The sequence below is a fragment of the Rhipicephalus sanguineus genome, chromosome 1, assembly GCF_013339695.2.
Source record: "Rhipicephalus sanguineus isolate Rsan-2018 chromosome 1, BIME_Rsan_1.4, whole genome shotgun sequence".
Lineage (NCBI taxonomy): Eukaryota > Metazoa > Arthropoda > Arachnida > Ixodida > Ixodidae > Rhipicephalus > Rhipicephalus sanguineus.
The window spans coordinates 39,687,552-39,963,722 of record NC_051176.1 but is presented as its reverse complement, the minus strand read 5'-3'; the positions used below and the strand labels follow the sequence as shown (position 1 = coordinate 39,963,722).

The following is a 276,171-nucleotide window of genomic DNA, read 5'->3' as shown; positions in this document are numbered from 1 at the left end:
CCTTTCCTGCTTAGAATGCTGCGTTGGAGCAAGATGGCGAGTTGGGCTAGTTGTTTTACGTTCATGTCCGGAAAATTAGGTTGAATTGCATTAAAAAAAATACGTGGACAGTTGAAGTGGACAGGACAACGCTTACTTCTTTCTATTTCTACTATCCACGTTCTTTTGCTGTGTTGCTGTGTTGGCTGTGGCTCGGTGTAGCGTCTTCTAACTCATTCACCTATCGGACTGGTATGGCAGATTAATCAACGTGCAATAACTGCAATTGTGTAGAGACTATCGATCATCTCTTGTGTCGTTGTCCCCAACTTCAACAACATCGCCGGACTCTCCAGTGTGCCTTCAGGGGACTCAATTGATGGTCGGCCTTTTACTGAAGGAAAGATCTTAGGAATCTGTCTTCTCACCACATCAGCCCAGAAAACCACACGAGCCCTCCTGCAGTACTTCAAGACAACAGAATCGCGTGACCACCTGTGATACACACATCTGCGTTTGTGTGTGTGTTTGTGTGTGCGTGTTGTGAAATGTGTCTCTTTCTCTCTTTTTTTTACTCCCTCATTCCCCTCCCCCATGAGTATACTCATGGGGAGGGGACTAGCGTCCAGTTTGCTACCCTATAGGGTAGCAAACTGGACGCTAGTTAACATCCCTGCCCATCCTCTATTTCTTCTCTCTCTCTCCTTTTTAGAAGAAAGAAGTTCTGCAGAAGATGAAGCGTTGAGGAAACGTTTCATCATGGATGCTTGTCTTCGTCAAGGCCCTGACGGAAACTAGTCCCCTTGTCGAGTCGTTGGCTTCAGCGACATTCCCTTTTCGACAATTTCTATTCACTTCATCTTTGTGTTTCATTCAGTAGAGCTAATTGAGACGACGCTTACATATTGCAGAATGGCTGGGCCCGATCCTAAGTTTTGACATATTGCATTGTTAGTTGTTTAACAACAATTTTGCTAATTTGGAATCGTGCAACAAGAAGTTGTGTTCTTGAACGTTGTATACTATATGTTTAACTACCGCGATATTTTGTGTTCATTTGCCGCTTCTGTATAATGTTATCTAGTCGCATGCTATATGTCATTTTTGTAGTTTTTACATTTCTATGCTGTACAGGAATCGTTGCTCTTTTACATAATAAATTACGACATGAGCACTTTTGTCTGTGAATCTACCGAGCTCTCACTTTGTAATAGTAATTACAGAATAAAGTAACTGTAATTACTGTAACAGAGAGGGCTTCCTATGAACGTGTATTAATTGCATGCACCAAAACAAAACAGCAAAAAGAAAACAGATCCTATATGACTTCTTAAAAACGTCTAGAAAGCATCTTTTGAAAGACAATGTAATGGGATATTTTAGGTATCCAGCAATTCCTTTTATAGGATGGGACTTTTTGCAACGTTTTAAAAATGTTTTCTAGATGGTCTTAAAAAGGGATTCTAGCCGGACAATAGACGAGATATACGACGTTTTCTAGACCTTTAGCTTCTATTCCGTGACGTCTTCTACACGTTTTCATTGTCTCGGATAAACGTTTATAAAACGTAATCATCCATTTTGTGCTACCTGTGTAGTGTTACCACACACCGAATACACATGTGACAAAGTATCGTATTCGCTTGTCTAGGTTGATCGCGGTTTGAGTTGTCCGCTTTAGTTACGGCGACGGAAGCAAAACTTTCAGCACACTCTTTCTGCTGACACACGCAAATAAAAATGCAATGAAAATCTCAACGTTGAAAGGAGTAGTTAGCGAAGTCTACAATTGGGCTGACCGGACCCCACCTTGGCTTACCGGACCTTGGCTTACGTTCATTTAATGATAACTTATTTATTTAAATGTATTTATTTATTTATTTAGCAAGAGCGGTAACGCTGCTTATAACCTAATAAGCCCATCACGAAAATGAGAGAAGGTAAATAAAGAAAAATGTGCCCATCACAAGATAATCTAAACAATGCATATTTCCGGTGCCAGGACAGAGTCATGACTTGCTGGTCGTCAGTGGTTTATTAAGTTCTTCAATCGAATATGGTCTGCAGAAAGAAAGACAAAAAAAAAACATTTAAAGTTTATATAATGCGGCCTTCGTTTTCACACTCTTAGCAATAATAACACCACGAATACCCCCTTGTTTTGCCCTGTATGCTGTAAATCTCCGTTTCAACGAACGCAATGATTGACACAGGCATATAAAGAAAAACGAAAAAGAAGAAATCCTACGAAGAAGACGTTAGCCTTCGAGAAGCCGCACAAAAGCTTCTATCTGCATGCCCCTCCACTTCCCGCTGAGCTGCCCAACAAAAGGAATCCCCGGGCTCGGCCTACTGACGCTCCTCGCCCGGAAAACGGCGACGTCGCTTACACGAAGGCACTTCGCTTTGCACACTATGTTTCGACTCGTAAACTCACCGGAGCACACAGCGTTGCGTTCTGCGTGAGCCCAATGCATCCGCCGGCTGCTGTCTTCACAGAGAGTACGGGGCGTCCCGGTTTCATCTGGGCGAGCCACCGTGGCGCTCACTTTTGTCGGAAGCCCCACAACCGTCTGGAGGGGCGAAAGTGGCCCGCCGGCCGAGGCAGGCACACGTGGCCGCATGCTCGAGGCGTGGTGTTGGTGCGCTTGGTCGAGTCCAGCTATTCGACAATTGGCATACGCTTTGAATTTGCCGCCCATTTGAGGACGTGGCGGTCTTTGGGTGCGATAGCGCGAAAATAAGGGCGCACTTGAAAGGATGCTTGCGGAGACGTGAAATCGAATTTAGGACTCGAGAAAGAGACACCGGCATTATACTCTCGGTTGATTAAGCGGGGTAGGGTGGAGGGGAGGGTTTCAGCACAAAGAAAACAAAACCAATGGAAAACAGAGTTTGGGAAAAGGGGGGGGGGAGGTTGGTTTTAGAGGTAAATGCCAAGGTGGATAAGCCCTTGAGTGGTTGTATTTCACTCAAGCGCAGGAAGAAGGTGGTTCTTAATGTTAAACACGTGACGTCATAAAATAGGACCGACGCTTGTGCGCAAAGTCTATCGTCACAGATTTGTGACACATATCACAGGACAGGACTTGTCGCGTGTGAACCGTCTTTTCGTGCTGCTTTTGTGCTTATGTCGGACGCGGTGATACTTTGGCCGCAGATGCCAACTGCCGTGTGGCTTATACCTTTAACCTCCGTTTCTGGACGACACTGCGTGAACTGACATTAACGAGTTTCTTGCTGAGCGGCTACTATACTCAAGGGTAGCAAAGTTATCTTTATTGTCTTACGAAACATTGCATAATTGGTTCTCTCTCAAGAGAGGCCACGCATTCTGTACAGTGCTCGAGAGAGGTCATGTTGGCAGCCCACAAACATAGTGCGTTCAGACTGCATATGTAGGTTCACAGATATGATGTACACCATGGTTCTTGCGCAGATAAGTTGCTTTCTAAAAAACACGCACTCGCTTTTTTAGAAAAGAGGCGGGTAGTCGGATGAACATTCTAACCGTCGCTTCCCACGCCACTGAGGTCTGCCTATAATTATTCAGTCCACCTCTCTCGGCGTGTCGAGACACGCTCTGCAGGACCACAATAGAGTTTTTCATACCATACCATACCATACCATACCATACCATACCATACCATACCATACCACGTGACCATGCATGCGCATGACGTATCCATGCGTATGTGTCAAGTGAAGAGGGCAGGGAAGGGATTTGGCTTGCTAAGGCTACACGGGGCGAGTGGCAAGGGTTTGAAACTCGCCTCCTCGCATCATGGTTTCGCGCCGCTACAAATTATTGTTTTTCTCAGCTCGTAATGAACCGATTTGAAAAATTCTTGCGGCATACTGCTCTTCCTTCGGCACACAACGAATTCCAGCGTCTAACTAAAATTTGCTATGTGGCCTGGTGAGGGGCCGGCGTACCTCTTAAAGGGCCCCTCACCAGGCCACATAGCAAATTTTAGTTAGACGCTGGAATTCGTTGTGTGCCGAAGGAAGAGCAGTATGCCGCAAGAATTTTTCAAATCGGTTCATTACGAGCTGAGAAAAACAATAATTTGTAGCGGCGCGAAACCATGATGCGAGGAGGCGAGTTTCAAACCCTTGCCACTCGCCCCGTGTAGCCTTAGCAAGCCAAATCCCTTCCCTGCCCTCTTCACTTGACACATACGCATGGATACGTCATGCGCATGCATGGTCACGTGCGCATCACGTGCCCGAGCCAGCCCGAGCACGCGAGCGGCGTTGCACGGCCGCTACTTTTTTTTTATGTAGCGGCCGTGGGCGTTTTCTCGGCGTTCTCTGTGGTGTACTGCCTGTTTCTGCGGGACGGGCATGAAAGTTGAGACATTTGTACGGGCACGAGATTGGCGGTATCATGAGCCAGTGCCGCATTAACGTTTACTTGGACGCGGTAGAATAAATGAGCATAATGAGTGCTCGAACGCGCCAGAACATTACTTTCGTTTGCAGGGCTGGCGTCTGCTCGTTGCGCTAACCGCGGGGACACGAACGCATGGGAAAGGGAGGCACATTAGCCCCGAATCTCGCTGCAGTTCACGAAAAAAAAAATGAAAAAGACGCACACATTCCCTTTGCGTGTCTCATTATTTCTCTCAAGTTTTATTAATCTATTCAAGCAACAAATTACACAAACTACACATGTCGTGTCAAATAATTATCGCAGTGTCACGTGGTACTGTTTGCGACGTCAGTGCGCAGTCGTCTGCGTAGAGGAGCGACGTCACAGCACTACCATCTACGTAGGGCCATTTTCTCATGTACGTCATCCCCTCATTCTCTAAAGCGCGCGCCCGCGAGAGAAGGGCAAGCAGCGTTCACCTTGAAATTTGACCCATTTCCGCGGCTCGTGGCGTTGCAAATTTTGGCAGACGTGATCGTGAACGCCCAGTGTATGCATTGCGCTCGTTAGCTCAAAATTGTCAAACCTGGTGAGGGGCCCTTTAACCAGCAAGTGCGTGCACCATGATCACGATGCTCATATACAACTAAGGCGACAGGCAAATATGCATTCTAGTACGTACATATTGCCCGCATTCGTAAGCCGCTGGCACAATATCGGATTGGAGTAAGAGGAAAATATCCGCCAATAGCGATCTCTGGCATTATAAGCGAAAGTGACCGGTCAGTAAGGAAGAGAATTTGCTCACTAAAAGCTACGTGAATTCGGCTCCAGCTGGGGGCCGAATCCAAGATGCGCTTTGTTCAAAAGTGTACTTAGCTATTAGGCAGCCACGCGCGGTATGTCAGTAGTTACGATTGGCTGGTGCGTGTACTGAGGAGTTCTTGCATGGTTGGTCTCCTGTACCAAAATGGTTCAGTTCACGTTTTAAAGCACCTTTACAGTAATTCAAGGATGACCCCTTTTGGGGTTATTTTTCGCTGCCGCTGTATGTGTTTTTCTTTCACTACATGGATGGCGGTGATGGCGATGATGTTCCAGCAGACTGCGTTTGCCTGGAAACAGAGCTGGCAACTCTTCTGCCTGAGCCACAAGTACACAGGCAAGATATCCACTACACCATAAATCATAATTTTTGTGAAGTAGGGAAGCACCCACTATGGTCTTTGTGTGCATAAGCGAGGTGCGCGCTACATATCTGTAAGGCATTATGTGCACGTTGTTGATGCTGCATGTGGCTGATGATGATGAAGAATTATGACTGAGCACTTTGTAGTGGGTGGGAAGCTATAAACTACACACTCGTTGCGCAATTGGCATTGCGTGACGCCTGGTTGTTATTTTACTCTTCTGCCACGCCATATTACGCATGTTAACGAGATTCCTTGCCCGACATGACGCGTGCATACGATCTTTTTGAAAAGGAGCTTTAAGCACCACCGCGGCTTTGTGGTGGAATACTCGACTACCACGCAGAGGGCCCGGGTTCAAATCGCACCCGATCCTGAATATTTTTTTTATTTTTATTTTACATTAATTCGCGCGATAGCGGCGGCGGCGGACAACTACGGCACTGTTGTGAGCTCATAACAGCTGAGGCTGTAAAAAAGAAGAAAAGAAAAGCTTTCACGCTAGGATTGTGCGTAAGAGCAAATTCCAGCCTATCCGTATGTAGGACACAATATTAGGAAGGGTGGATACCCAATGGCAGAGGGAGTTTACGAAGCAAGGTACTTGAGTTCGGCGCTTATTGCGACCACAGATGCGGCTGGTTGCATACGAGTGATGCTATGTCAGCAGCTGCTATCGCGACATTGGAGATTGGCGCCTTCTCATTCAAAAACAGACGGAAAGACACTCAGGCGCGAAATTCCCGTATTGCGTGCGTATTTAGCTTAGCTGAAACGTTAAAACTCATGCTCGTAGCCACGGAACAGGTTGCGATTCTTATGTATATGGTCTGCCTGCCTTTTAGCGAAATTAACCGCGTCCATTAGCCGTAAGCACAGCTCGGCGAACAGAATAGCTCGAGTCATGCGCGCAAACATAAACGTCTGCAACTGTTGACTGCATTCGACTACAGGGAATTATAACCTATACCCTGACGCCGACGATCGGTCTGGCAAAAACATTGGTTCTCAGCCACATTCTCAGCCATTGGTTCTCAGCCTCGAGATTAGCAGCGCCACAGTTTAGCCGCAGAACAAGCGCACTTAGTTGGTTAGTTAGTAGGCTGTTTAGGCAGTCAGTAAGGTATTTAGTTAGTTAGATAGGTAGCTAAAATTTCTGAACAAGTTGTGCAGTGCATGCCTTCAAAATGTTCTCAACAGGCAGGCAGGCAGGCAAAGTTACTTAATGAATTTCCGAGGGACTAGCGGGGGACGACCCGCTGGGCGGTGTTTATTTGTTTTTTACTTCGTTTTATCCGGTTATAAAATTTTAATCCACGTAAACGTCTGTGAAATCTCTGAACGTCTCCAAAAATTAGAGGCGCTGCTTTATTAAGAATACTGCGCTCGCCACTAATTCGTCGAGATCGTTATGCGGTGCAACGCATTTAGTGACTCAGTTGGGTATAGAGGGCTGAAAAGTTCGGATTAACGTTAGTTGATATTGCAGAGATGATATATTATAATGATTCCTCAATGCAATACCTTAAACGTTAGCAGTACGTCTATGCCTAATCTTGATGTGACCTAAGTCGTTCGTTACACGCACTTGACAACCCGCCACGGTGGTCTTGTGGTTGCGGGGCTCGACTGCTGACCCGCAGGTCGCGGGATCGAATCCCGGCCGCGGCGGCCGCATTTTCGACGGAGGCAAAAATGCTCGAAGCCAGTGTGCTTAGATTTAGGTGCACGTTAAAGAACCCCAGGTGGTCGAAATTTCCAGAGCCCGCCACTACGCCGTCTGTCATAATCATATCGTAGTTTTTGTGCGTCAAACTCCGACAATTATTACAAGCACATGACGTTCATTCAACGTGCCACCACTAACGCGCAACGTTAGATTTTCGTTATTCAGCGTTGTAGGACATGTGTCACAATTAGACAACGTTCACGCAAAGTGATGCGTTGCTTTGGCTTCGAAATCCGTCCTGTGCGGTTCTTTCTGGCAATCTTCGACGTTGCGGAGGCCGGTTCCAGTTGCTCGCTTATGCGACAGACCTGCCCTTAATGCATAATGCTTGGTGTGTACGTATTATATACGTACTGCAAGCCCTGCGTGGTGTATAAGTTGGAGCAGCGCCTTGTGGAATATGTCCTGATGTATCCAATGGTCCTAGCTGGCACTGCAGTGAAGGTCAGCTTGCAGTAGGAGACGGGAGCAGTCCGATTTCAAACCTCGACATGTCTGCATAAGGTGGTATGCATCGGCCTCCATCACTGGAACCGAGCATACATACGCACACGTAGCAACCGGTGGTAAACACGAGCAGTTCCACGTTGCGATAGCAGCCTCTTTAGGGCTACCCTAATCTAAAGCCTTCTAAGCATCGGGTGAAAGGGGAGGGAGCAGCCACACACTGGTGAGAGCGAGTGTGTCCTGCCTTATGAAATATTGTTACAGGCGCGGAGTGAGGCGAGTGGTTGAGGGACATGGGCGGGAAATCTGGTTTGCGTCCTTATAGCGGCATAGAATTCCTGCTTTAGTAGCATGAGCATCAGCGAAATCGTGGCTCGTTTTATACAAGCAAACTAAGAGCTTGAGGTAAATAGAGCAGTAAACTGGAAAAAGTAATGATGTGTGCGCCTTTATGTTATCGGGGCCTTGCGCCGGCAGACGCATTCTCCTCAACATCGCCCGGAAGAGGGCAGTGGGAGTCGTGCCCTTGTTCGCTTGTGCTCGTCCAATCTTCATTATCTGTACTAGAGACATAAAAACTCATGCTTGCTGACTAGAGCAAACGACCTTCGCCCGGTGAACTGGGCCACCGTTTGCAGGCAAAGCTTATTTCACTTTGCGGAGGTCAAGGAGCCCGCTTCCTTGTCCACGTCGCATTCACAAGCTAACTCGCTTTTTACACGCCTTCGCGCAGTGTTGCGAGAACCGCAATTCCATTGTTCTCAGGGGGTGCCACGGAGATGCCGCGACCTTTAATAGAAGGCGCGAGAAAGAGCGTCGTCGTACAGGGGTTAACCAGTTTACAAATATGCATAATTAGAACGCCCTTGCATAACTGCGTTGTACGCCTCGAGTGCTTCTGCGGTCGGCGTGGCCACGAATTTTGCCTTCATTATACGGTTCGTCCGAGTGGGAATATTCAGTCACTGACATGCACTGCACCTTTCGCAGCGGCTATTGAGAAATTACGTTTCTCGAAACCGTTCGGAGGTGTGGATTTGTCGGACAAATGTCAACATTAAAGTAGCGGTTGATTTCAGATTTGTAGACGCAAGATTCCACCGGAAGTCATCACGTGAAACAGGACCTCCCGAAATATCTTTACCAATAATCCCATCGGCAATTATCGCACGTACTTTCACTTTCTCGCTGCTTTAACACCTTTAGCTAATTTAACCACAAAGTTTAACCTCTGCAGCAACGTAGTGCATTCTTGCCAAACGATATGCAGCTGCAGATTAGGTGAAACTTGAATCCTCTGTAATCCCGTAATACTGCATTCAAAAGACTTAATGAAATTACAGGATGACCAAGTAATGCTCAGGACGCCCGTAGAAGAGACGCAAACTGATGGATTCATCTACACACCCACTTCTCGCAGTCCACTTCTTCCACATCCACTTCTTCAGCATCGATATCAAGAGCTCGTGTTAGTCATTCATCAGCGTCGACCGTCTACATGTTCTCAGCAATTGACGAAATGAGGCCTCGCCTGATGTGTGCTGCTAAGTGACGATCAAAGACGTGACAACGGAGGAGAATTTCTCCCTTCTCTGTGTTCTCTCTCGCTGACACGACACATAGCTTTCGGTGCACGGCAAAAAGAAGGTGAGGTGGAGTGCAACAGTATGGTGCGTTCGCCAGAATCTCCATGGCTACCGGGGCATTCCAGCTGTCTTTTGGGGTGTGTGCACAGAAGAGCAAGGCGGGGAGTTGTGTCATGAGAACTCTGGGACATGACAAGCAAGGTAAACTGGCACTACGGCAAAAATATTTAAAAGACGGAGGGACACATGCGAGGTAGTCGGTACGTATATAGCATGGGTAAAAGAAAAAGAATAGTACGCGTTCAAAATCCGATCTGCGGCCCCTTTCATACTGTAACGTCTCGAATGAACGCTAGTCGATTACGAATGCCGTACCGGAAGAATCCTGATTAACTTCGGCCACCTCAGCGTTGTTTGCTTTCCAATCCGATCAAAACGCTGTGACCGTGGCTATGTAACCGTACCCACGACTACAGATGCCACGTCCTCCATGCCTATACTGCCTGCCAAAGAGAGATTTCTTTTATTAATTTCTTTCTTTCTTTCATGTTTTTGTATTGATCAACTGCAATTAGTTGTATAGGCCAACTACTGAACTATTTGTTGCGAACCCTAAGCAAATAATTGAAAGAAAGCTACGTCCAGGAAACTCCTCTGCAACTGCCTTCCATTCATCCGTGCCGCAGCACACATAGTTCCAGAAAGGCAAGAGCGGCGCAAAAAGGCAAGGAAAGACGCACAGCGCAACGTTTCTTTCTTTCGTCATTATGAACAGCCGAGCTTCCATTTTAGTTAAATTCCAGACATACGCCGATATCTTCCAACTGAGGATATGTACATTGCCTTGCTACGATGCGACGAAGCCCTAAGAAGAGATGTGACAGTAACAGTAACAAAGTTCGTAAAGAAGTCCAGCAGGGCAGAAGAAATGGACAGAAAGGACCGGTCAGGTGTCGCCTATCTCCTCTAGATTTGCTCCTTCTTTCATGCGACTGCATCCTTTATATTGCTCTTCGGTAAATATCTCCGCAATACAGAGTAGCATTTAAGGTGATGTTTCGGACAAACATCTCCTACTCATTAAAGCCAGCATATCTCTCCCTCTTCTAACTCCCTCACCCCCACCAAGTACGTTTATATTACGTTCATTTTTTTTATATAAACTGAACGCTTTCCATTGTTCATAATCTACGGTAGCTGTGCGGAATAGGCTTAAAATTTCGTCTTAATCGTAACCCGCCTTGATGGGCCGCCTGTATCCACTCAACAACCTGTTCGAAACGCACGTTCCTTTGTTTGTGTGTGTGCGTACCTGCATGGGGAGGGGGGCTGTACGCGCATGTGAGTCCATGCATGTGTGCGTACATTCGTGTGTACGTTGCCAGATGCACCCGAGCTAACAAGCAAACTCAAAAGCCCCCCAAAAAAGCGGAAGTTGAATGGATTTCCCGATTCTTGAAAACATTTTGAATTTTATTCAATAATAATGATAATAAATCTTGGGGTTTAACGTGCCGAAACTACGATATGATTATGAGGGACGCCGTTGTGGAGGGCTGCGGAAATTTTAACCACCTGGGGTTCTTTAACGTGCACCGAAATCTAAGTACACGGGCCGCAAACATTTTCGCTTCCACTGAAAATGCATCCGCCGCGTGAATTCTATTAATAAAGGTAGCTCAGATACGTAAGAAAGGTAAAGCATATAGCCTTAGTTATTTTGTGCAGGAAAAATAGATTAGGAAATATGCGCAACTTTGACAGAAAGTATATATATATATATATATATATATATATATATATATATATATATATATTATATATATATATATATATATATATATATATATATATATATATATATATATATATATATATTTTCTTTTGACATGATCTCCAGTGCCCACTCTGTTCAGTGCACTTTTGCCAGTGCATGAATAGCGCTACTTGTTTACTGCCCCAACCTATGTTTGACTTCAACGCAGAAATACTCAGTCAACGCAAACTCGCTATTAGTGAACGTGACCAACACTAAAATCGCTGTATTTGCAGGAAAAACATGAATAAGCAAAAAAACGCGACCAGTGAGAGGAAAATTATACGAACGACTCGGTGGAAAAAGAAGCCCAAATCCGCTCATTATAAGCGGCAGTGGCAACTCCCGTGCGGTTGTATTGACACTATGCTTGAGGAGTGCGCTCCTGCTTTTTCTTATTTTCCTGTCACTACAGCAGACGAATTCCCGCGCGCAGAAAGTCAACCATACTGTAGGTCCACACGAGATGGTTTCAGATGAGCACAAGAATAAGCTGACCGTGTTCATAATCGCCGCAACGTTCATCGCACTAAGGTGCATCACGTTTGTGAAATAAATTTTGAAAAAACGGTGGCACGCACTTGGACGCAGCAGCGTCCGATATATGCTCTGTTATATGCTGTGTTATGACTGTTAAAACTTGACGGAAAATTTGCGGCCGTCAGTTTCGCACCGAGATCTCTTGTCCGGCCATTGTGAAGACGCCAACACCCCGTTCCCCCGTTTTTAACGGGTCTTTTAGGTGCCCTTTAAGCTCGAAGTCGCCTATGGAAACTTTAGCAGCCGCAGATGATGAGGCACAAGAGAGACAGAGAGACGGCGTCGTGACTCTGTCCACGGTACGTGAAGCGGGCTTCCTGACCGAGCCATCATCGCGCGTCTCGGGCGGCGCGGAAGGGTGGCGTCGGACGCCAGCTGGGGAGAAGAAGAGGTTCCGCATGAGGGGACGTCACTTCCTCCGCCAAGTGAACCACAGCAATTGGCCTTCCGAGCCTTTTGTTTTGAGTGCCCCTCTCCCCTGACGTCGTCTTCTTCCCTTCACCCGGCGCCCGTTTTGCGGAAGGTCCTTCGCGGAGAAGACTGTCCGGCCGTCGTCGCATGAGAAGGAGCAGCTTCCGCCGCCGCCGGTGAGCAACACAGCCCTCGCCCTAATAGGCGCACGCGCGCGCTCTCATCGGGACACCTTGGGAGTCGCGCCCCCTTCATCCGACTGGGCTTCTCGCTGTTGGTGTCACCGCCGCCTCGCGCGTTGCCTTTCGTGCCGCTTCCGAGCTACGCGATGTTGATCGACGCCGCCGTGACCTCTTGAACCCCGCTAACTGTGAGTACCACGCTCTCGAGTGTTTTCTCTGTCCTCGCGTTCGCTGTGGTGTCGGTTACAAGTACCTCTTTGGAACCGCTAAGCAAGTGGAACGTTTCCCGGGGAAAAGTTTCCCTTGCCTAAGCGGATCTGCCTTTCCGAGTATTTTTTCTTTCTTTTTCGAAAGTTTTTTTTTTAAAAAAAGAAGAAACACGCGCGTTGCATTCTAGACGCGATGACCCATGCTGTACTGAAACTCTGAACTCCGTAATTGTGACGAATGCCAAATGAATTGGCCAAATATAACCCAAAATGTATTGTTTTTACATAACTCTTAGTGAACGCACTCCAAACACTACAAGCATAAAGCAACATACGAAATAACCACTGACTTGAGTATCATTCTGATCATTTTTTCTTGTTTATTTCATCTACGGCGCTGGTATGTCATAACGCCATCAAGAAAATGAGCCATTCATGCAAGATCTTTTTTAAATTCATACTACAATATAATACCTGCATCCCGATCACTTGACATGCACAGTAAGATGGCAAGTAATACAAATAAATTATGGCTATATATAGGCCTATTAGGGGAAGGGAATAAGATTCACATCAGCGGATCTGGACTGCAATGGCGAAATCGCTTTTTCGCTATGTTGTTTCTTTTTTTCTTTGCTAGATTTTTATGTGGTACCAGGATCAAACTAAGACTTGGTGTCGATGAAGCAAAGGACGACCATGCCAATTACCCAGCATCGAAAATCAAGCTAGCTGGCTATTAAATGCGCACTCACAGTTAAATGTCGAAATTGCTGGGATGTTTAATGAAAACCACAAGAACCCCTACTCAGATTGTTTAGCAACTGCTGTATTCTCTTTACTTCGTTTTATTTATTTTTTTTTAACCACACGCGCAAGGTGCGAAAAATGAGTTCAAGGTATCGCCTCGAAATCACTATAATAGACGCAAAGTGCTGCAGGTCCGCTGACCTATACAGGTTTCCGGCGCGGCTTCCGGTATTAGCTGCGGGTCTGTTCACTGCACCTGACCACTGATTTTCTCGCGAATCTTGGTGAAATCTGCGAGTCCTTGGTTCCTGGCCTTCGTTCAGTGTACTCTCGTGAGACGCCGAGCGTGTCTTACGGCAATGCACGGATGAGCGGCATATACGTGCGAGACATGTACAAGCATGCGCGTTCGTTGCTGGACGCGGTAACCTCGAACGCAATGAGCAGTCGCGTGAAACTTTTACAGCAGGGCTGTTAAGGTCGAGGTTGGCCGCGCGTCGTAGATAGAAAGTTATCGTCATCACGAATGGGCCGTCTTCGTCCTCCTCTTCGTCGCCTTCCTCTTCTTCCTCGCTACCAGAAGACGTGCGCCGATGTGTCCGGCAAGGGATGCAATAAACTTGATGGACGAGAGAACGAGTACAGAGAGAGATAAAGAAAGAGAGAGAGAAAAAGTTTTTGCCGAGGCGAGGTTCGAACTCGCGTACCCACGACCCGAAGGCGAGCGTCCTAACCACTCGGCTATCCAGGCACGCTGGCAGGGCGGAGCATAGCCTTCTGTAGTATAGTACAGCAAGGTGGTGGGAAGGGAAAGTGAGGGTGAGCAGTATAGATGAGAGTGTTAAGAGGAGGGAAAGGAGGATGGGAGAACGTGTACAGAGAGAGAGAGATAGAAAGAAATAGAAACACGGAAATATATAGAAAGAAAGGGAAGGAACAGAGAAAGATACAAGGCGACATAGCGAGTACACAGAGATAAATAGAGAAACAAAGACATAGAAAGAAAGAGCAAAAAAGAGAGAAAAAAGGAAAGAAAGCCAGAAAAGGACAGAGAACAGAGAGAAAGAGATAGAAAGCAAAATACACACAAAAAAGATTATAGCAACAAAAAAAAAAGAGAGAGAGAGAGAAAGCACAGCCATGTACATTACAGCAAGTATAGTTTGCCATTAGGCATAGATAAATTATCATCTTCGGAACCGGCACGCGTTCACTTCGTTATCTTCTTCATATTCGTCCTCTTCTTCCTCTTCAGCGTCGCTCCCAGAGCACGTGCGCCGAAATGTCCGCCACCAGTCCACCAGCTCTGCTGTGACCCAGCCTTGAGTGACTTTGTGCAAGCTGCACTAATATTTTCAAGCGTTTTACCACGCAGTAGGGCGAGAGGACTCCACCTAAAACGGCGCGTTTGACTGGCTTCGGAAACTATTAACACTTCTCTTTTTCAACACGAAAGTGTTTTATGCCGGGGTCCACCAAGACTTCACTGACATATTCCTTCATGGAAATGGCGTGGAAAGAATGCACACGATGAGATGGCAAAGAAACAAAAGTTTCATCAACGGGAGTCGAACCCACGACCTGTCGGTCCACTGCGCCACGACCACACATTCTGGAGGCTTTAAAAACGCGCCTTTTATATGTAACAGTCTTATCTCACGGTGCTCTTGGTCAGGGTTGCCAATGGTGGCTACTTTTCGCCAAATTGGCGAATTTGAGAGGCCCGTGGCGACCTAAAAGTATGAATGGCGACATGGCGAATTTTTGGCGATTTTCGGCATAGGTCTCCACTGAGTTATGCATCCTAAGCTCAGTGTCTTCCCAACGAATGAGCGGCAACATTCTCTGTATTTGTCTAGGGTTTAGACCCACGAGTAGAATGTGTACATTACGCGTCATTCGGTATGTCCGTCCTGTAACTCGTGTGTATCTCCTCAATTCATCTAGATGCAGGAGGTACTGGAAAGTCCCCCAGCGGCATACTAGCAAAATGTAAGTCAGCGGACTGCCTTGCAAACTGCGAGGGGGCAGTGTTTGACTATCAGTTTATGGCTTTAGGTGCTTTAAGCTTCTCTAAAGTTTCGCTTCAGTAGGGGCTAGACGATGGGTTGGCCGCGTGTTCCGACCATTTGTTCCGCCAAAGCTCCAACTGTTCTGAATAGCTTGGCGGCTTATTCACTGTTTCAGTACCCCCAATTCAGCTCGTAAAGACCGTTTTGGAATAGCGAAGAGAGGCGGATACGCGGCTATTCGTGCAACAAAAAAATATTTATTGGGGCATTTTCCACTTTCTCGGTGAGCTTGTGCAATGAAAACAATTGCTATATGATATTTTACATCGCCTACCTGCTCATTAATAACACATCGGATTCACGCGTGTAGATATAGGTGACTTTAAAAAAGGGTCGGTGGCGTCCGGTATCATATTAGTTCACAATGAAAAGGTGTAGGACTCAGTAATGATCGGTTCCTGTAACCTTCAATAAACCTTTTAATACTTTTAATTCATATAAGGGTGCGTAAACCTGTCTACAAACAACGCTTTCACGGTTTTCGCCCAAGGTTTACCACACTTTTACCTTTGAAACGAGCGGACAGGGATGGAACGATATCATGAGCGTTTCATTCATTCACCCTTGCGCCACCACGCACGCCTTGCGGCTAGTCGGAGAAGCAGCACCATGCACTCCCATGGTGAAGCGGGCGATACGACTGGCATCGAGAAACGTCAATATAATTTCAGGGTCTTGGTGGTACTGTATTCTACGGGGCTACACGTGAGTGGAAATTTTTCTTACTAGGTATGCCGCACGTATCTAGAATGGCGACTTTTTTGGCGAAATTTGTACAAGAATGGCGACTTTTGGCGACTTTTTGCTCATCGTTTGGCGACATTTACTCGAAGGTCAGTGGCAACCCTGCTCTTGGTAAGCGCGGTGGTGTTGCCGTCGGGGAGCGGTAAAGTGAAGTAATGCATCATGACCGTGGCCTCCGTGATTAGCTCCTGCAACGCGTCGTTGCTACGCGTCCGTCCCATTCGGCGCGTTTTCAATAGTAGAAGTGGAATTTTGTCAACGCCTTAACACACCGCGAGGTGGCAACCTTAGCCCCAGCCACGGCCTCACTTATAGCATCCATCCATATTAAAAGTAGTTCTGCGACGCGCGCCTGCCTCGCCTGGCTACAACTCCGCGTTCCCCGCTTACGCTGGCCCCGAGAAAAATCACGGCCGGGCTAGTGGGTGGACACGACGCGCGTTGCGTTTCCCTCTTGCAGTCTTTAACACTTGCACTCTTCAACATGCCGCGGGATGGCGACATTAGCCCAAGCCAGAAAACAGAAGAGCGACGCTCTTCTGGCTGTCACGCCGCTTTCTCTGATTACGCTCTCACCGTTAACTACTACAGCTACAACAAAAGTTTTTTAATCATTGATCATGGACGTTAGTCGTCTAGATAGAGATGTGCCACCAAGAGCCAACGTTGGTCCATCCACGTTTTACTTTCGTGTTATACCGATTCCTATGACAGAGGAATCAACCACGTTTATTTTTCTGTTTCGAAAAATTTGCTTGTCAGATCACGTATGGCTGCTTTGGTATGTCTCATTCTTCTGCATTTTAGAGATGCTTCGGAAGTTCGTTGTTCGAAGCCACAGTCTCCTCTTAGCGCTGCGTAGTGTCCTCCTTCTATGTGTCAATGTTTCTTGCGCTGCGTTTAATTTCACCCGTTAATAAGGTACTAGCACATAGCATCAGTATTGATGTCGATGATATTGCTCATACCTTCAATACCACAAAAACTCGATAACTACAACCGTTCCAGTACTGCATCGATTATCTTGCCGTATATTCATATTTGCCGCCGTTATCTATGACATCCTGTTTACATTGTATAACCCTGATAAAAATATTCATAACAACAACAAAAAAAAAGCGTGTTCAATGGCACACACACTATGAATTCCAAAGAAAATTGTGCAAGCCGCTATAGAGGAAGCATGGTTAGGTGCCGCTGCATGGTTCTCATTTTGCAGCCTTACAGGTACAGCAAAATCGCGCAATATTTTGCCTTTAAAGTGGCACACCGAGTTGAACGGATTGCAGAGATTTCTTCCACAGCTTTCAAGACATTTAGAACTGTTTTTTGCCAGGTTGTCAAAGTGAAGCATAAGGTGAATGTCGCGAAACAACGAGTATCTCGCACATTAGTACGAAATAAAATTTTATTCGAGAGCTTATCACCTCAGGCAACCAGTTTTTCGACAGTTGCTCTTTCGCATGCTCTACAGAAACAAAATAATACCTATAGCTCAGTGCTAACGATGGCGAAACTATACGTTTTGCAAGCCGCCGTAGTGGCTGAGCATGGCTAAGGTGGCGGCGCGCTGATGACGCTCGAGGACGCGGGCTCAATTCCAGACCACGGCGGACGCATTTCGATGCGAGCGAAATGCAAAAACAGCCATGTTTTAATTTCTTTTACGATCCTATGATTCCGCCACACAATATTACATGTATTAAGGAGACTCCTTCCAGTACATGACATTCTTAAAGCGTTTTTTACGAAGTCGTTTGAAGCGGAGGCGGGGCTCCGTGGTAGAACGGCTGCTTGCCACGCAGACGGCCTGGGTTCGATTCTCACTCGCGGCCGAAGATTTTCATTGGGGGGATCGGATATCTCTGTTCATTCCGCGTTCGTTCTGGCGGTGTTACGTCACAAAAGTGGGCGGTCCACAGCTCTCTTCCGCCGAGAGGAAGAGGACAGCCAATCGTCAAGCGGTGAGCGGCGAGCTTTCCGGAAGTAGACGCGCATCGTTTGTCCTCGGCAAAGGGACCGAATATTTCAAAACGAAGTGTTTCTCGCCTTCTAATAAATACAGTTGTTATACGAAAAGATATTGTTTTTCTTCTCAAGCTCAAGCAGTTTCTGAAACAGCAATAGCTTTGAATGCTGATATTTATTGGTGTTAGTTTTTCTAACGTGCTTGCTATGCTAAGTCGCGCACTCGAAAAAAAAAAAAAGAGAGAAAAGTAGCGGTTGGCGCAGTTTTTCAAGATGTGGTCCCACCGGAATCCGGCGGGACGACATCTTGAATCCCACCGGCATCCCACCGAAAAAAAAAATAAATGAAACGGCGCGAAATATGGCCAGCTATATGTAGCGGTGGTTACATTACCTGATTCTATTATTATCAGCTGTCCTGCAGAGTGCCCGATGTTGGCGATATATTGGGATTGACTTCATAATGACATCGCAAAAAAAGAATAAAAATTAAAAATAATCGTTACTTGACGTACACTTGGTAGGAAATTGTCTTCACTTTCTAGAGAAAGAAAGCTTATTCCAGGACAGAGTTTAACGAGCAAGTCCGCAGGTGCGGTACCAGTAGATAAACTCGCAGTAAGTGCTTCAAAAGAGTGGCTCGCTGAGCGAGTTGGTTCTGCATCATCGTAGAAATCAGCGAAAAAAAAAAGCAAAAAAAAAAAAAAAAACAGAGGCAAGGAGTTGACCACACTTACGCAGCGCGAAAGCTAAACTGAGTTTTATTGAAAAGCATGTTGCATGCCACTGAATTAGATTTTCTGGCCGCTAACCACTACATGAAACATCGTATGCTGCTGTTTAGATTTTGACCACGTGGATCTTTGCACGAACGTATATGTGTGCGCGCTTTCAGTAAAACTCAGTTGATAGTTAGCGCTGTGTACGTGCGGCCCTTTCCTTGGCTCTGTTTCTTGCGCTGATTTCTACAAAGGTGCGACACGAATGTGAACTTAACGGTTATAGTGCTTATTGCTCTGGTGAATAACCAAGTGCGGATCCACATGACCATGTGCGCATGTAAACTAAGACGCCACGTCTGCAAATGTTTTACGCGCATCCATTCAATACTCTGAACATGAACGGAGGCGAGCGACACACACTGCGCGCTCATCCTCCTTTGATGTAAGAATGACTTGGCCCGTATTTTAACCACTTTGCGATAGGTATTTTTTTAGGCAGCTCATAAATTATGGCCTTTCAGTACTAAGCGATGTCCACCCTGACCAATGTGCAGATTTCATTCGCCGCTTGCTTACGACAAAGACACTGTCAATGCGTACGCAGAAAAAATTGGCGATTGAGTTCAGTTCGCTTCTTCAAAGCCTGATTTCCATTCAGTTAGCCAAAACAGTTCATTATTAGCAGATAACGGATAGGGAAACCTGTCCTTTTAAATTTCGCCCCTAAGTTGTGGCATGAAACTTAAGGTTTTTTTGGGTATTCCTATCACTTTAGTGCAAGACGTGTCCAAAAAAGTTTGTGGGTTAAGTTTTCGTTTGCGCGCAAAAGGTTACAAGATCAGTAATGGACACTCACAAACATTTTAAAAAAGTCCCCATATAATGTTGCCAAAACGTACAACACTAAAGTTGTGAAGGCTGCCATAGCCCTCCGCATTTGGTTAGCGCTTCCTGTCTTAGCTTGTCTTTATGCTATCAACTAAGGATTTAACAGCTCACTGGCGCAGCGTGCTGGCCATTGTCATCGGCAATTAGGTTTCGCAGACGAAGCGCGTGAGCAAATTGCTTCATCAACTCATTCAGTTCCGGTACGCAAGGAACAGACAGCTAGTGTCCTCGATGACTAAATAAGGGCTCTGGTGGTTTCCCTATTCGTGTCTTTGCAGTTGGCTATAAGAGCCTGACACTGTATACTACAGGGAACCTGAATACATCATAGAATTATTCTTTATATGGAAGATTTGAAACTTTCTCGCTGGTGTTCAACAAGAGTAAGTGCCCCAGAATGTGCTACTAGATTTATCAAACTGCGGTGCTGCGCTGAAAGCACAGCAAACAAAGCGAAGAAAAAATAGGTCCTGTTTGCTTTCTTGCGAACGCCATACATTGTTATGAATAGTGTCCAGTGCGAGCATCTTTATGCATGTACTAGAGAGAACAATAGAAGAAGAATTTTATTACGTACCACACACCCCTAGTATACCTTGCCGAATGACTGGATTACAATGTCATGAAAGATCCTCGAACACTAGTTGCCGTTTTTTTCTTTCAATTTTTTTTTCTGCTCTTCTCTATATCTGTCTATTTCTTTTTTAGCGATGTGCTTCCTCTTTCCTTTCACTCACCCATTCGGCACGCCAGCCCATCTCAATATTGCCCTTTCAACAGTTTTTCGCCCTTCTCTTCGGTTTTGGTTGGGGGAGAGGGTACGAAGCATTCACAAACACGAACTGAGGTAGGCAGTTGCTGCCTCGAACAAGGCAAGAAGACCATTATCTTCCTCTGAATTTGTGCCTTACTTGGATTGTAATGCGATAGAATTCAGCAACATGATGCTCTAAACTTATACCATTGGAAGTTACGACTGGTCATTAGACGCGACACCTTCGGGTTCTAATGCTAACTTGTCGGAAAGCATAATTCCCAGCGAGGAAACTATAAATGTCACTCAGGAAATAGTTGCACTTCGAGGCAGGCTGTCTGGCTGGAGGAAGTGAAAGCTAGGTACACCTCTAAAAATCAAATTCACAGGATCGTGGCCCGTCGTTGCTGGTATTTTGCATTAGTGAACGCAGAAACTGAAAGCCGAACTGTGCGATCAACTGAAGGAACATCCTCTCATCCTTCCCCTTGCGTGTTTACGCGAAAATATCTTACGCTGAAATGATTACCAAAAGCAGGCACGGCCTAATCATGGCGATCGACAGAGAGGCCACTAAACAACGGCAGACAACTCCGAACCAAAGGCTTCGTAAGTTTTGCCTCAGAAGGATATATTCGCAAAAAATGCTGCAAGTGGCCTTCGTCATTTGCTGGCCGCCTTCGATAATAGTATTAATTAATATTAACGAATGGCTTCAATCATCCTGTTTTGGTGAATACGGGTTCACGAGTTTATCAGTACGGGCGAGAAAGCTTGCTCGGGACCGTAAAAAGAATAGATTATAATCGCGAGCTCTGTTAAATTATTAACTTCCTAATGAGTAAAGTTAGAGGGTTGTGTCAGCTATGTCAAATGGGAAATGTAAAGTTCTTGATGCGAAGAACGCCTCGTCGCTTAGATATATAGAAAAAGCGACCTCTAGTAATTATTGTGACGTATTAGAATTCAACCGAATCCAACGGCGAATCCGAAACCGAAGCACCGATGAGAGCAATAAGCAGACGACCAGAATGACGTCACTGTTCACGACAACGATTACAGAGTTGTAGGTCTTCCTTGTTCGTTAACGTATGCGCGCCATGCGTGCTGGAAGCGCAGCCCGCACACCAACACAACGAAGTCGGCTTATGGTTCGCTATCTTGGTCGTCGTTACGGCCAAGGTAACGACGCTCACTCATTCTGGACGTCTCAGAAATATATGGCCCTCTTCCGTTGCCCTCTTCCGCGTTTCGGTTTCGGTTTCGCCGCTGAATTTCGGTCAATTTTGGTACTTCGCAATTATTAGGTACTAAAGGCCGCTGTTTCTAAATATCAAAGCTGTAATGGGTTCTTTGCATGAAGGACTTCAATTCTCCTATGTGTCGTAACCGCCTAACTCTGATTAAAACGTTAATTAATATATCTGTCTTAATTACAGTCCCAAATGATGTCTTTACTCATCTTACCATGCATACGGCTACAAAAGAAGTAATTGTGAAGACATCGAACAAATATCGCATTTCCCGGATTTTCGAGGATTTTGGACGCATTTCTTGAAACCTCCGGTATATATGGCGTTCTGCAGCTAACAGAAAAAAATAGGAACGCGCCTCTAGCTTCTTTTACTTATTCGGCGCAGTTAACTGCTCCTTCGTATGCAAGGTTGGAACTGCTGGAAACCGGGATATAAACAGAAATGGGTCAGCCGTTGGTTGAACAGGCGAAATGTAGGCGTTTGTTTGGAACGGGCTGTATCATATAAATTCTTAGGAAAGGTATCTTCATGGCGTACTGTACGTTCATATCCTCATCGTATGAACACTACCACTGGATGCAATGAAGGAACGTGACGGCAAAAGCTTTGAACATTCGGTAATGGAGTGGAAAGGAGGATAAACCAAGAAGCCACAATCTATTGAGCGTCAATTTATATTTTGATAGCATCTTGCTCCACGTTGCTCATTCCCTAGTGCTCATTTCTTTAAACAACAGCCGCTATTGCATGCAACAGATAGCACAATGCTAACGAAACCCTGCAGGAGCACCATTGATTTTGAATTCACGCAAATGCTCATTATATCTCATTACTTATGAGAACATCTTCAAGCGTCGCGTTAAAAGAGCACGATGAAAAGCTTATTTGCCAAACTTCTGAAGAACTGCGGGCGGGCCCGCTAGTCCGGGGCAGGGGCGTAGCCAAGGGGGGGGGGGGGGTTGGGGGGGTTCAAACCCCCCCGAAAATTTTCAGTTTTGCTTGCGTATATCGGCACGCACACATACAAACGCACGCACGAACATACATAAAGTATGGTTGAACACCCCCCCCCCCCCCCAAAAAAAAATTTCTGGCTACGCCCCTGGTCCGGGGCTACCGTTGGCATTCCCGAAACTCTGATGGCCCGCTCCCCTATAGCCACTTCTAGCAGTCGGGAAGGGTTGCATCCCTTTCGTGTCTGTGATTATTTTTAGGAAGGGATTGTCGGTGCAGAACCAAATGGTGCGTAGTAGGTAGCCTTTGTGTTTACGACTTCATCGTTAAGTAAATTAATCAAAACAGCCAGACGAAATTTAAAACGGTTGTTTCCTTCGTTTTATCTGTCTCTTCGAACGGTTGTTTCGTCATCGAGTCTCGATTTCGTATAGCTGTGAAGCTGTCATTGAATAAAAATGACTTCGGTATAAGTTTTGGGTTTGCGGGTTTCTAGTGCACACTGTGGTCACTAGGGTTGTCTCGGCAGCTCTTGTGCTCCTCCATTGCTTAGATTCGTTTCGCTGTGGCGCACGCTGTTCTGAAAGAGCCTAGCGTCGGTCGAATGCTTCTATGTCGTTCCTGATGAAGAAAACACCATGATCGACGAAAAACGAAAGTTTTTATGGCAAATGCTGAACTTCAATCTGCCAGGAACGTTCTGTAGCGCCTTCTGTAGGCAAGAAGAGGGGCCGCCTCGAGAATAGCTGGAAACGAGGTCGAATCATCCCTGCCCTCAAAGCTGGCAAGACTCCAACATATATAAACTCATATCGTCCGATAGCTCTTCTCAGCTGTGTGGGAAATATAACTTGGTAATGTGCATGTTTGGGCTAGTTGGTAATCCATTGATGCTACTGCAGCGCAAACTTATGGAAAAAGTTATGGAGAAGATGGCGCTGATGCGCCCGAACTGGGTTCTGGTGAGCGCTTACGCCAATCCCCCACAGTTGTCGGGATTCAGAAAGGGCCGCAGCAGCATAGATAACGTCATCAGTGTCGCTAATTGGGTTAGGCTTAACAAACTTGCACATAACATTGCTGTTGCTGTGTTCCTCGACATCAAGGGTGCATTTTACAACGTGACATAATGCTCATGAATTACACACACTGAGGTCTGCAGGAGTCAGCGGCTGTATGTACAGCTGGATTTCGGACTGTCTCACTGACCGGTCGGCGTACATGGTTACGAAAGATGGCGACACCACTTTTCATACAGTGCCTCGTGGGGACCCTCAGGGTGGTGTATTAAGCCCGACTTTATTAATATTTAGCTTATTGGCCTGGAAAAATATGTTCCTGCATCGGTTGAAATATCATTATGTGCAGATGACATCTGCATATGGTGCAGTGGTCGCAAACGTCGAGTACTACGCGCTAGACTGCAGAAGACCATTCACTTCATTGAGACTTTCTTACTGACGCGTGGACTATACATGTCACCAGACAAGTGCTCCGCCATTGCCTTTACCAAAGGGGATATGTCGCACCACAAGTTAAAGGTTGCGGGCTCTCACATCCGATAGGTGTCAAGTCACAAATTCTTGGGAGGGACCTTCGGTACATCAATGACGTGGTCTCCTCACATTCGATCACTCAAGGAGAAGCTCGCATCATACGCGAACATCTTCCGCATGATGTCAAGTAACGCTGAAGGCTGCTTCTTGAGTGCACTACTGCGCATGTATACAGCTTTATGTGATTGTATCCTGCGGTACAGTCTTCCTGCACTACAGGGCCTCACCAAATCAAATCTTCAGGTGCTCACAAGCATGCAAGCCAAAGCGTCGAGGGTGCACCTCCTAGGTTTACCGAAAAACGCATCGACAGTAGGGACTTTGACAGAAAGCAAACGTCTTTCGGTGTCCCTACTAACGAAGCAAGAGTTCCTCCGAGTGTGTCTGCGTTTTGCGGCCAGGGTACAAGGTCATCCACTTGCTTCAGTCAGCACTTCTGAGGTGCGTATGTTACTCCCCTTGACGTATGAAAAGCCGTCGATATCTACGGGGCCCCCGTGGCAGCTTCCTTCCTGGACGATAGTCACGACAGTGCCGGGGTTCAAGAGCAAGAGAAACACACCTGCGCCAGCGTTGACATACTTCGCTCTCGAACACATTAACACCAAGTATCGAACCCGCCGCCACATTTATACAGATGGATCATCTGCTGTAGGTGTGTGGATACCGTCGGCGAATGTGACCATGGCAGCCACTCTCAGTCATCGTACTCCCGCCGCTGCCACTGGGCTGGCTGCACTGCGCAGGGCGCTTGCATATATCAAAGATCAGAGACACAACTCTTGGGATGATATTCTCTGACTCACGAGCCGCACTGCAGTCCCTGTAATCACCGGTACGCAAGATCAACTAGTCATGGACATCAGGCGCTCAGGCAATAATACTCATGAACTACACCACGATGTTGTACTGCAGTGGCTACCAGCTCACTGCGGCATAGAAGGGAATGTTCGTGCTGACTCCTCTGCCAGAGCTGCACATAGCGCGGCATCTGAGAAAATCGACATTCCTTTTTCAAGAAAAGACGCAGCGACTTTGGCATCCGCGTTCGCGCGGAATCTGCAGCGAACAATATGGTGCGATGCAAGTAACCAGTACGGACCGCTGCACAGAATAGACCCTACGTGTAGCTTTTATATGCCACAAGGATTAACCAGGCAAGATGAAACGTGCATTCACCGGCTGAGACTCAACTTTGCCTATACGAAATACTTCAGGCACAAGATCAGGCAGTTGGACTCGCCCACGTTCACCACATGTAATACTCGGGAAGACTTAAAGCACGTACTCTGCGACTGTTCCCGTTACGACGCCGAACGACAGATTCCGAAGGCAGCACTTCATTTGCAACGCGGCTCGATCGAGCTTGGAGCTACGGCAACTTCTCGGCCCGTGGCAAGACAGCGGTCGTGCGACGCGCAACACAAGAGCGCTGTTGGTGTTCTTGAGGAACACTCGACTTAACGAAAGTTTGTGAATGACTATTTTGTGTATATATGTGCGTCTGTGAATATACGTACTGTCTGTGTGTACATGTGATCATTGTATATATCATAGTCATCACCCGACACCTGGAGTAGCAAGCCAGGCGACAGACCAGACTAACTTCTCCGGGAATTTCATTAAAGATTATTATTATCTCTATCTCTCTCATGTTCCTTCTCTTCTAAATTAGACCTGAATACATGTTTCGAGGGAACTCTTCAAAGTGATAGCGCTCCTCGTCGATGCTAAATTAACATCTGACATTTCGACAGAACGTTACGTTTGTGCGCATTATGACGACCATGGAGCAAGTAAAATGGTAAACACATGTATTGGTTTGTGTTGGAATTCATTATTTGCGCGCCCACCGCACGCTCGTTCGGTATCAAATGATATCGATATCGGCAGCAGCTTGCTGATGTCAATTTACAACTTTTCAATGCACTTTGTTACGTAATGGTTGTGAGTCTGATAACAGCTATTCATCTGCAGTTACCATGGCTCAAAATTTTGTATTTATACTGCTGCTACGTGCTCTACCGAGCGCGCTTTTGTTGAACAGGGCACAACTAAATCTACAAAGGAAGCCAAAGAGCTGTGTGTGGTTGTTCATAAAAACGCCACTATTACAGTTGACGGAACGTTAAATGAAAATAGACTATGCTTGAAAATTTTGAGTTGATGTCTCCTGACGAGCACTTGACAGATCCCTGCTGATCAGGAATAGCAAATGATGTCGGTTGGACAACAAAACTATAGTGGGTTACAACCTAAAAATAAATATAAGCCCCACCCACAGCGGTCACCGTCCCACTCAAACAGAATGTTGATGCGTGGTCAATCCAATCACGTTATTGATTTTCGTGACGTCAAGCTATTTTCTGGGTTTAGGATAGCCGAATTCCAGCATTCAGATACAGAATCGTGTTGCTTGTTTTGAAAAACTTGAACGTCCCCACAAATGTTACCCGAATTTCTGACATCATTACTCAGCCAAATATAGTGCTCATTTAAGTCACAAAAGACAAACTTTTCTTTTACGATATGCGTAGTATTTGCGTTAGCATAGAGAGCGTAGATGCGCTTCGAACGAAACCAGCCGACACGACTTACGGAGGTGAAGGACAGGCGCAGCGCGGTTTTGTGGGCGTAGCTCATATTTATTCTTACGTTGTATCCGGCTATAGGAAAGTACTTGTAGGAGTACGAGACCTGCTGGTACCGCTTACATATGTGAATGCTCCATGAATAAACAGTACAATCCTGAATTAACAATATATGAGTGCGATTACTGAGTGTAATGGCTCGAAACGTTCGAAATACGTGGCAAGCGCAAGAATGTCTTGAAAGACGCACTAGGAAACCGGATTCAATATGAACCTGTACCGGCTTCATTACCGAGGTGATGTATAGTTCATGAAGCCATTGCACACTGGCTCACACTAGACTTGCGATTTTTGAGGTTGCCATACGGAAAAAGAGTGAGAATACACCCACGGATAAATTCTTTCGTTGTTTTTTTATGCGGTGTAATCAGAGAACTAGCCCTGTTACTACACTGTTTCAGAAAAATTTCCTTTGTCAAGATGTCATTACAGCGTTGATAGCTCTAGGTCAGGCAATTCGAGACCAGCTTTGTGTATCAAACTAAACTATGTTTCAAAGGCCTACCAGCCTACATTTTTTCTGAGTTACACCTTCAACCATGCGGGAAGCCCTTGGGAGAGTTTCTACAACTTGGCAAGTTTGTGTCAGTACGTCTTTAGACTCGGTAAGGGTATTCATCGATGATCAGTAACATCGCGCCCAATATATTTCAGAGCACGGCAAGAGAACTACCCGCGGTTGTAGCCCCGTCAGGCTTAGAAGCACCACTCATGACGGAACCGGTCGCATCACAGTGAACGCGCCTCAAGCACGTGGGGAGACGGACACTCGTGCAGGGGCCGGATAGTGTGGCCGCTCGCAACTTCGGTGGTGTCGCCGCTTCCCGAGCTGGTTCCCGACTGCATTGGCCAGGCCACGTCTTCTTTCGCTGAATCCGAGATGACGGCTCCCAGTGGACACAAGCGGACGTTGCCGTTACTTGTGTTCGTGTTCGTCCGACTGTGCGTGTGCGTGGCGGAGGATGAGTCTAGCGGTACGACAGCGCCGATGCTGCCCGAGACCACGACCATGCTCCTTGGCTCGACGACTTTCGAAATCACCGAGATGACTGTGGAGGAAGTGCCAACCACAGGGAGCACGGCGAGTGACGTCACGACGACGGAAGAGCCCAGCTCCACCGCTGCTGACGTCACGGTGGCGTCGACTGAAGAGGTAAGCGTCCGTTATTTTTGTTTCATTTACAACTTAAGTTCCACGGCGTATTACGATGTTGCTTTACCTCTTCAAGATAGCGCTCAGCTGTCACTCAGCGTGAGGCTGCGAGATCTATTGCAGACGACGACGATCAATTTTTGGCGAGTCGAAATAGCAATGTGCACGTACTGAGTTTATCCGTGACAAATCAGTACCGCAGAAGCCTGCATTGTGCAGGCAGGTTCATGAAACGGAAATATCTACCCGTTTGTAGAACGATGCCACAAAGGACATCCGTACGAAGTTTTCAGAAAACAAGGTTTTTATTGGAGGGAAATTCACGATGAATCATACGAGGACAACGAGCACGAACAACAGGATGGGCGCAGACTTTCAACTAGTTGTATTTCTAACGAGGCAATTTTGCTCGACTATTGGGTTAACTACCTCAACCCGAGATTCTGCCAGCTTGACGAAAAAATTGTTCTGACCTGCCAAATTTGTCGGCTGTGCGCTTCGAGTTGTCAATGGATTCATATTCGCTATTGCAGTCCCCTAGCCTCCTGGTTAGCGAAGGCCCTAAAAAAGCGCTGGTTCCGAGTTCGAATGTTAGACGAGGACCAAGTTATTTTAACTATACAAGCTTCCTGCCTGAAAATTTTGTGCGAATTTTCTGTGTGGTTTGGTGCTACAAACGGGCGGATGAAAACACGGTATGGGGCGTATATTAGGAGTAACTTAGGAGTATACAGGAGTAGCTTGAGTGCCCTTTTTTGCGGTGTTGTCACTCGAAGCGACGAATTGTGTGGTATTGGTTAACGTTGCTTCTAATATCACAACACTGAACCAGGAATGATCAATCGAACTGACTGTCTGGTTTACGAAGTGGCATAATAGGAAACTTTCGTTATGATGATCTGTCATACTGCGTTCGTAAACTTTCGAAGAATATCCTGAGTTCCACCGGTTTCTTTGCAACAGCATCGATGCTGGCTGTTCGGTCGCATCATATGTGCATACTTTGTTTTTTGTTGTTGATGGTGTGATTTTTTTCTTACTGCATTTCCTTTTCTTCGTGTGTTCTCGGGCATGACTATGCTGACGCATACACTTTTCACTTCTCGGCCTTGCGTCGCGCCCTTCCACTTGCACACGCGAAAGGGCTGAAGGTCGCCAGAATTCGCAGACCGTGGTCGAGTTATTGTTACCGGGCGCGCACGAAGGGGCGGACAGGCTGGATAGCCTGGAACACAGTACTGAAGTTCCTGCGGATGACGTTGATAAATGATGCAGAAAAATGCGGTACGACACTGTGAGGGACAAGGAGACGTATTCTTCCTACATAAGGACGCACATTCCACGACAAGCAGACAACTCTGCCCAAGGTATGAGGCCAAGTGTCGGGAAAATGTTTTTTTAAAAGCGATAATCACTAGGTATTATTAGTCTACATTGTAAAGCAGACCTTTTCAGGAGGATGTTAGCATTATAAAGCGAGTCCTATTTTTTGTTAGTTTTTCATAATTAAAATTTTCATTAAAAGTGGGCCTCACGTGAACAGTCCTAACTGAAATTCCACTCAACAAAAAAATCTTATTTTTTGCCGAGACTTAAGAGCAGCTTTGGCCTGTGCAATGAACCAAAGCAAATGAGATAAGATGAATACTAAAATTATATTGATTAAATAACCAGAATATTATGCACTAACCCTAGGGCACCTTCGTATAACATAATAAACAATTATATCGGGCAAGTCGGTATTAATCCATCTTGGTAGGAAGCGCACAACTTTTACACGCGCTTGTGTCTCTTCTTTCGTGTCCTCGTGTAAAAGTTGTTGGCTTCCTACCAAGATGGTTCGCATAACAGGCAGCCATATTAAATATTGTGGCACGATTTTGCTTATTAAGGTTCATTGCACACCTACTAAGTGATAAGGTAGTGTGCCAAGTTTTAATGAAAAATATTTATTAGCGAATACGTTATCAATGTCCGCGTACGCAAAAATACCAAAAAGTGTTCTGAGAAAATCAACAAAAAAGGTTTGAAACATGTGCAGCGCTTACACAAAGTGACCAAGAGCCCTAAAATCCTTGATAGTGTAGCTATTTCCATCCTGGACCTTACTCTTGTGTGCCATTGCTCGAGCGGCAAATTCCCTTTTCTTTTCTAGCTTGCTTTGCAGCATCAATGCCATGATAGGACGTTTTCGCGATGCGGTGCGGATCGTTCGTGAGGCAAGTTTTTGCAGTGTAGGGGCCAGGCTCGAAGCCAACTTGCTTCAAAATATCAAAATATGCCTCTGCTGCCATTATTAAAATGACACACAGCACCACACAAAGTAAGTTTAATGATATACAGGCTCACATGCGTGTCCTTGAGGTGTACGCCGTTGCGAGTCCACCTGGAGGGAAGTTCATTACTTTTATGATAAAAAATGATGGGTTTACAATGCTATTAGAGCATTATTACATGTTCGCACTTGACATGATTGTTAAATAACCAACAAAGTACTACATATGAAGCTAATTTTATGATGCACACAAAACTGGCGCTTTCGGTTTCGTAGATGACGGGGGTCTAACAGTTTTGTTTGTATCATTGGAAAGAAACTGCGTAGACAGAAACTTTATACAGTAAAATGATGGGCGATATATTGCGCATTTAACATGAGCAAAAACAAAAAAATGGCATTTTGAAAAAAAATTCGCTTTTTCCACTTGGCCTCATACCTCAATGACGTCTGCAAGAAGTAATTGCTAATGTTGAGGACTACATGTGGCCACACTCTTTTCTCGCATCTCGGAAATTAATTTCGCTTATTAGGTCGCCCTAGTTTGTTGTGTTTCCTAGACACAAGTTGCCCCTATCTGTAAGCCAGATATTTCTGGTGCGGTGACATTCTTGCAATGTCCTACACCTGCAAGAGCACCAACATAATGTCTGGCCAAACACCCGTCTGTACCTGCTGCGATCTGCAAAGCTTATTCCTAGCTCCTTCTTTCAAGAGTGAGTGAGTGACAACTTTATACATCAAGGGGTGGGGGTTCAGGCTACGTATGCTGCCAGGCCGTGCTTCTCAATGGCGCCCTGAGCTCGTGCCAGGATCCGTGTCTGGACTTCTCGGTCTGTTCTGAAGAGAAGGCCTCCCATTGCTCCTCGATGTGGGGTGGCGAGATGAGGTCGGTGGGCGGGAGACCCTCCGGGCGAGCCCAGAGTATGTAGCTGAGCGAGACAACGCCTCCACATGGGCAGCAGCGTGAATGGATGACGCCGAGGTGGATATAAGAGTACACAAGGGGGCACGGATTCTTTCAAGAATAATGAGCAGATTGAAATAGCAGCGAGCTGAGTGATACTACGCGGCTGTAGAATGCTAATGCACTGGAACCTTAACGTATCGCATGCGACGCAGCGAAGAACCACGATTCCCGCCGATAAATTCAACCGATGCGCGTGAAGCAATGCGCGTACGCTCTATGTACCATGCATGTTGGTTGTCTCGTTATCACCTGTTATATAGGTTTCCACGATGTTTATTTGGCAACACGAACGAAAATGCAAGGCAAGAAGATAGGCCTGCCTATCTTGAAGTGTACACACACACACACACACACACACACACACACACACACACACACACACACACACACACACACACACACACACACACACACACACACACACACACACACACACACACACACACACACACACACACACACACACACACACACACACACACAAGCACGCACACACGCACACACGCACGGTGGGGGGGGCGTGCGTATTTATCTTACACTTCAATATAACCTGCACGCCCAGTCAGACATTCTTACAAGACAGGTCGCCTTTCTAAGTTTTACATGCCTAAGAGAGTCGTCGTTTTCTAACCTACGCATGTTGCAACTATTCACCATACCAATGCCATCTTTGCTGCGCAGTACAAAATTGCAGGTTGAGGAAACGTCACCACGCGGACGTGTCATATCTAAATGCTTAGTCGCGTTCTTATATACCAACAAGCGTGCTCCTTTGCGGTGCTCTTAAGTGATATATATATATATTTTTTAACAATACAATCTGGAGTGTGCGTTGAGCAAGTTCAGTGCGACAGTTGGGGTCTCCAGAAGCGGGAGCAAGGCGCAAGGGCTATACTGTTTGTGTGTACCGTGGCCCTGCCGTCTATTATTAAAACTCACTCTATTGCCTATGAAGTTGTAATCGAAATCTGCAGGGTAGACCAAACCGGCACGCAAATACCAACGTCTGGAAGCGCTTCGCGTGCGCACATTAGGTTTTACGGCAGCGACAGTGATGTGCGCATACTGAGAGTGAAAACAGGTTTAGCAAGAGGGATTGCGTGTTATATTAAACGAGGAAAGGCCTCAGCTGGCACAAACAAAACGTACAGGCACTCCCACGCTTTCGTTTAGTGTCACTGACTCCGGCTACTAGGACACAGAAGAAAATGTCGTATGTCACCCGCCGCAGTGGTCTAGTGGTGCCTCACTGCTGCCGCGGGATCGAATCCCGGCGGCCGCTTTTCGATGAAGGCAACATGATAGGGGCCCGTGTGTTTAGATTTAGGAGCACGTTAAAGAACCCCAGTTGGTCGAAATTTCCGGAGCCATCCAATACGGCTTCTCTAATAATCATATCGTGGTTTCGGGACGTAAAACCCCAGCAATTTCTGGCATTCCAGATGCCGATAAACTATGCTTCATGGTTAGATAGTTGGACGCCGAGCTTTAGCCAAGCTCAAGTGTAGCGATTTTCACGCATTTAGATCGTGTCCAAGTAAGGCGGAACGTGTGCAATCGGAAAGCATTGGCAACTCTTCCCTTGTGCCGAGCGATTTCAAGTTTCACGATGAATTTGCATCGAATCCCTCCAATTTTCTTTCCACCATACGCTGGCTTACGTGTTCCTGAGGCTATTGTCAACCGTGGAAGAAATCTTCAGCGCAAGGTGTCTGTAGTAGCGCGCAGAGGCTTAATAAAAAGTAATGATTGTGCCCGTAGATGTAAACAGGCGTTTTTCGCGCTCTGCCATAAGTAATGCACAAGCGCAGAGACTCGTTTCCTGCGGCGGAAGTATTTTTGCTTTTTGTTCCGTTTAACGAGGCGCGTGAACGTTCAAGGGTGACGCCGCCAACAGCGGGGGCCAAGTTCAGCGGACCGCGGAAGGGGCTTTCTCACGGCCCGTTGGGCGCTTCGAACGGCCCATCGCTCGCCGATAGCGGTCCAATAGAAACGCCGGCCGTTCTGGCTCTGCTGCATCACACATCGCGTCGGCGGCTAAACCGGCTGTCCAGGTGGCTTTCGATATAACCCAGAAGCGTTATCCTATTCGTCGTTTCAACTGGATGATATAGGTTGCGATAGTCGTGTACGAGCTCCACTTCAAGGTCAATTCACTGAAGCGCAGTACACGTGCAAGGTGTTTCCTGACTTGCGGTGCAGTTCCGCATGCTGCAGTGAATTCACTGGCTCTCTCTCTTTTTTTACTCTCTTCCCTTCTCTCTCTCACCTATTTATTCCCCTCCCCCAATTTTAGGGTAGCCAACCGGAAGCTTTCCTGGTCAACCTCCCTGCCTTCTCTCTTCCCGTTGCCTTCCTACATCGCGTGCGTCTATTTCGTGCCGCAGTGCCTCTTTTTCTGCGTTTGTATCTGCTGCCTGGAGGGTATTAAACTTGCTAATAAGGTGTGTTTCTTTATATTTTCTGTCTCTTGGGGACCGGAAGTTTTACTGAAGTATATAAAGTGTGAGATCTTCGCAATTGTGACCTGCTACATTAAAATTCTGTGCCACTGCTTTCTGTAATTTCTTCGCCGTGTCCACGCGATGTCCTGTTTCGCTAATGTACTGCTTGTGACAATACGAACATTTGATCATTTAGATAACGTTTGAAGCTAGTTCATGTAAAGCTATGTTTTATATGATGGACGCAATCACTTCGATTTTAACTATAACGTCATCTTGAAGGTGTTTGCAAGTCTTACATCTTGGCGGAGAACAAGGACTTATGTGGGCAGTAGAATGAGGATTTGCTTTTGCATGCACTAACATGTCCCTAAAGTTCCTATTGCGGCGATACACGACCTTTGGGATCATGAAACGCTTGTCTAAGGCGCTCGTTGCTTGCTAATGTTGGATAATGCTTGCGGAGGAAATTATTTATGTTGGGAGCGCGTTTGAGTATTTGGTTATAAATGCTGCCGAATATTGAGCTGTGCTACGGGGGCCCTTTGAGCTAGTGATGATTTCCTATCTAGTTGACATGCTTCGTTGAAGACCTTGTTTAGAGCATCATGCGGGTAATTTCTGTCAACTAATGTTTCCTTCGGGTAGCTTAAGTGGTGATCGCAGTCACCATCGTCGCTACAGGTCCTTCTTATATAGGCCTCGCCTGTCTGACAAATATCCCTCGTTTGCAGTGTCGCATGTGATGACAAGTGTAGTCTAGGTATTGTTGGCTATCTGTTGGTTTTCTGTAGAGCGTCATCTTTCATTTCCCTGTTCCAATAGATACCGTCGGTTCTAAGAAGTTAATTTCACTGGACGAATGGTGCATGGTAAATTTAATATTAGGGTGAAATTTGTTACAATGGTCAATGAATGCGTTCAGTGCGCTTATGCCATGTTGCCATAAAATATGTGGTCTATGTAGCGGAGACAGGTGGAAGGCTTTACTGGATATGATTTCAACAGCTCTGACTCTAACTGTCCCATAAAAATGTTGGCGTATGTTGGCGCAACAGGGGTTCCCGTACTAGTGCCGAAGGTTGCAGGTAGTAGGACGAACCAAATTCAAAATAATTAAGCGTGAGGACTAATTTTAGTAATGAGAGGTGAACTTAAGCATTATCTCTTTGCTTGTTTTGTATGAGTGATTTTGAGGCCGCTTCAATCCCTTCAGTGATAGGTATATTCGCATACAAGGAGCAGACACCTAATGTTACCAGAACGGCGCGATTTGAGAGTGTCTGCGTTTCGTTAATGGAATCTGTTATTCGAAGGAAGTGAGGTGTATCTTGAACAAATTATGGTAGGTTAGATGGTATTTTAGATAAATGATGATTTAGAAATTTTGATAGTGGCTCAGTAGGTGTATCGTTGTTGGATACTCTAGGTTTGCCTGGGATTTGCGCCATAAGTAGTTCATTTATGGAAACCTTCTGAATCTTCGGAAGTAGGTAGAAGCGGCCTGATTAATTGTTTTTAGGCATCAAGAACCGGTACGCGGAGGGTGTGATTTATTCCCTGGCTAGAGAATCTGTTATTGTATGTTTTATGCGGTTACTATATTCTTGAGTCCGGTCGGAGGTTAATTTTCGGTAGTGGGTATTCTTGCTGAGTTGGCTGATAGCTTCACTTTTTATATTTTTCCATAGGCCAGATTACTATACTAGCAGGCTTGTCCGCAGGTTTTATAGCAATGTCCTTTCTGTTTGCGAGTTGTTTGAAGACATCGTGCTCTGCATAAGTTCTTTAGGACAGCCTGATCATGTTAGACTAAACCGGCATCGTGTGGACACCGCGAAGAAATTACCGGAAGCAGTGGCACAGCATTTTAATGTAGCAGGTCACAATTTCGACGATCTCGAACTTTATATATTTAAGTCAAACTTCCGGTCCCCAAGAGACAGAAAATATAAAGAGTCATACCTTATTCCAACGTCGTTGTTATATGATTTGCGCTTTTCGCGACGCTCCGATTACTCTAATTCACTTCACAGCAGCATGTGCGAGACAGGCCGCTTTATCCTGCGGTATGACGAAGTATTATTTTAAGCCACCGCCAGAGTTGGACTGCATTGCGAGTCGCGCTTTGCGGCGAATGCGTAATCAGACAAATTAAACAACTAATGTGATTATATTAATGCTTTTGAACATTTTGAAACATGCAGTACGTAACTAGATATTTACGACGATTTCCTTCAACTTTTCAGTAAATAATGCGCTATAAAGCTAGTAACTAAGTAGGTAACTAATTAAACAAATTAAGTAATTTAATAATGAATACCTCTTGCAATTGATTTTTTTGCTGTCAAAGTTTTCATCCGTAGTGACGCAATTCCAGAAAGTGTTGTAGATTTTTTTTTCTTGTTTAAATGTTTGAGGTAAGTAAAAGAAAATAAAACGCTACCTATGTAGAAACATTTAGTCCAGCTAACCGGTTACCGCCGTTAGTCTGTCATTATTGGGCGTTTTCACGATAGTTTTACCTGAGAGAGTATAAACCGGGATTCACTCAATGTAGCGTCACACTGCCAAATGTTCTGGCACTGTCATCATTGAGGTACGCTCTAAGCAGGTATGTCATTGTTTATCCATCTTTTCTTGCGCGACACGTCTTTCAAGCCTTTCGAACAGGCCGGAAGGAATGTCTGAGGACCGGCGATATACAGTCCTTTCGCAGCCACTCATTTGTGATGACGTGCTTTCCTGGTATCTGCGGTCCGGGTGAGAGGAACGGCATATAGTCCCATCCCCCGGCACATTTCCCCGGAATGCCGCACTTTCGCTGAAAGTTGCAGCTCCGAGCTACGACAATGCAATAAATTTCTTTCTGTCTTTCTTTAGGACAACATTGAAATTGTCCAAGGGCACACGGCGAACGATAAAGCTTGGCTGGCTGGGCCATGCCAACCATATAGCAGCAGGAGCAGCAGCAGCAGCAGAATGACGACATTTACAAAACATAAAAGCACACATGATAATCAATGAGTGCACTTATTGTAGAACAAATGCTATCGACAAACGGCAATGAACCCCTGCAACGAGGCAAATTCACTTTGCCAGACAAGTCAGTCATACCAACGTGATCCATCGCGAACAACTATAGCGTGGTGACTTCGCGACAGAACGAGACAGCTCACCAACGCGCTCGAGGATTCGTCGACCGAGCGGTGGGCCACTCAGAGTCGGACGCCCTGGTGCCGGAGCCCCTGGTCACCTACCACGACATCACTCAGCACTATCGCCTCGAGCGATATTTCTATTCACATCCTCACAGCAGCCTTCCCAAGCGGTCCGAGATCGCCTGGCGTCGCCTACAGACCCGCACCTTCCCGTGCCCCCTCGTATTTTCATACATGCACCCAGGTGCCATCGATCCACGCTGCTGCCTGTGCGGCAACGTTGCCTCGTTGAACCACATCCTCTGGGGCTGCCCGGAGGATTCCCCGCCCGCCGACCTCCTTTGCTCACCCCCCACCGAGGAACAATGGGAGGCCCTTCTCTCCAGCAACGACAGAGACATCCAGACACGGGTCCTGAAACGAGCGGAAGAAGTCATCGAGAAGCACAGCCTGGCAGCCTTCGTGGCTTAGCCTCCCCTTACCCCTCACCCCTTCGACTAATAAAGTTGTTACTCACTCACTCGCGACAGCGATTAGCGTGGTGGCCGCTCAGAACTCTCCCATAGCGTTTTATTGCTGCTTCCCGCGGTTGTAGTGTGCGTTTTGGCATTATCCTGCACCGGGTTTCTTTAAAGACCGGCTACATATGCACCTGTCCATTGAATGCCTACAAGCGGTCGTTTAAGCCGGTCGATTTTAAAAACAGCAGCGAATGCTTAATATGTACCCTGACAGTGCCTTCTTCCCTCTTCTTTCTTTCTTTTAATCCCTTCATCCCTTCCCCCCAGCGTAGGGTAGCAAACCGGACGCGCGTCTGGTTAACCTCCCTGCCTTTCCTTCATTTCCTTCCTCCTCCTCCTTCTTTAAAGACCGGCTAGTTTATTGCACTCAGCGCATGTTTATTCGCAAACTACATTAACGCGAACTCAGACGGCGCGTGGGCCTAACCTTTGGTCTCAGGTCACTGAGGGGAGCGGATCCACGGAGGTAGTGAGCAGCACTTCGTCCGGGACGACGGCACCTTCGACGCTGTCGCAAACGACAACGCCCATGTCGACGCGGAGGGCCACCCTTGAGGTGAGCCTGGGAGACACGGACCCACCGGGGCTGCTGCTTCCCTTCCCGCTGCCGCCACCTAACAGAACGGAACCGTGGTTCAAGAATCAAGGTAAGCGTTCCCACAATATCGGAGGGGAAACCAATTGCATTGTTAAATGTATTTGATTGAAATTGTGCTGAGTGTTCAAGTAGAAAGAGATCTCATTGAAATTACGTCGGGTGAATTTCCTCAGTGGGAAGAATCCCTAGCCTGGGGGTACCTGCGCACGTAATCAGAAAAAGGAACGGTAACCATTTCCGTTGACGATATTTCAGCGAATCACAATGCGGTACAATAGCGAAGCCTGCTCACCGATGGGAAAACCGCGTTTACAAAAGACACGTTTTGTGAATTCGGCCCCTGGCAGCCGTTTTTACCTGTCCCGCTAGGTAACCCGATGCCAGTTGGTCTTCGAGGTTTGAGTGAGAGCAGTGCAGCTCTCCAGGGAGGTGAGGTGTAAGCATATGAAAATAAAGAGGAGCCGCGACACTAATACCGAGCCGAAGTGACTAAGATCTTCTCTCCTTACAAGCATTCCTTCTGGCAGAACCATGGACGTTGCTTATAACAGGCAGGAGAAGGCCAGTCGGCCCGTTTCTCGCAAGTTGCTAGCTGTAGCGTTCGAAAAAATTTTCCCAATTCAGTTCCGCGTTGAAGCTCACCATCCAGGGCACTGAACAGCTTTCGTTACCTTGACTGTGCATCCTGATACCCTTCCTTGCTTGCGATATAGCACACCTCTTAATGAGCAAAGCAATGCAAAGTGCGGGTCTGCAATGCCGCGCAGTGCGTGCGGCCGTGCGTAGTGCTCTCCAAACATTTGTGTTCATATACGCGAATGCAAAAGGTTAGTATTACAACTACAGAGTGAATGTTTAATTGCACCCGCGTTATGGGGCCCCGTTCAGTGCGACGGCAGAAACAGAACTCGTCAACGCGTAGCTCAACGGTTTTGACTCTATTCCAAAGCAGATTCTATTTCGTTCGCGCGGTTTCGCAGTCTATAAACACAGAGTGCTTTGTGTGGCCTCTCATCTAACGTGCCCTGCAGGTCACGATGGAAGGAAGCGGGCAGGGACCGACTTTAACTATACGTATTCAGGGACTGAGTACTCGCGGGTGCGCTCATCATTCGAAGCAACAGGCTGCTGGGGCGCCGGAAAATGTTTAGGAGACAGAGACGAGCTATGCATTCTTTAACGGATTCTCAAGAAGCTTGCGTGGCCTTACACCGTGCCTGCGTCCTTATATTAAAAGTGGAATGCATAAAACTTGAAGCACAGTACCTGTTGACATTAGTATTCGCTGAAAAAAGCGAGTAAAATAATAAATAAGAGGGGTTTGCTCTCCCGAAGCAGCATTCATTCCATGTGCAACGAAGGACGCCGTAGTGTGAGGGCATCCGCAGAGTGATTTGGACCAGCTGTCGTTTCCTCATCATGCACCCGAAGCTTTTTCTTTTTTGCTTTTACCCTTTACGTTCCTCAGCTATTTTTTGCGCGCTGTTTTCCATGCACCAACGATAGCCACTCCAGTACATATGCACGAGTTGTGTGTTTTCGCGTTATGACGTTGCAGCCTTTTGGAACCATAGGCTATTTACGAATGCGTTTAGTCACTGATATTTTTACCGATTTTCCTTACCGGTACCCGCGTTGATTCCCCCCATTGCCCACTCAGCACGACAGAAAGAAGCAACGTTTTTTAGAAGTGGACGCCCGTAGACTTGAACGCGATGCCGGAAATATTTTAACATATTTACTGAACAGTGTGCTAACGACAGAAGCAGAGAATAAGAACGTTCAGGCACCATGGGTGTTCGATGGTTAGGAAGAGTGGAGCTATAAAAACGACAAACAGAATAGTTAAGTTTTTTTTTTTCATCTGTCTTACACAGACTAGAGGACAAGGCGTTCGTTTTGCATACGATATCTTGCTTCCTATGCAGCCTCTTAACGGTAGTTTGTATAACAGCAGTTCAAACGTGGGGGTTATGTAGCCCAGTTGAAATCCCACTGTTATTTTATGTTCGCAAGCTTACTTTGTAATTTCCAGATTTTGTATCTGGATTGAACTACCCGTACGAACGTTGACATGGTGCAACTATTTCCCGCGAACACACTTTCTCTAAAATAAATGTGTGCGGTGAAGGTGAAGCTTATGAAATGTCGGCGCATGTCTGGAAGCGGAAACACATGAATTGCGAGTAGCGGACGTTCCTCCATGCTGTAACAAGCCAGTGGGCGTGCGTGCCGGAATGAGCTGCATCATAGATTGATGCAAGTGGCGCCAGGACATATACGACAACTCGTTAGGTGGACAAACGCACTACCGGCTCGCCGGTGCTGCGCAACCTCGTGCTGATTTCGGCAAGGACGCTCGTATCGAGACGTCTTCTCCCCACCCGAGCGCCTTTTGTTGCCTACACAGATGCTTGTCCGTGCTCATAAATTCTGCTGTGAACCTACTGAGGCTTCTCCTCAGAGTTCTAACCACCACTGCGACCGTCCGGCCTAACACACACACACACAAAAAAAGAAACAAGCAGCGCGTCGGGTGGGCCCAACCGGCGCTGGTTTCGTCGGCCGAGTGCGTGGTAAGGCTCGGGATGCGAGTGAAAGCGCCGGCTACACGCAGCGCCCGGGCAGCAATCAATGCCGCCGCAGTAATCGTCGTACCGTGACTGCCTCGTCGCGCATCGCCGTTTCCAGCCCTTGTCGCCGCGCGGACTCTCGCCGCTGTGCCGGTTCGCTATCTCCCATACAGCCCCACGCACGCGCGGCCTTGCGGCGCTCCTCCTGGAGTTCCTTTTGTGGCCGAGTCCCTTAAAAAAAAAAAAAGAGCGTATCTCGTGACCTCGTCTTGCCCTATGCCTCCTCCTGATACAGAAACGCACTTCTCTCCAGCTTTCCGACTCCGAGGCAGAGAGTGAAAGTGTCTTTTGTTGGTATTTAGTGCGTGCTTTTCTGGTAGATTCGACGAACGATATCGTCTTTGTCCGCGACTGGCGACATATGCATGCGTGTGATCAACGCTGAGGGTGCATCCTGTACTCGCAGTGATAACGTGCCTCGAAGCGACCGTCAATATAAGGGACGTACCCAAAGCACGAAATCAGTTGCAAGGGCAGCGATTCGATCCTATGCACGGCTGACTTAACTTGTTTTTGCTTCATGTTTCGAGGCTGTCATATCGGTGCCCCTGGGAACCAGCAGTCTACATGCGGCTTTGCAAACGTTGTTATTGAGTGCATGTATTACTGCTATTATGTACTGCACGAGGACGTACCGTCTCTACGCTATTTACGGGCAGCCTTCTTGGGGTAGTTCCTGACAGCGCAAAACGCGGCTGCGTGTGTCGCACAATTGCTGAAGAAGAGCTTTGCTATCTTGTTTATAAAACCACCGACCTTCGCTGACAAACCTTATTTTTGGCACGTAATAACCTCTCAACTATGAGCAAATAGATATTCTCGCGGCAATTTCATGCGCATCGGAGAGTGCAGCAAAGTACATGCGAGACAGCGCTTTAAGTGTTGCTGCTGCAGCCGAAAGGGACACTGATCAAAGTTTCTGCAGCCGAGATTTTCACCCAAACTGAAAGATTGGGTGCTGCAATTGCTAGCAAGGTCGACAACTGGGCTTGCTGGTAAGGTTAGATTATGGTTGTGTCTCCTTTCTTGGTGTGTACTTTTTGCGCTGCTTTAACCATATATGCTCAACTGGATTCGCGAATTCCTAACCCATCGCAGGCAGTTTGTTGTTGCTAACTCCTGCGAATCTCCCCTCTCTCGTGTTCACTCTGGCGTTCCGTAAGGTACGGTACTAGGCCCCCTCCTCCTTTCAATTTACATTAACGACTTGCCACGTAACATCAACTCTTATATTATAATATTCGCTGATGATTGCGTGCTGTATCACGCTGTAACTAATATATTACATTCTTCCGTTTTAGAGACAGATCTTAACACTATACAGGAATGGTGTAAATACTGGTTAATGTATCTAAATATTAAGAAAACATTTGTAATAACTTTTCATCGACGTAAAGACTACATCGCTAACACTCACACTCTACACAATTACCCCGTAGCCGCTGCTAACACTACCAAATACTTAGGTGTTCATATCTCATCTGATTTAACATGGACACTACACATCATTAGCATTACTAACTCTGCTAATCGAGTTCTCGGATACCTTCGTCACAACCTTGCCTCGGCACCTTCTTCTACGAAACTAATAGCTTATAAAACACTCGTAAGGCCTAAACTTGAGTATGCTAAAGCCATTTTTGATCCTCATCAAGCTAACCTTTCTGCTATGCTCGAATCCATCCAGAACCGTGCTTCCAGATTCATTATCGCGAATTACTCGACTAACATTAGTGTGTCAGCAGTCAAATCTCAACTTAATCTTCCTCATCTTGCCACTCGCCGTAAAGTTTCACGTTTGTGCCTGTATCATAAGTTCATCCATTCCTTGCCACCAGGCAATGCATTCATCAGACCTGCACATCGGACATCGCGCCATTCTCACCCCAACGCCGTCTATCCCGTACGTTCTAAAACAAAGACATTCCAGAAGTCATTTTTCCTGCAGACTGCGCAAGACTGGAACTACCTTCCCGCCCACATCGCCATGTGATCCCAGTTTGCCCAATTTAAAACTGCAGTAAAAAGCCATATTTCATCCTTGTAAATGGGATCTACTGCTGTTTTTCTTTTCTTTTTTTGGTTATTGCTGGTGCTGTTTTTGCTTTTTTGCTTTCTTTTTATCTATCATGTTTTCTTGCCCACCCCTCATGTAATGTCCCTCGAGACCCTTGAGGTACTAATAAACGAATAAACGAATATTGAAATCGGTAGACACAGCCTTCATTTCAGACAGAATAGCGGGAAATAATGAATTTAAAGGACCCCTGACACCAAATTTAGAAACTCGAGATGCTTGTGTTGTATGATAGTCCTGCATGCGTGAACACTTCTGACCGATTATGACTGACGAACGTTGCCTTTAGGATATTTTAATTTGGTTTTAAAGTAAGTGCGAGTGCTCATCTGAGTTTTCAGCACCTCGAGACATCCCCACTAGTATGACGTAGACAGAGGCCCCTTGTGACGTTCCACAAAAAAAAGCGAGTATTGTCGACGTCGCGCAACATTCACGGGGCGCACACGAAACCGCGACTGGCACCCAACGAGGACTGTTGTTCCTCGCCCCTTCGCTTTGTTGTCGGGCTGCTCTCAAGCTGGTTTTGGCTGCTTACGCCAGGAATTATTTTCTTTTTCCTGAGGGGGTCACGCTCAAAGCACCCACGTCGTTTCGTCCTTCACGGCACACGGGTCCCCCGATTTGAAAACTGCGGGTTCAGCGTCACCGATGCTTGAGTGCACGGGCGCTCCCCCGTTGTGGGGCGCTAGTTTCTTACGCTTATAGGCGGGCGTTTTGAAGTGTGCTAAAATTGCTCACAATTAACGACGCTAGCATTAATTATACGATACGTTAGAGCGTTTACCATTCAATTTCGGCATTACCAAACACAAGGCTACAAATTAGAGTAAAAAAGTCACAAACAAAATTTCGCTGCTACAACCTGCCGCGGTTAGCGGCCACGCCGTGAACTAGAGGAGAAGAAGTTTAACGTCACCGCAAATGTGCGTGTCAACAATGCCAGCCGTCGCCTGCGTCTCTCAACCCGTTCAGCTCCCACTACGGTTCCTAGAACCACTACGAACGGCACCGGCAGCGAACAATGCTCCCGTGTGTGGTGAAGCCCCTCAGGAGTCGGGCGCGTCGTAGCGCCATTGTGGAACGGGGGGAGTGCGATGTAAAGGAGACGAGGAAAAAGGGAAGTAGCAGGACAGGAACACATGCGCTTTGACGTCACGGATCGCGCTGGCGTGCAGCCGCTGCGCGCCGACAATCCTCCAAAAATGCATCCAAGTGTTCAAAAATATGTGCCATAAACTGTGTTTATCGGAAAAGTCGGGCCTTCAGAGTAGAATGTTCATATTTTCGTTCAATCTCCATTTAAGCGGTGGTTCTGGAAAGACAGCTTTAAAGCTAGTTTTCACCACCTTCGTAGCAAAGCCCAAATGCTCTCAAACGACCACTCGGTTAAGTATTAAAGAAGAGCTCTGCTTATATTTTTTCTTCAGCCGGATGATACCATATCTGTTGTATCAATTACCTGAGGTTGTAAATCATACGTCACCGCGCCTTTTCCACACCGACAAGTCTATTCTTCGATGTTGACATTTCTGGCTACACCGAGCAGTGTAGTCAAATTATAAAATTCTACGCGGTTGACAGGAATTAGAATATGTGCACATGCGTAGGCTCCTGAAGCGGCAATCATTTTTGTCACTTAATCAACGGCGGTGCCTGTTTCCCATCAGATGTGATTTTCTTATAGCCAGCTCACGTTCAAAAGCGTCTGTGAAAGCGTAAATATTCACTTGTGAAAGTAACGGGCACGCGTGCGTGGTTTAAAAGTGATGGGCTGCGTAAATTTGAATGCTATTGGCAGTGCCTAATGTGATCATCTATCGAAGGGTGAGATTTTGCGGGGTGCATACGTGCGCGTGAATGCCCCTTGCCAGGAGTCAAACGTGACATGCGTTGACCTATATATATTGCATTACGTAAGAACAACAGCGCTAATAAAGATACGGACCAGGAAAGACACGACACAGGCGTCTTTCCTGGTCCTTGTGTTTATTAGCGCTGTTTTTCTTACGTACTGATTTACCACCAACTAGCCCAAGTATCTCGTATAGTGCAATATATATTGCTCCCATAAGTTTTACTAGAAACAACGTCTACCGACAAGCTAAAAAAGAAGCTATCCAAAAGAATAACTTTTTTTTTTTTAGTTAGAAAGCGTAGCGGTAACCTTTATATACTGCAACGTGCACCTTAATTTGCCGTGTACACCGTGTACTTACCTTACGGTATTCATTTGAGAGAAGAGAAGAAAGCCAGGTAGTCAAACAAAATAGCACTAGTTGCAACCAGACGTGTAGATACGATACGATACAAGCCTCAATGGCTTTAAAAACTATTGACTTGAGGTACCAGAATGATGATGATAATGCCGTCGACGATAATGGTCGTCACCTTGAAAAATGACAGCTGCACAATCTGCATTTTAAATTTGATTCCACGGAGGTGCACGCTAATGACGCACACAAGCCTCATTGTCTGGAATAAAGCACAGGCTCTTCATTTTTAGCAGTTTTTGTATAGTGCAAACGGGGGCGAGGGGACAGGAAAAAGCGCACGAGGCATGCTTAGTGTGGTCGTTCATGTCGAGACAAAGGCATCCACTAAAGTGCTTCCTTGCATGGGTGTATTCAAGCGTCATGCATTTTGGTTATGCGGTAATGCAGAGGGCGTTAAAGGCCAACTCCGGCGATTTTTCGAGGTCGATGGATCTCAGTGAAATTCGCTGGGTACGTTCCTTTGCACGTTTCCGTCATTTATGCCAAATTACACGCTTGAGACATGCGCAGATTGTTTGCAAATGAATTTTGAAGATTGTCTGCAAACGCCCTCCTGGCTTCCCACAATTATTGGCAACATTGCGTCTGTGACGTCAGTGTTGGCAAGGCGGCGGAAGTGACGCAGCCGAGGGCACCGTCAACTTCGGCGCTTAGGCCGCTACAGCGAGCGTCTGCTGTGCACAAGGCGACAGACAGCGTTGGTTTGGCCGGCGCTTCGCTGGTCGTCCCGGCTGTCACAGTTTTCATACTCCGCGCCGGCGTGACCGGCATGCCTTGCACGACTTCCGGTTCGTTCGTAACAACGTCTACGTCATACGTAGACAGTACACTCGGTTGGGTTTCGGTTTCGGTGTTGCGCTTTTTTGCTTATTTAAAATTATTCTCCAATTTGCCGAGTATTTCTGCTATCGGGCCCGTAACAGGAGCGTCTCAGGAACATAAAAGCACCATTACTTTGACATGGCAAAAAATCGCCGGTGTTGGCCTTTAACGAAACAAGCGCATATTGAGAAGGAAATAAGAACGACGCCGATGTGCATGCGTCACAGCGGCCTAACATTGCCTACCAATCAGCCTTGACGGCTTAATCCGAAGGACCCCTTCCTTCCCTACGGCATGGTTCATGATAAGGTCGTGAATTTGCCATGTAGAACCATGCCTGGAGCTTAATGTAACAACACATGTGGCCATTTGTGTTGGCCAGTCTGTCTGTCGACGTCGTTCTAGCGTCATTTAGCTGATCATGCGCACAAGTAATCCAGTCGCACTTCGGCGTGGCACATCTGCTAATGCTGCGTTTTTTTTTTTTGTGCCTGACGTTTTCCGGGGGAAACGTGGTAATATCTAGCGGCGCTGTGTAAGAGGCAAGCGAGTGACGAGAATGAAGTGTTGGACGCACACACATGTCATGCATGTGCCTTCATAAGAATCGTTAGCGGACTCGTTCGGAATTTTTGGGTGCTTGCGCGGCGCATACATCAGACACGATAATGAAAGCGTCATCAATGAGCTACGCTCGCCCGTTTAAAATGTACAAGCTTCGGTAGGGCGTCTTTACCGGTTTAGCACACAGGGCGCATTCCTGACGTGTGCGAATTAAGGCTCCAATACGATCCCGTATTGGAGCTTTACTTGGAAAAAAAAAGAAGTGCAAGGATTACTTCGTGGACTTTATATCTATCTCGTTTTGCTCTCTATTTAAGGTAGCGCGGCGAATGCACGTTTTCAGTAAACGCTCCACTGTGCTGCCTATGGTGTATGGTGTATATAGCGGGAACGAAGAGGAAGAACAGGCCCTAAGGACAGAGCGAGGAGAAAGAAATGACAAGAATTGGAGAAAAGTCACATTTACATGCGAGGACGAAAGGAGGGGAATGATTCGAGGTGTTGCTTTCATTTGTTAGTACGATGAAACGAAAGGTAATTTTACCCAACGCTAGTCAACGATCTTTGTTTGTCTTCGATCCAGGAGTTATCAGCGCTCAGTGAGCGCCGACAAATGTGGAAATACTGGTATTCCGAAGCGTCTCAAATGGTGGTGTCAAGGGCGGAGGTGTGTTGTGACATAGCGGAAGAAATCGCTTCGTCACATCTTTGCACAACCCCGACGTATGCGTTTTTTTCTTTGCCTCTACATCGCTTTTCTTCATAGTAACTCGGCTTTAAAGCAGCCACCGATTACGCGCGTGATTGCGTCGAGAGAGAGAAGGTATCAGCACGTAGCCAAGCAAAACGCATCCTTGTGTCTCACGAGCAACTTGTTGCCGCCGCTCGCACCTGTGTCGCAACTCCGAGCTAAACGTTTCGCCGCAAACAAGACGAGGCGACAGCGACTGCGTCGTTCTTTTCCTTGCATCGAGAAAGTCTACCTTGCGTCAGGGCAAGATCTGTTACTCTGCACGCGGCAACCAAGACCTTCGCGTCCGTACCTATCCGCCATCGCTTTAGTGACGGCTAGAGCTGCGCGAAACCATCTCGGAAGAAAAACAAACAAAAACACTTTCGAACCTGGCTGCTGTCCGTCGTCGAGAAACGAACGGGCAACAACTTTCGGGCTGAATTAAGCACGCACATGGCTTATATGCCGAGGAGGTGGGCGTCTCATTGTGGCGTCTAATTGCGGCCTCTTCCACGCGGGGTGAGGAGGACTTCCGGGCGAGGCTGTCGACGCTTCCGGCAATCCGCGGGGCGAATCGTCCGCCTTTTGTGCCCCTGAATCCGTCGCCGATGGTTGCATCAAAAAGGACTTCCGGCGCGCTGCCTGCCAAAGAAAGTAAAACAAAGGGCGCCCCCGAATGAGCCGGCGGCATCTTTGAGGTCGCGTCGCAGCGCCGCGACCCTTTGCGCCCCTGCATGCCTCCCGGTGAGGACGTCGCCGAAGACGCTCGTGGCACTTCCGCCATGACTGCGCAGCAGACACGCGACTCTTTTTTGCTCGGGCATGCGCATATGCGACGTAACCCGCGCCCTCTTTTTTTTCGACCTACTCTTATAGGCATGTGCAGCACTGCGCGACTCTGACTGTGTTCCATGCATATGGGTCGCCGGGGCATTGTTCCGGTGACAAATTTGTGCGCTCCCGATAGTCGCAGGGGCTTGAACGAGGTCTGTTCCGCGTCCGGTTGGTTCTTCGCAGGTGTTGTTCTATGTGTACACGCGCATACCGGTACGGGGAGCTAGTGCAGCGCTCCCCCGAAAATGCACCTTGGCATCGGCAAAGTTTGAATCGGCGTACAATGGACCGAAATGACAATTGCAGCGCGTTGTGCGGTTGCGGTATACGCTACACCATCGGGTTCTCAAAACAACCAGCGAGGTTGCAGTGGGGTACCAGGATCCGCTTGTACAGTTCGATGGACGCGTCCATGTACGACCAGCGCATTTGTATATTCCTCGGATAGCGCAACAACTGCTCATGCAGGCGCTGGACCTTGATCGTGAAACTGAACGGCAGCGCCGCAGAAACCAAACAGGCGGTGAAGTGGAATAAAATTGAGAATGAACAAATGTGAACAAAGTGGAACAAACTGTGAATCAACAGTGCCCTTTTTTTTCGGGTTTTAATGCGGTAGAGTCCTGGTGGAAAGCGCGGCCACCTGATGGCTAAATATTCAGCATGCCCAAGTTACAACAGTAAAGGAAACACGCACAATTTCACTGCGACTGTGCTTAACTGCATATCCCAGATCGATTAGGGGGAGGCTGCGAATAGACTGAAGCACGTGAATGAACATATTTTTCTCTCCGAAGAGGTCTGTCAGCCAGCAGATTTTTTACGAATTATAACGATGCTCTTGAGAGCTCCCACAATGTCAGCGCAAATTTTTATGTTTGGAAGGCCTATTATTCTTAGACTTACATATACAGCGTAAGTCTGACTGGTAATACTACCAAGTGAGGCTTTCCGTAGCTAACGAACAAAATAACAAAATTCGCCAGGGTTTGCACTATTGTAGCACAAGCACGAAAATGCCTGGCTGCACTCACGTAAGACCAATGAGCCGTCACGAGGAAGTGCGTACCACCTGCGTTAAATCAATCCTCTGAACACCTCATGTGAGCAATCTTGTTTTTGTTTGTCTTTTTCAAAGCTTGGCAGACTTGTGCGAAGTACGCGTCGGGAAGGCAAAGTGTGCAGCTGCGCGCACCTACGTAGCTACAAACTTTGCTGGTCGATGATGGTGAGTAATGCCTGAGCCCTTTCTAATGGGTGCGAAGATTTACGCCCTTCCCTCGTTACACAGTTCACATGGAGTGATGCCATGTCGCTTCTTATGTCTGTTACGTCTGTTAACGTGCCTTACGAGCCCGACATGAGACCTGTAGAGGGGCTTTTTCAAACGCAGTTTCAGGCACTGGTGTGGTACAACTCTCCGCTCGAGCCCTGTTTTTTCTAAGGTCACTGTTGAGATCACTCTGTGCCGCGTGCACGCCGCGTTTTCCTAGGCCAGCGTCTGATGATTCACATAAGGCTTTCGCCTTGAAGCGTACAGCTGTCTCTAATACACGTGTAGATCTCAGAACAGTCCACTAACAGTACTGAAAATTCGCCAGCTTCGCATACTCGAATTAGGAATTGTGCGCATAAACGAATCGCTGGAGTTTATGCGTGTTAGGTAAACCTAAGCAGTGCTAAAATGTATGTACCAGGGCTGGGCAAATATACTTTCAAGTTGTATCGCGATACGATACAAGATACTCAGGCAAGAAGTATTTGAGATATAAATACAAGACCGTACAGCACTGATTGTATTCGATGCGATACTTTCCAATTGTAACTTAAGATGCTTCGATGCATTCGCAAATTCGTTATTATAGACCGATACAATGTAGTAGTAAATGCCTATGCGCAAAAAATGTTTGCTTGAATGTCTTAACTACGACCAATTGTGTTTCATTTGAATGATATGTCTGTTCGAGCATATCAAAAGTTTTGTCTTTCTTGCTCAAAGTATATTAGTTTCATTCCGAAACAACCTATTTGGGTCGCTTCAGCTGCTAATGACAGCTCTTTATACACTGCACTGTCAGCGGTTTTTGCTTGTCGCTTTTGTAATTGATGGAAGTAGCTGCTCTGCTTGCCGACCAGCTAGCGGGTTGCCATCTAATTCAGATGATTTCAGTAAGAAGCCTCTGCACGAGGGCGCAAATACCGATGTGGATGGGAAAGACAGCGCAAAAGGAGACAGAGTACCAGCGAAGGACGAACCTTCGCGTGTGCTTCGCCTCCCTTCGAGCTCATTTACAAACGTGTGACCAACTAGCCCAACGAACCACCCCCGGTGTGGAGTTTTACCGTTTACACAATACCGGCATCCCGAATAGCTATGACAAGCATGAAGTATCGTCAATTTACCTGCTAAGGTAAGACGATAGAAAATTCAGTGGCTACGGAGAATAGCCTAAAACGCCTCGTTGGGATGGTCTTGAGAAAAACGGAGCATTAGGTATAAGAATGTTTGAGTTTGAGTTTCTCCACTCCCCTCCCTAACACCTTTAAGATAGTTTCAAATAATTTCCATTATTGTAATGCAAACTCAAATTCGCCATTTTGCTAATTATTAAGCCGAAATTTTGCTACTGTATACTCCAGGCACGCCCAGATTATTACATACTTGTCCTCAACATTGTCTTGACATAACAGTAAACTTAAGTAGTATGTAAACATGCAAATGTTAGGAATGACGCAGAAACTTAAAAAAAATAAGAATAGCGCAGAGAACCTACTTTGGCAGCGGGTTAAAAAATACATATTGCCGTACAAAGACCGCAAAAAAACAAACAAAAAAAGACACACACACACACACACACTGACCTAGGTAATGTATGGGATGCAAAAGGAGGACAGTTAAGAAATCACTTGTCTTAACAGTCAGATTATGATTAAGAAAAAAAAAGACTTCTTCAATAAATTTAGTAGGAAGAATAGGTACAGTACGCCAAGATATCTGCTGATGGGTAAGTGCTTGTTCCACTTGATTTAGCATCGCTAACGGTGCTGAGATAGTTGTTAGAATCTCATTTGCATATAAGTCTGTCGCGTAGCATGTAAGTAAAACTTAAATTCACGCGATCCTTCAAATCGCTGATCTGGGAAAGCCATGATACGCAAAGCAACTCCATTTTAGCATTCCTCAGACTTCGTAAAGAAGCACCACGCTAGAAAAAACTTTGATAACGACACTATTGGCCCAGAGATCGAACAGAATCGGCATCTAGCGGCGAGCATAAGAAACCCCGTAGTGAGGATGGCTCCTTGCGTCGTCTGCTAGCCACACCGTGTTCACATGAGTGCGAACGTCATGCACGTCCTTATAGGGCAGCGTATTCCGCTGTGTTAGCGCAGTATCAAATGCTTGTGCGTATGCCTACACGATGTACACAAGGATTTCGCCTTCCGATGCTTGTATGCACTCTAACAAGTGAGCGCATGCCCGTGTTGGTACGGCGCTGGGTGTAACCATCGCGCCGTCCATTCGCCAAAATCATTTCAATGTGGGTGCCACTCTGTCCTTCATGCATATCACATAGTGCATTTCTTATTGTCCTAATCGAAAGAAGTACTAAATGCCCAGGTGTTAATGCAGAATTTTAACGACAGCATCTCGTGAAGTGTTGGTGATTTCGAAATCCTCGTGATAGCGCCAAGCATGATCTTGCGTCTGCGAAGGCCGGTAAGCGGTAAAAAAGACCCCAAGCCACGAACTGATATAGCCGCACACGTATTCATGCGAACAGAAAAGCAAAGTGCACAATGTTCCACTTCAACTAATTAGGCAGAAATACAAGGTCTCTTTTCTTTTTGTAGCCGTTAGAGGAAGTAGTAAACACTGAATTGGCTCAACCACACAACACCATTTATATTGTAGTATAGGCAGAACACAAGCTAAACATGCACAAACAAAACAAAGAAAAACATCCAGCAGAGTGCAAAACACGACTGTCACTGAAGGCCAGCGCCCCACTGATCCGCGGATTGCGCTTCTCTTACATGTAATTGGAAAGTTCAGCCGGCTTCGTGCATTCATGTGGCAATGGAGGGCGTCATCATTAGGCTGCAGTCAACGTGCTTTATTCTCCGACAGTCGGCTCAAACCGCTCACAGCGAAGCGCCGCTTTGTACATTTGTATACGCGCCGCCGACCGCCTATCCACACTTACGCGGCGCCGATGCTGCCACCTGTAGCCCGATCTCGCGGAGAATAGCGGCAGCAGAATATGCGCGATAAGGGCCGCATGCATTGGAGTACGCGGCACAGGACAGTGGCCAAGAGCAAGTGTAATGGCATTAACAAAACGAAAAACAAAATCGAGAAAGCAAGAGGTCGGCTGGGCTACAGACGTTCGCGCGCTTGTTTTTGTCGAGACTGCGCGAGCGCCGCCACGTGACTCTGCTCCACCAATAAGGGCGCGCCGACCACATCGTCTGCCCTCACTGGAAGACCCTGGCGGAGAGATAAAAGATGTCACTGACATTAGTTTTATTCAGGTGGCTCAGTGGCAGCACTATCAGCTTGAGAAGCGGTGTTCTGCCAATTTGTGCTGTTTTCCATGGTAGTGTTGTAGACGCAGTAACGTGTACCTTAAGACACACGGCATATTATCTCACCTATCGGAAATAAATATACTGATACACATCTTGAGAAACGTATTGCTATACAGATACAAGATACCCAATCAGTATCTAAGGCGGTATCTAAGATACATGTATCTTCGATACCGCCCAGCATTGGACTATAGACGTACTTTATTGCCTTCTCTTGAAGGTGTATGGAGCTATATTGATGCGCATATTTTTGCAGCTTTATTTTCCCGGAAACCGAAGAAAAGAAAGAAAAGATTGCGAAATGAAAGGAGCGGCTTTTCCGTATAGCTGCGAGGCGAGGAAAGTGCACAAAGCACCGCTTGTACTCAGCGCCCAAGAAGGTCTACGGCAAAGCAAAAATTAAACAAGCATATCACTAAGAAACTGTTTCTCGAAAGCCTGATTGTTGTGGCTTAGTTGTGAGTCAGCCATAGCGTGCACACACAGCGCGCCCGTTGCTTTCGTTTCAAGCCGCTGAAGACAATAAAATTGAGCCAGATACCAAGGGTCATAAATAACCACCACATAGAGTAAGCGCTTGGAAGCAGAAGAAAGATCAGGCGTTCAGTGCCCTCCCTTCCCCCGCTTGTAGAAACAAAAAAAGAAGAAGGCACAATATTTCCCACTCTATTCTACGAAAAGGCGCATTGATGGGTGTCCGTTGCGCTGTAACTACTGTCTCCCGACGACATTTTTCCGCGCGTGCGACGTGACCAGACTCGCAACGGGGTCTTGCATGCAGCGCTGATTTATCGGTTAGCCTCCGCGCTTTTCTATTGAGGCGAAATCCTTAGATGCCTCAAAAAACGCGAAGATTTTGCATCACTCAACACGAGTGATGCGAAAGATCATCGTCACGGGATGACGTCACCATAAGACGCCATCATGACGTCACGGATGGCGAAAATTGTGAAGTCATCATAGCGGCACATACCGCGCGTCACATAACATTGCCGCTTTCTTAAAGTTGGGCCGATCACGGAGGCAGTGCAAAACGAGGTGACGTGCCGAAAGCTTGCAATGCCTCCGATCCTGGAGGCAGTGCGAAACCCCACTTGAGGTGCAGAAGGCTTTCGGAGGGGAGTGGGGGAGGATCAGTGTACCGACTGGGAAGAAAAAGAAGATGATGGCTTTCACCGTCGAGTCGTCTTAGGCGAATGCCTAGGGGTTCCTGTGAGTTTTGTAAGCGCTAGTTTGCGTTAGTTTAAAAATCATGCGTGATTTTCTTAAGACACGATGCTGTAATGCTTCTCGGAAAGGAAAAATTTGTATAATACAACAAATTCCTCTTCCTTTGATCCCGTAGCCTGGACCCTTTCGAAGTGACAGACACTAATTCCGAGGGATTAATCGGAATCGTGTAAGAAATTATAACAATGTAAGACGTATTCTCGCGTAAACCAAAAAATAATTTATACAAATGTTTACCAAGGCCGGTTAAAGGTAATGATGTGTAATATAATAATGAGCATTCACGAATAGTAATATAAGAGAAGAAAAATAAATTACGCCTATTGTGTTCCAAAACCATAAGGCAAGATCAGTTCCCATTTTCACACCACCGATGTTATATATGGAAAATATAGGGACACTAGAGGAACACAAATCTATGCACGTGGTAGTTCGCACGTATTGCTCCCATGGACACGCACTAACCGTGACCCGAACTCGCGTCGTTGGATTTCGCCGCAGGACGCTGTAACCGCTAACTTACCGCGGTGAGTAACTGCTGCCGTTACCAAACAAAGAGGATATTGATTAAGAGGGAAATTACACAGCCTGAAGTGCATTGAATGACTCAGTGTACATTCCTGTCAATGTGTCGAAGCATCGAGCCAAGGAAACAGGTAAAGAACGCAAGCTATTCATGTTTAGGTGAGACGAAAACCAGCAAAACTCAAAAACAAGGACGAGAGAAGAAGGCACATTCAAGCACACACCATCGCCGGACTTACAGCCAATTTATTGACGCATCCACGTATCCACGCATCCACGTATACACCTCATCCCGCGCACGCTACAACATGAAGCCTATCATCCACCCGCTAATCAGCCACACCCTGAAAGAAACAGCCGCTCTTTTTCTGTGATATGCACAGAAGGTTCGCTAATACACACGTGTCCAGTCTTTTTGATACGGTACGCCTCAAGCAGTTCGCGTTCAAGCTTTGATTTTCCCCTGCCTAGAATGCAGGTCTGGCGATACAAAGGCTCGCAACCGTTACAATCCTTCACATGCACCGCTAAGTTGCTCCCTGTGCCCGATCGTACACAATAGGCATGCTCTTTGAGGCGTTCATTTATGCACTTCCCGGTCTGCCCGATATAAACGTGCCCACAAGTCGTGGGAATGGAATACACTACCCCCACGCTGCACTTCGTGAATACAGTTCGGTGACTGGTTTTGCAGGCAGAATTGCGCTCGCCACCGACTGAGATACGGGCGCAAAGACCAGAAAGCTTGCGTGGGGCAGAGAACACTAGGTTCACACCAAACTTTTGCGATACTCGTTTTAGCCCGTGAGACGTCCTGTGAAAATGCCGCATCACCTCGATGTTTCTTGTCTCTTCTATTGGCCGGGCATGTGGTTTCCTTATTTTTCTGGCCAATGTTTCATGAAATCCAAGACGATAAAGTGGTGCCTCAAATGTCCCTGTTCTTAATGTATGAGATCTGCGGTGCGAAAAATTGATCGATGGTTTCTTCATCGTTGGGAAAAAAGGCAATATAACAGAAATGCTCACTCAAGTAAAACTAAACTTGCCGCAGGTCTCCACCTGCGGCAAGTAGTTGTTTTTTTTTGTCAAATTTCATTCCCATTTATTTCGGGCTTGCTAGACGTTTCAGTGAAAAAGCGACAGATACCGCCCCCTACGCTTCCCGTGGCTTCTGTGTCTGTTGGCTTCCTGCCGTTGTGCCTAAACAAAACGACCCCTTCGATCAATCCCACTTGTTTCGTTCAGACGTATACAGGGACGCACGCTCGAGCCGGAAGAAGGTATTCCGGCAACATCAGGTCTCCTGCGTTGTACACCCTTGGCTATTCATTCCTCGTTGATAATTCATGACTGCTTCGCGCACCTTCATATCACCACGCAGTGCTTAGTTATTGTTCCTTAACACAGCCACCTGATTTCTTGATGTCGTAAACGGTTCATGCAGAGGTGCAGTATAGACAGCATAATTTTCGGTGTCTACTTTATACCGAACAACCCGCCGTGTACTGAGCAGGTAAGCTGGAGGGTGCGGGCGAGATTATCGGCCGCGGCGGCCTCATTTGGATGCGGGGTAAAGTCAAGAATACTCTGTGCACGTTAAATAACCTGTCCGGAGCTCCGCAACTAAGGCGTGCCTCGCAGTCATTTCGTGGTGTCGGCACGTAAAACACCAGCACTTACTATTAATAATTATTATCCATGCCAAGAATTTCGCAGCAGGGCGAAAGATGTAGAACCGAATTTAGAAAGCCTTTCTTCTGTAGCAGCTGTTTGCCACGGCTTCCCGCGTTCGCTAATATTTCCCACATTTCGACTGCCTGGCATCTTCTTTTATTAGAAATCTTAAGGAATTTTCATTCTATGAGACCTGTTTACCAGCGCTCGTACGACGCAAGTCCATTACCCACCCGCCTCGAAGTACGGAATCGAATGGCTGTGTTGATGGCATCGCTTGAACGGCCGCTCGTACGATTTCCGTCGGAATTGTGAACAAAATCCGTATTGTGTGCATGCGCCACATAAACTGCAAACGCAGACTAGCCTAATTATTCGTTTTAAGGGTTACAATCATCCTTAATACTACCTGATTGTCGACAATACTTCCCTTGGGTCTAATAAGCTGGGTGTAATGTCGCCAATTTTACTTCGTTACACGAATTATGTGAATGAAAGGTGGAAGAAAGGAGGTAAATTCAACATATGATGCCATTCCTCAGATGGAGTTCAAGAACAAAACCAACAAAAAAATCCCATTTCACCTCCTCTGTCGTGTTTTCTCTTTATTTTTTTCCAAAGCATTCTGTAATGCCTTCAGTGCAGGGGGGCATGCATGCAGCTGTGCAGGGGGAAGGAGCGTGTTGTCGTAAGAAAGCACACGTATCTCAGAGTGCTAAATAAGTTCATGAACGCGCTAAGTGATGATTTCTTCGTCTCGTCGACTGATATACATTGTCGTACGAAATGCTGCAGAAGGCTCGCTTTGGACATTTGGGCTCCGGTTCATGCAGGACTTCGACCGCAGTATGGCTTCGCTGATGTTCTTTTTCCATCAAATCAAAATTAAAATAAAAGGAAAACCTGCGAACCCTCGATGGGGCCGATCGGTACCGCATGTACACTCAGTATACGCTTTTAGATAACGAATTGCCTAGAGGCGGCGTGCCTCAACGCATGGAATAAAATGCGGTGTACGGAAATCCTCATGAAAAAAAATATATACGCGACTCTCACGAGAGTGCTATATCCGTTCGAGAGGAAGCGAGAAAAATGTCCATCGACCTTAGACCCGCTCGCTCGCCCAGCAAGGAAGTCAGACGCGGCGCAACACAAGCGAGATGGGAGAAAGCAGGGCGACGCATGCGCGCGCGAAGGAAAAAAAAAAAAAACATGGCTGATCCTTCTGTCATAGTAATCGGTATAACACGAAAGTAAAACGTGTCTCCACAGACGTAGTTGAGCGTTTGTTGTGCATTGTTTCGCCCAGAGGGCGAAGGAATGAATGCTGCAGCAACAAGTTGTAATGTCACGCGAAGAACGGCAAGCAGCTCGAAACTAGCAACGCGCTGCTCAAGCAGAAAGAACGCACGGAAAGAACATACACAGGATGAGCGCGAACTAACAACTGTCACAGCTCGACAGTTAAAGCGCGCTGGTCAAATGGAAAGGAGTACGCACGAAACGAACGCACAACTATACACAGGATGAGCGTGAACTGTCATAATTGTAACTTATTTGTTTGTGAGCAGCGCGCTTCTTTCGCAAAAGCGGCCGCTGCAGTGAGCGAAGTGACCTTCGTGCTCTCTGTAACTTCAGCGCAAATTTGCGGTGAGAGCGCAAGACGTGCAAGAAAAGCGCGCGCACGAGCGACCACGCCCTGTAGAAAGCTTCCAAGCTTCCTGAGAGCTGCAGAAAGCTTCCAATTTCTCCGATCTCAGAGGCAGTGCGAAACCACGTTGGGTGCGGGGTAGCTTTCGGGCGGGATCAATACAGTCGAGTGGGAGGAGAAAGAAGACGGCTTGCGCCTTCCACTCGGGTTGGGCAAATGCTAAGGGACCCTGTCACTTTTCGTGTTTACTTGGCGCACGAGCGTTTTGATGCATTTTCGATGCTTCCACGACTCGTGCAGCTGACAGCCGGCTGGTGCATCAGGGCGTCTGCGACTATTGCTTGTTTGACGGCGAGGGCAACTTCACCAGCTACGGCTATCCTCTCGACTACCCTCCGTTGCTCGAGTGCACCTACCGCGTCAAGCGGGTGGGTGGTGCCTGCTCGCTGCGGGTGCTCTTCCACGACTTCGACCTGGAAGAGTCTCCCGGATGCCGCAACGACTACCTCGCCGTCGCCGACAAGCGCTTCTGTGGACGGCGCCGCTACCGTGGTCACACAGGTATGCATGGCTAGGAAGCAGTGCGATAGTACATGAACCGCAGCGTGATCGATAGGGCAGGGGAGAAAACCATAACCACTAGCCGTGGTGGTCTAGTGGTTATGGTGCTCGACTGCTGACCTGAAGGTCGCGGGATCGAATTTCGGCCGCGGCGGCCGCATTTTGATGGAGGCGCAATGCTAGAGGCCCGTATACTTAGATTTAGGTGCACGTTAAAGATCCCCAGGTGGTCGAAATTTCTGGAGCCCTCCACTGCGACGTCCTTCATAATCACATCTTGGCTTTGGGACGTAATACCCAGACAATTATTATTACCACTGCATTTATATTTCCAACATTTGGCGCTTGCAATTATTTAGGCTCCTTTAATTAAGACTTAGACCAGCAACAGCTTACGTTAAGAAAATACTGACATTGCGCGTGCTCCCGTCAAGCTTGTACGAAGGGCAGTTCGGTTGTGTGAACGTGAAAATTTAACACAGAGTACACCGTGCTGAGATTCAAAATGATATGTAACAGCCGTGTGGCTTCGTGTACGCCGTGCAGTGCTGCATTACAGGCGGAAGCTATCTATAGAGCGTGGAGAGCCTTACACGTTAACAAAACTACCCTCCGCTGTCATGTGTATGTGAGTGCATAAGCGAGCAGTATTAGAAACTGCTTTCAATCATAAGCGCAAACCGTAATTCATTAAATCGACTTGAAATATCTGTAGCCCAGCTCGCGCCAGTCCAGGTAATTTAATTAAGTGGCACGCGTGCTTCGTTAGTGTGCTTAGAATGTGGCTTGAGGTTCTAGCAAGCTTAGCAGTCTATGAGCAGTGAAAGAATAAGCGCTAAGAATCGACGAGCACAAAAAAGGGAGAGCAGACAATGGACTGGAGCTATTATAGCGTTCACGGATAGCCAACTAGCCCAACAGTCTGTTCCGCTTAGTAGCCTGTGGCTGGTGCACTAAAGAAGATAAGCACGATGTTTCATAAGAAGGCACTAAATGAGTTTTGCGGTGGCCAAGTGTTTTTGAAAATTGTCGAAAAAAGAAAAGAGCCTTGGCCGAGACAGTGAAAGGCAAAGTATCTTTACGGCGCTAAACGTCATTGCGACATCAATGAAGGAAAGAAGATGGCTCGCCGCCATGGCTGCGATCGGCGCTAACACTCCTAGGTTTAAATGCACATATATACCCTATAAAGTGGACGTGGGGATGACCGCCACCGTAGCTCAGTGGTAGAGCATCGGACGCGGTATTCGAAGGTCGCAGATTCGGTCCCTGCCGGCGGCGGGTTGTCTTTTCGTCCACTTTACTTTCTTCACATTTATATACCAGTTATTACAAATGACATCTCATATACTTTCCTTGGCATTATTGTCTGTTAGTTGTCCTTAATATTGCGACATCAAGGATTTCAAGGTACTGACCACTACGGTTACTTTTAGAGGAACAAAGACTTAATAAAATTCGCCACATCGATTCTTTGCTACCTTCACAAGCTATGTAATTATTCTTTATTAATTGACTATGCGGTGGTCGAAAAAAGACGCTGTCATACCCATGACGTCACGAGGAGTTAGTGCAGTGGCGCCATGACCTGTCGATTGTCTTTATTTTGTCTGAAGTATCAGCGCTTTGCCCGTACAGAATTTTACTATTCGTTGAGTGTAATTCCAAAATCGAGCTTTACTTAGCGTAAAATTATTAAATTCGGCGGTTTTACGTGCCGAAAGTATGGGTGCGAGAGGGGCACTCCACTTTAATTTTTACTACCTGGGGCTCTTTAACGTGCACTTAATGCGCGGTACACTGTTGTGCCATTTCGCCCCCATCAAGATGCCGTCGCTTACGTCCGGGATTTAAAGCTGCGACTCCGCACTTGTAACATCGCGGCATTATAGCCCTTTAGCCGCCACGGCGGGTCCCTACAAGGTGTTTTGTTCATTGTCGTAAATATTGTGTCCCAGAGGTAAACATTCCCCTGAAGTCAGCCTGGTGAGGAAATACTTTAGCTTTCTGATAACTGTGTATATGTGCAAATAAACTGGGTCGTCGTAATTGCCTTTCTTGATTGTTTTTCCAACTCCAGCGAAATTGCAAGAAAGTTATAGAGCGCGATCAACTAGCTCGTTCATCTAAGCTGTTACTATTGGCCGCGAGATCGAGCGGAGTCGCCGCCTAGCGGCTTCTGGCTGAACCGCGCCTAGCGTGGATTGCTCCATGAGTCGTCTGCTAGCCACGTTGTGTTTGCATGTGCGCGTACGTCATGCAGATCCTCAAAAGGCGGTTTGTTCCGTTGCGTTAGTGCAACTTTAACCGCTCGTATGTATGCCTAACACGATGTAAAGAAGCATTTGGCCTTGATCGGCTGTATATGTACTGTAATAAGATCAGTGGGTGGACTTTTCGAGAGTGCTGTGTGTGGTCGTCGTACCCCCCGTTCACGAGAGTCATATCAGTGTAGGTGCCGCTCCGTGGTTCAAGCGCATTGCATAGTGCACTTGGCATTGCCCTAAAGATGAGAATTATTAAATCTCATGTGAATAAAGCCTTTTAGCGGCGCGGTGGTAAAAAAAAGGCTCGCATGTACTTGAGCGTTGTGGTTAGGTGCTGTTTATATGCTAAGCGACGAGCTTTAATTGTGTACGGTCCTGGTCTCACTAGAGAGAAATATTTCTGTTAAGTCACGTCTGACACTTCGGTACTTAAGTTGTCCCCTAAAAAGAACAAAAATGAAATGACACGGAAATCGCAAAACTGAGTTGCCTAGCGCAATTTTAACTTGTGGCGAAATTTATACAGAAACACCCGTGTACTTAGATTAATGTGCGCGCTAAAGAGCGCTGATTTTCAAAATTAATCCAAACGGCGTAGTTTAAATTGATGTCGTAGAAATTTCACGCGAAGCCACATCTTTTTTTCTTTACATTATCTTGAGTGTTTGTGTTGCGTTGTTTAGATTGACAGGAGGCAGCGGACATTATTCGCATGAAAAAACGTACTTTGGTCCCGTGAAATAACCGGACCTTTGTTCCATTACTGTCGTGCAAGTAATCATTCGAAGAAATTTCCGTGCTGTACAGTTACCTTTGTGTACTGTTACTGGAATAAAAACAAGCGTGTTCGTGTTAAACGTCTCCGTAGCGCTAAAGCGCTGTCAGCCACGTAGCTTTCCTCAGTAAACCTATCAACTGTCGTACATTTCATGGAGAACTGAATAAGAAATGCGAATGAATATTTGAGCACGCAGTGCACAAAGTGCTATTTCAACTCATCGTGCAGGATTATGGTCTTTCTTTTTGTTGAGGGCCATCCAAATGAACAAGAAGTAAATAGTTAATTCAGTCGCGCTATACAGCAATGCATAGTAGATGGAACACAAGCTAAACATGTACAAATAAAACAAGAAAAAGTCACCCATTGCGAAAACGCCGACTGTCGCCGAAGGCGAGCAACCCGTTCGTTGGCAGGATGCGCTTCTCTCACAAGTAATTGTAATGTCAAAACAACGTTCGGTACGCTTCGTGCCTTTTTCGGGAATGAATAGCTCACATATTAAAACAAAGCTGCAGTCAACGCATTTTCTTTGCCGGAAATCGGGTCAAATCGCTCACAACGAAGCGCTGTTGTGCACGTTTGTATACGCGCCGACAACCGCCTATCCACACTAGCGCGGCGACGGTACTGCCACCTGTAGCCCGATCTCGCGGCGAATACTCGTATGCACTTGAAGTACGATCGCTGTCTTAACAGACACCAGCGCTTTATTAAAGGGAACTCTATGTTCCGGAATCATTTCAGAAGGAAGGTTGCAATTCAAGAAACTTACTTGATGGTGTTTTTGAAATTAGCCTAGTTTAATGTGTCAAGTGCTTGCAAATGTCTACAAACAATAGAAGAAACGTGAGGAAATTTCGGCCATATCAACATACTCTGCATTACAACACAAGCTTGATTACACTACTCCTGGCGAGTGAGCCCGCCTGGGAGGTTTGAACCGCACGGTGGCATTTAATTAACTCCCATGGTGCGACGGAGCATATCCTTGCAGAGCAGGGAAGTACCCTGGGGGCTACATGGCAACAGGGCGTGCGTAGTAGATGGGAGCCCACCGTGGGTAGCGGTGTCTGCTCGTACGTGAGTGGAGGCGGTTTCTCTCGGGATACACTGCATCCGAAGCTGACCCGGTACCGTCCTATGCCACACTGAGGTAGGCAAAATAAGGAACGTCAGAAATTTAAGGCAAGGGATCTCTTCGCCATCCGATTTGTCTGATTTTGTGCACTTGATGCTCTCATTGCAAGTCTTAGACGGCTTTATTGGAAGCCAAAATCGCTGCCATCTTGATTATCTTTCAGCCTTGAGCCATCGCTCTCTGCGCCAATCCTTTTGCCGCCGTAGCGGGTCTCAAAGGTCGGTTTTGCTGCAGTGCATGTGTGCTAAGCCCTGAAGCATACTAAGACTTTAAAGGAGCTATTGTAACGGGAAACAATTATGAAGAACAGCGTCCGCCGTGTCCTCTCCGTAAAACATCATTAATACTGTCACGATGGAATGCGTTTATTTAATAATGCATAGATGAAAGGAGAGAGGGGTTGCCGCGCCCACACCGAGTTGCTTCAAAGGCAGGCGCCCCTCGTTTTCCTCTTCCTTTGTCTGCGTTGCCGCTTCAGCGTAACACTCCTCCCATCACAGACGAAGCCCCCTGGGTGAGTATCGATTACGTGTACTAAGAGTCACGGGCATGACAGCGCTTTAGGCGGGCGACGTGAACGCTTCTGTTGCGCACTTCTGTTTCAGTAGAAGGGTCACACAACAGGATCAAAATGGCGCAGTGTGGGTCCAGAAGAAAGCAGGAACTTCAGTTGACGGAACGAAGAATCACAATCCGCTGTCCAGACGAAAGGCTTATCCTTGCACAGCAATGAAGTCAAAGGGTAGGCAGTATCAGCAAAGTTGAGCATAAACCATCGCAAGTAGGAGCAATGACCCAAGGAACTTCTCAGTTCGCGTTGTGACTGCGGTTGTTTAAAATTGCTTACTGCAGCAACCTTCTGCGGGTCTGGACGCAAACCGTGGTTGTGCACGAGATGTCCAAGTACAAGGGCTTCTCGTTGGCCAAATTGACATGTCTTGGAGTTCAGGGTTAGGGCAGCTTGTTCAAGGCACGTCAATAAGACGTCATGTCGATGACTGTGTGCTGCAAAAGTGCGACCAGAAACCACGATGTCGTCAAGGTGACATAAACAAATCTCCCATTTCAGCCCGCGCAGTACCTGTCCGTAAACCTTTGAAATGTCGCAGGCACGTTTCACAAACCAATTGGCGTGACATTGAATTGAAACAAGCCGTCTGATCGGACAAAAGCGTTTTTCTTTTTGTCGACGGAATGCGTGGATATCTGCCAACAGCCCGATCGGAGGTCCACAGATGAGAAGTAGGATACGGAATGAAGACAGTCGATGACGTCGTCTATACAGGGAAGTGGACACACATCCTTTTTTCGTCAAAGAATTGAGGCGCCGGTAGTCTACGCAAAACCTCCAGGACGCGTCTTTTTTTTTCACGAGGATGACCGGCCCTGGTCATCATGTGGATGACCAGGGCTTGACGCTTTTTTTAATATAGCGTCTCGTTTATCATTTTCGGAAACGGCAACGAGTCTTCAGGGACACCAGGAGCAGTCCCGTGCGCGCAGGCTTCGTGCGAGGCGTCACTACTTGAGGCGTCTATGCTTAGTCTTGTATCCGCTTCAAACGAGGCAAGTCGCATACCACTGGGTAGCACAACAGATTGGTTTGATAAATTTTACACCCACAATGTAGTTGATCCACAGTCCACAGACACACGAGGTACGAGCACACTTTTTTTTACAATGATCGAAGATACAGGCTCAACAATAGCATCAAATGCACCGGTGTCGACATCACCAGCATTTTCTAGAACGCTGGATAAGCAACGTGCCGGTAAGACGGCATCTTCAAGGACGGCGAAGGTGCGTGAACAGGTAGAAGGTTGGTCGGCAAGAGGCGAGAGGAAAAGCTCGCCGGTACCTCAGTCCAGAGTGGCACCATACTGCTGTTGGAAGTCGAGGCCAAGAATTACATTATGCGTGTATTTAGCGAGCACTGCGAATTGGGCTTCATACACTTTATCGGAGAAATAAACCTTCGCGGTATACACACGAAGAGATCGGAGCGATTCTCCACTCACAGCACGAAATGTACTAGCGTCATCCCACCGAAACATCACCTTACGGCCTGATTGGGTTTTGAAATCCATGCTGATAACGGAGACACTCGCTCCCGTGTCCACTAAAGCCAGCGTAACAACATTGTCCGCAGAAACACGAATCTTGTTATGACTGGCGATCTCACCTCCATCGGTCGCGCCGCCTATAGTTTCCCGGCGGCGGTGACATGAGACGTCGTCGAGGAGACGGGAAACTTCGGTGGCGTGAAGGCGGAGGCGTCAAGCTCCGCACAAAAGCCGGGGAGTCGCTGCGGTAATTCACCCGATGTTTTACCCTGCTTTCAGAGTCACAGTTTTTTGGTTTATGTTCGTATTTCCAGCGATTCGTTGGAAACAATGCGTCGATTATATTATAACACCTCTCACGCAACTCCTTGGTGGCACTAAAGATCTTTCATCGTGGTCTCCTTACTGCGACGAAGCCTTCACCACCTTGCGACGTCTCCTCACTATGCCACCTATTCGCCGCGCCATTTTGACCCTGAAGCTCCAATTGAGGTCCATACCGACGCAAGCGGTGTAAGCTTGGGTGAAAAAAAAAGTGTTCGTTTTGGACGTCCTCTACTTCATAACACACACACACACACACACACACACACACACACACACACACACACAAACACACACAGATATATATATATATATATATATATATATATATATATATATATATATATATATATATATATATATATATATATATATATATATGGCTGGTTCGGTCATGATTACGAGTGGAAAAACAGCGCTGCGCTAAAAAAGAGGTGACACGAAAGGACACAGGCCACAGCGCCGTGGTCTGTGTCCTTTATTATCCCGTCTTTATATATATATATATATATATATATATATATATATATATATATATATATATAGGCGCAACCACTGAAACCAACAGACAATTAAGCCAAGGCAAGCATAGCGGGCATTGTTGTAGTATTTAACTGCAGTTTAATGATTATGAACCAAATTGAGAGGAATTTCGAAAGAAATATCAATCGTTGGAGCCTAACCTAACGCGACCTAGTATTTACCAATCGGTTGCCTAATTGATTTCGATGTTTGTTGTGAAGCGACATGAGGACAGTATACTTGATATGTTGCATTGAAACTTTGTAGGAAGCAGTATGTATCAACGAGCTCTCATTGCATGGCCATTGTAATGGTATCGCTGGAACCAAGGATTGCGATTCTGAAATTTTATTGGAGTTATTTTTTACTTGTTGTCTAGAAATTGTGGACTTCCCTAAGGACAGAGACGAGGTCACCTTCTATCTGCACACCAATCCACTCGTATCCGGCAAGGGATTCTGGATCGAGGTTACCCGGCGGCCTGGCTTTTGTGACACACGCAAGAACGTCGGTAAGTGTGGCAGTAAAATAGAAAACGAATGAAAGAGCCCATCATTAAATGAGCTCACGTTGAATTAAGGGATACCTATGCGAGTGGACACGGCCGCTACTGAAAGGCCAATATAGGAGTAGGCGTGCAGTTCATATGCTATAAGCAGGTATAATCATTATTATACTTCCAAAGACTTTACACTGTTAGGTGAAAATTTTGTCGAGAGGCTATCACAAGGTACAGGATACCGGCGATTCTCACTCACTGTCGCTTGTACATTAGGTCGTGGAAGTTTAATTTTGAATGTTCGCTTTTCTCCGTAAAAAAAAATGACCTTTTAGAGGTGATGTGCAACAAAGGAAATAGGCATACTGAGATTGTACTACTCACGATTCAGGACTTTATAATACTTTTTTTTATAAGCGTAGTTGTTGCGTCTGTTTGATACAAGCTTTAATGAGGCCCATAAAACCAGCGTCTAAAAATTTCTGATGCAAATGCCGCAATTTTATTGTAATGGCATAGTTAGAACATTTTTAGTGATGATTAATAGCTATGCCTAATTCTCTTCAAATTATATTGTAGAAAAACTTGCGATTATTATTGTTACTGGAATATCGCTGTAGTCGGTGTGCAGTCGAAGAGCGCGCTAATGGAACTCAACACCCTTTGCTCTGCAGCGTAACAGTACAGGCATTGGAACCAGTGTGACAGTTCGCTTCTAAAAAATTGGGGCAGCTACGCACTATTGCTCCGAAGACTGAGGATACAGCAGAGCTGGTGGGGTTCTCCTCCTCATTTCCCTTGTCCTCACCCTCACTTTCTTTTCCCACCCCTTGCTATATGCTATACTATAGAGGCTACGCTATATGCTTCACCCTCTAGCCTCTTCCTTCCCTCACTTCCCCTTCCCACTCCTTGCTATGCTGTACTATAATGGCTATGCTATGCTTCACCCTCTACCATCCGCCTCACCTCACTTCTCTTTTCTACCTCTCGCTGTACTATACCATACAAGGCTGTGTTATGCTTTACTCTCTCCCATCTTCCTTTCCCTTCTCCTCAGCCTCACTTCCCTTTCCCACCCCCTTGTATACTATAGACGATTTTCCGCAGCTGGTTTGTTCAGTCAAAACCAGATGGCGCCACCGCACCGTGGCCATCCCCTTACCGTGGCCGTCTCCATGGCCATCACCCTGCCGTGGCCTTTGGCAGCGCTGCTCAATATGTCTCCATCCACGTCGCGTCGTCTGCTCGGCGTTCCCATAGCGTATGCGCGCACCCAAGTAAAAGCGAGCAGACGGCAGCGCCGGAAAGGTAAACATGGCGGCACCTGCGGACGCAGTTTCCTTCGCCTCGAATTTATCACGTCGTCATTTCTGCGCGGTGTGGCCCGTAAGTTCAAAACCTACGCATTTATTTGCTTTTTATTCGCGTCTTGAAGCTTCGAGAGCGATGCACTCGTCGGTATTTTGCAGTGCTTCCAAGATTCATTCTCACATTGTCGAAGACAAGGCTTAGCAGGCATGGCTAAATAAACACAGCTGATCGCAATGATAAAGACAAGGCATACCTGACGCTCTTTCTCCCGCGTGAGCTACACAAAGCGATGGCCGATTTTGCGATTTATTTATTGCTGTGAGGACAGTGGGCGAGTAGCAAGCGCGAGTTCGGATCGAAGCGGGCTGTCGCATCTGCATGGGTGCTGCCATGTTCGCTTGTAACCCCAGCTACTGGCGGCTGCTAATACAACAATTAAAGGCATACACCATAAATACGAAGTAGATTAAGCATACCGCTTATCGTTGTGGTGTGGTACGTACCAAACAAACGCAAATGTTTCAACGTTTTCAACTTTGAGTTGATTACATGTAGAACTATGCTTTGCTGCGCAAGCATGTGACTTGCGTACACTCTGCTGCAACCAGCTTGTGTGGTACGACCACGGCCGCTTCGCTGGCACAGTGCGTTGGCTGAGGGAAGGCCAGTTACGATCACGTGATCAAACATGGCAGCGCCCGTGCGCCGCTGCGGAAAATCGTCTATACCATAAAAGGTTTCAATATCCTCCTATGCTTTACTCTGCCGCAACCTCCTTTTTCTCCTCCTTACCCTTATTTCTCTTTCCCACTCCTTGTCATACTATACTATGCTAGAGAAATCTATGCTATGCTTTCTCTCTCTTTCTTCCTGTTTCTTCCTATCTGTTTGTCTCTCTCTCTGTTTCTCTTTATTTCTCTCTTTCTCTCTCGTTAGTTTTATTTATCTTCTTCTCGTTCTCTCGCCCATAGTAACGCAATCATATGGTTCCCATAAATGCTTGTTCTGCTGGCCTGCCTGATCAGCCGAGTGGTTACGACGCTCGTCTTCGTACCGTTAGTATGCTGGTTCAAATCCCGCCTCGCGAAGAAATAATATTTTGTTTTATTTATTTCTTCCCCTCCTCCTCTCCTCCTACTTTCCTTCCTCCAGCACGTTGCTCGGCGACGCGAGATGCCACATAAGGTCGAGGCCGATCATGATGATGATAGTTTTCTGTTAACGCCACGCAGTACTTTGGCGAGCTTAAGCAGCTCCGCTGTTCAAAGGAAGATGCATTACGCGCCGCAGATACCTTGCTGCACCTTGCGTTACACTTGCAGCACGCTCACAATCTGACATTGATTTCGGAATGACACTCCTGTGGCAGAATAAAAAAAGGATTGAATTAAAACGTGTAGGCTGACGAGTGAAACCTAAATGCCTAACTTAGACAGACTGTAATGATGCCAACAGAACAGGTGATGAACACAAAGAAAGCATAAAGGGCATTATTTGTAGTTTTTACTCAAATTGTAGTAGTGATGACATAAAAAAACCGAATTAAAGTGGACAAAAAAAGTACAGCTTGCCGCTTCTGGACAGCGCAACCCCCCCCCCCCCCCATTTGGTTGAGGCTGAAAGAAGACAAGCTTCCCAATGGATGCACAAATCAAAATGCTCTCCTAGGGTAAAGATGGAAAGTAAAGAGTTCTTAAAATACAGCATCAGGGATCTTCGGCCGCCATTATCTTCAAAAACCTACATCGCCATAACAGTGCACTGTAAAGGGACCCTGCAACACTTTTCCAAGTAATCACGGAATGACTTCATTAAAGGAGTCGCGAATTGACTGCCGTAAAAAAAAAAAAGTAGAATCCTTCATGTACGAGCGGAGTTACAGGATTTCCCGCACGCTCTCTCTGCTTTCGTACCAGCGAACGCGCTGAAAGCTGCGCAGGCGGCTGTATGACAACCATGATGACAACAGGCAAGTGCGCGTCAACAGGCAAGCGCGCGTTGAGCATTTTATTTTCTTTTTTTTCTTCGAAAGCGCGGCTTACTTTCAGCGTGATCGCGAGCGCGCGCGCGGGCACGTGGCGGCATCCCGCGGCAGACGTTGTCACTATGCAGCTTACTATACTCAAATGAGCCAGTGACCGTGGACTTAAAGTTCACGACACAGTCATTTGGGCTTCTCGCACCATTTGTCGGGAGAAGAGCGAGCGATTTCGAGCTGACTTTGGAAATTAATTCTAAATTCGAGGTCGCGTGCTGCGCTATATAGTTTGGCTCACGTGTTGTCAGGAGCCTCGACTACCGATCGGCAGCGTTTTCTGACCATGCTCAAAAGGTGTTGCACGGTGGCGGTGACGGAGACGGAACAGGTCCGATCGAATAAAGGATTCGGAAAGACTTGACCCCCCCGCCCCCACCCTTTCTTTTTGTGCGCACGACAATGCCCACAACCTTCAAATTACTCGCGTACCGAAGGTGATTCATGCAGACCAAACCAAGGCAAGCGTGGGGCGTCGTGTACAAGGTTCGCTGGGGAGCCCATGTACTTGCTAGCACTGCATTAAGTGGTGGTGGTAGTGGTTTGAAGAGGAAAAGGTGCCTAATTTCTGCAGCCCGGTCGGGAGCACGGCGCAGCGCCTTCTTTAAGTAGTGCTGACCTGGAAATGATGTTGGCAGAGGTGTACCCTCACCACTTAGCGCTTAGTGAGTACGCTTGGCACGCAAAAGACCAGCATTTTCTAGTGGAAAAACAGTAATATAAAGGGACACAGGACATAGCTGACTATTATCGGCCTCGAAGCGGCCGTAAGAGGTCTCTTTTGCGTTGCGTTTTCTATAGCTCTTGCCTCTTAGCTTACCAGCTGCATCAACGCGTTCCCCGCGGCACAGTGGGTCCGTGTGAGGAGCGCCACTCGCAGGAGGAGTTTCAGCTGTGGAGCCCGGGCTTCCCGGAGCCGTACGCGACGAACCAGAAGTGCTGGTACTACATCCGCCGGGCCACGGACTCCGTGTGCGGCCTCGAGCTCACCTTCCAGCACTTCGAACTGGAGCAGAGCGATGGCTGCGTCTACGACTACCTGGACGTGGACGGACAGAAGCTGTGTGGATCCATAACGCCCGGCGCAGTGCGTAAGTCGCTTCGTCTATTCAGCGTGCACTTACGCGGTGGGAGGGGTGCGTGGAGACTATGGCACAGTGTACTTATTTCGACATGGTTGCAGAGGAGCCTTATCAGTGTTTCTAAATTGCCCCTATCGTTAGTGTTGTCCATCTGGTAAATCATGCGTAGACTTTCCTCTTGATATAATGGGCCAAGGAAACAAGACCGTAGAAGGAGCTCGGTGCCCGTTTGCGTGCGTGCCCGTGTTGATTAATACCACCGCTCCAAATCAACTGTTGTTCGTTAAAATATGCCGTGATAAAGAGGGCTGTCGAGTAGCTTATACATTTAGATATAGCTGCGTACGTATACGTGTACGATTGCGTAATAGCGTGTGCGCGTGTGGGTGGCTCGCACTTGGTATTATCACCTTATTTAGGCCTCGAGTCAGGCGCTTGTTATCTTCAAAGTATACTATTAATTAGGACTGACAATTAGGCGAGTTAGTAAGGATTCATAACTATGAAACGCCACCACGAAAAGCGAGACGAGAACAGAGGAAGAACACACCTTACTTCAGCGAAACCAGCATCGTTGCGAGACATCTTGACCAGACAATTCGAAAGATTATCGAGCCTTGGCATATATGAAATCAAAAAGAGTAACGCATCAGCTTGCCACTGGTCACACTGCCGACCCCACAATTCCGGCTCATGTACAGGCGCGTTTTCTCGCATGTTTGCGGCAGCGCTCCGCGTCACTGAGCTAAGAACAAAACAATAATAACTACTCTCCACTTCTGATTTTCTCATTGAATTCGCGCTTGCGCGTAAAAAGTTTATGAGCCTTTTGTTTGCCAGAGTTGTGCTGTCGTGGTTAGAGTTCAACGACTTACCATAAATAACGCACGGCGCCTATTGGAGCGCTCTCTGAAAAATAGGCATTTTTTCACATTTGAATCGCTACTGTGGTGACGTGTTTTGAGATATCTAATTGCATTCTGGGATTTACATACTGTATTGTCTTAACTTTAATATGGTCTAAAGCATATTGGATTTGCGTGACCAAATAAAGTTCAGCTGCCATTTTCCTTTAGAGTCCGACTTCAGTCAAGCATTCGTTGCTCCCTCTGCCGATGACGCGGAACCGCGGGACAAATGTAATGGGGTGCAGTTTTTTTGCGTGGGTTTCTATTCAAGGTACTATTATGATCCAACGAAACAATATTTATGGTTCGTTGCAATGAAAATAGAGTCCTTTTTATATACACCATTTACTTCAGCGTGCTTTCTTGCTCACCAGCGAGATAGCTCGAAGTGTGCGAGGGGCGCGTTTTAAAGGTCATCGCCCCACTTCTAGCGATGCGCGCTCGCATCCGTGCACTTCGCCCTACAGGGCGTGGTCGCCTGCGCGTGCGCTTATCTCGTGGAGGGAGGGGGGGTTGCATGATTTGTGCTTTCACCGCGATGTCCGCGCTGAAGTTACAGAGCGTACGAAGGACACTTCGCTCGCTGCAGCGGCCGCGTTTGCGAAACGAGCACGCTGTTCAAACGAAATTAAGTCACAACTGTGACAGTTGTTAGTTCGCCCTCGTCCTGTGTACACCTGTGCGTTCGTTTCATGCGTCCTTCTTTAGGTTTGAGCAGTGGGCTTTAAATGTCGAGCTGTGACACTTGATAGTTCACGCTCGTCCTGTGTGTGTTCTTTTCGCGCGTTCTTTGCGCTTGAGTGACCCGCTGGAAATTTCGAGCTGCTATTCGTTCTTCGCGTTACATTCCAATTTGTTGCTATCGCGTTCATTGCTTCGCCGTTGCGGCGAAACTGTGACTTTTTGTTTGCGTAGCCACGTGCGCGTCTATATGAGTGTTCTGCGCAAGTGAATAAAATTTCAGCTGCGAGTCGGCGCTTGGGTTTGCGTTCTTGGTGATTTCCTCTTACTTATTCGTGGTGCCGTTTCATACTTACGAATCAACAGTACTAACATTACTGACAGTTGCGCTACGCCCTAGTGATTCTGCAAACGACCTGTGCCCACATAGGCTCGTGCGGCTTGTTGAGTGGTCGTTCGGCGTCAAGGTACGAGCGCAGCGATAAGTGCAAGGGGACGCATCGCATTTCCCTGATTGAGCAGCGCGTTAACACAATGTTCCTTCCTCGCTGGAAAGACGGTGACCTCGACCGAAACAGCGACAATGCCGCCTACCATGCCTGTGTATCGGGTACAGCGGCTGGTGGCTTCATCGACCATAGCAGAGAGAGCGCGAGTGAAGTTGCACGCTGGCACTTTCCTTATACTAAACATAGAAACCGCCACACCTGGCTGCTGATGTTTCGTAAGAGTGCAGGTGACTCAGCAGCGGTCCTGTGCAGCCATTTCTTACAGGATTAAAAATGGAAAAAAGGCCGCTGCTCGGGCATATTTGCTTAGAGGTGACATAAAGTTGCCCAGCGGCACTAGGCTAGTCATCTTTTAGGGGCGAAGCTCTTTATAGCATCACCTGGTCGGTCGTCGCTCCATCCGGCGTGCCCCCGCCGTCCCGTCTCCCGTATCATTCAATAGATGACGCTGTCCCATAGAGATGCATGCAAACTGCAGTTGGGTGACGATATACTAGATGGCGCTGTCCCATAGAGATGTGTGCAATATGTGTGCAAAAAAAGAAAAAAAAAACAGAAAAAAAAAGCAGCGGTACCCTGCACGCTAGATGGCGTGCAGTAATCAAAGCGGCGTATCGCTTGGATTACTGCTGGGCGAAACCACTGAACATTTCACGGTGTAACCATGATTGCAGCAGGAGCTTCGCCCAAGCTCTTCATCATTCACCCGTGGATATGCTGTAATGTTTTAAGCGTGAGTGGCAGTGGTGTACTCAAGATAACGGAAGAGAAATAGTTAGACTCGTCAGTGCGAAAAAAAAATAACATAGAAAGTTACATTCGATTGGCTTCATAATTTGAAACTTGAGACATATACCAATTCGGCTAATAATGCAGTTCGGTTATTGTTCAGTATTTCTTCCTTCTAATTGGATGTCGTGAGTGCCTTTGTCAAGCCTCGGGCTCTTGATGCTTTTCTAGTAGCCCGGCAACGCGTTGCTGTGAAATGAATAGGCGCCGAGGCTGTACATCGCGTTATATTTTTTTCAAAACTTTAGCATGGAGAATTGTGCCGAATAACAGATAAGGCCAGTGCATCTTAACGCCGCCTAAACGTTGTGCGCTACCGCCACTGTGAACGCACAGGTCACTTCTACGCACATAGAAATTGCATGAAGAAGAAATGGAGAAGCGAAGGAGAACGAAACTTCTACATGTGCTGTGATGCCGCCGTTCTATGTTGCAGGGGTGTTTATGTTCAACCGGGATCAACTACTGATGCACTTCAGCAGCGACAGCCAGAACAACAAGCGCGGCTTCCACATCAAGGCCCGTCAGATCACCACCTGCTACCCAGGAAGTGGTAAGTATTCCGTTTACTGCTATAGCATTCACAGCGATGTTCACCAAGCGATAATAATCAGTGCTCTACGACTACCCAATCCACAGCTGCAAAGGCATACCAGACGTTCGAGGATCGCGCGGCCCGGGCAGATCAGTCACGCTTCCAACTCTCCAGTTGCAGACATTCGACGGATCACTGCTAGACTACTTCTTGCGAGCCATTTAGAGCGTTTGTTCATGAAAACTAAAACCTCCCGAAAGGACAAAGCGTCCGCCATGGACTGCATTCGAACTCGTCGCTGTAAATAATGTTGTCTTTCATGCTATGCCTTGGTGAGAACCAACAGACAATCAAGACAAGGAAAGTACAGGGGGCGTTATTTGTAGTAATTACGACATAAACGTGAAGAAATTAAAGTGGACGAAAAGACAACTTGCCTCCAGCGGGGACCAAAACATGCAACCTTTGAATAACGTGTCCGATGCTCTTTTTTCCTTCGCTTGATTGTCTCTTGGTTCTCACCGAGGCTGTGTCTAACAAAGTAAAACGAGCCCCCTTACAGTTGATCTTCTTTCGTTCATCGCTCATATAATATATGGAACACGTATATCTTTGCCTGAGGGTTGCATTACGTTTGATAAAATTGGGGACTTAACAAATCACTTGGCAGAGCAAAGTGTTCCTGCGGTTGTAAGCACGGCAGAGACAAGGATAATGCGACGGCACGCTTTCTCCCACCTCCGCGCTTAATTTTTAAATCATGAAGCTTGCGTTCTCCACTCTGTTACGAGCCGTCTTTTCTTACGGTGCACTCACATACTATACCAATGGGGTCGTTTATGCATTCACCATATGTCTCGCTCATTAATCGATTTAGCTGGTATGGTGTGAATGCATCCATAATACTACCGAACAGGCGCAAAGGCTATACAAAAAGACACAGGACAACCGCTAGACTTCAACTGATATTTAGTCGACATAAAGCACAGATACATAGATTTCATTACGCGCACGCAGGTACCACGTCACAGACAACGTTTCTCAAAAGAATTGCACCGCCACCTATCTGTACCGTCCGCTCATGTTTCTGTTGTGTTGTCAAAAAAGAATGGGACTATCTGTGTAAACAGAAACCACCTGTGAGCGGACGGTACAGATAGGCGGCGGCGAAATTCTTTTGAGAAACCTTGTCTCTGACGTGGTACCTGCGTGCGCGCAATGAAATCTATATAGCTGTTCTTCATGTCGACTAAACATCAGTTGAAGTCTCGCTCATATTTGAAACGTTCCCTACAGTCACTGCTATATAAAGAGCTGTGTGGCGGTCCTTTCTGCTGTGGGTTCCTATATGCATAGGCGTGCGCACCGGGGGAGCGGGGGGGATAATTAATCTAAAAGTGGGCCGCTAATTCTGCCCCATATCTTTACTCAGTAGGACCTGTGACGTCATTTTTAATGCTGCTTTTTGGCGATAATGGTGATAGTTGCACTGTTTACTTCCCACGTTTACCTAAGAATGCCAGGGACCAGCGGCAGGTCTTTGTGAGGAGCGCCTCATCGCTTCATTTTCATTTTTGCATCCTTTGCGGAGCTCGTTTTCTTTAGGACTCGACCAACAAAGGGGGGAGCGCCGCGAAGAAACTTGCCCCCCCCCCCCCTTCTAGTGGAGAACCGTGCGCACGCCTATGCCTATATGCGTGTATTATCCGCGCAGTGCTTCCGCCTCCACCGCTGTGCGACATGTGCACGGATCGCTTGAGCGACGACATCACCAGCTACGGGTTCCCGACCGCCTACCGGGGCAACATGCTGTGCCGCGTGACCATCAGCCGACCCTCGGACGCCTTCTGCGCTGTCGAGATGCACTTTCGCGAGTTCGACGTGGAGAAGTCTTCGCGCTGCGACCGGGACTTCCTGCAGATCGACAGGGACCGTTACTGCGGCACCATGCTCAAGGGACAGCGCAGTGAGTTGTTACATGCACTGTGGCGATGGAAGGAAACGCGAACGGCCTCTAGGCGCTGTGCTGCATTTCTTTTCAAGCGGTTGCGGCCTGGATGGTAATGAAAAGCCAGTAGGGCCACTCTAGCTTTCCATCGCGCCTGTATACTTGCAGCAGCCGCCGGCCATCCAGCGCAAAACCTGTCAACATCCTTCGCACGTCTATTCTTTGAGGCTTGTGATCTAATATAGACCGTGTAACTTTCTGAAAACCGAAACACCTGAGCACAGAAACTTAAAAAAAAAAATACCGACAAAAGTCTTATGCTCTATGGTGCACGGATAGCAAGGGTTTACTTCGTACAATTTGTGTGATAAGTGAGGTGTGTGAGTCAGTGTGACTGTGACACAAGCGATGCTAGGCAACTTAATTCTCGGTGGGCGTTGGCGTAAATACAATTGTCAGTTATGTACAAAGAAAATTTCTTCTCAGGGGTGCACTAATAAAGATTCAGGCTTCCAGAATATAGTTGGTTCGTTTGAATGTAACCAAATGGGGCCCCGGAACTTCCAGTCTTATTAGAGTATAACTTACATTTGGAAGATATTTTACGAAATTGATGGTTCTCAACGACATCATTACACAGTTAAAACTCGTTCTAACGAAACCCGATGTTACCAAGTTCGCGATCTAACTAAGAAATTGCGATTGCCCATCAAATATCCATAGGTCTCAGTGTTAACATCAACCCGAATTAACGAACTAGCTTGGCCGCCAAACTCTTCTTAACTAACTTTTTCCAGAAATACCTGAGTAAAAACGCGATGATTTCCTTCTAATTTTGCAGATACGCGTTTTTCATCGAGCGTGCGCTCTAATCGCATCAAAACTTTTGGGCGCCCTACTCATGGCCTCAGCTTTAGTTTGATGAGGCTGCACGCTGCGCCCACGCACGGGGCAATGGACTCGGCAATCAGTAGCGCTCTTACGTACCGGATGGTGCTACAATGGCGGTGGTTGGTTTTGTGATTTCGTAGCACTAATCGTATTATTGCAACTTTCTGGTTCGGCCTGCTCGCACAATCACTTCATTCGTTTTCCGCATATTATTCGCCCGTCATTGGTTCACGTAAACGTTTTTCTGGCCTGCATCGCCCAGATATGGTGCCCCCCATGTTAGGGTGACATGGAAGGCTCCATGTCAGAGCCACCCTCGCGGACTTTTTACATGCGCAGGAGTAGATTGGTGGCAAGAGCAATGGCGTGGTAGCCTTAGATTTCGAAGAGCCGAAAAAACCCTACCTCGATTTTACGAACTTCGCCATTTAACGAAATAATTCGAGCGTCCCCATCACTTCGCTAGAACGAGTTTCAACTTTGTTTCACAGCGTATCGCCCGCGGGGCGCTATACGAAGAAAATCATTTTAGTCCCACCTTGGAGTTTTTCAAATTTACAGTTTAGTAGCTTTTGGCTGTCGCAATGTCACAATTTTAGATTTCGAAGAGCCGAAAAATCACTTTCTAGATTTTACGAACTTGCCGATTTAACGAAATAATTGGAGCGTCCCAATCACTTCGCTACATCGAGTTTCAACTGAAACGCTAGGTGTTTATTTTCCTTGTTTTATTTTTTAAAATTTCCGATGCCCATTCAGTTGCGCGGCGCGGAGTGGACGACCGCCGAGAAAAGGCACCAACCGTGTCCCTCATTTCCAGCAGCGATCAAGCAACTCACAAATTACTTCGTTTACGAGAAGTTAATTGAACCCTTGGTCGGCCTGGGAAGCCGTGGCACGACGCAGTTTCTCTGTTTTTTTCACCAAGAAACCCGGTGCACCAGTTGTAAATCAGCGCGGAGTAACTTTCCCTTTCCCCGTATTTTTACAAAAAGTAATTCTCTTTAAAACAAAACATTTTCTTCAATCGACCAGTTCCGCGGGACGTCACAGAGCGCGCCCCTCAAGGGATTGGCTAGTGTCGAAGTTACCTCTCTGGTGCTGAATTTCGGGGCGCCATTTAGGAGCGTGTTGTGCCCTCCAGAAGAGTATGCGGAAAGCGGCTGTGCAAGTTTCTCCAATAAGTCTCAGTTGATAAATAATTAGAGTTCGCGCTGATGACAGTAGGACCTCCGTTTACCTGCTCATTCTAAGCGGCATGAGTGACTGAAGGCGATGCTAATGAACAGCCGCTTTGTATATCCGGTATAGCGTGATACCAATTATTGCGAATTTAAAGATTTTGAGGGTACCGAAAGGAATAATCTCATATAGCGTTCTGCTTCAGTCCCGTGGATGGCGATTTCTTCTTACCATTAGCCTGCGGGCTGGGCGCCGCGAATTTGAACGTCCATGCAACGTGCTCACGTGCCCCGAGGCGGGAAGTCCTGAAAATATGGCGGCTTTTTATAAGTAGCATTAACTTTCAAAGTGGCGACAAACGCTGCCGTAAAGTAATAGCACCCACGCGGAACTTGTGCCGGTGTGAAAAAAACGTTTCAATCTCTTGAGGGACGAGTGCATGCGCGGCCACCAGGCGCGCCAATAGCCGGCGTTGTTTTTATAGGCGTAATTTAATTAAACACCAAGCAGCTGAGGCGGCAGCGGTTTTCGGTAACGTTTAATTCGACCACATCTCAACACACATTCCTCGTGTAGTGCAGTATGCCATAGCATATATCGAACAGTTGTATAGTGTAGTATAAATAGCTTTGAACGAGAGTGCGGTCCTCCTCTTCGAGTGTGTAACGCTGTGTTGTCCGTCGTTTGTTGTCGCCCCAGAGCGCATGGTGTACGACACAGACGGCAACGCCGTGATGGTGTTCAAGACGGACGAGTCAGTGTCCGGCAAGGGCTTCCACGTGCGCTTCCACCAGGTTCCCTGCGGCGCGGCGCACCGTGACCCCGTCGACACCGCCGCTACCACCACGGTGGCCAGTGGCAGTGAGTATATACCTGGATGAACAATGCACGCTACTCGCTTGTAGCGTGTCGTTAGAAATAAGGCAATGGTGGCTCATTACCAGTTATACCTTGATATGTTATGCTTGCTGGAAAAAAAAAAAAAGGAAAAACTATAAGCCAGTTCTTCCCCAAGTGAAAACTATCCTCGTAGCATTGATTCGCCTGTGTTTCCCTTGTGTTTAACTGTTCTTTTGTGTTCTTTTCGTGTGATTATGTGATATTTTCTATCCTTTTCTGTTATTTTCGTGTGATTATCTGATTTGTTTGGCGACTTTCTATTTCCTCCTCTATGGTCTCCGTTCTACTGTTTTTCTACTGTTTGCTGCTCCGAGCGCGGTGCGTGTAACTCCCAGCGCTGGCGTCCACTTCTCTCTTCTGTAGATCTGTGTCTAACTCCCGCCGCTGGCGTTTCGCTGTCGTTTCTGTGGCTCGGACAGACGAATCAGCCCTTCGGCGACGCTGGCGTTCGCGGGCAAGCAAGCGCCGGCGTTCCAGACGGGAAGCCTGCTCGGCTTATGTGTATCGAACGTGGGACCTGCGTGACACCAACGCAATACATGATACGACGACAGGGCGGTCCTTTAAATCGCTCGACAGTTAAAAAAAAGGAACATGTTAATTGGCTAGGAGCGCTGAACAGCGACACATAAACGTAAACTAGCAGCTCTGTAGTATATAGTTCGTATTCACAATGCATCTTTGCAAAAGGCTCGTGCGCCTACCTGAATCAGCTTGCGAAGGCTAAAAAAAAAACAAGGAAAATCCATGAACCAACTTGAGCCTGGGCCAGTTGACTTGCTTTCAACGTATCTGACAGCGTCACGACACTACGGGGCGTCGCCTGCACTTCTCTTGCCTAGCCGCCGGTTGCACTGTTTCAACCATGTTAAAATTAATTTATTTTCATGGCGTTTACAGCTCGAGACTCTGATATGGCAGTTCTCGCTGTTTCCAGTCGTGAGCAATACGAGGAGCAACGCTGAAATGGCTCTTTTAAGGTCACAGCGGCTAAAGGCAGTTGGAAAACGCAGAAGTATTCCTTACATTAAATTCTCAAGCGGAAATGTATCTCGTGCAATTCAGTAAGTTACATTAATATCGGCACATTGCAAGTAAGCGTTGATTAAACACAAATTCGGCGGCATCGAAGGGAATGTTCGAGCTGACTCCGCTGCCAGAGCTGCGCATGACACAGCATCTGAGGAAATTGAAATTCCTTTTTCAAGAAAAGACGCAGCGATTCTGGTGTCTGCGTTCGCGCGTAATCTGCAGAGAACAATATGGAGCGATGCCAACGACCAGTACGGACCGCTGCACAGAATAGACCCGACGTGTAGCTTTCATATGCCACAGGGATTAACCAGACAAGATGAAGCTTGCATTCATCGGCTGAGACTCGACGTTGCCTACACGAAATACTTCAAGCACAAGATCAGGCAGTCGGACTCACCCACGTGCACCACATGTAACACTCGGGAAGACCTAAACCACGTACTCTGCGACTGTTCCCATTACGACGCAGAACGACAGATTCTGAAGGAGGCACTTCATTTGCAACGCGGCTCGAGCTTGGAGCTGCGGCACCTTCTCGGCCCGTGGCAAGACAGCAGTTGTGCGATGCGCAGCACAAAAGCGCTGTTGGCGTTTTTGAGAAACACTCAGCTTGACCAAAGCCTGTGAAGCACTCTTCTTATGTATATATGTGTGTTTGTGACTGTATGTACTATTTGTGTGTATATGGTGTATATGTGATCATTGTATATACCATAATCACCCGACACCTGGAGTAGCAAGCCAGGCGACAAACCAGGCTAACCTCTCCGGGCATTTCATTAAAGAATCTTATCTCTCTCGGTGTTCCATGTAGTACTGCTTACGACTATACTCGGCGTGAAGCGCACCAAGCCAACTTATTTGCCGGTTGGGTTATACTACAGAAATGGTTAACGGCACCAGAAAATATTATACAAGGAGTAAGAAATGTATTTTCAAACTGTATTTCTAGGTAAACAGTGCAGAATATTATGTAACCTCATGAAGCTTCAAATAATAACCGATCTCTCCTCGAAAAGCCGTGCCCTTTGCCCGGTCACTGACACGACTGCGCTTTATAGCAAACCATGTTGTACGTAGATGCCAGTGTTCTCTCCTTCAAAATCTCCTCACACATTTCGGGGTGCATCTGCGTGGGAAGTGTAACTCGATTAGCGGTATTGCCATGTAGTGGCGCAAAACAAAGAAAAAGAAACAATAGCAAGTGAGAACTATGGGCTCCCGCGATCAGCGCAATTATGCCAGGCCAGAGGTTGCGTATATAGCGGCAATAGAAGGTGTTCAAACTATAAAAGAATGGTTTCATGCTGAGCTGGTGTCCCAACATGCATAATTTCTTCCTCCCTCTGTACTGAACATCTGGTCGTCAAGTGTTTAAATTCAGTAAACGCGGTTGCTCAGTTTCACGTCAGGTGCACATATGTGGAGACAATCCGGCGTGAAGCGAGATCATTTTGCTGAAATTTTAAGCATTCAACTAGTGTTGAAGACTGAGCGTGTTGGTACGACATTCTCAAACTGGCACCGCGTGAAACGAAAAGGAACACGCTGCCGAGCCGCCCAAGAGAAGGAATAGAGCACTGCTGTTCAACCGTGCCCTCAACACTTTACATTATAGGGCGATTCCCGTAATCTAGCACCAACCCCCCGCTGTGGCCTAGTGGCTATGGTGCTCGACTGCTAGCCCGAAGGTCACGGGATCGAATCCCAGCCGCGACGACCGAATTTAGATGGAGGCGAAGTTCTAGAGGCCCGTGTGCTTAGATTTAGGTGTACGTTAAAGAACCACAGGTGGTCTAAATTTCCGGAGCCCTCCACTACTATGTCCCTCATAATCATATCGTGGTTTTAGGACGTAAAACCGCAGCAGTCTCGCACCGCTGCGTTCACAACATCTGCTACTTCTTATAATCAGCTCGTATAAGTAGTTTCTTAAAATATAAAACTCTTGTAGTATAAGGCAAGCGCTGCTTAATGCCTGCGATCAAAAACAATGCAGCTACACCTGCTGTGGACGCCAAGTTTGCTATGGGCAGAATGAGGGCCGCGGTAAGCTAAATGGGGCAAAGTACGGCGGCACCATTTGGGCAGCGGCATTTTGTATACCCGAAAACACAGGGCGTGCCCCTCATAAACCGGAAAACCTGCATGCTCACTTCGGAAGAGTGATCGCGCGTTTCTGTAACTCTCTCAAAGGGAATGATGACCAAGTTTTATGGTATGTAAGCGTTATTTTAGTGCGACGGAAGGCTTTACGGATCAGTGCCTCATCACACATTGGGAAGGCGGAAAACGCCATGGAACGTTTGTTTTTTAGAATTTGTCCATCTGTGCGGTAATCAATTCATACGCTGGAAACCCGCTGAAAACAGTGACGGGTGAGCGCGGTAGCGATTATACGCTGATATTGAGCGGGTGGTAGGATGTGTAAGAAGTAGTGCTGTTTAAGTAGTGCTGGTATATTCAATTTACAGGAAAATGAGTCAATTGACGATCATATGTCAAAGGAAGACCACGCGTACTCACCGGTAAACTCGCGTGCGTGCAAAATCACTCAAGGGCGCGCACATGTAATGGGGCGGGGGATGCCTAGATTTTTCAATAGTCTTCCTTCCGCACGTTGTTGCGAAGGGAACGCCGCTTGTCAGCGTGAACTTAACTCGAAATATTTCTTACCACGAAGTGCGCATAGAATAAAGCGCTGATGTCTATTCGACATAAATACTGGAATTTGGAGTAGTAAGTATGGGGACACTAAATAATAGCTGACTACGTGCATCATTCTGAATGCCCCCAGTGTTCAGTCGCCCACACGCCGGTACATAACGTTTTTTGCGCCTTTTGATGACAATTTAATATTCCTACTCAAGTCGCGAACAGTGCGATCAACTGTATCATTGTAATTTATACGGTTTTCATTTCCACCCCACCTCATGGCAAACTAAGAGCGCTTGCCAGTCTCTTTAACGATGGCATAGTGGCACATGGGTTCTTATGCCTTGCTCACGGTCTTGTTGTGTATCGTCAAGTCTCAAAAAGGAATGTTCTCATCATTTTGTATTGTACGTTGAAAAAAACGCTATAGTATTTTTCTGGAGCATCAGGATGATAAACTGCTAGTTTTACATTTCAGCCTGTGTCCATCCTTTAACTCCAATTTCCTTGGCGATGCAGTCCTGCCGGCAGGTCCGCCCAAGGAAGCGCTTCGCTGCGACCAGCGCTTCGACAGGCAGCGCGAGTTCTACGTGCAGAGTCCCAACTATCCGTCGCACTACCTGGACAACCAAGACTGCCGGTACGTGATCACAAAGGCCGGAGAGGACGTTTGCCACCTGGAGCTTGTGTTCGCTTCTTTCGATATCGAGTCGTCGCCGGGATGCCAGTACGACTACCTCGAGTTCGGTGGACAGCGACACTGCGGTTCTCTGCCTGCAGACCACTCGTGTGAGTCTGCCAGCACTTATTCTGCCCAATATTCCAAATAAGAAGGCTATGCGTGCAGCGGGAATTAACAAATTTGCTAATATGTTCTAATGACTTCGCTAAAACGTGTACAATATGCTCATATGACATTTTTAGCAGTTCAATAATTCCCAGCAATTTGAAGGCATGTTCAGTAAGTCTGGCATGAGGTTTCCTTCATAGCTGAATAACTTGAAAGACCTATATGATGTCACTGCTTGTCCCTAAATACCAGCCATAGCCGTCGACAATTGGCGGCACATTCGTCCCTTCATGGGCTCAATAATGAACGGTTGGTGTTGCTATTGCCCTTCGCGCTTCATTGAAAACTTGGGCGACTTCAGTGCAGCTCCTATCACCCCTCTATGGAGCGTGTGATGGGGCGCTGAATGGCAACACACGTGCTGTCTGACTGATGAGTTTCAGATGAGGCTTTCAGAGCATCGCACATCCGAGTGACTGCCCCGTCAAACAATGTATGTCTTGTGAGCCTTCTATCCAAGGTAAAGCATTACTTCATATCCGGTCTAAATATACATTAGAGGGCTGTGCGGTTTCTGCCAGTCATTCGACAGAAATGAGATGGTCAAAGGTTGCTGGAAACCAGAATTACCAGCACATGGTCCGCCTGAGGGCATACATCTATTTATTGACCCTTAGGTCGCGGTATCGAATCCCGGCCGCGGCGGCCGCATTTTCGATAGAGGCCAAAATGCTTGAGGCCCGTGTACTTAGATTTTTAGGTGCACGTTAAACAACCCCGGAAGGTCGAATTTTCCGGAGCGCTCCACTACGGCGTCCCTCATAATCACATCGCGGTTTTGGGGCGTTCAACCACAACAATTAAATTAAACTAATAATTTATTTAATGCTTTGACGCGGGCTTACTAAATGTAACGACGTGACACCAAGCACAGCAGCAATGTAACATCTTGACAGTAAAGGACAACAACAAAAGAACAAGAAAACACAAGTCCATTCCTCATACCGTGTGTTGCTGTAGTCGCCTCATCCGGCACGTATAAGGGCCCGTGGATGATATAACGATTGCGCTTCTCGGCCAGTTCCTGCACCGCACACAGCAACCGATACCGTTGTCGAGGTCACATGACGCTAGATGCTTTCACGAGACGTAACGTTATCTGCGTGAGCTTCGAAAAAAGCGTTCACGCAAAGTGGATTACCTTTGTATCTCACTGTACCAACGTGAGACTCCCTGCTTCGTCGCAGTCACCTTTTCGAATGAAGCCTTTCGTAGTGGAATGGCTGATAAATCTCGACAACGGTACGCGCGATAGAATACGGTCACTAGATGATGAGACCCGCCAACCTTCACGCGCTGTTGTTGTCATCCGTGCTTAAAAGCGATCGCTTGCGATTGCACTAGACCTCGCGTTCACCCCGTACCAACGTCAAAACGAAGTTTTTTTAATGCCGATCTCGCAATTCATCGTAGTAGTATACGGCGACGAAGGCATTGTTGCAGTTCTTCAGCATATATATTCAAATTATGTTTCAAATGGTCTTAGGCACACAATGATCTCGGGCTGTGCACTTGTGCACGCATGCGTTTCTTCTTCCTACATCACCCCGCTTTCAGTAATCCGCTGCAAGACGATCGGGACGCTATCCGCCTCGTGCGCTGCTGCTTTCAGTGGTACTGGTGGCGCCACCAACGGCGGACGGTGGCGATAGGTGGATCTGCGCGGCTCAGAGAAGCCGTGGGTAAAGCGCCTGTTACTCTCCGTTTTTCTATTCATGTTTCATTCTGGTTTGATATTTGTACTGCCGACGCTGCTCCACTAGACAACCATGCCGTCTGTTACGTCCATTGTTCTATATTATTTGTTTTAAAATGACAGGCCCGTTTTTTAATGCGTGCGCGCGATGCACTGCGTACGTTTCTTACGTGCATGTGTCCAAGTTGTTTGCGTGATCTGTTAACACAGATGAAATAAAAATTGTTGCAGTACAAAACAGCATTCTTGTTTTATTGAACACCCCAAACAGTACAACAATGACTATTACGGCTGTATGCCTGCTTAAGAAACGCACAAAAGACACGCGATTTTATCTTCGCCCAACACTCGTAGCACTCAACTAGGCCAAGAAAACCAAAATCTAACTTGCTGAACGTTTTAACAGCCGTCACACAGCTGCATAATAATGCGTGAAAGTACTGTAGCAAATGACCAACAAACATTCACACAGCGTTTTTTTTTTTGTTCACAGACCGTATTAACATATGAGAAAGTTCTAACTGCATTGCAATCACATAATTCGGAATATCTAATCACTTTCACCATTGAAGCCACAATCCTCTAACACATGCGCTTTAAATTGAGCATGGTATTACTCAGACTTATACAGGAAATGCGCACCCGTGGCATTACTCAGATTTATATAGGAAATGCGCACGCGTGCAATGTATCTCGTATGCTAGATTCTCCTTTGGTACGTGCAGCTCAAAATAAAATGCGATTCTAGAAGTAATGTTCGTGGAGTAGCGAGCATATAGCAGAACAACTACTTACAGCTTCACTTACCTTTGCCAAAACGGTATTCCAATTGCAATTCAATATTAACCGACGCAACAACGATAACAACACGCCTGTTGCACACAGGCGTACCAGGTTGACGCTCGAGGCCAAGCGCGGTATTTTAAGTGTAGCACAATCGTGCGCGTACAGTACGCTAGAATATTCTGGCACAATGTCGTCAAGCTTGCAGTCACTTCAGCGGTTCCCACGATGTAGCACCAGTTGACGTCCTCGCGTCATCAAACTGCTACGACGCCGAGAACTACACACACAGCTGACTTGGAAAAACGCGGTCTTGCAGGAGGCCATCTTGTCCCGCAACCAACGGACAAAAGTACACAACTGAGGCGTCTGAAACATTGCCGTTGATGAGATGGCAGCTGAACGAAATCAGGGCTCGTCATCCGACGTGTGGCCACCGCCTTAACACAATATTAACGTTGCAACGTTCAAGGAAGACGCGACGAGCCCAGCCGGTCTTGTCGGGTACGCTACAGCACAGTGCACAGCGCGCGCTCTCACGGCCACCGAAAGAAATAAAAGAAAGTGGAGAGAGGAGTTAGCTTGGAGCATGGCCAGTCGGTGGAAGCAAGAAGACGTGTTGCGTCGTCGGTGTGGAGTATTGTCGAGAGATGGCGCTAGTTTGTTTTTGCGCAACGAAATCGCAAACTTGATTCAAAATGCATGGGATCCTATGGGGGGTTGGGAGAGGGCACATCTTCCTTTCTCCTCGCTAGTCACCAGGGGAGCCGAGCGGTGGCGCCACCATACCGATGCACGAGGCGGATAGAGCTTAAAGCTCTTCCGTTCTGCGTGTCGCCTAAATTGTGCCACCTCCGACGCAGGCACATGTGAAAGCCAGCAACTTTTTTCTGCACAGCCCCATCAAACGCTGTTCTTGTCTACAGTAGCATTGCCTGCTACGCAGTGCGATTGACATAGCTGTACCTATCTAATAGGCACGGCCTTTTGGGCTGGTTGGTAGATGTATGGTGGATAAAGGGATCGCTTGAAGATACGGAAGAGAGAGACGAACGGGAAGCTCGTGCCGTGTGTGTCTCTCGTGCGTATCTTCCAGCGCTGTCATGCTTTCATAATATTTTATCTCCCTAGCTGACAGAAGTCGTTAAATTGCGCATGGCTTTAGTTGGGGCGAGCTCGCGAAAGCTGAAGAGGGTTGCGTCTCCGATTGGTCTGCGTCCCCTTGCTTACCTGGCGGCGGCTTACAGCTACAGCGACGTCTTGCAATTAAGGTGCTAAAAACTCTCAGCGAGCTACACTTCTAAAGGCGATGTCGCATACGCACAGAAACGGCTCGAGAGCGTTGTACTATGCCACTAAATCATTTATTACACGCAAAAGGAATCCAATTTATTGGACATAGAGAGCTAGAAACTGCGCGAACCACAGGACAGAGCCGGATCAAGCGCTGTTGGGGCGTCCGGTAGGGTGTCCTGCGGAGTGTTTGCGGCGTGTCATGTGGACTGTCCTATTGGGGTGTTCTGTTGCCCTGTGGTTCGCGCTGTTTCTCTTTTTCTATGAACACGTACCAACTGGGCCAAATAAGCACTCTAGTGAATCCATTGGCGCCGCAGCGCTGTGTTGCCAGCACCAAGACGACTGGCGAGCAGCCAACTTATGTTCTGTTCAGAATGCCGCACTCGCCAGCTATTACAAAGACATTGCAGTTTTGTTCGGCGTAATAATTCGTTGTTTATTGCGAAAACATCATTTTGATGGGGCGACTTTTGCGTTTTTGTATTGCCATGTGACCGAGAAGCGATGTTGGGGCGGACCTAAACTTTTTGACCAAAAGCGAAGGACTAACGGCGACAAATATTCAGAAGCAGAAATATTTCTGTGCTTTGGTTCTGCCTAATCGCGTAGAAGCAGTCTGTGCATGTAATTATGTGATGGGCTTCCTCGTGGATTGCTTTGCATCCCGTAGCAGACAGGCGCAGGAGCGTGACGTGAGGTTTCGAGCTATCACGGAGTGCTGGTGGCGGATACGAAATATAAGCCGAGCGATATAGTTTTAACTGTCTACCTTTCCCTGTTTGCGTCTCCCACTGTTCATTTACATTCGGTATTACATGCTCAGTTATTTTGCCAATCTTTCTGCAGACGTGATCCCGTTCCTGGGCAGTGACATGGTACTGCATTTCCACTCGAACGTAGCCACGACGCGACGTGGTTTCTCAGTGCGGGCCCGACAGATCAAGTGTGCGTTGGGAACATCGCCGGCGCCTCCGCCTCCATCGCAGTTGCCGGGGCCACCGGGGTCCTCGCACCTGGACTACGGCGCTGAGGACGGCAAGTCGCAGGGCGTTACTGTCACAACCTCGACACCTGTGCGCATCTCTACGCCGTATGGACACGGTTCCGTAACCAGCACGACGGGCCAGCCGTACATCACGCGTCGCTCGTGCGACGTCTACATGGATAAGGTACGCGGGTTCGATTGTTCATTTTCCATGGCTGCCTCGGCGCTTGCATCATGAGATGCTTCAGTTCGAGTTTCGAGTATAGTCACTGTAGCAGTGCCCTAAAGTTGCATTCATATAGTCGGGAGTTTACATAGTCCAAGTGTGTACAGCAACCCAGATAGCCTGTAGGTTACCGCACAGCCTTTTACGGGTAGATGTTTCCCCTTCACTGTGGCATAGAGGAAAATGTGGGTGCAAGTGAAATGCTCAACTTTTTGATTAGACAGTGACATGTAAAGGAGTTATGAAGTACCCATCTTGTTTGGTGAAAAAACACATCCTCTGAATAGCAACCACTGCTATGAACAGCTCAGCCAAATCTTGCAGTCGTGCTCGACAAGGAGAGTTTACAAGCGGATCATTAAGCTGCCATTTTATCAGGTGCCCTCTTTTCATTCAGAGGCCTGTGTTCACACTCTTGGGAGCTGCTGGCACCTGCTGTTTGACATCAAACAGCAGGTAGCATGCTATTGGCCATTAGCTGATATAAATCGAGGGCAGTGTTTGGATCAGCTGCGCTTCACTCTAAAAACTGGTGAGGGTATCGCAGGAGTAAAACAGCTGAGTTACTCTTCAGAGCATTGTTTTACTCTCGCAAAGAATCGAATGCAGTGAAATGCAGGGTTCACTCTGTATGAAAGCAAAGAGTGAAATGTGCTTTACGCTCCACTTTGAGAGTGGAAGGCCGTATACTCTTCTGACATGAGAGAGTAAAACGCTGTGATACTCCTGCTCTACTATGAAAAAAAAACGGCGTTTCCAGCGCCTCCTAGTGCCCTTCAGCGCAGTTAATCTCTGCGTTTTTAGCTTCGGAAGGGTGTAGGTAAATAAGCAAATAGGACCTCATTGAGTTGGTCACGATCGAAACTACTTTCGAGCGTTATTAAATTATACGTATTTCAATATTCACGCTTTTTTCAACGAACGTCGCGCACGGAGTATGCATGCTGCCCTAAGCCCATTGGTCGGTACGGCTCGAGTGAACTATTGCGGCTGTAGTCGCGGAACGCAAACAAGAATTGCGATGAACCTCGATGCAAACATACACAACATAAGTGTGCATTGCAATGAAGTCAAGTGCTTTTGAAGTCAAGTCGTATGAATAACGTAAGGGGAATATTTACGTGAGCATCTGCCATTAGACGTGTTGATTGTACGAGCTGCCATTTTGCAATACGGTAAAATCACTTGGTTGCATCCTGTTTGGAAATACGGACAGATTGGGCCCGATGACAGAGCTGGCATGTAAACAGCAGTGGGCATGCATTCGTGAAGCTTCAAAGTGCCGCTGTTTGGTTTCTAAATAAATAGCCAACGGTTGTCTACACAGTTTAACGCCGGATATTAAGAGTTCAAAAGAAATTTCATCTGTCCCATTCGTACAAGACAAATAACTGCTATGAGCGAAGCGTTTTGATTATATTAAGGGCACAGAGTAAGGCAAAATTTAAAAAAATCACCGTTTTTTTTTTCTTTGAAATTTGGGAAGTGCATCCCTTTGTACATATTTTCCATATTCATGCTTTACTTAGAAAGTCTTTTTTGTGGCTGAAAACCAGTTTTTCCGAAAGCAAGTAATGAGTGAACTCGCACCCTAGGACAAGCCCCTCCTATGCACTTCGTGCTTACGGTCCATTTTTATACTTAAAAGAAGCTTCCTGTACGAGATACAAAATGCTTGTCTGGAATGAGCTGCATAAAAGAAATTGTCGGGTAACTTCCAAGGAAATCCGATGACGTTGTGCGCCTTTTCATTCGCATTTGTTCTTCGGAGCGCGTCTGTTCGAACATATTTAGCTCCTACCTTCATTACACCTTGCGTCTGTCGTGCCTGTCAATAAGTTATGCTCAGCGTAAAAAAGGTCTTCAGCAAGCGTAAATTTCGCAGGAACCAATACAGTTTTTTTTTAAATGCGAAGCATTTCTTAGCGAACTTCTGCGACTTTGAGCGTATCTATCTATCTATCTATCTATCTATCTATCTATCTATCTATCTATCTATCTATCTATCTATCTATCTATCTATCTATCTATCTATCTATCTATCTATCTATCTATCTATCTATCTATCTATCTATCTATCTATCTAGCCGCCTACGACTTTGGGCTCTCCTGGTCGCTTGGTTAATCGAATGTACACCAAAATTGGTATGGCGTAACATGACTGTACGACGAACATAAATGACAAGTCATAACATGAAAATCATGACACGCATGTCATGTACAGCATGATTTACATGCCACGCTCATGGTGCGCTGGCGGCCGTTTCGCTGGCTTGATATGCACCAAACTTGGTATCTTGCGATGTGACTGTGTGACGAACATAAATGACACGAGTTAACATGAAAATCATGACACGCATGTCATGTGCAGCATGACTTACGTGCCACGCTCATGGTGCGCTGGTGGCCGCTTCGCTAGCTTGATCTACCCCGAAATTGATATTGCGTGACGTGACTGTGTGACGAACATAAATAACACACGAGTTAACATGAAAATCATGACACGCATGTCATGTACAGCATGACTTACGTGCCACGCTCATGGTGCGCTGGAGGCCGTTTCGCTAGCTTTATATACACCAAAATTGGTATCTTGCGACGTGACTGTGTAGCGAACATAAATAACACGAGTTAACATGAAAATCATGACATGCATGTCATGTTCAGCATGACTTACGTGCTACGCTAATGGTGCGCTAGCGGCCGTTTCGCTAGCTTTATATACACCAAAATTGGTATCTTGCGACGTGATTGTGTAACGAACATAAATAACACGAGTTAACATGAAAATCATGACACGCATGTCATGTACAGCATGACTTACGTGCCACGCTCATGGTGCGCTAGCGGCCGTTTCGCTAGCTTTATATACACCAAAATTGGTATCTTGCGACGTGACTGTGTAGCGAATATAAATAACACGAGTAAACATGAAAATCATGACATGCATGTCATGTTCAGCATGACTTACGTGCCACGCTCATGGTGCGCTGGCGGCCGTTTCGCTAGCTTTATATACACCAAAATTGGTATCTTGCGACGTGACTGTGTAACGAACATAAATAACACGAGTTAACATGAAAATCATGACATGCATGTCATGTTCAGCATGACTTACGTGCTACGCTCATGGGGCGCTGGCGGCCGTTTCGCTAGCTTTATATACACCAAAATTGGTATCTTGCGACGTGACTGTGTAGCGAACATAAATAACACGAGTTAACATGAAAATCATGACATGCATGTCATGTTCAGCATGACTTACGTGCTACGCTCATGGGGTGCTGGCGGCCGTTTCGCTAGCTCGATCTACCCCGAAATTGGTATTGCGCGACGTGACTGTGTGACGAACATAAAACACGAGTTAACATGAAAATCATGACACGCATGTCATATACAGCATGACTTACGTGCCACGCTCATGGGGCGCTGGCGGCCGTTTCGCTAGCTTGATCTATCCTAATTGGTATTGCGCGACATGACTGTGTGATGAACATGAAAACACGAGTTAATATGAAAATCATGACACGCATGTCATGTACAGCATGACCTGCGTGCCACGCCCATGGTGGGCTGGCGGCCGTTTCGCTAGCTTTATATACACCAAAATTGGTATCTTGCGACGGGACTGTGTGACGAACATAAATAGCATGAGTTAACATGAAAATCATGACACGCATGTCATATACAGCATGACTTACGTCCCACGCTCATGGTGCACTGGCGGCCGTTTCGCTAGCTTGATCTACCCGGAAGTTAGTATTGCGCGACGTTACTGTGTGACGAACATGAATAATAGAAGTTAACATGAAAACCATGACACGCATTTTCCTCAAGGACGTACAAGACGATGTATGCAGCTCTTTGCTGGCTGCTTCGCATTACATCGATTCCCAAAATGCGTGGGATCTGCCGGCTTTTTTGTAAATGCGACGTACTGAGGGGCAGAACGTTGAACAAGGAAGCTCTTCGTCGTCGAACTTGGCCTTTTCAGCGTCCTTCGAGGCGAATCACGTGCAGGTTGACAACGGGTATGCTGTAACCGACATGAATATTATTTGTGATGCAATTAGACAGAATTGCGCATTCAAAATGTACGGTGGAAGGGTTGAGCTAATTGGAATTGCGTCGCAGAGTCTTAAAGATCGCGACATTGGATGTTGTTCTTTCGTTTAATGATGGCAGTATTGCAGGTGCCGAAACTCTGAAATCATTAGGATTGAAGCTGGCGAAAACACAGTCAATTTTGTGAAAGAAGTTGACCACAGTCGATGATACATTGCGGACGCAGTTGCACGACAGCTCACAAAAGAAGGCAAGCGATACGAGAGGCCCAAAAGTGGAAAAATGACTCTGGCAACGATTGCCAAGCTCGAAGCTGCTCAATAAAATAGTTGAACTGTGTTTGTTACAAGAGTTGTTCGTTTTTCAGCTGTTTTCTCAATTTAAACTCGGTTATCTCAAAACCATGTTTTTATTACTTAGGCACCATTATTTCCTATACATTCCAAGATAACCAGCTCATTATTTTTCCTTGCATTCTGCATAAGTGCATACAACTACACTACCAGAATTGAAGTTCACTTCACAGTTTTTGTGTTACAAATTTTCAAATGTGCAAATTAACTCAAAATATATCCCCTAGTGGTAAAAAAATTCACCAACATAGTAATATTAGTCAGATTTTAATCAATCTGATGCAGTTAAAACAGCGAAAAATTTGGAAGAAAATGATAGATGTATTACATATATACTCTTTTGGTGACCGAGAAAATTGTTCCTCAACATGGTAAAAAATGCATGGGGCGTATAGGGCTTACCTTGTGCCCTTAAATAACTTTGCTGATGCCGCTTTCCTTCAACTACGCGCGTGCAGCCATATAATGGTAGTGCTATGCCAGAAACCTCTTCTTCGTCCCGTCCGTCTGCGCGCTGTTTTTGCCCATTATGTATCACCAACTAGCCCAACTTTCAGTCTTGCTGCAGAAACCTCTGCTTGTTTCTTTATTTTAATGTCAGCTGGCTAATCAACCTCTGCAGGTTTGATTGCTTGCGTCTATCACCCTCACAACCACTTGACGATATCTAGAAACTAAACTTTCTAAGCGTGTGGCTATTCTGTCTTATCATTGGCTGCTTCGTCGTGTGTGCCGCAGATGGAGTTCGAGCTGGAAAGTGCCAATTACCCTGGCGACTACGAGGACGGTACAGATTGTGTGTACACGGTTCGGCGCGCTCACGGCAACATCTGCCAGATGGAGGTCACCTTTGTGGACTTTCAACTACAGCCTTCGGACTCGTGCCAGGGTGACTACCTGGCGATCGATGGCACGCGCGTCTGCGGAACCGTAGTTCCGGGGACAGTCCGTAAGTGCAAGCCCCTTGCGACAGCAACTCTTGAAACACTTCCACGCAACGTGTCTGGCAATTAAAAAATCTGAAGAGAACACTTCGGAAAGCCAGTTGCCTTTGTTCTACAACGAGGCGTAACTAGGGAATCTGTTGGCATAACCTATTATTTAGCATAATAATCACTGCATTAACAGACCACTTGAAGTAACTGCTGTTAACTATAAGCACGAGAAGTATTTTGAAGCAGCAGGTGGTCACTTCCCATTACAATGTCATAATGCCCTCGCATATCGAGTGGTGCTTTCGCGACACGCAGCCATAAAGTAGTGCCTTCTTCGTTTTAGCTATTTTCCTTTGGTTCTACAATCAGCTCGCCCGTAGCCTATGGGCGCAAGCTCTGATGTTTCGATGCGATGATGCTGAAAATGATGGTGGATATTTTTGGCCCAAGGGCAACTGCGGCCAAAGAGCGCCACTCACAAGCTTGGTTCGCGGCGAAAATTCGCTGCGCTGGCAGAAAGCACCGCTGACGCGCATCGGAACGAAACCTATACGAAGCTTCTGCCAAATTTTTAATGAAGCAGAAGCGCACCGCCATCTTTCCATGGCCCGCTGAAGAACACTCGCAGCTGACGCGCACAAAACACAGTTTGCAAGCTCGCGAACCGCACAGAAGGTACAGCTTGTGTCTCGAATGGGCGCTTTTACAATCCCGACCAACTCCAGCCGGCGACTGCAGCGCCGCGGCGCGGTCACGGCGTGAACTATCACGAGCGCGAGAAGCTAGGTGCTTTTCCTGACAACCGCGCGCGTCCTAGGCACCAAAATGCGCGAACGTCCCTAGCCGTTTTAGTCCCTAAAGTGCCTCTCCTGGTCACGTGACTTTTGCATTGACGTCACTATACACGTCACGGCAGCTTTTTTTCTGTTTTTGTTTTTCCATCTGAAGCCCGTTTGAAGGCGAGACAAGTCAGGGCGAAAACCGAAAGCACGCGGTAGATCATAGGTAGATGTTGTCCCGTGTTGTGTGGAAGAGAAAGCCTCGGATATCAACATTCCTTTCTCCGTGGAACATACGAACGTCGGAAAAGAGCTCGGTCGCTGTCGGGCCCGTCATCATTCGATGTTGTTGCGTGTGAGGAGGTGTTTGCCATTTGTTACGCGTCCATCTGCCATGCACACGAGCATGCGGTCATTTCGATGGCAAAGCCGGTATGAACGCGATGTGTGCTTCTTGTTTTGTGAACTCTCATTGCTATGAGATAACCAGCCGGTGTCGCTATGCCCTGTATTGGGGCTTCTTTTCGCAACGTGTAAACGACTGCAAACGGCAAGCGACTGCATCGGCAGCTTCCAGTTGTTTACGGACGAGTACGTACTGTACATACATGCCAATTATGTAAGTAAATTATGTTAGAGTGTTCTGCGGCGAACACGATCCGCAATCGTTTCCTTGCCGTTCAGCAGGCTGTAGTGTGGCAACAGGCTGTAGCCGCAGACGGGTTATTGCGTCACTGCTTCCAATCATTTGTGCTTGGTCGGTTAATTTCGCCTGGAAAGCCAGTGCGAATGCATTGTGCGCTGTTTTGTTGAACTCCCGTCATTAAAAGCAAACTGGTCTGTGCCTTAATCACCGTGTAGATTCTTGTTTTCATCGTTTTCTCTTTCCCATTTAACAGCAAAAACGCGCGCAATGTTCAAATCGCCAAGACAGAACGAGACATCGTCAATACTTCCTTTTGGGCAGGTTGGTTCATTGTTGACGAGTAATCGCGCGAACACACCCACTAGGGCAGTGGTTCTGAACTGGATGTCCACGGACCCTGACGGGTCCGCGACACTCATCAAAAAAAAAAAAAAAAAACTTTTTGGAGGCTGGCTATTCCCTGCGACAGCGGCCCCTTTTCATTTGTGGTATGCTTCGCCGCGTAAAACTTGTGCACTGCGGCAAAGCTAACCTATAATTCCACTTCTCTATCAGATGGCTTCAAAGCTTCTGTTGCAGTTGTCTTCGGCATATGTGCGCGAGCACACTTTCTCTAGCTTTCAATATTTGAAGAACAAACATTGTTAAAAAAGAGGTTGAAGGTGGCTGCAGACAGCACAGCTTGTTAACAAGCTGTTAACATCGAATCGGCATGGCACATTACTCTGACCATGCTTTGCCAGGGAGAAATAAAAGCCACCTGTTTCAGCTGCATGTTGTGTTAATTTATTACTCTGACCCTTTGTCTCTCACTGCAAGGGGTTCCCAGATCATCCATGGCTGAAAACCACTGCACTAGAGACGACACGGACACACTAGCGCTGACCTACAACTCGATTAAAGGGGTCCTGGAACGCCTTTTCATCTGCAAACTGCAGCGCTGTAGTGCGTGTAATGCTGAATACTAAGGTGAATGCAAAAAGAATGATCGAAATCAGTGCATTCCATAGTTCGAGAAGAAGCAATGAAAACTACACGCTTAATTTGTGTCGCAGGGCCCCTTTGATGGCAGAATGACACACCTTATATATGCCAGAGTGAAGCATGGGGAAAAAAAGAGGGATGCAATACAAGGTTTAACACACAAAAACATTATTTTTATTTTCCTTTGAGATCCAAGATGTAGCAGCTGCATCCAGAAGATGAAACTCAGCATTAAAGAGGGCAAGAGATGGTGCTAGTGCACTTATCAAATGTCTTAATATGATAGGCTTCTAAACTGATACGTGGAGTACTGCCTTCACTCCTATCGCAAACCGTCGTCCCTTTAAACCGGGCCACACATTTTGCTGACATGAGCAACTAAATGTGCGTACTTGTAATCTACCTTTTGCAATTTTTATACGTGTTCCCCCAAATGGTGATTGACAAAGCGCCCACCCAGTTCCGCCAACGTAGAACATCCCACATGACATGGGAATGCAATATGCCACTCCTGTGGAACACTTGACCAAAAGCGTTTTGTGGTTCTTCCAGCATCCACATTTACTGGTGTTGCAAATGCATGGCCACAGCTTTCCCACCTTATTGGGAGTAGAAAAACAAAAGTGCCTACTTCCCATCTTCTTAAGATAGTGGGCAACTATATGAACATATTGTACAACCTGTGGCCTAAGGGTCTTCTGGTGATCCTTCGCAGTTGCGCATCCTGTTCCACGTTTCAATTTTTAGCGGAGGGTTTCAGGAAGAGCAGTCAAGACTGAGTTGGGGAACCCTGCAGCCGAAAGACTGCATATGGGGTTCTCAAAATTGGGCACCATTTGATGTGGGCACAATTTTTTTAGAGCAGATTCCAGGCACATCAAAGCTGTAGCTCTCTTATTTGTCTTAAAACGTGCTGAATCAAAGGGAAGCAATCACTTCATGGCCCTCGGGTAGTAGCCACAGCAAGCATGTCTTAAGGTCTAAAAACCGTAAAACCGAACGTTCTCGAAGTTCATGGATTAAATGCAACCCAAGTACTTGTGAGCTAAAAACAGATGAAACTTCACCTACTGTACAGGGGTAGGTGAAGTTGGTAGTTGCTACACGAGTACAGAGCACCAACTCATCTGAGAGAGTTGCTATGCAGTTGGCACCCACTACGTAATTGCACGTACAGTTTCCATGTAGCACCACTCTGTATGACAGGTGTTGTAAAGAAACAATTGTGTTAAATGAGCGATAAATAAATAAGATTTGTTTGATTTTTTTTTATCTAAATGCAGTGTGCCTGAAATTTTAAACCATGTGTTAGTATAGTGATTCTAACAGAATGTTGTCCATTGTCACAGGGATCTCTTGGAGGCAGATAAAGTTATACAAACATAATAGCAGTCCTATATGCACTCTTGCTTCATGAATTACTTTGGTAAATAAATATGCTTTCTGCGTATACCTGTGTGTACTTCCAGGAGCTGCTGCACTGTGTGCCATTTATTCAAGCCTGTGTTCAGTACTAGCATTGAGAAGTGAATGTTTGCACACACTTGGACACCATTGTGTGTTTCAATGGTTACATGTCTATGCATAGAGTCAGTGTTCCTACAACTAGTATATCAATAAATGGACAAGTTCAGTTGCCCGCAAAGTAAGTGCATTGCAGACTATTTTGCCACATGCCTTGTGGAAAGTCATCAAGTCTCACAGAGCGAATTATTACCGCACCAGAACGTAGCATTCATTGAAATTTGGCACCTCACCCACTACATGCAAATTTACCCTCTTTCGCTCCCCTGTCCCCCCTCCCCAGTGTAGAGTAGCAGGCCAGAGCAAACTATAGCTCAGGCCGACCTCTCTGCCTTTCTGTAAATAAATTCTCTCTCTCTCTACCCTGTCACTTGAGCACGAGTCATGCAGTTGCAATATAAAAGTGCATCAACAATACGCCCGCATACAGCATGAGGCAGTGCCACAATACAAAACTGTCGTGGCTTAGCTTATTTAATGGTTAGGGAAAAAGGGGGAGTCCAGTGAAATATGACAATTAAGCCACCTAGGAAATGATTTTCTCACCCTCTGAAAGCAAATTCAATGCAGTATAGCTGGCATACTGAAGTACTCATCTCAGAATATGGCTACTTGATAAAGAAAATGCAGTCAGTCTGAATAATGGCTGTTGCAAACATATTTGATGCAGGAAGTGACATTAGATGAAATATGGTGCACTATGGCATTCCCAAAAGCTTTCCCTGTGTATTATATTACATGGCCACCTGACATGCACTTTCCTGTGCGTCTGCAAGAGGAGTGCTTAAAAAGCAGCTAATCTCTCATCCAATAGCCCTTAAAGACCCTGGAGAAAAATGTGCAAATGTGACCATTGGCATTGTATCCCATTATCAAGTAAAAAATGCAAAAATGTTGGACTGGTCAATCCTAATGCGGGTCATTCTGTCTTCAACAACAGTTCACAAACATTGCATTTGGGAGCATGACCTATTAATGCTTCAGAATCTAGCACAGGACACAACACAAAGGCAGACTAAAATAACACGATTGCACACAGTCTTGCTCAGTGTTTGTATTGCATCCTGCACTAGATGCTGCAATGGCACCTCCTTATTCAGACCTCCACAGTGGTTAAACCAACATGCTCCACAGTGGTTAAACCAACAGAATGCCCAGACATACAAAAATGGATAGATATGGTTAGTCTGGGTGTATGTGTAACGAAGCAGAACATCGATGCTAAATATTGTAAATATTGCACTTAGATAAGTTATAACCACTACGGAAGGCTCCAGCACACGGTAAAAGAGAACACCAGCACGTTTCAATAAAATTATCTATTTGTACATAACTTGCTTTGAAGCACCGTAAACGAAGTACTAGTACTGCGCCGCAATAATTTAGATAGGTCTTTTAGGCAAGCATTAATGTTGCTGGTCAAAGTTGCAATATTCCAGAGCAAGAAGACAGAAGTGCCAAGGCCGCGCAACTGCCTCGGTCCTTTTACTAATGCAACCTTTGAGAAAAAAAAACTGCAATGGTTAACTGCGACAGCGCAAGAAGCCTTAGCTGATATTTCACACCTGACAAGATGTACTGTGCGCGCATGCAACCATGAGCGCAGGATATCCTCACGTTTTGCTATTTCATGAACGGCGCAAGCTTCCACTCCTAGTGCAAAGCTCACCGGCGTACACACACAACACTGCTGTACCCGAGCGCTCCTCACGCCGCCAGCGATTCAAAAGTGCTCGTGTGACACCTGTCCCTGCTGCACGGTCCAAAGTAATCCGTAACAAATACCGCCACTCAAATTGCAACCATACTGCAATCAGTCCTGATCGCACTTAAAAGCGACCACACAGCAGCAAGTACCCGTCGTCAGTGCGCATTCACTACCACTTGCACGAAACAGCCAACACTCACGTATCATCACATTCGCAGGAGGCGCCAATATTACAAAAATACAAACTGGCGCGCTGGCGCACAACACACACAGCGCAACCATGGCGTTTACAATCGCTCCCCGCTCCAGCCACTGCTAGGGACTAAAATGGCTAGGGACGTTCGCGCATTTTAGTGCCTAGGCCACGCGCGGTCGTCAAAAAAGCCCCTAACTCTGCGCTGCTCATAATAGTTTGTGCCGTGACGCGCCGCGGCGTTGCAGTCGCCGGCTGGAGTTGGTCGGGATTGTAAAAGCGCCTCGAATGGAATCTGCTGTGATCACTTGCGGGGGCACAAACTATTTTCTTATTTTCTGGAACCATTATCGGCGAGAGCATCTCGAGCCTTTCATAGCTCGAAACGCGTAATTGTTAACATACGCACATAATGATCGCCATTTATTGACATACGCACGTAACGATACAAGTTCAATTAATCCCATCGGCGCTTTTTTCCGCAAGTTTAGACCAAACGTCTGTTGTTTACCTAGATTGTGGAATAGTTGATGTTTCCATATGCTCGAACTCCTGGCGATTCCGGAAGGGAGACATTTCCCACGGACCTTACTCGTAAAACAGCTCGACATTGCAATACGATGCGGCGTTTTTTTTTTACAAATTTGTGCGGCAGCATGAACCTGTAGCGTCATGTCCGGAATACTTGTTCAGGTGTGTCGGCCTTCTCAACCAGCCAGCTCTGGTGTCAAATAGCAAGGCGCTGGCTTCTGTATTGCAGGCCATCTGATTTATTACTTGTCATAATTGTAAATCTCCATGATCTTTTTCTTTCGATAATCCGAATTCTATTTATCGCTCCGGTTTTTCTCGCTTTCATTTGCAATTGTTGTCTCTTTGAAAATGTTAACTACCATGTACTCCGTTGCAAACTTTCTTGACCACTTCATTCATTCCTTGTCCATGCTCTCGAAGTATGTGGGAACTCTAGCCACCAAATTCTTTTTTTTTTCTACACTTCTCATTCTTTTCTGGAAAGTAATCGTCAACGAGCGGCACCTTTTGCAACAATTTTCAGCCGGCGAAATAACGATGAAATGCTGGGAAAAAGCGGAAGCCTGCAGATGACGCCTCCATTTATGTTCCGGACTTTCGTAGAGCATAGCGTTTGGAATAACTAGCGAGGGAGGCATGATGAATGAATTTAGCGGACGGTGTTGTTTGTCGTCCCTTTCCGAGCCTCACTGTCACCGCTCAGGTCAGGTGAGCTGAGTGGAGCTCGGGAAGGGCTCCGTCTCACCGAGAGAGAGGCTCGCTCGGAGGAGGAGAAGTTAATTAAGGAGCGTCGTTGTAAGCTCGCTCGGTTGGCGAGAGGATGTACAGGGTCGTCCACTCAGTACCAACACGGCGCAGCATGGCCGCGCATCGAAGCTAAGCGGAGCAGGCGCACAGGGATGGCGCGGTATCTCCTGAAGAGCGAGAGCGGCGCGTTGCTTTGCTGTGAAGCACACTTAGCTATAAACACGCCTATAGCGACTGATCGCACCGCACCGGCGTTGCAGGAAAGCGCGCTTCGCTTACTACAGCGTGTTGTGCAGTTTTTCGCTGACGACAGCGGTTCCTTTTTTCACCACCGCAATCCGTGTTCATTGCTAGCATTCTCGCAAACTGCTCAGAATTGCCCTGGTTTAATACCCCTGTCACACAGGGCAACTTAAGTGCACTTTGAGGGAGTGCCCTTCGCCGCTAGTGTCATTTGCACGCTGTCACACAGGAGCGCTTAGTGACATTCGCTGCAAAGTACACTTGCCGGAAAGTGCGTTCGCCAAACTCACTTCGCTGCGACGGAGTGTCTAGCCTCGGTAGCAGTGGCTTGCAAACAAATACGCTAATGCAAAACGCGACGATCACGGTATTTTTAAACCATCGTTATTGTTATTAGGAATACTGCCATGCATTCAAACAAATCATACTACAACAAAATCCTCGCTACTCTCGCTCTCGGGCAGTTTACGGTCACGTCCGCTCGGGGGATGCGGGAGCACATGCCGTGAAATGGCCGCGTCCGTCGCGTCGTTTACTTCCTTGCACATGTGTAGGTCAGTCATTCTCTAGTCATTTGCGATGGCGTGTGCCATGGGTGCCACTTCCACGAAAACAACGGCGTCCGACGCAGAGACGCGGGCGCTCATACGCCGTTGGGAGGAGTAAATGAGTGCACTTTTGTTTTCGATTCGTCTTGGATATGTCACTGTCTTGTCTCGGCTTGCGATGACCAATGATGTTATGCGGTTGCAATATTTACTTCATTTGCGCGCAAAGTTTTTTCTAAATTATGTTCATGCCTATAATACGCTATTAAACAGCGAGCATTGCCAAAAATAACAAATATATGTTGCGCTACTAAACCACCAATTGCCACTGCCATCATTTGCAAAGCACACTTCTCTTTCTCGTGTAGCAGAGCGCCGCCAAAGTGACACTCTGTGAGCGTAAGTGCACTCGCTCAAAATGACACTGAGTTTGCCAGTGTGAGGTGGGAATAAGAGACTTCACGCCGGAAATATGCTCTGCCTATATGAGAGACGCTGTAGATGAGGGCTGTGGATAATTTCGACCACACGGGGTTCATTAGCGTGCATTGGCAACACACGGGAGTGCTTGAATTCCCAATTCACTAAAATTCAAACAAAGCGGCTGGGTTTCCGTCGCGCAGCCTTGGTATAGATGTTTGTTGACTTTCTTTATATACAAGGACATTACGCATCGTCGAGACGGTTGAGGCAGTCGCCTAGGGAAACGGTCTCACGCGTCCAGAACGATGGTCCTTCTCTAGTCTGCTGCACGATAATACATGTATATCCCCGTTTGCGCCACCTACCTGGCTTGTCATTGGAAACAGTGATCCTACCTCTTGTTGCCATATTCTACGTAACCATTTTTCTGCCCCGACCCGTACTAACGCGAAGTGGTGTTTCGCCACGAATGACACTTTGCAATGGTCGCCAGTTTCATGCACCACTGTTGTGGAACAGCTTCTACGTTCATGTTCTTGATAACTTCTGAATTCTTCTCTTTACCACCCCTAAACGATAGCCTAGGCAAACATCACGAACAGAAAAATCATAGATGTTTAGAATACTTCCATGTGGAATTATTCCCAACGGCTGCGAAAGCCTCCTGCCATTATCACATCGGCCTTTCAACACAGCACTAAGCGACACTACCGTTTTAAATGCATTCCTTTCTACGCGGAATCCATGTGCTCTGCCTTGCACACTATCCTTAAGATTCTGTAGCCTCTCCTGAAGAAGCCTGTCGCCCCACCGGCAGGGCCGCCGCAAGGAGGACGGATGGGGGGGGGGGGGGGGGTGCGAGAGTGCGTGTCCGACCCCCAAATTCGCGCCTGTCTCCCCCAGAAGACAGTGCAGTGAAAACACAACGCACGCGTAAACTCCTCTCCTTCCTGCCTCCCCAACCCCGAAGGTACTGACTTGTAGTGAGCCTCCCCCCCCCCCTCTCTAAAGAAATTGTGGCGCCGCTTTTGCTCACCGGCATTTTTTTTTTTTTTGCATTTTGGCTTTCCAAAATCACCGCAAAGCTATTATGCTTCGTGTTAGCGTGGCCGTGACACTCCCTTTTCTGCTGGCGACGTCGTTACAGCGCTGCAAATGATTTCCAAGCTATGTCTGCGACAACAAGCCCAAATTTCAACAGTGCTGAACTATATGTCTCGCTTAGCTAGGAAAACAATGATGAGATTTTTTGTAAGTTCTCAAACACCCAGCCGTTCTTTTATCGGCGTATATTTATCGGCTGACGTAACCTCACAAAATAGCATTCAATTTACGTGCGGTGCTTTTTCCATTCCGTTGCCAGAGCTCGATATTTCGTAATGTCAGTGCACGCTAAATAACCTCGAATGGTCGAAATTATTCCGGGCCCTCTTCTACAGCGCCTATCACACAGACAGAGTCATGTCTCGGTGTTAAATACCAAAGCAATCGCGAGAAGTACTTTTGTCTGGGCAAGTTGCTGCGACATTTTCGAAGTTAACGAGCACGAAAGACGAGAAGAAAGACACATGTACAAAGAGGACCAGTGCTGGTCCTGAAACAGGATCAGCACTGGTCCTGTTTGTACATGTGTCTTTCTTGTCGTCTTTCGTGCTCGTTAACTTTGAAGAAGTCGCAGCAACTTGCCCAGATCAGAAGAACAAAGAAGCAACAAAGAAGCCCTTCAGGAAAACTTTGCCGAAACTTAGGAGCAAAATGACGAAAGGGGCTTCGCCGTCCGACGCTCTCCACGGGAAGGAACCAGCTGATTTTTTTTCTTTCATGCTGCAGATGAAGGGCTCCTTCAGTGAAAGAAGCCCTTTGCGCCGCGCCGTCCTCTTCGCCCTGACAATACATGCATGAAAACCTCGCAGGCCTGATGGACTTCCGGGAGCCGCAGAAGGTGATGCGCTTCCACACGGATGACTCGCAGAGTGACCGCGGTTTTCACATCGCCGTCCGGCAGAACGAGTGTGACGACCCAGCCTCAACTTCTGGAGGCGGTGGAGGTCAGGCGGGAGACGAAGAGGCCGAATGCGACGAGACCATCCACAAGCCCGAAGCCATGCTGCTCAGCGCCAACTACCCGGCAAACTACGGCAACAACCTCGACTGCAGGTCAGTACAGGTGGAGTCAGTGAGCTACCGCTGAGAAATAATACTCCAGATTGCACCGATCGTTTCGCTCTGATGATGGTTATGTGCAAGAGCTGCTGCTATTTCGTTAGCCATTGACTACGCTGTGGAAAAGTTGGCGCACTTCCATCGATTTGCCTTCGTGCCAATTATTGCCTAAATATGTGACGCTTTTTTGCTGACAGAGCCGAATTTCCCGTATCCAAGTGGTGCTACGTCGTATAAAATGACCGCTCGCCGAAAGTTTCCGCTGCTGTTGGAGTAGCCGGGCGGCGCGGGGCAACCTCAGCGTCTGCACTGGACCCAATAAAGTTGTTCTCTCTCTCTTTCTCTTTCACGGGACTAGCGATGTTACCGCGCGTCTTCACCAGCAAACAAGATGACATCTTTTCCTGTCAGTCAGAACAAAGCTACCGACGGTTCAATTCGATGCCATTAAGGTCATAAGTGCATCAGAAAAAACAAGGGAAAGAAGATGACATTTAAGGGCTCGTTTTTCTTTGTTAGACACAATAGTGATGAGAACTAAGAGACAATAATACCATTATTCCCATTATTGGCATTATTCTCTGTTAGTTCTCATTATTATTCCGAAAAAACAAAGTTGCTTGTAGATCAACATGTCTAGGTATTTCTAGAACAGAAAACGTCGAGAGGACTGGCTTTAGGTGCCAGAATGCGACTTGAAGCAAACAAAAAAGATGTGTGGTGACACCTTGCACTAGTCCGTTACTGAGATCCTCTCGTCATTGGATGAGTGAACATCTTATTGCTATCAGTGATTGTTTGTAGAAGGTTACAACATAAAGAGCTAAAAAAATAGACGCTGAATAAGCATCGAAAGTTTCACAAGCTGTTCTTGGCAGGAAGGATCCGAAGGATCATATATCGAAAATATGATTTGTTTTCCCCCTTGTTTGGCCGGTCATCATTGACTTGGACAAAGCCGCAATCGCCCATTGTCTCCGTCAACTGTCGTCCACCGGTACAAATGATACCGTAATAAGAGGATAATTAGAAAACGAATCTTTCACGAACACAGCCCCAGATACGCGAATATAATGCAAAATTATGGCGCCAAGATTTAGTTGGATCAGCAGCGCAAATTGTCCGCGAGATTCACAGAAGGGTGATAGTTTTTGTTTACAGGAACAGCGGAATGACTAGCAAGCACCTAGAGGCTTATATTTTAGCTTCTCTGCTGCTCCTGTCAGTGCCGTTTCATCACAATACCACGTTGTCACTGTGTTTTTTTTTTAATTTCCTCTATTTTGATGTTGCTTTTGTTGCATCTGCCATGCACACTATTCTGTGAAAGCACCCTCGGTGGTTTGAACGTCCTGACTCAAAGTTTCGCGATATATTGACATCATCATATTGAAACTTCATTCACATGCCGCTCGCAGGAAGCACACTCGCCTATGCCTTTAATAAGAAATTTGCTATCATAAGCTTTATCTGTCAGAATAGCGAGTTGGTCATTGTCAGTGTCTTCTTGTGTCCCTGCGCAGTTACGCGCTCGTATTTCAAGTGCCATATCTGTCTTCATTTTCATTCATGCCGCGCCTCTCACATCAGCGCGCCACTACCTCCGTCAGAAGGGTTGCACTCCTCAAAGTAACACGGTTATCCTTTCACTGCTTCATTTAGCAAGAGCAACAAGATATTTGAATCAGCTTCCCGGGTTTATAACATGCATCTGCGACTTCATCAGTAAAAAAAATCCTTGTTAACTATTTTTTAAGCTGGTAATCAAGTATTGTATAATTAGGTTTCTTTTTTGTGTTACTTGGTGTTTTCTTCTAGATATTCTACGCATGGTTTTGGGACGTTAAACCCCACACATTATTATTTGATATTGTACTCATGTACTTCACCATGTTTGGCCTAAGCATGCAGCATTATTCGATGCCTAATTGTTCAATGGATGTCTTCCCCTACAAGGCCGCAATAGTTCCTTCAATTACTCTTTCAGCTTAGCCTCTTGTTTAGATGAATAAGGCATTTCTTTTCCGTCAGTGTATTGTTTTCTTATACACTCTTCAGGGTGGGCTGATCCCGATACTGACGATTTTTATTTGCATCTCGTTAAAACGGGGCGGCAGCATATATGCTGCCAACCTTTATCGAATCAGATTTCATGATGTCTGTAACACTCTAGTATTTCGCCTGCCTCTTCTTGAAATCTCCTGCCCTAATTAAACCTCCATAGCGTATTGGCATCACACCGTTACTTACACTAGTAACGACGGTTCTATCAACCTTTTCTATGTTCTCAACACCGGCGGAAATCTCGGACCTCTGCCGAGGCAGGAAATGTAATATCGCTAGAACAAAGTCGCCATATTATCCGTCGGCCAAGCAGCTGGGCGTTGTATCAGCGTGACGACGACAAAATTGTATGCCGTTCTTGGAGCTTCCGCTGTGCGCCCTGAATCAATGACATAATGCGCGGTATTATGTACGCAGATACACGGTGCGCAAGATGAGTTCGTCAGTGTGCCGCCTCGAGATGAACTTCGAGCGTTTCGACGTGGAGTCCAGCACTGACTGCGAATACGACTATTTGGACATTGACGGACAGCGCCTGTGTGGAATCTTCTCCCGCAACACAACTGGTACGGTTCACAGAGCAAGCTTTCACTCTTTCTCTCTCGTATCTATCTATCTATCTATCTATCTATCTATCTATCTATCTATCTATCTATCTATCTATCTATCTATCTATCTATCTATCTATCTATCTATCTATCTATCTATCTATCTATCTATCTATCTATCTATCTATCTATCTATCTATCTATCTATCTATCTATCTATCTATCTATCTATCTATCTATCTATCTATCTATGTAATGAACGTATACTCTTCCTTCGTCTTCGATTATTTCTCATTTTTGTCTTTTTCTTGCAGCGTGCCCGACGCATCTAATACACTCGTATTATTCTTTTTAGTGCTTGTTTAGGTGACTTAGCTTCGCAAAGGAACCCAGGCTATGAGAGGCGCTGTAGTGAAGAGTTCTAGATAACCTCGAGAAATCGCACAGTACACGAGCCTCTAGCATTCCGCCTTCATCGAAATGGTATCAGCCACAAACCGTAACCACCTTGCCACCGCGGTGGCGGCTTCATTCTTTTTCGGGAGCAATGTGTTTCTCCGAAAAACGAATAACGAACCAGAAACAAGCATGTCCTGCATGCGTAGCTGAAGGTGGAATGTGCAGCACGAAACCATGACAGTTGAAAACAGCAACACAAACGCGCTAAGAGATCTCGAGCGTCAGTGTAGGTCCGTCGTTTTGACTTCCATCGTGCTGACCATAGCCACGCATAGTGTCTGGCGCACTCCACAGTTGGCCACTGCTTCGTCATGAGAAGTTCCCATCTTGCGTAGCACAGCGGCCAATTTTTCTGCGCGCCTGGCGCGCTTAGTTTCGATATTCTCTGGATCGGGGCCTTCAATTTTGATCATTAATATGTCAAGTTGCTCGCGTTTACATATATTTCTGAAAAATAGGCATGCCACAAATTGTTGCGTTCTACAACTTTTCCATCTAAACTATTGCCTTTCGAGTTGAAAATTGAAATCATTAATTAACAACTTCTTAATTAATCATTTACATGTATCTTAGCAGCAGCGAAATTTCCGCGTATAGCATTTCTGCTGTCATAGCATTTCTATAAAGAAATATGTGTTGTCTAAAAAGACAGCCTGTATATGGAAATTGAAAAGGTATATTTTAATTATTGTGGTTGGTGGTCCTTTCGTTCCCCTTGCCATTTCCACGGTGAGTCTTCCGATAGGTATGACCTAGCTAATGCAGTTGTCTGTATGTGGAAAAGTGCGGTACTTCTGCACGCCAGTGACGCTAGTCCCGTGTTTCGTGGGGCGCAGGTATGTACGACTTCGAGGAGAACGAGAAGCATTTGCACTTTCACTCGGACGCGGCCAACTCCCGACCGGGCTTCCAAATTCGGTTGCGCCAAGTCGAGTGCGTCGACGAGGACGATGCACAGTCACCGCGGCCGCCGCCCTTCAGGCCCCTGCAAAGCGGCTTCACCACCTCAACCCTGGGCGTCGGCGGTCAGCCCCCGGAGCACCACAAGTGCGACAAGATCCTCACGAACAGACTGTTCGATGTGCGCAGCCCTAACTACCCGGGGGGCTACCCGCCCCACCTGGACTGCAAGTACATCGTCTTTCAGGTCGGTGCGTCGTGAGTTAAGGCTCGTGCGCAATTAGACGTCCGTGTTTTGAAAGCTTTAAGGCCACTCTACGCGCCATCGCAGTATTGTTTATGGCTGATTTCGATGCTAATGCGTAGGACTTCACTCCAATGAAAGTATACTTGAGAATAATTGGAGCTGTTTTTACAGATCATTCTTTCCTTCAATGTAATGCGGCAAAAGGCACAGTGCCCGGCCTAGAAACAGTTGCTGCCTTTAAAAATGTCTTACGCCATCGTGTGATAGAACGCACGACCGCGTAAGAAACGCAAAGAGTGCTAGGCAGAGTATCATCCTGTTCCGCTTGAATTCGCATAATGTCAGATCACAGAGCTGAGCTATTTGCCTTCTGACGATCGGTATGTAGACAAATCAGCTTTCCTCGCTGCGTTTTCGCCTCCTGAGGATCCGAGAGCTGCTAGAGATTGGTGTGTATGTACGTCGAATCTCTTCAAATACCATCATGAACATTTTAGAAACGTCGAGCGCGAACTTTGACAGGGAGAAAGAAGAAGTGAACGACACAAGCCCTGGTGTCGTTCCCTCCCTCTTTGTCCCTGTCAAAGTTCACGCTCGACGTTTCTAAGATGTATATGTATCAACTAGCTCATTTTTTGGTCTTACTTCACCCTCATGAAGTTGTAGGTATACAGTCTTAAAAAAGTAGTGGCACTTATTAAATTTGAAGTTGTAAGCGCTTGTCACAACATTTACTACCTATGCATGACACTTACTACTCGCATTTACTACCTACAGGAAAGTAGCAATGCTATGTCAGTAACCGTACTACCCTGACAAGCTGAAATAAAGAAAGACCGTATGGCATTGTTCATGTGATTAACTTGGTAAATACACGCTACAATGACACCCTCACATAATAATGTATGGTGTACGCCTGGGTCTCCCGGCCAAGAGCAGGATACTTTACAACATGGCCTAGATCTTAGCACTTCCTTTCTGAACACTGCTGGCCAGTCTCCTGCTCCAGAGAAATCTGAGCTGCTTTTGCTCAATCGTTTCGCTTACCAATGCTCCCACTATGCCCTCGTCTCCATCTTTCTTGCTCTCCCATTCCTACCGTTGAACAATGCAAAGTTCTTGGCTTCCCCTTGGCATGCGGCCAAGACCGCGCACACCCTCCATCACGCTGTCAGGACCTGCCACTCGGTAACTCACCTCCTTCGACGCGTTGTCACTCGGCAGTCTGGTCTCCTCGATGCTCATGCATGCCAAGTTGTCCATGCGCTCGCCCTCAAAAAGTTCCTGCATTTTGTACCTTACGTTCAATTCACCCAAACCCAACTTCTCACCCCCGAAACAGCTCTGTTAGGACACTACAAGGCAGCTATGAACCTCCCTATCACTGCCTCTACCCTTAAGCTCTTTGCCACTGGCCTCTTCCATCCACTACGTTCTCTTCTTTCTCTCCACCATGACTCTCAGATTGCCCGTCTTTCTCTGGTAAGAGAAAGACGGGCAATCTTACCGTACAATTAAACAGTTATACCTCCAGCTCCGACTTGACAAGCGGCTCTACTCTCCCCCTCATCCATCACTCACTCTGCTAGAGGCTGGCCTTCTGCGGCACATCCAAATAAATTGCCTGATCACCCCCTCTCGCCTACTTCTTTAAAAATACAGGTTTGACACCTACTGTCTCAGTTGCCGTTCTACATATTCAGACCTGTCACCCTGCCTTTTTGCACTGCCCAACTACTTAGCAATCCGGCTCCTGTCCTCCCTCGCCATTACCACCTGGCTCCACTGGATCGGCGCCGAAGGGAACAGCGCCGACTGGTCGCGTCGAAATGCTCGGCCTCTAAATTTGGCTGAAATAAAAGTCCATTAGTGCTACTACTACGAACACACAGTATAAAAGCACCCCAATGGATATATATATATATATATATATAAGCCCATTGGAAGTGATACATTAGCTACCTTATTGAAATTAATCTTACAGCTTAATAATTTTGAATTTGATGGCTCCCACTACCTTCAAGTAAGTGGAACATCAATGGGCACTCGCATTGGACCTAATTACGCTAGCCTTTTCATGTCTGTTCTGGAAAATGACTTTTTAAGAAATCGCGCGTTAAAGCCTCTTTATTATAAGCGATTTATAGATGACATCTTTTTGATCTGGCCCCATGGTGAAAATGAACTTTTATCTTTTATAGCTGATTTCAACACTGTTCACCAATCTATTTCGTTTTCGCATGATTACTCTCGTTCTACCGTTAACTTTCTGGACGTCACAGTTTGCATCTCTGACAACAAACTAACCACTAGGCTTTACAGGAAACCTACAGACAGGCACCGTTATCTTCACTTTAAAAGTTCGCATGTAAAACATTGGAAAACCAGTATACCGTACAGTCAGGCGCTCCGCTTTAAGAGAATTTGCTCTGAGCAGTCAGACTTTCATGCAAACTGCGTACAACTCCGTGAATCTTTGATTCAGCAGCAATACCCACCCCGCATTGTTGAGGATGCCGTCAGAAGAGCCGATGCGCTGAATCGCAAGGATTTGTTCAGCGCTAAAAAGCAACCATCCGTTCAGGCACAAAGTAATCTAGTTCTAACACACTCAGCATCGGTGCCAAACGTTTCCTCAATTCTCAAAAAACATTTCAACATACTAGCGCAGAGTGCCCATCTTAAAGTAATCTTTCCATTGCCACCTCGGGTAGTCTTCAGACGGTCTCGCAATCTGCATGACATCCTAACTTCATCTAAAACAAGGGTTCCCGATAATGTCGGTTGCCGACCTTGCAAAAAACCACGATGCAAGGTTTGCGCGCATATGACGACGTCACACATTGCTAAAAGCACTGCTTCTGATTTCTTCTATAAAATTAAAGGAAATTTTACGTGTGACACAATTGCATCTATTTGCTCGAATGTTCCGTCTGCAAATTACAGTACATTGGACAAACCGGAACGCCCTTCAGATATCGGTTCAACAACCACAAGTGTCATGCTGCCACCATTCCTAACCTTCCGCTATCAAAACACGTGCACATTCCGGGCCACTCATTTGATAATATTACAGCTACAATCCTTCAATCTGGTTTCCGTTCCCACCACGAAAGAGAGCTTCGAGAATCGTATTTAATCTATAAGTTTAAAGCCGTCACTTGTGGTATGAATGAAAGCGCTGGCAAACTTTCATTTTTACCCATTTAGTTTCCTAAACATTCTTGAGTACCCCGCTATTATTGCCGCTATGCTTTCACGCAGATAGATTAGTTCCCTGTTTGAGCTTTGTCGGATCATGACAAGATGTTACACCCGCGTTTATGTTTATCGATAACTTGCTCGCAGTTGTACCTATGACGTGCTATTGATGTTTGTGCCGGTGACTCACGCGTTATGTGGCTTCATCATTTTTTGCTCATTGTTAATCATTTTTTACTCTTTTATTCGTTTTGTCTTGCGCAAGGGCGCACGCGTGTACTCTCGTTTTTTCTTGTCCTATCACGCGCACCGTTTCCCCACGTGCTTTTAACAACCGCTTGTCAGCTAATAACAGCGCTATGATACGTTACTGCGCATTTTATATTGCGGTACCGTCGCATGTTCGCATCACTCCGACGAAGGCCGGTCCCGCGGCCGAAACATCAGTCCTTTACTGAACAATTTTTCCTACGTGCTTGATTTTTTTCAACTTTTACTTCCGGGTCCTTTGTTAGCACTTTATATATATATATATATATATATATATATATATATATATATATATATATATATATATTATAAGGGGGTTTATTCACAAAACCTTCCACAAAGCCATCCACAAAAACTTCGATGAGGTTTGCCGGAGAAATGCGAGGACTTGATTCTTTCGACGACGACGCAGTTCGTGCCTCGGGAACTGCGGCATCTAGTTTTCCGTGTCTGAAGGGTAGGGTCGACGGCGCATAGGTGACAAGGAGCGACGTCGGGGCGATGGAGATCGGCGGCTAACTGAGGGGAGGCGGTCGGGTGAAGAAGATTCTTGTGGCCTTGATGTGCCGCTAAACCGTCGAGGGTCGTGCGAAGATCGTGGCATGGTATCTGTGTGGACGAGAGGGCGGCGGCGGCAGAAACGTGCCACATGTCCGGCATAGCCGCAAGAATAGCAGATAGGGCGGTTGTCTGCGGTGCGCCACGGGTTAGGAAACGTAGCGACTGGTCGTCCGAACGGAACTGGTGACGACTGAACAGGCACCGGCGAGGGAGAACTAGTTGGCTGACGGGGCGCTCTGGCTGCGACGACCTGTGCGTACGTCAAGGGTGCAGCCTCCAGAGGTGGTGAACGAGGGAAAGGCAAAGCGCCAGTTACCTCTTCTTGGATAGCTTGTCTCATGGCTGGGGTCAGATGATGTGTCTGTGCTGGTTCGGGAGTGCTTGATAATATGGAGAGCTGCCGAGCGACCTCCTCACGCACAAACTGTTTTATCTGAACCAACATGGAATTCTGGTCTCCGAGAGTCAAAGCTGCGATCGAGTCACGCTGTTCCAGAGAGCGTCGTGTCTGGGCGCGTTGCTTGCGCAACTCGTCGAAACTCTGGCACAAACTGACCAGTTCGGCTACGGTTTGTGGGTCCTTGGCTAACAACATCTGGAATGCGTCATCGGCTATTCCCTTGAGTATCTGCTTGATCTTGTCTGCTTCGAGCATCGATGGGTTCACCCGCTTGCACAAGTCAACAACGTCTTCGATGTAGCTGGTGAAGTTCTCTCCTGGCTGTTGAGCGCGCTCACGAAGTCGCTGTTCTGCGCGGAGCTTTCGTACAGCGGGGCGGTCGAAGACTTCTGAAAAGGCTGTCTTGAACGAAGCCCAGTTGGTAATATCAGCTTCGTGATTCCGCAACCAGAGACTAGCGACGCCGGCCAAGTAAAAGCTGACATAAGTCAGCTTAGCCGCATCGTCCCACTTGTTCGCTGCGCTCACCTTGTGGTATGTAGCCAACCACTCCTCAACGTCTTGGTCGTCAGTGCCGCTGAAGATCGGCGGGTGACGCAGTGGCAACACGCCAGGACATGCAGTGGCGGGAATCTGGGAGGTACCTTGGTTGGCGGATTCTTCCGGCATTGCTGACACTGGAGGTAAGGTGCGGCTTCGTAGATCCAGCTTCGAAGACTACCCAGCACCTCCACCAAATTATAAGGGGGTTTATTCACAAAACCAAAGGCCCGGGTTCAGCGGCTGAAAAACTGTCACGCGCGCTCTCAATCGGCTCTTCGTCTTGGTCTTCTTCCACTCCTACTCGATGCTGTCTCGCTGTCTCTCTTCCCCACTACAATATATATATATATATATATATATATATATATATATATATATATATGTATATATATATATATATATATATATATATATATATATATATATATATATATATATATATATATAAACTCTTCATAATACCGCCACAATTACACCATACCATACCCCAGCCGCACCAAAGGAAAATACAAGGGAACGCGACAGAGTGAGTATGCAAGCGGCTTGGGGTTTCCGGTACTAAAGCTCTCTTTTAATATTTACTAATTTGTCACATGCTCAAGTGGTAACCTCTGCTAATCCTAACGCGCTAAGTTGTAACGATACTATTTACTACCTATAAAGGAGAAAACGTTAGCGAAAGGTGGTAAACGTGACGCGAAGGTAGTAAATGCTGCAGCTGCTATCTTTTTTACTACCACCTTTAAAGAGTGTATGTAACGCTCATAAGTACATCATCACGTAGCGATATTTATGCCATGCCGCTATGACACGCCGTTGTGAGCCTTGTGGTGAATCTGACAACAAACATGTCTATCACATAGATTACGCAAATTTTCCCAGAAGTTTCAACGTAATACTAGTTGTTTATTTTGATAGATTCTCTTAATCTAGCAATAACAAGCTTAAAGCAGAGTGCGCAAGTATGTGCCCTACCACCACATACTGATGCAATAAATATATTTTAACAATTTATTTGCTTATTTATTTATTTATTCATTTATTGTTACGTTGATGAAATACACTGCAAACGAGTGAAAGATGGCTAGCTCAGACATGGCTGCCGCCATAGTATGTCTGAACAAACTCGCATCGCTTCCCATGAGGTCCATCCTTATGGTAAAGGGTACTGTACTGCGAAACGTTGAAGTAGTCTCAAGACACATGTAAGATGACGTGTACTTAGTGGAGAAGTGAGCGACAATAGTTTAAGGAGCCCTGGAGCACTTTTTAAGCATGGGCAGAAAACGCTGCCGATAGGTAGCTCCTGAGAACATGTGAGCCAAACATTACAACGCAGCACGCTGCCTTGAATTTACAATTAATTTTCAAAGTCAGCTAGAAATTGGTGGCGCTTCTCTCGACAAATGATGCCATAAACCCAAATAACCGTGCCATAAACACAAAGTCCACGGTCATTGGCTGATGTGAGCATCGTGAGCTGCATAGTTACCGCGGCTGCCGCGGGATGCCGCGACATTCCCGTGCACTTGCTCGCGATCACACTGAGTGTCGAAGACAAACAAAAGTGTTCAAGGCTCTGACATAGCTTCTTGGACCCTCTTCACCCCCCCTCCCCCTCCCCACTGCGTAGCTTTCAGCGCGCTCGCGATACGAAAGGAGTGAGAAGGCGCTTAAAGCGTGCGACAAATCCCTGCAACTCCGCTTGTACTTGACAGATTCTAAAAATTCTTGTGGCAGTCGATTCGTAAGGCAATAAACTCCTTTAATGAAGTCGTTCAGTGATTACTTGGGAAAGTCTTGCAGGTCCTCTTTAAATTTGGAGATCACCTGTGTGAATTTTGTGTATACAGTGTTCGCAGTTTTTTGTTCAAAGAGGCTCACAGACGCTCACTTAACGAGTTGTGTACGACCGGTCTGTGTCGGTAGAGACAATGCTCCAACAAAACAAGGAAAAAAAGCATTTGCCATGAAGTGTGGGTGAGGCGTTGGGGGCTGTCATTTGAGGTGTCGCCGGAAGCGTTGCTAAGAGTTTCCGTGATCATCTGAAATACCTAGGGCGGTATCACAAAAAACGAAAGTAAAACTTAAATGCACATTTGCGTTAACGGCCCTTGTTGATGGCACATTTATAGGAGCAGGCAGCAATATCTCCGTGATAGAAGTTTGGTGGTCCAGTAATGCGCTCTTACGTGACATGACACTTCGGTGCAGATAGAAGCCGTATGTGTGAATCGCCGCTTAGCAGCGGTGGTTTTTCTTAATTATGGCTGCTAAAACTAGCACGGTGGGTGCAGATAGCCACTGAACCATCATCCACGATATCCCCGCTATAGAAGGCAACGTGCGTACTGACGATCCTGTCGTTTGTGCATGCAGGCTTCACGTGACATATGCAGCGTGGAGTTCACCTTTATCGACTTCGACGTAGACAAAGACAACGAGTGCTTCTCGGACTTTCTCGAGATAGACGGGGAGCGCGTGTGCGGTGTCCTTCCGCCGGGATCAAAGAGTGAGTTTCACCTGATGCGCTAATTAAGGATATACGTATATTTTCTCAACGAAACCAATGTGTCTCACTTTCTTTTTTTGTGCATGCCAGGACTGGTGCATTTCAGCAGCTCGCAGATGGTCTTCCGCTTCCGGTCCGACCAAAGTGGAAGTCGGCCTGGTTTCCACATCAAGGCTCGCCAGGTTGAGTGTGGCTCGCGGCTGCCGCCGGGCGCGGGACTTGGTAAGTACTGACGCTCTCGCATAGCTTCAGTCCCTTAAAGGTTCCTGCTGTAATGTTTTTATGTTCGTACACCTCGCTTCGCCTTTTTTTTTTTAATTTTACGCCTTGCGTTACATGATAGTTACAATAAACTGGCCCAAGTTTATCATCTGATGCAACATGAGACAGTATGAGACAACGTGGACGTTATTTAAGCAATAAGGGAAAAAAGCGGCCGCTGCAGTAAGCGATGTGACCTTCGTGCTCTCTGTAACTTCCACGCAAACTTGCGGTGAGAGCGCAAGACGTACAAGATAAGCGCGTGTGCACGAGCGACCACACCCTGTAGAGGCGCACGCTCATCTCAACGCGTGGGGCGGTGACCTTTAAAGGGACCGACAACTGATTTTTCTCGACCCAGCTTTTTACGGCGCGACAGGAAGCTTACCCTTCGTAGCGTTTGTAGCTGCAGTGGTTTATCCTAAAAGCACGTAGTTATTTTATAAGCAGTATTTTTCGACCTGAAAGGCTCCAAACACGCATGAAGGCTAGCTCCAGCAACGCTGAGAATTAATAGCAATGCCGCTAGCACTTGTGGAAGCTGTACTTGTGGAAGCACTTGTGGAAGTTACTGTAGCCATGCTTAACCACCTTTATTTTGAGCTTTCCAGCCATTTTTGAAAATAGCAAGCTGTTACAATGAGATGATGTGGCTTTATACACCTTCTCGGTATTTGTACAGCGTTGTGCGCGCCTGCGACCAAGGTTGCCTGCGCCTGTGTCATGGATGGCTTTTCGCGGCATGGGATCATTACGCCAAGCGAAGGCAGCGCCACTTTGTTGCATACAACTAAAGGAGGCCTATATGTACATTTTTATGGAGTAATATCTTTTAATATAAAGAAATGAACAATATTTCGGTACTAACAGAAAAGTCATCGAACGCATACACCAATCAATGGTCACGTGACCGGCTTCATCGGGCCGTTTTTTATTTTGCCGCCAGAGGCGCCAAAGGTCACTTTTCGCGACTTTCAATGAAGAAATAAAAACATAAATCCGCCTCTCGCGAGATAAACAGGGTTGGTTTGAGTCAATGCGACGGACAATCTTTCCATCAGTGCAGTCATCACATTTCATGTCCTGGGCAGTTGTCGGTCCCTTTAAAGCGCGCCCTTCGATCCCTTCGCGCCATCTCGTTAGTGATAACAAAAACACGCTGATGTACCACCGATCTCTGAGTACCGGCACCGGCAAATGGTGTACATAAATAGCACGCTGTTAGCATGACGACGAACGTGCCGTCTGTGGCGGAGTCGTTTCGCGCTGCGTGCTGGGGATCGAGGGGTCGTAAGTTCGACTCCCGGTAACAGAACTTTTTCTTCTATTTTTTTGTTTGCCGTATGTTAGTCTTTATATTTTACAACGTCATATCCGTGACGCAAATGCGTCAGTGGAGCCGTGATGGACCCCGGCATAAAACACTTTCGTGTTAATAAAGAAAGTATATGATCCCATAGAAGCGATAGGTTACGTTCGTACAGTGAATTGCGTAAAGTTAAATGGGTAGAATTTATGAAGCGATATTTCTGTCGGCTACATTGGATTCTCCTTATACATGGGCATCAGTAGTTGCGCGGTTTTGTTTTCTTTGTGCTTGCGATCCCGCTCGCATGCAGTTATTACTAATGCTGGTATGTTCTAAACGTTCTGCCTTTTAGTGCGTTCACTAAACGACTTCTACGTCGCCCATGGGTAATGCTGCTGCGGCATGCACTTTTCAGGCGTAAGGATTAAAGCTGTGCTAACACAGAGGGCTAGCGCCGCATCGCTTTTACAGCTCCCGAACACGGCACACTCAGTCATCTGTAGACGCTCAAGCCGAACGGCGGAAATGTGCACCGCATATATTATGCTGCACTTGATCCGCTCGAAGTGAACCGTTTACTGCGGTGCAGAGAAAGCCCCGGCCCTGGGAGTGCCGTGCATGTACGAGTTCTGTGACCAGAGCGGCGTATTCTACAGCCAAGGATTTCCGGGCCCTTACCCCAACCAGATGTCCTGCACTTATCGCGTGATCGCCGCTGCTCCCGACAAATGCAGGTAAGTCGGTGTTTTCTGATAACTGTCACCAGAATGCTTTGATGACTGAGAGCGACCAATGAGCCGTTTACCGTAGTAGCATAGTGTCACGAATGTACGACGGTAACTCACGCGGACACTCTGTCTAGCTTAAAAAATGAGCGCACAAAATCTACTCACTGAAGTTTTATATCATTGAACGGCAGTGACCGATATGGCATACGTGAACCATTGGCTCAGAAGTCAACATGGTTCAGCGGCAATCAGTGAAAGGAGACTAAATCTATCAAAGAAGTTGCTTTTGGCCTCACTATCGCATAATATTGCGAAGAGAGCCTAAATAATTGCAATCAGTGCAAACAGCGTATCCATGCAACACCTTGTCGGACTAAATACGCACATTTTTGTGATATATCACAAGAAAATGTGCGACATAAGCCTACTGGTGCTATGGTCTGTCACTCCCTGCGACCAAAACCCCTCGTATTGTTGTGTGCTAGTTGCCCTCCCCTTTTACATTGTCGTGGAAAGGAAATTCACGCTTCCTTTAACACTAAAAAAAGCCCTTGATTGTCTGTAAATCTAGTATATAGTATATATAAGCAGGCCATGTATCCCAACGAGTGAAATATATGGTATTACAAAGGAAGAAGGCGGTTGACCGCACATGAGGGTGACTAAGTCGTCAAGGCCGTTTAATCATGATTCATGGTGAACTATGGAATTGTGCTGGATGTGTGGTCAATACTAGATTCGTGGTAATGCACTGACTTTGCGGTCTACGCTAAATGTAGAACGACGGTTACACCAAATGCCAGCCCACGCATAACTTTGGTAGATCGGCAAATAAGGAGAGCAGTGAAGAAATGGAAAGTCCAGGACACACGTGTGTGCCCGCTTTCAGGGTAGAGCTGTCGTTCATCCAGTTCAACCTGCACTCAAACAATCGACCGGACGGCCAGTGTGGCGCCGACTTCATGGAGATCAATGGTGTCCGCTACTGCAACCGCCAGCTGGAGGGCCAGATACGTGAGTGGTCTTCGCCCACTGAATTGTTTGAATACTTGGGCTCGTCAAATATACTTTTCCGCATTGCACTGCCTTGCAACGACGCTGCCAATTTCAGCAGAGTCCGTAAGCAGAAGATATACTAGATAACCTTGGAATTCAGTCGGCAGTGAAAACGGTATCGCCCTGTATGTGTGTCAATTTAATGAACAGCTCAGTATCAGATTCTGGTTTTGAGCCGTCTGCCAGCTTTACAACAGTGTTCATTTGGAAACAGCCATGTCTGGTATGTGCAACGGCTTCAAGTCGGCGCCTTCGGTGTTATGTACCGTGTGTTCAGCGTGCGAAACGCATCAACTGCGCAGAATATTCTTGTTTCTTACATTGCCGAGGCTATAGACAGCATAATAGCAAGCTGCGTGTTGTGAGGACATTCCACAGTAGCAAAAGCGCTTGAACAGTGCCATTCACGCCGCTTATACGCTGAACGCTTTACCTCAATCCTTCTGAAAACGTAAACGCACAATACTTGCGAGAAACGCAGTTCATCTTTCAAAGCGTAGTCGCATAGCGTTGTGGCGAATAGTGTTTTTTGCACCACTGCAACGGGGCAGGAAACACCCGTCGAAAGGAAATTTCTCAGGGGACGGATCTACGGATTCCAGCTGCCAGGGCAATAGAACGTGCGAAACGCATCATTCTACTAGATTAGAAATCACGTGGAGGACTATGATCAACTGGCTGTGCTCTGCTGCCGTCGATACACAGTTAAAGAGATCTTAACGATGTTGAACATACCAGGATACCGCACATTACATATGTCACTGCATCAGCCATGACACCATTGAGTTTTAAGACTGCTTGAGCGTATGATACCCAGGAAGTAAAACACACCATTACGACATCCTCAGGATGGCAGACGTATCAACTGAGCCAATCACGGGAGTTTCATGAAAAAGTTCTGAGGACTGAGTAATGAACACAATACTACAAACAGCTACCACGCAGTGCGAGGAGAATAATGCGTTTGAATGACGCTTAATGCGAAATAGGTAACAAAGGTATTCGTACACTACTCCTGCAGCCGAATCTCGCTGTTCGTCATGGCTATACTGGCTGAAGATGTCCTCGTAAAGTGTTGATGCCGAATACTCCTGTCATTATCCCCATCATCATTCTCAGCCTGTTTTAGTCCACTGCAGGCTGTGATTCCATTTTATCCAGGCAAACTTCTTAATTTCGTCACTCCATCGAACTCTCTGCCTGCCTCGACTGCATTTCCTTCGCAGTGTCTTAAATCTCGAAATTTGACCTGCTCTCTTCGTCATCTCCAGGCATCCTGGACTTCAAAGGGCCCCGCCGTAGCGTGACTATGCATTTCATATCAAATGACCATGACACAGGGAAAGGATTCCTCGGCTTCTACAAACAACTGTCCTGTCCCATGGGGGAAGGAGGTGACGGTGGGTTGCGCATGCTACACGCAGTCACTATGTGTTGTTGATCAATATCATTCTTTTCCTTCATCCTTGCAAGATGCTTTATCCTTTCATTCACGTGAAATCGCAGTATGACTAATTAATACAATGCGAGAAATAGCCACAAACACGGACACATTAGGCCTCCATTACCCATGTACTACGATAAGAATTTAAGAGCTAACGTTTTTGTTTGTTCAGTTCAAACAAAGTTGCACGCACAGTGGGCCCGCCATGGTTCACATGACCCTGAATTCGCTTGTCTCGCTTTTAATCAGGACTATAATATTTATCCCACGAACTTTAGGTATTCAAAATCTAATGCCGAATTTTGGACATTCGAAGACAAATATATTCAAGCGTCTTCTTTATGGAAGAACCAGGATGCTTACTACATGGAGCGATTAGAAATTAATGTAAGAGCATCTTTTTGTATGTTTTGGTCCTTGACGTCTTCAGAGCTAGTCATACTGGCGCGTGAAGTCATTAGAATTGATACTGAAGACTGACGTTGCGCTCGTGTCGATGTCAGTAGGTGCCGCATGAAAAATTGATTTTAATGTCAAAATGGAAGATCTTATGAGCTTCTACTGACCTTCCCACTTGCTCAGAGCCGTCTGTGTTAACAAGACTTTAGTATGGCGGAGTAAACTATAGGGTTGGAAAATTGGTGTCAGTGCCTCTTTAACAACCGCCGTTCGCTCCCTTTGTTAAGTTGCTTCCATTTGCGCATTGGAGTCTTTCGCGGCCGTCTATGTTATGGCTGGCTGTTTACACTGAGGAAGATAGCTTATAAGGAAAACGCCATGTGTGGTGTACTTAAAGAACAAGCTTCTCCTCTTCCACACCCATTTTCAGCGATATTGCTAGTTATTTGTCGCGACGGAGCCGAGGCCAGCCAACCAGAAGGCATCCCCGCTTATCTGATAGTACTTACTGTAAAGATTCTTACCAGCTTCCGCTTATCAAGCTGGACAGAGGTTGACCCCGTGATGCCACATTACCTTCCGAGGATAAACAGAACGGCACACGTTGGCTGGCAGGGAATGACAATGGTGCCTGTAAAATTTGGTTCACCCCTTACCAGCCTGTTTACGCCCTTCTGCATCGCTTACACGGCTATACGAAACACCAGAGCATGCCACCACCAGAACATGCATGTCACAACAACGCGATGGCAGCCCTTTATGTTTTCGCAGGCCGTCCCCCGTCTTCCCTGGGTGGTGGACCACCGGAGCTCTATCACCCGAAGCCGTATCCGCATCCGCCTGATTCTACAGACGTCGCCACCAAGCGGCAGCAGCACCAGCACCAGCCGCCCAGCTGCGACCGACTGTACGCCCTCGAAGAGTTCGAGCTTGAGAGCCCCGGCTACCCGGGTCCCTACAGGCCGGGCCTCGACTGCCGGTACTTCATCCGGCGACACAGCGACGCCGTCTGCTCGCTGCTGGTTACCTTTGTTGCCTTTGACCTGGGGTACAGCCCCGGCTGCCACAGCGACTACTTGGAGTTGGCCGGCCACAAGATATGCGGCACGGTGCCTCCCGGAAAAACCAGTTAGTCAATTCGCTCGCTTTATCCGCATGATCTCTCTCGTAAACGATAGCAAAGCAGTGTACATGACATGGAGTACGGTGTGCCTAACACATAGACAAGCGGGGAAGAATATATTAGTCGTCTCTCTTGTGTTGCCTCTCTTCACGAAAAGTTTGTCAAGCTTGTGCTGCTTCCTTTTCTTTATGTTACTTTTTCGTTTCTGTTTATATGTCTGAATACCGGGTGTCCCAGCTAACTCGGACCAAGACTTAAAAAAACACAAAACCATGCACTCTAGGATCCAGGGATATATATAGGCACTGGATCTAAGATCCAGTGCCTATACATACGCCGTTGCCAGTGAACGGCTGTGCAGCGCGAGCAGTCGGTTTTTTCAATCAAGAAACTCGCTAGCAGATGCTGCCTGCGTCGGCGTTGTCTCTCGCCTGCGAGGGCGCGTTCTCGTTCTTTGCGAGCTGGTAGTTCAGCGTTTATCGCAGAAATAACAAGAGCGTTTCCATAGCCAACGCGCGCCGTTCGCTCCCTCTCGCCAAACGGCGAGCGCTGAGGCGGTGGCGCCCTCTCTTGCGCTCAAGCAAATGGAGCAGAGGACGATGCACACGCGACAGCAGACGACGATGCGCGATGCACGCCGACACGCCGAGACCCTAAGGTGCTTCTCCCCTAAGAAACAAAAGCGCGCGAAACACGCCAAGTATGAAATAGATGGGCGCTCGCGAGCCACTATTCAAGCAGCAGGCGTTCTTTGATTGATATACGGCTGAGTTCGTACAGCGCCGCATTGTACAAAGCTTCACGCTCGATGATGGATGCGTAGGCGGCGTGTTTTGATGCGCATCGATCAAAGAGCGTGAAGCCCTGTACAATGAACGAACGCAGCCATGTATCAGTCAAAGAACGCTTGGGGACGCTTAAGTAGCGGCGCGCGAGCGTGCGTCTATTTCATATTTGGCGTGTTTCGCGCGCTTTTGTTTGTTGCTCGGAAAAAACAACCAGGTACACTTCAACACAAATGAATACTTGATTCTAGGATTTTTTGAGGCGTCCTAGAACCTAAAGTTAATATTTTTCCGATTCGAGGAACCATAAAAAAGTTGGCTAATTGAAGTTAATTATTTAATGCTTAGTATGAAAAAAAGCCAGGTTGTATGTAAACATGACTACCACTAACATGCAGCAGGGGGGGGGGGGATCGGAGATCTCTGTTCGTTCCGCGTTCGTTCTGGCGGTGTTACGTCACAAAAGTGGACGGTCCGCAGCTCTCTTCCGCCGAGAGGAAGAGGACAGCCAATCGTCAAGCGGTGAGCGCCCCGAGCTTTCCGGAAGTAGACGCGCATCGTTTGTCCTCGGCAAGGAGACCGTATATTTCAAAACGAGATGTGTTTCGCCTTCTAATAAATACAGTTGTTATACGAAAAGATATTGTTTTTCTTTTCAAGCTCAAACAGTTTCTGAAACAGCAATAGGTTTGAGCGCTGATATTTATTGGTGTTAGTTTTTCTAACGTGCTCGCTATGTGAAGTCGCGCACGCGAAAAAAAGAAAGTAGCGGTTGGCGCAGTTTTTCAAGATGTCGTCCCACCAGAATGTCTGGCTGGGCTCCCGGGTGTCGAATCGTCAAAAGGAGCTTCTGCTGGCTTTTATAAAAGAGCACCCACAGATACCTACGCCGTCTTGCCCACTCGGGCCGTCGTTCACGAGTGAGGACCGGGACGACACGTGGCAGTAGCTGGTAGTGCTTTTGAACTAAAGTCCCTGCGCGTGAGACCACAGCACAGTGACAGGCCCGTTCATTTTGTTCGCACTGTTCGTTTCGAGAACAGAAAGCGACGCCGCACTCGCTCATGTCTTCAAACGCATCTCGCACCTCCAACCGCAAGAGAAGCACACGTCGCAAGCGCCATTTTCTCAAAATCAGCTGTTGCGGCAGCTGCAACCGCCGCATCATGCCGTGCGAAGCCGTTTGTTCGCTCGAGAGAACGCGTGCGAACGGTCTCGCGCTCCTTTCGTTTGTAGCAGACGACATGCTCGTTATGACGCGGTATGATGTCACCAAAAAATAAAAGATAAAGAAAAAAGAAAAATGGCTACGCCCCTCAGAGACGTGGTTTTTTCCGGCTTCAGCCAATCGCGATCGACGCCAGAATGGGTACAGAACGAACGGCGCAGAACAGAGATCTCCGATCACCCCACTCGTTATGCCGCGATATGACGTCATCAAAAAAGAAAAGATCAAGCAAAAAAAGAAATGGCGACATCCCCCGGCCTTGAGTGGCATCTCCCGCTTCAGCCAATCAGCGCGCTTGTTCTTCCCCAGGAGAACGAACAAGCGGAACGAACAGATCTCCGATCGCCCCCCAGGTAGAACTTTCCTAGAGCACATGGTTTTGTAAGCTAGTAAGCCAGAGGTCGGCCAGCTAGTTCTCGTCCTGACGGGAAACAACGTCGTGGTCAAGTGTGTTGGAATCTCGAGACAACACGAAGATTGCAAAATAGAACGCTGGGACAACCACCGTAAGCGTAAAGAAACGCTACTGCCGTGGCAGCAAACAAAACTTTGCACGGCGTGAGCGTCAATTCTTTCTGCATTGCCGCTTGGGGATATGGGGCTACGTTTGCAGAAGAGCAGAAGTGATATTCTTGAGCATACGCATTTGGGATACGATCGCGTACGCTCGCAAGGTCACGCGCTACTCGCCCGGTCCTTGACGAAAACTGCCACGCCGCTAACGGCTTAACAAGCTCAACTCTGCGCAGTGTGTGTAACAATCGCAGTACAACACGATGTGAAATCTCGCGAACGTGATACCGAAAGCGACAGCTGCTCGCGGCTATCGCGTACTTCATCGGACACACGCGCTGATCAGTTTGCGTTTTGTCTTAACTTGAAACATGCGGTGGTATGTTCGCCGCCACTCGCAATCGCACCATCTTGCATGGCGGAACGGCTTGAAAAGATAACGCCAGGCGTAATGGCAACCGAAGGTGAAGTCCCCCAGCGCCCGCATTGCGATCCGTCGAGCCCCCAGAAAATGGCGGTGAGCGCGCATCGTCTCTTTTTTGCGTCTGATAACATGTTTGACAACCAGAAAACTTCAAGATATTTTCCGCAACAAATACTCCTGGCAGTTTCTGGCGACCCGCGGGTAGGCAGAACTGTCCAGCCAGAGAAAATCGAATGCCGACTGGAAGTGCACCGCGCGATGGGCGGAGCAACCCTAAAATGAACGCGCTCTGGGAGAAAAGTGTCAAAGAAATGACGTCTTAGCGGCCATATCTACTGGGCGCAAAGGCAGCGTTGCTATGGTTATGTGGCGTGGCGAGTTTTATATCGGTGGTGCATGTGCGTTTCTGTAGGTCTCGTACGAACCGTGGTGGGCTGGAGGGATGACAGCATCCATTCCTTGTGCCGAATTTTTAGCTCCGCAGTGTTCTCCTTGTTGTAGCCGTGGTGTCTGAAAAAAGGTGTGTGCAACGAGTGCGTATCTACATACCGTGCTATGGATGCAGGATCTGCAGTACTCAGCGAAATCGTGCTAAGTGCTTCAGGAAAGACATTTTTTTAAAAGCCGTTTGAAGATTTTGACGGCCAGCGTGGTCGTATGCCTTCGGTTCGGTGTGTGGTTGACAGAGAGCCGAGGCAATGGCTGGGGGGGCGATCGATCATTTCGGAGAAGACACGGAGGGGACAATTGAGCAAAACAGAGGAGGCGCGCAGGGGGGGGGGGGGGGGGGGGGGAATTAGGCACTGCGAATAAGCCGCCGCCGCCGCGCGGCGGCATTCTGCCACTTAGCGCTTCACAAGTACACGAGGGCCCTTTTTGCACACCTGAATTGGAGTTTCTTGCTGCAGAACGTATCATACAACCGCAGTTTACCGTGGTGATGAACGATGCTGCCGAATAACCGTATTTTCTGGGAACGTATTAACCGGAACACTATTGCTATATTGGGTTAGTTTTAGCTTTCACGATTGCGAACGTACGAGCGGGATTTCCCTGCTCCTACGCTACCGGCTGCGAGCGTAGTAGCGGGAACGTATCAACGAGGTCCTACTTATAGGGTATTTTTCTGAAGCAGTTTCAAACGCAGGCTTCCTCTATGGTATAATGCGTGCATGCCACGCCGAATACCTGGGTTTGATGGAATCCCCATTTTTATTATTTGATTTTTGTTAAGGTCATGCGAGTTTTTGTATCGCACGACGCGTTTCTCAAGGCCAAACTATGATGCCGCACTTAGAAGTGTACTGACACAAAATTTCGCGGGCGAGATAGCCCGTGGGATCCATTCCCGCGAACTTGCGTATATCACCTGCAAAATATCAACTGCGAATATGACGTGAAAGGTACTTTATATGAATGTTGAAGTTCGCGTGCGCGATCCAGCGCTATAGACGTCAGACTCCGCCCAGGCGGCGCTGCAAAAGCACCGCCACCAGCGCCCACATCGCAGCCCTGGCGCTAACTGGGTAGTACAAAGAGAGCCGACCGCAAGATAATGTGCATAGGCCACAATAGAATCCCCCCCCCCCTCTGTCTTTGGTGTCAAGGCGCGGTTTCCTGAAAATCAAGGACCTGGAAAGCTTCCGCATATCCACGCTTCATAAAAGTAGGAACCTCATCAAAGAGAACTGTGGGTGCAATGAAAAAGAAGATTAAGTTATTCCGGCACGCTGCAACTCGCAAGTACAAGCGAGCATGGCACGACATCGAGTTCGATGCAAGCCCTCCTACGTCCGTTCTGTAGCGCCTAAATACGTTAAAATCGGGTATATACGTAATGCCAAAGCAATGAAGTGCATAGACGATCAAATTACTTAGCTATGTATCTTAGATCAGTAGTACAAATCTCGCTTCATCAGGGACGAATGGCCCCGGCGATTTTTATCTTTTCCGTCGTATTCTTCCTTCATCTCTCGCTTCCTGTGGATTGAACTGTTTTATTACGCATCCTCAAATGGTCTCTAGATGCTTGTCTTCCATTTGTATATACCGCAAATGGGGACTCCGTCTTACACGGCATGCTTAGCGGTCAGAGCCTCTGCTGAGCTTCATAGTAAAGGTTATCACGGTTCTCCGTCAGGGCTACGCAAAACAAAACCAGAGCCACATTATCACACCACACTTTCTCATGCGGCCGGCTGTGGAGAACACGGGTACTTCGCTTACCCAGCACGCTCGCAATGGTAGGCCCTTACCGGCGCTCTCGCCTTTCTGCTTCGTACGACAACTATGAAAATCGTTAAAACTGAACGTTGTTATTCAGTCCTTTACGTCCGTGGCAATTCACAACGCAACAGTAGCGTCGATTGCGGCGTTTCTTCGTAGCGTGTGGCCTCATCTGCTGTTGTTTTCGCCGTCGTTCTGGCGAGTGATCAGCAAGCACTTCAGGTTCGGTGGCGCGTCCGGCTAACGGAGAGAAATTCACAGCTATCTTTCTGAGTGTTAAATGCTCAAACACACGCAATGTTAAGTTCAGTCGTTGTTTCGCACTCGCTTGTTGGACCTCGTCCCACAGCAAGCTGAGCTAGGGAGTTTGTCTTTGTACTACCCAATACCGCTCCGATAGGTGGCGCCACGCGTCTTGCGGAACTCAAGAGTCTGACGTCTATACGTCGCACCTCGCAGCATTGACACCCTTGAAAGTGACTGGACGGTGACCACCCTACTTCCCCGACGTCACCACGCTGCAGCCGGTACAAGTTATATTGACGTCATAGTCGCCATTTCTCTTTAGCCACGCTTGCGCCAGCAAGCTACTTTTCGGTGGCTGCTCGCGAGTCCGTGGCCGCGGTGCACGCGTTGAAGGCACGTTCACACCGAGCGCGGATTCGGAAAGCGTAGAGGCGGATCCGGAAAGCGGACGTGGATTATCCGCAAAAGCGGAAAACTGCGGCCACTTGCCCGGATCGCTTCTGGACCGATTTTCCCGGCGCGGAAAAGTTGGCCGGTTTGGCCGCAGCCAATCAGGGCCCGAGACGCACGAGCGCCGTATCGCGTAGTGCCGCAAGATGGCGACACGTCCACCGTGGATTGGTGGATTACTCCGCCCCCGCGGCGGACGGGCAGAAGGCAACGCGGTCGGTCTGAACAGCCGCGAGCCGTCGCTGCCTCTCCGCTTTGAAAATCCGCTTGCCCGCTTGCGTGCTCCGCGTTCGGTGTGAACGCGCGTTGAAAGCTTTGTGTTTCGCGACACTGCTTTCCCGTTTTCTGTTAGAAAGGACTTCTTGATGCGGACCGTGCGGAAGTGCGTCACAGTTCTGAGTGCTGACGTGGTCGAGCGTTGCACACTCCAGGTGGTGATTGTTGTACCCGGAGGCTTGTCGTCTTTGGAGTTCTCACAAAAGGAAACCGAAACTGGTCGGTAATGCGGCGCCTGTAAGTAATTAATAATGTAAAAAATATGCCGCGTTTTTAGATTTCTTTAGAGCAGAATGATTTTGTTTCGTATTAATATATTCGCGATGTCGGCGACATAGGTGTACTTACTAAGTGATACAAATAATGCTGAAAGAAATAAGGCACAAACGTTGTGAGAACAACTGTGACCTCACTAGTATGCCCTGGCACATATTGAGATAGAATTGAGTTTCCCTGTCACTGAGGATGCGAAACTGAGACGTAACTTTCTGCCATTATGAATTTTATAGGCTTGGAGTTTAATTAGAAGGAATGAAATTTTTCAAGAACTGTTTATGCTCGAAGCCTTTGAACCCTATGGGTCTTCGTTCCTAACAAAAAAAAAAAAACGACACAACAGATAAAGTAGCGGCTGTTAAACGAATCAGAGGTAGGAACAGAGCCACATGAGAAAGAAATAAGATCGCTCTTAAGCCCACAAAGTAGTAGGAAGAAAATGCACGAGGCACTACACGTTACCATGGTTTCTAAGATGACTCTTGCGTTTGGAACGTAGTATAATCCGATGTGCTCCAATGCGAGCTCGACATCCTGCCAAGTGGTATTCCCACGTGGCCCTACATTGAGACCACCCGCTCTCATTTATGAAACTGGGCACGAATGAAGCAGCACCAGATAATGCTGTCCAGTTCAGCGAACTTCCAAAAGGCTTTATTGAGAGGTGCCAAAGTCACCTGAGTCCATGTTACCCCAACATTGCCGTGAATATGCATCTTTAGGTGCCATCGCTTTAACCTGCACCGTACAGATTCTGAGCACCATGCGCATGAGTAAAGATGCTGTTGCGCATGTAGCAAAAGCGTACCATGTGTTTTGTACTATATGCCCTGGCACACTAAGATCATGTGCATAAAGACACTGAATGCTGTCAGTTTACGGATTGGTCAAACTTGGTACTACGTTCTCGTGCACCATCATCTTTTTCTTGTTTCTTCGCAGAGCAAGTGCCACTGAGAGACTTTCAAACCGCATTCCGGTTCCACTCGAATGAGGCAGGCGAGAACCGAGGATTCATGCTCCGCGTGCGCCAGGTGGCCTGTGGAGACGACGGAAGCGCTGGCGGTGGTTCACTCTATGATAGGGGCTCCTCCCCACCCCAGTACCCGCATCACCCGGCGCTTGGAGCCGGAGCCCCAACTTCTGCAGGCGGGCACCCCTTGGGACCAGCCATGTTTGCGCCATCCGGGGAGCCGACATTCTACCCGCCCTCTAGAGGCCTTCCAGGTACGCGAACACTCGAACGTCTTGTCTGCATTCGACAATTCCTGCGAGACGTCAAATACATGCGAGACATCTGTGCCTCTGTATGCACTCTGCTAGCTTCATGGCTTGGCTACAGACATAGCTAGGCTACACATTGAGTTAGGCCTCTGTTTCGCTTAAGGGAAAAAGGCAAGGATGCAGTTAACCAGGCTTTATCCTGCTTATTGTGCTGCACGTGAGGAGTGGTTAAAATGAAGATAGACGGAAGACACGAGTTTCCGATCATTCACACTCGCAAAGCATGGCACAGGGTACATCTACAGGCGAGCGTTCAAGTGTGTCACCTTTACCTTCTGGCAAGGCCTCTTGCGAATTCGCAGCTGCTGGTCGGTGAGCTCATGTATATTCAAGGGCCTTTGCTTATGGATGAGGACTATTGCCTGGTCTGGTGCGGTTTACCAGGATGTCGTCTGGATATGTCGTAATAATGACATCGGTTTACAAAGTGTGAAGACGAGAAACTAGAAAAAAAGAATGAAGAAAAGGGTGCAAGCTTTAGCTCGTACGGGCAACTCCGAGTTGCTTGAGGAAAATGGTTTGCCGCTTTTGGAGCAGAGAAACCAAGTTTGTCCCTTAACGTATTCTTATTAATAAATAGTGGGTGCGAAATACACCCACCACACGTGCCAAATAATTCTGCGCGCTATTGCACATGGAAACTACAATGGCGGTACCCACACCTATTAGTTTCAATAATTAATTGCTCCTAATGTGCTTTCTTTTCCGTAGGAGTATCAAGAAATGGAATAAACTTATTGGTGCTGCTGCTACCCAACATTCATCGTCCTTATTTCAGTCAAATTTAGAATATTTTGCGATTGATACATTCTGTATTCCATTTATAGGCCTCCATTTTTTATTTATTTTGTACGTTGAACCATGTAACCGCCCTTCGAATGTCTTGTGGTAACGTCGCAGTATTACTAAGTTATTAAACAAGTGAATAAATAGTGATGGTGTCGTCACACCTCCACTGAGCACCGCACTAGTGAATCAGCCATTTCAATGCGACAGCTGTGAGCATTAACGAATCCTACAAAGACGCACAGGGAACCGGCACACAGTGATGCGTAACGTCTGGAAATACTTGTTAAAAACTACAGCTATACTGGTAAATCCAGATTTTCTGGACGAGGTATATAGCTATGCGAGTATTTCAGTCGATCAGGTGCGAGACGGGAAAGCTCTCTCGCAGCGTTTATTCTTGATAAAGATATGAAGGGTTTGGGCACGGCCTACCAGGAGAACATGCCATACTAGTTATAATGCGAGTGAATAGAATTTTTTTAACTTGCAGGAAAAACGCTTCTCGTTATGGGGTCGGACCAGATGTGAACAACGTGCAAGTAGATACCGGTAAATTTGGAAACCTATGGTCCTTTTTTTAGTGCTTTTTCACAACAGATGATGATGGCATAAAACAGCGGACTGTACATACGCCCACATTGAATGCGTAATATGGGCTCTTTTTAAACGAATTCGGACATCATCTGCTCTACCGCCCTTTAAGCAGGCGGCGCGCCTCCGCCGGCTCTCGGACCTCCAGCAGTCGGTGGTGCTCCGCTGGGCCCTCCGTCATACCCCATTCCTCCTCCGCCTGCACCGTCCGGAGGCGGACCACCGCGAGCACAGTGCGACCGAGCCCTGACCGAGCCTTACTTCGAGCTCCGCAGTGCGGATCTGGGCTCGGGAAACCTTGACTGCAGGTGAGATTTCGGAGCTATCGTGCATGTTCGTATACATACATTCCAGGCACAGATAGACTTGACTAATGTTTTATTTGAGCTACGTTGGGATGCCTGCGTGGTCAGAAGATGCTACCAGTGGGCCACAGTGCGAGTATGAATAATCGCAGAAGTTTGCATGCAGTTCATGATCACTGGATGGGAATTTGAACAGGTCTTAGGCCACTGGTTTTCCCATTTACGGCTCGTCCAATATACTTCTTCGTTTCTTATGGCGTTATCCAAATATTTCAGTTCATGTGTTTGTGTTGTGGCCAAATTCGATCTATGGCTTTTCAGCACACTGTGCGCGTGCAAATTCTTATGAAAGTGATCAGTACTTTTGGCAGAGGATTATTTGCCTGCTGTGTACTACAACGTGACACCCCTCACCAGTGCCACTTGCAGACACGCCCGATTGCCTGAGCTTTCTGCTACACATTCTCTATTCTGTCACTGTGTGATCGCTGTGGTTATATAACACTATCACAACTTCGAAGGACAGCTTGCTGGGAAGTGGAAAGGTCTTCATGCGATGGTAAGCTTAACGGATCAGTTTAAATATATTGTGGGTTCCCACCGATGCTTGCCTTCAGTGAATTTTTCTTTCGGCTATATCTAGGTTGTTCGTGTCGGCGGGCGTGAAAGACATTCTTTAACTGTGCCAGAAAACGCATGGTGCCATATACTGTAATGCGTCAAAAAATATGCACTGATATCGCAAAACGAGCACTACGCTCGAAATGCCTAATATGAGGACATAGCTTGAGAGATAAGTTGCTTCATTAGTTCAGTTACAAACAATTCTGAATAAGCAAAATGGAAGTGTATCATTGAATTGTAGTAAATGAAGGCGCTAATCGATGGGATTTTATGTTCCCATCCCAGGAGCTTATGCTTGCGCCTCATTAACAGTTTTTGAGAATTATTTCAAACCTTTGCTGAGACCGACCGTGGAGGTCAGGTTTGTTGATACGTCATACTTTACTGCACTAAAGTGTGTCGCACGCCTGCTTACTCAGGTTCATAGTGCGTCGCCGGGGCCCCGACCAGTGCCGTCTTGAGCTGCTGTTTGTGCGTTTTGATGTTGACTGCAACCAGGACCAGTTCCGTGTGCAAGACGTCCAGATATGCGGCAGGCTGGATCATTATTCAACGCGTGAGTACTGACCACAGTGATCATTATTCAATGCGTGAGTACTTACTACAGCGGTAAAGTAAAAGAGGTGTTTTACTGATTTCTTGATCCCGTTCGAACGTATGGAGCATTCACTGCTGTGCACACGAGAGTAGCAGCTGTCGCAGTTGGGATCAGTACGTATTCTAAAGGCACCCCTATAAATATTACATCATGTTAACCCAGGCTGGGCTAACAAACTCAGAAATTAAAAACAGGAATCACTTTTTGTTCGTGCTGGAGTGGCGGATTCTTTGAAGACAATAGAATTTGGCTGCCGGGAGATATGGAACGTCATACACCACGCTACTTACCGCTAGAGACAGTTCCGTTCTGTATCACGTAGATAATAGTTGGCAGAGAGCGTCGGCAGATTTACTCTCGGCATGTCTAGCTAACATGCCATGCAGTGCAGAATCTAACACAAGAAGAAAAATATTATAAACAATAAAATTTTAAAAGCATTTGCACACTCTATTGAAGAACATACTTTTCATACGTCTTACTGTTATACTTCAATTAGTGCTTACTTCTTTAGTATCGATTATTTTCTCCTGCGTGTCTCGCTTCGTCTTTTGCGAAAAAAGATCACTGGGTTCACTTAATCCCTCAGGTACCTACGACTTCGAGGGACCAGAGTTGTACCTGTACTACCACACGCGGTCGGGAGGCCGCGCCTCCGACTTCCTTATCAAGGGACGTCAGAAAGGCTGTGCGGAAGTCGGAAGCGGAATGCCGCCTCCTTCTCTGCCGGCCGGGTCCTTCAGTCCATCTGTGCCTGGGCGCGATGTCAGTCACCCTCGTCACCATGGTTCACCATCTTACTCACCACCTTCGCCACCCGTCGGTTACCAGCCGCCGCCCTCTGGAGCGTCGGGACGGGATCCGCACGCCCTACCGCCCCGTTACCACCCTCAGCCACCTTCCCACTCAGTCGGTGGCACTGGCGGCTACCCTCCGTCGCCGCACTACCCGCCACCTTCTTCGCACATGCTGGGCGGTAGCGGGCCGCCGCCACCCAGTGGGCACTACGGGCCACCGTCTCAGTACCCGCCGCCCGCGCCACCGTCTCATTACTCTCCACCGGCACTTGCGCCGTATTATCCACCGCCACCACACGGTGGGCCTCCTGAACCTCGAGGCGGATACCGCCCCGACCAGCAAGGTGGTGGGGTGCATTTTGGGCATCCCCCTTCACATCATGGACCGCCAGTCGATCGGCCACCACAAGGACCTCCGCCGCCTGGCATGCCGTGGGCCCCACCATCGTCTGGAAGACGTGAGTGTGCAAGACTTGACGAAGCGCGTTCGTCGGTATGCTTAGACCTGGCACTTTGTCTGTCAGTCCGCACAAGTATTAGTTACGACGTCCGTTCGAATCGCATGCACCATCTTAAGCAGTTCAACCAATGGCGCATGAAGCGGGGATCGGCGGCAGTGTACCGACGATAACTAGCATTCCAAGAGCCTGCAATGTTCGAGGAGTCCGAATGTCCGTGGAGCCTGCACATTGCAGGCTCCTCGAATGCTAGTTATCGTGTCATTAACAGTTCGTTTGCTTCGCTTTCCAGTCTCTCAGTTAGGTGCAGTGCGGCACTTCGAAATGAAGCATTTGGGCATGTTACTTGAGTTATTCTGAGTACGTACGAAGGAAAGAAGATGACTCTTAAGGGCGCGCTTTCTTTGTTAGACACAATATTAATGAGAACTAACAGACAATAACGCCAAGGAAAGTATAGGGGGTGTTATCTGTAGTATTTAGAATATAAATGTGAAGAAAGTAAAGTGGACGAAAAGATAACTTGTCGCCGGCAGGGACCGAACCTGCGACCTTCGAATAACGCGTCCGATGCTCTACCACTGAGCTACGGCGGCGGTCATCCTCCCGTCCACTTTATAGGGTATATATGTGCATTTAAACCTTGGAGTGTTAGTCAGCGCCAATCGCAGCCATGGCGGCGAGTGTGGAACACTCTTTTTCTGCCTTTCTGGCGTCACGTAGCACGTGATCTTTTTACGAGCTGGCAGCTGACCAATAATCCCTCGCATACTACCTGAAGGCATCAAGTCTGCCAGAACGAGACCCTTGCTATGAATGAAGGAAAGAAGATGACTCTTAAGGGCTCGCTTTCTTTGTTAGACACAATATTAATGAGAACTAACAGACAATAACGCCAAGGAAAGTATAGGGGGTGTTATCTGTAGTATTTAGAATATAAATGTGAAGAAAGTAAAGTGGACGAAAAGATAACTTGTCGCCGGCAGGGACCGAACCTGCGACCTTCGAATAACGCGTCCGATGCTCTACCACTGAGCTACGGCGGCGGTCATCCTCCCGTCCACTTTATAGGGTATATATGTGCATTTAAACCTTGGAGTGTTAGTCAGCGCCAATCGCAGCCATGGCGGCGAGTGTGGAACACTCTTTTTCTGCCTTTCTGGCGTCACGTAGCACGTGATCTTTTTACGAGCTGGCAGCTGACCAATAATCCATCGCATACTACCTGAAGGCATCAAGTCTGCCAGAACGAGACCCTTGCTATGAATGAAGGAAAGAAGATGACTCTTAAGGGCTCGCTTTCTTTGTTAGACACAATATTAATGAGAACTAACAGACAATAACGCCAAGGAAAGTATAGGGGGTGTTATCTGTAGTATTTAGAATATAAATGTGAAGAAAGTAAAGTGGACGAAAAGATAACTTGTCGCCGGGGATTCATGAACTTCGCTCTGCATTGGGTGCTTGCTTCGCCACTGGCTAGCCTGGATGCTTTTATTTTCTTGTGAGCAGTCCAGGAAAATGCTGTGTTCGGGAGTGAAAATGTACTACGTTGTGAACAGTGATGCGGTTTTGACATTTCTAAGAGTTGTGTAGAGGCTGTGTTCGTGTGACAGAAGATTAAAAGGCAGCGTTGACGACTTTGTTTTGACGTACGAAATCGCGATGGTGCTTTGCAAGGGCTTCAAGGATTTGGCGTTGGGCTTGGATTTTTGTGTTTTAACTGGTTACTTCTTCTTCTTGTGGTAACCGTAATCCGGCCGTCATAATGTGTGGAACCGAAAGTCGCACAGCGATACATTCTTCTGTAAATGTGGCTGCTTCGGCAGCACACCTTGACTGTTCTTCGGTGAAACCTTGGAGTTTTACTTGGCAGCAATAGCACAGAACGTCACGCTTTCCTCCGGAAATAATGCACTTTTCACCAGAGCCTTGTCTTCGATGAAGTCTTAGACAAGTGCCCGCTAAATACAGGTTCTCGAGTCCGTACGTCCTGTAGTTTTGCATGACACTGGAGACTTTGCTACAGCGGCCCATGGTGAGGTCTCACGCTTTAACAGTGTACGTACACGTCTTGCTAGCCTTGCATTTCTACGTCAACGGCAGCTCCCAGTCCATAGATGTCTTTTACCCGTTGGCCGCAGAGCACATTCAATTCCTGATGACGCTGACGTCTGCTAATGATTCGGCAATCGGTGAGTTGAACTTAAGCAACTAGTTTCGTTGCTATTCATGTAGTGCTATAACGCTTTTCAGCCCTGCAAATGTAATGTTACCCCATGTTAAGTTCCGGTATGAAAAATGTATCCTGTATGAAAATTGTACTACTACAATTTTATATATATATTGCCAGTATACCTATATTGTAGTATGGGCAAGTTCATCTGCAGCTTTTATGCTTTGACTTAAGCGGGCTTTTATGTGATATCATACTTCATTGTTTCGAGAAAATATTTCATGCGCATTTATTTTCCAGGAGCCGTGTAGTACTTTTCCAGAAATTCCATTTATTCTTGCAAAATAATTGTATCGAAGATTACCGCTGTGACAGCATTATACTATACCAGGATATATACAGGGTGCCCCAGCTATCTTAAGCCAGAATTTAAAAATATGCCGACACGTTGAATTCCGACGACGACAAATACATGCTGCTGACTATTGCCTGGAGTACGTCAGACTATTTTTTATGTGTTAATTAATTGCTGAGCTAGGTCACTTTAATTAGCTAACTTTTGAAGCAACCAAGCTGGGGGAAAAATTCCAATGACAAAGTTGTGCATCGGCTTGCAAAACGTTCGATTAGAGAGTTTTTAACTTTGAAGTCATTAAGTATTAGTGTTTTAGGGGCGAAGCTTCTTAAGGTTGGGGCTTGTCTGCCGTTGTGTCGTAGCCAGCCGCTAGTACTCGGAGCGCCCACTAGATGGCTCGCTAGATACATCGAGCGATCGCAGGATTTTCGTTCTAGTTTCTTTCTTTCTTATTCCTTTCTTTTGCTTGTTTCCCCCGCACAGCTGCATGCATGCCCGCCAGCACTGAATGCATTATAGAAAGCTTCGGAAAAAATAGAGAGAAAAAATTCCAGAGGAGGTGAAGGGAGTTTTTTCTTGGTTTTGTTCCTAAACTCCATTTGACGAATGGCGTGAGATCGTGAATTTACCTCCTTTATGCGGCATAATTTTGTAACGAATTAAAACTGAGGACGCAGAGCCCTATTTCACCCACCTTATTACACCGAACGGGAGTACCGTCCAGATGCAGGTAGTATTAAGGAGGACTGTAGTCCTTAAAACGCCCAATTAGTCTAATTTGCGTTTGCAGAGTAGACTCGTGCTCAATTTCAACACGATAACTAAATTTCGACCTATCGGTGGTTTAGACAAACAGAAGGGCAACCAATGCGGCAGTGTCTTGCCGTGCACCACTCATGCGTGCCCGTGAAGCAGCCGAGATTGAGGTTCAAGTAACAGTAAGGAAAATGTCAGCCGGAACTCGAAGAAGATTGGGCAAATGGGGCATCACGGGGAGACGCCTTTGTTCTGCAGTGGACATGCAATAGGCTGATTATTATTACTATTATTAGCGCCATAGCGTTAAATAGCTCGTTTCGCAGAAATTCCGGTGCCGGTGTCGTTGGTTGTGAGCGAAAGATCAGCGTTGTGCGTTACCGAAAAATCGAGAAAGATGCAAATAAAATAAATAATAATAATCTTTGGTTCGAGTGAGAATCGAACCCAGGCCATCTGCGTGGCAAACAGGTGTTCTACCACAGAGCGACGTCAGTGCTTGAAACAGCTTCGGAAAAAGATGCTATATGAACGTCTTGTACTGGCAGGAGTCTCCTTAACGCATGTAATATTGCGTGGCAGAAGCGTAGAATCGCGCGAGGCGTCAAAACATGTGATTTGCACAAAGAGTGGCTGTTTTAAGGGCCCACTCATTACAAAGTGCTCCGACATATTTAATCATAGTGAAACACACAGCGCAAAATTACGACGGGGACATACACTGTAAAAAAGTTTTCTTGAAAAAAACAGAAATTGTCTGGCAGCTGGCCTGTCAAAAAATTTATGTTCTCTTTCTGTTTTCTGTTTTCACGTTTTTGTAATTTTACATGTCTCTTCTGTTCTTGCTAACAGAAAATTTCTGTAATTTACATGGTTTTTTCTGTTTTCAGTAACAGAAAATGTCTGTAATGTTACATGTCTTTTTGTTCTCAGTAACAGTAAATTTCTGTTCTTCGAATGGTTTTTTCTGTTTTCAGTAACGGAAAACTTCTGTACCTTGACATAGTTTTTTCGGTTCTCACTAACAAAGAATTTCTGTAATTTTACTACACTTTTGGTTTCTTAGTACAGAAATCTTCTGTGATTTGACAAGTTTTTTTTCATTTGTTCAGTAAAGGGAGTTTCTGTAATTAAAATGGGCTTTCTGCTTTAAGTAACAAGAAATTTTTGAAATTGTATTTCTTTCTCATCGCAGCAACGTAAGTTGACAAATATTCTGTAATTTGACAGGTTATGCAAACCCAAAATGTATGTGGTGTAAGAATAGAAAATCTCACAAACAGAAAGCACCACAATTTTTGCATCTGCATTGTCCCCTTTATAGCACGCATCCTCTCTCACAAATTCGTTAATTCAGTAAACCATAGAGTGAAATGCAAACAAGTTTATTGACATGAAACATAGAAGTTCAGGCAGTTGCCAGCATGTGCATCTTGAAATACGAGAGATGCCCACACTATCCAATGCGGTCACTATGCGTTATTCGAAGGTCGCCGGTTCGGTCCCTGCCAGTGACACGTTATCTTTTCGTCCACTTTGCTTTCTTCACATTTCCTTCGTAATGACTACAAATAACATCCCCTGTAGTTGCCTTGGCTTTCTTGTCGTAATTAATGTTGTGTCTGACAAAGAAAAACAAGCCATTACAATTCTCGTTTCGTTCAGTATGCCCACAGCAACACAAGGGGTCCAGATTAAGGAATCTCCCGGGGATATACGAGTTGGCAGGCACAGATGTTTAGAAGTCAAGTCCTTGAGGGAGCTAATCAATGACGCCACTTTCGGGTTCATGTTGTGCTGTTTCCCACGTGTATGCTCAGCCTTTATGCCCTTTCCGGGACTGACAGTGGCAATTGACCTAAAAAGAAGAGGCAATTCTGTTTAGCAGTCCAGAAGTACCTAAATATTCTTAGATACAGTGTAACTACAAAGGCACCCACTTTAAGAATAGGCTTTTCTGTATACATCCATCACTACTTAGATTACGTTAATTTTAAATACAATATTCCCACATAAGCCTAAAATGAAACTTCTAACCTATCTAACACTAAAATTACAATTTCAATTTTCTAATGTCTAAGTACTGACAGCCACTATGTTGGTGGATACTCGCAAGCAGTATACCATAAAACAGGTAGCTTCTCATTGAAGGGATAATTGTTTAGTTTTAGTATTTTGTTCCAAAACGCTTTCTTTTCCTTTCAACTAAATGAAACCATCTCAATAAATAAAGGTATTTTATGTGAGAAATATATCATACTTTTTTTTTTCAATGTTACTGGAAAGCTAGAGTTATTGACCAAAGTATTGTGCCCAAGGTTTAGTTTCAATCTCACCTATGAGTGAACTCCAGGGTAAGACTTGCCTCTTTTGGGTAGGCAACGTTGGCGCTAAGTGTGCCAGGAATAATATCTTGAACGCCTCTCTAGGACTGCATGTTTGCATGAGAGGAACGTTGTCAATGCAAAATGTGAAGGACTTCGCTGTCAGGAAACCACCACCTGCAAGTTGAAAATTCGGGTTCATAATTTACTCATATTTAGAAGGGGAGAACAGCATACCTTTCGCAAATATGAAAGGCCAACTTGGCATTTCCTGAAGGTCATCATCCCAGATGGTATCCTTGAATAAAGAAACGAGCATTGATCGAATAAGTAGGCACGAGGCAAAATAGAATTTGTTAATCTGTTAATAACATGAAACAGCGCGGGCAAACGGGACAAGAAAGGCTGACAGGACTTTCTTGTCCCATTTGCCCGCGCTGTTTTCTGTTATGAAGCCTAGCCATCAAGCTCAAGCCCTTTTAAAGAATTTGTTAAAACTGGATGTTTGCACATATTTTAACACTGCGTACTCTCAAACACTTTGATTGCCCCAGCGATGCTTAACAAAAAGCCCAATGCAAGAAAAAGATAAAAAATCAACAAGCGATTTTCAGGCTGCATTAGCACCGAATCTCTTGCCCTAAGTGGAAGTGAAATGGCGCATTTTGAAAGTGCTGGTCCGCACCTGCGATGGTTCGCACTACTTTCGGTGTACAATCAAGCCCGGATATATCGAACTCGATGGATAATGTGAAATAGTTCGATATAAAAATAATTCGATATTCGAAATTGTGCTCGTAATAAAAACTAAGCACATCTCTGACAAATGTGTGAACTTGCAAAAAGACGGCAGATTACCGATTGGCGTATCCAATAGCAGCAACGTCGATAGGCACACGACGGTGATAAATGATTTATTTGATGAGCAAAAAGCCGATCAGGTCAACGGGGCTCAACTGGCAACACACGTGAAATGCGTAAGAAGGAAGTGCTGAATAAAAAAAAGATTGTTGCAGTGGCTTAGCTCGGCTATGTCAGGTTAACGTAGCGTTAACAAAGGTTCAGCTAATTATTCTTAGCTTTCCCGAATGTCTAGGGCTAGCTTGATTACAATGCTTACTGCTGCTCCAATGACACACACACGCTATATGTATTATGTGGCACATGTATATTTATTTTGCCAGGCAACTACTTCGGGATCCGATGAGCTAAGCTTCTCTGGTCTTCTGCGCCGTTGAGCAGCATTTGCGCTTTCCTTCTCCATGGCTATACCACACTGGCAAACGCCAGTCAGAGGCGCTATCAAGCGGCTCCAGCGCAGTGTCAGACGGCGACTGCGCAGCGAAGGAGAATAGTTGCGCGCGCGCCGGCGCCAATACGTCTGCCACGGCTACGACGTCACTCATCTGGAAAGCGCAGACCGGCGGCGGCGGCGGAGTGCGCGGGAGGTGCCGGCTCCTGTTCGTGACATCACTGATCCTCGCGCATGCGCAGCACGGCTCTTGAGGAGCCACGCGAAACTGGCTCGGCTAGGCCAGTGGAGCTAACGCTACAAAAGGTCAGTTTGGTGCCGAGAAAGACATACCCTCTAGTCATAAGTAAACGCTGTATTCACATTCAAAATCCAGCGCCAAATCAGGGCGCCGATACCTTCGACGGACCGCAAGTTCATCAAAAGCCGCCACTTCTTCAAAGCACCCACCCGCCCCCCACGCCAGCGAAACTCGTGCAAGAACAGCCAGCGTGTTTCGAACAAGTAAGCGCTTACACTACATTCAAGACCCAGCGTCATATCACGGTGCCGATACTTTCGACGGAGCGCGCATTCATCAAAGGCCGCCACTTCTACAAAGCACAAACCCACCCCCCCAAGCCAGCGAAACGCGTGCAAGATCAGCCAGCGTGTTTCGAACCAGTAAGCGCTTACACCACATTCAAAATCCAGCGTCAAATCACGGCACCGATACCTCCGACGGAGCGCAAATTCATCAAAAGCCGCCACTTCTTCAAAGCACCCACCCTCCCCCCACGCCAGCGAACGCACGGAAGAACAGCCAGCGTGTTTCCAACAAGTAAGCGCTTACACCACAATCAAGATAGAGCGTCAAATCACGGCGCCGATAACTTCGACGGAGCGCGCATTCATCAAATGCCGCCACTTCGAAGGGACGCCGGGCGTGCTCAACTGCGCATGCATCAAGTCGACGTAATGATCGGTTTTCGCGTCAACGTAACGTGACGAACCAACGAACGTGGCGTTGCCAACTTCTGCTGACGCTGGTTGACGCGAACGCTGCGCTGGACTATAAAGGGCCGTTTAAAACGAGGCTTGCAAAGCACAACAAAAAATCACGCATCATAATCTAAGGACGCACGCGATCCGCATAAATCGGACTCATTCCGCCAACGCCACATGACACGAACACATTCTTTGATGGCAACATTAGCGGAGCACCTGCTTCGGTGCGCCTAAACTAGCTCCTTACAGATAAGACAAAGGACGAACACATTGCAGTGTGACGCAATCTCGCGCACTCAACGCCTGAACTCGGCGTGCACGATAGTACGCTCTGCGCGGTAACAACGAAGCACACTGCACAGACGGCGGCAGCCGTTTGGCACATTTCAAATGGCAGCACTGCTCTGCTTACACCACCTGCCGCACGGCTAAGCGCAGCAGCACAGCTAAATCTGACGTGAACTAGCAACCAACATTTCTACATTGGTTCAAAAAGCGTTCCTAACTGTGTATGGCTACACGAGCCGTTGTCATCAACCGCTACAGCAACAAGATAATCACGTAATAGCACTTCAGTAACACAGAATAGAGTTCAGTAATCACATAAAGCAGCAAGGGAACTCTTACTCACCTGATGGACGAACTGTAACAAAGCGAAGTGCTTCAATGGGAGCAGACCGTCGACGAGCAAACAACGAGGAGCATCAGTCGGTCCGGTCCACAAAGAAGAAACTAGGCCTACGCAGCGTGACATTTGAATCAGTGCATTGAAGCGCGCCGAAAGCAAGGACCGCAACATGTATGGTCGCATATTACTTGAAACAAAATTAATTGCTACCGTTGGCTTGCTTCCTAAAATATGAGCAATTTATTACTTGGTGCAGTCTATTTTTTATAGTTGTTTTTCAAGTACTAAGAAACACGCGATCAATCGTCTGTAAAGCGCCGACTTTAAAGACAGAAATTCTCTGTTTTTTTCAGGTACATATCTCTGTTAAGGGCGATTAACAGAAATTTTCTGTGTGACCACAGACATTTTCTGTAAAGATGTCTGTACTTTTACACATATTTTTTACAGTGTAGGAAGGAAACAGTACATCGGCCAAACTGGCCGTTGTATAAATGAGAGATTCAGAGAGCATGCTAGCAATGTAACAAATGGTCAGGGGGGTCTCCTTGCTTTGCACTGTAAAGACTGCACGTGTGTGCCAATTTTTAATGAAGCTGATGTTGTAAGCAAACATGGAGAGAAGCATGTGCGTGAGGTTATCGAAGCTGAGATGATTCAATGGTTGGGTGAAGATTGTGTCAGTTCGCCGTCAATCATGTTATCGAATAAAGAGTTAGCATTTCTTCGGTCTGATTTTCCAAGATGACAGGAAGTGTATCTGTTTTGACATGCGCATTGATGTGGCTGTTTTTTGGTATATATGTTAGAACAACTGATCTAATAAACTGTTAATAATAATATCTGGGGTTTAACGTCCCAAAACCACCATATGATTATGAGAGACGCCGTAGTGGAGGGCTCCGGAAATTTCGACCACCAGGGGTTCTTTAACGTGCACCTAAATCTAAGTACACGGGCCTCAAACATTTTCGCCTCCATCGAAAATGCAGCCGCCGCGATCTAATAAACTGTTGTAAGTTCAGCGCTGTGTGTGTTTCCTTCCTGTGTCCCCGTCGTAATTTTGCGCTGTGTGTTTCACTATGCTACACCAACATGCCCAAATTCGCTCCATTGTAAATATTTAATCATCATCATAAGCAAAAGCATCAACAAACGGAAGAGCTGCGTAGGATCGCGTGTTGCCTTAAGGGCGCGTAGTGGGCCCTTCGCTGATTCGCGAAAGGAATAATTATGGCGTAGTGGGCTGTTGCAGTTGTACTGCAACAACTGTACTTGCAGTAGGCATTATAGGATACCTTGGAACGGCCAATGTTACGTGCAAAGTCGTTTGTTTCTTTACGACACAGTTAAGGCATGCGCCGAGAACCGAAGCGAGGCTAGCAGTTGAGAAGGCCGTGCGCACGGGCCCGATTATGCTGTCGCGTTCTCCTCTTGAAGGAGAAGCTCAAGCGTCCTTCTAGCTTTTGTTATTATTATTATTATTATTATTATTATTATTATTATTATTATCATTATTATTATTATTATTATTATTATTATTATTATTGATATACAGCTGGTTCAAGGACCTTTGTGCATGGTTGCAATCATCCTTATGAAGCATTCGTTTGATTAGGACTCACGTGCACTTGGTCACAGCAACCCTTTTTCTGCGCGTTTGTCTCCGCAGCGAAATTTGCGTGTGAGCGACGGCAACAAAATAATTTCGTATCAACTTCCGCATTTATGGGGGCTGACATCAGCTGTATTTTTTCCTCATCGGATCATGACGCATCAGGGTGTTCGGAAACCAGTAGGACCATACTGCAAGGGACTACGCCGTCGTCTTGTCGGCGAAGCCAAATATCGAACTTAAAAGTCGATAGATATACATGTTTCTGCTATATCTCTCATTCTGGATGATTTAAATGAACAGCGTAACCTTCATGTTTCTTTGTCATATTTACTGCTGTATGTGAGCCGAGGAATATTACCCCTGCTTCGGCGTCTTTGAAAACAGATGCATAGGTGCGCATCTCGAGCTTGTGCGGCCTTCCCGAAGTATATTCGTGCTACATTGGCAGTGCGCGATTTGCAGTAAAACTCCCAGAACACGTGTCTGTATACCCTTCTATGACAAATATTTGTGCCTCATACTATACTTTCTCATAAAAGACAAACGTCATGCATGAACCACCCACGCAGCCGAATGGAGCCCTCGAGACACCGGCCCTGGTTCCCGGCCAGCTGGCTACCCTCCACCGCACTCGCCACATGGCGGAACTCCCGGGTCGGTCGCGGCAGGGGCGCCATCCTACCCTCCTCCGGGTCCGGGCCAGGGCCCCGCCCGGCCCGCCGGCGACTGCGACCAGACGTTCACGGCGCTCGAGATGACGGTGCAGAGCCCGAACTTCCCGGGTCCTTACCCGGCACGCACCATCTGCCGCTACGTGGTGCGCCGCTATGACAGCGCCACCTGCGCCCTCGAGGTGCTCTTCACGCGCTTCGACATGGAGCACAACCCGGACTGCCAGTACGAGCACCTTGAGGTGGACGGTCGCAAGCTGTGTGGCACGCTACCCGAGAACAGCGTCCGTGAGTACATCTGTGAAAGACCCGGGTTCGTTCAAAGGCGCGCAAGAGATCAATCAATCAATCAATCAATCAATCAATCAATCAATCAATCAATCAATCAATCAATCAATCAATCAATCAATCAATCAATCAGTTTTTATTTTCGCTGTAGACAATACAGTGCATTGTCACTGCAAAAATATGGGGCCAGAGAAAAACCTGCGTTTTAGCAGCTTGACTAAGCTCTGGTCGCCTGTACAGCAGCAGTGACAGGACGAAACATCTAAGCAAATCGAGATACAAAAAAAAATACAATGCATTGATAAAAAGTAGTCATATAATCAATATTGTTGTAATGAAAAAAAATGCATGTGTTAATGTACAATCACTTTCGTGAATCCAGCGACTGTTGATATGCATGTACAGTCGTGAGCAATATGAGAGGGACTGCTGAAATTACTTTTTAGATGTCGTAGCAGCTAATGGGCAGCGTCAAGCCTTCCTCACACAAGCGGGAATGCATCTCTTGCAATTCAATTCTTATCGGTTCATTACAGTTGTTGATTGAACGTGAATCCCTCTAATATCACTCAGGACTGTACATATGGATGAGTAATGTAGAAAAAGTATAGGCACAGATCCCTGCCCTCTTCTGCGTATCCCGTACTGTGACAAGTTCTTCAATAAAATGTGCAGAATCAGCTTATATCCTGCACTAAACAGTTTCACGGCGCGACGCTGCAAGTGTATACACACTGAGAAGAAAAAAAAAGTCCTTTGACTTTTTTTTTGCGTTAGTTCTGACTGACCACGTATATGACTCTAAAGATACGCGCGAACTCTCTTAGGAGATTCGTGGGACCCAAAAGAGAGTGAATGTGTCTCCCTAAAGAGTCATATACCCGGCAGGCCAGGACTCACCGAAAAAAGTAACACATACTCTTTTTTTTAGAATATACGTCGAATTATCGCCAGAATACAGAGGCACCGAATCAGGCATTGAACAACTATGTCGCGTGACAGGCCAGGTACGACTGATATAGAATAATATAGGGAACGAAACATTCAAGACCAAAGCTAGGGATCGAGGGAAAACCGATTCATGATAGGTACACGAAGCGCGTGTGCAAGGTTGTCGAGCACAATAACGAAGGTGGCATGCGCATGAAAAGCAGAGCCGAAGCCTGATTCAGTATGATGCCGGCAAACGCCAGGTAGGTTGCAATTGCCTAATACTAGGAGTCTACTTTTATCAAACTATGCTAAATTCTCGTTTCACTTCAGTAAATAAGCATAGAACGACACGGCTGGTGCCCATTTGATGGCTTCACTTTTCAAAGAAGAGGCTTTCAGCCTCCCGCATTTGCAGTAAAAGTATTGATAGAAAGGAGAATATCAGAACAAAGCTATTCCGCCGCATCTGAAAATTTTGGTTCAACGACTTATTTATTATGGCGACGGTGTTTTTAGTTCCTGTCGCGTATTAAGTCATGAATATATGTATCAGACGAGTGCCTTTGCTTACAGTTTGCCACCGACATTCACTACCGATGTCGGCGGCAAAAAATGATTGTGTGGGAGGTGGCAAGCGCTGATCGTTTTTTCCCCCTCTTTTCTGCGCCATGCAGAGAAGTTTTCCTTCTACCAACCTGAAAGCGAGAAAGTGCTGGTGTTCCGCTCTGATCAGGGCAGCCCTCGCCAGGGCTTCTCCATCCGCATCCGTCAGGTCACTGACTGCGCCGGTGCTTCGTCCTGGATGCCCGGACAGGACAAAGGTATGCGAGCATGGACAACCATAAAATAATTTGTAGGCAATTCAGAAAGAAGTCTGAAGATATTTTTTCCTTGAAGCCTGCAAATTGTATACGTACAAAGTGAATACGTACACAGGGTAAATTTGACTAGGCGATCAATTGGTACGTTTACACACGTTCGCTTTCCACTTGCCACTCGATTCTTGACTGACTATTGGCCACAATTAATTTTATTCTCACGTCCGTGCTTAGAACAAGTGTAGTACATAATCTGCATTCCATTTATCATCTGCCTGCGCGTAACCGGCAGTAGCTGCGAATGTGATGACGGCGAAGTCCTGACTGACGAACACTTGCGGCAAGCTTGCGAGATGAACGGATAGGCTGCGAACACATTTGTTCTACCGGTTATCACATTTCCCAGCCAAAAATGCCTGCCACCTGCAGGCGTGGCACACTCTCCTCTTCAAAGCACTGTTACAGACAATCGCCGCACGCCTTGTACAACCATACAATGATTGGCTTGAGTGTACTAGAACAGGGGAGTGCTCAGAACGAGCTTAGGAAATTGAAGCGAAAACAGGGTCAAGCCGCTTGTGGCGCTGCATTGCGCACGGCTCCCCCCAAAATGGTGCAGAGGTAGAGCGCCCGCTTCTTACTTAAAAGACCGGGGTTCGAGTAGCGTGAGTAGTCGGTGGGTTTTTATTTTTCGTGTCTCTTGTTGTTTCGGCTTTTAAAACTAGCTTCAGTTGCTACGCATTGCTAAAAAGTAACGTGAAATGTAAAGTAAAATACAAGAAATTTGAGATTGAGCGTAATTATTTGCAGCCCCACTGCACGAAAATCAACAAAAACGTAAAGAAAATTACAGCCTCGGAGGTTTTTGCGAATAGGAGATTCGGCCTGCGTGTGTTCGATGCGCTGCTCTCGGTTGCCGGCCGCTGTCTTGCAGCAAAGGAAAAAACTGAAAGTAGTCGAGTAAGCGCACGAGGCTGTTAGCTCGTGCGCATTGCAGGCTACCGACCGTAGCGCCATTAGCGGCTTTGCACTTTTTTGGTTTCACTTTCTGTGCATCGGTGCTGCGGCCTGTTCTAGAAAACTCTGGCTCGGCGATTGAAACGCGGTACTCGGACGCGTGGCTGCAGGCGGTAAGGGTGACGGTGAGGGTGAGAGAGTTCGTGACACGTGGTGAAGAGAGAGAGATCAACTTTACTGAGGTCCCTTACAGACGTGGGGAAGAGCGTGCCCCGTGCCCACCGACCGGGCTGCAGAAATTAGGCGCCATTTCCTCTTCAAACCACTACCACCACCACCACAACCGGCTAATACCACGTGGGGACCGACAGGTCTAGCCCGTGGGCCCTGTCGCGGGCGTATCGGATGGCCAGGATATGTTCTTGCGACTTCGGGCTGTGCAGCATGGCTTCCCATCTGGGCTTGCTGTAGGTCGGGCCTAGCGACCCGCACTCCAAGAGCATGTGAGCTAGGGTAGCGACCTCCTGACCACATGCGGTGCAGGAAGCGTCAGGGTAATTATGCGGGTAGATTTCGTTAAGGTATTCGAGTGACGGATACAAGTGTGTCTGCAATAATCGTAACGAGACCGCCTGAGCTCTATTGAGATTGGGGTGAGGAGGTGGAAACTCTCTTCTGGCCATGTAATAATATTTGGTGACCTCGTTGTACGTGCTTGGAGAATCTTTGTGTGCCCCGTCGAAGTCGGTTGTTCAGTCGTCGCCCGTAAGGTGAGCGGTGCGGTCAGTTAACGCGCGCGCCGCTTCGTGGGCGGACTCGTTGGGGTTGAGGGCAACTCCCTCGATCGAGCCGTGACACATGGTGAATGAATCCGGTTGGCGGCCGCTCAGTCTGTGGTTCTTGCTGGCGCCGGCGGAGCGTTGCTTGGCATGGCTACAAAACAATGCGCTCACATGCCGCACCACGCAAAGCGGCTAAAGCTGGCGGCCGGGCGTTTTGAAGGGTTGCAGCGCTCTGTCGGCACCACTGAGAACCACGCAGTGAACGACCGTTTACCGGATGCAATCACCATGCGCCACGAATGCTTTCGCCTTCACCGTCAGCCTCACCACTATAGTGGTTCGATACTCGGAGCGCGTGGCTCCAATACTCACCACGCGCTCCGAGTATCCCGTGTCAATCGCCTAACACTAACCATATTTTATCGCCAGCAATCAAAGCTCACTGATTGTAATCGACTAGCCCGTTTTGAAGCTTTCGTTCAAAACTTTGTGCCCCTTCATGGACACTTACGAGCAATGTACGCATTAGAGTGTTCAGCATACTCGATGACTAAGAAATGTTTGGATCGCAATGATTTTTTTTTCTGTGAAACGTTGTCTTTTTGTTCACAGCCTTTATTTTATACATATGCACTACGCATTTTTCTTAGTGATATAATTTCTGTTATATGATATGCGGATGTCAACGTGGTGTTTTATGCGCACATACGCAGAGACATTCTGCCCAGACGGAAAAACTAGAAAATAGATTGCGCGTTACATCGAACAACAAACTCAGCGCTATGTGCACTAACGTCTTGTCCAGTATTGTCGCATCATTTGCACCCGCCTTCCTTCAAGAGTCTGTGGCACGGCAACTTTGGCTAGAGATCTATCAGAGATCGCACGCGGCGCCACCTTAAACGAAGAGTGCCGAGTGTGGTACTATGTGAAAAAAAAAAAAAAAACGGTTGTGTTGTAAAGGTTACGCCGGCCTCCCTTTTAACCTGAGAGAGTGCCTGTCATTCGTTAAGGGCAGAAAATCTCATGTGTTTGAGAGCTCGCAAGCTGGAGTTAAGTAGGATAAGCAGAAAGGTTATGATACAGTCAGTGCTTCCATTGGTGGGATATGTTGAAGGAAGAAGCACTTCGCAAAATAAATAATATTTAAGAACAGTTCGACTACATCTTGCTTTCCTTATTTATATAGCACCCCCTGAAGCGTGTGCACCTTTATTAAACCTACATACGTCGACTACACAGAACCTCAAGGTCCGCCGGCAACCTGGCTGTCTTATGGGACAAAAGACGGCAGGTCCCAAACGAACACTTTAATGGAACATTATGAACGAAAAAAAAAAAAGAACAGATAGCTTCGTGCCCTCGAGCGAGCAGCAGCTACTGAAGAGCAATGACGATGACGATAAACGGCGTCCGCTAGGTTGATGAAGACGAAGTGGCAACATCTTCCCGCGCCCAACAGATGGCGTCACTCGATTTCCAATGGGTATAGCAGCTGAACAGGACGGTTGATTTCGGATACGCACGGCAGACGAAGCGAACAGGAGCAGACCTTTTACACGAATTAGTCTTCCCTTGTCGAGGAAAAGCCGTAGATGAACTTGACCTGAGTCATCACATAAGTAGGCTTTCTTTCTTGAATGCACGTCAGGTTGTCAAAGAGCTGTCCTTAGTTTGAGACGTAACGGGTAGTATTCAGTCTCGTGAAGTTGTTCAGTCAAAAGCCCCTGTGGTGACGTCGGCTCTCTGGTCAGCTTTTTTTTGCGTGTCATTACGGACCAGATGAATCGTATAACATTAATACAATAACTGAATCGCTCCGTGCCAATGATTAGTTTGAATGGTGTTTTCGTGCTGACAGCATGAGAAAACGTCGTGGCGGCATATTGTGATTGACCTACTCGTACGTCTTGACCAACGTCTTAAGTATCATGAAGTATCAAGTTCGATGTGTATGGGGCGATGCTGCGATGCCGGACGGAAGGGCGCTTCCGTGTTTTGAATGGAGCTGTTTATACGTGGTAGTTTCTGCTTTTTTTTAATTTCTGTAAGTAGCTTTACTCAGCATGTGTATTGGAACAGTAGCTTTCACTAATGTTCTTAATTATCGATCGGGAACTTTTGCTAAAGTGCTTGTGTACGTCGCTATGCTTTTATCGTTAGCTGATTGCATTTCGTTGTGCTTGGTTATTACACTAACGCGACCAACAAGCCACCTTTATAACACTTTTGTTTCCCTCTTTCATCGCGTGTCTGAGCACTGCAGAAATGCAGCTAATGCATCTATAAGAGGTACCCGCTTTTCCTTACACAGCAAGGTGTGGGAGCGGGCTAGTTGGTATTCCATAATGCTAAAACTTTAGCGCAAAACGAGCACAGCGGACAAAGAAACGACGCGCTTGTCTTCGTCCTTTCTTTATCCGCTGTGCTCGTTTTGCGCTAAAGTTTTAGCATTTCTTTACACAGACCCGCTTTCTAAAGAAGACCCTGATAAATGTTCTAAAGTTCAAAATGCGGTCACGTGGCGCTGTTTTCCGCGCAGTGCCCCCCGTGCCGCCAAATCCGTTGTGCGACTACTGCCAGAGGGAGCCCCGTGGCCAGCTGTCCAGTCCGAACTACCCGCAGCCTTACGGCCCCAATGCGCGCTGCACGTACCGGTTGGAGCCCGTGCCGGGCCATTGCCACGTGGAAATGTACTTCCACCACTTCGACGTCGAGAGCTCGCCGGGATGCATGAAGGACTTCCTCGAGGTGGACAAGACGCAGCGCCACTGTGGCAACGACCTCAACAAGGCCATCCGTGAGTGCGCTCAAACCATGTCATCGGGCTTAGATGATGCTCCACTGGTTGGAAAACTGCACTTGAGCCGCTTGCACTGCGCTATTATACAAAAAACAATAAAGGAGGAGGGGGAGAGCGATATGCAACTTCGAGAGCGAACAATTGTCAGCCAGTCATTTTGAGCTTTGTGCTACCAAAGTTTCGATCACTAATAATAATAATAATAATAATAATAATAATAATAATAATAATAATAATAATAATAATAATAATAATAATAATATCTGGAGTTTAACGTCCCAAAACCACGATATGATTATGAGAGGCGCCGTACTGGAAGGCTCCGGATATTTCGACCTCCTGGGGTTCTTTAACGTGCACCTAAATCTAAGTACGGGCCTCAAAAGTTTCGATCACCGCACCCCACCTGGGCTTCTGCAGAACTGATCTACCAATATCATGCTTTCATCTTGTCTGTACATCTTATCATCACGCGTAAGTCTTTTTCGTTTGTACAAGTCATCGCCTGTTCCGGCTTTTCATATAAACTTTGAAGCGGTTTCGAACAGCGACCGTAGATTGGTTGTGACAATACAGCGTAAACAATATTGCGACAACAATTATATGGACACTGTCGGCGGGTTTTTGACGTCGCCGTCATGTTCCGTGTAAAGTCCAAATTGAGAACGTGGCCCCACGCATCGTATGTTCTACGTGCGAGTAAAAGAAAAGTACGCGGGCACTGGTGACTAGCGTACTGTCTTTCGACGGGCGAAGGAGCCCCTGGCGCACTGAACCACAGTATTAACACTGCCCGCGTTGACCTGTTCTGTTTCCTTTAATATCGAAGGCAATCGCAGTTGATGTAGAACTACTGATAATACATACACTTGCGATGCTAGGTCTTTCCTCGGCGTAGACAGAGTAGAGTCGAACCGCTGCCTGTCAGATACCTTGCAAGAATGTCCAAACTCCAGCGCCAGAAACTCACGCGCAAACCAGGCTGTGGCACCCCCGGTAGAAGCGCGGGCCTTTCGTCGCTCGTACACGGCTCGCGCCACGCCGGGCAAACTCGGCGCGGTGGCTGTGCGGACTGTCCCCGTCGGTGGGCGTGGCTTGGCGGCGGCTGCTCCTCGGCGCGTGCGCGGAGCCTTCCACAGCTACGCACCCAGGTGGTGCGTAGCTGTGGCATCGGTGGTTGCTATGCAACGGCGCGGTGAGGTTTCTTGCGGGGAACAGCCGTTTTATGCCGTGCCTCGTTGTTACAATATCTTCGAGAAACAGCAAGCGTAGGAAGTCCTTCCTACGCTTGCTGTAAGAGGATTTGCTTGGGTGTCGGCTGCACACAGGGCAACCCTGTTTATAACATTTTTTATTGCCGGACAGAGAGAGACTTTGCGACCTCATTTCTTCTACACATTCTAATTACTGAATCAACATAATTATCGCTTCATACTAGTTTGTTGTGATTGTCCAGGCTTGTGTTATATGATATTGCTCCCTCATTTCCCCGCTTTGTCTTGACCGAACATGTCACTGGATTGTGTTCCCCTGTAAAGTGAACTTCACTGAGGAAGAATGCTTGTAAAGGAGAAGCCATCTTTTGCGTGAAAATCTGGCGCGGCAGACTTAAGTTTGTTCAATTATTTACTCTGAGTTGAAGAAAGATGCATGCGCAGCAAGCAATGAAAAAAATCGCAAAAATAAAGTGTGATACTGCGATATCAATTAAATGGTTATACAGGAGTTTCAAGGGCATTAATACGGGACTCGCGTTATTCTCTAGGGAATTCGAGCCCACTAGATCAACACTTCTACACGCAAAAAACTACTAAAACTTGAATATAAAAGGGCTCGTATTGGAAAGAGCTAAACTTGGCATATTACTTTCTTTCTTGTTAAAGTCACGTCTGCCTCCATAGAGGAGAATATTAAATGCTAGTATCACGCAGGAATAGCTCGACTTGAGGCCGGATTTTTAGGCATTAAAAAAGCCCGATTTAGGCACCAAAAACAGGCAGACAAAACAACGTTTTATACGCCGCAAATAGGCAGGCAACCCACGTTTTAGGCCTCCAACGTCGTTAATGTAGGCACAATAAATTTTTACATAAATGCAACTAATTTCAAAACAAAGACGTGCGCGACCTGTATCTACGGCAGGAAAGCAAGAAATGTTATTGTATATCATGGCACAAAGGCGCCAACAACTGCACATCCTTCTTTTCTGTACGGTTCGCAGGATGCGGTCTCTCCTGTTGTTCTGTAGCATGGTGAGTCCACTATCAAATCAACACACTCCTGGGTCTCTCTTTTTTCGGCATGGCTAAGAAAGGCAGCACAGGAGCAGGTAGCCAGAGAGCTAAAAGACCAGAAGGGATAAATGCCTCATATTCGCCGGGTCTGATCGCGTAGGGTCAATTTCTCCCATATCGCTCAACACCTTAAGACGTAAATTACAAATAAAACAAAAGCCGCGCGCACATCACATTTTCTTTCTTTTGTTCTTCGATCTCCTCTCCCCTGACAGCTCTCTACGATTTTGCATTCGCCAACCGCCCGCGCCATGTCAGCGCGGCGGCGTATGGTGGCCGGCGTGTCCCATTTCACTGATGCTAGCTCTGGTTTTCCAGAAGCTGGTTGAACTAGAGGACTAGGTTGGGCCCCATAGAGTTCCGAAGAGCAAATATTGCCTGGTAACATACCCAGGAATTCTGGACGTCGCTTTTAAATCGCCGTCTTTCACACCACGTGGCGTACAGACCTTCAACTTTCAAAATTGGCGCGATGACGCATGCCGCTAGGCATACAAAACGACAATACGCATATTTCAAACCGCACGATATCGACTATCGAAACCGAGAGCGAACCGCAATCGCCGACTGATAAGCGTAACGCGTACGACGAGCGGTCGGCTGGCTGCCCGATAGTGAATCAGCAGTTATTTTACAATGAATTTGTCTATGCAAGTCTCTTAGCTGCGCTTGAAAAACACTAAATCTCGAAATGGCGTGCTGCCCCTCGTCTCGCCATTTTCGGTTTCGTCCGATTGTATTGTCATCGGCCCCCGTGGGTTTCTTGAAAAGTAAGGACGTCCTTTCGTCGCCGCCATTTTCCCAATCTAAAAAAACTAATTCCAAGAAAATAATAAAAGCTTATGACGTGGTGATGACGGTTCGGAAATATGGAGAGAAAGACTTAACGTCCCTGATATTTGTTGGGGTCAGTTTACAAATGAATTATTTTGCGCTGTTGCGTTGAAACGCCCGGCCGTGTCATATTCGCTGCCAGAGACAATCTTTTTAGACCTCAAGAAGGAACAGAAATAACAGCAGAAATTGATTTGAAAGGAGCGATAGCTCGATGGCTTTCTCAGTTTAAGGATTTTAAGTAAGGCGCTTTTTTTAGACAACGCTGCTTGCGTTTCTCAAGCACATTTTAGAAGGCTTCCAAAAATAATCTATTTCATTATGCACATAGATTATTGCGACACTTGAGACTCGGCCAAAATAGCCGGGTCTCAAGCAAGGACCTGATGCCGTTGTGCAGACCAGCACAGCCAGTGAAACAAAGAGGTGGGTTTCACGGTCATGAACATCAATCTATTTGGTTTCATTGCGTTCTCACCAACAATTATCAGAGAGGCTAAGACGAGCTGTATAGCATGTCATTTCATTATGCACATGACATGCTATACAGCTCGTCTTAGCCTCTCAGATAAATGTTGGTTCGCTTCGTCCCCGTCTTCTTTACGTCATTATAGTGTTTTGCTCAAGAAATGCGTGCTTAGAGTTTTAAATGGTAATGTTTGCTAAAAGGTCCCTCACTAGGGCCCATGTAATGTTTGTATAACACACTGAAAGCTTTTACTTTCTTTATGTGAGCAAGGGACCCATAAGGCTCACGAGAGGGCGTTTTTTTTTGTTCGTTGTGGCGAGAGTTTTTTTTTTACCCTAAGGAATGTATGAACTTCACCAGCTGATTTTCCTGGCAGCTACAGCTGCCAGAAAAATCTTGACATGGACAGCTGCGCAAGCTCCCGTGTGTCCTTCAAACGCTCCCTGCCATGTACGTACATATCTTTAACGGTTAACCGCAACATGTCTATTGAATTGCGCCGAACTACCGAGCACAAGCAACCTGACGTCACCGTGCCCTACACTTTGGTTCATAGAAACGTACTTGGCTTTACAGGATTGCACCCAGTGTTCAGTGAGAGTTCTTCGCCAGCAGATCAAGAAAAGTGAAACTGGTTCCTTTTTATCTCTGTAATATTGGATAGACGCTCCTGTTTCCTTCTGATCTTTTTCTCTGCCTTGCACCGCATTTTCCTTCTGCTGTTGTGTTCTCCCCTTCCGCCTCCCCCTTCACAAATTTCACTCAATTTGATATGAATAATAATATACAGATAGAGAATGTGCTCTGCAATGCTGTTTTCTGAGATCAAGGAAGAAGCTGCACAAACAGCTTGAGAGGACCGTCCTCTACAAGGAACAGCACAGGAGTGTTTAACAAAAACATTATTGCAAAAAACAGTGAATTTTACGTGGCATACTCTGAGACGGCCATGCATATGCGTGTTGCTCATGTAATAGTACATACAAACAGCACTTTTTGTACTACATTAGGCACACAACTTTAGTATCAACTCGTATCAATACGAGTTTCACTAGAATCCTTCCCAGTAGTTTGCATCATTCAATCAAATTTCGTTAATGTCTAAAAGCAGTTCACAAATGATTGCGCTTTCAATGTGGGTACCAATGGATGCGCCTTTTCCGCAACTAGTGCTGCACTTTCCTGCACGTATTCAGAAAGGAAGGAAGAAAAAAAGAGAGAAGGCAAGCAGGTTAACAGACACATGCCCGGTTGGCTACCCTACGCTGGGGGAATGGGAAAGGGGTTATATTACGTATTGCCTCGTTAGCTCCTAGTCGAAGCAGTGTTCCTAGCCCGTTAATATTATCATTATTATTATTATTAACTTGTCAGCCACAAGATTTCGTTGAAGAAGTGAAAACTTGTCTTATTAGAGGCATCACTGATGTGAAAGTGGTATGGTACTATATATATATTACACCAATCAAGCGATTTCGGAGCAGCGCGTGATTTCACTGTTGGCTAAATATTCCGCAGAAGAGCGATGTGTTTTAACGTGATAGCTTTAAAGAACTAGTTTTGCAGGAATTCCTGTGTCGGCGTCGGCGCTCGTGCCGTTTTTGTTGGTTGTGAGCGAAAAATCGGCGTTGTCCGTGGGCGAAAGTTCTAGATGCAAATAAATAAATAATGAAATTCTTCGATTCGAGCGGGAATCGAACTCAAGCGTGGCAAACCGGTGTCCTACCACGGAGCAACGCCCGTGCTTGAAGCTGTCTTGGAAAAAAAAATCCTTGTAATAATGTCGTGTAGTGCGAGTAGCCCCTTAACGCATGTAGTATTACTTGGCGGAAGTGCAGAATCGCACCGGCGTCAAAACATTTGAATTGCGCAATGAGTGGTTGGTTTAAAGGCCAAACAATTCCCAAGTGCACAGGCATAACTAATCATCACTATCAGCAACAGCATCAGCAAAGTGTGCAGCTTCGCTTGTGGCCTTGTAAAAGAAAGAATTATGGCGTGGTGGGCACTTCGCAACTGTACTTGCAGTAGGCGTTCTAGAATAGTTTGAAACAGCCAATGTTACGCGCACAGACTTTCCTTTCTTTGAGGCACGGTTGGTGTGTTCACCGAGAAACGAAACAAGGCTGGAGATTGAGCAGGCGATGCGAACGGGGACCGACTACGCTATCGCGTTCTTCTCTGCAAGGCGAAGCTCAAACGTCCTTCGAGTTCTTTAATTGGTAAAAACCGCGCACTATAAAGAAGCTCGTTGATAGATGTACGCCAATCTTAAATTTTACATTGTATACAAAGCTTCTATTCAACTGATACGGTTAACGTGTTCTGCCCAAGACCTGTGTTTTCCAATAGAAATTCGTAATTCCTTCAATAATGAAGTAGCTGTAGTTCTACGTGATTTAGCTAAATTGGCACCATCTCGGCAGTCTTTCTTCGCTGTGGAAACAATACTGTCTTAGTTTCAATATAGTAATTTTAAATGGTTTTGATTAACACAAAGCGAGGAGGGTTCCAGCCAAGTATTTGGACGAGGACAGAAAGACATAAGAGACAGGGCTGGGCTGAACGTTTATAGAAAGTTTCGTTTCATATTTATGGCAGTTGTTAGCGAATGCATTGCTCACTGATTACCAGCTTTTGATTTTGTGCGCATGATTTTTTTTCTTTTTCCGTTAGTAGTATGGATGGTGTACTGATGCATGATTGTCCACTTTAGTCGATGGCCATGGCTTCTAAAATTTCGCGCGTCAGCTTGTCAATATTCTTGCTAAAATCTTGATGTCGTGCAGTTTGAAAGTGCACTACCAGTGGCGATTGTGGAAGGCGAGGTGTCCAGCAGGGGCTCATAGCGTGTCAGATTCCCGGTTTTTTTTTGCCTGAAATACTCAACCAGGCTCAAAGAATTTTGCACTCTGAAAGGAAAATGTCACGCCATGAGCGTAGACATAGAACACCTGTATTATTCGCTTCCATACGACGATCTAATGGCATTAGTTCGACAGTGCATGCCCGAATATAAAGACGAATATAGCTTGTTCACGTCTTGTCAAGTAGCTCTAGAATCCTTCATAGAACTGCTATAATTGTATTTAAGATCCACCTTCGGTGAACACGAACAACAATGTTTCATAAAAAAAAGGCGTCTGTATTGGATCCAGAGTTGCCCTGATACCCAGTGCAATTTTCCTCAGTTTCGTGGACAGAAAACTGACCGAACAACTAAAGGGTATGATTTTGCATGTGTTCAGATATGTGGATGATTTTTTGATACTCTTTGATTCTGATGATTACTGCCACGATTCTGTGCACATCCTGAAAGTTTTTCGCAAATGTGGCCAAGGTCTCAATATTACAGTAGAGATGATGAAAGAAAAGCCGCTTCAGTTCCTTGACCTCAGGAAGGAATTCCTTCCCTCTCACGTATGCTGTAGGTACCACCCCTGCTCGTTTAAATGCTTCCTGAATTTCGCTTCCAACCACTAAAAGCTCATTAAGCAAAGCATTGCCTTCTCGTACATACATGCAGCCTTGGACAATTCATGCAAACGTTGTATGACCCAAAGTTTCCAGGAGCAAGTCAAGCGGTTGCAATAAGCGTCCTACCCCGATCATGTCATCGTTCTGGCTTGCGAAAAAATGCGCAAATCTCTGAAAAACAGCTAGCAAAAAGAAAGAGAGAAAGAGCCGCGATCGGTAAAACCAAAAAGAATTGCATTGATACCTTATGCCCACAAGTTAACGCATGGTATCAAGAATGTTGCACGCGATATGGTGTAGATGTCGTGTTCTCCTCATCCCGAACGCTATCTGGTCTATGCGCAAAAATAAATAAACGCATAAGCATTGCCACACAGGCTGCCGGAGGCGGGGTGAAGCATATGTCTAAAGTTGTTGAACTTCCCCGCCACGGTGGTCCAGTGCTTATGGCGCTCGACTGCTGACCCGAAGGTCGCTGGATCGAATCCCGGCCACGGAGGCTGCAATTTCGATAGAGGCAAAAATGTTTCTGGTCCGTGTACTTAGATTTAGGTGCACGTTAAAGAAGCACAGGTGGTCCAAATTTCCGGAGCCTTCCACTACGGCGTCTCTCATAATCAAATCGCGGTTTTGGGACGTTAAACCCCAGATATTAATATTAATTATTATTAAAGTTGTTGAATGTGACGTGTGAATTGTGTATGCAATACCACTGTCTTGAGGTAAAACTTACATTGGGCAGAGCGGAAAGTGTGTAAATATCGGACTAAAAAAGCACAAACGTTCATTCGCTGATGACCGACCATCTATCCTCGCTGACCATTGTTATGAGCGTGGCTACTCGCCCCATTTAGACGAGACAAATATGCTAACACATCACAGACAGCAGGTCGCCAGAGAAATTGTCGAAGCTTTCCATATCAGAAGGAAAGGAGAATTGTGTGTCAGCCGGCCATCGATCACCTTGAGTGACATTGAAGTTCTTCAGGGAATTTTCGAATAGGGGCCCCAAACGTTTTGGGGACCCAGAGAAATAGCGTCGAGGCCACTGCGCATGCGCGAGACCGAAACAGCGTTTGTGTTTTGCGTTGGGGACGCTATTTCACGAATTTAGCGGGAGCGCCAAAGCCTGCCCCGAAATCTTTGAGTCAAACAAACATGACGGCGTCCACTGGAATGACGGCTCTTGGCCAAGACTAGAGTGACCTAGAATAGGGGGAGTGTCCGAAGCGCCAGAGACCATATTCGAAAACTCCTAGCTCCTGCTTGATCCAAAGCGAACTCAGACAAAAAGGTTTGGGTCAAAACTTCTGAGAGATAATTGTATCGAAACGCAAGTTGTCCAGTTCATTTCTGTATTTTTATTTTTATCTTTCCCGTGTCTCTTTTGGCCGACATAATTGATATAATATAGATTTTTATATAGTTTCCTTTCCAATAAAAGATTTAGTCGAGAGTAAGCGATGGTCCTGTTTGCTTCTTGTCTTTCGTCCGTCGTTCCCGTGCGCGCTGCACTTGACGCATGATGAAGATGTGCCAAGTCGCCCAAGTTGCTATAATATTCATTTTTAAATGCGAAGCCTTTCTTAGCGAACCAAAGACACTATGAGCGTTTCTATCTATCTAGCCGCATTCGTCTGGTTGCTCTCGTGATCGCCTCTTTAACGTGGTGTAGAGCGAAATTCGCATGGGTGGGTGAGAGCGTTTGGCGAATATGACTGTCTGGTCATGACATGAATAACGTGAAAATCCTGTCGCGTACGTCGTCAAACCCTTTTCCTCCAGACACGTGTGGCACACACCCGTATATTACGGGCTGCGGTATGCGGATATGCGCCACAGGTGATTGACAGTTTATAGCTACCCAGGAATGGCGACAACAGACATTGGTAATTTAAGTGCGAGGGCGTTAAGAAAAATCGACATTGGCCGCGTCGACCCGACAAATGCAAAGAATAAAAATCAGGATCCCAGCAGCAATCGAACCCAAGCATTCTGCGTGACAGTTGGGTATTCTACCACAGAGCCACGCCAGGTCTCGAAACTGCTTTGGAAAAATACTCTGTGCAGGCGGTATGGCGGTGCAACGTCAATTGTGGTTACAGTGCTGCTTATCAAATTTTTTTCATAAGAACATCTCCTTATGAAAACTGCGATTTTGGAACAACTTTATTGCCATTTCAATAGCTGCTACTGCAACTAGCTGAAAGCTGAATCATTGAAGTTTATAAATCCCCGGGAATATACCAATCGATGCAATAGTATCATCGCAAATCTCTTTTAGTGGCTAGAAAAGCCTCCGAAATTTGAACGTTTCCATAGACTCCCATACTTCAAACTTCGGCCGCAATCGGAAACGGGTTTTCGGCCGTAAGCAATGACACTGCTTCCATGAGATATCGGGATGGGCGTATAGAACTTATTTCCTCGGGGATATTTTGAAAGATGGCTTCTATGCTTAGTTATTCGCGAAAAACGACACTCTCCCATAAAAAACGCGCATGTTTGCAGAGGCGGCTGCTAGAGTCACTGTTCGGTGATGTCCCTAATTCGTGGACATGAACATGAATAACGGTCTGAAACAGCACTCGAAAGTGAAATTTGAGGGTATATAGTGTTCACTTAGGCGGTGATTTTGAAAATAGGCATTTATAGGAGCCTAAAGGCATTTAGGCCCAGAAGCCAAAAATGGGCATTTATAGGCGCTATAAAATCACTATAAATGCCCTTCTTAACCGCTAATTCATGCTTATATATCAAAGTGGGGTGATAGGAACGTAAGGATCAAAATAGGCATTTGCCTAAAATCCGGACTTTAGTCATGACACAAGGGTAGCTGAATCCCACTTCGCCATTGAGTTTTGCAAAGTTTTTGCGGGTGAGTTGCTGTTCTTGTAAATCACTCATGACGTGAAAACATTCAGCCGGGATCGCTTTATGCATCCACCTGCCGTACTGACTTTCATGGAGCCTGTTTCTCCTGCTGTAGTATTAAAAAACATAGTTGTTTCCTCCGTTATAGCAATCGGTATAGCACGAAAGTAAAACGTGTCCTTACAGCAGTAGTTCAATGTCTACTGTACATTGATATAAGAGAGCTTGCATAATGTGTATTGGTGTTTGGCAGCTATAGCACCGTTTAATGTGAATGCACCTACGTTGACGCTTGGTGGTACATCTTTATCCCGACGAGTAACGTCCATGATGAATGATTAAACAAACCCTTGTTGTAGCTGTAGTAGTTAACGGTGAGAGCGTAATCAGAAAAAGTGGTGTGACAGCCAGAAAGAACACCACGGCCAGACTAGAGGGAAGCGCAACGTGCGTCGTGTCTCCCTTGTAGCCCGGCCGCGAATTTCTTTTGGGCAAGCGTAAGCGGAGAACGCGGTGTTACAGCCAGGCGAGGCAGGCGCGCGTCACAGAGCTATTCTTTTGGTATGCATGGATGCTATTAACGAGGCTGACCCTTGGGCTAAGGTCGCCACCTCGCGGTGGGTTAAGGCGTCGACAAAATTGCACTTCTATTGGGAACGCCCCAAATGGTACGGGCGCGTAGCAGGAGCCAATCGCGGAGGCCAGGGTTGTGATCGATTATTTCACTTTACCACTCAGTGAGGGCGACACCACGTCGCCGACCAACAGCACTGTGAGAGGAAAGTGTGAGATATAAAAGACGCGTTTGTAAAGCCCTCCAGAATGTGTGACCGTGGCGCAGTGGATAGGGTGCCCGGCATCTGTTGTCGCGGACCGAGAGGTAGAGGGTTCAAGTCCTGTTGACGGAACGTTTTTCTTTGCCATGTGATTTTGTACATTCTTTGATGTCATTTCCGTAACGGAAATACGCCGCTGAAGCCTTGGTGGACCCCAGCCTAAAACAGTTTCGTGTTAAGAAAGCAGACTACTGCTATTTGGGCAATGTGCTATACGGATGTGGCATGCCGACACAAAGTTTACATACTTCTTATTAAAAACAACAGTAAGTACACACCAACTGGCACAATGATTTTAGCAGCAGATACTCTCCCATTACGTTCCAAGGGATAGTTGACATCACGTCGGTGGCTAAAGCACGAGTGGTATGCCTATTGGGAATATTTGGTGGTGACAATAGACACGCAAACGTTTACAGATTTTCAGAAACTTATAAAACTTGAGGAGTATCAATAATAAAATATCAATGCTTCATATGGCATGTCTCACCTTACATTTCAAAAGCCTTTGCCTCCAAACTGCTGTCGTTCCATGGCATGGTTAGTAGCTTTTTATCGTATGAAAGACGTGCCAGCGTTGTTCAGTGTGGTGCGCTAAACATCCTCACAACATCACGGTGATCACAACAGAGTGCACAACGTACCCGATTGGTGCTTCCATTTCACGCTCTAGTCAGGAAGTCTAAGTAGTAGAGTGCATTGGGAAAACTACAGGGTGTGTAGTCATTTTAAGCTTCATGAGAATGTGTGGAAGCGTTGAAGAAGACAGGTGCGCTTGTCGAAACGTTGGCTCCAGCGACACCTCCTCTTTAAGGATTTTCCATCTAAATATTAAGAGTATTTTGCTGCTGTCTATGAAAATTCTTGTGAATTTTATTGCAACGTATATCGGCAAAGTGAAAAAGTTTGAATGCAAGAAATTGCAAAAAAAAAAATAATCCGGCTTTTTTTTATCACGGAACATACACTTTTCTAACGAAGGTTCTTGGCTGTTAAGCGCTGGCGCTCTTTTTCCCCCTTTTCTGATGCACGCAGGCAAGTTCCCCTTCCCAGACGGCCCTTCGCCCGAGATTCGGATTCTCTTCATGACTGACGGTTACGGTGGCGGTAAAGGCTTCCACCTCGAATACCGGCAGCTGCCGTGCAAGTCGGCGCAACCTGCCTCTGGGAACGGCGACGGAGGTGCCAATGCCCAGGGCTCCAGTCCGGGCAGCGGAGAAGGGGGCAACGGTGGTCCAGCGGGCACGTCTGCCGTGGCCAGTTCGGACCGCAAGCTACACTGGGTCAAAGGCTTCCGCGAAAAGCCGGGCATTGTCACGGCCAGCATATTTGTCGAGAACCGCGGCAATGTCACGACGAACAACAGGTTCCACCGCGACAATAAGAAGGCGTCCTGAAACGCAGGGGTCTAATGAACGCGCGATACAGATTTTTCGCCGAAAATCGCGTTCGATTCTTTCGATATTCAACTTATGCTGGTGCGGCTGGCTCACGGTTCTGGTGTGATATTCACTCACTAAACGCAGGCAGTCTCCCGGTTCGAGCATAAGAATCTCAACAGAACAGAGCGCGGCTAGGCTAAATACCAAAGTGCAACTGAGCGTGCTATATTTGCCGGTATTCTTCTTAAGATGCTTTCATACACTACTGTCGTTTCTTCCGTAATGTCACGTAACTTATGGATAAGTTTCAGTCTCTTCAGATAGGCTGCTTAGGCACACTTGTCAATTCTCGTGTTGCGGTCTTATCCGTCCTTCGAGGTAACTATACGCTTAACAGAAATGTAAGCTTCTCTCAGCCTGTCTCATATTTAGCATAACAGACGAACGACACGATTTTCTTCCTAGAAGTGGAAGGAGATCTTTACTTGACTGCTAACATCTAAAGCCAGATTTAGCAAGCACGTGCATTATGCCGGCCATTGTTTGCTTTGTTGTCGCATTGCATATAATGCAATGAAAGGTTAAGAAGCCGGACGACGTTGTACTTGCATTCACATAATGTTGCAGGGGGTGGGCAATATCAATTTACGCTCGCCCTTCTTTGAAAACGCTAATCAATTATAATTGTCCAGCCGTTCACATGACGATGTGTTTCATCGCGCGAACATACTGAGCAGAGAAGACCGGCTAGTTAAGTGTATTTTGTAAAGAGCGAGTGATATTTTTTCCATTCTGTTTTCCAATGACTGTCATACCGGGGTTTACCTGCAGTTTTGATCAGTTTCTTTAACTAATTTCTTCTTATCTAGTGTCGTCAAGGCGTTAGTATATCATCTGGTGGAATTATCTTGTAAAGCGTGGCTGCAAACTCCTAAAACCTTTCATTTTACTGGCTGGTACATAGCCAGCCCAAATCTTGTGTATGTTGCTGCGCACACAAAGTGCCTTCAGCTTAGGGATATAGAAGAAAACCATCCACATAACATCGCTGGTGATTACACATCGACAGGGCTACCGGGTTTGTGCCACACACACAGCACATCCTTCTTTGCTCTCGCGATATTGGCGACACCTGGCGCCATATTGACAAGGCTTCGGATCGTTCGCATGCGCCGTCGCGATGGCCAGGCGGCTCTGCTAATGATACGTTCACCATCAGTATTTACTGAAATTTTCTGTGGCGATTTCAGCGCAATATGTTTCGTTTTTCTGAATAAGGACAGTGAAGGACGAGGTATTTCGTATGCGTAAATGTTCATTGCGTTGATAAGAGGTCTGTTCCCGCTTGCAATAACACTTTCAGCATGTAGCCTTGTTGTAGGAACAGCCACAGCCCGAAATAATGAAGGAGCATCTCATGACTTTGCAAGGACAGCGGACTTTCATTGTCATAGCTTCTCCAATGGCACGACCGCACACATTTTTCTTCTCCTGATACTAATAGGCGAGCGATGGTAACGCGTCCATGAGGACTGGTATGAAAACTTGCATTCGAAAAGCCATGGTGATGCCGATTTTCAGTGTACATGGCAAGGGAGTGGCCTTGCTCATGAAACGACGTGAAGTGTACGCTGGTTATTACATGCAACTACCGCGTCACAAACCAGCTTGTATAATGCCGTGGCTCCTCGTCTGAGCAGAAAAGGAAGCTTTAAGTTTCAAATTTTGCGGGGCTTCAAATCCGTGATAAATAGCTTGAACGTCCCACTATGTCTGCTTATTCATACCTCCATGTAGCTGTAGAGAACAGTGTTGCTTTTTGTTGGTTTTGTTATTCTATTTTTAGATATCTCTGCTTTGGTGGCCACATTGCGTGGAGCACATTATGCAGTAATGGTATATACACTAATAGTATTTTAAGGGGAAATAAGCATAGGTTTAACGTTCGTTGATGCCTGAGTAAGTAGAGAGGTGTGAATGTGATTCCCTCCGGAAAGTGCGCCGAGCTTTCATGCCCGAAATGGAATAGTCCGGCCTATATGCGTGTCTGTGCATTCATATGCGTGAACTGTCCGTGACTCCACAGCTATGTGAACGATGCAACTGCTATGCACAGCAGCTACTCATTATTAGAAGCGTGCAATGTACAAATATGCCGCGCTGCTGTTGCCCGTTTATGTGAGGTTTGCACATTTAAGTCAAGTGTTTTTTCTCATTTGTTGTTTTGTGAGTACCTGGTATACTTTTACTTTTCATGAGTGAGTGAGCATGACATGAATGGAGCAATCTGCGTAGAACATCACAGCCATATTCCCAAATAGAACCGAACTTGAGGAACAGCCTCTATTTACCAGTACGGCTTTGTAGCTACTTTCTCTTTATTTTTTCGTTAAAACGCCACCCTCTTTGTTAAAAAATGCAAACTGAAGTAACAGGCCAGGTGGTGCGGTACGTATCATAATTAATTACGATACACAAGGACACCCCTTTTTCCTTTACAACAATGTTAACATTCATAAACGAAGAAATCTTGGTTTTTCTTCTTTTGTAGTGCGAGTGCTAAAAGAACGCCTTAAAAAAATTGTGGGCAGTTTGCACTTGTGGTGCAGGGCTGGACTATCGTAACAGCGGAGCTTCTGGCCGACCTAGCTTCTATTGGCTTCTACTAGGTCGACTAAGTCGTCCCTAGGTTTGGCTAGGCATTGCAAGGCTTGGCTGTGCGGAGCGTAGACTATATTGCTTGGCGAAGTGTCGTGGTGGCTACGTGAACTAGCCACTGCGGTGCTAATTAATCGTATATTAATTAGCATGTGGCTAATTAGGTCAGCTTTAATTAGTAGTACGCTAACACGTCTTAATTAACAAAGTATTAGCATGACACTAATTCGCAAGTCCTTAACTAGCAATGCCCTAATACAGACCTTAAAATGGTCTTAATTAACATGATCATAATTAGCAAGTCCTTAATTAGCAATTTCTTAATTAGCTAGCCCCTGATTAGTGCGGTGCTAATTAACACGATCTTAAATAACAGTACACTCTAATTAACCTTAATTAGCAAGGCCTTAAGAAGATGAAGAAGAGAGCACGCGCCGGCCGAGGAATGCGCTAGAAGGTAGAGGCCGATCATGATGAGGATAGCTTTTGTTCACTCTGCACGGCCTAGCCTCGAGCTTAAAGGTCCCCTAAACCACCCGGAGGTAGAAATTCAGTTGTGGCGTTGTAGTTTTGGGCGAGCTTACAACGAACACGTAGCCGTGAGAATTTTTTTAAACGGTGCCCTACTATTGGAGTTACACGCGTTTGATGCTACAAAAGAGGTTCTCGTTGGTTTCGCTCTTCTCTTCGCTGTGGCTCCGTTCGTCGGCTTGTCTCGCCTCCTGGTCGAGTGCTCCTCCTCACCGTCTGAGGAGAAAGAGCGGTGAGCGCACGTAACTGCGAGTAGACAAACAGGTGGTGTGGGTCACTAGCAGACGGGAATGTTGACGTCATGGCGAACGCTGAGCCGCTGAGGACTGCCGCAAGGCCCGGAGAGGAGAAATGATTGTTAATTCAAATTTGTGGGGCGCCCGCGGCTCGTAGCGCTGCCGCGTTCGGCATTGTTTATCCTGACGGCCTTCTAAACTCGATGCGCGCGTTTACTTGAAATGTTAAAAAATTATCGGGGGTGGTTTGGGGCCCTTTAAACAGCTCCGCTGTCGCAGAGGTTCTAGCTGCATCTTCATAGCTTGTCTTTACTGCGCACATTTTAATCCGACATTCGAAAGCCCAACAGAAACATGCTTCTTCTGAATGTACGCACACTCATACGAGAAGCAGTGATAATTTCGCAGGGGTAACTAATGCCGTTCATATTGTTCACACTACCGCTGTGAGGTACTCCAAATGTCAGCTGCCATCTATGATATATTAGTTTCTCTCGGTGTAATGCCAACAGCATCACAGAAAAACAAAATGAAAATGTCATTGGGATCAGTTAGTCATGGCGTACTTCTAGCCCATCACCTTTATTTCTATAAATGACAAATCGTATCACATTATTTGAAATCACCAGATAGAGAAATAATTTGATGCAGAAATTGCGCAGTTTAAATAGCTCTTTGGGGCCTGATTGATTTAGACGCTGCATCGAATAATAGCTAGAATAGACTTGAACGCAAAATGACGGGACAGAAGAAGACACGACGATTAAGCCAGCGCTCACTACCAACTGGTATTATTCGAAAAAAAAAACAAAGAAACATGGAAATATAAAGCTCAGTGCACCATAGGCGCGCCTGCACATACATCGAATGAAATACATGGAAAAAGTTTATCACAAATTGAACTCGATTAACTGAAACTCACTCCTCCGTAAAGATACTGACGTTTGGCTAACACAGTCTGTGTCTTTCTTTTTTATGAAAAAAACCTCCGAAAGCTAGCGTACCACGGTGTCCGTGCTGCGGCCCAGTGCCTTCAGTACGAAAACCAGAGGCACACAGTCACAGTGCGCACAGTGCGCTCTTCTGTCTTTCCTTGCTCCTCCCGTTTCCTTTAAGTTTCTGGAGCAGCGATTCCGCAGTGGCCATCGGTAGAGCTTCGGAATACCCTGAAGACCGCAGCCATTCCACTTGTTGGCAGAAACTAGTTGGGGCTACGTGTTCGCAAGACTTTTAGAGTGCAGATCCTAAAACAAGCGATGCAATTGCTCGCTTCACACTCTTAGAATGGGCCGAATCGAACGGAACCAATGGTTTGCGGGAGCATGGGTCCAGCAGACATGGGAGTGCGACAAGCTGAGCTTCACATCTAAAGATTGCCTGTGCCCTTCTGAGGGAATCTCATGAGTAAGCATCAAGCCATGCCCCAGCCGATGGAAGTTGTCTAACACCTCGCATAAAACACTAAAATTGCTAAAACCACTAAAATCAGTAAAGTTATGCTTATTAGGAACAACTAAAAATCATCGACGTACCTGCACACCTTAAGCACTTTGTCCTGACCAAAAACACGAGCTAAGCGTCTATTTATAAGGGACGAAAAGATATCGCACGACATTGGTGCCACACACGAACCGATGCAGATACCACGTTTCTGCACATAAAGCTTGCCGCCAAAAAGAAAAAAGAAAACAGTAGCACTTAAGTACAGTTCCAAGAGAGACATGATGTCTTCAACACTAATGCCTGCTCTGCTCTGAAACAGTACCTGCCCATAGTTTTCACTACACTCCCTTACCGCAACGAACATTTCCTTATGAGGGACAGAATAGATTAGGTCTTCCACATCGACAGAGAAGAAAAACCCACCGAGTCATTGTTACGTACAAATTCAGTCACCTCGAACGAATTTTTCATTGCGAAGGGGTGATCAATAGAACATTTACTTAAACTTTTCAGAAGGGACTAGCTAGGGTGCGACTGCCAGTATCCCTGTTTGCTGACAATAGATCTAAAGGGCATCCCGTATTTGTAGGCCTTCGCGATAAAGAATAAAGACAGACATTTACTTCGGGAAATGTTCTTTGCCAGTCTGTCCAGCTCAAGCAGGTTGCGCCTGTTCACGGCTGCAGTTTTTGTCTTAGCTAAGCTGGTTTGCACTGGAGCGAAGTTCTTGGCTAAAGCTATGGCTGCTTTTTCATTGAAACAGTCTGATGAGAGCACAACAAAATTCGCTTCTCTGTCGGCTTGAAGCAGACACATACTGTTTACTCTGAACAAATGTGCTAGACAGGCTGTGGACACCTAGCGTCGCTGAGCGGACTTCTTCAGCGTAGCAGTGAAAATACTGTACTGGGCTTTATATCTCCATGTTTTTTTTCGAATAAAACCAGTTGGTAGTGAGTGCTCGTTTAACTTTCTTGTCTTGTGTCCCGTCTTTCTGCGCTCATATATATTCCAGACTATGAACCAACGCGCCAGCAAAGCATTTCATGAATAATAGCTAAACAATATCGTATAAAGAATTTCAAACAAACGGGCAGCACCGTTATTCTTCATACTGATACTTTCAGGTTTGTGGAAATAGGCCCAGAATATATTATTTCCGGCTGATTTTTAGTTCAATTTGTAGTCTTTGCTGGTGAGCCCTGATGTGACTTTTCAGAAAATGCTTCTCCTGTAGGCGGCGCAATGTCGCTCATTACTGTAAACGAATCCATTGTCTGTGACATCAAATGCACCATAATAAAAATCTTTTATCAAGAGCTGTTACACGATGTAGTCCTTTGTAGTTGCATGTCAGCCTATCAAAGAGCGTGCACTCCTAGCATGTTTACACTGCCGCACAGACAATATTGAGAGAATTGTCTTTTGTGCATGAGCTGCACGTTCATTTTTTCACTCGAAATTACCGCAGGAACTCTTAGCAGCAAGTTTGCCCTGCAAGGCGGAGCGTGTACAGCGCGCAATGACGTTTGTTGTGTCGTGCGAACCCTGGTGTCATGTGAACACACCAGCTTCTGCTGTGTTTCCTGATAGTGCCGCATGATGGAGCCAGGTCTCCGCTGGCAATTACTACGAGGTTACGTCTGTTAGCTTTAGCTGCGAGTTTTTCACTCGCTTGCCTCATGACTGACTCCAGCGTATGTCCTGGGAACGTCCCTATAGAAACTGTCCTATTGACTTTCACCCCCTCCTTGGTAATGGGGCCAAAATCATCCTTATAGGGGACATGGATGCCCACATACATGACCTTGACGGATATTCAAGCACCAATGGGAAGTTATTACCAGATCTCTGCGAGCAACATAGTCTGGAGATAGTTAACACGGGGCCTAAATGTGACGACCAGATCACGTGAGAAGTTGGAAACAATCAAGTATTGATTATTGTCTCATGACTAAAATATGTAATGAATAATGACTGAAGGAAAAAGTAAGTATTGTAAAAAAAAATGCGGACATTCTGCCATAAAGGGCAGAGAAGTCGGCTGGGAATTTACGTTTTTTCCTGTAGTAAGATAGATTTAATTGAAGTAGAGACATTAGGCCAACATTAAGAAAAAGAAGAGAAAAGGGAAAAATATTTTTTTAATCCAGCCTGGTGAAACACTTGTCACCGCCCCGGTATAAAGGGGACGCTCATAGCATCCACCCAACCATCCATGTTCGCTCTTTTGAATCTGTTGACAACCCGGCGTCGCCACGTAAGTCACGTGACCCATGTCACGCCGGCCAATCACCTCTTCCCCCTTCCGTTAAAATGCCGAGCAATAAGCCCAGAAATACCGGCATGCCTTTGGAAAAGACAAGCAAAAACAAATGTGCTTGAATGAGGCATTCAAAAGGTCGATTTAACGCTGAACAGATTTACTGGCTCGTTGCGGCTCATTTACGTCTCACATGAGTGCAGCCAGGCTTTCGCCTTTTTGAGTTGCAAGAGTGTAAAACCTGCGGAAATTTTTAATGGCATTTGGCTTGTAGCCGTTCTGATTTCAGAGTTGTACGTAACGCGTTACAAGTAATCGATTACTTTTAATCAATTACATTTTCTTGTGCTTTTGTGATACCATCGATTACTTTTTCGAAACGTTAACGTTCTTCATAATTCAATTCCATTTCCTTGTAATTCATTATGGGTAATCAATTACTTTTTTTTCCGTTATCAAATTGCAACCAGTCTTGTACGGCAGTTCTCGTCCCAAAATATATGCGACCGCTCTATACGAGCTCGCCGTCCTGTCAGACGGGGTGTCCCTACAGAGCCAATTTTTTCACCTTTTCGTTGGCCTTACCAGCAACGCCTTACTCGAGCGCCGGCAACAGCGAAGCGCGAAGCTTCATAGAGGACATGGACACTAGCATGGAAGCACTGCGCAACTACGAGCTGGTGCGCAAGGCGCTCCTTTTTTGGTTGGAGCTTTGGCGAGTGCTTGTTTATTCGCAAGAAAAGGTGTTTCTACGTTATAATGCCGCCCTTCCCTACAGCGCATGCATTGAAAGAGTGTTCAGTGTAGCAGCTGCCATCTCAACGAGGAAACGTAGAAGAATCCGCGACGACAACTTTGAAAAACAACTGCTGAAAGTTAACGTGTAACACTACATATGTCACAGAAGCCACAGTAAGCCTCCCAGCCTTCACGGAAGCCTCCAACTTTCTTTCTACCATGCAAGCTACAGTATTTCGTTGTAGTTTCAGTAAACCTGATTTACTGTGTTACGGCAATGAAATTTTGTAGGAAAGTAACGCACAAGTAATCGATTACATTTCCGTAATTTTTCAGTTACTCATCCACCAATTATATTTTAAAGGAAATAATTGTAATTGTAATCAGTTACTTATTTTCTTTAAGGTGTACAAGTCTGGTTCTTATTCACAGCATGGTAACCTTGTCTGTGGCGTCCTCTACTCACTGTTCACAGATTACAAGCCCTAAAGCCTAAGTACAAACCATCAACGTAGACACAGTAGAGCATATTGTCGCGATGTACAAACAGCAAAAGTCGAAAACAGGGCAGGCCACTTTACTTACGCAAGGCACTGGAAAAAAGCATCGGGCGTGAACTTCGTCTACCTTTCTTGCTTCGCGTGCTCTTCGCTGTTGTTTTCGCGGTGCAGATTGGATGCACTGTAAACCACTTTGCACCCTTAAGGGGGTTTCAATCAAGCACAACGCCTTTTTGTCTAACCAAAATTTGCAAAAATTAGGGTGTAAGGGTGTTCTCCTTCCCCAAAATAGCTTTTAAGAGGTGATGATCTAACTAAAAACCCTTTCAGAGTTAGGGTGTTATGGGTTATCGAAACCCCTATGGCCCATACCACAGCGTGCCAGATGATAACGGGGACTCGCTGATTAAAATGTCGTTGGATCTTAGGCGAGTTAAGATTAAAACATATGTCTCTTTCAGGGCTATCTACAAACGTACGATAAATTTACGCGTATTCTCTTAATATTTAATGTTCATTTATATGGAACAGGAATATCTCCACCGGCACTGAACAGCGGCTACACTGTTAAAAATTTTGCCCCTTGTTTACGTAAAAAGCTGAAGGTAAAAAGTTGCCGATCACTTTTCCGATTCTGAAATAGGGCGATTACCGTAAACGGAGTCTCCCTAGAAATGTTGTACGTATTGTCTCCTAGAAACATTGTACGTAATGCCTTCTTAGGAATGTTGTACGTATTGTCATTGTCTCCTACAAACATTGTACGTAATGTCTTCTTAGGAATGTTGTACGTATTGTCATTGTCTCCTACAAACACTGTACGTAATCTCTTCTTAGGAATGTTGTACGTATTGTCATTGTCTCCTACAAACATTGTACGTAATGTCTTCTTAGGAATGTTGTACGTATTGTCTCCTAGAAACATTATACGTAATGTCTTCTTAGGAATGTCGTACATTATGACTCGAAGAAACGTTGTACGTGATGTCACCTTAGGATTGTCATACGTAATGTGTCCTGGAAATGTACGTAATGTCTCCTTGAAAATGTTGCATGTAATGACTTGGAAATTTCGCACTAATGAGGAATATGAAATGTGCCAAATAGCACACTTTGTTGCTTTAATGTGACTAAAGTGCACAACTTGACACCACACTGTACTTAAAAAGTTGTAATAATGGGCGCTGTGTGGTGAAGAAAGTTTCGGTGCTTTACATGCACCTACCGCAATGGTTATCAACTGATGCAAGTGGCAGCTGCTACTTTGCTGCGAAGAAGTTGTTAGAGAGGAAAAACGCATTATGCAGTGATGGCGACGAAAACTTCCACTGGATGTTAACACAACAGCCACAAAGAGATGCATGTACATATTGCCCCTGTTGAAACAAATGCCAGGCTACAAGTGTCAGCTACTTCAGTGAAAATTGAAGTGTTCTGGCACCACATACAAATTAGTCGTACATAGTTTGGCTTTTTGAAGTCTAGGGTCTGATAACATCTCACCTGGTCGGGATGAAACTTTGGTGAAAACATTGTTGGACGCCAGTCACAAAAAGTCTTGCAATCCCAAGAACAGATATTGCTGTTCAACTTGAACAAGAAATTTGGCAGAGCAAATATAATGGCACTTGTAGCCTGATATATGTTTCAACAGGGGCAACATGTACATGCATGTCTTTTCTCATGACTTGCATTTAACATCCAGTGGAATTTTTTGTCATTATTACTGCTTAACCTGTGTATGCTCTCTCTAACAACTTCTTTGCTGCAAAGTAGAAGCTGCCACTGGCATCAGTCAATAATCACTGCGGTGGCTGCATGTAAACACCACAACCTTCTTTACCACAGAACACACATCATTACAACTTTTTAAGTACAGCGTGGGTCAACTTGTGTGCATTGGTGACTGCAAAGCAACAAAATGCACTATTTGGCACATATATTTCTCAGCAAATGCAGAATTCAGTGTTTCCCACAAAGTGTGGGACAGCACATAGCTGTGGCAGGAAGCATGCATACATACTACTTCTTGCCAAGTAAACAGTGAACATCCAGCTGCTCTGAACGCATAAAGATGGGGTTTATTCTGCGAAACTGTACGAGTATACTGTTCGCACTCTGGCTCATCTGAAAAGAGAAGAAACAAAATATATGAGGACACTTGAACCAAATGAAAGAAGGCAATCTGTGCCGAAACTGAATTTTGCATCTACCTTGCAAAAACAAACGAGCCACACAGCAGCAGGTTTTGAATTTTGATGCATCCACAGCCCGCCCAATCTCATAAAAAAACAAAAGGGCATGTGTATCCTAAACCCCTGCATGATTGACTAAAAAAAATAGTGTTCACAGTAAAAAATCCAAATGACTTCTGTGCAGACGACATTAAAGACATGAGGGGAGACGTTAAGTTCAATTGAAATGCTAGATTACCATGTTGAGATTAGACATGTGTAACTGTTCAAGCAAAGGGGGATCTTGAAAGCAAGAAAACAAAGCAAAAGTGAAAATCAGATTTTGCGCACCAGCTGTTGGACACGTGCAATGGCTGTGAACAGATTCGAACTGAGGCCGGCTGAGGAGGAGTGTCGTTCTTGTCAAAAATGCCAAATTAAAAGAGCTAAAGAGGAGATAAAAACACGTTCTGTGACATTTAGCCTTTCTGCATAAAACGAGGCACATGCAACATGAAATAAGTAAATCAAAATGTACGCAATGAGCCACTCCAAAGGTGCACTTGTGAAACAAAGTTTCAGTTACCACTCCCACATCACGCCAAGTAGTTTCAGGTGGACAGTGTTGCAAATCGTCCTTGCCTGTGGTGTTTTCACAAGTTAACTCGAAATGTAAAATGAGTGAGTGTCATAGGCGACATCAACAGCCCAAGGCATTCGCTCAAAGGCAGGCACATCGAGGCTGCCCAACTTTCTCTCACAGCTTAATGTGTTACACATTATCAAACACTTTCCAATTGGAGTTCATAAGTAACGCACGTCCCTGCTCGTCGGGATCCAGAAACTCAACACCTGACAATGGAATCAAGGTCGCAGATGCTCCTGTTTATCGTAATGGGGACGTAGCTTTGCTCTCCACTTGCTTATTACTTGCATTGTTGCAGTATGCAGCAAAGCTAGCTACACAACCTCTCAGGAGCATTTTGCATTCTGTGGCACTGACGTTGACATTCTGTCCTGCTTCCAAGCAACAGTTTGTCTCGTTCACAGTAACTTGTATCAAACTGAGCACTCGATCAAAACGACCGCTAACAAAATAAACTACACCTCCTGCTTGTTCTCGCTCTCGACTTATTTCTGTTCCTGGCGACCCCGAGCTCGGATGCTTAGTAATGCAGCAGACGTGGAAAAGCACCTAGCAATTAACCGAGAATGAGGCAGCCTCTTACATTGCGGAAAGTATGCTGTTGCAGTAATGAGAGAAATTAATGAAGAGCGATTTGGTCAACTAAAACGGGCACTGACACAAAATTTCGCGGCCGAGATAACCTGCTGGATCGATTCCCGTGTATGTGCGTGTACCATCTGCAAAATATCGACAGCGAATAAAGCTTGGAAGGTATTTTATATGAATTTTGAAGTTCGCGAGCGCGATCCAGCATTATAGGCCGCACCTAGTGCATCGACACCCTCGGAGGTGACCCGAGGTGACCCCCCTACTTCCCCTACGTAACCATTGCAGCCGGTACAAGTTATGATGACGTGGTAGCCGCCATTTCTGTTTTGACGCGCTTCCCGACGAATCGCTCCTCGCTAGCGGGTCAAACCTGAAGTGATTCGCCACGTCAAAAATTTCTTCCATCCCCGCCGCAAGAAAATCGTCGCCATCAGACGACGATGAGCCCGACGACGACAGACCGCGCGGAAATGCGTCACTGTTCTATGTGCTCACGTGACCGAGCGTTTCACTCGCTAGGTGGTGATAGTTGCACCCGGCGGCTTGTCGTTTTTGGAGCTCTGTCAAACCGAAACTGAGGCTGTGTCGGTAATGAGGAGCTTGTAATTAATTATCCGTCGCGCGCTGCAGCAAACGATGTGCCGTGTTATGACCATCAGGCCCCCAGCAACACATCGCAGCAAAAAAACGCGGGGCGAAAATTTTTGTGTCAGGACTCCTTTAAGCAGTTTTCTTTGCTAATACTGTCTGCCCCCCTGTATATTGTCTGGTTACATAGCCACAGCAAATAGCACCATGTATGTGCTTCCCTGCTGATGTCAATATGACAACCTGCAGTTTGCTGACATACACAGAGTCATTCATGAAAGAGGGTATGCGAGAGTGTGGCCGACGCACAGTGACAGCTGACTAGAATGCACAGTTTGCTGCATGAGAAAGCACGTCCGCTCAAGCTGTCGGCTACTGGGGGTCAAAATAACCAGGCATGGCCAAGAGGCGAACGCATGCCAGACCACCGCCTATAGCTGGTAGAAGAGCCTCTAGCTAACATAGGGCTCTTATGTTCCGTTTCACAAAGCAAAGCATCCCCTCATATTACGAGCAATGGACGGGGCGGCACTGGTGCCCCTTGTTTAGACAAAGAGATACGAGGAAGCATGCAAGCGAAAAAGAATTAAGAATAAGGAATGTAAATTCGACAACACAAGTCTGCAAATATTGTTAGTATATCTGAAAATTGCTTTCACTTATCATAAAGGTTGTCTTGTTCTGTGTAAAAACAAGTGCTTCAACATTCCTTCAAGAAAAATGTTTATGATGGATCTCCTCAGACTGACCATTCAGGCTTGTTAACCTACATATTCAGCACAACCTTATTGAATATCAGGCCCTACACGCGCAACCAAAATATAGCAGGGATTACAAGCTCATCAGCAAGTAACACCAGCAAAAAAGTTAACTTACATCTTCGGTGATTCAGCACAATCGTTGTATCAGTTTCAATATTTTGCTGTCTGCAGCTGTCCTTGACTTGCGTCCATTTCCACATTTGCTGCCTCTCATCGGGTGGATATTGAACATCTCCCTGGAAGGCACAAAAATGTGTCGTCTGGATATTCTGTTTGTTCCATAATACAGTTATGAAGTCATTATCACATTTGTTCCTGCTTTCGAAAGATCTCAAGGATGTTTTATTTATAAGGAACTTTTCAATCCTCTTAAGCTGCGATTAATACAGAGCCAATTGCCATGTGGCTTCAATGTTTTTTGGTTGACCCACAAGAATTCTTGAATAAAGTAAAAGTAAACAATATGAATTCACCATGCAATTTTAAAATACAACAGTTCAGTTGTGTGTACCTTTTACCTAGCTCTCATGTCTGTAGCTTTTCCAACATTTACCCTTTGCAGTTGTCGTCGCTGCCATCAGCATGCACAGTGTGGTAACATATAAACATGAAAATTCAAAGTTAGCACAAAGTTTATTTCACATCAGGATTAGTAAATGCAGTCACGAAAGATATTTTTCTCTTTCTCAGTAATCTCGCAATTTTAATACTATTCAATGAATTGCCCTTGATATAACAGTACTGAACACTGTTCATTTCCAGGCATTGAATCTATCCATGTCATGCCTTTGTCTTACATGAACATAATATTTCTATGTCCCTTGTCTTGCTCTAAACAATTACATGTTACATTAATGTGCAACATAATCTGTTCATTCATGCCTGTGCACAGACATATACGATGTTCACATATGTACAAACATCTAACTGCCATGCGGGCATAAGTCAGAATGCACTTTACATTCTATGGTACCTTTGAAGTACTTTTGAAACCAAATGACTCATTAAAATGTGACTGAAAAACAAAAAGGAAAGCACAGAACAAATGTCCAACTAAAACGAGAAATGTAGTGCCATGCTAACCCTAGCTATGGAATATAAAATGAAGGCCTAAATGCTGTAATTACGCAGTAACTTCTAGGAATAATGTTTTTGCAGTATGCTAATGAAGACGATGGTGCTTAATGAATGCAAGCCCTGGTTTCCCTGACATCTTAAAAAAGCACACAAAATCATTTGTCAAATCTGAAGCACTACTTATGTGAGGCCCTTCAAAATAAAATTGATACCTCAGAGCAGAGAAAACTGAAGATGATCTCTCTTGCATTCACTCTTGACACTCATTTGTCACCAAGCCAACACTCCTTCGTCTTGCATATGCACAAAAGATCACACAGTGCATAGAGGCCCTTGGCAATAAGATCTGATGATACGGAGTATTTTTGTTTCACTGAATCTTATGACTAATGTTAGCTTTTCAATTAATGTAGTTCATAATTACAACTAAAGTGAGGCTTTACTTGGCCACCTACAAAGCAAAGGACTCTCCACAAAAGTAACCTTTAACCCTTTGACACGCTATGTACACAATTGTGTGCACCACTTATTTTTGCCATTGGTAATGACTAGGGCTACTAGAGAGCAAGATACCGTGGAAGTAAGCAGCGCGAAAAGCAAGACAACGCACACAGGGAGGAATTACAAGAAGCGCTGATCAAGATACGTTGAACAAGATACGTTGAGCTTTGGATCAAATGAACCTGCTGCATAATAAATTTGTGTTCATTTAACTTCATTTTGCAGTGTACTGTTGTATATTATCAGTTTGCTGAAGGCACTAGACTGTTCAACGAGTCGTTCGAAGTGCTCCTTCCTGCGAGCCATGCCAAAAGTATAATTTTTCTTCACGCCAAATGAACATACACAAAAACAAATTTGCACTATATTTTTGGCGTAAGATTTCATTCTATTAATGTAAGAACGTAGCATGAATGACTTTACAATAAGATATTATTACAATTGAATTATAATTACTATAACACACATAAATTAATGCATTATGACATTATTTTTGTTGCAATAGAATACTGAGTGCCTTGAAATGATGTATCAATTTGACGCATTTACAGACAGTTTTTCATTGGTGGCGTCTGAAAGGTTTAGAGAACATGGAAATATTTCACCCTGTTTTGTACAACACAACAATACGAATAGAACCAATGCAGTGATAAAGTTGGCTAATGAACAAAAGTTATTTGCAGTCAAAATGTTATGAACAGCACATATTTAAGACTTGGCAACTACTGAAGCTTGCAATTATGCACTACCAAGAACAAAAATCCACAGAAGTTCACATGCCCTTTTGCTTTAAACACTGTGCTTCACAGAAGGAGGGAGCTTGCATTATGTATAGTTCAGTAGAAAAGTTTTTGAAGTGCTTTATAAAGAATAGAACTGCACGCTGAAAAGAAGTTAGTTGGACGGCTTGATGGGAAAAAACACTTTAACTTGTTTCATTCGTTCTGAGCATCCTACTTCACCAAGGAAGGTGTGAAAAATATGATAAAAAAAGCAAGCGAAAAAGGCATCTCAATGACAGACAGTGACACAAGAAATCAGATTCTATTGACACATTTTTTCCCATCTTTGAGTGCCTGTTCCTCATGAAAGTGAGGTCGGCTGCAGCCATTAGCAAGACATAGCTTCAGGTATGCTTTTTCCCATTTCTCTTTACTAATGCAGCTATTGATATCATATATCCTTAGAAAAAAAATTGAAATGCACTATCAGCAACGTTGCTGTCTTCACGAGCTCATCAGAAGAGAAGCTGGTGTCATCCAAAGATGACAAGAAAGCGACAGGAATGGTTCAAGTGATCACAGGAGCAACTTGTAAGCAGCACAAAGCATGTGACTGGAAGTATGAGATTTTCATTGTAGAGGCTGTAACGAAGCATAAAAGCCTTGGCTCTTTACTTGAGCCCAAGGTATAAATGGTGAGTGTCCTTCAGACGATATTTTTTTGGGGTACATGTCACATCACGCTGATCCAACCGGGCCACATTCTCTGTGACCCAGAACAGCAGGGTGAAGTGTGCCCAACTGCACGACTGTTTGCAAAGAGCTGTGAAGGTGCAAGCTATGCTGCAGGCAAGTTGCAACATTATGTGTTTGAACAATATCACAAGCACTTGCTATTACATACTCTTTCCTGTCTTGGTGTTCCTCACATATAGTGCCATAAGTTTCTCAGTTGGATGAGTAAAATTGCGCACACTTAGACAGGGAGAGTAAGCAACATGACACAAGCGCTAACAATTGTTTGCTTGAAATAGCAGAGGAAGTCTTATGTAAAGAAACAGGTGAAGTGAGTGCGCGTGTCACGCAGGCATGACTGCAAGCCATCTGAAATTGGTACAAAGGAATACAAGTTCCTTTTCGGGCAAACTAATATAAGGCGTTCTAACACATCGTGTGCCTAACCACTGAGTCATTTCGGCTTCAATCATCTCACAGACTAACTTTTTACTTTTGACAATCACATGAACTTTATCGAATTCCTGCTGACATCCACATGTCGCACTGCATAGCTAGAAGACCGTCCTTGTGCGTTTCTTGATTGCCACGGTGCTCTCTGAAATTATCATTAAGGTAGAATATCTCACTTGAAAAGGATCATTACACTGCAGCAGATTTAGTATTTCTAGCAAGGAGCTAGAAATAGATTTTTGCCATGCTGCTTTCTCAGATATAATAACACGCAGACGGCATTCACTTTTGTGTTTTTGCGCTAAAGAACAGGTCGCTTACTGGAAGCTGGTTATCCGAGAATCAACAGGGAGCAGTGGTCGAAATTTTACTTCACGAATTATCTGCCCGCACCATCGAGTGCATTGTTGTGTAGCGCTTTACATGCATGATATTGTGCATAATCTCAAGAAGATTGCTGGTCGCGTTGATGTATCTGTTGTGTTTAGTGCCCCTCAAAAACCTTTCAGCCTTTGCAATAGTAGTGTTCCTAGGAAGGAGCTACTAGCGACATGCTCAAAGAAACATCGATGTACGTTTGTTAGATGCATTGATCATGCTGCGTATCAGATCCCACTGCATTATGGAAAGTTCTACATTAGCCAGTCCGCTAGATGCCTTAACGATCGTTTGAGAGAACACCGTTGCAATGTACAAAAGCACAAAAACGGTCACCTAGCTATGCAACTGTAGCACATGTGAATGTCAGCCTGAATTTGATGAAGTTGACGTGATTGTGAACAGTAAAGAAAATGCAGTCCGTGAGATAATAGAAGCCAAAATGATTGAGAAGTTAGGCACACGGTGTGTTAGCATGCCTTCTGTTAGCTTGCCCGTAAAGGAGCTACCGATCCTTTGTGCCGATTTCAGATCGTTTGCAGTCATGCCTGTGTAACATGCGCACTCACCTCACACATTTCTGTACACAAGTCTTTCTCTGCTATTTCAAATATTCATCTGTTGATAGCGCTTGTGTCGTGCTGCTTACTCTGTCTAAGTGTGCGCTATTTTACTCGCATTACGTACCAACAAGCCCAAGCTACTCTTCTCGAACTGCCCATTTGTAGAGAAGGAAACCAATGCCTACCACTTAATATGGCCTTGTCCGGACCAGAGGAAGAATGCTCCCATCTTTCACAGCAAGCTGTCCACTGCTTCAGTTCCTTGAACAGTCAGTCGTCTATGCTGGGTACATGCATTACAGATGCCACAAAACATTCCATAACCTGCACACAATAGAGGCCTTACAGTACACAAGTAGTACATATAAAACATGATGGCTTAACACAGGTATCTGTTGATACACCAAAACTGTCCATGAATGATGAGCTTAGGATGCATTAAGAGCAAATATTAGTGGAGTAATAGATTTTTGCAGACAATTTTAATTATGCGTTACATGTCAAGCTTTCCCACACTGGCGTACTGAAATAGTATGAAGAATACAGTTTGCCGAATAAGCAACTTGCACAGAAAACTCCATCAGCACTATCATCACAATATTAAATAGATCAGTGTATGCTCTATGTACACAATGTATGGTAACGAGCCACCTTATTGTACGACATCATGAATGTGAAGATTTCAAGATAGCTGAAGACTTAGTAGAAGTGTAAGAGCACCAGAGGTTACAGCAAAGATTGAGCACTGTGTTGGCTTTTCTGTCTCCTCTGCTGCTCTTGCATGGTTTTAAATCTTGGGTATGTTTTGCCAACAAGCCCAGTTTTGAACTCTTCAAAAAAAAACCTTGTTGCACTAAAGTCAATTCATATGCAGGGCTCGTGCTGTGCCCTACAAGTGTCTGTTCAATTCAATGAGCCCTTAATTCACTATGTTTCGTTTGTCCTTTCATAGCTATAGGGTCTCGTCCCGGTAGACTTGATGGCTTCAGGTAGCATGCAAGGGTTCATTGGCCAGCTGCCAGCTCGTAAAGAGTTCTACAAGACGCCAGGATGGCCAAAAGTAGCACTAGCATGTACTGTTGGGATTACACACTGAGGTGCTCAATGGGATGGATGGGACAATGACCACTGTTGCAGCTCCATTGGAGCATCAGACGCACTATCCAAAGGTTACAGATTCGGTCCCTCGCAGGAGCAAGTGTCTCTTTTGTTGACTTTAATTCCTTTCAATTTATGTAAAAATTACCACACTACAGTTAAAAACTAAAATAATCTCCCCTATGCCTTCCTTGGCTTCATTGTCTGTCTGCATTAGTAGGTTGTGTCTAACAAGAAAAAGTAGCCCTTGATCCAGTGCCCTTGTTTCGTCTGTTCAATTTCGTAGTGCTTGGCACGCCACAAAATCAGTATAACCACACTGTCCAGAATTCTGTGATCAGAAAACATGTAAACATATTACAAATGACATTCTTCAATTTATAACTGCATAAACTAAAGCAGCACTGTCATCCCTTTCCCTGATTGATACATCTTGGTTTTTTATACTGCAAATAAGACCCCACTTCTGGCTTCATGCTTCTTTAGCAAAGTACAAAGGAAAGCGAAAACTACGGTACCACAAGATCAAGTAATGTTCTTGATACACCATCACATCCCAAGCCACTTGTGATAAGAAGTTTTTGCAATGATGCTACTCCACTATTAAATAAATTGGTATTAGAGAGAACATGTTTAGTTCATCAAACAAATATATGTAATGGCAGGACTAATAATCGACATGTTTCTTCCCAGGCAAACACAGCAACAAGCAGAGCATACACTACCTTAATAAGCTTAGTTGAACTGACACACACGTCTGTCAATTATAATTTATATAGACATGCTGTACTACTTCCAATTAAGCTTGCAGTTATACGCACACTTACTGTTACTACCAGCACATAATATGATTCAGTCAAATGCATTGCCTTCTTGTAAGTTTTCTGCAGAACTAATCAATGTTCTCAAACATATGGCCCGTATATCTCTAGCCAGCGGCCCAGCCTGCATATGGCTGTCCTTGTCCGATATTTCCTTTCATTTATTTAATATATACGCTCCTGAGCAACTCTGGCGAGACTGATCTAAGCATTTTTTCGTAAGGCACCCCATGTGGTTACAATACACTTAAACATAACGGTGAAATGAAAACTCGATACTTCACTATCGGCGTATTGATTTCGGTCCTTCTATAGACTATTTTACTGATGGTTTTTGGTGCCCACGTATTGGGCTGTTAACTTTGCTGTTTTGTATCTTGAACTAAACAAACAGTGCTACAGTACAACGCGTGCGCATGAAAACGGTTGGGTTGGTGCATTCGACGTTATGTGACCTTGTTAATTCACGTCGCTATATAAAAAATAAAAAAAACTGATTTAACAGCATTTGTGGCCGTGCCCATGTGTCTTATGTAAAACCGTCTATGTATCAGTGTCGATATGTTTCTCAAAACCTGACATCAAATCTCCTTTAGAAATGACAAATATAGTTAAACACGCTATCGAGAGAGTAGATGAAGAAAACGAGAACGAGGCTGCACTTGCTTGCGAGCGGCTCGGTGAACTGTTTTTCGCTCCGAGCTGTACATCTGCATTCATTTTACATTCTGTAAATAAACGCGTTCAATCGTCACAATTGTGGTGCAGGTGCAGGGTATACTTTTGTGAAAAGCCGTACGTCCAGCGACCTCACCTCCGTCGGCCACGCCGGCTTTCCAGGTGGTAGAGATGAAAGGCGAGGCCGGTGAGATGATGACCGAGGCCGACGCGTGGTAGGCAGATCAAGCTGCGCACAGGCGGGTCACTCCGATGTTCGGCCGGTAGGCGTGCCGCTCGGAAGTTGGGTTCGTGGGCCATTCTGTAAATAAACGCGTTCCATCGTCAACAATATGGTATATGGGAAAGGCCGTCTTTGAAATGGCAACGTTAGTTGACAATTTTTTCATGCCCCTCCCCCTCCCCATCTTTTCCCCTCTCAGTTTTTCACTGTCCCCGCCCTTGCGGGAGACTAAAAAATTTCGCGACTGCGGCCCTGCGGCTGAAGCGAGTTCGAGACCCCTGAAATAAGTGCTACGCGCCCCAACCTGTATTAATAGTAGTATGTTTTATATTGTTTACTATTTTCAGTGTATATTACCAAGTTTGTTCATATAACTGTCTCAAAACCCCCTATGTAATGCCCAAATGGGCCTTTAGGGTATATGAATAAAAAATGAAAAAAAAAACCTTGCGCAGCCAGGTTGAAATCCTCACCATAGAAGAATTATGCTATTGGTCATGGATTGATCAAGCGCAGCACAGTAGGGTGATTCCACGAGAGATCGAACATGCCTGTCCGGTCGCAATTTTTGTTTTGCCTGGGTTTTTTATATGTTATGTGTGCACATTCAAAGTGCACGGAACCGAAAATTTTATTTCCAAGAAACGCTCCCAGTGCACCAAAAAATTATTTGAAGGTGGCGGCGCGGGCCTCCTGTTTTTGCTCACTGCAATGTTTTCGGATTTCACGGCCGAATTTAGCGCGAACTATAAATGATGTGTCGAAAATTTTTTTTGCTGGTTTTAATACGCATTACTGTGAATTACATCCATGCTTTTTTTATGCTGTCCTCAAAAAGAAGAAAATGTGAAAAAATGGCAAACACGGCCGAAATCAAAAAAGGGTCCTAAGTTTGAGGCGCCTTGGCGCCTTTGCTATTACAAACAGAAACTTGAAAACAATGTCAAATATAGAAAAGAGCATTTGCAACATTTATACGGAAAATAATTTTCCTACAGGCAGCGCAAAAAAAGAAAAAAATAGTTAAAGAGCGAGTTTTTTCAAAAAAGTACATTTTCAAAAAATAAAATAAAAAAACTCCGGTCTCAATTTTGATGAGAATTTTTTATCGAAGAGCGCTTATGTCAGTGAACACACGGTTTTAATATCATATGTCCTCATTTGCTTTGTTTACGAGATATATCTGGCCAAAATGACCCTTGCTGTGTGTGCTCACTTCAGTGCGACTGATGGTTGTTATTAGCTTGCATTGTGCGTAAATCTCAGTTTTAATTATTCTGCTGCAGCAAAACCTTGCTGTGGTGGCTTTTCGTCAAGAAAAATGTTTTCTCAGATTTTATTTGTGTCTAGCGTGTGCAAAAGTGGGCTGCTGCCGCCCTCTAAATGGCTAACGTGTAAACAGTTCGCAGCCTACAACCTCACCTAGAATCATCAGAGGAAAGATGGGCGCGCCTGTTCAAGATATCAATCGCTTCTTCTTCCTGAAGAAATGCCTGGTGTACCTCATCGCGGTTAGATGTAGACAGGTTTTCCTTGAGGAGCGTAAAGCAATGCAAGCAGACTTCGCAGGTGTCGCGAAGATCCTCAGCCTATGACAGTAGCTTCTGGAGGTAGGCAACAACAAAAAGAGCAAAGAAAGAAAATTTGCGCAACGAAAATTTTCCTCAGCAATCTTCTTTTTGTGAACGCGTAAATAATCGGCCCAGAATAATAGGACCTAGCCATGGGCCGCGGGCATCGCGTGTAGTGAACAGCTAGACCTAGAGCAAGTCGAAGCGTTTATACTGAACGGCGCCGCACAAATTATCTCACATCTGCGCAGCTGTCATGAATGCGTTTCCAGAACTGCTCACGGTTTAACATTTTATGACTAAGGGTGTCTAAGCGCTTTGGGCTGTAATAATTAATTTGTAGGGCACACTCATTGTCAAAACTAAGGGTAATGTCCGTCTGACACCACCAATGACCTCTGCTGTCCTCGACGTGGGAAAGCACTTAAGTAAAGTAGCAACAAAACATCATCAATTGGGCAGCTTCGGCGACTCATGGCTTAATCATGCCGCACCGCACGTTTTGGCTGTTGAAACGCTGAGGTAAAGGTCGAGATGATAGAGGAAGACGTTATCTGCGACGCCGAAAACATGTGATAGCGGGAAGTGAAATAAACGGCTCGGAAATGATTGAGCTAACTTTTTACAAAAGTTGTTTAGGCACAGTGTGCGTCGAATGGGGAAGATGGTTAGAGCGTACAATGCACGTAATGGAAGGGAAGCAAGCAGGCAGTGAGAAAACAACTACGTAACAGCGCGCCTGCTGATTGTGGCATTTAGTTACAGATTAAGTTGGCCTTCGCTGCATAGAGATGCTTTATTCTGTGTGCAAGGAGAGTTTTGACAAAGTGACCTAAACCATGTGTTTGCGGTGTCTCGCGTTCTTCTGATTAGCGAATACAGGCTGGGTAAGTTGAGGTTATAAGCTGCAAACTGCGTACGCGTTAGGCCTTTAGAGAGCGGCAGCAGCCCACCCCCGCATACGCTAGACAATTAAAGTTTGAGAATACATTTTTCTTGACGACAAGACACCAGAGCAAAGTTTTACTGCAGGAAAATAATTAGAACTAGATTTACGTGCGATGCAAGCTGATGACAACTATCAATCGCACTGAAGTGAGCGCACACAGCAAGAGTCATTTTGGCCCGTTAAATCTCATGAACAAGGAAAATGAGGACGTACATATTAACATGGTGTTTTCACTGACATAAGCGCTCTTCGATAAAAAATGTCGTCAAAATTAAGGCCTGAGTTTTTTTATTTTTTGAAAATGTACTTTTTTGAAAAAAACTCGCTTCTTTAACTATTTTCTTCTTATTTAGCGCTGCCTTTCGGAAAACGATCTGCCGCATAAATGTTGCAAAGGCTCCTTCAAATACTTGACACTTTTTTGAAGTTTCTGTGTGAAATAGGAAAGGCGCCAAGGTGCATCAAACTTAGCAAACTTTGTTGATTTGGACCGGGTTTGCCACTTTTTTTCACATTTTTTTCCTTTTGAGGACGGCATAAAAAAGCATGGACACAGTAATGCATATTAAAACCAACAATTTTCGACACATTATTTATAGTTCGCGTTAATTCGGCCGTGAAATCCGAAAACATTGCAGTGAACAAAAACAGGAGGTCTGCGCCGCGACCTTCAAATATTTTTTTGGCACGCTGGTAGCGTTTCTTGGAAATAAAATTTTCAGTTCCGTGCACTTTGAATGTGCCCACATAACATATGAAAAACCCAGGCAAAACAAAAATATCGACCGGACAGGCATGTTCGATCTCTCGTGGAAACACCCTTTAGAAGGCGGCAGCAGCCCACTTTCGCACACGCTAGAAGCAAATAAAATCTGAGAACACATTTTTCTTGACGAAAAGCCACCAGAGCAAGATTTTGCTGCAGTAGAATAATTAAAACTGAGATTTACGCACAATGCAAGCTGATAACAACCATCAGTCGCACTGAAGTGAGCACACACTGCAAGGGTCATTTTGGCCAGTTATATCTCGTAAACAAAGCAAATGAGGACATATGATATTAAAACCGTGTGTTCACTGACATAAGCGCTCTTCGATAAAAAATTGTCGTCAAGATTGAGACCGGAGTTTTTTTATTTTATTTTTTGAAAATATACTTTTTTGAAAAAACTCGCTTCTTTAACTATCTTTTTCTTTTTTTTGCGCTGCTTGTAGGAAAATGATCTTCCGTATAAATGTTGCAAAGGCTCGTTTCTATATATGACATTGTTTTCAAATTTCTGTTTGTATTAGCAAAGGCGCCAAGGCGCCTCAAACTTAGGACCCTTTTTTGATTTCGGCCGTGTTTGCCATTTTTTCACATTTTCTTCTTTTTGAGGACAGCATAAAACAAGCATGGATGTAATTCACAGTAATGCGTATTAAAACCAGCAAAAAAAATTTGGACACATCTTTTATAGTTCGCGCTAAATTCGGCCGTGAAATCCGAAAACATCACAGTGAGCAAAAGCAAGAGGCCTGAGCCGCCACCTTCAAATATTTTTTTGGCGCGCTGGGAGCGTTTCATGGAAATAAAATTTTCGGTTCCGTGCACTTTGAATGTGCCCACATAACATATTAAAAACCCAGGCAAAACAAAAATTGCGACCGGACAGGCATGTTCGATCTCTCGTGGAATCACCCAGTAGATGGTGACGCAACCAGCGATACATACGCTTCTGAGCAGCTTGACAAGCGTTTTGTGTCTATCTGCGTCCCCGTCTACTGCATTGTAGTTGATTTGCACGTTAGTTCATTATTACCGATGCATTTTATTCACAGAAAATGTACGAGGCGACCAGTGCGTTTAAAAGCAGGCGAATTTTTATGGCGGCAGGCGATTGAACAATCGGTTCAAGCGATGACCTCGCGATATTAACATTTGGGGTTTTACGTGCCAAAACCACGATATGATTGAGACACGCCGTAGCGGAGGGGCTCCGGAAATTTTGGGGATCTGGTTTTCTTTAACGCGCACTGACATCGCACAGCACCAGGCTTAAATGACACAAATAGAGCAACTACTGGAAGTGGATAACAAAACATCACAGAAAAGCAGATACTACCTGTAGCAGAATCCATACTTGCCTATCAGACAACTTTTCTCGTACATCATCACTGCTGTGTGAACACGCCACCCGGGCTGCCTTACCTGCATAAATGTCAACACACAGTAAGATCACATAGTTACGCAATTTGGCGAGTTGAACTCACCTAGGCATCCGCTGAGGCGCACGCTTGTGCTTTACAGTCGCCGTCGTCGTCAGACAAGGCACTGGGCGGCGGACTGTCTGAGTAGATGCACTCGACTGAACCACGCAATAACCGTGAGTAATCAAGAAACGTGTAAAGCACGCCGATCACGCAGCGCTGAGCGCGCAGACAAAGCGACGAGCCCGTTGAGGCTACGACGACACACCACAGAACACCAACACAAGATCTTGACACACCTTTGGCCGCCCATTCCATCCCACACGCGATACACTTCCAGTCGACGACTGACAACGGTGATTGGCACACATAATATCAATAAACACCACAAATATACAAGCGCGGAACGAACTTATCACGGCACCACCTTCGATTCCCCACGCCGGTACATTTTTTTTTTTTTTATTGCGCTGAACGTGGTCCCGCACGCGTGGTTTTGGTTTGAAGGGATTGGCTCTCGCGCGGCGGGTGATTTGAATTTAGTTGCGTTATATCTCTAATTATCAACTGACAGCAATGATGACCCCGCGTGATATCAACAAACATTATAAGTATACAAGCAAGGAGCAATTTTGTTGTGGTAGGATCTGTTTTGTCGAAAATTGTTTTTTTTTTGTGTGTGTAGTCCCGCACGCACGTCTTTGGCTTGACGTGATTGGCTCGAGCGAGGCGGGTGATTTGAACTGAGTTACGGAGTGCACACTCCTTGCGTTTTCTGTTCTCGCTCTTCCCCCCTTCTTTATCCTACTCTTTCGGTACCTTGTTGAGGCGTGCGCCGTGCTCCCGACCGGGCTGCAGAAATTAGGCGCCTTTTCCTCTTCAAACCACTACCACCACCACCTTGTTGACCAGGGGCGTAGCCAGAAATTTTTTTCGGGGGGGGGGGGGTTCAACCATACTTTATGTACGTTCGTGCATGCGTTTGTATGTGTGCGTGTATATATACACAAGCAAAACTGAAAAATTTCGGGGGGGTTTGAACCCCCCAAACCCCCCCCTTGGCTACGCCCCTGTTGTTGACCTTGTCCGCCTGCCCTGTGCGACGCTTCAGGACGCGCTGCATCTCGTAGGCTGTGACGATCGTGGCCGCTCTGCCCTCGCTACGTTACTCTGCTTCCTTCATGACGCGAGCCTAGTCTAGCGGCTTTGAAACGCGCCAAGAACACACTCGCACATGCACACAAAACGTCCTGTGTGACTCGCGCACTGCACTTCTTGGTCTTGCAGGCGTGTTATGCTCTGCTCGATTTTTTCGGCGGCGCCGATCTGTTTACGCGCCTTTGTGGCCCGTATTTAGCTGTCTCCTGACAGTTTGTTTACACTCCTGCGGCGCTGACTTCTCCCGCGACCGTGCGCCCGTCACGAGATGCTGCTGGCATCCTTCTCTCCCCTGCCGACCTGCTTGACTACTCCTCTCCTTGGGGGCGGCCCGCGCCGCGGGTTTCTGCTGCCGAGGGACACGCGAGCAGAGTGCGACCATCCTCCTCTTTTTTCCCCTTCACCCTCCTACCTCTCTCTTTCATGCCCCTACCCTTGTCGGCCTGTCCTGTGCGACGCTTCAGGACGCGCTGCATCTCGCAGGCTGTGACGATCGCCGCCGCTCTGCCCTCGCTCTACCCTCGCTACTGCTACGTTACTCTGCTACCTTCATGACGCGAGCCTAGTCTAGCGGCTTTGAAACGCACCAAGAACACACTCATACATGCGCACGAAACGGTCCGTTATCGGAAGGATCATAAATAGCGATGGAAAAGAACAAAAAGTACAAGCTCATCGCGAAGCGTCATTCGCTAACCCCACTTTTTTAAATGCGAAGCATTTCTTAGCGAACTTCTGCGATTTTGAGCGTATCTATCTATCTATCTATCTATCTATCTATCTATCTATCTATCTATCTATCTATCTATCTATCTATCTATCTATCTATCTATCTATCTATCTATCTATCTATCTATCTATCTAGCCGCCTACGACTTTGTGCTCTCCTGGCCGTTTCGTTAATCGGATGTATACCAAAATTGGTGTGGCATAACATGACCTTATTACGAACACAAATGACAGGTCATAGCATGAAAATCCTGACATGCATGTCATGAACAGCATGATTTACATTCCACGGCCTTGGGGCTCTTGCGGCCGTACCGTTAGTTTCATATATACCAAAATTGGTATGGCGTGACAAGAGTCCATGACAAACATAATGACAGGTCCTGACATGCAACTCATGACCCGCATGTCATGTGCAGCATGATTTACGTGACATGGTCTCGGGGCGCTCGCGGCCGTTTAAATGAATGGATATATACGAAAACTGGTATGAGGAGACATTTCTGTATGACAAACATAACTGACACGTGGTAACATGAAAATCATGACATGCATGCCATGTACGACATGGTTTACATGCCACGCTCATGGCGCACTCGCGGCCGTTTCGCTAAATTGATATACACCAAACTTGGTGTTGTGCGATGTGACTGTATAAGGGACATGAATAACAGGTGGTAACATGAAAACCATAACATACATGTCATGTATGTCATGATTTACATGCCATACTCATGGCATGTAAATCTGATATACACCAAAATTGGTAGTGCGCGACACGACTGTATGGCGAACGTAAATGAGAGGTGGCAACATGAAAATCATGACATGCAAGTCATGTACGACATGATTTACATACCACGCTCATGGTGCGCTCGCGGTTGTTTCGCTAGATTGATATACACCAAAATTGGCATTGCGCGATGTGACTGTCTGAAGAACATGGAATAATAGTTGGTACCATGAAAATCATGACATGTATGTCATGATTAACATGCCATGCTCACATGCATTCGTGGCCGCTTCGCTAGCTTGATATACACCAAAATTGGTATTGCGTGACGCGACTGTATGACGAACCTAAATGAGAGGTGGTAACATGAAAATAATGACACGCATGACATGTACGACATGATTGACATGTCTTGCTCATGGCGCACTCGTGGCCTTTTCGCTAGATTGATATGCACCAAAACTGGTATTGCGCGACGCGACTGCATGACGAACGTAAATGAGAGGTGGTGACATGAAAGTCATGACATGCATGGCATGATTTACATGCCATGCTCATGGCGCACTCGTGGCCGTTTCGCTAGACTGATATACACCAAAACTGGTATTACTCGACGCGACTGCATGACGAACGTAAATGAGAGGTGGTAACATGAAAATCATGACATGCAAGTCATGTACGACATGATTTACATACCAAGCTCATGGTGCCCTCGCGGTCGTTTCGCTAGACTGATATACACCAAAATTGGTGTATATCATACAGGCTACGCGCCTGTATGACGAACATGAATGACGGGTGGTAGCATGAAAACCATGATATGCATGTCATGTATGTCATGATTTATATGTCACGCTCATGGTGCATTCGCGGCCGTTTCGCTAGCTTGTCATACACCAAAATTGGTATTGCCTGATGTGACTGTTGTTGTTGATGATGATGAGGATGATGATGATGTGACTGTATGACGAACCTAAGTGACAGGTGGTAACATGAAAACCTCACTCAACTTCACTTCGTTTTCTCACCCACACATGGCTATGCTATATATACATGGCTGTGCTATACATGGCTTCGCCTATACGTGACGCCAAGTGACATGAGACGACGACAGCATACGATGACGACAGCCCTGGCCTCTAAAGCGCTCTGCACTTTAAAAATTACATCTCCCGCTAAAGGGGACCATGAGGCGATGCGAAGCCGGAGCACTTGCACGATCGCGTTCCGTTGGCGTTCGTTGGGCATGCTACCGACCTCGCGTCGTGGAACTCGCAGAGGAACTCTACGCGCGTCGTGTCTTCCCTCTAGCCTGGCCGTTAATTCTCTCAGGGCGAGCGGTGAACGCGGTCGTCAGGCGCGAGAGGGGGGGGGGAGCGAAGGAGAGGTGGGAGAGGGGGAAGAGACGCGCATGCGCTCATCGCGGCGTTGCGCAGGAGAGGGGCACACCATCTCCCGCTAAAGGGGGCCATGAGGCGATGCGAAGCAGCGTTTCGGCATGTCGAGCCCGCGTTTCAGAGGGGGAGTGGACAGAGGGAGGAGAGAGGGGGAAAGGGAGAGTGGGGAGGAGGTCTGTGGAGAGGATTTGCGCATGCGCAGTAAGGATGGTCACGCCGCACACAGTTTGAGCCCCGCCACAAGATGCTTCGCAACTAAAAATGCCATTAACGAAGGGAAACCATGCACAGGGTGAATATATATATATATATATATATATTAGAGCTGTGCCAATAGCAAAATTTTTGGGTGCGAAGCGGATTCGAATATTGAAGTGTGAGTGCGAATCGAATCGAATAATTCTCGAATATTTCTAGAATATTTTTCGAATACTTCGAAGCGAAATTGCAGAAAAAAAGTTAAGAGAGGATTCCTAAGCATATTCTTATGAGATAGCAACATGAAAGTGTTTCTTTTCACTAGGTTGATGAAGCACTGGCGGGGTGGTGTTTCATAGTTGTCTTATCAAGAATGAGGCAATGTAGAGGCCGAGTTGTATTTATGTACATGGTTTGGTGCAACCAAAGTGTTGCCGATAACACTTTACACGTGATAGGCGAAGATGCCGTTTCCTCAGCCTCTCCTCCTCTTTCTGTGGAACTTCTGTGGAAGCCCAACTGATGAGGCGGACAAGTTCCAAATCTGCCTCCTAGACGTCTATATTATAAGAACATCTGAAATTTTGGATGCTAAAAAGCTTCGGCTTCCGATTTTTCACATTTCCTGCCCAAATTTCAAGTCCAAAACAGCATTAATTGAGCCCCCACCTCTGCCACATTTTTCTTCTCCATGTTGGAACCAGCGTTTTCTTGAGTTAATGCATTTGCGACCGTAACGGAGCTTGACTGGCAGCTTTGCCGCAATACCGAAGTGTAATGAGGTGAAGCATATTGAAAATCTAGGGACCACTTCCAATCGGACGTTGACTGCTTCTTGGCAAAGTTCGACCGTAACGGAGCTTGAAAGGCAGCTTTGCCGCAATACTGAAGTGTGATGAGGTGAAGCATACTAAAAATCTAGGGACCACTTTCAATCGGACGTTGCCTTTTGGCAAAGTTCGACCGTAACGGAGCTTGAAAGGCATCTTTGCCACAATACGAGTGTGTAATGTGGTGAAGCATATTGAAAATTTGAAGGGGTCACTTTCAATCGGGTGTTGACTGTATTTGTTTTTGGGAAGTTCGAATAGTTCGAATAGTAAAATTCCAGTGCGAATCGAATCGAATAGCAAACACTATTCGAAAAATATTCGAAATTTCGAATATTCGCACACCCCTAATATATATATATATATATATATATATATATATATATACTTATAACACGTTCCCCGTGCTTTCCGCCAAAGCACCTTGCCTAAAAAAGTAGCCTGGTAACGACGAGGGTTCTTTGGTTGGAAAATAACTCGAAAGGAAGCCACAACATTAATTAGACCTTAATTAGAACATTAATTAGAAATGGAAGCCAACTTTTACGACTTTTAAGTGGCACATTATACAAGGAGACGCTTTCCGCATTTGAAAAACTGACACATGTCTGTTGGCATTTAGGTAAGTTATTACCGTGTTTAAATAAAGGGCAGCCATCCTTAAATTTTACGAACATTTTGTTCGTAGATTCTAAGGAAATTTCTTTCAGTGTATATGTACCAGATGGTCAGTGTAAGGCTGTGTAGCAGAGCGCTCCGTTCACGTGGTATTTTACAATACGCTCTGTTGTGTGTGCGCTTTGGCGCTTGCGTGCACCTTCTATGCTGATGTCATCTGTAATTGCGTGATCCCTGACTGGTAGATTTTATTCTCCACATTTTTCAGTGATAGGGCTGTTTAGGCCATTGGAAACACCCCATGGTAAGGGTGTTAGTCCAGTGGCAACACCCATAGCCCATGCCACATCGTGCCAGATGATAACTGGGACTCGCTGATTAAAATGATGTTGGATCTTAGGCGAGTTAAAAGATATGTCTCTTTCAGGGCTATCTACAAGCGTATTATAAATTCACACCTATTCTCTTAATCTTTAATGTTCATTTATACGGAACAGGAACATCTCCACCGGCACTGAACGGCGGCTTAAGATACTATGGCTACATGTACCTAATGGTCAGTGTAAGGCTGTGTAGCACGAGCGCTCCGTCCACGTGGTATTCTACAATACGCTCTGTTGTGTTGCTGTTTGGCGCGTGCGTGCACCTTCTATGCTGATGTCATCTGTTATTGCGTTTTCCCTGACTGGTAGATTTTATTTTTTGAACACATTTCTCAGTGATAAGGGTGTTTAGGCCATTGGAAACACCACATGATAAGGGTGTTAGAACAGTGGCAACACCCATAGCCCATGCCACATCGTGCCAGATGATAACTGAGACTCGCTGATTAAAATGACGTTGGATCTTAGGCGAGTTAAAAGATATGTCTCTTTCAGGGCTATCTACAAGCGTATTATAAATTCACACCTATTCTCTTAATCTTTAATGTTCATTTATACGGAACAGGAACATCTCCACCGGCACTGAACGGCGGCTTAAGATACTATGGCTACATGTACCTAATGGTCAGTGTAAGGCTGTGTAGCACGAGCGCTCCGTCCACGTGGTATTTTACAATACGCTCTGTTGTGTTGCTGTTTGGCGCGTGCGTGCACCTTCTATGCTGATGTCATCTGTTATTGCGTTTTCCCTGACTGGTAGATTTTATTTTTTGAACACATTTCTCAGTGATAAGGGTGTTTAGGCCATTGGAAACACCACATGATAAGGGTGTTAGAACAGTGGCAACACCGTATGGTATGGGTTTTTTGATACGTGAAAACACCATTTTCCTAGGGTGTAAGGGTGTTAGAGACACGGCGAAACCCCCTTACGAGTGTAAAGTGGTTTACTGTGTGCAGCATTTGCCTCCCTCCAGAGAGAGCGTCGGCCCGATGCTCTGCTACCAAATACGGTGTAGAAGACTTATGCTGCAAGTCAATCTGAGCAATAAGGCATCGTTCGCACAACGTGCACGATTTCTGGTTGGTGCTGGCGATTTCGCGAGGGAATGTCTCGTATGACCTTGTAGTTCACGTCACTTACGCGTCGCACAACTTTGTAGGGACCAAAATATCTCTTCAATTTTTCTGAAAGTTCCCGTCGGCAGATAGAGCTCCACACCCACACTTTCTCGCCTGGTTGATAGGTGACGGATCGGTGTCGCAGATTATGACGTACGTCGTAATTCCGCTGCCGGGTGATTCCAACGCGCGCAAGCTACCTCGCTTCTTCAGCTCGTTGAGTAAAGGCTTCAGCGTTCGCGTCTGTATCATTGCAGTCATGCACTAACATGGCGTCAATCATCGTCGTCACTTCACGGCCATGAAGAAGACTAAATGGCGTCATTCGCGTAGTTTCCTTCTGCACTGTATCATAGGCGAACGTGACGCACGGTAGAACGTCATCCCAATTTCATTGTGATAGCAATTATATGGGCAGTCTCGGCTGGTTTTTGCCGTCGCCGTCGCCGCCGTCATGCACCGTATATGTATAATGGACTGGACTCTGGGCTCAGGCCTAACAGACGGTGGCTGGTGCAGTCAACGTGTGTATCCACACGCGGAAGTGTTCCTGGGCTAGATGCGGGGCTGTTGGCAGGTGTCCCAAACAGATACCCAGAACCCCCACCAGTGTCACGATGTACATAATAGCAGAAGTCGAAAACAGGGCAGGTCACTTTAATTATGCAAGGCACTAGAAAAGGATCGGGAGTGAACCCTGTCTTCCTTTCTTGCTGCGCGTGCTCTTCGTTGTTGTTTTCGCGCTGCCGATTGGACGTAGCAATATGTCATTGTAATCATATACGCAGTGAGTTCACCTTCATGACTAAGAGATTGCAGTCCAGCACGCCTCCCTGTGGTGCACGAGCCTTCGGAATTTCCAAGAAAGTGCATAAGCAATTCTAACACGCTATGTTCGATTTGAGATAGCTTTAAATTACGTTCGGCATATATTCGCATGTGCCTGTTACCGACAAATCTCCTACAATTCTGTGGCGCCAAATTGAATCTTAGTCCTTTTATCATACATGGTGTTTCAAGAAATGTATGCGAAAGTTCTCAAAAATAAGGAACACATACTTTCACGCTTCATTCATAATTGTTTTTTCTGTGGGAGCAGGCATCGTAAGATGAGTAGAGGCATCAGTTACGACAGTGAATAAAAATAGTTAACTATTTAATTAGTAGAGACAGGTGGTCGGGTCAAATGGGAAAACTACAGTCCTTTCAGCGAAGAGCCTGTTGCTGTTTTCAGTTTTCGCAGTAGCAGCAGCCTTTGGCAATTATTAGTGAATAACAAAATCTGACCAATTTCGCCGGCGCAACCAAAAATCGGAAGAGCGCAACTGCCATACTCTTCCGAGACGTCCAGAATGAGCGAGCGTCGTTGTATGAATCATCAACCGAGTTTTCTTCGTGGTTGTACGGTTTCGTTTGCGATTAGAGCACGTATGGCGCACGTATGTTAACAAATGCAGAAGAACTAACACCACTGCAATCGCCGTGGGAAACAGTGACGTCGTTCTGGTCGTCATCTAGTTCACGGCCGCAACATGAAAAAAGGTGCGGCCTGCTGCGTTCTGTCGCCGTCAATGGGCTAGCGCGTCTCGGCTGAGTTGACAGTTGTGGCCGCTGTTTCTGGTGAGGACGCCACTGTTCGGGAACACAAGGCAGACGCCGGTTTGGGCCAGAATGTGGTTGTCTCGGGATTTATAAGTGTTCGTTTTAAAGCAGCGCGTTTTGGTGCAGCACTTTTTAAAGCCTTTATGGGGCATACCGTTATGAACAACGCATGCCGCCTATTGAGGGCGGCATTGTCATTTCTCTCAGCTTCTTATAATATGTACAAAATTTGAGCTCTCTGTTGTTAAGGCTTTTGGAGAAAAAAGCGGGACATATGGTTCCCACTGCCCTGTGAGTGTATCCACAAAAGTGGGACATATGTGTACCTCTTACCACTGAAAGACAGTCGTTTCAGAAAAAAAGTACTTTTATTTTTTTATCCGAACTTGCTGCTGCCTGACAAACCACAAAGGACAAATCCAACAAATACCTGCTCTCTTATCACACACAAAAAAGAAAAAAACTCAACTAAATATCCATTGTATATCCACTCGGTAACAGTACTCGAACAGCAGATGTGTGTACTGGGCATGCCTGCAATAGTCTAATTTTTGCCCGTGCAGGGAGCTCAGCTGCTTCCTCCATTGGAAAAGACTTGCCTGCATGAAGCAAAATGAAAATCGGATACTGCAATCAGTTGCACACAATGTTAAATCACTCAAAGGTTTTCAACTATGCGTTGCACAAATTTTTGAGGAAACTGTATTGGTAGGAATGAACAAAGCCACTATCATAGCACAATTAGCAACTCGTGGGTATGAAATAGACTTTTCAAGCATATCGCTCATGCTGAATCGGGTGGAGAACGCGCCAAAATCTGGTGAAAAAAGGATACAGCACGTGCAAGCGGAATGGTTCGTTTGGAACACGGTCATGTGCTGGAACCTTGCGAATACCATAAAAACAACTACCAAAACCGCTTTTCTAGAAAATCCACGCGGTTGCACTAAAGCCTGAAAGAAATAGATTTAGTGGTTTTGGTCTAAAAAATTAGAACATGGCGAAGAAAAAAGTGGGAAATATGCGTCCCACCACCCCACAAAGGCTTATTAAACAGTAGAAACAGTCATGGCCCGTCAAGGGTAACAGCAGAGCTGATGCAAGCGTTGCGATTCACCAACCCGAACGTCGTGTTCTTTCTGCATGAGGGAGGCACCCTCTGCATGAGGGTGGCACCGTCTGCCTTTCGGAACAGCACTGATCTTCTGCCTTACATTACGTCCCCTCCAAAAAAAGAGCCATCCTGGCGACTTAGGAACAGGAGACTACAGTAGGATCGTAGTAAGGCTCGGGCCGGTCCATATGGACAGTCTCGCGTCCAGGGCGTCGTTAATCAGTAGATGATGCAAGCGGCTCAATTATGTAGTTTACGGGTGTCGATTCCTGGACGGCGCGGTAAGGGCCGTGGTACTTCGAAAGAAGTTTTGTTGACTGACCAGGGCTGGCTAAAGGGATGCAGAGCCACACAAGCGAACCAGGGATATGAGAAACTGGAGTTTTCAAGCCGTCGCGATGGTGTTTCTGGCGTTGCTGATCGGAAGTGGTGAGGAATCGGGGAAGCGAGGGATGAGACATTGTTTTGAGGCGATTCGACGGTTTCGGACAGAAATACGGGCCCTCGGTCATGAGCAGCTCACGTGGTACGCCATGACGTAGAACGCGGTAGGTAGGTAGCAAACTTTATTTAGGTTTGTAAGAATCTTCACCCCGTTTTTATAGGGGCAAGACTGCAAGCCACTCTCACATTGGGTCAGGGAGGCCCAGCCTCACCTCCGCATCGTGGGCTTTCTGGGCAGCCCACAGGTAATCAAACCAGTCGTGGCTCTTGAGCAATGAATAAAATGCTTACTCCGCCAATCCGTGGTCCATGTGGTGCTGTAAAGAGGGGTACTCCCAGAGCATGTGCTTAACATCGCGAATCCCACCGCAGTCCGCACGCAGAGGGGTGACCTCCGTGTACCTGCTGAGGACGGTGTGGGATACAAGTTCGTTTGCATGAGCCTGAGAGTCACGGCATGAGCCCTCGTGAGATTTCTATGTAGCAAGGGGAAAGCCCTGCGACACATCTGGTAGTGGGTAGTGATCCTATTGAATGTGGACAGAATGTGCCCGAAGGGGGGGAGGGAGGGATCGACACCTGAAAAGGTCGGACTAAGCCCGTCACCGCTCCCACCCAGCACACTGGCTTCCCAGTGCACTAAGCGGCCGGCAAGACCTCGCGCCCTGACGTGGGCCAACTCATTAGCGTTGGCTAGCGCCCCTACTTCGGCGCCCTTGTGCGGCGGGAACCATATAACGACGTGATGAGTAAGCACCTTACCCTCAAGTGCCCTAGCAACCTCCTCACAGACACCCCTATCGAGAAAGCTTGAAGGGCGGATCTCGCGAGTCCGTATAATCTCTACCTTGGCCGGCGCATGGCCAGCTGCTCCGCTTGCAAGCCGACGACGTCCTGATGGATGCCGCCGATAGTACTCGGCCCTTTATTCCACACAGCAACAGACTAGAGCCGCCTTCGAGTAGCCGCGACGGGGCAGCATCCAAAAACATGACTCTGCGTCGTGCGCATGCGCGTACCGCAGAAGCGCGGAGACGCAAGCCGTCCTCCTCCCAGTGTTGAAAGTAGGATGCACGTTCTTCGGAAGGGGGGAGACCGTAATAACCTGCCGCACTCTCCGAAAGCTGAACGCTCCTATCCCTAAACGTCGTCGCACTGATCCCGAGCTTATTAGATGCGAAGCATCTTATGGCGGAGTTCCATCCGGTGGTGGTGGTGGTGTGCAGCATGACCACCTTACTGCGCATGCGCATACCCTCCCCTTCCCCCTCCCCTCTACACTTCCCCTCTCCCCTCCCTCCCCTCCCCCTCTCCACTTTCCTGTCCCCCCTTTCACTCTTCCTCTGAAACGCGAGCTAGACATGCCGAAATTCTCTCCTGCGCAACGCCGCGATGAGCACCAGCGCTTGTGCGTCCCTCCCCCTTTCTCTCCTCTCCTACGCTGCCCCCCTCTCGCACGCCTGCCGACTGCGTTCCCCGCTCGCCCTGTGAGAATTAACGGCCAGGCTAGAGGGAAGACAAGGCGCGCGTAGCGTTCCTCTTCGCGTTCCACGACGCGAGGTCGGTAGCATGCCCAAAGAATGCCAACGGAACGCGATCGTGCAAGTGCTCCGGCTTCGCATCGGCTCATGGTCCCCTTTAGCGGGAAATGGTGTAATTTTTATCAGGATCCTCATTCCCGCCGCCGTAGAAGAGTTGGCAATATATGTGGACTGCTGTGCTTCGATCACTTCCTCTAGTGTGCTGTGGACGCCGAGGCTTCCTAGCTTCTCTGTGCTTGTGCGCATTGGGAGTCCAAGGGCTTTCTTAATACTCTTGCGAGCTTGTGTAAAATAAAAGAACCGGCGTCACCTGCCGATGCCGATGGCAGTGGGGAAGTTTCTTCGTAGCGCGTCAGGTGATCAATGGCAACGATTACAGAGTGGTTTCCAGCAAAGCGATGGGAAGAGGTCCATACAGGTCAATGCCGAGGCGGCTAAAAGGTCGGGCAGGACAAGGCAAAGGCTGCAGAGGAGCGGAAGAACGAGTAGGGTTCCTTGCCGTGTTGGCAAGCGAGACAGGAACGGATGTAGCGGTGGACAAAGCAGTACATTCCACGCCATTAGTAACGTTGGCGCAGGTGTTTCCAATACTCATGCATGTGCACACTGGGATCGGCGTGCAAAGAGGTGCATATGTCTGAACGAAGAAGTCGGGGAAGAACCAAGAGCCATTTGCGCCTGTTGGACAGGTAATTTCGAAGATACAGCAAATCATCTCGAAGAGAAAAGTGCTGTATTTGCCGGCGCGATTCTCTAGGGATGGGGTGCGAAGGAAACCTGCATAAGAAATCTATAAGGGAAGCAATTCAGGAGTCTTTTTTCGCTCCAGATGCATGCCACTGACAAAGAGTGAGGACACGTAGCAGCAGGGCACAAACGGGAACGCATCATCAGATGGAAGAGGTGACCAAGACAGAGCGTCAGCATCAGAATGTTTCCGTCCAGATCGGTAAAAGACGCGAATGTCATACGCGAATGTCGTACCGGATGGATCTTTTGAGGAGAGAGTGAGAGAAATGTTTTAATGAAAAGCTGTAGATGTTAGCCTGGTTATTCGCGTGACATGCTACTCCAGGTGCTGGATGATGATTATTGTATATACAGTAACAACCACATAACGCCTACAACCCCCCCCCCCCCCCCCGCCCCACACACACACTACACTGTTTACAAAGTTTCGTTCAGGATCGCAGCCGGCAAAAAATCGGCAGCGCTTTCGTGGCGCGTAACGCACAGGTGCTGCTTTGCCATGGGCCAAGATATGTCTCAATTCTAAGCACGAGCATATCCAGCTTTTGTGGACTCGTACCAGCCAGCGCCCCTGGCGGCCGCGGCGCAAAGCTAGCGCGTCTTCAATGGAACTAGCGAGTTTTTCTCGAATAATTAAGTGTAGAGGGTGAACGTTGAAAAACGCAGACCACAGAGCGCTTCTGGGAACCTAAACGCACGAGTGGACTGCAGCGATCATGTTGCAGTAAGCTTCAATTTTGTTCCCAGAGCAGTTAAAGATTAACAATGGGAGTCTATGGAAACAGCGAAAAATGTGGCCTGTTTTTCGAGACAAAAACGGTCACTGTCGTAAAACTAAGGAAGTTATGTTAATGGTCAGGAGATCACATGTAGTCGTGACATTCAGCTTTCGTTTGAAGCCATTCTCTACCTGCGGCAATTGGCATAACGTTGTTCCCTAACGCGTTTTTGAAACGCGGTCCTTCAAATGCTTGTGGTAAATTGATAACCCTTGCTTACCACCAGCCACAAGGCGACCACCGTGGCCGAGCGAGCTAATCGCACAAGTTCAGAGCGCGGCATCACCGCGCCGTCTTCGGTTCGATTCCTGGCGACGGATCAGCGTTTTTTTTTCAGCCCGTGACTTAGTTCCACAGCTTCGCACATGATGTCGCCGCCGAAACAAAAAAAAGAGCTTTCGTTTCGGTTCATGACTGTAATCTTGAGCTGCCGTTTCTTTTTCTCTTTATTTTATGACTTTTTTAGTGCATGTTTAAACACTCCACGCGTATCAGATCGTTCTAATCTACATTTGTAATTCTTACTTTATTCTTTTATAAACATCTAAGGAACAGAACGCCCGATCAAGTTACGGTGAACAAAGCTCTTTCGAACTCTCGTACGCGTATTGTGGTGGAAACTTATTTCTCCGTTCTCATGATTTCGTTACGACCTTCTAGGGTACCTACAATTGAGCAACGCAAAGGAAACGAACTGAGCTTAGAAAAGTGAGGCATATAGTAATGAAATGATAAAGTTAAACATTTTTGCAGTTGCTTTTTACTTTAGGGCTAACGCAAGTGTCTGTCGTAATCCTAACGAAAGAAGGGGAATTGTTCGAGGGGTTGTTTTCTTTGTTAGACACAACTAATGAAACCAACAGATAATTCAGCCAAGCAAAGAATACGGAACATCATTTGTTTGTTTTTTCAACACCAGTGCAATGATTTCGCCCTTACTTTAAAGAAATCAAAATTGCTATCTCGACACAGATCATCGGACGGCTCGTACACCTTTCTACATGCTGTGCTCTCAACGCGAAGAGACTGTGCGAAATTTCCTATCCGACCCGGAGTGGCTGTGTTCTGTTACAGCGTAAACGTGCTTGCAACATGTTAAACGGGCTATTGCTGCCAAACGCCAATATACATTGTGCAAGCTCTCTTGTATCACTGTAAAGTAGAAATTGGCCAATTTATGTAAGTACACGTTTTACTTTTGTGTTATAACGATTGCTATGACGGAGGGATTAACCATGTTTTTTAACACGAAAGTGTTTTTATGCCAGGGTCCATCACAGCTCCACTGACGTATTTCCGTCACGGATATGACGTTTCCAAATATAAAGACTAACAGTGGGCAAAGAAAAAAAAACCAGGAGAGAAAGTTCCGCCACCGGGAATCGAACTTACGACCCCTCGCTCCGCGCAGCGCACAGCGCGAAAGGATTCGGCCATGGACGGCACGTTCTTCGCAATGCTAACGGCGAGCTATTTATATACACAATTTGCCGGTGGCGGTACTCAGAGATCGGTGTTACAGCGTGCTTTCGTTATCACTAGCGAGATGGCGCGAAGGGCTCGAACAGCGCAGAGCCATATGTACCCCATATACACGGCTCTGGAACCGCGTAGAACAGCTCGCTTAAAGGTCGTCGCCGTTGCGACGAGTGCCCGCGTCTACAGGGCGTGGTCGCTCATGCGTGCGCTTATCTCGTGGTTGCGGTGGTTTGTACGTCTCGCGTTGAAAGCACGAAGGACACTTGGCTCACTGCAGCGGCCGCTTTTGCGAAAGTAGCGCGGTGGTCACGCAGAAATAAGCTACAAATGTGACAGTTCGCTCTCATCCTGTGTATGTTTGTTCCGTGCGTCTTTTCTGCTTGAGCAGCGCGTTGCAAGTTTCGAGCTGCTCGCCGTTCTTCGCGTGACATTACAATTTGTTGTTGGAGCATTCATTCTTTCGCCATTGGGGCGAAAGAATGCGCAACAAACGCTTAACTACGTCTGTGAAAGCACGTTTCACTTTCGTGTTAAACCGATTCCTATGACAGAGGGATCAGCCATGTTTTTTAGGGTACAGTGTCTATATATTCCATGGAACTCAACTCTATGCGAGGATGGGACGCAGGAGGGTTCTATACATTTGAAGTTTAGTTTATTGAAGAGCAAGCCGCACCGTACCGTTCAAGTGTTCTAGTCTTCATTGACAACTATGCTGGAGCGTGAGCCGCGAACGCGCTGCCCTACCCTCTGATTTTACCCTCCCCCTCCGGTACGGAGGCGAGCGCCTCTGGCGGTCGCTCCTTGTAAACATGCCGACGCGTGGCCGCCGGGCGCCGAGCGGCTGGCTTGTTTCGAGCAGACGACACCTTGCCGACCGCGCGCTGTTACCGCAGCTAATGCAGACGACAACACTCAAGCGGTTTCTTCATCGCTGTCGTGAGATAGCAAACTGGTAAATGAAATAAAGTCCACTTTCTTGAAAGTCATTTTTTACTGAAAACAAAGCTTCAGACGAATGGCGGTAATTTCGTCTGCTTATCGCAGCAGCTTTGCGTTGCTTTGCGTGATGTTTTTCGCCGTCTGTTATTGCGGAGCCAGCGCTACTTCATTTGAGCAGCAATGCGGTGCTGTTGTGTACCCGGCTGCTCTTCGAGTTGCCGACGGAAGCTATCGGAGGTGTCCTTTCACGAAGAACCAGCCGAGACCTCCTTGCGTGATAAGTGGCTGCACGCAATATTAGGAGACGCCTTTTCCAGCACTACAATCAAGGAGCACTCTGTTGTATGCAGCCTGCACATTCACGCTAGTGACTTCAAGAAGGACTTCACCAGGCGCTTACTCAAGCCCGGTGGAGTACCCAGTGTGTTCAGCGAACCGGTGACGAGCCTTGCGCGAAACGTCGAAAGTACGACAGCGGCCAGTGTGTCCACAAGTACGACAGTGCCAACAGCACACGGCGAACTGTTTCCGTGCCTTACTCAACCGGAGAACACGACACCGGCAAATGTATCCGGAAGTCCGCCAGTGGAAATCGGTCAACTGCTGACTCCACAACCTGAAAGCACGACCTAAGGCACAACACAAAAGCGTAAGCGTACTCCTTCAAGCGCTTCGTTGTCGCACGAACAACCAGAACACTCAAATGAAGGGCCAGCTAAGTCTCTAGACAGTGACGACAGCAATGGAGGAAGCGAGCTGGCAAAGAATCTCGTTCAAACTAAGCAAGTAGAGGCGAATCTGGCAGCAAGAGTGCCGGTACGTTCAATGCGACACCAACCGGAATGGTGTATGCTAAACGTTCGCTCAAGACACAAACACCATTTAGGCTCTACCCTCGACGTACTTCGTCCAGCGCAAGCGATGGCGCGAGAAAGAGCGAGCACTGAAAGTGAAAAATGAGAGACTGAGCCGAACAGTGGATGCCTACAAACAAGAACTACTGAAGCTTAAAGAAGCCGCGCACGTCAGTGCATTTATAGAAGTGACGTCAGTCGCGGAGAAGGGCAATTCAAAGGCACTCCTTATTGTTGACCGGGTCAAAAATTACAAAAGGAAAAAGTCGCAGTGATCAGAAACTACGCTGAGGCACAGCATTATACTAAGAAATTTGTCGACGAAGGCGTACGCGTATTTGCGCTCGGAAGACCTGCTGAGATTGCCCTGCAACAAGACCCTCCAAAAGTATATAGGCGCGGTTTCAGGAGAAATTGGCTTTACTAATCTAGTTCGTTGCCGCCTTGAAACCGAAATATTAGCTCTTGAAACGCCACAGTCAAAAGTTTGTTCGCTGATAATTGATGAAATGAGAATACGCCAGAGGTTACAGTACCATAAGCAACGGGACGCATTCGTTGGCGACGTCGACATGGGCGCTGAGGTGCAACACCTTATCGACAGCTCTCAGAGTGATTGCCTGGCAACTCTGTCCTGTGCTTCTTGTTATGTGGTCTCCACGGTCGATACAAAATACCTGTAGGGTATTTTTTCACAAAGGGGTGCACAGGGGAGCAGTTAGCAGAAGTCACACGACATGTGATACAGAAGACGTCGGAGATCGGCTTTGATGTCGTCCGTGTGGTGACGGACAATCACAAGATTAACGTGATAGCCATGGAAGTTCTGTGTGACGGGGCGCTCCACGTACGCGCGCCGCACCCCGCGGATGTCACGAAGAACATCTTCTTTGCTTTCGTTCAGAGCCATATAATAAAAAATGTTAGATCGCAGTTTCTGGCCAAAGACATCGGTGGAGAAAAAGAAATATCATCAGTGTACCTAAAGAAGATCTACAAAATGCAGAAGAACTCAACAGTAAAACCAATTAGGTTCCTCACAAGAAAACACCTCTACCCTTCGAATATTGAAAAGATGAGCGTTAAAGCAGCCTGCAGTTTTGTCAGCCGCGGTAGTTGGAGCCTTAAAATATTTCAAAGAGCAGGCAGGACACACTTCAGACATAGAATTCGCATCGGCAGGTCCTACGATCCAATTCCTTGAAATTATGCAAAGATGGTGTACTTTAATGGACATTAGCAACTGTCAACAGTACGTTCATTGCAACAATACTGATTGCCGCCCATTCACTGATGTAGACGACGAAAGGCTCGATTGGCTGGAGCACGCTTTCATCGCTTATGTAGAAGATCTGAGGGATGCAAGCAAAGCTGAAAACTTCTTCAGCAAGGAAACGTGCCACGCCCTGCTCTTCACAACACAATCAAATGTTGCCTGCATACGACACCTGCTGACTGATAAGAAATTTAAATTTGTTCTGACCCGAAAGATGTCGAGTGACCCTATAGAAGCCATGTTCGGATTCTTGCGGTGGAGTGCGGGATGTGACGATGCCTTGGACGTCAGAAGCACAACTCGCGGTCTCGAAAAAATGCTCAAAACTAGAATTATGGCCGCTTCCAGTGGCAGCAATGTACAGAGTTCGGCGACATTCTCGTCAACGCAGCTTCTCCCAATTCAGCAGGTCCGCTGTACGAGCACACCCACACGGCTGACCTTATTTGAACACGCAGCAATGCATCTAAGGGAACATTTGCTGTCAAACAAGCCGATTCTCTCGAACCCCGACATCGCAGCCTGGCAATGATCGGAGGTTTCATTGTTCGCGCTGTAAGCGAGCGCATTGCATGGCTGAGTGCATCGCAATGCTTCAAGCACAAACAGCAGTGCTCCAAATCATGGCCTCATAACGCACCAGATCGCGGCGGCCTTACTACCCGACGCAAGAACTAGTCAAAGTTCTTGTAGGCCTGCGGAGATTTGCGGCCTGCGTACTCTCGCAACGACGGTCAGTCAAGAAGCCTCTTGACGCGTGCGTCCAGAGGTCAGTACAATAGCTCATGAGCCTGCCCGTGTTGAGCTGCGGCAACACCGAGTCGACCACCGCAAGGTTCTGCTGGAGCTCATCGCACGAAAGCTCATCAAGCCACTTTTTTCAAACTATGCGCAAAGGAGAACAGACACGAACGCTACTGTGAAGTTTCTTGAGAAAAAACCTCTGTCAAGAAAAATCTTGAAATTGTAGGTGTAGTAGTCCCAGCAATACTCGAGGCGTCGTGCCGACTCCTTCTGCACGAAAGTGCATGGTATCATATCTCGGGATGGACCGTGTCTCAAGCACAATTCTATTGGACTGTGGACTTCGAGTCTCGTGGTCATCGTCATGGTACCTATTAATTTTGTGTTCTTGTGTTTCGTTCGTTCACCTTATAACCCCAATTAAAATTAGCAGTGTATATGTGTTTACATCTGCGCCTTTCTTTCTTCTTCGCCTCGAGCTGAGTTGCGCCAGTAATCTAATAATTATATTTTCTGGCGCGTTAGTAAGGCGGAGAAACACGAAACACATATGTGCGCTTACACACAAACAGTTAAGTCCTTTTCTACCAGAAACGTAACACTCATATTTTCCCCATGTTATTTATATTGTCAGTAGACATGCAGTGAGCTCATCTTCCTTGCAATAAGCTAATCCTGCATGTTTGTCAAAAATTCCATGGCTTACATGGAAGAAGAAGACGAGTTTCTGATCTGTTGCTGTTTCTGTACGACTGTGATTTTTTATTGAAATTTACTCGTACCGACGCCTCCGTGGCGGGTACGACGTCGAAAGCAATGACGGACGCTCCACACCCTCTTCCGTCAAGACCAGGGGGCGACCTGCAAGCTTCAAATCGGATTGGTGCTCCTGTGCATCTGAACATGGCTCTGCCAAGGTCATCAAGCTGCTCTGACGTGGATGACATGGAATCCGAAGGTGGATATGTCGAGGCCACAAACCGCCGGCTGAAAGGAAACTACGCCGGACTTCAAGCGTGAGTGATCTCAACTACAATACACCGTCCTCACAACAGACTCGGCAGACGTACACAATCGCCTACATCCCCTCGCTGCTACAGGCAACCTGAATTCACTGAATAGGCAAGCGCTCACTGCCTATCTTGGCAGGTTAGCACCAGGACAAATAAGAGAGGTCCGTATTAATCCCAGACGGAACATACTCGCTGTTTGATGTGGATACCCGAACGACCCTCAACGCATTGAAAGCTGTTGCTCAGCTCGGCAGCATACCTGTGCGCTCCTTCGTTGTACATGGAGGCTGCACCATTGCTGGTGTGATTTCCGATGTGGATACGGATATTGATGACAGCGATCTATCAACGCTGATTACCTCCACTGCCATATCACAGACATACACCGTTTTGGACGGTCGCGATGTGTGAAGATAGTTTTTGAGGGCAACAACTTGCCATCGCATGTGAAAGTGGGCTATGTGAGGCATCCTGTCCGCCCATATGTCCTAGGCCATTACAGTGTCGCAAGTGTCAGAAACTTGGGCACGTGAGCCGCTGTGTGCGTGAACAGGTTGACATGCCCCCGTTGCAGTGGAGATCACGATGAGTCGATATGCGAGGGATCTAATCTAAAATGCTCCAACTGCGATGGCCGCATGAGTCAAGGTCGAAGGAATGTCCAAAATAAAGACTGAGTTGACCGTACTTAGGAAGATGGTACGAGATCACTCCACGCACAGAGAAGCGGCTACCAAGGTGCACCGTCGCCAGAGGCGCTCTCGGTAATCGCAGAAGATCAACATCGGCTATGGTACGACAGCCTGTACTCCCTGAAGAGTCAGCGCGTGCTCCTGTTATATCCGAAGCGGGGTTCTCTAACCTCCACCACATCCTGCCTGAAGAGCAACAAGGACGTTACCACATGGCCTCCCTGCCATCTCGGAGTGCGGAAGCGCAGGCGCCAGAAAGCCAGCATGAACGGGAGACTTCGTCATCGGATGGGCAAATCAAGGCAATGCTTGCGCAGTTGATCCGTGCCTTGCGAATGTTACTTGTTGGTGTCAAGACGCCCGTTGCTAAGGCTGCAGTGCAAATTCTAGACGGACTAGAACCAGTGCTTGGTGCTATATAAAAACCAGCACAAATCATGGCGTCAGCAGCCTCACCACCATCACTGACTGAAAGGATTAACCGTTCTGTTATATTTCAATGGAACGCAAGAGGTCTACGAGGTCACCTCGCAGATTTTAAACAGAGAATGTTGAAATATCGATTTCCTGTTGCTGTGATATGCGAGCCGAATATGACTTCAGCAGTCAGGTTATCTGGATATGAACAATTCACGTCTCAGACGAGTGGAAACCCTAGCAAACTTTTACTATTTGTACGCTGTGACCTCACGTATTCCCAAAACCAAATTCCTGTACATAGCAGTAATGAGTACGTTTCCATCACTTTGAAGCTAAAAACGACGCACGATATCGGTCATTGGTGGTTACATTCCTCCGAGAGGAAGATTTGACGCTGGATACCTGAAACTTGTCATCGACTCGAGCCAAGGACCTCACGTCATCGTAGGCGACGTTAATGCGCATCACATCTTTGGGGCAGCAGTGTCATAAGTACTCGGGAAGACAACTTCTAGATTTCACAAGTGATAATGGCCTTCATATTCTCAACGACGGGCTCACCGACATATTTCCGTGGGCACAACGGACAGCAGCTGTCTCGACTTAGCTATAGCTTCTCGATGCCTTTCATCATCTGCTGCCTGGTGTGCAGACATTGAAACATATGGCAGTGATCACCTACCTACTTACGTACAACTACGATGGTATACCGGTGTTGCAAGCATTCGTAGGCGATACACAGATTGGGAGGCTTTTCAAGATGAGCTAGAAAGTCGTGTGGTTCCATAGTTTCTCCGACAGAAATTGAAGAACGAATTACCAACGCAATGCAGACAACAACACGTGTCGTCACAGTATCTAATTCCAGGAAGCCTGTCGATGCCGTATATGAAGAGCTGCCGGGCAGTCCGTCGTCGAGCTGAACGCAAACACAGGCGAACAAGATCGATCTTAGACCTGAGGACCTCCCGCAATGTGCAAAAGAAAATTCAGAGGCACTTAGAAAAGCTTGGCCGGCAAAACTGGAAGACATTTTGCACCACCCTGGACCCCCGAAAAACCATTGTCTAAGATATGGCACGTTGTACGGGCTCTACCATGTTCTCCTCAGCAACTACGTCCCTTCCGCGCATTGGCCATCATCAGGTCATGCAGCGAGAAGCAGATCGCGGAAGAATTCTGCCTACACATCTCTGGCTCTGCAACAACGGTCGTTCCACTGCTTCGATGCGCACCCCCTACAGCAGACGCCCGTCTCGATCTTCCTTTCACGCTGCAGGAGCTGCGTGCGGCAATTTCTATTTCACAACGCTCCAGTGCGCCTGGGCCTGATGGCATCACCTATTCTACTCTGCGCCACCTTGGCCCTCGAGCGACCGAAGAACTTCTATCCTTGTACAACCTTTCGTGGACATCTGGAACTGTGCCGGCACATTGGAAAACAAGTAAGATCGTGGCATTGCTGAAACCAGGCAAGTCTCCCCGTGATATGGTTTCCTACAGACCTGTGGCACTTGCAAGTTGTGTAGGAAAACTCATGGAACGAATGGTTCTGTTGCGCTTAGAATGGTTTCTGGAGAAGCAAAATATATATCCAGACGCGATGACTGGCTTCCGGAAGGGAAGATCATCAATCGACAGTGTGATCGATTTAGTAACGACCGTTGAACACCAGAAACGGCGCCACCGATTGACGGCTGCAGTCTTCCTTGACATCAAAGGTGCATTCGACAATGTTCTGCATGACGCGATCCTGAATGCTCTTGAAGACTATGGTATTGGCGGCCGTATGCATCAGTGGATAGCCAGCTATCTTCAAGAAAGAGCAGTATTTATGACAACTGTAGACGGTGATACAAACAACCATCCCGTCTATCGCGGCGTCCCTCAGGGAGGAGTCCTGAGCCCAACATTATTTAATATTGTACTTGTTGGCCTCGCTAAAAAGTTAGGAGGCAAAATCTCAGTATCTGTGTACGCAGATGACATCTGCATTTGGACCACGAGTCTAACGCGTTTGCAAGTACAGACGAAGCTACAACGTGCGGTATCGATAACGTCCACATATCTTAATAGCCGCGGACTGCAACTCTCCCCGACAAAAAGTGCAATCCTGGCATTCTCGAGAAAGTCAATGGCCTGCTACCCTGTAGTGATAGATGGGACGTCATACCTTCTGTAACTCACCACAAGTTTCTCGGAGTTATCATCGACCGGGATTTATCTTGGTCGAAGCACATCTCTGCACTAAGAAAAAAACTAGACAGCTTTGTCCATGTCATTCGCCATATGTCTGGAAAATCGTGGGGGCCATCGAAGTCATCTCTACTACAGCTATACCAGGCACTTTTTGTTGGATACCTCCGCTACAGTGCTCCTGTTCTTTCTCGTGTTTGCACATCTGCTGTCCGTACACTCGAGAGTGCTCAGGCCCGCGCCCTCAGAATTTGCCTAGGAGTACCTCGATGTACTTCTACATGGGGTACTATTACAGAAGCACGCGCTTGTCCAGCTCGCGTTTATCTTAAACACGAGCCACTGCGAGTACATCTGAGGTTATTGACAAGGCACCGAGACCATCCACTGAGAGACATTATTAACACACGACCCAATGCTGCATACTCGGAAGCTGTGATGTCGCAGCAAGATCTGCTGCCCTCGAATTATGCACCACAAGCGACTCCCGGAGTACCTCTCTGGACGATGCCTAAACCGATCGTGCGACTCTCGATTCCGGGGATAACAAAGAAGTCAAAAATACCAACCGCTGGACTTAAGCATTTGCTTTATCGTACATTGCCCATATGTACGGATATACGGTGCATATTTTTGCAGATGGGTCTGTCACGCAGACGTCCTCAGCAGCAGCTTTCACGGTTCCTCACATGGGCATCACGAAACGCTTCAAGATAGCGCATCGGACATCATCTACTGCTGCTGAGCTGACCGGCGTCCGACAAGCTGCCCGCTACATTGTACAACAGAGTCCCGCGAAATGGACATTATTTTGTGACTCCAAGCCGGCACTTCAACTTATCAGCAGTACATGAAGCAAGGAACCGCATACAGTCCTCTGGTGTGTGACATAATGAATATGTTATCTGAGGCGTCTCAATCCGGGCATACCGTTGCATTGCAATGGATTCCCAGTCACTGTGGCATAGCTGGGAACGAGCAAGCTGACGCAGAAGCAAAAATGGCGCACACTAACGGCGAAGTCATATCAATTCAATTTTCCCGATATGACATCAATGGCTTGCTGTCTGAATCTATGAAAACATCTATGACACGCTTATGGAATGACCCTAATTATCGCCAAGAACGTCTTTACAGACTTGACTCTGGTCGTGCTTTTCTGATTCCATTCCGGTTAAGAAGAGACCAGGAAACATTACTACATAGATTGCGGCTGGGTGTTGCGTATACACGAAGATACCTTTTCAAGATTGGGCAGGAGCGAAACCCTAACTGCAGTGTGTGTCACACGTCTGAGACTATTCACCACATCCTGTGCGTGTGCCCTCAGTACGCGACCGAAAGACAATCACTTCAGTGCGTCGTAGACCGTCTGGACTCCCGACCTTTTTCGGAGGAGAAGCTTTTGGGTGCTTGGGAGCATGCAGACCAGGCCCAACGAAGTTTAAAGTGCCTATTGAGATTTCTAAGCGATACAGGTTTAGATGCTCGTCTTTAGAGCATGTGCGGCATAAAGACTTTTGCGCGTGCCCTGTCCCCGTGCAAAACAGTGTGTACAGTGACTCATTTGCCATACCATCGTCGCCTATCATCACACCTCCCTCTTTCTCTTTCTTTCCCCTTTCCCCTTACCCCCGTGAGGAGTAGCAGGCTAGAACCCGCTTTCCAGGCCGACCTCTCCTCCTTCTGCTCATTAAAAGCATCTTCTTCTTCTTCATGGCTTACATCGTTGTGCGGGAAGCTGCATATATGCCGCATATTTCCCGTTCAGGCTTTAGGAGGCACGGCCGCTGGTATGTCATGTGCCACGCCAATTTTGGCGTGTACCAAACGAGGTAAACGAAACGTCTACGACGCATCAATAGCGGGGCGAGACCGAGATAGGCCCAGTCAAAGTGCCTTCGGTCGCGAGAGATGAGCGTCTCGCGACTGCTCGTAGAAGGGTGTAAAGGTTCTTGCGCGATCGCACGCACGCACGCACAAAATACCCCAGGAAAAAAAAACACTACTGTGCTTGTGTGCATGGATACCTGCATCATGCGAGTCATCTGACGAGGCTTTTTGTTGCTGGTTCATTTGTTTGAATAGAAAATTTTCTGCAGAGCTGCAGGTATGTTTTAACGCGTTGCAACGCAGCGTCGTCGGCTCTGAAACATACGCCGACGGGAGCTCGCGCTCTCCGCCGGTGGACAGCGCGCCGGCCGGCTGCTGCCGGTGGCATCACGTGACCAGGCGGTATAAAGTCCCTGGATATTCTTGGGAAAGTACCGTCCTTCTTTTAACCGAGCCGCCACGCCGAGCACCCTCCTCTCCCGCCTTCCACCTCCCCACTTCACGGGCCGTCACCTGGGAAACGCGCGCGTTATCTGCGTGACTAGCATTCTTGATAGGAAAGTGGCGCGAGCCGGGTTATAGGGAACCCAAGCTCAAGTTTGCGGCGCGACGACAGCGCCGCGCCAGCCGCGCTGCGGCTCTGTCGGAAAACTCTGAACCGTCGCGCGGCCGACTGAGCCACTTTCACGGTAGCGGTAGCGCACGTGCGCTCGCGTTCTTCTCTCGGTGCGGGTAACTGTGGGGCCGTCAGCTCGGCACCTTGAACCGAGAGGCTTGCTGTGCGAAGCTGCGCATTTCCACGATGGCAGAAGCGACTCCGCGGAAGCGCAAGCGTGGTCCGAAGTATTGCGGTTTAGTGGCCAGCCACTAAACCAGTTTAACACGATTCACGTGTTAAACTGTATCGGTTCCCGGGCGTGTCGCACGAGAAATAAGGCGGCAAGCGTGGATAGCTGACAGCGCTGTCTTGCCTTCTATTTTGGCTGTCTGAGTTCATCGCTTTCGTTCGTTCCGACTACCTGAATCGGTAAGTAACGGGGCGCATGCACGCAGCGACTACAGTAATGATTACTCGCTGTCTTCTCGCATTGTTAAAGTCCAGTTACGGTTGTAGGTGAAGCAACTTTGTGTTTTGATTCCCCGTGCTCGTGTGACCTACCCGTCGTTGTTGAACGTTCACATTCGCGTTATACCGTCAGCGTTGCGCGGTTGGTCGAATTCAACTGAACTCCGCACATTGTCAGAACTTCGGCGCCTGCATTTCACGCGTCGGGAAGGCTGCTTTATCACGCCGGAACGGACGTCTGTGCATTTTAAGCAAGCTTTGACATCGTTCTGCAGGTTTGCTTTGTTTTTGTCACTTTATTGGGGTGATATATATTTAAGCCGCTAAATATAACTGGCACTTCATACATGCTTTGCAATTGCAACCTTGAATTAACCACCTTCTGACTTTGTGCGATTTTCTAGCCGCGTTCACGCAACAGGCGTTATACGCCTGTCAAGTCGGTATCATAAAAAGAGACTGCAAGCATGACGCGAGAGCCGAAAAAACGAGGCGAGCAGTTCATCTTGCTTCACAGTGGTTGAAGCTCAGCTAGCTGCCTCGCGTCTTAATCGGCGGGTGATTCTCCAGCGGCACGGAGGACTTGACTCTAACCTTCTCAGGAAGCAGTGCCATGGCCGTATAATCTTTTTTTCGCACGCCGCAAACGTTTGTTCACGAAAGTACACGGCTGCTACTGTAAGCATGCCATATCAAAACAACAATCAAATGATTCGTAGTCCACGCCGCAGAACATCGATAGCGTGTACGGCTTCATTTCGGAGTGCATGTGGACCATTATTCATCTTTAACGTGACAGAATGAGACTTACCTCGAGGTATACGTCCTACACGGTGTAATCGCGACTTGGGAAATGCATTTCGCTTTGAGTCGGGCGTGGTTGTCGTCGATCGTCTGCTCTTCACCGTTAACGTGATTGACGAGCCTTCTCATTTTCTCAAGTTCGCTTTGCGGAAGTGCCAGTCAAGCTTGAAGATCCTTTTGAAGCCGCACTGCACGCGGTACAATGTGAGACGCCGCAAGTGCACCGCGAAAGCTCTGCACGTGCACGGAAGCGAGCGGCAACGCGGTGGCGAGAAGGGAAAACGCTCGCTGATCACGCCCCAGTTCTCTTTTTCTGCCAGAGATGGCGCTGCCTGTCAAGAGCAGCAGCGCCGCTAAGCGTTGCTTGGGAAGCCTATAGGGCCGGCGCCCGCACGGTGGTCGTTTGGGAGAGGAGATGGATACGGTTTGGACACTTGGGAGAGGAGGATTGGACACTTGAGAGAGGATATGGAGGAGAGTGTCGCTACTTCAAGAGGCGAGCGCTCTCGCACGGCGCCTGGTCAGAACTCGCGGCAGGGAGCTCCCTATGGAAAAAAGAGCGACGTTCCAGGCATAGTTTGAGTCTTGTTACAGGGGCCGTATTCTGAAAAGGCGACAATCGCAAAAAGTATCGCCTTTGGTCCGCGCTGATTGGCTATTGAGCAAACCGGAAAAGCTAGGGCGCCATCTGGCACTTCCGCCGACGTCAATTTTGCGTCATGGTGCTCGACGGTGCTCTCGACATATTTGCAATAAACGAAGACACCGTTAACCGTCGGTTCGTGGTGAAGTCTAGCATTCCAGTGTCGTAGGCGGTAGTTTCTAGTGTTTTTGTCGATGTGCGTAGCGTAGGTCAAGTTTTCAGTGAACATTTTTGCATTGTGCCTTCGGTGACAGCTGTTTTGTGCCCGTGTTTTCGTCGTGCAGTCATTTGAACGTGCAGCAGCATGAACCCCGCGTTGATCGCGTGGTTTGCCGCGCGCCAGCGTGCCCGCCCCAACCCTGACCAGTGGCGTAACCCCTTCGACATGCCGGAAGAACGTTTTAGGCGGCATTTCCGAATGTCGAAGAACACCGTGCGGCTTTTGTGCAGCCAGATGGCCCACCTGCTAGAGCACCGCACTGCTGGAGGCCTGAGTGTTGAGGATCAAGTTCTCTGCGCACTCAGGTTCTTCGCCACTGGGAGCTTTCAGTCGTCAGTCGGCAGCGAGGCGACCATAAGGATGTCTCAGTCTTCAGTCAGCAGGTGCATTGCACGGGTTGCGCAGGCCATTGTTGACGTAGGGAAGCTACGAGGATGGGTGGCGTTCCCACGCACCGCCTTTGAACGAGCAGCCGTCAAGCAAGGCTTCTTGCAGCACGGCAGGCTCGGCGGTGTGATCGGTTGCGTGGATGGCACGTTTATCGCCATCGCTGCCCCGCGCCTCCCTCCTGCGCAGAAGGCATTTTGGTGCAGAAAGGGATATTACGCCCTCAACACCATGGTGGTAAGTTTGAAACGTCGATGTAGTAATTATGAAGCATTGTATCAATGCAAATGTGTACCGCTAATGGGTTGTTATGTCATCCATTTTGCAGGTTTGCGACTCGGACATGAAAATCCTGTCCATTGACCCGCGTTTCGCGGGCTCATGCCACGACGGGCACGTGTGGCGGAATTCTGGGCTCCGCAGACGCTTCATGTCCGGTCGCATTGTTGTGCGGGACGGAGAGTTCCTGCTCGGTGAGTAGCTGCAATTCTCCATAGAAAAGATTTCTGTTAATTTCACATCTGAACATTTCTAATAAGAAAAAGAACATGTACCATTTATGGTGAGGATAGCAGATTAAAAGCTACAATATCTGCAGCTTCACTAACCGTGCCCACCCCGTCACATGCTGATAACGTGCGTTACGGAAACAATTTTAGTTGTACGCAGAATTTCAACACATAGTGAAAAGTCTGGAAACAAAAAACACTCAAGGTGCCGTATTTACATTTAAAAAAAACTAAAAATTCAAGGACACCATATTTAAAATTGAATTTGTAGAGATAATACAACACGCTGTTTGTGTGTATTCTTCGTCATTTCGTTATGTACGAGAAACAGTTGGAATATGTGTTCTTTCTGCAGGCGACAGTGCTTACCCCCTTGAGCCGTGGCTTCTAACGCCGGTTCCTGGGCACCCGGATGAGGACACACCCGAGGGTGTGTACAACAAGGAGCACGCGGCCCTGCGGTCAACAGTGGAGCGCTGCATCGCCTCCTCAAAAGCCGGTTCCGCTGCCTGCAGCGCTATCGGGCCCTCCATTACGGCCCCAGGAAAGCAGGGACGATTGTGGCAGCATTTGCTTCACTGCCAATCTCTGCTTGGAAGAGCCTGAGGACAGTGACGGGACGAGGAGGACGATGAACCAGCAGCACACACCTCAAGGACAGTAGCTCCTCCTCGAGGCGGGCACTGTACTTGCGCGGAAGGGCAACACGTGCAAGGCAATCGCGCAGCTGAACATCTCGCGCAGTGTGCATCTGCAGCGAATACAGAGAGCTCTTTTGCGTGCACGGCGACACTAGACTGTAGGGTTCTAGCAGTGTTTATGGCTGCATGCACATGTGGGGCTACGAACAATGTACCTTCGGTACCCTCCTGCGCCACAAGTATATACATTCTGGTGTTGCACAGTGTTGCGGACACCTGTACACCATCGCTGTTCCAGGTGCCATGTATTGCAGTGTGCCACACAAGTGTGGGCGTTGTGGTGTTGCACACAGTCTTTACGGACACATGTATGCCGTCGTTGCTCCAGGTGCCCTGTACTGCCGTGTGCCCCCTCGTGCCCCACGTGTGTGCGCGTTGTACTGCTGCTGCCTGTCTTTACGGACGTATGTACGCCGTTGCTGCTCCTCCAGGTGCCTTGTACTGCCGTGTGCCCCCTCGTGCCCCACGTGTCTGTGCGTTGTACTGCTGCTGCCTGTCTTTACGGACGTATGTACGCCGTTGCTCCTCCAGGTGCCCTGTACTGCCGTGTGCCCCCTCGTGCCCCACGTGTGTGCGCGTCGTACTGCTGCTGCCTGTCTTACGGACGTATGTACGCCGTTGCTGCTCCTCCAGGTGCCTTGTACTGCCGTGTGCCCCTCGTGCCCCACGTGTGTGTGCGTTGTACTGCTGCTGCCTGTCTTTACGGACGTATGTACGCCGTTGCTGCTCCTCCAGGTGCCTTGTACTGCCGTGTGCCCCCTCGTGCCCCACGTGTGTGCGCGTTTGTACTGCTGCTGCCTGTCTTTACGGACGTATGTACGCCGTTGCTGCTCCTCCAGGTGCCTTGTACTGTTGTGTGCCCCTCGTGCCCCACGTGTGTGCGCGTTGTACTGCTGCTGCCTGTCTTTACGGACGTATGCACGCCGTTGCTGCTCCTCCAGGTGCCTTGTACTGCCGTGTGCCCCCTCGTGCCCCACGTGTGTGTGCGTTGTACTGCTGCTGCCTGTCTTTACAGACGTATGTACGCCGTTGCTCCTCCAGGTGCCCTGTACTGCCGTGTGCCCCCTCGTGCCCCACGTGTGTGCGCGTTGTACTGCTGCTGCCTGTCTTTACGGACGTATGTACACCGTTGCTCCTCCAGGTGCCTTGTACTGCCGTGTGCCCCCTCGTGCCCCACGTGTGTGCGCGTTGTACTGCTGCTGCCTGTCTTTACGGACGTATGTACGCCGTTGCTGCTCCTCCAGGTGCCTTGTACTGCCGTGTGCCCCCTCGTGCCCCACGTGTCTGTGCGTTGTACTGCTGCTGCCTGTCTTTACGGACGTATGTACGCCGTTGCTCCTCCAGGTGCCCTGTACTGCCGTGTGCCCCCTCATGCCACACACGTGTGTGCGTAATGCTGCTGCCGCCAGTGTTTAGTGACACGTGCATACAACCTCGCTGCATCATATGCTTTGTGTTGCCGTGTGCCCGCTCAGACACCACAACTGTGTGCGTTGTACTGCTGCCAGCAGTGTTTAGCGACACGTGCATACAACCTCGCTGCATCATATGCTTCGTGTTGCCGTGTGCCCGCTCAGACACCACAACTGTGTGCGTTGTGCTGCTGCCAGCAGTGTTTAGCGACACGTGCATACAACCTCGCTGCATCATATGCTTCGTGTTGCCGTGTGCCCGCTCAGACACCACAACTGTGTGCGTTGTGCTGCTGCCAGCAGTGTTTAGCGACACGTGCATACAACCTCACTGCATCATATGCTTCGTGTTGTCGTGTGCCCCCTCATGCACCACACGTGTGTGCATTGTGCTGCTGCCACCAGTGTTTATTGACATGTGCATACAACCTCGCTGCATCATACTGCTGCATGTATTCTTCAGCGCAAGAAGGGCAACGAAGTCCATGCGCATTGAAAAAGGAAGACAAAGGCTATGCCACAAAGACTTTGTCATGTTTATACACCTGTTCACCGCAGCAACCGACATCTGTTATGCTTGTCTGAGAATTCATTCATCTGTCAGAAAGCAGTGCCCACGACATGACAAACCAAACCCGACGCAGGTGACTTTTTTTAATTCTTGAGTTCCTGTGAAGTTTGACGTCAACACATATGAGGACACAGGCAACTTGCACGAGAAGTTTGAGATTAGAGCCCCTGTTAACGGATTGAATGCACGCAGAAGTTAGGCCCCGTGTACTTCCCTTTTCTAAAGTGACTCTGAACATGGTTGACAAATTGCAAGTGGTCATCTTGGGATGATTTCTAGTGGAAGGTCCTGGACACGGTCCGAAGTACCGCATGGTGAGAGCACGCACAGCAGCACGGAATCTGGGATTCAGAAGGCAATGATACTGTAGCCATGTCTATTTCGTCTAGCAGATTGCGATATGTTTGAAGCGAAAAAACTTGACCACGTCATGCATGGTATTGAGAAGCAGCTCTTTGCTGGTCTCGTGCTAAACCCGTCTACAAGTGTCAACTTTTTGAAGGAAGCAGTTGCCATCAAGCACCCACTACAGCTACACTACAGCCAGTATGACTGCCTATATAGCAGTGGACCAATTCACACGACAGGTGTGACTGTTGTGATAGCAACTGATGAGTGTTCTTTGTGCCAGCTGATAAGGGCAGTCGGTGGTACAGAAGGAGGTCAAGAAGCTCACCACCACGTCGAATGAATGCGCAATTATGTCAGTCACTGAAGTCGTGTGCCGGGAGATAAGGCAAGCGCTTTCGTCTCCAGAGCCACACATTGAGACTCGCAAATGAAGCTATATGCAGACGTCTGCCGCCAGCCTCGTACCGTACAGACGCTGCAGCAGTGCTACCAGCAACTACTGCAAACAACGCCTTTGTACTACAGAGGAACTTTGACATTGATCCGATGAGCAAAACTGCCACTTGGGAGACCTCTGACTACAGGCCCCTGTGCTTCGATTGTGGGGAAGCAGGCCACATCTGTCAATATTGTTACGGGAAAGAGACAGACTCGAAGGAATAGGAACTGATGTAGTTACAACTGGTTAAGCGAGCAGCGCTGCTGATAAGAACAGCTCACGCCAGACTGTCTTGTTGTCGTCCTCTTCTTTGTCTTGTTGACCGTGATGCCACTGGTATGTAGCAATATTCCCCTTATTGAGTCACAGAGTACCAAAGATTTCCATCCCCTACTCCTCGGTGCCATTTCAACGGAACACGTAACGTCAGTGCGAGCACGGCAGGCTGATGGGACGACTCCCCTGGGTTCCAGTTGCACTCCTCCTCTCCTGGATGTTATTCTCCATCCACTAGACGTAGAACCGTTGACATAGCGAGAGCGTGATCTCCCAGGGCATGCCGGGGAATCTAAGGGCAGTGACTTCAGGGGGGAAGGTTGCCAATCATCAAAGAGCTGAAATTCCCCCATTACCGCTGAATGAGGAGCCGAAAATGTGCAATGATTTGTCGAAACATGATATTATTGTCGTCGTAATATTACACTTACGATTGACGTTGATGGCGTGTCGTCGCTTGGTTCGCACTTTTTAATAATAAGTGAGAATTTGGAAGATAAGTTCAGGAAGGGGAAAATAGAATGGGCAGGACTACAGGATCTGGAGGGCAGTTACTAACACCTAGTCAAAAGTGCACCGCAGCAATCAAGATAGGGGAGTCATCCTTCATCGTAACTTTGGTTATTCTTTCTGACTGTTGGAAACGGGCAATTTTAGGCATGGATTTTTTGCGTCAATACTGTGCACTCGTCAATATACTGTACGTTGCACTCATTTTTTCATGCGGATAAAAGTGAAGAGCTACAAGCAAATTCCTGCAGGACATCATCAGCGCCACTTACCACCGTTATCGGGCCGCCTTGTTTGTGTCACGTGCAACACGCAGCATTACGGGGAAGTTCTCGCTGAACAAGTATTTGCGCTTTTGCTCTCTCAAGGTGTTGCCACAGCCAGAGGTGTCATCAGTGATGTGCATGGGCAAGCAGAGGTCGTGTTGATGAAATTCACCAAAAATAGGGACACATTGGAGGATGCACTTCAATAGCTTACTTCTACGAGATTGCAGAGTTCCGCGAATGCTTTGCATTACTACAGGGAGAGCAGCGAGTAGCTTCATCACCACCAGCTGTTGACGTGTACACAGGAATTTATCACCACCACAGAGACAGCATCTTGTGGATGTACTGCAACAGTTCAGAGTGCATCTCGTCTACCTCGATGGCCAGCTAAATGCCACTGTCGAAGCATTGTATTACAACAGACGAGCTGGCAAAAGCAATTCGACCAAACCCTTACCACGTGGTGCCGAAAGTTCACGATGCAATGCAAGAACAGGTGAGTAAGATGCTTGACACTGATGCTGTCTAGCCATCAAAAAGCTCTGAAGCATCGCCAGTAGTGCTCATTAAAAACAAGACGGTAGTCTACGCTTGTGTGTTGACTGCTGCAAGCTGAACCCGGTGACGAAAAAACGCCAGGCATGTGCGGAACACACAGCACAGTTGCAGCAAAAGCTGGAGGAGCAGCCTTTCTGGACGCGTTGGGTTGGCTAGCACGGTGGAGCTTGCACCTTCAAGAATTCCATATAACGGTTGTGTACAAGTCTGGATGAAAGTGCTTTGAGGCCGATTGCCTGGGAAGGTCACCGATAAAGCAAGACGAGGTCCATGCCTGATCCCTTTCAGTTTTTCCTAATTAAAGTGACCTGCCATGTTGTCGAGTTCTGATGTTTGTGCACTGTGATACTACGTGTTGCTGTGTGCCTCCCTCGTGTGCCACAAACGTGTGTGTTGTGCTGCTGCCATCAGTGTTTGACACGTGCATACATCCTCGCTGCATTGTGCTTCGTGTTGTCGTGTGCCACAAGTGTGTGCGTTGTGCTGCTGCCACGTGCATACATCCTCGCTGCATTGTGCTTTGTGTTGTCGTGTGCCACAAGTGTGTGCGTTGTGCTGCTGCCACCAGTGTTTGACACATGCATACATCCTCGCTGCATCTTGGCTGCACTGTGCTTGGTGTTGTCGTGTGCCACAAGTGTGTGCGTTGTGCTGCTGCCACGTGTATACATCCTCGCTGCACTGTGCTTGGTGTTGTCGTGTGCCACAAGTGTGTGCGTTGTGCTGCTGCCACGTGCACACATCCTCGCTGCATTGTGCTGTGTGTTGTCGTGTGCCACAAGTGTGTGCGTTGTGCTGCTGCCACCAGTGTTTGACACATGCATACATCCTCGCTGCATCTTGGCTGCACTGTGCTTGGTGTTGTCGTGTGCCACAAGTGTGTGCGTTTCAAAGAAGGGAATTTTGAGGGCTCGTTTCTTTGTTTGACCCAACCTTAATGAAAACCAGCTTCATTATGTGCTAGTTTTGATTCAGGTTGTGTCAAAGTGTGTGTGCTGTGCTGCCACCAGTGTTTGCAATGCTGATAAAGACCATACATGGATTTTCTTACTGTTGTTTTCCACCGCCTTTGCCTATTGAAATGTTTGATCTCATATCACGCAGCTTGCTTCATCTATCATATTTGACATGATGTAACTGTGTTCTGTTCAGCAACGCTTCTCCCGCATAGGGCCTATTCCGGGCTGCTTCACTTAAAAAAAAGTAATTGGAGCACCTCACATGTGAAAATGCATCTGGTGTGTAGGTACTATGTTTACACACGGACTTTGAAACTACCTTGCATGCTTTAAAGGGGCCCTTGAACACTTTTGAAGCACCTATTTTTTATTTGCATGTTGTGTAAACTGGTGACTTAAGATACATTTACGCTTCTTTTTGGGTAGGGCTTCCTTTAGAATGCAATTTTGGTTAGCATGGGACGAGGTTTTCTTGATCTTTTTAGGGGTTCATCAACGTCTGGAGCGACTGCACTGAAGGTGCATCCTGTGACCATAGGAACTTAATTCTGGCATGCTGTTTTTCCAAAATCTAAATTTTCCTTGAGTGTGCAATCCTTCTTGTCGGTTGACATTCAGTCCTAGTTTAGACTTTTATTCCACTACATTTGGGCAAGTTGAGGAAACTCAGGACGACAGAAAGTTGAGCTAGTTCATAGGTTTGAAGTAGAGGTGTGCGAATATTCGAAATTTCGAATATTTTTCGAATAGTGTTTGCTATTCGATTCGATTCGCATTGAAATTTTACTATTCGAACTATTCGAACGTCCCAAAAACAAATGCAGTCAACACCCAATTAAAAGTGACCCCTTCAGATTTTTAATACGCTTCGCCACATTACACTCTCGCATTGCGGCAAAGTTGCCTTTCAAGCTCTGTTACGGTCACCCTTTGCCAAAAAACAACGTCCGATTGAAAGTGGTTCCTAGATTTTCGGTACGCTTCACCTCATTACACCCCGGTATTGCGGCAAAGCTGCCTTTCAAGCTCCGTTACGGTCGATCAGTCACTGTTCGTGTTTTTAAAAGAAGTGCATGGCTTTCATGTCACATACCTAGGCAGTCCATAGTACAACCTCTGAAAAGAAGTTGTTGCTACATGAGCTACATTAGAGAAAGCACCTGACCATTACACTCATCAATGTTCATCGGTAGGGAACCTGTTTTTAAACATCAGTCACTGTTCGTGTTTTTAAAAGAAGTGCATGGCTTTCATGTCACATACCTAGGCAGTCCATAGTACAACCTCTGAAAAGAAGTTGTTGCTACATGAGCTACATTAGAGAAAGCACCTGCCTCCCTGCCCTGGCCTCAAAGGCTTTGTGGAGGTATTTGTGCTCACACCATATCCCCATTGTTTTATCATCACAACCACTTGTCATTCATTCACTACGCACATGTTTTACGTCACACTCATGATTTTATTGCTTATATGTTTTAGTCGCCTTTAGTGCGAGGAATCGTAGGCCCCTATACAGCCACCTAACATAAGCATTGTTCACTTTCACTATCATATCCTGGCACTCTTTGGCCATTAAATGGCCCTTGCACCAATAAACGTCGCATGTCATCATCGTTTTCTACTGTTTCTGTGTTTGCACGCTGCACTCTTTTTTTTGTTAGGCTATGTAATATCTGACAACTGTGTTTCCTGTTCAACAGTGTGAATGAAACGGCACGGTCAGGCATGTTGCAAGTATGGCAATAGCGTCGTGCAGCACTCTGGACAAGTTGGTAATCCATCACTTCTCTACGATTGTGCGATAAGACGTGGACAAGTGAAAAGAAGACACTCACGGCGCAAGGTGTGTTGTGCTGAGTGTGTCTTCTATTGTGGTTTTCATGTCTTTTTTGTTTCAGAATCGTGTTGAAGAAATTGGTAGACTTGATCAAACAAGCAAGCATCATTGAGAAACTCTTCTACATAGGCGCTTCAAGCTTGTGCGCAAACTTCTCCTGCATAGGCACTCTAAAGTCATTTTATTGACAGCGCTTTGGAACGTCACTGTCGAGATAAAGGTGGTCAGGGGACAGCTTGAAAATTGAGAAAAGTAGAGACATTCTTGATCAGCCCCATCACTCATGTTCTTGCTGCAGTAATGTGTCCATCCTTCAGTCTATGCAAAGTACAAGAATAAACAAAGTAGGCGCTTGAACTCTGTTAGAGGGCCACTTCAAAAGATAGATAGCCATAATATCCACTCGCGTATATTTTGTTGATATTGTGCCTAATTTTCCCAGCATGTTTGATGTTCTTGATGTGATTGGTTGAAGCTTGGTGGGAACGTGGCCGTTCTGCAATACTTATTTATAATTTTTGTATGTGCCGAAAGTGCAAAAGTGGTGCATGATGCAGTGCGTCATCAATAAACGCAATGTTACAGGGTTTTCGCGGGTCCTCGAAAACTGTTGCATTTGGAAATGTCATTTGCAAGGCCTTGGGAAACGTAGAGTATTTTGTGGAGGTTGAGAACCCTTCATTTCCGGGCAATGCATAAGTGTGACTAATGTGTGGAATCTTTTTTTCTAAAAGAGCCAAATCCAGAAACCGAAACTGGGCTAAATTTCACGGGAGCATGAAGCGCACCTAAGTATCTTTCACCTTTAAAACATTTGTGATCAGGATGGGGCAATTTCTTATCATAACGTGGACTCAAAAAAGCAGTTTTGAATCAAAAGCGAGCCAAATCCAGCATCTGTATGGATGAAACAGAGGCTGATCCATTAAACCAGCGCTGTGTAAACAATGTCCAGAACAACCAACATGGTCGAATCTAATCTGTTTCATATGTCTCCTACTTGCTTTGCTATCATGCTTTCGTTCCACAATTGCTTTTTCTTGGGCGAGTTGGTACTCTCTGAAGGACATTATGTTGTAGGACAGAACTCGAAAGAGTAGGAGGCTGACTTTCCTACCTTAAAATCCCAAGCAAGTGCCCCCCTCCTTTTTTCGAAAGATTTGAAACATGCCCCAATGACAGAGCAAGCACCCCCACACCCTCTCCTCCCGCCATTTTCAGTATTTCATTCACTATTTCGGAAACGGGAAATGCTTGCGTATTCAATAGAGCATTTCATTAGAACTACGGGTGTGCACTTTTTATTCCTAGAGATTCTTCCTCCGCCATCTTGAATTTTGCTCCATGACCAAGCAAGGGCCCCCCTCCAAATCTTGTCGGATTATCTTTCACCTTAGCGTCGAGCGCTTGCTCGAGATTTTATGGTACTTGTTTCTGCCTCTTGGTGTTTATTTTCGAGTTCTGCGCTACAGTATTATGTCCTTCTTTCACTCCAAAACTGTATATTTCAAATAGAAGATAACGGAAATGAAGATCTTGGCCACCAATCTATTCCTTGAAGAAGAAGTAGTGATCCCAAACGGCGCAGCATAAAACGAGCTAAGAAGATGAAGAACTGAAGCATTTTTTGGAGGCCTTATAGATGCCAAGAACAAGAAAAAGCTGCCCACAGTCACGAATGGTGCACATTTTGCCTGGAAGAACCACTGTTTCTACAAGTCTAGTCATCGACGGAAGCACAAGGATAGTGTTACTTTTGTAGCAAAACATTGCTATATCATTCATTCGCTGGGATTTCGTTTTTTAACAAGCTAATTCAAGCCCAAATGAAAAGTTGCAATCTATAAGAGCCAAATCCAAATTTCACTCCTGAATGTTGACAACAGTGGGCTATATAGCTTTTAGCCTTCTTGAAAACTTTTCAGCGCGAACTGGACGGAGCACAAAGAAGAGGACACAAGACGAGCGCTGTCTAAGAACTAAGTTTATTGAAATACATCAGTTCTAGCTCGCCCACCTATCTACTTTAGATATAGATTTTAGGTATCTGGGTGACGTGAGCACACTGGCAAAAAATTGTTGTTGCAGGCCCGACCGTATTTTCAGAAGTAAAAAACTAAGTTTTTGTCAGTTTCACTTAAGGTAAACTACGCTCTTTTATAAAAGAATGCCACATATGTTCTTGTCTGTGATGACTCTGGGTATGATTACCTCTACCAGTGGAACATGAATTTCCACATGAGGTGATAGAACACATTAAAAAGAAAGCAAGCATACTCTTGCCACTATCACTCGCAAAGTATCTGAAACTTTTCATGGACAGACAAAAATGTAAATTTACATTTTTTACAGCCGTTCTGGAGCATGTTCACTACATTAAAGTGGCGAGTTGGTTATGTTGATGTATAATTGCAAAATGCTCCACTGAGGTCATGTTAGCAAGAGACCAACAAGAAAGTTGTCAAGTACGCTATGTTGATTTAGACACTTCCAGTCTGCACATGGTACACAACACCTACAAGCACATGCAACTGCCAGTAAGTGCTGAGTGGACATTATGGTGTCTACTATCATCGCATTGTTTCAAAATTCCTCAGTGAGCCAAGAGGTCTTCTCAGTGGTGTCTGGGAAGAAAAGATTGCCACTAAAATATGTAGCCCTTACATTCGTTGAAAACAATTCAGTTATTGAACGAGCTCTTTGCAGCCAAAGTGTGCTTCCTTTGATAACTTGATTCATTCATGTGGCAACTGACTAGTCACACCGAAAGTTCTGTTTGCCTTCGTAGTTGCAGTAATTCTAAAAAATTTTCTTGTTGATTGTAAGGTGCAAGGCTCATCCCCCTTCCAACTCTGTCCATGCAAACTAAGACTGTATACATTCCCGGTACTACTTCCTCCCCGCACTCCGCTCTGCTTGCTTTCTTTCTTTTATTTAGACTTTTTCCTGTTTTGTCTCCTGATCGGACACACCAATCTGTCTTAACAGCCCCACGCTGTATGTTCTTTTCCTTCACCCACCTTTTCTGCACTTGCTCTCTTCTACTCCTCCATTTCTGTCATTGGGGAGAGGGATTAAAGCGTACACATACACAGCGCTAGGGAACACAGTTGCTGCCTTGCCAAAGACAAGTCTGTTTGTCGAAATGTCGGCTCCAGCAACACCCACCTTAAAGGATTTTTCATCTCTGCAAGCTTCCATGTGCCACTGAACTTACGTTTTATTTGGATATACATGTGCATTGTATGCCCCAGCAAATAGGAAATTCTTGTAATCATTACTTCCATCTACCACACTCTACAGCAGAACTGTTAGGCCCACGTACAGTCAATGTTACACAGTGTCGTTGCCATTACCACATCATTTCCTATGCATCACCGCACACATTTGGGGCTCCTATACAGACATAGAACCTTGCTCTACAAAAAAATGCTACATGTCCTCATCATCGCTATCACATTCAGTGTCACCTATTTATCCAACAAGTGCATGGAATTTCGAAATCGTTGGCCGCCTTATCATAGGTTGCTTATCCCGGTCACGATAATGTATTGTTTTAGACTGTTCATTCAGAAATGACCAAAGGCCTGGATAATTTTTTGTGGAGGTGTTTATTTATCCCAGGTGGCATATGTGCAAGAAATAGCATTTTCTCTAGTAGCACGACGCACTCATTGTAATGGAGCAAACATGCCACAAAATACATTGGAAAAGGCCCTAAAAACACTTCATCTTATTAGTACAAAAGTTATTGCGTTATTTCAGCACCTTCATACACTGACAACGATGATTTACAACACATAAAATGCACTTGTGTCTTATTGCAAGGACAATTGCCTTTTTAAAACATTCGTTGCTCCTGTTACACTGGGTTCTGTTTTCAAGTGAAACAGCCTTGCAGTTGTCATATGCTGAGACAGAAATGGGAGCACCTTGACTTCATTCTTGATTGAGGCCCAAGAAGTCTCCCGAGAATATTGAGATAGCCAGTAAGCTCTATAGATGTCAGTGTATGGTGTATCGTACATTTACATTCATTACATCACACTCTCACTGTTCTGTGTCTCTCACGATGGTAGCTGAGCATGCTGTGCTGTTGCACTGTCAAGCTCGAGAATGCTGGTTCAAATCCAGGCCATGACAGCCACAGCTCAGTGGGGGCAAAATTGAAGAAAAGGCCATGATGTTAGATGTAGGTGCATGTTGCAGAGTTTGAGGTGCTCATAGTTAATGCCGAGTTCTCTTCTATGGTATGCCTCATTATCACTCTGTGGGTTTGGCACATGAAATTCTCCAGTGCACTTAAAGTTAGTGTTTTTATGCAGCAGACAGATGCCCTTCCTTGTCGTCAGTGCTTTGCTTGTAAAGCATCCAGCAGCTTTGCAAGAAGCTCACAATATTACGCTGCATGAATGGTGGCACCTTGTCACCAATACTCGGTCAGATGCGTACCACTGAACTTCATGAAGTGGTCAAGGTGGCCAATTGAGATGGTAACACAGCAATGTGATTTGTGGTTGGTCATTCAGAGTGTTCAGCTTGTGATATTTAGTGACCAGTGCACATTTGTAAACAATGCAGTATGCCTCGATTGTGGCACTGCACTTCACACGTACAATCAAACATGACCAGTGCACTTTTGTTAACAATGCACTATGCGTCGCTTGTGGCACTACACGTCACACGTACAATCAAACATGACTAGTGCACATTTGTAAACAATGCACTATGCGTCGCTTGTGGCACTACACGGCACACGTACAATCAAACATGACCAGTGCACATTTGTAAACAATGCACTATGCGTCGCTTGTGGCACTACACGTCACACGTACAATCAAACATGACCAGTGCACATTTGTAAACAATGCACTATGCGTCGCTTGTGGCACTACACGTCACACGTACAATCAAACATGACCAGTGCACTTTTGTAAACAATGCACTATGCCTCGATTGTGGCACTGTACGTCACACGTACAATCAAATATGACCAGTGCACATTTGTAAACAATGCAGAATGCCTCGATTGTGGCACTGCACGTCACACGTACAATCAAACATGACCAGTGCACATTTGTAAACAATGCACTATGCGTCGCTTGTGGCACTGCACGTCACACGTACATTCAAACATGACTAGTGCACACTTGTAAACAATGAACTATGCCTCGATTGTGGCACTGCACATCACACGTACATTCAAACATGACTAGTGCAGACTTGTAGCATTGCAGTACACCGCACTTGTGGTGCTGCGCGTCACAAAAAAAAAACATAACTTCCACACACGTATAAAAGACAAAAGGTATTAAACGAAAGACATATAACAAACTTAAATAACGAAAGGAAAAAAGGTGCCACAAGTAACTGTTTTGTCAAGGCGAGTAAAATTAAAATTCAAGCAATAAAAAACAAAAACTGAAATAACAAAACAAACTTAAATAACGAAAGGAAAAAAGGTGCCACAAGTAACTGTTTTGTCAAGGCAAGTAAAATTAAAATTCAAGCATTAAAAAACAAAAACTGAAATAACAAAAGTTACTGTGGTGGCTGCGGCGGCTGTTGCCCTGGCATGGGCTGCTGTGGCAGCACCACCACAGTACTTGTTGCTAGTGTGGCGAGGGGCGAAAGGTTTTCCTCCAGTCTTCGGAGTCGCTCCTCCTGCCGGCGTCCAATCTCGCACAACTCCTTGACTGCGTCAGCCACCGATTTGAGCCCTTTTTCGAGGACCGCCGTTTGCTGTTCAAAATTAATGCAGAATTGAAAGTGTAGTGTTTAGAATCGATGCGCAGTGTATTGTATGATGAAGTACGATATTACAAAGTAAGCAAATGCCATGTAAACGTTATGGTAACATTTGACACAACCTAGTCATTATAGCTAAGCATATTTGGCAGGAACATGCCGAGTACGTAGGCTTCGCTTCGTTTCTCAAACGTGGTAGCTGCATTCCAATGTGAAAAAATGCACTTGCTCATCTTAATTGCACAAGAGGGTGAAGCGTCGAAACACGGACACAAGAGATGAGAGCAAGAAATCACAGTATATGTTGTCTTGTTATCTTCTGTGTCTGTGTATGCACGTTTCTTTCTTTTGTAATGAATGCTAGCGAACTAGCTCAAGTTTATGTCATTATAAGCTCTTGCTAACCTATAGGTTTGTTTACATGCATGTTACTGAACCCCAGGTAGACAAATTCAATAGGCAGTGCAATACTACAATAAGCTTCATTAGTTCTTTCATTGTTTTGTTTCGTGCAAAAAACAACTGCATTATTAAAATATGCCAGCCATGCTGTAATGCTTGGGTCCGTTCTTTTCTGGGATCCTAATTTTTATTTGCATTCGTTGCGTCAACCCTGCCATGTTGGCGTTTCCTAATGCTCTCGCATTTAGTTTACCGATGTCTGTTCTTGCCGTTCCTGGGTAGATATAAAGTGTCAATCACCTGTGGTGCATACCCGTTTACAGCGGCCCGTGACAAACGGGTATGTGCCACACGTATCTGGAGAAAGGGGTTTTGACGACGTGCGCGACACGCTTTTCACGTTATTCATGTCATCATCAGGCATACTTGTCAAACCCTCTTACCCTCCCATTTAAGGAAGCAATCACGAGGGCACCCAAACATAGGCGGCTGGACAGACAGACTGACAGACGGACACAACATTCAAAGTGCCTTGGGTTCGCTAAGAAATGCTTTCCATTTAATAGGTGTGAGTTAGCGCATCAGCCTACTTGATATATATTTCGACCATGAGGAGCATGTACCTTGCGTGTGGCCTCCACTTGCTCGCGCTGGGCTTTGCACAGCTGCTGAGATGCAAGCACGCTTTGTCTGCCATGGTCAATGGCTTGAGCCAGTAGGTCCTCCTGGCTGGCTTGCGGAGACGAAGTGCCTGCAACAAATGCCCGCCACAATGCTGAAATTTTAGGTACACACAACTGTAATTGTGATTGCTTGTGATTATTATGTACATACACTAGAAGAACTCAGAATTTAGCAAAAATTTTCCGCACGCTTGCAGCAACACTCTAAAGAGAGCATGTTTCTTGTGTACCAATTAGGGCAATGCATCACAAACATGTCATGCTCTGCCATAGCAAGACACCTTGCAAATGCAAACAAAGGCAGCGAAGAAGACATGTGAGGTGTAGTGAAAGGTAAAGGTATACTTGCAAATTGCATACAGCATCTGAAACCTAATGATTTCATGCATGACAGGGAAAGTACAGCTGCATATAAATGTACTACTTCATGTTTAGTTATTACGTTAGCACACATTGTAATGTAAATAATAATGCTAAACAGCCCAGAGGGGATTATGGCATACCCTTGTTGGAAAGTATTTTTAGTGTCGGAGTCTGTCACTTCCAGTGGGAGAGGTCACCTGGTTTCGAAAGATGAACCTAGCTGAACAATGCTTTCCCGTTTAAAATGGGTGCTGTAGTTACATTAGTCACTGTAATGGCTGTAACATTATGCTTCAGCATATTGCGCATGCAAGCAAGGCACACGGTTATGGCTCGTTTTACACATTCACTTATGATCTGCAAGCTGCCTTACGTGCACGCCCGAAGCCAGCTGTGCGACGTGGGCCAAACCCACGCCTTCCAGTAAATGTGCCCTGCCTTGGAGCTGGTGGGCACGGCTGCCTGCTTGGGAGGCCACTTGCACCAGGCTGGGTTGCTTGTGCTTGGGCTGCCACTGGCGCGTCTGGTTGCTGGTCGTCCTGCATATGCGCATGCAAAATTAATGTCACAGTAAATTCAGGCAAAAAAAATTTGTGCAATGTAGCTTACTTCTACAAAGATTATTGCGGCTCCTTTGCACTGCTATAACTGCAGCATTTATGATGCACTAAGTTACATTGAAGTGCCTCCGAATTCATCCATAGTTTATGTACATTCATGTACAGGCTCCACCTGGCAAGATGTTTGTGGTCACATGCAACACTTACAACAATAAGGGTTGTGCACAATTTTTTTCTCCCCTTTCTGGTATTACCTCTAGTGTACGTCAATGTATTGTACTCGGACGCCTACTCATTTAAATTGCCTCAATGCCTTGCAAAGTAATGTATTTTGTTTAGCTGTGTGCGAATATTTGCCTGCTATTGCACTCCCTGCCATGTCATTACTTGTTCCACTCACTATGTGGCACTCCACAATGATCAGAGCATATCAGTGATTTGTGTTCTATGTGCATCTGCTCTGTGGATGTGTGGAAGCACAATGCAATTTATTTCTCTTGAGAAACTCGTATGTGTCACTAACTATTTCAATAGTAACACATTGAGAAGTGAAGTGAAAAAATACAAGTATTCAGGAGTCTTTGTCATGCACAATCTTTCATGAACACATGACTTCTATTTCGGATACAGCTTTTACATCATTAGAAATTATGATTCCTGTACCGCCACTGGGCTCCTGTACCACCAGCAGCTTGTCTGTCATCATCGAACTTAAATGAAAAAGCATCGTCAACATTGCAAGAAATGCACAATGGCTTTGCCTGTACCTGGTACCTGATTTTATGGCAGTACACAAGTTCCCACATTTTTCATCCTTGGAACATTCCATCTATTCATGGAATGCTCTCCTACATGGCATCACTTCCAGTTTTCAAAGTGAGTTCATGCTGTGATAACATGCATTATTTCACGGTTTCGTCTGTGTAAAACTTAGTGTATTCTTTCTTTGCTGCATTTTTGCACATGCTAATCAAAAACTTTTGTTGATCATCTTTGCAATGCGTTCATGTTCTACTTTATGTTGCTAATGTCACGTTTCTACTTGCCGATGTACTCCCGTGTGTATTCTTTACTTCTTTCTTACTATGCATTCTCATATTTTTCACGACTGTTGCTGTTACCAGTAGCAAAGAAGTTGCCCAAAGCAGTTGGAAAATTTCATTTGGACACAATTACAATGAACGTGAAATTTCAAATTGTGTTTTAAAACACCTATAAATCCACTCGGCCGACTTGGTCACGCCAATTATTTTGAAGGGGCTTGACCAACATAACAAATTGGTAACACATGTGAATTCCAAATGGATCGACCTACTAGACTAGTCGCTGGCTGCAGTTCATCCATTGAGAAAACCGTACAGCACAAATTTGATTTCCGAGTTGTGTTCAGTGGGCAGCAACCTAACCAATTGGTAGCACAAACAAAATCCAAATGGTTTGTCCAGTTACGTGAGGTGCTCAGGCACATTTATCCCATTGGGGATAATTGTGGCCTTGAAGGGGGTGAGCTGTTCATTTCATTGGAGACACACCAACAAGCTTTGAAATATTTTGCTATCAAGACTTAGCAAACCGTGTAGTTGTATTGCATGAGCTGAACATTACATAATATTGCCTGCACACAAATGAAGTACAAAAAATTTCATCACTGATACCTCGCAAATTCAGTTCAGCAGACATAGTCTCGCTGGCCATGCCGGTAAATTTTGGCCCAGTAACCTTTGCCAGCTTTTCAAGACAAATAGGTAATTCTCATGGCCAACTCAACAATGCAAACATGAAATCAGTGCCGCTCTGCACCCACCACACTGAAGTTATTTCGAGACTGATGATAGCGCAGGTGTTACCTTTAAAAGATATTTTCTTGTTTGTTAGCTTTAACAGTTTCTGTGATGTCCAATTGAAACCAACTGGTTCAATTCTCATTACAACCAGCCACTTTGAAGGCCCTCACCTTCCTCCTATTTCTACGTTCCACCATGACACCTTTCCAAGAGGCATTTGATCAACAGTGCACCTAATACATATAACGCTCATAATATCACCTGACATTTCATACAAGTATGAAATGGAAGTAATACCAATATGGCATTTAACAAGGCCCAGCTGGAACTGTCCTACAACTAAGTAGTCGCATAACCATGCCCAAATGGAATGCACAATAGCAACTGGTCTCGTAACACTGTCAAATTTGAATGCTTAACAGCAACTGGACTTGTAGTGATGTTCTAACATTCCAGTTGGAAGAGCAATGTACAGGGTCGACCACATCTAAGCTGAACACCTCATTAGTATTCAAACCGGCAAAACTAGAACGTTTCTTATACTTCACGAGTGCAATGCCCGTTATAGAACGTCTAATCATGGTGTCGACAAACAAAGTAATGATTTTCTGAATTATGTATTAAACAACAGCTTCAATGGGGTCTTGAATACTAATGAGGTGTTCAGCTTGAATGTGGACAACTCTGTACCTATGGGTTCACCACAATTGGAATCGCGCAATCTTTTGGACTATCCAGCATTAAAGTAAGAGACAAAACGGATGATTGTACAACACTTGTCACGGCCATTTGGAACTGTCATGTCCAGTTAAACTATCCCTTTGAAGTGCTACATTCCAGTCAGTTTCCAGTTTGTTCCATTTGGGGCCAATCAATAATACAGGGTCCGACCACTTAATCCATTTGATTGTTTTGATTGTGTCACAGAACAAATGGAGTACAGACAACGGTTACCTTTCGAATTAGACATTTAAGATCATCCATTTCGAACATGTTGAATAATGTAAAACACCAACTGGGGCCACTTTAGGACACTTTAAATTTGGAATCAGCATCGTTGTTTATTTTCCCTGAGTTCACAAAGCATTTGTTGTTATTGTATTAATGTTCTGTTTTACTATGTTTGAATATTCATTTGCATGTACCACTGCCTTCCCTGCTTTTTAAAAAAATGCTTACTTGTTTACAATTATGTAGCCGTACTTTCCTTCCATCACTGAATGATCTACTGAAGGTTGGTTGAGTAATTGTGAATTAGAAAATAAAATGTTGTTCCCAACTTTAGGTGTACTGTATTTCCATTACTTTGGCACACAGTATTCCTTCTTTCTCTCCACAGAGAGTAATGTTACGCAGTTTAGAATATCACATTCAGGTACTCACGTCAGAGTCGGAAAAATAAGGTGGGTCCCCCAGGCCTTGGGCGCATGCTGGGCCCACCAAAGCGAGGACTCTACCTTTCAGGCCACCGAGTACTCCTCCACCTGTCGCCCTACATGTTATTGAACAATGCACTGTTAAGTTGGTATTCATAATTTCAGTTTTATTCGCTTTGTGGAAACTGCTTCACATCATCACGTGAAGCTTTCCTTTGTTTTAAAATCCAACTGTTCATTTAGTCATAAACTGAACAATCTGCACCGTCTGTTGTGTGAGAAATAATCACTATAAGTGCCGTACTTTATTCTCGCAAACTTACTCAAGGTTATGAGCCTATTCAGGCATTTTTGTCACTAAATACTGCTAGCTAAACAGGATGTTTTGAAATACTCAATTTTCATGAACTATTCAGTATGTGCCACACTGTGTACACAGAAGTGACATAAAAAGTTCATTGAAAAACTCTGTCCTCTATCGTAACACGATCTTTGCTTGCTCATTCTTTTCACCGCAACAATATTACGAAGCTTATAATGTAATGTAACTGTATCCTTTGTCACTGCCTTAGAATGTCAATTATAATTACATTTCAGCATGTGGCTCCTATCTCATAAGCCGTACTTTCGATACGCGCATATGCATTGACATAGCGATTAGACACCCCCCCCCCCTTGATATTTTCCCGCGAGCAGAGTCGCCGCTCTTTACTTTTGACCAGAGGCACATGTACTCAATTCCTGCGCTTCAAGACACAATACCTTTCAGTTTTTAGAAATCACATCTTACTCACCTCATTTCGCTGGCGTAGTCGCCCGCGTCGCGCCTACAACGGTGCACGAATTTCGTCCACCAAATTCGCCATTCCCTTGCCGACCGAATTGGTGGGCCTTCATCATTCAGGAGCCTGGCAAGCTCCTCCCACAAACGATTCCTATCAAAAGCCGTGAACGTAGAATCCAATTCCCCGGCCCGAAACACTAAGCGGGAATGCCGCTCCATAAAGTTAATTAAAATTTCTTCCTGCCGATTTGAAATTCTGGAACGCGGCATGGCGATTTGGTAGACGTCGTGTCTGCGAGAAAAGTGACCGTCTGTCCGCTTTGCGAGATTGACGAAAAAATGCTCACGACAAATTTCATTAATTTGTGTGCTTTATTGGTAACATACAGCCTGTGATACTGTATTTATTGATATTCTGGAAACCGCATACGAAGAGAAAAAACTACAATGAACAGAACTGTCGTCTGTTCGCGTAGCGCTTACTTGAAAAACTCGTACAGCAGACGACGCCTAGCGCAGTGGCATGTATCATTTAACATCGCTGTAGTACGTGCGCTCCCCTTTCGGTCTGCTATGCAGATGTGTATCACAACACTACGAGTATTTCGTAATACGCAAGCGGTTACGATGAGTAGGCAGAGAAAGAATTTCGCTGCTTGCTTACAGCCCGCTATAAAGCGAAACCTGCTTGAAATTCGAGCTGTTAGTGGGCACGATGTCGCTGCGGTGGCACGCTACAACTGAACTGTCTGAGTACGCCGTGTCAAACTCTGAACAAAAATACGTTTCACGCAAAGTTTCATTCTTTAAATATTATACTGTGCATTAAATAATCGAACAAAATAAAGTTGAAAGCACTTTCAACACGTCTTGTACTTCAAGTAGCCACAGCCAAGCCGGCCAAGCCTGGCCACTGCGTAGAAGCAGCAGCACACGCTCGAAAACGCCGCACACGGGTTGTTCTGCGCTCGTACGGTGCGCTCACTCCTGTGTTGTGAGACATTCGCACTACCAACGGCCAGTTGTAACAATGACGTCACAGGCAAGTGTTTTTTTGATTTACTGAACGCATCAAATTCTACGTCACCAAACGCGATACTATCGCCTTTTGCGATCGTTTGAGAATACGGGCCCAGGTGACATCAATGCGTTTTGAGTAGGGGTGTGCGAATATTCGAGTTTCGAATTAGAATCGAATAGTTCCTAATAGAATAATTCGATTCGACTTTCGAATAGCTAGTATTCGAAGTTTCGAATAATTCGATAGGACGAATATCTAAAACGCGACAAAGGCCAATGGTGCAACTTGGTTAGGGTGGGGTGGCTAAAACGGACGCTAACGTCGCCTTTCGTTAAACTTTCACCGACATCCTGGTTCAAAAGCGAGCGCATGTTGATCTCAAAGGAAAGTATGTCATTTCCGCACGTAGAAAAACACATCAGAAAACTGTCAAGTCCTTCAGAACTTCCCTCCCGAAACGAAGGCACGGACTTCTTGCGTAGTTCAGTCGCATATGCCGCAAGCGACTTAAAACGATCTGACTTTAGCCTGCGAAACCCTCGGCGATTGGCCTTGCATATAAAAATTTTGTCACGCTGGGCACTCGCCAGTGCCGCACCGCACCACTCGTTCAGAAACTCCAATCGTTCCGGCGCACAGTTAAAACATGTGAACGGGTGCCCGAAGATTTTTGAGCCCGAAGCACCCACGGCGATGAAGCACATTACCGTTGTCAGATGAGTCGTATTGCGCGACGACAGGGGCAAAAAAAAAAAAAAAAGCTGTCTACCGTACCCCCCCTCTGTTAGGAGGTTAGGAATGGCGCTGCTGACTGGAATGGCGGCTCTTCTATCAACATGCTTGCGCGCCCATAAAAGCTGAAACAAAAGCCACTCCCGAACAAGTGCGCAATGAAGCTGTCAGCACACCGTAGCGTCCCTGATTTTTGCTTAGTCTTGCCGTAACTGGCGGTACACATTTCGCTTAAATATACTATTCGATATTCGATTCGATATTCGATATTTGTGGCCACTATTCGGCACTATTCGATTCGAATTCGATTCGAAATTAAATTTCACTATTCGCACACCCCTAGTTTTGAGTTTTGGCCATGACACATCATGTGTTGGACCCTTTACAGTAGTAAGAAAATCAATTGTTCCGGTCATTATGATAGGTTTGTGATTCATAAAAAGGGTACAAAATGCAATAGAAATAGTCTGCAGAAGCGTATATTACTGTACAGTAAGGCGCTTCAAAAAAATGTGTCCAAAAATTCACAAATTTGAGAAAAATGCCGCATTTGCTCGATGCCCTCATAACTATATCTTCAGGAACAGCAAACACATTCAAAATGTACATAAAACGACTCTTCATTATGTACATAGGTGGGCGTGCGCAATGGAATTATTGAAGCCCTTCCTCAATAGAAGATTTCGAAAAGCTGCCACTGGCAATTTTTGCTAAGTAATGAAGTCTGAGAAATTTCGCTGGCGACACCGAAATGCCGAAGATCGCTGTTGTCATACTCTTCCGAGACGTGTAGAATGAGCCAGAACCGTTTTATTCAACCGTCTATATACTTCGTTTCATGAGTGATCAGCCCGGGCTTGCCATAATACACATGGCGCACGTAGGTTAATGAGTGGAAACTCCATCGCAATCATTGACTAAAACAGTCACGTCATTCTAGCCGTCGGCTAGGACGTCAAAAGCGTGCTCTTGGGCGATTCGGTTTCCCGTTCGCCGCTGAATGCGGTCGAATTTCATCGCTTCCGAAAAAAAAAAATTCAGAGCCCTGGGTTTATCGATAAAATGGAGCGAAGCGAATCTTTGCGTCTGCGTGCCTGACGCAATGCTACGCAACGTGATACATTTATTTTGTTGCATCACAGTGTGCAATGCTCGCTCCTGTGTCCTTCCTCCATGCCGAGAATTGGAGGTTCATGCAAGTGCTTAGCAGCGCAATACTTCAGTTGCTACAGGCAACAACGACAGTCGTGCGTTCAGGTTCCGGCAATAATAAATGTGCATTGTAACGACAAAAACAGCACAAGAAGACACGGACGGAAGGGTCGCACACACGAGCGCTGTGTTTTCGTGTGTGCGCTACACATTTCATGCACTGCTGCAAATAAAATCAGTCGTGAGTAAAACGTGTGTGGCCCCTTCTTTCCCTGTCTTCTTGCGCTGTTCTTTCGTTACAATGCTATGAAAGCAACTAGCCCACCGACAAGCATTAGGAAAAATGGAGTGTGGCAACGTGATCTGAAAAGTGGCCTCGATAAAAGATCAAACTGCCAGATGGATTCGCGTTCCCATTGGTGTCTGTTCGCTGCCGGCCACTTGTTCTGCGATTCTTGCTTCGCTTGTTACACGGTGATCAGGGTCCCGCACGTGATATTGCCTGCTATTTTGTAGGCACTAACACATGCAAGTCGTTACCGGGAGCCCGGATTAACTCTGAGCCCAAGCACTTAACATACTTGTGTTTTACTGAACGGCAGTAGCATTTTATCGCCACACACAGCAGGTTTGTCCTGACGTAGATATTCTAGAAAACCCTGTTGCAGGTACAACGGCGGCCGTGCTGGTTCCTCTGGTTCCTCCAGCTCTTCTAGCTCGTTCCAGTCGTGACTCGTGGAGCGCGGTAACGGCATCCTTTCTCCCAGGCTGTTTCCGTGACTTCATGTGGCGTCTGGGACGGCGAGTATTTCCAACACGAGACAGAATGCAGAGGTGGGGCATGGTCCCATCTTCCACTTCTCCTAACTGGCCGCTACAAGAGTCCAACCAGCATGCGCTTCATATTTAGTTCTGAACAGCAATGTTCAGAACTAAATATGGTACTCAGACACTCGGCTACTTAATACCACATATCCTAATAATAATCGCGAAATCAGTAATATGATTCAGGATTTCACGGCATACAGCCTCAGGAAAAAGGTTAAATGTCACCTTTTGCTTAGCTCCTAATACTCCTGATACGGTAGGTAGCTTTCCATGCGGTCTTGATATCGTTTAGTACTTGCTTTAAAAAAAACAGTTGCTCCTATTTGTTGTATGCTGTTTTCACGACATTTATTAGAATTAACATGGATTAGCAGGACAGAAATTTATTCTGCTCGTTTCGAAATGAAATTTTAGTTGCGAGTGAGCGCCGGTAGGTTTCTCACTTTCTTTCAGTTGGAAGTACTCCTTAGAAGAATCCTGTAGATTCTACTTGCATTCTCTTATTTGTCTTAATAAAGGCCTCTAAATTTACCTTTCCTTGGGTTTGTATCATTGTGCTCCCGCTCCTATAACGTAGCCATTTTCATTTAAGCTACCTCTTGCAAAGTGGTTATTGACACACCTTCCTGTAGTGGGTACGTGTCTTGTAATGAACGGTCATGAGCACCAAAAAGAAGAACAAGAAGAAGAAGAAGCAGTAAGCCATACAATAGGGCAGATCCAAAATTGACACGGTGCTAAGGTAAGCCCTACTTTTGCTTTATTTAAGACTGCAAAAGGTGTCAAAGCTAGTTAAGTTATTCTCACAGCAAACTAGAACGCTACATTGAGTTCTTTAGATAAAGTGCAACAAAAACAACGATATTGAGAACAATTCCAAGAGCTATCAAAGTGAATGTTCTACTGCAGGCATACCCCTACGCCCTACGCTTAAAGCTGGGGTTCAGCCTTCGCATTATTCGCACGAACGCCATACTAGGCAAGGCAGAGAACAGAACACGCTAGAAAATTCTGGTTTGAACGCACGGAGCGAGAGTGAACATTTCCAGGTTTAAATCTGAGGTTGATCGATGTTTGTTGACTAATTGTGAACAAAAAATCGTAGCTTTGGTTTCAGATTCGAGGCTAATGATTTTTTTGTGCTTCCGGAAGTGGAGTAGAATCAATGAGAGACGATTTCCCTTGGCCAAGAAGCGTAGCATCGTGCGAAAGCTAATTTCAGGGCCGCTTTGGGCGATGATAGGCCGTTGCTTAGCTGGTGCTTTTCTCTCGTTTTACAGCGTGTAATACTTTCGAGGTGGCTGACTCAAATTATGGGAACGGGCGAAGTTTACTTAGGAGGTTTGTCAGGTCAGTTTTGAACATGAGTGAACTCAATTTTCGAATAAGGCAGTGATTATTTGATGGGTCACCTTAATCCTCGAATTAGACAGGATTTGTGGGGGTGGGCCACCCCATATTTTGAGTGTGAGCCAAGCCTATTTTATGATAAGTTATGGAGGATGATCAGCTCAGGTCTTGGAATGGGCGAGGTCAACTTAGGGGGTAGGCGGCTCAAATCTGGGGTTTTTGGCCAGGGCCTCTTCCAGAATTCCACAACCCAATATTGAGCTTGACCCAAGCCAATTATCATCTGAGTCCAACTAGACTTAGGAACGGTCCAATTTCGCCAGTTCTCTTTCAAAGCCAAACTTCGGGTTGGCCATGGCGTGCCCTAAATGTAACCTATATGTATTCTATACTATAGGTGTTTGATATCCTGCCGGACCACGGCCAACAGCAACAGTTCACTGCTGTTAGATGTGAAGCATCTTATGGCGGAGTTCAAACCGGTGGTGGTGGTGTGCGGCGTGACCACCCTTACTGCGCATGGGCACACCCTCTCCCCACACCTCCTGTCCCCTTTCACCCCTCCACTTCCCTTTTCACCTTGCACTTCCCTTTCCCATTTCCCCCTCTCCACTCCTAATCTCCATTTCCGACTGACCACTTCCACTTTCTACTCCCCCTTTCCCATTTCACCCTCACCACTCCCCCTTTCGCCTTTCCCACTCTCCACGCCCTTCACCACTTTCCCTCCACTCCCCCTCTCCTTTAGACTTTCCCTCTCCACTCCCTCCCTGAAACGCGGCTCGACATGCCGAAACGCTGCTTCGCATCGCCTCATGGTCCCCTTAGCGGGAGATGGTGTGAGTTTTTGCACTGCCATGCCTATTCAACCCACACTGAGTCCATCTGATGCCTCTTGTTCTTTCCTATCAAGGTAAATGTTTAAGGCAAGACGGAGGATTGAACGGATAAAATATACTTAAACAGAGGCTGTAGCTGGCTCCAGTAACACCCTGTGTAAGTAACACCCCATTTCTTCAGTAACACCCCATTTCTTCTTTACTGACATTCGTAAAATCTCTATAGGTAGGGTATAAATGTGGCCGCACTAAAAGTGAGATGCATGGAAATCGCAGCATTCGATAGCCTTATGTGTTGTATACCTTGAACCCAGCCCTATTTGTCCGTGTTGTCGTATAATTGAGTGATGGTGTCCGGAAAAAGCAGGAGAAGCTGTATTAGAGCACTTGAGCGAATCAGAAGTTAGAATATTGCGAAGTCAACATCTGGTGCACGGGTGATAACCTGGTCTGCTGTACCCTGGACGTGGTCACATGCCTACGAGGCCGAATGCTTCCATGCACGCGTTCTGAGCGAATCGGAGAGGCTGTATACACGTGTGAACCTACTAGAAGACAGGAAAAAGCAATGCCTAAACGTATTGCGCTGCGAACTTTAGTCGGCTACAACCTGAGAATAACAGAAGCTCCGGCCACAGCATTCACTGTCCCACCCAGAGAAAACACGTGCAGATGACCTATCCACACATGTAATCTTATTAGCTATTGGCAACAGTCAACGCGACCCATAGAACTGCGTATGCCGACTGCCGCGACACCAAGCCCATTTTGCGCGTTTAAGGTAGTTGATCTTATCTTTCAGACATCGTCCCTATCGCCAGTTTTTGGACAAAAACACGAAATTTCTAGCAAATTTTACCATATTCCGGTATCACTGCTCAGCCTGACGTAACACGTTAAGCAAGAACAGTGCAATTTTAATTCGTCATATGGGGGGTATCTATACTAGAAGAGAAACTGCGTGCGGAGGGAACAGCCATCATGGCTCTCTTCGCTGTAAGACGGGAGCGGCACCGCGACAGTATGGGTGGAGCTTATAGCAATTTCTAGTTTTTAAACTCCTATAGACCCGAATGTATGAGGCCACATCAGCAAGTGCCTTCGCGTTGGTGCTTTGAGTGAATGTTAGAGCCAGTACAAGCTCATTTCAGTGAATGACAAGTGAGGAGATTGTGAAGTCACAATGTGTCCGCCTACTTGTCAGCTGCCTCAGTAAGTGCGGAGGAGAATTGTGCTGCAGTTAAAAGTTTGAACTACTGTCCAGGCACGCCCGATATCCAGCCTGATCCAGTGGCCCGTGGGCAGGGAGCACCGGCTGTCTGACAACATGCAGCGCGAGAACAGTCACCAACCGCTTGGCCACTGCGTGGGGTCCCAGGCCATGCACCCCGACTTTCGTCTCTCGGAAGGTGAACCTGAGTGGCGCGGCGTGTTTGTCATACATTTTGCCTATTTGTGCCTACGCACTCTGAAACTAAATGGACTATGCGTGACTATTTTCGTTGAGTTCTGACTTGCCACGTGTACGACTCTGTTTGAAGTGACACTCTTACTGTCTTTTTGGGGTCCACGATTCTCCGACAACAGTATAATGTTCTTTAAATATAGTTCACGCGTTCATTTAAATACAGTCGGATACGCGACAATGCGGGAGACACGAAAAAAAGCCAGATGGCGCTTTTTTACAGTATGGGGCAAGGACTAAATCATTAAATTAATTATTCGACTGACTGATCAAGTGGTCAGTCGGTCGAAATAAATATTGCCCATATCTAATCTAGGTTGACATCCAGGTGTAAATAACTACGATAGTCGGTTTGTTTTAGAAATACGTATAAAGCTGTTTCACGGTGGTTTTCAAGCACCCACACCCCAAACCGTTCCTGATAAAATGCTGACCCACACTCTCCTAAGAGCCCTCCCAGCACTCCACCGAAAGAACCACGAAGACTTTCTGGTTACAAGGCCTCTCTAATGTACTTTCAGTTGTATGATATACAGGCGATGATTTTTATATATGACAACCACAATTTCTTATCAATTTCAAAAACTGTGTCAAGAACCTATTTGCTGCGGTGGTACTGTGGTTACGGTGGTCGGCTGCTGACGAACGTGACGGCGATTCGAGCTCGGCCGCAGCGGTTGCATATCGACGGAGGTGGAATCTTTGAGTCCCGTGTTCTAAGATTTCGGTGCACGTTGATGAGTCCCCAGGTGATCGAAATTTGCAGAGCCCTCCACTACGGCGCTTGTCCTAATGGTATCGTGGTTTCGCCACGTAAGAATACAGCAATTACTTTATTTATTACTAAGCAAACAAGGCACTGACATGAACTAATAGTTCAATTTAGGGGAATTTCAGAGCTGGAAGTCAGTTCTTTGTTGCCCGGCATTCTTCGTTTCGTCTGTTTGCTTGTGCTAGCTCTTACGCGATACTACTGCAACAGAGTTATGTAATGTTGCATTCACGAGAAGCTGTGCTTACGCGTTTTGGGGTGCTGTTCTGCAGCTTTCGTTCCGGTACAACAAGGCGGAGAACGTATGGGCCCGGTGACCAGTGCACTGAGCGCCACCTACGCACAGACGTCAGCGACATCGATTTCTGAACTAGCGGTGCTGTACGAGTGTCCCGTCTGCAGGGACTACGCGCTACCTCCCATCCTGCAGTGCGAAAATGGGCATCACCTGTGCACCACCTGCAGGAAGAGCGTGACCAGGTGCCCAGTATGTCGCGCGCGAAAAGGTACGCCTAGACGGTGGGGCGTGTTTCATGTACATTCCCAGCCTTATTATGCCCATGGGGCCATAAATGAACCAAAAATCAGTGATATTCTTAGGATTGTGAATAAATCTATTCTAGCAGTTCTAGCGCTCTTACTACGAAATGGCGATTCATTCATTCTGACATCTACAAATGCGTGTTATCCATCAGGTGGCAACAGTGATCCGAAAGTTTTTTGTGACCATGGAGGTATAGTGTCAATGCCGTAACGGAATGGATAGATTGGCGCAGAAAATTCATTTCTGAGTGTTTCATGAACTGGGGCCACCACAGAACAGTCTTGGACATCATGAAAACAACGCCATAAACGGCACGGGAAAGAGAACATTGAATGATACGCCGTAGCGCTGACTCGCGACTGAATATTTTGGGTACTAGATGCACACTTACATACTGACCTTTCGTGCACCCATGTGGCAACTCTTAACAAACAACGTTGCAAAACCACCATCCTAAATAAAAGAAAGCAACAAACAAAGAGAGTGAGTATTTGACGGCACGATAGATTTCAGTATTCTGAGTGAGGATGAAGCATCAAATGAAATTTAGTTGCGAGTCTGTGCTGCGGTTTGACCTTCAATCTTCTTTTGTCCGTGTCGATTTTTTGCGCTTTCTTCATGATGCCTACGGCCTATTACCAACTAGCCCTGTTGTCGATTCTTTTATCATATAAGAGAGAGAAACTTGCCAAGCCTTCGCAATTCAACCCGTGCACTGTTATTTGCATTCAGGAAAAAACCGAAACCTGGCTTTGGACAGGCTGGCTGAAACGACGCTGTTCCCATGCAAGTACGGATCCATCGGCTGCACGGCTGCTTTGCGAATAGCGGCAAAGAAAAAGCACGAGATGGCGTGCGAGTACAGGTGAGCTGTCTCGTTATAGCTGTTTTTTTCTTTAAGCTCCTCATTCTTACTATCGCAATTTTCCACTTCCGCGCTTCGGAAATGTAGAACATAGCGAAACAAAGGCACTTTAACTGTTTCTATCTATCTATCTATCTATCTATCTATCTATCTATCTATCTATCTATCTATCTATCTATCTATCTATCTATCTATCTATCTATCTATCTATCTATCTATCTATCTATCTATCTATCTATCTATCTATCTATCTATCTATCTATCTATCTATCTATCTATCTATCTATCTAAGCCACCTGCGTCTCGGTACTCTCGTAGCCGTTTACTTAAGTTAGTATATTCCAACATTGGCATCGGAGGACATGAGTGTATGAAAAGGATTGACGGGTCGCGAGATGAACAACAATACATTCCTTACGAGCAACAAAATATTGCTAACAAGACAGGACGAGGAAAGTGCACAAACCACGGCGCCGTCATTTCTTCATCCTGTCTTTTTAGCGTTCTTTTCCTGCTCTTAATCATCAACACACCCACCAAATGCACGGCCGCTCAATAAAGAAAGGTGGGGCCTGTTGCGGGTTCTGAAAGCGGCGAGAGCCGCCTAGCTGAGCGTGTTGCCGCTGTGGCGCCCCAAGACGGGTCGCACCAAGGTTTCTTAAGGGAAGACACTGCTCTTAAAATTTTTTTCTCATTTCTTCATCAATTTCTTGATCGATTTTGATGATACTTGGTGAGTTTGTTTATATTTGTGTGCTGATTTCAAATATGCAATTCATTTTCTAGTATAACAGGTAGTTCTTAAAATACAATATATTAAATGTGCCTTTTGGGGAGAAAGATTTTTTTTTAACAGAGAGAGTTACGAAGTAAATGAGCATATCACAATAACCTGTTATCGGAAATGAGTGCAACGAAACAAAAACTGATGTTCTAAGCCCATTAGAACAAAAGGTATGGTATGTTGAACATTCGCGAAGGAAATCGCAGCTTGAAATTGACGCACTCGTGAATGTTCAACATATTGTAACTTTTGTTCTAATGAAGTTTGAAGTTTGAAGTTTATTTATTTCATTATTTTTGTGGTACATGTATTTACACTTTTAGGGACCCAACAAAATTGTTAAAAGGTCCCTAACGGCATTATAACATCAAAAACTCTAAATGGCAACAGCATGAGAAGGGAATATTTAGTCATCAAAAACACAAGAAAACTTATCACGACAGAATGTGGTCTCATAGGCAATGCTCACCGTTACTAAAGAATAAAAACATGACTGGCACGATAATGCGACGTAATTAATACAACATGAATTCTTTCTGTAATATGTATAAGTGAGAGTAAGAACATATATGAAAACAATGACTACAAATGACTACTGCATTATCAATTGATATGAAGCGAATTTTTTAGTTGTGCTTGGAAAGAGTGAAGAGACGAGGCTGCCTTTAGATTAGTAGTAAGGCTATTCCAAATTGTACTTCCTTTAAATTCTAAAGTTTGACTAAATTGGGGACACTTAACACATTAGTATTTTGGAACAAGCCATCGCCTCTGATATGAATATCATTAGGCATTGTTATGCGAAGAGCTCTTTTCTGAATAATTTGTACGGATTTAAGGTGACAATGGTACGTACAACCCCATATAGCAATGCAGTAGTTTATGTGTGAATGAATGAATGCATAATAAAGATTAATTAGTATTTCTCTTGAAAAAAGTGTCTACATTTACAAAGAACATGCAGTCCGTATGAGGCTTTCTGAACAACGCTTCGTGCGTGTAAATGAAATTTTAGGTGAGAATCTATGACAACTCCCAGGAATTTTGTGTGATCCGCATGCTGTATGAAACAGTTGTTATAGATTACGTCATTATGCACTAAGATTTCCCGTCTTTCAGAGTGAAAAAGTATGAATACAGTCTTTGTAGGATTGAGAGTGACGGCATTCGTTGTGCACCAGCGATGAAGGTTGCAAAGTTCAGCATTAACTTTTTTAATTAACAAACTTTCATTCCGGTCTGATATCAGTAGATTAGTGTCATCCGCATATAGTATCGCAGTAGCATCAATCAGCTGTGACGGTAAATCATTCACGAACAAGAGGAAAAGTAACGGTCCAAGTATGGAACCCTGTGGCACCCCGATGTTAACTAATTTAGCAGATGATTGTGACCGGCCAACATGAACAATTTGTGTTCTATCTTTTAGGTAGCTGCTGATGAGTGCTAGAGGTGTTCCAGTGATTCCATATCGTTCTAGTTTACGTTTGAGGAAATCATGATTGAGAGAGTCAAACGCCTTTGCGAAGTCAATGAAGACTCCTGCTACCAATAAACCGGAATCAATCGCTTTCCTAATACTATCAACAAAAGTTGAAATTGCTGTTGTTGTCGAGCAATTTTTGCTGAAGCCAAACTGGTGAGGTGAAAGAATTTTGAATTTATCCAAGTAACTTGTTATCCGAGTGCAGATTAATTTTTCCGGGACTTTACTGAAAAATGGAAGCACCGAGATTGGTCTATAGTTTTCCACCCTCTCTTTTTCTTTTGATTTGTACAACGGAGAAATTTTAGCAGTTTTCATCTTCGTGGGGAATACCCCAGTTGTAAATATGGTATTCACTATATGTGTTAGTAGTGGTGAAATAAAATTTATAACAAGTTTGGCAGAGTAGGCTGATATATTATCGATACCAGAAGCGGTGTTGCGTAATGCAGAGATAACCGAAGCTACTTCCGTTTCATCTGTGGGATGAAGGAAAAATGAGGACTCAGAACGGGGAATGTACGACGCATCAAACCTTGTTTCTGTCGGTTTAAAGTGTGAAGAGAAATAATTACTAAATGCTTCGCTGATATCCTCTAGCGAACTATACGAGACGTTGTTAAAAATGATTTTTTCAGGTAACACTGCCTTCTTTTCCCTGCCCAGATATTTATTTAAAAGTTGCCAGTTCTTCCTGGAATCATTTCCGTTGCGAGCAATTTGGTTGCTGAAGTACTCTTTCTTTGCAGCATAAAGGATTCCATTCAATAGACGCTTAGATGGGCTTAGAACATCCATTTTTGTTTCATTGCACTCAGTTCTGATTACAGGTTATTGCGATATGCTAATTTACTTTGTAACTCTCTTTGTTGATAAAAAATCTGCCTCCCCAAAAGGCACATGAAGTATTTTGTATTTTAGGAACTACTAGTTATACTAGAAAAGTAATTTCATATTTGAAATCAACGCACAAATATACATAAAATCATCAAAATCAATCAAGAAATGAGAAAAAAATTTTAAGAGCAGTGTCCCCCCTAAAGCAAACACGATCCTCCTTGCGTTGCAGGTTTTCTTGAGGAGGCTCGAACTCTTGGAAAATATTATTGGCGATCAGGTCATCGACTCTCCCCTGTATGCGTTATTATCTTCGGAAAACAAACATTTGTTATTTCACTATTTGAGCTTTCAACACATTCAGTGCTATATGAAAATTCGTGGCCACTGATGTTGACGTCCTTGTCGTTCCGAGACACCACGAAACGCAGCGTCTAATTGACATGCTCATATAAGGCTGGATACAGGCGCCACGCACGCGCCACAAACCTAGTTTTTTATGTTTTTTTTATCTAAAGGCGCGTGGCTGCACGTCTACTAGCGCCAACGTGAACGAACCTGCCAACGCAGTGTTCCCACTTGTGTCCATGCGTTTCAGCACGACGCAACGGACAAGTCGCACCTTTTAGGGGCGAAGCTCCATATGCCGTGGGTCTGTCCATCCTCCGTTTGTATGTTTGTTTGTAGTAGCCACCTCTAGTTCGTGAGAAGAGCGCGTTCTGGTAGGCAGTAGAAGAAGAAGACGACGTTGACGAGCGAGACTCCCGTTGCGTGTTGCCTGTGTGGCGTTCTTTCTTCTTCACTACGTCTCGTGTTTTCAACGACGCCCGAAGACAATATTTCAGAAGTAACACGCCATGAGGCTCCCTCTTGACGCGCTTTCTCTTTCACTGGAAGACAAGGCTACAGAGGCCCACCCACGAGAGAGCCGTTAACTTTGCAGTGGTCGAACGTCTTGGTAAAAGATTGCCGTTCTCTTATGTTTTCTTTACTTGTTGTTGCCTTCTGTAGTTTCCCGCCTACCATGTAAGCCTAGCTGGCTTTATGACAAGCTTGTAGACGATGTCGAACGGGACCCCATACCTACTGCGGTGGACGTTCTCTGTCTTACCGAGACGTGGAACGCCAAAAGACCGTATATCAAACGATACGTTCCAGTCGTGTGCATCGATGATGCAGAGCGTCCTGCAGGTGGTGTGGCCGTATACGTCAAACAAACAGAAAAGCCCAAGATCTGAAACTACTACCAACGACACAGAGGTACAACGGTGAATATGCTGCCATCGATTTTGATGGATGCATCATCATGACCATGTACCTTGCACCTAATTTGTCGAGCGGGAATATCAAGACATTCATTGACACGGCATCGTGTAATTATGACAAGTACAAGAATAGACCATTTGTGTTAGTTGGTGACCTGAATGTCGATATTACCGAAAAGAACAATGAGTGGTTAATACAACATATGGCAGCCAAATATGCTCTCACGTTCACGTCCTTTGATCATATGAAACCAACGACCATCTGAGGGACGCGTATAGACCTGGTATTTTCAAATTTCCAAGTGCAACCCGTACAGGAACCGCTATCCCTTCATTTCACGGACCATAAAGCCGTGATAATGAAGGGACAACGCGAGCCAAGCGTCATCTAATTAAGAAAAATAAAAGCTTGATGTTTGTAATATACACACAGTGTTTCTCACTCTTTATATGACGATTGATGGGGCGTTACACAGAAGATTCAAGGTTCACCGATGATTTCCTCCGGAGCTTCGCCCCAATCATCATCAATCACCACGTGGATATGCTGTGATTTTTTTGTACAGCGAAGCGGCAGACCCCTCGGAAAGTTTCGTGGCGTAAAGACGAAACGCCAGGTTAAAGGGGCGCTAAAGCACTAACAGGCGCTTGCGTGCCTCTCTGCTAGGAGATACGTGCACTCCTTGCGTTTTCACCTCGGACGCTGAGGTAGGAACATCAGAGAGGTGGACAGGCAAGCCGACGAATGTGTTGGCTGTAGACTCTTGCACAACTGCAACGCCGCAATTAAAGTTCGACCACTGGGTTGTTTAGAGGCGCTTTGACAATCGAAGGCAAATGGCATATCTTTCTTTGCAATCAGGCATACACCCTAGAACTCAGTATTTGTTACAATAGCGAAGACCACAAAACAAACATCAAAACCGCGTGATGGACGATAAGACGCCTGTGAACAACCGGAACACCTTCCCGCACGTTCCCCGTAAAGATATGGTTGCAGCTGCTCTGCACTTCACACGAGGGCTTGTAATGACGTCAAACTTCCCTTCCTTCTCCACGGATGCGTCTAAACTCATTCAGTTGATTCTAAGGATGCCATGCATAGACCACAGAAATTCTGTACACCAGAAAAACAGCGTGAATACAATGCTCGAGAAAAAGAACAAATTGGCCTTGCTTAAAATGGTGGTGGAACCAATTACGGTCTATCACTGCGACCACAAAGCGAGTATCAATACCATTACTTTAAGGTAATAATATAACTTATCCCTCATCAGCGTCTGTGGTGTTTGATACAACCTCGCTGGAAATTCGCGTTCGCAGGGAAGGATGGCGACCATTTTTGTTTTATTTTTTCGAGCGGCCGAATCAAATGAACACCCTGCAGCATGACAAATGGGTGGTCTACATCATAAAGCCGTTTCACTCCGTCACGTGTGGCGCATACACGCATAAAACGGCCTGTGGTACGTGCCTGAGAAATCAAACCAGAAATGAAAGCCAAGAACATCGGGATCGGGCATTAACGTTTTAATTGGAGAATAATTGCTTATAAGAATAAGGCGCGCTCTGGTGGGTGAACTCGAATTAATTTCCAACATCCAGGGTTGTTTAATGTGGCCTAAATCTATGCGCACATGTGTTCTTTGAATTTTGCATGCACCGACAATCGGACCCACGCCCTCCAGTTTAGTAGCGCAAAACATTACGTCCTAAGCTACCACGGCAAGCTTTACTATAAGTTTCTTTGCAATGGTTAAACAAGTGAGAGACATGCCGCTCTTTTTAGTTGGCCCTTTTAATGTACCAGGCAAACGTAGACAAACCTACTGCGTTGACTCAGCCAGCAACCACGCGGTATAGATCGTAAATACGTGACATATATGAATTATGGTAGTCGCAGCTGCCTAACATGAGCTGTGATGGTGATGCTTGTCGAAAGTCAAGTGTTGTTGCTTCACTACTCAGTATACACGAGGAGATCGATCCGCCTCGTACAAATGTTGAAACCAAAAGAGCGTCATAGACAGCTACCCACTCACTGGTTCGCATGAATTCGATTCCCACAATGTGCGGCATCTGCCAGAATTTTCCTGCAAAAGCGTACATCCTTAAAAATCATTACCATGTCCCCGTTCCAAGGGATCTACCGATCGCGCGTGTACGCGTTTTTTTGCGTAGGTAAAGTGGCGTCGTCCACTCTTGGGTGGACATGGCTCGGCATGGCCGCGCCCCACGGAGCACCAGTGCATCTGGCGCAGCCACGAGCAGAAGCGTAGGGCTCATGCGCACAGGAACCAATGAGAGGTACACCACGCGGTCTGCTACATCGCGTTTGCCCACTGCTTCGTAGTAGCCACCATACCGTGGGGCCGCTCTTGCTTGACTGTGGTACAGTACGAATAAGAGCGGCGTGTTTGTGTGCGCCTGCGCGGCTTCGATTCGATGCGCGTAAATGCCGGACGCAATGGCGTTCCGTGAGCGCTGCCACGCTGAGTCGTGTTCACCCTATGAGTGGACAACACCGCAAATAGAACTTGTCGCCTTCTAGTACTGCATCTAGTACTAGTTCACAGAAATTCTCGTGAACCAACAAGTCTCATTTCTTGCTTTCTACTTAATGTCGACGTTCATTTCCGGCTGGCAGCTCATCTACAAATGTCTCTGCAGCGATGTGCTCTGTTGTGATTTTTCGCACTTCAGGCCATGTCCATGCGTGCTCGGGTGGGAGACGTGCAGTTGGACCGGACCACTCGAACAACTTGTGGACCACATTCTTCGCTCGCACGGCTTCGTCACCAGACTGCAAGGTGCTCTACTTGCAGCAGGCATTATGGGATAGTTTGAAACGGGCAATGTTACGCGCACAGACGTTCCATTCCTTTCGGAACGGTTGACGCATCCACCGAGAACCGAAGCTAGGCTGCCGATTGAGACGGCGGAGCGCAGGCGGCCCAATTACGCTATAGCGTTCTATGCTCAAACGGCGCTCAAACGTTCTCAAGTTTTTTAGTGCACCAACCTAATAGATGCTATTCACAATACGCAAGTGTGCTTCTCTTCGCTGCACATTCGCCCAACCAATGGTAGCAAATCTTGCGCTTCAAGTATAGAGGAGGCCCTAGTCCCACATGCTGCGGCTTCTGTGTTATACGTGTTTATATCAAGAGGGCTGAGTGTACACTGTTCGCGTCATAGCGCAAGCGAACTGCGCTTGAACACGATGTTAGCAGAAGTGACTAGCCACTAGTTGGGCTAACTGCATCGCAGGAAACCTAGATTTACAATTATGAAAAGGGTATATTATTGCTTTGCATTTTGCCAATATAGGATGGTGCTTCTAATCTACACTCTAAGCCAAAATCGAGTATTTTGGGAGTGTTTCTGCCACACAACAACAATCGTCATCCACCTCGCGTGCTTTCCTCGCGTTATCACCGTGGTCGCGGCACTTCCCGGTCACGAACGGCGCGCGCGTTATCAGCTTGACATAGCATTCTTGACAGGAAAGTGACGAAAGCTGGGTTTTCAAGAAAGGAAACGCGAGCAAGACAGATGACGATTATTGTTGTGTGGCAGAAATACTCCCCAAATACTCGATTTTGTCTTAGAGTGTACGCTGCGACTGCAGTTGACAAGCGAAGCTGGAGTGTCCCCTAATAAAATCAGATAACCTGACGTAGCCTCCAATTAGTGAGGAATGCACTACATGAAATCGTTTACGGCGAATAAATTATTTGCACTGTATCGATGTGCCCGCGATGCTCTTCGAGAGCGCCAACTATGCGTTTCTCTCCCACAGCGCGATCACATCAGAAATGAAATGAGTTGTTAGGAGGGTTCTTCTCCGTGTGGGAAACGCGTGCGGCCGATGTGTAACAGCTCCACGTCTACTGCCATTGATGTTTCCGCCGCCGCTCGTCGCGTGGTCTTCGGCAGTCACAACAGTGGTTAGCCAAACAATAAAACACTCTTGAAAGAGTGAGCTAATGGCTTACTCTTTCAAGAGTGTCTTTTCAAAGCTGCAGGCACGCAAGTGGCCGTGCAACGGGGAACGCTACGTCACTCCTTTGTGCCATCGAAAAGGGCATCATGTGTTCGCTCGTGATTCGTCGGTGTCGGGCGAACCACGTACATGGACAGCTTTCCTGTAGAAGGCGACAACCATGCTGCCTTTAGTGGCTTCAAAGCGTTTTGCTAGTTTTAATGGTAACATGAGGTGTCCTAAGCTTCCGAGCAGTCATGAAAACTTCCCGCGCTTCTGTAAGTGCTATTCTTTTTTTCGTCCGGGGAGTAATAAGCGAACTAGTGTGGTTGCCAACTGTAAGCAGAAAGATGGATGTCACTGCAGAGCAGGCCCGTAACCACGAATTTTTTTCGGGGGGGGGGGGGGCTCTTGCTGAAAATCCTGACTATTTCTCAAAAACACCTATTTTCATTATGTATTTTTGGTAAAAACACCTACTTCACCAAAATTCCGGGGGGGGGGGGGCTGGGCCTGTTTCAGAGTATACCTTCAGAAGAATGTAAACGATTAGGGAACACAGATAAAATGCATGTTATTGGCATAGACTCAATGCAGAATAGAGGGCAGCCTATAAACTAAGGACGAATACATACAGTAGCATAGCCAGAACTTCTTTCAGGTTGGGGGGGGGGGCGGAGAGCGTTTAAACCCTCATCCCCCCCCCCCCCTCTGGCTAGACCAGTGAACACAAAAGACGACCAGACAACACGCAAACACGGGTATATTCCTGTAGTCTTTTGATATCTCACGTCCGGGTTTGCTGTGACATAGTCACCAGAGCGGAAAGACTTTATAGTGACAGGGCTTGCAGAAGACAGGGCGGTAGATTTTCGAGTCCATCTTAGAGTGTAGGCTTTACTTTCTTATACAATGTCTGTTTGAGTGGTAACGAGCGCTGTAGGTGGCTCTGATATGAGAATCCAGCCACACACGTGTACAAATTTGCACTTAAGAAACAAATGAAACCAAGGGGACGGGGTGCAATACCGAGCGCCGCCCAACCTAACAGAGCACTAACAGCAACCCAAAGAGAGCCGAAACCTAAATGAACCTAAACGAAACGGGGCCTGCCGAAAAATAAGCAGCCAACTTGATGAGTATACAATAGAGGCAAATAAAACACGTGTTTAGATACTCTATACTCGTGATCTAAGTCAGGGATGTTTCTTGCGCACATTCTTCCGCAGGTGAGAACATTCTAATCACGGCGACGCGTTTCCACCGCGTGGGGGCCTTTTGCTGGTTCGCTCTGCAGAAGTGCCTAGGCCGCGACTTTGTCGTGATGCTCAAGAAGAGGAGCAACAATTCCTGTGGCAAGCACTTCATCGGCCTTGTTGCACTCGTCGGGTCGAGCCTTGAAGCGCAAAATTTCGTGTACCGCCTGCAGATTTGTGGAGCCAAGCACCGGATCACCTGGGAGGCCAGAATGCAAGGCGTCCACTCGCTTGCTGAAAGTGTAGAGAGCGGAGAAGGCCTGGTATTCGACTCCAGCACAGCGCAGCGCCTCTGCAATGGCACCGACCTCATCATGGACGTCGCCATCAGCGCCGCCGCGTTGTGCGGTGATAAAGCACCGTAATGCAGTCGGCATCATGTCGAGCGTAAGCTAATTCGGAAAACAAAATTGAAAGGAAGATAATATTTATAATAGTATGTCTGAGTCTCTTGAATCCCGTCGCGTCTGTTTATCTGGCTGCCTGCCAAGCAAGTATATGCGGGCCACGCTAAACATATATGCATATGTACGCGTTTATGCACACATGCACATACACGTGCATGTGACATAACAATCTGTTCATTATATAGCGTTTATCACAATGTACATAGCCTAGCGCAAACGACGTGGAATGAAACATTTGTCACAATATGTACCGTATTTGCTCGTGTAAGAGGAACGCTACTGGTGCGTAGTATTGGTGAACTCTTCACTGGCACTGCATAATGTTGTGTATTGCGTTTCCAAGTGCTAACTGGCACTGTTAAACGTGCCCTGAAGCATTAGTGCACATATTCCTCGAATGACCAAGTTATCGTACTTTAGTACCTCTCGAATCGTTTGTAGCAAATAAAATTGTAGAATTCGTAAAGTTGACACGAGATTTATTGACGTATAAACGTCAAGGAACGCCAAGGGAGAGTAAGGGCGAGCGTCACGGAACGCTGGGCGCCATACAGCCAAAATCCAGTCAAGCGCAAGCTGGGGCCGCGTGGCGTCCACTAATCCCGAGGCTTGCTTGCTGGGCTGCGCCGTCTTGCAATGTTCATTATATTGGCCCCCGGAGAAGAGATCATGCTGTAAGGAAAGTGTGCGAGTAACATTCGCTGTTTAAAACTATCGTAGAATGCCTACTATATGTACAGTTGAGAAGGGCCCACGATGCCATAATTATTCCTATTTCGAATCAGCAATGTTCCCAGTATAGCATCCGTAACTCAACACACGAACCTACGCAGCTACTGACTTTGTTGATACTTTTGCTGCTGATGATGATCGAAAAATCTGAGTGCTTCGTAATGGGTGGGCCTTCATAGAGCACTGCACGGGCCGGATTTTACGGCCCGGGCCCGGCCCGAGCCCGCTTTATGAAGCCCGAGCCCAGCCCGGGCCCGTGGTTCCAAGCGCGGGCCCGGCCCGGGCCCGGGCGTACATGACCGAACCCAGCCCGAGCCCGGCCCGGGCCCGTCGTTCCAAGCCCGGGCCAGGCCCGGGCCCGGGCGTTCATTACTAAACTAATCCAGGGCGCGCTTGTTCATGACCAGGCCCGACCCGGGCCCGCTAGAGGATATTAGTAGTTGATGATGATTATTAATGATGCCGTGCGCTTTGTAGCGGGCGATCGGACGGAAAATCCGGTGTGTACATGCATCGAAATGTTGCTTTGCCCGCGGTGGTAGCTCAGCGGTTAAGCTGTTTACCTGTTAAGTCCTAGAACGCGGGTGCGATTCCTGCAGCCACGGCGGCCGCAATTTGATGGGGGCGAAATGCAAGAACACCCGTGTATATACTTATCTTTAAATGCACTTTAGAGAACTCGAGGTGGTCGAAATTAATCCGGTGCCACCACCGGATTAATCATATCGTGGTTTTGGCACGTAATACCAAGGAATATAATTGAAATGTACCGTATGTGTCAACCTCGAATAAAAGACCGAAATTTTTATTGCTTTCATGAGAACAACCGTGATCTGGCCCATTGTTAGTGCTGTTAAAATATATATATATATATATATATATATATATATATATATATATATATATATATATATATATATATATATATATATATATCAACACGCGGCGTGAACGCCACAGATGGCGAAATTAAAATTATGCGGGACGCGGCCATGCAGCATTGTTGCCCGCGCTGCATTTGCGTCGTATCGTTGGCGACCCACGCTAGTTTTCCATTTTCGGGTTGTAGCGCGACGCCACTCGTGGCCAGTCGGCCAGGGAAAAAGAAGACCGTCCCGTGGCTCGTGGCAGCGCGAACCACTGGGAACGCTTTGGCTCTTGGAGACTTATGCCACACGAGGGAGGAAACGAGACGGCTGAACCAGAATCACAGTGTATATGTTACACCACGGCCACAATCATGAGGCTAAAATTACAGCGCAAACGCGGAAGAAACCCACGAAGAAAAGAAACGTACGACACAAGCGCTGACTAACAACTGCTTTATTCTTTCATGCGCCAATGCGTATATGTCTAAGCCCCAGGTAACATCGTACATGCGCACACAACAATAGCTCTAGACCAAAACGTGTACCAAGGATGATAGTGTATTAACTACGCGAAGACATGAAATTATATTCAGATGGGTGCAGGGACAAAGAGGTCAAAAAGAAGGGCAATGACGTGCGTTTGCGCCGTAATTTTAGCCTCAGGAATATGTACCAACTAGAGCCAAATCAAGATTTATCTTAATGACCAGAATCCACGCCCTCAGGGAATGCGAGCCGTGACTTCATGTGCCACTGCCTAACGCCGTATTTATTTTCCTCTCTTGAGGTTGCGCACTCTGCATTTTTTTTTTTGCGACGCATAAGAAGGCACTGCAGGGTTTTGGGACAACGCGAGCGCAAGAGTGCGAGAGTGGCTTGTGTTCTACGCATGCCTCCTGGCGGCTCGCAAATTTCTTGGGTATTCAATTCTAAAACTGTCTAGATAGTGTTTCGCCGGAGTTGGGATGTGCGCCTTCAACTTGTACTTTGACATATAGGGCGTGCTCGACCGTTCTAGCGCGATTATCTCTTGAGGGGCAGTTTTTTACGTCTTGTGCTTTCACCGCAAAGTTTTGCGTTGAAGCTATAAACCACACGGTCACTTTGCTCGCTGTAGTGGCCGCTTTTGCGAAAGGAGTGATCTGCTAGCTAGAAGAGCGGAAGTACGGGTTAGTTTGAGGCCCGTGTACTTACATTTAAGTGCACGTTAAATGTTTGAGGCCAATAAATTTTTACATTAAATGTTTGAGGCCCGTGTACTTACATTTAGGTGCACGTTAAAGAACCCCAGGATGTCGAAATTTCCTGAGGCCTCCACTACGGCGCCTCTCATAATCATATCGGGGTTTTGGGACGTTAAACTCCAAATATTATTGTTATTATTATTATATTATAAATATTTAATACTCAGTATACTTTAAAAATTCACAAGATCAATTCATGGACAATGAGTGGGTATGAGCCATGTGGCAGAGGTTACAAAAACAACTACATACGGTCCGATACAAAATTGACGCGGCGCTAAGGTAAGCCCTGCATTGCACTTTATCTAACATTGTACAAGGTGCCAAAGCTTGTACTTGCTGTCATAGCAAACCAGAACACTGTATTGAGATCGTTACAGAAAGTGCGAGAAAAAAGTGCGATAAAAAGAGCGACAGGCTTAAAGGGTGTTCTTTCTGTAGGCACGCCACTTCGCTTTGAGACGAGAGCTCAGCCTCCGTGCTGTTCGCAGCCATGCCATAGTAGACAACGCAGAGAACAGAGGAAGCTCGGAAATTCTGGTTCGAACGCAAGGAACGTGTGAGCATTTCCAGTTTACCAACTGATTTTGATCCACTTCATATTCAAAAGCTGAAGTGGATCGAAATTAGTTTTTTTTAACACTGACAGTAAGGTGTCTCTTAGGTTTCAACGCCGTCGCTAAAAGTTTAGTTTTCTTCGAGGTACTATGGATTGGAATTGCCGCACAAAAATAAGACACCTTTCCGCTCCTCTAGGCAATGTGATACTGTGCAAAACCCCATTCGAGGGCCGCATTACGCGATGCTAGGCCTTGTTTAGCTGGTTATTTTCTTTCGTCTAACCAAGTTTAGAATTTCAGGGTGGGCCAAATTTGTTTGGGGGGTGAGCTAGGTTCTTGAACACTTTTAAAACTCAATTTTTGTCTGGGGCAGTGAATATTAGGAGGGATTGAGCATGGATCAACTCTGTCCTCGAATTGAGTAGCGTCAGTTTCTGGAGTGGGCAGCATACATTTGCATGTTCAGACAAGTGAAGTTTGGGAGTAGTTGTGGACTACCGAACAATTTAATTTTCGAGTCGGTCAAAGTCAATTTGGGGGGGGGGGGTCATCGAAATTTTGGCGCTGGTGGGCCAAAGCTGCGCCGAGAATACCACATAGGACCGGTGCCCTTCTGCCTAGGTATACGTCCAAGGTCGAATTTGGGGTTGGCCGTGACATGTAGACGTACAATATGTACTATATTGTCGCAATTCATGCATTGTCATTCATAGTCTGCAGGACCACTGCCAAATATATCGCTTCTTGTTGCGTTGCCATGCCTATTTATCCCGCCACTGAGCGCAGTTGAAGCGTCTTGTACTTCCAAACTAGAGAGAAGTTGAGTTGAAGACGGAGGCTTGCAGAGATGAAAAATCCTTTAACAATGGGTGTTGCTGGCTTCAGGGAACTCCCCTCTTCAAGGATTCTTCATTAGTTTTTTCCTGACATTTGCAAAATGGCGGCAGGTAGCGTAGAAGTGCTTCCGCACTAAAAGCATGATACATGTAGCTACAGCGTCTGATAGCCTTATGTGTTGTATACCTTGAACCCAGTCTCATTGGTCCCAGTTGTCGCATACCTGAATGTCAGTGTCTTGAGAACAGAAAGAACAGCTGTACTAGCGCATTTCAGCGAATCAGAAGTGAGGACATCGCAAGGCGAATACCTGGAGCACTGGTGATAACCTGTTGTTCACCGCCTTAGACAAGGCTGCGTGGCTACGTTGTCCAATGCCGCCACGTTCGCATTTTGGGAGAATCGGAGAAGCTGTTTTACACTTGCGAATCTAATAGAAGTGAGGAAAGGCAATGTTGAAGCTTAGTGCGCTGCAAACTACAGTCGGCTGCAACCTGAGAAAGAAGATAAGCTCCGTCCCCAGCGATCGCGGTCCCACCCACAGAAAACATGTGCAGGTGACCTATACCCACTTGTAATTTTATTGGGTATTGACAGCAGTCCAGGTGACCCATACGATTGCGCATGCCGAGTGCCGCGACAGCGAGCCCATTTCGTGCGTTCAAGGTAGTTGATCTTCCCATACAGGCATCGTTCCTATCGCTGGTTTTCCGACAACACCTTGAAATTCCCGGCAAAGTTTATCAGATACAAGACTGCTCAGCATAATGTAACACTTTAAGGAGGTACGATGAACTTTTATTTCGTAACACGCGTAATACTTCGTAATACATGTAATATATCTAGGAGCAAAAAAGGTGCCTCCTGATTAAACAGAAGCCAGTAGCATGGCTTTCTTGTACGGGAAAATGACAGAGGTGCCTCGGTACAGTGGGTGAACCATATCTTTTTGGGTAGTTTGTAACCGCCTCTAAATCTATAGACACGAGCACATGCGACCATGCCACCGAGTGCATCCGTGTCGGCGCTTTGAGTGAATCGGAGTGTCACGTATCTCGGGAGCGCTTTCAATGCGGAATGGAGTTGGGAGAGAGAGAGAAGAGAGACTCGGGAGACACCGTGGTGGCACGGCAAACACCCTTTATCGCACACACCACGGCAAACAAAACCCACACACGCACTCAAAATTTACAACAGAAATTAACAAGTGCGAACATACTAAGTGCGCGCTCACTAACATCACAGAGCATTCGAGCTACGCTTAGCTCCTCTTGACTCGAAAGTCTGGCCACTGTGGCTTCTCGGTCAGTCGCGCTACGAATCGAACGTTCTTACTTCGTTCATGGAGTCCGCTGACTCTCTTCGTTGCCCAAGTCGACGCCCAGTCCCGTCGTCGCAGCTCCTGTCGACGTGTTAGAGTCGTCGTCGTCGATCCGCCGCCTCGCAAGTCGTCCCCATCGCTGATCCTCCGGTCGCTGCTCCGTTCTTTGGTCGAGAACGTCGGTCTCGACCGGTTAGGCCTAACCTCGGCCTATCCTCAGTGCCACTGGCTCGAACTGTCGACGTGGCTCTCCAGTGATTGTCGGTGGGTTGCCGTCTCGTCGCACTGGGGTAGTGCCGCACGTGCCACGAGAACTGCGTGGTGAGGCTGCCGCAAGCCCGGGAAGCCTCGCTCGGTAGATACCAAGGTCGACGGCCACCCTACCGGGATATACGCAACGCTGCCTCCAGAACTCGGCTCTGCTGTTCCCGTCGCGGGCGCGACGCTGGCTTACACCACCTTGCTCCTCGACAACTTCACCGAACAATGACCGCTTCTTCTTCCATGGTGCCGATGTGGTAGCCGAAATGGTAACGTGTTCAGCTCGTTACCGAAAAATCGCTGGTTCGAATCTTCCATGGTTCCTCACCTCAGCTCGGTTCGCGTGGCACGCGCCCTTCCACGGCCAATGGTGTGCGTGGACGTGGCATTGGTGCGCACAATCGGGGAATTTCCGTGCCGCGCACACGATCGCTACATCCCGCCTTTCGGCACGTGCCTCGTGCCCCCTTTACTCATGACATTGGGCCCCCTTTTTAAGAGTTTTTTCTCAAAAAACTGCTTTTGTCCTCCTCTTTATGGATATGGCCCTCTGCTCTTCTGATAGTGTCTTGTAGCTTGTGATCCTCTTTCCTTGCTTGACTTATGCTCACAGTCACTTCACCACTTTGTCACGCACTTTCACTCACAATTTGTCTGCACTTCACCGCACATAGTTTATACAACCCCACTATCATTGGTTCTACAAACCACCTGTTCATTGTCCAGAGCAATATCAACGACAAGGTACAATGTTTCATAATGACACACTCACTAGCTTCCTTGGCGACTTTTGACGAAGTGCTTAAGTTCTTTATGCACGCCTGACCAAAATGCGCCTGACCCTGGTCACTTCTCTTCGCAGGTTCATTGCATCTCTGAACCCATTCACATAGCAATATTCAAAAATTGCCTGCCTATAACATGTTGGCGCCATCACTTGTCTAATTAGTGTTCTGCTTTTCCAAAACTTCCGGAAAATCAAATCCTTGACTGATTCGTAGAACACTCCCTCTCTATACCCTTCTCTCGTCGGTTTACGGCCAATTCTATCTACCGCGTACCTCAGGGTTCTGTCACACTTTTGTTCTTTAGAGAACTCCTCTGAGGTTGCACCTATATGCTTCAAAATTTTCGATGTACTCTCACGTTGTCTCTTGCTATTTCCACTTCTCTCACTAGCTTCTGTGTTATTGGCGCTTCTCTTTATCTGATTCCTGTGTTTAGCATAGATATTACACGACAGTGGGTCATCCACCTTTCGTACACCTGGCCTATTTCCCAAGATCACATCATATACGGGATCTTCCATACACTTAGCCGTAATTTCTCCTGCAAAATAGGGTGTCCCGTTGAAAGTGCAAGGCTGCCTTCAGAAAGCCAGCATAATGCATGGTGATTTGTGACCACGCTAAATAGGCGTCCATAAAGATAGGGTCGAAACTTTCCTATGACCCATATGATGGCTAGACATTCCTTTTCGTTAACGGAATAGTTGGTTTCGGCTTTGGTGAAGGCACGGCTGGCGGAAGAGAAGACGTACTCGTGAAATCCAGGTTTACGCTGTGCAAGCACAGCGCCGAGACCGACACCGCTAGCGTCCGTGTACAGTTCAGTCGCGGCGAGCGGGTCAAAATGTCGCAGCACTACGGGTGGGGGGAGAAGGCGGCGAAGTGTTGTGAATGCATCGTCGCATGCTGGTGACCATCCTGTGAGGTCGCGGCTTCCGCGGAGAAGTTCAGCCAAAAGTGCTATGACGGATGCGAAAATGCGGATGAAACGACGAAAACATGAACCAACGCCGAGAAAACTACCAAGTTCTTTCAATGTCGTCGGTTTCGGGAACTCAGCAACCGCACGAAGTTTTGTCGGATCAGGAAGAACACCGTCTCTGGAGACGACGTGGCCCAGTCTAAGGAGCTTTCGAGCGCCAAAGCAACATGTTGTAGCGTACTCGCCCCACAGAGCAGCGAAAAGAAGACACCCCCACTCCTCGAAGTTTGGGACAAGAACTAGTTTATTTTCCAAGAAAAACAGGCTTCGAAAGCGACAACACAAGGGGGTGTGGCTGCGTATCTCCCGCGGCACGCCGGTGATAACGTGAGGCATGTTGGCCGCGTATGCGCCGTGCGCCGCTGCATACGAATTGGTATGCGCACACAACTAAAAATTATCGCGGTCACCGGCATCAACCCCGCTACAAGAGCCCCCCCCCCCCTACACCGCGGAGCCAGGGGAAAAAACGAGCAAATGTTAGAAAAAACGAGTTAGTCCATGAGGTGAGCCGGTTTCACGCAGTCGAGAGAAACGACGTCCTCTCTGTCGCGAACACGAATGGTCACAGTTTTGTGCGACCGCGACAGCACACGGAAGGGCCCGTCGTACGCAGGAGTCAACGGCGCTTTCATTGTGTCCCGTCGCACGAACACATGCGTTGCCGCATTCATGTCTGGGAACGAAAACACTCTTTGGTTGCGGCTGACGCGTGGCGCGTTGGGTTGTAGGTGCTCCCACCAGGAATGTAGCCTTTTCCATATGTTCTGAAGGTGTCGGCGTAGTGCTTGGTTTCTCACCGAAGAATTCTCCCGGTAGTCGGATTCTAGAGCCGTACAGCATTTCTGCTGCACTGAACCCGAGGTCTTCTTTTATCGCGGTACGCAGGCCCAGAAGAACGTTGTCGTTGTTGTTGGGTTGGGTTTTATGGCGCAAGAGCGACTAAGGCTATGCTGCGCCAGCCACATGGTGGGGAAAGGGAAAAGAACCTATAATAAACAACACTATGGGCCTGACTATGAATGTATGCTGGACGATGACAGATGGGGTTAATGAGTGGTGTAGCTTGGCTGTAGAGAGGCCTAAGATAACTCGCTGGCTGAGTGCGTAAAATTTATGTATACTCTAAAATTATGGGCGTGATGCATGGGCTGGCCAATGTGTATGAATGGTGCACGAGGTTATCAAGGAATAAAGTGACGGCGTTCTTGTTGCACTACTGCTCTGCGCGTGTCCTTATAAGCAAGGGCCGGGAGGCCAGTGCCTCATGTAAGGATACCTACCGCAGCAAAGGCCTCCTGGAGAGGCCGTGCTGCAGGTCGCATTAGTTAGGTTTTGCTATTACGGTAACAGTAGCACAGTCTGTCATAATTAAAGTGTATTTAATAATCCTGCTTCGTCTAAAAAGCTAATCACATTATCTAAGGGGATTAAAGGCTCATCATCTAAGAGTAACATTGGGTGAAATGGAATGTTTAACTTGTAAAAGATATGAAAATGTTTTTTTCTTAGAGTTTCCAGATGTGGGCAAGCAATTAACATGTGGGCTACTGTTAGTTGCTCATAACATTTATCGCATGTTGGTGGTTTTTCATCTGCCAATACATAGTTATGTGTGACATGTGTATGGCCTATTCGAAGTCGGCACATTACTACTTCAATAAAACGTTCTTGATGATAGCACGTCTTCCATTCAGCAAGGATAGGTTTAATTAGGTGAAGTTTGTTATTTTGTTGCGAATTCCATCTAAGCTGCCAATGAGAGCTGATGGCCAGGCGAACTGCTTTAATCCCTAACAGGTACGTTCATCTTTGAAACACGCAGCTCTTTTGCCGTTGCTGCTAGTTGGTCCGCCCTTTCGTTACCTTGGATCCCAACATGACTCGGGACCCAACAAAAGTTTATGATGTGGTCTTCAGGTAGGTGTGATAGGATATTCAGTATATCGCGTGTGAATGGCTCATACTGATATTTGGAATTTAAGGCTCTAAGAGCACTTAAAGAATCAGTGAAAATAACTGCTTTTTTATGTTTTGTGCTTATAATATTTCGTACTGCCATCAACAAGGCATAGCACTCAGCGGTGTATACAGAGACGAAATGAGGCAGTCTGGCCACTTGCTCGTGTATTCCTCCTACCACGCTGCTTCCAACATACGTAGACGTCTTCGAACCATCGGTGTAAAATTCTTTGTAAGTGTGGTACTTTCCTTGTAGCGTGCGGAATTCCTGCAGTATATGTTCACGTGGGGTATGTCGTTTTTTTATATGTGTTAGTGAGAAATCAAGGTATTTGGAGAAGTCACTCCAGGGGGCCAATCTGCCTGGTCTTCTGGCGACAGAGAGTGATTCATTAGGTACATTTAGGGCGTGAAATTTTTCTTCAAATCTCAGTATTAGTGGTCTAATGGCGTTTGGCTTGTTTGTGTAGTGTAGTCGTTGGTCACAGCGTGTGATAATGTTGTGGCATATATGGTCTGGCGAAGAACGAACTCTAAGGACATATTGTAGACATCAGTTGCGTTCTCCTGTATTCCAAGGACGGTTCGTTACTTTCGGAGTACAAGCTAGGAATGGGCGAGGTCCGGTAGGCACCGGTTGCTAGGCGTAGCCCTTTGTTATGAATAGGGTCTAGGCGCTTGAGGTACGAGCCTCTTGCAGAACCATAGATTATGCTACCGTAGTCTAGTTTACTACGTACCAACGAACGATAGATGTGTAGGAGGCATTTACGGTCGGAGCCCCAGCGCTTCCGGGACAAGACTTTGAGGACATTAAGAGCTTTATTGGCTTTGAGCTTCAGATTATTAATATGTGAAAGAAAGTTAAGCTTTTTATCAAATACAACACCCAGAAACCTTGGTTCCTGTTTTACTGGCAATAATGTTTCGTTTAATTTAAGGACGGGGTCTGGTTGCAAGCCTCGTTTGTGAGAGAACGCCACAGCAACAGTCTTTTCGTCTGAAAAACGGAAGCCGTTCTTGTTGGCCCATTGGATTAGCTTGTTTAATGCAATTTGAGTCTGTCGTTCACATGTCGTCATGTTGGATGACCGGCACGCTATTTGGAGATCATCGACGTAAAGTGAATGCATAATAGTGGATGGTATCACCTGATTCAGCGAGTTCATTTTGACGACACAGAGGGTTGTGCTTAAGACACAGCCCTGAGGCACACCGTTTTCCTGAGTAAATGGACGTGAAAGTGTTGAGCCTAACCGAACTTGGAACGTTCGGTCTGATAGAAAGTCGGACAAGCAGTTGAGCGTCCTGCCGCGGATTCCTCGTTCCGCCAGGTCTTGTAAGATACCATATTTCGAAGTTGTGTCATATGCCTTTTCAAGATCAAAAAATACTGCTAAGCAGTGCTGCTTGTACAAGAAAGCTTCTCGTATTATGTGTTCAAGGCGGACGAGGTGGTCGGTAGTCGAACATCCTTTCTTATAACCACACTGATGGAAATTTATTAAGTTATCGGTTTCGAGGACGTATGTTAGCCTAACGTTAATGATGCTCTCGTACGATTTGGCTATACAACTTGTGAGTGCTATGGGTCTGTAGCTGGATGGTAATGTAGGATCTTTTCCAGCTTTCAGAAAGGGAATGATAAAAGCTTTTTTCCAATTTGTTGGCATTCTTCCAGACTCCCAGATAAGGTTAAAGAAGTGCAACAATGTCTTCAGCGCTTCCTGGGACAGATGGGCGAGCATTTGGTAATGTATTCTGTCTGGACCAGGTGCTGTTTTCTTGCCTTGAGAAAGTACATTGTTCGTTTCCTGAAGGGTTAAGGGGGCGTTGTATGGTTTGTCCTTGAAACCTGTTGTCGGAAGCTTTTGTTTTTCCATAGATTGTTTATGTTTTAGGAAGGCCGTCGAATAGTTGGCTGAGCTCGAAATAGTGCAAAAGTGCAACGCTAGTAGGTCTGCTTGTTCATCTAAGGTTGTCTGAATGGTAGGAGTTGAGAGAATGGGGATGGTATATGAACTATAGTTGCCGTTAAACTTGTGCACCTGATCCCACATTCTTTTAGATGTGATAGAGCTGTTAATTGACGAGACATACTTTTTCCAGGAGAGCTTTTCGGCCTGCCTGCGGATAAATCTTGCCTTTGCCCTTGCCTGTTTAAACGATAGGAGGTTGTCTTGTGTAGGGTATCTACGAAAGATTCCCCATGCCTTGTTTTGAATTTTCTTAGCCTGTGTGCACTCTCTTGTCCACCAGGGTTTAAGTCTTTTATTTAGAATGCCGGAGGATTGCGGGATGGTTTGCTCGGCTGCCGCGAGTATGCAGGTAGTGATTGTCTCATTCATTTCATCTATGCTTAAACCGTCAAGTACCTCTTTTTCTAGGGCGGCTTTTTCAGTGAATAGCGCCCAGTCTGCCAGATGTAGCTTCCACCGAGGTGGTCTAGATGTGATAGTAGGGGGAGTTTGCGTTAATTTTATGATAGCAGGCATGTGGTCACTGCCGTAAACGTTATCTATTACACCCCATTCGAAGTCACAAAACAGCGACGGTGAGCACAATGCCAGATCTAAGCAACTCGTCGCTCCTGTGCTTGGGGAGCAGTAGGTGACGCTACCCGTATTTAAAAGGCATATGTCGTTACTCAGTATAAAATCTTCGAGGATTTGTCCTCTGACGTCTGTTGTACTGCTTCCCCAGAGCGTTCCATGCGCGTTAAAATCCCCTGCTATAACAAAGGGTGCCGGCAGTTGGTCCAAAATTTTTTTCAAATCCAGAACAGTAAAATGTGTATGTGGAGGAATATAAACGGAACAAATGGTGACAGTTTTGTGAGCTAAAATAGTGACGGCTGCGACCTCCATGTTACTGTTGACTGTTATCTCTCTTGTTGCGATGCCGCTTTTGACAACGACAGCCACACCGCCACACAGCCGGCTAGCGCGAACGCGGTCGCGCCGCACTACGGTGAAACCTTTAAGAAAATTTGCATGTTTTTCTCCTAGGTTGGTTTCCTGTAAGCACATGGCCATTGGAGAGAAGGTACTTAGCATGTCTCTTACGTCACCTAGGTTATGAATGAGTCCTCTACAATTCCAATGTAGAATAAAAGCCATTTTGGAAACGAAATTTCAAAAGAGGAGGAGAAGAAAAGAGGAGTTAGGAAGTAACGAATATGGGTGAAAGATTTGAGGTGACATGTCTGTGGATACACGGTAATCAAAACAAAAGAAACCATAACCTTTGAGGTTATGGAAATGCAAGCTCGTTTATTTTACAGGGCCTTTTTGAGGCCCTGTAATTAGAGTTTTGTCTTTTCTGGAGCGGTCGAGCGAGGCTCGCCGCTCCTTAGACGCTGCCTGCAGCGACTGGCTTGCGGTAGTGTCCATAGCCTCCGGGGAAGCGTTGGACAGTCGCTCTAACGAGTGATCTGTGCGCCTTCTGGGCTTCGTCTCAGTGGACGATGCCTTCGACGCAACTGTACCCGTGGTCGACGGGGTCACCACCGTCTGCCCCCTGCCCTGGCTCGTGCCAATGCATGTCGAGGCCTCCGGTGTGGCCGTGTTGGGTAGGGGCAGGGCAGCCTTGGCTGCTCGCGCCCTGGGGGCGAGCGACGGTCGCTCAAGCACGCTGTGCGTAGCTTGGGCGGCCGCCTGATGCCGTCGTGGTGCTGCCCCCTGTTGCACCACTTCGGCAAATGATTTTCTTGGAAAGTATGGAGAAACACGTTGTCTTGCTTCGCGGAAACTGATGTTGTGCTTGAATTTCATGGTGATAATTTCTTTTTCTTTTTTCCACGCTGTGCAGGATCTCGAATACGCCGCGTGGTCCCCGTCGCAGTTTGCGCAGTGGACTTCGGCGTTGCAGTCATCATCTGTGGAGTGTCCCGTGGTACCGCACCGTGCGCAGGTAAGCTGTCCACGGCAACTCTGCGAAGCATGGCCGAATCGTTGGCACTTGAAACAGCGCCGCGGATTTGGAATGTAGGGTCTGACAGGGAGATTGAGATAGCCAGTTACTATTTCTTCTGGTAGTGTGCAAGAACTGAAGGTGAGTATTATGTGCTTGGTAGGGATTTCTTTGTTGTCTCTCCGCATTTTGATACGTTGTACTTGTATGACTTTCTCGTCTTTCCAGCCCGCCAAGAGGTCACTATCGGTTAGGTCCATTAAGTCGTCGTCCGAGACGACACCTTTCACAGTGTTCATGGTTCGATGGGCGGTGACGGTGATGAGTTTGTCCCCAAACGCTACAAGTTTTGTCAGTTTCTGGAATTGCGACTTGTCCTTTACCTCGACTAGAAGGTCCCCACTTGCCATCTTAGTGGCCTTGTAGCCACCTCCGATGGTCTCAGTGAGGCACTTCGGCACTAAGAACGGTGAAATGTTTCGCGCTTTCTTATCTGTGCTTTCATAGTGTATAACATGGAACTTTGGAAAACAGTCTTCTTTCTTCGAAAGGAAATCAAGGGTTGCCTCGTTGCGTCCCCTTTTGTGGGGACGATCTGTTGAGAAAGGGTTAGGTGAGCCCATGAATAAGTTGTGTCTTCGGTAACAATGCCAGCCACCCACCATCGAGCCCAACAAGGGGACAAGACAGAGGCTGTGGTGTATCACGCCCTGCCCTGCCAGCTGTACATTATCACTATAACCGAATATGGTAACCCAAGGTTGGAGCACCACACAGGGTTAACCCTCGCCGCCAGGAAAACGGAATAGAAGTGAGGAGAAGACAGGAAGGATGAAAAGTGGGAGAAAAGACGAAGATGTGAGGGGAGAGAGAGACAGGAAAAGGCGACTGCCGATTTCCCCTGGGTGGGTCAGCCCAGGGGTGCCGTCTGCGTGAAGCCGGGGCCAAAGGGGTGTGTTGCCTCTGCCGGGGGGCCTTAAAGGTCCAATCACCCGGCGTCGGCTCAACCCCCAGGAGCCCCTTTTCCCCGGACACGGCAAAGCCACGCACGGCGAGGCGTGGGAGGGGGTCGAAACCCCCCCGTTAGCTCGGGTCCGTGGTGTCGCTACACACCAAACGCCTGCTTGCGCAGACGCCCCTGCGGGCCCCGAAGAACGAGAGGAAGCTTCTCGACCCAGTGCTCTCTATCCAATTTGGCCGTTAGAGATGGCTTCAGTTTACGGTGTAGCCGCTCCACCATAACATTGCTCGCTGGGTGGTAAGCCGTGGTGTACTGGAGCCGTGTTCCCAGAAGCCTTGCCAGCGCAGAGAATAGGTTGCTCTGGAATTGTCGTCCACGGTCGGTTGTTATGCGCAGTGGGCAGCCATAGCGTGAAACCCATGTGGTCACAAACGCCTGTGCGACGGTCCCGGCTGCGATGTCCAGAATCGGCGTCGCCTCAGGCCACCGTGAGTAGCGGTCGACACATGTGAGGAGGTATCTGTAACCCTAGGAAGGCGGACGAGGTCCTACTAAGTCCAAGTACACGTGGTCGAAACGACACTCTGGTGGCCGAAATGCTTGGAGTGCTGTGTGCGTGTGCCGAGTCACCTTGACTGCTTGAAATGTTCGGCACGTCTTCGCCCAGCGTCGAATGTGGGCGTTAATGCCTGGCCACACAAAGCGGTCGGTGACGAGCCTCTGCATCGCGCGGATTCCTGGGTGGCTGAGGTCGTGAAGGCTGTCAAACACTGCACGCCGAAACTGGACGGGGACGAACGGTCTTGGAGATTTCTGCGATGTGTCACATGTGACCATAGTCATTGTGTATGGTAGCGGGATCTCTTCGAGCACCAGTGACAGTGGATTCTGCCGCATCTCGGTTATCTCTGGGTCTTCCCGCTGGGCGGCGGCTAATGTCTCAAAGTCGACGGACGCTGAAACGATGTCGATACGGGAGAGTGCGTCGGCTGCTTGGTTTTCGATCCCCGCTATGTAGCGTATGTCCGTGGAAAATTCGGAAATGAAAGAAAGTTAGAGCAGTTCTCTTTCCGAATATGAGGAACTATTGTTCTTGAACGCATATGTCAGCGGCTTGTGGTCCGTTAAAATGTGGAAAGGGCGACCTTCTAGGAAGAAACGGAAATGCTTTACGGATCAATAAATGGCCAGCATCTCTGTTCCAAAGGTGCTGTAGCGCACTTCCGCCTGTTTCAGACGTTTCGAAAATAAACCTATCGGCTTCCAGTCCTTGCCATCGTATCGCTGCAACACTGCTCCCACTGCCGTCGTTGAAGCGTCAACCATGAGTCGCGTTGGCGAGTCGTGAAGCGGGTGCATCAGGAGTGTTGCGGAGGCAAGCTGAGTTTTGGCGTCCTGGAAGGCTTTTTCGTGCTCTGCTGACCAGTGAAACTCGGGTGTTTTCTTGGCGTCCCGGCGCAGCAAGTCAGTTAGCGGCTTAGATTGTGTGCACAGGATGGGATGAAGCGCCTATGGAAGTTGATCAGCCCGAGAAACTCGCGCAACTTGCGGAAAAAGGCAGGCGTGGGAAATTCCCTAACTGCTTGTACCCGTGATTCGAGCGGCAAGATGCCTTGCGGGGTGATTCGATGACCTAGGAAATCTAGTGCTTCAATACCAAATATGCACTTTTGGGGCTTCAAAACCAGACCGTGCTCGTCAAGACGCTTGAGGAGCCGCAGGTGATTTTCGAGCTCTGCCGGCGTTTTGCTGGCGACCAAAATGTCGTCTAAGTAGACAAAGACAAAGAGCAGTCCGCGAGTGACCTCATTCATGAAACGCTAGAACGTTTGTGCCGTGTTCTTCAGTCCGTACGGCATACGAACAAATTCAAAGAGACCGAAAGGCGTTGTCAAGGCCGTCTTTGGGATGTCGCTTGGTTCTACTGGAATCTGGTGATAAGCGGCCATCAGATCCAGTTTAGTTAAGATGGTCGTTCCCGCGAGGCGAGCGCTGAAATCATGGTTGTGAGGAAGAGGATATTGGTCTGCCGTTGTCACAGCATTGAGTGCCCGATAATCACCACAACGCCGCCAGTCCCCAGGCTCTTGTTTTGGCACCATGTGCAGCGCAGAAGACCAGTTGCTGGAAGAAGGTCGAATAATGCCGAGCTGGAGAATGTCGTCGAACTCGCGGTGGGCGACTTCGTGTGTTTGTCCCGCGAGTCTCCTAGGTATAGCGGTGACGGGCGGTCCGGTGGTGACAATGTGATGCGCCACCTTGTCTTTGATTGGCAGTTCGGTGTTCCGAGGTTTGGTGATTTCAGGGAATTCAGCCAGAATCTTTTGAAAGTTTGACTCTGGGTTGAAAGTGCAAATGCCGCATGAGGACAGGTCAGACTTCAGTCCGACAACAGCGAGCGAAGTGACGTTATTTTTGAGACGACCATCGCGAACGCTAGCGTAAAGATTGAAGTGGCTCAGAAAGTCCGCTCCCCGGATGGCATTCTGACGTCGGCCACAACGAAGAGCCATCGATATGTGCGCCTGAGTCCGATGTCTATCGTCATTGACTGAACTCCATATGATGCAATAGCAGTATTATTGACTCCAATTAGGCTGGAAATGGACTTGCCGCCTCGGCGATGTTCAGCTGTTGCTGGTAGGACGATAGCTCGGGTATCGACAAGGAGGCGTGTGCCGGTGATGCGGTCGACAACGAAGAAGAGGCGGCTTGAGCGATTGCCCGTGTCGCATTCCGCCGTTAGTGACTGGCGGGCGCGTTTCCCGTCCACGAGCACGGTTTGGTGCAGCAAGTGGCTTGCTCTCTGAAACGGCGGTGGTACTAGCAGACGCTCTGCTTTGCCTCGCTTGAGTGGCCGCGGTGCTGCGGGCTTCGAGCACTGGACGGCAAACGATGCCGTGCAGGCCGGTGTTTGTTGGACAGGGCGAGGTTTTCAACTGCTGCAGCCAGTCGGTCAACTCTGTCCTCTAAGCGACCTCACCGGTCTGCATGTTCGGACCTTCCCGCTGCAGCGATAGACATTTTTGATGGCTCGGTGCAGTCGGTGATGCGTTCGGCGAGTTGAGCCAGACGCTCGAGAGTCACGTCATCCGAGCCAGCGAGTATCATCTGTGTTGACTGTGGCAGTCTCTGCAACAACAACCCGCGAAGCAATGGCTGCTGACGCTCCTCTGACGCTTGTTGTCCCAGCAGCTGACGCATTCGATGGAGTAGTTGCGAAGGACGCTGGTCACCAAGCTCTTCATGAGACAGGAGTTGTTGCAGCCTGCTCTGTTCGGGCACCTCAAGACGTTTCAGGACGGTGCTTTTTAGTTCATCGTAGGCCTTCTCCGATGGAGTGGAGGCGAGCACATCGTCTACGGCGTCAGCGATGTCAGGTGGCAGTGCTGCAACGACGTGGAGGTATTTCGACACCTGCGATGTGATGCGTCGAAGCTGGAAGCGGGCCTCGACTTGGCTGAACCACACGCTGGGGTTTTTGGGCCAGAAATGAGGAAGCTTTAACTCGGAGGCATTGGTTGTGGTTGAGCTTGAAGTGCCTTCCTCGTCTGACATGGCTGCTGCTTTTCCAAACGTCCGGGTCACCACTTTGTAGCGTACTCGCCCCACGGAGGAGCGAAAAGAAAACACCCACACTCCTCAAAGTTTGGGACAAGAACTAGTTCATTTTCCAAGAAAAACAGGCTTCGAAAGCGACAACACAAGGGGGCCTGGCTGCGTATCTCCCGCGGCACGCTGGTGATAACGTGAGGCATGTTGGCCGCGTATGCGCCGTGCGCCGCTGCATACGAATTGGTTTGCGCACACAACTAAAAATTATCGCGGTCACCGGCATCAACGCCCGCTACAATGTCTTAAAATTCAGCTATAGACCAATGGATTTCAGGCAAGTGAGCACTGCTTCCAGGCGTTAAGGTGCGTTGGAAAGTCACGCAAAAATATCACAATGTAATCCAGGTAGCGCAGACACGCCTGCCATTTCAGTCCACGGAGGGTGTTGTTGATCATGCGCTCGAACGTGACAGGCGCATGGCATAGCCCGAATGGCATGACAATTAATTCAAACAAGCCATCGGGAGTAAAGAACGCTGTTTTGGGGCGGTCAGCCCCAGCCATTGGCACCAGCTAGTAGTCGGAGCGCAGATCTAACGAAGATAAGAGCTCGGTTCCTACTAAGCAGTCGAGGGCATCATCTATGCGAGGTAACGGGTAGACATCTTTGCGTGTGATCTTGTTCAGCCGGTGGTAGTTAACGCGAAACCTTATTGAGTCGTCTTTCTTCTTTTCCAGAACTACCGGCCCACGGGATGTTAGAGGGCTCAATAACGCCGCGTTTAAGCGTGTCGTCCACTTGTTCGGCGATGATACGACGCTGACGCAAAGAGCATGGAGAGTACCGATGGGATGAGATACGGTTGAGGTACGGCCCAAGGATGGTTGATTATGGCCGAAGCTGGCACGAAAGTGTTCAAGCAAGGAGATGATTTCGGCGCGCTGCTTGGACGTAAGGTGGCTGTCCATGCATCGAGAAAGTGCTTCGGGGAATGATGGGAAAAAGGCTGTAGAGGGAAAATCGACGGCGTTAATCTGGAGGGAAGTTGGCTGATCAGCTATAATAGTAATAATAATAATAATAATAATAATAATAATAATAATAATAAAAGTCACAGTTTCGCCGTAAGGGCGAAGCAATGAATGCGATAGCAAGAAAAGCGGCCCGTGATGTACGCGCAGCTACGCTGCATACACATCTGCGCCCCCCCCCCCTCCGACAGCAACTATACTCGCGGACAACTTTTCTTGGCAATGAAGCGAAGGCTACAGAGCCACAATGCACGTATCCTACCGCTAATGAATGTAGTCCCACAATTGCGTCCGTGTTTTCTGCGTGAAATGTATAAAATACTCCTTCATTTTCTACATGTAGCTTTTCGAGACGGAACGCAGCGCTCACAAGCGAGATACATGTATTTCTTTTACTTTATACGTTGTCACTTTGCGTTTTTGCGTGCGTGAAAAAGTCGCGTCTTTTAACCGTACCTTAGACGCTAAGCAGCGTTTGCGTCGTAATGCAACGCTAGTCATACTTTCCACGGCGTTACGAGATGCGCGCCAAACGGGATTACTTCGCGTAGCAGTACATGTGCAGACGCTCCGCCCCGTAGCTTTCCCTTCATTGCCAAGAAAAATTGTGCGAGCAGACAGCGGAAGAGCAAGGTTCTCCCTGCGCAAATATTAGAAGAAGCGAGCGAGCTGGCCGACGACTTTTAAATGCGCCCGTTTAGGAAGCCTTCATCTGCGCGCCTCCGTCTCTCATGACGGCTCCCTACGCCTGTTGCGCTCCTCGCGCCATCTCGCTGGTAATGAAGACACGCTTATAAGCGCTTGCCGTCTCAGAGTCCTGCCAGCGTTAAAGGGTGAGTACATAACGCTAGCCGTTAGCTGGTTCGATTCCGCGCTTCGGAAGCACCTTTCTGAATTATTCTTCTTCGGGATATATATATATATATATATATATATATATATATATATATATATATATATATATATATATATATATATATATATATACGGTGCATGACGGCGGCGACGGGGACGGCAAAAACCAACCGAAACTGTCCATATAATGGCTATCGGAATAATTATAATAATAACAACAGCAGCGGCGGCGCTTCCTCTTTGTCGCCGCCAGTCTCTCTTCGAATGCGTTGGTGTCTTGTTTTGTGTTCGAGAAAACGTGCGCATCATCGGCTACGATCACGCCATATTGTACGCGAAG

At 46.6% G+C, this 276,171-nt stretch overlaps 4 protein-coding genes and 1 long non-coding RNA gene across 5 annotated transcripts; 2 read left to right on the top strand and 3 right to left on the bottom strand.

The window, feature by feature from the left end:
* The first annotated feature begins 37,783 nt into the window (after positions 1–37,783).
* Positions 37,784–164,066, top strand: LOC119382427 (cubilin). The gene is made up of 27 exons (XM_049413133.1): positions 37,784–37,950; positions 57,817–58,077; positions 65,552–65,683; positions 69,872–70,111; positions 73,426–73,542; positions 75,239–75,490; positions 78,245–78,406; positions 82,667–82,924; positions 87,607–87,929; positions 93,128–93,338; positions 103,567–103,810; positions 106,298–106,446; positions 107,724–108,034; positions 115,389–115,521; positions 115,612–115,743; positions 117,681–117,825; positions 118,709–118,833; positions 120,147–120,275; positions 121,334–121,846; positions 129,208–129,492; positions 131,045–131,237; positions 132,278–132,414; positions 133,046–133,711; positions 144,377–144,766; positions 146,374–146,520; positions 150,799–151,056; positions 162,879–164,066. The coding sequence occupies exons 1-27, from the start codon at positions 37,833–37,835 to the stop codon at positions 163,238–163,240; spliced, it is 6,393 nt and encodes a 2,130-aa protein (XP_049269090.1). The 5' UTR covers positions 37,784–37,832; the 3' UTR covers positions 163,241–164,066.
* A 9,463-nt stretch (positions 164,067–173,529) lies between these two features.
* On the bottom strand, positions 173,530–188,773 carry LOC119390741 (uncharacterized). Its single transcript, XR_005183469.2, has 6 exons — positions 188,377–188,773; positions 188,229–188,314; positions 183,517–183,681; positions 180,969–181,066; positions 176,470–176,590; positions 173,530–173,721 (listed from the first exon to the last, which is right to left on the bottom strand). It is a non-coding gene; the product is annotated as an uncharacterized LOC119390741 (long non-coding RNA).
* A 27,724-nt stretch (positions 188,774–216,497) lies between these two features.
* On the top strand, positions 216,498–217,395 carry LOC119382332 (putative nuclease HARBI1). Its single transcript, XM_049413118.1, has 2 exons — positions 216,498–216,753; positions 217,145–217,395. The coding sequence occupies exons 1-2, from the start codon at positions 216,591–216,593 to the stop codon at positions 217,393–217,395; spliced, it is 414 nt and encodes a 137-aa protein (XP_049269075.1). The 5' UTR covers positions 216,498–216,590.
* A 12,748-nt stretch (positions 217,396–230,143) lies between these two features.
* LOC119382243 (uncharacterized) lies at positions 230,144–236,387 on the bottom strand. Its single transcript, XM_049413113.1, has 5 exons — positions 236,383–236,387; positions 235,596–235,704; positions 232,242–232,407; positions 231,446–231,573; positions 230,144–230,414 (listed from the first exon to the last, which is right to left on the bottom strand). Exons 1-5 carry the CDS (start codon positions 236,385–236,387, stop codon positions 230,214–230,216), a joined length of 609 nt encoding a protein of 202 aa, XP_049269070.1. The 3' UTR covers positions 230,144–230,213.
* A 36,981-nt stretch (positions 236,388–273,368) lies between these two features.
* On the bottom strand, positions 273,369–273,947 carry LOC119382159 (uncharacterized). The gene has a single exon (XM_037649910.1). It carries the CDS (start codon positions 273,945–273,947, stop codon positions 273,369–273,371), a length of 579 nt encoding a protein of 192 aa, XP_037505838.1.
* Positions 273,948–276,171: the final 2,224 nt, after the last annotated feature.

Excerpts from the sequence above, each read along its gene's own strand:
- LOC119382243 (XM_049413113.1), bottom strand. Across the intron at positions 232,408-235,595 it reads CTTATTTTTCCGACTCTGAC|GACGACCAGCAACCAGACGC; the intron begins GTGAGTACCTGA and ends GCGCATATGCAG. Across the intron at positions 230,415-231,445 it reads AAGTGGAGGCCACACGCAAG|CAAACGGCGGTCCTCGAAAA; the intron begins GTACATGCTCCT and ends AATTTTGAACAG.
- LOC119382332 (XM_049413118.1), top strand. The coding sequence starts at position 216,591 with ATGTCATCCATTTTGCAGGTTTGCGACTCGGACATGAAAATCCTGTCC. Across the intron at positions 216,754-217,144 it reads GGACGGAGAGTTCCTGCTCG|GCGACAGTGCTTACCCCCTT; the intron begins GTGAGTAGCTGC and ends TTCTTTCTGCAG.
- LOC119382427 (XM_049413133.1), top strand. The coding sequence starts at position 37,833 with ATGTCGACGCGGAGGGCCACCCTTGAGGTGAGCCTGGGAGACACGGAC. Across the intron at positions 65,684-69,871 it reads TGACACACGCAAGAACGTCG|TGGGTCCGTGTGAGGAGCGC; the intron begins GTAAGTGTGGCA and ends CCCGCGGCACAG. Across the intron at positions 118,834-120,146 it reads CCAGCTGGAGGGCCAGATAC|GCATCCTGGACTTCAAAGGG; the intron begins GTGAGTGGTCTT and ends CGTCATCTCCAG.
- LOC119382159 (XM_037649910.1), bottom strand. The coding sequence starts at position 273,947 with ATGTCAGACGAGGAAGGCACTTCAAGCTCAACCACAACCAATGCCTCC.